The sequence below is a fragment of the Bos javanicus genome, chromosome 11, assembly GCF_032452875.1.
Source record: "Bos javanicus breed banteng chromosome 11, ARS-OSU_banteng_1.0, whole genome shotgun sequence".
Classification (NCBI taxonomy): Eukaryota; Metazoa; Chordata; class Mammalia; order Artiodactyla; family Bovidae; genus Bos; species Bos javanicus.
This window is the reverse complement of record NC_083878.1, coordinates 94972558-95222635: the sequence shown is the minus strand read 5'-3', so window position 1 is coordinate 95222635 and position 250078 is coordinate 94972558. Positions and strand designations below refer to the sequence as shown.

General features: G+C 48.5%; 2 protein-coding genes across 4 annotated transcripts; one reads left to right on the top strand and one right to left on the bottom strand.

The window, feature by feature from the left end:
- Positions 1-21531: 21531 nt before the first annotated feature.
- PSMB7 (proteasome 20S subunit beta 7) lies at positions 21532-78946 on the top strand. Its single transcript, XM_061433500.1, has 8 exons — positions 21532-21706; positions 22155-22248; positions 23007-23104; positions 24294-24434; positions 30303-30418; positions 49325-49383; positions 76096-76247; positions 78718-78946. Exons 1-8 carry the CDS (start codon positions 21645-21647, stop codon positions 78827-78829), a joined length of 834 nt encoding a protein of 277 aa, XP_061289484.1. The 5' UTR covers positions 21532-21644; the 3' UTR covers positions 78830-78946.
- Positions 78947-79800: 854 nt separating this feature from the next.
- NEK6 (NIMA related kinase 6) lies at positions 79801-165998 on the bottom strand. 3 transcript variants are annotated; one of them, XM_061433499.1, is made up of 10 exons: positions 165913-165998; positions 123026-123144; positions 113364-113504; positions 111910-111972; positions 108478-108588; positions 104503-104611; positions 103382-103489; positions 92253-92347; positions 84503-84616; positions 79801-81318 (listed from the first exon to the last, which is right to left on the bottom strand). In XM_061433499.1, exons 2-10 carry the CDS (start codon positions 123113-123115, stop codon positions 81208-81210), a joined length of 942 nt encoding a protein of 313 aa, XP_061289483.1. In that variant the 5' UTR covers positions 123116-123144; positions 165913-165998; the 3' UTR covers positions 79801-81207. The 3 variants fall into 3 exon arrangements, with proteins under 3 accessions (XP_061289483.1, XP_061289481.1, XP_061289482.1); XM_061433497.1 differs by lacking the exon at positions 165913-165998 and adding an exon at positions 143848-143969; XM_061433498.1 differs by lacking the exon at positions 165913-165998 and adding an exon at positions 133669-133762.
- Positions 165999-250078: the final 84080 nt, after the last annotated feature.

Below are 250078 nucleotides of genomic sequence, written 5' to 3'. Positions count from 1 at the left end.
GGCAGGCGGCTCTGACAGGCCCCTTGTCTCCATAGACAAAGCCCAGAGGCTGTGGGTGAGTGATAGCCATGGGGCCCTTGGGCTCATTGTCTGAGTAGATGGAGGGTGGTGAGGACAGCCAGGGTCCTCCTTCCGGGGGCCTGGCCCTGGGCCAGTCCCTCAGCCAAACTGTTCCTGGTCCGGGGCTAAGAGTTTTAGAAGGAGCCCAGCAGCTGGAATGTTTTTACTTTGGGGTTACAACAAGCCCCCCAGAATGGGAATTTGGCCATCAACCAACTTTTATGTGACCTGGGCAAGTATCTCTGCTTCGTGTCTTCTTGCACCAAAGGTGGAGAATCGCTCCTTCCTGTCAGGGACGTAGAAGGTGGCTGTGAGAAGAACTATGTGAGTATTGGTGTTGGAGGAGCCCCACAACCTGGACCTATTGTCCAGGATGGGCTTCTGCTCTACAGACCGGCTCCCTTGCCGTTCCCACACCTCCACATACTCAGGGTCCTGAGAAACCCAGACAAGCCTGGAACCTGCCTCCCCTCTTACCTGCTCCAGTCCTTTCTCCCCTGGGCAGTCAGAGCAGTTTCTCTAAAATTCCCATCCACTGCTTAAAACCCTTCTGTGGCTCCCTGGTGCTCCAGGAGAAAATCCAGCCCTGGGCACCTGGCTGACTTGACCCATCTCTGCCCTCCTTCCTCCCCACTGGGCCTCTTCCCCTTTACTCGGTAGCCCAGCCTGTGGTCAGGCTGAACAGCTCCCCTTTCTCACCCCTGGGCCTTTGCACATGCTAGTCCCTCTGCCCGGGACTAGGCAGGAGCACCCCACTTCCAAGTCCTTTCTGGCTTGTTTCTACTCATCCTTCAGGTGTCTGCTTAGACCTTCCAGGATGCTTTCCCTGCATCCTAAGCTGCTTCATGGGCTCCTGAATCTCTTCAAAAGCCAGGGAACTGTCTGCCTTCCCTCCACGTCCCCAGCCCCTGGCAAAAGCTTGACAGAGGCAGCACTTTGTTGAAGCACTAAAGAAACGATCCCACAGATCTCGACACACCTGGACACACACTTTGTGACTCTGAGGTTTGCGTGTGAGCCCATGCTCTGATTGGCGTGAGTCACAGGGCAGTGGGAAGAGGACTCGGCTTAATGGGCTCCCAGGGCCTGCAATCGCACCACCAGCTGTGGCCGGTGCACAGACACTCCCATCCTTCCTCTCCCCCTACCTGTCCCCACCTGTCACTGGGGCAGCTCCAGAAGTGGGGAGCTGGAGGCTGCTGATGTAGTGGCCTTGAGCTGGAAGTCAGACCCCCTCCCTTCCCCCACCCCCACTCCAGGCCCCTCTGCCACCAGCCAGCCTAGAGACACAAAAGACTCCAAGTCTCCTCTCTGGGTCTCGGCTTCCCTGCTGTGTAAAATGGGGCCCTTCACCACACTTTAGAGAGAGTGATCAGGAACATCTGTGAGATGCCTAGAGCCTGGACACATCGGGTGCTCAGTAAATACCTGTTAGTATTAGGAGGGAACCAAGAACCAGAGGGAAGAGACGTGTGGTCACAGAGCAAGTTCCTGGCACCACCTGTCTGCTTCACTTTCCACTTTCCTCAATGGGAGCCTGTCCCTTCCATCTCTTTTCTCCAAGCTTAAACATGTTTTTACCTCCACCCGATGTGACAGTGAATAGGTGGTGGGTTCAGGGTTTCTCCTGGGGGCAATGACATGTTCTAAAATTGGTTATGGTGATGATTACACAATTCCCCGGTGGCTCAGATGGTAAAGTGTCTGCCTACAATGCCGGAGACCTGGGTTTGATCCCTGGGTCGGGAAGATCCCCTGGAGAAGGAAATGGCAACCCACTCTAGTACTCTTGCCTGGAAAGTCCCATGAACGGAGGAGCCTGGTGGGCTGCAGTCCATGGGGTCGTGAAGAGTTGGACACAACTGAGCCACTTCACTTTCAATTTCACACAATTCCAATGAATGTACTAAAAACGAGTTGGGTGCTTTAAATGAATGAATGTATGCTATGTGAATTATATTTCGATAAAGCCGTTATTGTTATTTTTTTAAAAGAGCAATACTTGGGATTTCCCTGGCAGACTCGCGGTTAAGATTCTGAACTTCCAAAGCAGAGCATATGGATTCAGTCCCTGGTCAGGGCACTAAGGTCCCACGTGCTGCCCAGTGTGACAAAAAACAAAAATAAAGCAAAGCAACCCCCTTCCCCCAATTAAAAAAGCAATGCTGTACAAGAAAAGTGCTGGTTTAGAGATGGAGGCTCTGCCTGTTAGTAGAAGGACAAACTCCTTGAGCCCAGTTCCCTCATCTGTGATTTGGATCCTATTCCCTACCTTGCCTTCCTCGCAGGAACTTGCAGGATCTGGTGGGAAAGTTGAGTTGTAATATGACCAGTACCAGTATGGTTTTTATAAAACTAGTTTTCTTACTCCAGATGTTGACTGGAGAAAGAAATGAACAAATACTTCACCACAGAGGAAATACAAAGTGAAACATATAAGGGGAAAAATAGTCCTCAGTTTATTCCTTTTATTCAATAAAAACAGAAACAATATTAAGGTATCATTTTAGGATACCAATTTCATAAAAACCTTTAAAAAGTGATAATATACTCTGTATGGGCTCACAGAAGTAAAATCAATACATCCAGATATTGTGACATAATATAAAATAGCATAATCCTTTTGGAAATCAATAGAGTCTTAAGAGGAGAAATAAGGAGTAATATTTGTTATTGTTCAGTTGTTCAGTTGTGTCCAGCTTTTTGCAGCCCCATGGACTGCAGCACACCAGGCTTCCCTGTCCTTCACTGTCTCCTGGAGTGAGATACGCTCAGACTCATGTCTGTTCAGTTGATGATGCCATCCAACCACCTCATCCTCTGTCACCCTCTTCTTCTCCCACCCTCAATCTATCCCAGCATCAGTGAAAGTGAAAGTGGCTCAGTCGTGTTTGACTCTTTGCAACCCCATGGACTATACAGTCATGAAATTCTCCAGGCCAGAATACTGGAGTGGGTAGCTGTTGCCTTCTCCAGGGGATCTTCCCAACCCACAGATGGAACCCAGGTCTTGTGCATTGCAGGCACATTCTTTACCAGGTGACCCGCCAGGGAAGCCCATCTCAGCATCAGGATCTTAGTCAATTAGTGGGCTCTTCGCATCAGGTGGCCAAAGTATTGGAGCTTCAGCTTCAGCATCAGCCCTTCCAATGAGTATTCAGGGTTGGGTTGATTTCCTTTAGGATTGCCTGGTTTGATCTCCTTGCTGTCCAAGGGACTAAAAAATTAACGTTTTTTATTAAAAAAATATTAACATCTTTGATTTAAGTAAGTTTACCGTGTGGGATTTATGTTTGGGAGGCACCCAACTAAATGAACATGAAAATGTTCATCACAGCATTATATATAGTATTAAAAACATTGGAAGCTTCCTATGCCCAACAAGTACATTATGGCTTATCCCCTTGAAAAATACTATTAAACCGTTAAAAATGAGAATTATGGGACTGTCTTGGTGGTCCAGTGGTTAAGACTCCACCGTTCCACTGCAGGGGGCATGGGTAATATCCATGGTTGGGGAACAAAGATTCTGCATGCCATGTGGCACAGCCAAAATGTAAAAAAAAAGAGAGAGACAGAGAATTATAAAAACAACATAGTGATAAAGAAGCTGCAAATGACCTAACGGTAAAAGAAACAAAGCAGGAGGCAAAAAATAGATGTGATGTGGTAACTAAACACCACTCTATGTAGACTGTGACAGATACTATGGTGACCAACACAGCATTTTCTTCCCACTGTCCTCCTCCTTTATTCTCAGAATATTTACTTTCTCAGCTTTCCTTGAGCTGTGACTAGCCATGTTACCAATAAGATATAAACCAAAGTCTCCTGGACGGATTCAGGGAAGTATCTTTCTTTACTGATAAATGGGATTGTCACAGCTTTCACCATCCCTCTCTTCTGTTCTCATTCTGCATTGAATTTAGACAAGATGCCTGGCGCTGCAACAGCCTTCTTGTGGGCCATGAGGCAGCAAGCTTGTTAAAAGGCAACCTATCGAGGATGGTGGAGCATCAAGGTTGAAAGAGCCTGGGTCCATCACATCACTGTGCTGCAGGAACACACCTGCGGCCAGTCTTTTGGTATACAAGGAAAAGAAACCCCCATTTTATTGAAAGCATTGTTACTGTTAGCTGCTGCTGAGAGTGTTCTTAACTGATGAATGAGCAAAGACTCAAAAATATAGTGGATAGTGTACAAGATTTGAAGTTGGACAGACTGGGGTTCCAATCCTATTCCCCACACTATGTTATTGTGTGACTTCAGGCAAGCCTTTCCCCTATGGGCCTCAGTTTCCTCTGCTAATGACACCCACCTGTTGGGCTTTTCAAGGATGGAATGACATGACGGATTTGGAAGTGCTTAGTTAACAGGTCTGTGGGGTCGCTGGGAGTCGGACACGACTGAGCGACTTTCCTTTCACTTTTCACTTTCATGCATTGGAGAAGGAAATGGCAACCCACTCCAGTGTTCTTGCCTGGAGAATCCCAAGGACGGGGGAGCCTGGTGGGCTGCCGTCTCTGGGATCGCACAGAGTCGGACACGACTGAAGCGACTTAGCAGCAGCAGCAGCAGCAGCAAACAGGAAAGTGGTATTCAGGTTTAGTCTCAACAAACTGAAAGCTAGAGGTAAAACAAAAGGAAAGGAGCCAGCGTGGCTAGTGTGTTAGAGGAGGGGAACTGGTTATGAAATTTTTTCTCTTTCTTTTTTTTTTTTTTTGTACTCGAGTATTCTTCAAGGCTGCTCTGGCTCTCGCTCCTCCGGGCTGTGACCCCAGCTTGGCATGGAAGGACCTGCACCCAAGGCAGAGGGCTGTTTCTTGGTCTTGTGTGGAGGCAGCAGCAGATGGAGCTCGTGGCTCACGGCAGAGCAGGCCGGGGTGTGGGACTCCTCACCTGGCCCTGGCAGGCGGACGGGTGCCGGGGAGGCTGGGCATTAGCGGCTGTGACTCGCGGTAAAAATAATCAGGGAAGGACAGCTGCTTCCTTGTCAGCAACCAAGAGGGAAATAAAGCTCACGTCCCCTCCAGCGAAAACCTGCTCTCTGGGTCCCCTGGCTCCTGCCACCAACTGCTCGGTGTCTGCGTGCCAATCCAATTTGAGCGCCTGCGAGTCACCCCAGAGAGGGCTCATTTTAACTTCATCAAGCGCAGAGAAAAACACCAGGCTGGAGATGCGGGAGGGGAGGCCTCACTGCCCGGGGGCCTGGTAGGGGATGGGATCCTGGGGCTGCTGCCCCTCTAATGTGGGACTTGGGGCCCCTGGCTCCTAATCTGGTTCAGCCAAGGCTCGCTGAGCGCCCAGTGTGGCTTCCCCGAAGTCGAGAGGATGCCCTTTAGCTCAGCTCAGGAAGTCCTTTCCGATGTCCTCAACCTCTCTAAGCCCCTCTCCTCTCCAAAACCCTCCTTTGGCTGTCCCAGGCTCTCCATGAAGGCCCAGACTCATGTCCTCAACGTCTCCCTGACTTTGCATTTACCCTGCCTTCTTTTTGTTTCTCGGCCTGGTGGATGTCTAAAAATTCTAGAAAGTTCCTAGTCATGCTTTACGACTCAGGGATGCTGGCTGCTTCCCCCCCACCCCCACCCCGCCCCAGGTGGAGTGAGATGCTCTCCCTGGTCCCTGCAGGATTTTGTATGTCCCTCTGTTTTCACAGGGGACTGTGTAGGAGGGTGTCCCTCCCTCCCTTATCCTCCTATCCCTCTTTCCTTCTGTGTTTCCAACAAGTGCACTGAGCCCTCCTCTCCACCAGGGCCTGTGCGGGGTGCCCAAACAGGTGTGAACCCCAGCCAGTCTCTGTAGCACAAGGACAGGTGAGTCTCTGGCCACGGACTCAGCATAGCAACACAGCTGCCCAGAAACAGCCACCTACAGACGACAAAGTGAGGAATCACATTTGTGTATGTTTCTTTTTCTTTAAAAAACAATTCTTATTATTTTTCGCTGTGCTGCGTCTTTGAAGCTCTACAAGGGCTTTTTCAGTTGCAGTGTGTGGGCTTTCCATTGCGGTGGCTTCTCTTGTTGCAAAGCGTAGGATCTAGAGCCCAGGGTCAGTAGTTGGGGTGCATGGGCTTAGTTGCCCCAGAGCATGTAGAATCCTCCCAGATCAGGGATTGAACCTGTGTCCCCTGTACCGGCAGGTGGACTCTTAACCACTGGACCACAAGGAAGTCCTATGTATCTTTCCTTTTTTCCTTTTTGGTTTCTTAATCAAGGACTGTTTCTGACACAAGAGACATTTCTGACCCCGACTCTGATTACGAGAGACTTACATTTATAGTTTATTCATTTATTCTTTTTATGAGCATGTAGTGCTTTAATAATCAAGGTGGAAAATAAATGTTTCAATAATAAAAATGGAATAATAATAACGATAATTTGAAAATGAACGTTGACCTTTTTGCCGGGCTTCGTCTCTAAGGCCTGCCTCCCCAGGAGGTCATTAGTTTGCCTGCACCCTTAGGAGACAGCACGGTGTCCTGGGCAACCAGAGCCAGGGACAAAGAACCAGGACTTTAGGACATTACCACCTGCTCATCCCCCACCAGGGAACTGGGGTGGTTGTTGTTGAGCCCCCAGCCCATCTGTGATGCCAACGTCTGTCCCTGGCTTTCAGGGGCAGGACTCTGGGATGGTGGTGGTTGTTTATTTTGCATGTTTGGTAATTTGGACAAATCTGACAGTTGAATTGTTCCTTAGGCCACAGTAGACTATCCTGGCATCAAGGAGGCTGTGCCAGCATGTCTGGGCTAAGACTCTGGCTGGGTGTGCTGGGAGCTGTTGTGGTGGGCCTTTTGGAGGAAGGTGGGTGGATGAGGTGAGAGGAAGAAGATGGAAGTCTAGGTGTGTATAGGGCGGGGAAGGAGGGAGTGAAGACAGGCCTGGAGATGGAAACTGGGAAGTTACCATGAGGCTCAGAGAGGTGAAGGGACTCTCTGGAGGACACACAGCAGGAGTGGCTGAGGTGGGCTTTGACCTTGATTCTGACTAACAGTCACACTCGTCCCCCACAAGTAAGTGGCAGTGCTAACCTGAGACATGCTTTCCGGGTTGACCTTGGAGCACTCTACACTTGTGTCTTCTCAACTCCACACACTGGCCTCTAGATGAACTTTCTTGAGAGAGGTCAGGCCAACCCCAGTGGGCTCCTGTACGGTCCTGTACCCGAGAGGACAGATAGGGAAGCCTCTTCTGTTAATTCTGAACTACTGAGAGTAGGGTGGAGAGTGTCCTGCTTGGGAGTCAGGCAGACTAGGGTTCACCGTACACTAGCTGTGGTGGACACTTGTCACATCCTAGGGGTCCAGCACACCCACTTCTTTTGGGGAATGCCCCTCTGCCCACCATTCCTCTGATTCCACTCCAGCTGTCTCTCCTCAAAAGCAAATAAGCAACATAAGCACACCAAGAATGGGCCTGGGACATGGTTTGGCCATTCCTCTAGTCGTGTGTGGCCCTCGCTGTGCCATTCAGAGCTCACTAGGTGCCTGGTGAGTGAGAAGAGCAGGAGTCCTGACTCTGGAGTTTTGCTCTGGAGCTGCTTGTGGTCACATATCATGGGGTTAAGTTCGGCTGCATATAAGAAAAAATTCCAAATAAAAGTGGCTTAAACATGCAATTATTTGGGGTTTTTTGCATGTAAAAGAAGACTTATGGTGGTCAGTTCAGGGCTCATATGACAAGCACTGGCATCCAGCCTCACCCCATGGCCCAAAATAGCTGCCAGAGCTCCAGCCATTACACCCATATTTTAGGCAACAGGAAGGCAGAAAGGGGAGAAGAGCAAAAGAGGTGCTTCTTCCAGCTGAGTCAGCTTGCCTTCCCTTAGGCAGCCTTTCCAGGATTACTATAGAATATTTCTATTTGTGTATTACTGGTTGCAAGGGAGTTTGAAAAAGCTCATTTATCACCTGGGTGCTTTGCTGCTTCAAGTATTTAAAATTGGGCTTCTGTCTCTGTCACAGGCCACTTTTCTGTTCTATCCATATGAAGTGGGAAGAAATAAAGTCAGTTGAGAGCAAAGCACTCATGAGATAGGAGATAGAGTGAGGGAGAATGGGGTGGGGGGTGGAAGGAGAGAGAAAAAGAGTGGGAGACAGGAAGAGATGCAAGGACAGAGAGGCAGGGGGAGATGAGGACCTCACCAAATCCCCCAGGCAGAAGGGTGGCTGAAGCCAGCCTCATCCTTCAACCTCCCGGTTGCGTGGATCAGCAAGCGCTTCCTTTTCTCCAGCCAGGATGAATTCAGTTTCTGTCACTTGTAACTGGAAGAGGGTGCTGAACTTGGACATGGATTTGCCTTCTTTGAGCCTTGATTTTTCCTTCCAAGAAGTGAGGATCCTATTGCCCACCAGGTGGCGCTGTGACAAGGATTCATTGTGATGATACCTGCCCGGCTCCAGGTAGGGAGCTCAGCCCGGTGGCCTGAAAGCCCTGATCTTCATCCAGTTATTTCCTCCTGTCCAGCTCCAGGGGTTGTGCTCCACGATTGCTGGGGGTTTACATGCAACCGACTCCACGTCTGACCCGGGAGGCTGGCTAGACTCAGGGCAGTTTTCCAAACACCTGAGTGTGTGTGTGTGTGTTAGTTGCTTAGTCATGTCACAACTCTTTGACACCATGGACTGTAGCCTGTCAGGCTCCTCTGTCCATGGAATTCTCCAGGAAAGAATCCTGGAATGGGTTGCCATTTCCTTCTCCAGAGGATCTTCCTGACCCAGGGATCGAACCTGGGTCTCCTGCATTACAGGCAGATTCTTTACCATCTGAGCTATAAAAGTCACCTGAGTAGTGGGATGGAAACCGAAGAAGCCCCCAAATGAAGAGATGAATGGAGGGAGGGCTGGAGAAATTCCTGGAACAGAAACAACAGCTGCCACCTTGTCATAAGGGGCTGTGTCCATGGGTACAAGCGGAGGAGCTTAGACCCCTGACCTAAGTGGGTCTGAAACCTGGGGTGGGAATTCCTTCTTGCTCTGGGGAGGTCAGTCTTTTGTTCTATTAAAGTCTTCACCTGGTTGTATGAGATCCACCCATATGACAGAGGGTAATTAGATTTTTTTTTCCCTCCTTCCCTTTTGGGTGGCATACAGGATCTTAGTTCCTCAACTGGGGATTGATCCTGTGCCCTCTGCAGTGGAAGGGTGGAGTCTTAATCAGTGGACCCCCAGGGAAGCTCATGCCTTACTCAAAGTCCACCAATTTAAATGTTAATCTCATCCAAAAACATCTTTACACAGAATAATGTTTAACCAAACATCTGGGCACGGTGGCTCAGCCAAGGTGACACATAAAATCAATATCACATAGTGCTTAGGTTAGTATTTTGGTGAATAATCAAGAATGAAAATCAGGAGAGGGGACAGCTTTATAATTCTCCCTACCACACGTGGGCCTGTAGCCCAGGTTACCAGGATACCCCAGGCAGGGTATCCATGCTCCTGGCCAAGGCTAGTCACCCTAGGATGGGCACACGAGACAGGTGGCCCACTGGGTCTTCTACTAGAATTTCTGGGAAACTTTCCTGTGCTCGTCTAACTGGGAGAGCCAAACCAGAGGAGTGGTGGTCCTCTCTGCCACATTTTAGAGAAAAATCAAGCGAAAGCAAAGCCAGCCCAGAAGAGAGCAAATCCAAGATCAGGACAGAGTTCTGGAGACCATCTTTAGGGCATCTTTTATGTGGTGGCTCAGACAGTAGAGAAAAAAAAAAGTGCAAATGTTAGTCGCTCAGTCATGTCCGACTCTTTGCGACCCCATGGATGGTAGCCTGCCAGGCTCCTCTGTCCAAGGAATCTCCAGGAAGAATACTGGAATGGGTTGTCATTCCCTTCTCCAGGGCATCTTCACATACTGGAATCCAGCCAGCCCTGAACAATTTTGCTAAAAACCAGTTCTCCAAAAGCCAGTTCCATTTAAAATTATTAAGTCTCTTAAAAAGTAAGCAATTTGCCAAATGAATCAAAGTATCTATTAAAAATTATTTCTTTTAACTAGGCAAGCCCATGACCTCTGTTGCCAAGAGCTACTCGCCCTTCGAAAATCAGCACCTGGTAACCTGTTGGACCCTAGAAGAAACTGATGACCATGCCACATCGAGTAGCCTGAGATTTAAGCTGTCCCGTCTGAACTGGTGTTTTCTGATCCTCCAAGTCATCAGGACAGTGGGCCCAGCAGCACTTCATCCTATGGTAAAAACACTACATTGGAGTTTGAGCCCAACGAGGCCTAGAGGACAGAATTTACGTGATTCTGCAGCCTCGATGTTATTGAGGTCCACTGCAGATGTCGCTCCCTCAACTCGCACCTCAGGCCTCAACTCTGAGCCTGATGAAAGCGAAAGTGAAAATGTTAGTCGCTCAGTCGTGTCCGACTCTTTGCGACCCCATGGACTCTAGTCCGCCAGGCTCTTCTGTCCATGGAGTTCTCCAGGCAAGAATACTGGAGTGGGTTGCCATTTTCTTCTCCAGGGGATCTTCCCAACCCAGGGATCAAGCCTGGGTTTCGCGCGTTGCGGGCAGATGCTTTACTCTGTGAGCCACCAGGGAAGCGTCTGAGCCTGCTGCCTCACTCTTATAAGGGCCCCTGTGATCACTCTGGGCCCCCTTGGATAATCCAGGATAATCTTCTCATTTCAAGATCCTTAATTTAAATGGTATCTGCAAAGTCCCTTTTACTATGTAAGGTAACATCTTCACAGGTTGCAGGGACTTGGCCATCAGCACGTTTGGGGGTGGGCATTATTCAGCCTACGGCACCCACCAGTGACATGGACATTCACCCAATGATTCCTTTCCTCCATGCAATGACTTGATGATCGATCAGCTGGAACCTTGCTGGAGGTGATAAAAGCTCTGATCCTTCAGCTGTCCTCCCCCTCCCCCTAGACCCTCCAGCTGCACGTGACCCACTCCACATGATCTCCTGGTTTAGCCCCTACCTTACTTAGGACGGGGGCAGACACATGTGGGTCACTCTGGGCTTATTTCTCTCTGGCTACAGAATGCAATAAATCAGTCTGCTTCTGAGCCAGCAGCACTGACAGAGAATAGCATTTGCCATGTGCCTGGCACTTCACCAGCTTTTTGCTGACGCACAGGGTGGGCTTTTCTCTCCTTTATGGGTGTGGAAGGCTCAGAGAGGCCATGTGGCTTGCTCAAGGTCACACAGCGTGGAAGTGGCAGATTGGACCTGAGGTCCAGGGTACTCCAGATCCCGACCCTTACCCCCCAGTAAAGCCATAGACGGGCCTCACGGATGGCACCTTCTCCTCATGTCTGCATTCTTTTTCCTTGGCCCAAGTTCAGCAGGAGTCGGCCAGTGGCTCTTGGGAACAGAAGATATTAGGCTTCCTGTGCGGGGGGCCCCCGGCCCCCGAACTGCTGTCACCTTTTAATAGATTTCTTGGGGAACGAGTAATTTGTTGCTGGTTCGGGCTCGGTGTTCAACAGGAAGTCCCTGCAGGCCTGGAAGGTCAGTATGAAGTGACTCAAAGGCGACGCTGGAGGAGGATGCGGGTCAGTGCCGGCCGCCGAGCTCAGCCGCGCTGCCAATTACCGCCTGGCCTGCTTCCTGCCGCGGACGCGCCCAGGGCCAGGGCTTTGAACCCTGGCAGGGAGGCCAGCTTCCAGTAAACAACCCAGGGCAGTGGGCAGATTGACAGCAGAAATGCAGGGGCCGGCTGGCCACTGGTGCTGCTCACCGCTCCTGCAGGCAGATGGACAGGACCGCAGTCCCCTGGGGGGTCCCCACAGTCGAGGGGCTGGGGGCCATCAGCATGTCTGAGCCTCACTCTGAGTACAGAGCCTTCTGCCACGTCCAGTGGGGTTTCTCAGCCATCATTTCTGGGCCATGGAAGATGCTTTTTTTCTGGGTGAGGGGATGAGCCTGGTCTGGGTCCCTTTCTCGGTCACCAGCCTGGGAGCAGGGGTTTGGGGAAAGAGCCCACAGAGGGTCACCAGTGTCCTGATTTTTTTCTCTCTCCGAAAGCCTTGGAAATATTTGGGGGCAATGGTAGCGCTGCCAGGCTTTCCACCACCATTTTATTTGGCAGTTAAAGGACATGTGCTCGGTGCATGATTTCATTTGTGTGAAGCTGTGGAATTTTGAGATATTAGTAAGTGATTGCCTTTATGAGGGACTGACTGGAGGAAGCATGAGGGATCTTTCTGGGGTTGGTGGGAATGTTGTGTATCTTGGTTGGGTGCTGATTACACGTTTGTCAAAACCCATCCAACTGTGTCTTTCAAAGCTGTCCATTTTACTGTATGCAAACTCTACCTCAACGAGAGAAGATAAAGGGTAAGAAAGGGGATGCAGAGGCCTGGAGAACTGGGGACAGATAGACAGACAGACAGACACACTTTTCCCTTCTAAAATCAGGACATTTATTCCCTTCCTTTTCCTTTCCTCGGTGCAGTTGCAAAAGAACACACAGGTTTTGTAAAAATGGATTTGGGTAGAAATCATCAATGAGTGCCATTTCCATTGGGTCAAAGACCATTGGGAATAGGCTATGCACTCAGTCTTAAAGCATTACCCGCAAATTACTTTTTAATTATAAAGAGGAAAATTAGCCTTACACATGGAGAAACCTGGCGGACCCCACCTTACCCAATTGATTAAACTTACCGCCAATTTTGGGACAAGCCAATATCAATGCCCCCTAATGTAGTGCCCGGAGAAAAGACACATCACTTATGAGGACCTCCTGTCAAAAATGCTTACCTGCCAAAATCACTGGACAAGTCCACGTTGAAGAAAATTCTTTTGAACTAGCCTGGCCTTTTCATGAACAACAAAAAGCAAGCCTGGAGACTATTCCAGATTGAAGGTTAAAGAGTCACAGAGACTGAATTCAGTGGAGCTCCCTGATTGGATCCTGATCACAAAAATCATGATATCAGAGAAACTGCCTGTAGACAGGATATTAGGGTATAATCCTGAACACATACCGCATTTCTGGAATGTGACAATGGTGTCATGGTTTTGTAGGGAATGCCCTGCTTATTAGGAGGCTGGGCTGGGACAATTGATGGGATCCTGGATCATAAAAATCATAGAGGTTTTATTGGGATAACTGCGGGTGTTTGAAAGTGAACTGAATATTAGATAGTAATACTAAATCCTTATAGTGGTATTGTGTTTGTGTAGGAGAATGTCCTTGTTTTCAGTAGATGTGTCCTGTAGCATTTAGGATAGAGCATTGTGTGATTTTCGATTTGATTCAGCAGGGAGAGAAAGTTGAGAGAGAATGGTTCATTGTACTACTCTTGCAACTTTCTGAAGGCTTGAAAAACTTCAAAATAAAAAAGTTGAGAATAAGTAATGCATAGGGAGAGAGAAGTGGAGGGAAAAAAGGCAGAGGCTCAAAGAGGAAAATAAGAATGACTGGAGGACTTCCCTGGCGGTCCAGTGGTGAAGTCTCTGTGCTTCCACTGAAGGAGTCACGGGTTTGATCCCTAGTCAGGGAAGTTCTGTGTACTTCAGCCAAAGATAAATAAATAAGTAAAATAGTATTCTCTAAAAAAATAAAAAAAAGAATGACCATCAGCAACGTATTATGACTGTTTGTAATATAATTTTTTACAAACACAATGTACATCTATATACATTATAAAGTTGGAGCCGTATATATTCTGCCCCATTTCTCATTCTTTCCCCTGTGTCATTAAACATACATTGAAAACATAATTTTTAATGGCTTTGTATATTCCATCATAAATTATTTAGCCATTCACCTGTTGTTTGACATTAAAGTGGTTTCTAGATTTTTATTATGATAATCTATTATAATATCCAATGTATGTAATCCATTAGTCAACATATAGCCAATGTATATAATACATTATCCAATATAGATCTGATATATAATCCACTATAACATCCAATATGGACTATCATAAATAATGTCACAACGCACAGTTTCACACCCCTATCTTTGAGGAGAGAGTCATAGAGGGAAGTTCTGAGTTAAATGTTCTGAACTTTTTTAAGGATCTTGAGCTATTTTTTTTAAGGTAGACAGGATATTAGATAATAATCCTGAGCCCATATCACATTTCCGGAATGTGACAATGGTATTGTGGTTTTGTAGGAGAAAGCCCTGGTTATTAGGAGACTTTGCAGGAGTATTTATCTGACAACTGAATTCAGTGTGAGAACTTGATGGGATCCTGGATCATAAAAATCATTGAGGTTTTAGTGGGATAACTGGGGGAATTTTAAAGTGGATTGAATATTAAGTAGAAATACTGAATCCTTAGGTAAAACTAAATCTGTGTAGTGGTATTGTGTTTATATAAAAGAATGTCCTTTGTTTTTGCGAGATTTGTCCTCTAGAATTTAGGGTGGAGTGTTGCATGATTTTTCAGTTGATTCAGTGGGGAGAGAGGGAGAGAGAAAGGGAACTATTTTATTGCAGTATAGTTGATATACAAAAAACTGCACTGCTTAGCATGAGAGCTGCCCTCTTAACAAAATTTGAAGGGCACAATAGGATGTTGCTAATTCAGGTACTTGTTGTATGGGATCTTGAATTATTTTGGCCAGTGGCTTTCCAGAAAGGTTGTACTCATGAGCAGATGGCAAAAGTGCTCATTTTGTCACATCATCGCTAACACTGAGGATTATTACCAGGAAAAATTCTTTGATCGATTTGATGACAGTAGCTTATTAATTGATGAGAATGTTCCCACGAATGCATTTTCATCCTTCTCTCACTGGACTGTTGGGACTTGGCCATTCTCCCTGTCTCCAGCCCCTTCCCCCGACTTGGTGGCTATGACGTCATTCTCCCTTGGGCCCTGCCTGCCTCCTTGCCTGCTTCTTCTCTCCATCCTTTGCCCGCTCCTCATCCTTACCTGCATGACAAGCAATACCATCCCTGGCCTCTGTCCTTGGCTCCCTTCTCTGCCTCTGCCCACTCTCTTGAAGCATCTCATTCACACTCAAGACTTGCATGGCCTTCTCCCCGCTGTCTTGCACCTCCCTCCCCAACCCAGACCTCCAATGCAATATATCCCAAAGGGACCCACGTGATCTTCCTGCCACCACCCATCCTGCCACCCAAGTCAGACCCCTGGAGAACATCAACTCTTCCGTTTCTGCTGCTCCTCCCATCTCACTTCTGACCACCTCCTGTTTGACCTTCTGTAATATTTCTTGAGACTGTTCCCTTCTTACCATCATCACTGCTCCCACCCTTATTCAGATCATCTTCACCTCCTCCCTGGCCCATGAGTGTAGTTTCCTCCCGCATGGCCTATTTCCAGAGTCTCCCTGTCTACCCCACCCTTTGACCAGCTGCCAAGTTGATTTGCAGGATACTCGGACATGAGGTCCTGCCTGCCTTGGTCCCTGCTGAGTTTCCGGCTTCTCACTCCCTTTCACTGAATGCCCTCCAACATGCCTCCAAGTGTCTGCTCAGACTCTCCACCTCCTAAAGCTCCCATTCTCTTTCCTGCAACCCCAGCTAGCTGACTCCTACTCATCTTTTCAGTTTTGTTTACAATCCCATGTTCTCTGTGATGCACTTACTGTTGCTTTTCCTCCTCCGGGGGAGCCGTCCTCTCTCTTTTGAACCTCTTTGTACCCTGTGAAATTTCTATCAGAACTTTCTGGCCCTCTAAGCTTCTTATATTGATTCTTGTATCCATTTCCCTTGAGGGCAGAGTCTTTGTGTTCCCGAGCCCAGCACAGTGCCAGACACAGAACTGGAGTTTGTTTAAGGGATGTCTAAATGAATGAATGAATGAGGTAGCATTTGCCTTGCTGTGGGAGGGCATGGCATGTCCAGACCATGGTGAAGATAGGGAACTAGATCGAGGCACACAGTCAGAGGCTTGGTTTGAGGAAGCATCTGTCACTGTGGTCCAGCAACCTTCAGGATACCCTGTCTCTGGGTGACACTCTGCTCAAACTTTCTTCGTCAAGTGGGAATCCCATTCTTCCAAGAGAAGTTGCAGTGCTTCTCTGCTTGCACACCTCCTGTGGCTCCCCAGTGCCCTCAGGACAGGCCCAGCTTCTGAGTCAGCCGACAAAGCCCTTCAAAATGGGATGTATTCTCATGACTTCCTTGTGACTTGTGCAGACCCTTGATGGGAAGAAGGGAGGATACCCATTCCTGCTCACCATCAGCTGGGTGGGCAAACTCATGGCTCTTCTCATCTGCTGAGGCTAAGTAGTTAAATAAACTCTCATCTCAGGTCCCACTTGCAATGATTGGGATTGTCTTGGCGGGGCCCTAGAATCTGCTGAGCGCCCCAGTAGAGTCTGGAGAGGGTGGGGGAAATTCACACCCGAAGCTGCCCTGTGTTTGCCGTGTGCTCCCACTGGAGCTGTGTTTCTGTGGCCTTTGCAGCAAGGCTTGGCACTTGGATGCTGTGCCAGGACCCTGGAGCCGGGAGCAGCTGCTCTAATTCATGCAAAGGAAGGCGCCCAGGTTTGCCCTGTCTATTTATAGCTTATTTATGAAGAAGGAAAAACAAGGGCCCAGTTGCCTTAGCAACCGGGAGCATCATGGGCTGCTTTCCCTGCAATGGGAAGATGGCCAAGTCTCCTTGTGGGGGGCACCCCCGGATGTGTGTGTATCCTGATAGAGGATGGGGGTGAGCCTTCCAGGGCCCATCCCACGCTGGGCTCCTAGCAGCCTGCAGGCTGGCGGAGGGTGCTTGCCAGGCCCTTGGAAAATCTGGGCAGGCGCAGGGGCCGTGCACAGCTGAACCCTCCTCTGGTCTCCTGGCCTCCGTGCTCACTCCTGTCCTCTGGGTGCCCACCCTGCTGCCTCATGCCCTCTTGGGAGCCGTTTCCTGGCCATGCTCTGGCACTCAGGGTGCATAGCTCGGTGAACCAGAGATGCAGTTCCCAGACCAGTGCCCTTTGAGGCTGTGATGTAGCACAGAGCCAGGCACTAAGGAAGGGTTTAACAAATAGTGAATGAATGACTGAATGAATGAATGAGGTGCTTTACAGTTCACACTCCATGTTCTTACTTGGTATGCACAAAGCAAGAGAAACATTGCAATGCGTTCTCATTTTATATACGTGAAAACAGATGAGCAATGAAGAGACCAGCCTCCAACCACGCAGCTGGGAACGAGCTGAGCTTGGCTTGCTTTTGTTCTAGCAAAGCCCTGAGGGACTCGGGAGCTTGGGTTCCAGCTGGACTGTAATTGCCAGGGTCGGGGAAGTGGTGTTGTGCCTGGTCTGGGGCTGGGAGGCATGTGGTTCAAACTGTGGCTCTGTTACTTAGCTGTGTGCCACTTATCATCTTGAGCCCACGACTTCACTTCTCTGGGCCTCAGTTTGCTCACCTGTAAAGTGGGACGGTGATGCCTGACCCTTAGGGACTGCCAGCTCCCAGAAGGCAGGCACTGTGTCTGTCTCTGGATCATCTGTTTTCTGTGTTGGTGTATTCTAGGATGACCATGAGACCTGGTACACAAAGTGGTTAGAACAGGTTGTGGGGGGCACACAGGGAATGTTGGTTGTTACTATATTATTAGGAAACAGGCACAGAGAGCCTGATGGCTTCCCTGAGGTCACACAGCCAAATCCAGAGCAGAAGTGAGCTCTACTAGTCAGTCAGGTTTGGTGGCACTGCCAGGGATTAAGATGGGACTGTGTCCAGGCCCAGGTTCAGGACTGGGCTGTGTCCCAGGGCACAGCGGTCATGCTGGACAGGGAGGCTGAAGCAGGGTCTCTGGGTGCCGGGGACCTGTCTAGAGCTGCCCTCCCTACGGCTCTGCCCCAGGCAGAGTGGAGATTTTCAGGGCCTTGGGCTGGCTGTCTCAGGGGCCGGTCCAGGCTGCCTGGAGGCTCTCTGTCGCCCTCTGCTGGGTTCTGGCTGCCTCTGCTGAGCCACCTCCAGAAGATGGAAGACAACGCCACCTCTTCAGCTTGCCTGGGTGTGAAGACCATACCAGAGAGACCCAGTTAGGAAGAGAAATGCCCCAGGACAAACTGAGATCACAGATCATTTCCACATCCTTCCCAGTTTCCTCCAGCTCCCGCCCAGACCCCAGGGCTGGACACAGATGCCCCACCACCATTCTCGCGGAAGGGGGTGGGAGGCGGGCTCTGCTTCTTTTTGCTGTAGTCGCATCCACCTCATCACTGTTTCCTGAAAACCAAGCGTGCCAGGGCTTTTTGTTTGGTTTTGTGTGTCCCATACCCCAGACCTTTGCTCGTGTGTCTGTCCTTCCTGCCTTCCCACCCCACGAGCTCCCGCTCTGTCCTTCTGAGCCTCTTGGCTTCTGCAGCATCCATCCTCCACCCAACCCTTAGCACACCGGGCTGTGAGTCTTTCTGGCCCTTCTCTCCTCCCTCTGACAGTGAACTCATGAGGTGCGTTTGTTTCATAGGGCTGCTGTAACAGTGCCACTAACTGGATGGCTTAAATAACAGATAGAAAAGTATTGTCAGGAATTCCCCAGTGGTCCAGCAGTAAGGACCCAGACTCTCACTGCTGAGGACTGGGGTTCAAGCCCTGGTTGGGGAGCTAAGATCCTGCAAGCTGCAGGTGTAGCCGAAAAGAAAAGAAGAGAAACTTATCGCCTCACAGTTTTGAAGGCTAGAAGTCTGAGTCTGAAAGCAAGGTATTGGCAAGGTATGGTCCTTCTGAGGGCCATTCCAGACCTCTTACATAGCTTCCAGTGGTTTTCATGCTCACAGGGTGTTCTCCATGTTTGAAGGTCGGTCTCTAAATTTCCCCTTTGAAAAGGACCTCAGTCCTACTAGATTAAGATCTACTCCAATGATCTCATTTTTACTTGATTACCTCCTCTCTCCAAATAAGATCACATTCTGATGTACTGGGAATTTGAGACGTCAGTGTATCAATTTTGGGGAGAGGGAACAATTCAATCCATAACAAGAAGGAGAGGAACTCCACTGGATTCACCTTTGTGTTCATTCTCTCAGGGCTGAGCCCAAAGCAGGTGTGAGAGAGTGTGATGAATGTTGTGAAAGTGGTCTTAAATTCAATTACTATTTCTACTTACTGACCCTGTGGCATCTGGGGCATGTTGAATTATGACCTGTCCTATCCAGGTCTTACGGAGTTGAGCCTCTCTCATCAGGAGGGGGACATTTCTAGAACAAAGCCTGTCCTTTTACTTTTCACATTCAACAAAGCAGAAACTTGGTGAGCCAGGAGATACTCATGCTTTTTCATCAGTAGATTCCTGTGGAGGCAGGTGAGTGAGACTTCATTTTCCTTTGTTTTGTTTAGTCACTAAGTCGTGTTTGACTCTTTGTGACCCCATGGACTGTAGGACACACGCCAGGCTTCCCTGTCCTTCACTGTCTCCTGGAGTTTGCTCAAACTCCTGTCCACTGAGTCGGTGATGCCATCCAACCATCTCATCCTCTTGTCCCTTTCTCCTCCTGCCTTCAATCTTTCCCAGCATCAAGGTCTTTTTCACTGAGTTGGCTCTTTGCATCAGGGGGCCAAAGTATTGGAGCTTTAGCTTCAGCATCAGTACTTCCAGTGAATATTCAGGTTTGATTTCCTTTAGGATTGACTGGTTTGATCTCCTTGCAGTCCAAGAGACTCTTAAAAGTCTTCTCCAGCACCACAGTTTGAAAGCACTCAGCCTTCTTTATGGTCCACCTCTCATACCCATACATGACTACTGGAAAAACCACAACTTTGACTATACAGACCTTGTTGGCAAAGTGATGTCTGTGCTTTTCAATATGCTGTCTAGGTTTGTCATTTTCCTAATGTCACACAAAAGAGCCAGAGAAGTAATGAAAAGGAACTTAACCTTTGACAAATATTTATTGAACACATAGTTGTGATAGGCATGGTTCTGGGTGACTGAGATGCCATTCATTCATTTATTCATTCCTAGAAACAAGCTTGACACATAGTAGGTGCTGAGTGAATAACTTAATTATAGTTGAATCATTTAAATATTTGCTGAATGAACAACTTAATTCATCTCACAATTATTGGGGCTATGATCTATTTCTATGTAAATTTGAACAAGTTACTTTAATGAATCTTAATTTCCATCAATAGAATGAGTTGAATTATATAGCTACCTTTGAGGCTTGTTGGCAGGATGAAATGAGTGTATTAACAATAATAGCTATTTATGGAGAAGTTGCTACATGCCAAGATAAATGCTCTTTATGTACAGTTTTCAATTTTCACAGGAGCTTTTTAAAAACTGAAATAAAATCAATACAACAAAAGTGTCACCATTTAAAAATGTGCAGCACAGTGGCTTTCAGTACATTCACAATGTTGTGTGACCGTTACAAGTGTCTGATTTCAGAACATTGTCATCATCCCCAAAAGAGACTCAGTATCCATCAGACAGTCACTCCCCATTTTCTCCTCCTGCACCGTCTCCTTGTGCTCAGTTGTGTCCGACTCTGCGATCCCGTGGACCGCAGCCCGCCAGGCTCCTCTGTCCGTGGGGTTTTTCAGGCAAGAATACTGGAGTGGGTTGCCATTTCCTTCTCCAGGGGATCTCCACGCAAGGACGGAACCTGAGTCTCCTGTGTCTCCTGAATAGGCAGATTCCTTACCACTGAGCCACCTGGGGAGCCCCGGCCCATGTCCCAGTGACCACTAATCTACTATCTGGCTGTATGAATTTGTCTAGTGAGGACATGTCATAGCAATGGAACCATACTATATGTGCTTTTTGTGTCCGGCTTCTTTCATTTAGTACCATGTTTTCTAAGTTCATCTCGGTTGTAGCATGTGTCAATGCTTCATTTCTTTTAATGGATGAATAATATTCTGTAGCACTGATGTACCACATTTTGCTTATCCACTCATCAAGTTGATGGACATTTGGATTGTTTCCATTATTTGGCTATTATGAATAATGCTGCTATAAACATTTGTGTACAAGTTTTTGTGAACATCTGTTTCCAGTTCTTTTGGATATATACGTAAGAGACAATTGCTATGTCTATGTTTAATTCCGTGTGTGTGTTGCGGGGGGGAAACTGCCAAATTGTTTTCTGGACAACTGCACCAGGCACATATGAGGGTTCCAGTTTTCCCTCATCCCTGTCAACACTTGTTATTTTCTGTCTTTTTGATTATCAACATCTTAGTGGGTGTGCAATGGTATCGCACTGTGATTTCTAATGACTAATGATGTTAAGCAGTTTTTTTTTCCAGGCTTCTTTTTTATTTCACAGTAACCTTTTTAGGCAGCTGTTTTCCCCACTTGACAACAGAGGAAACAAATTCAGAGTTGCAAGGAGGCGGTGGGGCTGTGGAAATTTGTCTAGTGAGAAATTGGAAACTGGGTGTGCTTGTCTCTGAATCCCCATGATCGAATTTGCCGTAGACACCGCAGGATGCCGGGTCTGTGGCGTGTCCACCTTAGATAAAAAGTCCTTTCCCCCTACTCCGGGCGTCAGTTTCTCCTCCACTCTACTTGAGGCGCTCTACTCCAAACATCTCCAGGCTTCTCTAGGAGCCCGTACCTCTAAGATCAATCGCCCAAGCACGGAATTTGCTCCGCCCGTTCAGCCCTAGCTCGCCGGTGGCGCCGGAAGTGATTTGTTCATTTTGTTGGCTCCCGCCCCCGGCCTGGAAGTACTTTTTCGGGAAGATGGCGGCTGTGTCAGTGTATGAGCCACCGGTTGGAGGTTTCTCTTTCGATAACTGCCGAAGGTGTGGCCTTGCCCGGGGCCGGGTTCAGGGCGGGAGTAGGAGTGTGGTGTCGGGGTCGCAGTTGGGCTGCGGTCTGGGCCAGGAAGTCCGAACGAAGGTTGGACAGAAGGGGCCCGCGGCCCGCGGCCCCTGTGACTCAGGGGAATCTGGGCCTGAGCGTGGCTTTCTCCTGAGGCCGGGTCCGCTCGTCCACTTTGCCAGCGCACCGGGACACCCTCCATCTCCGTCTCCTTAGGCGTGGTGCAGGTCCTCTCAGACACTCTATTCGCAGTAAATCGGGACAGCCCTCTTTTGGGGTGGGGGTGGGGGGGAACCAGCCAACATATGGGCGCGAAAGCAAATGCTAGTCGTTTTTCCTTCTCCTGAGTTCCCTATTAGATACTCTTCCTGCCGGTGTGGCACAATGTGGTCCTGGCCTTCAACGCTTTATTCTCTCATTTGCTCTTAGAAATGCTGTCTTGGAAGCCGATTTTGCAAAAAAAGGGTACAAGCTTCCAACGGCCCGGAAAACTGGGACGACCATCGCAGGTGTGGTCTATAAGGTAAGCCGGAGCTGGCTGAGAGCAGCAGGAACCAGGCCGCCTGGTCTCTCTTACTTCTCTGGGCTGTGTGAGGAAGGGCACATCTTACAGCCTGCTACATCAGGAAGAGGTCTTTTAGGAGAGAGTGTCAGTTTTTTGTGCACTTATCGACAATTTATATTCTTACCTCGCTTTGCAGTTTTCGATAGGAAGCCAGTTTTCTGTCTTAACGTTACTATTTGAGGAAACAGAATGATGTAGTGGGAGAAACGAGATTTGTTTAACTGTTTAGCCTTTTTTTGTTGCTTCTAACTTTGTGCAGGTCACTTTCGTTCTCGCAACCACACTTTCCCGTCCAGGTGGACATAATAACTCCTGATCTAAATTGTTGTAAGGGTCAAAAGAGATAACTGGTTGTTGTTGTTAGAGATTAAGAGTGACATCTTTAAAAAAGAAATGGACAGACCTGGCTAATTTAATGGAAGGATTTCTGCATCTTAATCCAGACTTTTCTCATATTGGCTCCGTGATTTGTAAGGAATTTACTGAATCTCTGAGCCTCATTTAAAAACAGGAATGATAGTTCTACTGTCTACTGAGGGTTCAACCAGTAATGCTTATTAATAAGCCTTTTCTTGAATGCTGAAAGTATAGCACAATATTTCAGTGGGTGGGGGGAGTGGTTCAGGGAGCAGGGTGTGGTCAGTATTGTTTTTCCTGAACTAGAGGACTGTTTGTATATGTGAAGTTGTTTAAAAGTATATATTTTTAAAAAACAGGATGGCATAGTTCTTGGAGCAGATACAAGGGCAACTGAAGGGATGGTTGTTGCAGACAAGAACTGTTCAAAAATACACTTCATATCTCCTAACATTTAGTAAGTATTGATTAGTTCGAATAACTCATTTGTAAACATATCAGGGGTAAAATTGCATTTACTGTTTCTTAATAAAACCTGTTGTTCAGTCTGTATTTTCTTTCTGTCTCCCTTAAATGGCATTTCCGTCGACATAAACTAGTTCTCTTCTAGCTCTCTTTTTGCTTTAGTTCAGTTTTGACCCAGTTCTGCCTTTTGTGTGCATTTTGAATCCACTCCCTCCTATCCTTCTACTGAGGCCTTGGTTTGAATTCTTTTTTCTCAGCTGGACTATTGCAGTTGTCATTTAAATGGTCCCTCTGCTTTTGGTCTTTTCTCTATTGTTCACTTTCCTGCCATATTGGGTTTTGTAAAACACAGATCTCATAGATCTCCCTTTCCTCTTTAAAATTTTTTCAAGAGATTTTTCACATTTCACACCGCTTTCAGGATGAAATTGAAACTCTAGTATGATATTAAAAGTCATGTACGATTTCACAAAAAGATTATCTTTTCATCCTATTTAGCTGCTATCACCCTGTGTTCCAGTTATACCTGGACTGTCTCTATCTCCTTCATGTCCCTGTTCTTCTCATGTTCAAGCTGTTTTACCCGTGCTTTGGGAGCCCCTCTGCTTAGAAATACTCTTTCTTCTCTGTTTGTATAGTGTTTTTATTCTCTCCTTCCAAATCCAGCTCAAATGAAACCTCGAAGATCAGAATTGCTCTTTCCTCCAATTTCCTATGGCATTTTCTACCTGTGCTACTATATTGTAGTATATGTCTCTTATACTCAACTTTGAAATCAAGTGCTGTTACTGTGTCATATTTTCTTTATCCTCAACACTTTGGAATGACTGGTACCTAGTAGTAGATATTTGGTAGATGTAAACTGTAAGACTTTTAACATTCCTTACTCTTTTGTACAACTTGAGTGTTTTCTTAGATCCATAAAATGCACACTGTTAACATAGAAACTAATGATTTGAAAGGTTCCGTTGCGCTACAGAAAATATATTTACATGTAATTAGATGTGCACTTTTAATTATATGTTTATTTAAGATTGGTTAGCGTAGTAACAGTGCATGTTTACTCAAAAACATCTGTCTATGTCCCTCACCTTTGTGGATGTTGTCCAAGAAGCTCCACTTCTAATTGAGCCCTTTGGTAATTAAATTTCAGCCACACTTCTTCTAATTGTATTTTTTAGTTGTTGTGGTGCTGGGACAGCAGCGGACACAGACATGACAACCCAGCTTATTTCTTCCAACTTGGAGCTCCATTCCCTTTCCACTGGCCGCCTTCCCAGAGTTGTGACGGCCAACCGGATGCTGAAGCAGATGCTTTTCAGGTAAGGTTTCAGGATGGGGATTTCTATAGCATCTTTTTCTCATGTCTTAGATTTTCAGCCAAGGGAGCCCTGGAAGCTAGAGAAAAAGCATTCAGAAATACACATTTAATCCAGAAATCAGTTGTTACTGAAAAGCCACTTTAATTTCATAAGGCTTTTGATAATGTATTTGAATTTATGGGGTCTGTTTTTTTTTTTTTCCGATAAATGAATCACATGTGACCAATGGAATAATTTCCTGAGGCTTAGGGTATTGCTGGATACAAAAACCTTTTTTGTTCTTAGAAAGGTAGAGCTGGAAGGAACCTTTAAGTTCATCTTGTGAACATGCACAAATGATTATTTCCTCTCCCTCTTTTAGGGGCAAGGTAACAGTGAAATGAAAAGTGACAATTTGTAGTTAGCTGTGAGTGGGTATAATAGTATGAATATCAACCAACATTTAGTTGTTTGTGCCAGGCTGTGTGCTAAGTGCTTTATGCATGAGCTCACTTTATCCTTTTAGCTCTGCGATTGGGCTGTTAACATCTCTAATTATAAGTGAACGAACTGAGACTTTAAAGAGGTGCAGTCATTTGCCTGCCCTTACCTTCCCTCCCTACTGACTCCCATAGAGAGTCCCTCTTAGTAGTTTTGTTTCTCTTTAGTCCTTAATAGTCACACCATCACTTTGTGTTTGTATAGGTCTAGACACTTTTCACATTTTAAGTCCATTTTTCATTTGCTCTCATAAAGAGAAGAGAGGCAGTGTGGTATATAATAATGCTTAGGAAATAGCTGAGGCATTTAGTCCTGAGTTGTAACACTGGTTTCTCATTTTGTGCCTGCCTTACCTTTAACAAATTCTCTCCTCTTCCTTCTTTATAGAAGGGACACCTTGATGCCTTTTAAAAATTTTTTGAAAAGTTGATCAGAGGCCTTTATTCTGGCCCTCATCATTCATGAAGCAACCTACATAAGACTTTTTAAAGGGGGGCAGGAACAGAGACCAAAGATTGTAAGCTGGCAGCTCACAGGCCATATTCAGCTTGTAGAGAAATTTCATTTGGGTCACATAGTGTATTTAAAAAGTAGTGGCAAATAATTATAAATTGGGAGCTTTGAACTTAAAATATGGATTTCCAGCTTTTTTTTTTTCCCCGATAAACTCTCATATAAAGTGGGCTGTAATCTGGGACTGATTGGCTATTGCTGCCTTTAGAAGTGAGAGCGTGTGTTCTGGTATGTCAGTCCTTGTGGTTCATTTCCCTGTTTCTTATCTGCCTGTGCCTTCCCGTGAATTTGCAGGTCTTCGTCTTCATGGCCCTGGGCCCTCAGTAAGTGGACATGAGGTTTAATGTAGCTGTGCAGCAAGGCCAGTGGAATAATTCCCCCTTTATGCAGTGGAAGATCCCAGGGTTTATGAGTCATATGGCAGGAAGCCTAGTCATACTTATCCAGTTCCTACCCTGACTGTACTGAGTCTTTATGTCAGCAGTTTCCATTTGTTTATGTATGTAATCATCATCCTAATACTAGAGAATTATCACCTATCAGATTCTTCCAGGACAGTGTGAAAACTTGTTAAAGTACATCTGTTGTTAGGATAACTGGACACTTGTGATTTTGATTTTAAATGCAAAGCTCCCTCTTGTGGTTTGTGTGGTGCATTACATTTAAAACAACTTTTAAGCTTGTAAAATTACAGTAAATAGCCTATTTCAAGATTGCTTGCAACGTCATTTAAAGCATTTAGCTAAATCTAGCTAGATGTTTCTGTTGATCTCTTTAGAATGTTTCAGAAATTCTAAAATCTCTTGTTTCAGTGTTTGATCTTTTGGTTAACATACTGTGTAGAAGTTGAATTTTATCAAAGTTTTGAGAAGAAAACTTAAAAATTTATGCCAGGATCATTATGGTTCTGTCTTTTGACATTTTTGCTAGTTACATAAAGTGAGTCACTAGTATGGGGGGGAAAAAGCATAGATTTTGACTTTAGAACGTTGCTTCAAATCGTGTCTACAGTGCTTACATTGTGTGACATTAGCCTGTTCACTTCACTCTTCTTAGCCTCAGTTTCTACCTCAATAAAATGTGGATAATAGTTCTGTTTCTCTAACTTTTGGGGAGGAAATGAATAAAGAACCAAGCTTATGCAGTGCCTTGTACAGGGCCTGATACACAGATCCTCATTCAGAGGCTGAAATAGAGTACAGGGTGTACTCTTATTGCTATTTTTTTCCTCCTAAATAATCCATTTTCTTGTATGTGAATCAGTGAGAAAAGAGGGTTTGATAAACAAGTGAGCATCTTTTTCCTTACTTAAACAGTAGTTTTATTTTTTTTCGTTGACTAGATGTAGAAGATGTAAATGATACTTGTTCCTTCTGAATATGGAACCTTCTTATTGAGTCTATCAGAAATGTTTGATATACTAGTCTATATTCTGGAAACTATTTGAATATGCAGAGGCTTTAAAAACTTATTGTACTTTTTGCCCCCCCTTAACAAAAGATATGTATATCCATTGTAGAAAATTTTGAAAATACTGAAAAGCCCAAAGAAAAAATTAAAACTTTGCCATTTAGGGAGAATCACATTTTGGCTTTGTATATACATTAATGCTTCTAATCTTTTTGTTTGTTTGTCCATTCATTTGATCATTCCTTCTGTCTTTCTTTCCGTAAGTGCATGTTCACAGTAAAAAAGCTAATATATGTTTAGATAGATAAGCAAAAAAAAAAAAAACAGAAATTATCTGAATTTCTACCACGCATAAGCAGTTGATGCTAACAGGTTAATGTACACTCTTCAGGGTTTTTCCATGTTTAATAATACATATTTTGTTCTACCAGAATGGGATCCCAGTTGTGCTTTCTGTCTGTAGGTTATGTTGGTAATATAACCTGATCTTTTCACCTACGAGTGCATCTTGAGTAATTTCCATGTTGGAATATTTCAAAAAGAAAATAATCTTTTTTTCATAAGTTATTATAAAAGTAATGTATGATCATTGTAAAAAATTCAGACACTGAACAAATGTGACAGGAAGGAAATAGATTTCAACTGACATTCTGCCACTGAAGCACATGTACTATGAAACTGAGATCTGCTTTTTGAGACCTTTTCAATAGCACCCACTCCAGTACTCTTGCCTGGAAAACCCCATGGATGGAGAAGTCTGGTGGGCTACAGTCCATGGGGTCGCTAAGAGTCGGACACGACTGAGCAACTTTCCCTTTCACTTTTCACTTTCATGCATTGGAGAAGGAAATGGCAATCCACTCCAGTGTTCTTGCCTGGAGAATCCCAGGGACGGGGAGCCTGGTGGGCTGCTGTCTATGGAGTCGCACAGAGTTGGACACGACTGAAGCGACTTAGCATCAGCAGTAGCAGCAGCATACTCTGCATATACACATGCTCATATATGTGTTTGCAAAAGTGGAATACTGCTCTGTGTTATTTTGTAACTGGCCTTGTTCACATAATAGTGTATTATGGTATTGTTCCCATCAGTAGATGAGCTAGCTCAGCATCTAGGGATTTTACTTTGAGCCTGTGGAGGAGTCTATAGACCTGTAACTCTCCTGAAAGAGTGAAAAACATCTGTGTACACTTGTTGTGGGTGAGGATTCCACAGTTTTAATCACTCTTTTAGAGGGGTCTATGCCCCATAAAAATTTAAGAGCCATTGAGCAACATCTTAATTTTTGTTGGATCACAGTAATCTATATTATTAACCAATTTTTAAAGAGTAACAATATTGCCTGTTTTAAGATGTTTAATTATAAGGTATTCTGTGGATCCTTTGGAGTGTAGAATCTTTAGGTGCTTGTGTTATTAATTCTTTAGGCTATATTCTAAAATAAATTCCTAGAAATGGAATTGCTGGGTCAAAGATAGGAACATTTAACATTTTAATACATATTGCCAAAATTGTAGCCGAGAGATTGTTCTAAGTTGTACTACCATCAGTTGTGTGTGAAAAACGGGTCCTGATTTTTAATGATTATGTAGTGTTCTGTTGTATAGCTAGCTGTATTAGTTTAGGTAGTTCTGACTGTTTCCACTTTTCTAGCATCATAAACAGTTACTGCAGTAAACATTCTTATGAATTCATTTCTGCATATTTGTCCTTTTATATCTTTAGAATTAGATTCCTGGAAATAGAATTTCTGGATCAATTTTTAAGGATTTCATTGACTTGCCAAAATAGCTTAGACTCTTTTAAAGGCATCAAGCAGATTATGTTTTAGCTTGGAAGGGAACTAGCTGGTTATTATTGACTTTAACTAAACAGTCTGTTTGGCAGGATAGATATATATATATATATAAATATATATATATGTATATGGATCAAGCACTGGGCTGGGGTGGGAGTGGTGGGTCTGGTGATTCTCTGACTTCTTATCCCAGAGTTCCGAGATCTACTCTTGAACCTGCTGCCAGCTCATGTGGCTTAGGACCAATTTCTTCCCCTGTCTGGGCCTGTCTTCCCTCTTGAGACTGCTTCTAAAATCCTTCCCTGCTTTTTATTTTTTCACTTATAAATGGAAGATCTGAAGTAATGTATTGGTAATCAAGGGACACAGGAAGTATTGGACTTGACCTAGAACACTTCCTGATGGGTAACTGTGTCTCAGACAATCTAAAATTAGGACTTTGGTTTTTGTGTTAATTTATTTGTATCAATTTTAATGATTGTATCATCAGGCAAATTCAGCATATTTTAGTTTCATTTTTCTTCCCAAAGAGCTAAAGGCTTAAACTGCTGCTGCTGCTGCTCAGTCGCTTCAGTCGTGTCCAACTTGGTGTGACCCCATAGACAGCAGCCCACCAGGCTCCCCCATCCCTGGGATTCTCCTGGCAAGAACACTGGAGTGGGTTGCCATTTCCCTTTCCAATGCATGAAAGTGAAAAGTGAAAGTGAAGTCGCTCAGTCGTGTCCGACTCTTCGCAACCCCATGGACTGCAACCTACCAGGCTCTTCCACCCATGGGATTTTCCAGGCAAGAGTGCTGGAGTGGGGTGCCATTGGCTTCTCCAAAAGGCTTACACTGGAGAACTTTAAATCCAGCATGTTTATCCAGTATAGCAGTTCTAATGGAAAAAAAATTGATCCATATATAGGGAAAGAAATCTATAGAAGTGTAAAACCAACCAAGTAGAGGGTCCAAAGGAGCGAATATGTGCAGAATTAAACAGATGGGGTCTGGTGGAAAATGTCTCTCCCATGTTCCTGAGAGAGATGACTTTAAACTGTGGACAGTAGCAATGGGTTTATAAACTGTCATGGAGTTATTTCATGGTTCACTTCCCTGCATAATGAAATACTTATTTCTTTTACTCAGTATGAGCTCTTATCTGCCATAATTTTGTGGATTTATTCAAGGGAAAGGTATTTTGACATAAGGGATTTTCCTGTGGTGAGGTTGATAATTTGAACAGTTTTAGTTCGGCGACAATTCACTATTGACTTGGAAGGGACCTTATTTGCGAATCACAGAGGTCTGATGGGAGGGGTGTTCGTGGTCTTCGGAGTAAGCCACGCTTGGCTCTGAGACTTCCTAATGTCTTTGGGTTGGTTTTTCCTTCTCTACAATAAGAACTATAGTGTCTTCTTTTGAAGGGGGTTGTGAGGCAGAGATGATGTACAGCACATGGGTGCTTCATACAATTTACAGTTTTTTTGACTGATAGATGTTCAGGTATGTTTGCTCCATTCCGTATTTTTTACCCATCAGAACAGTAGCTATTTAATGAAGCAATAGTAGTGAAAGAAAAACTTTTTGTTGTCTGACTTCTCATGCAGCTTTTGAATAACTTATAGTGAAGCAATGTAAACTCATTTTTTTTTTTTTTTTTTCTTATGCATGCTCTGATCATCAGGTATCAAGGTTACATTGGTGCAGCCCTAGTTTTGGGGGGAGTAGATGTTACTGGACCTCACCTCTACAGCATCTATCCTCATGGATCAACTGATAAGTTGCCTTATGTCACCATGGGTGAGTGTAATGTTTCCCTGATGTTTCAGAATCCTCTTTATTTACCAAAGTAGTTTCTAAAAGAGCTGGTTTATTTCCTGATAGAAGAGGCAGCACAATGTGCTTTGATTCCGTCTGCAAACATCTGTTGATTTCCTCCTGGGCATTAGGCCTGTTTCGTGTGCTTGAGATACAGCAGTGAACAAAATTTAGACTAAATGTCTTGTCTACAAGGAGTTTATATTTTAGTGGGTGTGGACAGACAGTAACAACAGCTTTATGTTAGACAGCAATAAATACTAGGAGAAAAAAACATAATATAAGTGATATTATACCACGGTTATGCGAGATACTACCTTTGGGGGAAACTGAGTTAACTGTGTACAAAAACTTGGTTTATTATTTCTTACATCTGCCTGTGAATTGACAGTTATCTCAAAACAGAAAGTTAAAAAAAAAATTAATGCAGTGTAAGGGGACTTGAGAATGTTGGGGTGGAAGCCAGATAATACTGTTAAACTGGAAGGTTACAGTAGGTTCGTGAAGAAGGTGAGGTTTGAGTGAAAGGGGCTCCCAGGCAGAAGGAAGGCTAGACTGGAGGCCTGCCTTGGGGGAACAGGCCTGGTACGTGCAGAGAGTTTTTAAGTGACAGAGTCTCTGTTTGCCATTTAATCTCTGAGGGATCCTGGACATTTAAGGTTCCTCTCTGAACCATGATTTCCTCACTCTGAAATGGTGTCAATAATACCCACCATGTGTACAGGTTACGATGATTAAAAATAATGTATGTAAACCATCTGGCCCAGTGCCTGTTCTACAAATAGTAGCTACACTTTTTAGGTCATTACACATTTTAGGTACATTTGTATTTTAGCTCTAAATGCTAGATGAGTATTTGTTTTTTAATAACTAAAAAAAAAAGTGATTAAAATTACATTAGAAGAGTTGGGATTTTTGAATGTAACTCTCATGCTCAATTTCTGAGTGAAATTGCATGTATCTAATTTGAACAGGCCATGTGTAACCGGCACTGTTCTAGATGTTGTTTAACTCTCACATTTTTTGTCTCGGTATCTTGGCTCTGCAGAGCCGGGGATAACTGCTGCCTTGAATAGTCTGAAAATTGTTAGTGTGAGACTTTGCTATTTCATTGCGTTTAATACTTAAGCCTCTTATGAGGTTTGTATACAACAGATGTTCCCTGTTTGTGAGAAGAATGATTTGCCCCCAGATACCATATGGAATAGTTATTTTAAAATGAAGATACAGTAATTTTAGAATTGTTTTGAATTCTTTGTTCCATTTTATTTGTTATCCCCATCAAGATACTGTTTTTATTTCTCCCCATCTGGTGCCTTTAAATGGTAGTAAAGGTGGAATAGTCTTTTCTATTAAGTAGTTTCATTTCTTCTTTTTTTAATTAAAAGAATTTTCACACTTGCAAGAAGGTAACAAGAATGTACAGTGAATAGTCATATATACCCTTTACTCATTTTTGTCACCTAACATTTTACCACATTCTTGCTCGCTCTCTGGTGGATTTTTACTATTTGTGTGTGTGTGTGTGTGTAACCATTCGAGAATAAATTGTGGACAGTATAACCCTCTACCTCAAAATCCTTTAGAATGTTTCCTCACATCACCTTGATGACATCATCAAAATCAGAAAATTTAGCATTGATACAAGGCCTTTTCATTTTTACGATGGGAAAATTGAGTTGGTTTCTGTTGCTTTTGAACTGTAGTAATTTGTCTTATGAGCATCATCCCAAACTTAGGAAAGGTGGTTGAAAGTGAGTAAAGCAGATTTGTGTCTGCTCATTTCATTCCTGCAAGTCCACTTAGTGCTCTGTCCTGGCCAACAGTGATCTTGCTTCCCTCCAAGTCCAGTGTGAGTCCACGGTGACGGCTCCACACTTCTGCTTAGAGATCATTACTCTCCATAGTCTGGCTTTGCTTTCATAGAAGATTAAGAAGAGCAAGATACCAGTCACATCCGATTTTAGAGACACAAGTAAGTTGTTACTTTTAAGGTTTAGTTTGTTTGTTCCCATCTGTTCATTTATTTATCGACTATTTCTTGAGTGCCTTCTGTGTAACAGCACTGTAGCAGGCTTCACAGAGCAGTGGATGTCTGGATCCTTGCCCTCAACATACTCGCAGTGTAAGGGGGGAGATAGATGTATAAACTGACAAGGGCAGTAGGTACAAAGGCCCGTGGAGGCCCAAGGGGGAAACTGGAAGAGAAAGCTTCACTTCACTTGAGCTGAATCTTAAAAGAAGGATAAGTTACTTTCACTCATTTATTAGAAATTTATTTAGCCTCTACTATGTCCTCGGGGGGCTTCCCAGGTGGCGAAGTGGTTGAGAATCTGTCTGCCCTTGCAGGAGATGCAGGAGACATAGGTTTGGTCCCTGGGTCAGAAAGATCCCCTGGAGAGGGAAATGGCAAGCCGCTCCAGTATTCTTCTTGGGAAATCTCCTGGGCAGAGGAGCCTGGTGGGCTACAATCCTTGGGGTCTCTGAGAGTTGGATACGATTGAGCCACTGAGCATGCATGTGCTAGGTACTGGGAAAGTAGTGGTCAGGACAGCACTTATCCTCAGGGCTTATAGTCTTGTGTGTGAGACAGGAATTAGACAGGAATCTAGTACACATTAATAAATACACATTAATCTGAAAGAATGCGCTGTGCTAAGTGCCCTGGAGGAAAAGAACAAATTATAAGGGAGAATTTCTAACAGGAAGGAGTATGTGGATAATGGGTATTTGGAAAGTCCTTATTGGACAAGTGACAGGAAAACATTTTCAAATGAAAAGTACTTTATGAACATGACAAACATTCAAGTGCAGGAAAATATGTGAAAGATAAGTCCCTATTTCATAGTAACCAGTGTTAAGAGTTTACTGTGTTTTTTCTCAGGAGGCATTTTATGATCCACCTTTATAGATCCCTATTATCTGTTATCTATCTGTGTATTCCTATTAAAAATACACTGCTGAAGTTATGCTGTAAATATTGTTCCATTCCTATTAACTTGTTTCAAAGAAAATTTTGTATCAGTGCCTATAGATCAATATCAAATCTATAATAACACTGTCCTAGAATTGTACTGTATGTCTGTACCAGGACTTAAGTGACCATTTGTCCTGTTGATGAGTGTGTGTCTTGGTGAGCTTGTATAAATACATCTGATAAATTCCTGGTAGTGGAGTTTCTGGATTAGGGTGGGCATGCATGTTGCTCAGAATTCTCTGTTGAAAGCATTAGAATCACTGGATGATTTAGGAAAGGAGGAATTTTTTTTTTAAGGATAGTAGATGACTCACAGAATAGCTGGGAGGGCAAGACCTGGGTGTGGGGCTGAGAACAGTATCAGAAAGCATGCTGCCGCATGGGCCCGTTGCAGGCAAAGGTAGAATCTGCAGACAGCACTGCTGGCCTGGCTGGCGTAGGCCTGCTCTCTCCTCACTCTGCTGCCCCGGCTGCCTCATCCAGAGCTGAGGCTTCCTGCCATCTCACTCACAGTCAGAGAGTTCCTTCAGGAAAGGGTGGGCGCTAGATTGTTGATGGTGGGTAAAGTTCAGTCATCTGTTCTTAGAGTGGTGGGGTTCCCCAGACACAGGAAATACAGCTTCTGGGCAGCCCCTAAAAGTGACAGGTGAGTGCATCTTACCTTTTGAGAGCTGTTGCCAAACTGCCCTCCAAAAAGATAACACTAACTTATATTCCTGGAGAAGGCAATGGCACCCCACTCCAGTACTCTCGCCTGGAAAATCCCATGGACGGAGGGGCCTGGTAGGCTGCAGTCCATGGGGTCGAGAAGAGTCGGACACGACTGAGCGACTTCACTTTCACTTTTCACTTTCCTGCATTGGAGAAGGAAATGGCAACCCTCTCCAGTGTTCTTGCCTTGAGAATCCCAGGGACCGGGGAGCCTGGTGGGCTGCTGTCTCTGGGGTCGCACAGAGTCGGACACGACTGAAGCAACTTAGCAGCAGCAGCAGTAATTTATATTCCACCAGGAGAATGTGATAATGCCTTTCTCTTATAAGTTCTCCTACTTTGGGTATTCTTGCCAGTCTGGTAGGTGAAAGATGGGAAAAAGTAGCTCTTAAACTGAAACCTGAATGGTAAGTAGGAATTAGCCAGGAATTTGCCACCCTGCTCCCTACCTGCCAGAGAAAGATTTTTCAGGCCCTGCGGTGCGTAAGGGACCAGGATGGTCAAAGGCCAGAGTTTAGCTGGATGGGTGAAGGGAGTGCTCCATGTGGGGGGCACAGTAGAAGCAAAGACAGGGAGGGATGAAGATGTCTGGGCTTTCAGGAGGGTGGAGGAGAGGCACGGCTGGAGAGCAAGTCCGGAGAGTCCCATCGTACAGGCTGAGTTGTCTGTGTCGTGGACGTTCCCGTCTGCTGTTTCAAGCAGGAGATGATAGGGTAAGATTCGTTGTTGGGGCAGGCTTAGGAAGGAGGATTGGCATGGGGAAGTCTGGAGGCTGAGTGAGGTAACATCTGGCCGGAAATGTTGAGAGTGTGGATGGGTCCAGGGGTGACCACGGTTGTCCTGGAGACCGCTCAGAGACCGCTCAGAAACCAGCCACTTGGCCCCATTGCAGTCTCTGACCATCCTCTCCCGCGCTTCTCAGTGCCAGTTCCTTCCCAGCTCTCGACCTCAGTGCTCCTCTGCTGGCGTCACCTCCCTTCCAGCCTGGCTCTGGACCCTTTTTCCTGTTTCATTTCCTCTTCCTCCTCCCCTGGTACCTCAGGCGTTTGTGGCAACAGGCCCCGCCCGCGCCCTCCTGTCAGCTGCTCCTCCCCACTGCTGCCGTGCTGCCTCCTTTCAGAAATGCCTTTTCTGAATGTTCATACTCCTCATCCAGGGCCTCACCCAGAAGCCTTTCCCTCGCGACTGCCTCAGGCTGTTAGCAAGTCCGTCTCCAGGCACTTGGTGTGAAACTTGATTCCAGGATTCAACCTTGTCCGTCCTCTGCTGTCCCAGCCCTTGTCCTTCCTGCCCCTGCAAGAGTCGGAGATCTCTGTCAGTAGAATCTGTCTTACTCCCAGAGTCTGTGATTCAGTGACTATTAGATGTTGAGTTAATGTTCTGATTCTCTAACGTGGTTGTGTATGTATGAATCCTAGTGTTAGAAGCCTTAACTGCTGTTTATTGTTTGTGAACAGGTTATGGAGCCCCAGGGGAGGGTTGGTTTAGATTGTGTTCCGTTGGCGTGGCCCCGGTTGGGCCGTAAGAGAACAGTACAAAGCATTGCATATATGATAGGTCTTTTTTTTTTTTTTAGCTTTGTATTATTTTAATTTAAAGCTTATTTGGAGGTGTCCCTGTGCCAGTGTCTGCTGGTGCTGTCACATTATTTTCAGTTATAATTCCCTGCAAGGGATGCTGTCATTGTCTTCTTACTGATGAGAAACCTGAAACTTGGATTCACTGGCCTGCCCGTCACCATCCTGCCTGGGAGCAGCAAAGCTGAGATTTGAACCCTTGTCCTTCAGCCCAGGCACGCCTGAGCTTACCACAGCTGCTTTGATTTTTATCATCTTACAGATGTTACTTCATTAAGCTATTAAGCCTTGCTTCTGAATACTAAAAATATTTACACAAATTCCCAGGGGCATTTATTTGTTTGGCATATTTTTGACTGCCCTTTGTGAAGATTTTCTGTCCTGCACATTAAAAACAGTATTTACTGAAACAGCTTTATAGTATCAAAGGAAACTTTTCAGAATTATACACAATTCTACCATCCGAAGACAACATGAATTTTATATTTTGTTTCTCTCTAATCCAAGTCCATTGTGAAGAGCAGCCTTTTATCAGAGAATGTGAAATAAAATAACAGTTTTTGTGCTGTCCTGGTTTTGTCTTTGTCATTCTCTTCGTTTCTTTCAGCCATTGTTCACTTTTGAGCAGGGCTTGACGCCTCTTTCCCTGTGGTGGGAGCTGTGCTGGGCTGCCTTTCTTCCTGATGAAGGAGTTGTTCTGGCTTCCCGTGGAGGTGTTTGTTGTTTTCCTTTCTTCTCTCTTTTTTTTTTTTGAGGAGATGGGGAGTTCGATATTGAGAGAGAACCCCAGAAATGCCAAAATGTGGTGGTTTTTGTCTTAATTCATGTGACTTACTTTGGGTGAGCTACAAAGCAAACCTCCAGCCACAGATGAAATAGAAGGCCCTCCTAACTGAAATGTGCCCACTGAGCGTTAACATTCCCTGGACGACTGAGGCTTTCCCTAAGCGTGCTGTAAGTGAGAAAATGAGTATTTCGTGTAAATTCTCATGTTTTAGTGAAAGTACCGAGTTTTTTATTATGAAAAATAAAAAGAGAGCTTTGTAATGGATCTTTTTTTTTTTTTTTCCCTGAGTTATTTGACAGTAAGAGCTGGAAGCTACAAATTACCCATAAGACAGGGGTGTCTAAATTTTGTCTACCCACGGGCCTATTGGTGACTAGCCAGGCGCCTGAAGGCTACTCTTAATTTACATGGAACAGAAGACACCTGTCTCGTCTTGCGCATCTCTTAACCTTCTGGCACAGCTCCTTGAGCATTGGGTCCAGGAGCCTCCTCGCTGAGGGCTCGCCTTCCTGAGGGTTTGCTTAAGAGAAGAAGACATCAAACGCCTCATGGTGTGGCCCTCGGACAGCTTCTGTCCTAAAACCTATCTTGTGAGGAGGATGCCGTCTGTAACGATAGCTGTGTTCATCCGGTAGCTTTCCCGCTTGCGGTGCCGGCAGCTGTGAGAGATCCTTTACTGATAGAGTCTTTGCACTGCTCTGAGGTGGTTGCCATCATCCTTGTCTTATGAATGAGGATACTGAGGCTCAGAGAGGTGTGCCGAGGTCACACAGCCTGGAGGTGTGTGGTCTGGCTTGGGAACCCCGGGTCTCTGTGGCTTTTCCCCCTTGGCTTGGTTGTTGCTGAGTGGTGTGTGGCAAGTGGTTCAGGCCAAATGTGATTTGATCCATTCTCAAAAAAAGAAAAATGCACCCCTTAGGTTTCATTTAATTATTTTCTTCTTTAAGAACATAATTTGCGGGAGACTGCAGGTGATCGATGAGTGGAATTGTGGAAAACTGGGCAAGATTTTTTTACTTTTCTTTATTAAGAAAGGGAAAAGGGTTTTGGTGTTCTTTTTTTTAAATAGACAAAATGTGGGTTCTTTTAATTCTCAGATTAATTAGCTTATTCTTTTAACTTGCCAGCTTTTCTTTATTAAACAAACTGAAGTACTGTCAGGAGAAGCTTGGGGACCATCTTTTGCTATTAGTTTGGCAGTGCTCCTTGTAGCTGCATTGGCAGCGTATATAAAATTTTTATTTTGCCCACTTATTCACATAGAGAATTAATATGAATGAAATTTAAAGCACGACATTCCTGGAAATGAGGCCCTTGGACAATTTAAGAATACTAACTTAAGGAATAAACATTGATATGCACCATTAGGGAAGGCTTTGGGTCACTGCCAGGGCCGTCCAGGTAAAATTCTCTCTCCAGATGAACTGGCTATACAATTTCCTAATTACTGGAATGTACCTCTTAAGTCCCAGTTTACAGAGCCCCCTAGCAATTAAAAAGATTCGTGACAGAGTAAACATACCAGATGTCTCACCTTGTGGGCAAAGAAGAGTCTTAGAATTAAGTTGGAACTTAGGAACATCAGTAGGGAATTCAGACCTACCGTTTTTCTCCATATTTTTACTCTAAAGTGCAACCTTCGCGCAGGCATTTTATTACCTCCACATGACTCGATTTTAAAAAATTTCCTGTGCTATGTATATCAGACCAGTGCACTACAAGATGGCAAATATTTCTTCCACATTAATTTTCAACTCTGAAATCAGATGTGAAGTCTGATTTAGCACTGTATTTAGTTCGGTGGCCTGTGTAAAAGCCTTCTCAGAGGGCACATACTTGACCAGAGCTAGTCATCTAACCTCTCTGAACTTCAAACCCCTCGTTTCTAAAAAGAAGCTGACTGACTTTTTTTTACTTGATATCACTGGATCATTGGGACGCTGCAGTATCACATGTGTGAACATGCTCTGTAAAGCACTACATGCTTTCCCCTGCACATGTGCTGTGGCATCATTTTTCATTTTTCAAGGTAGGGTGGGGTTGTGAAAAGAGCTGATCTTTGTAGTCAGACTGGGTTCAGATCCAAGTGCAACGTTGATTAAGTATTTGAGCATTGATTTCTCCTTCAGGAAAATGGAGGTTCTAAGGTCTGTTCATGGGAAATGTGAGGATTAAGCAAGGTACCACATGTAAAAATCTTTGTGTGTGAAACATCATTGGTGTTTGGTGCATGGTGTTTTGATAATTTTTGTGCTAACACATTCTCTGTGTGCAGTTCTGTGTACTAAGATTTTCCTGGCAGTTTTTCTTGCTTTGATTAAATAAGATGAATTTCAGAAGATTTAAAATGTGTGATGCATGGATTTTATGTCTTAAAGTTTATACCACTATGGGATGCCAGGAATTAAGTAACTGAGAACCAAAAGCCCATGAAAGTTGGATTATGCATCTTGATTTCCTGGTTGTTGCAAAGGTGGTACTAAGCCAATAGATGGTGCCGTTATGTTAGGAAATGAGAAAATATTTACTTCTACAATTCATCATGTTTCAGGGAGTGTAACAGAGCCAGTCCTTGCTGGTTCTTCATCTGTTCTGATTAGTGTGGACTTTGTTCTTGCTTCTGTGTAAAAAATATTAAATGTTTCTTTTTTTACGTCAAGTAGTGAGGTATTGAATTAATATTAGGGTGCTCTTCCTCTTGTTTTTTCTACTCTTGACATTTTACCACGAAATCTTTTGTAGTTTGAATTTAGTCCTTAGTTTACAGCCAAAAAAAAGCCCTTGCCAGGGGTACATTTCAGAAGTTAAATGCATTGCGCACAGTTTTGAGTCCTTTGCTTTAAACCCTATTTCAGAGAGACTGAGGTTAATTATTAATTAGTTCATCTTTACCTGCTCTTGTTTCAAAGTTGGCCCTACTACAAAATGTACTCTCTTATTCTTGCTAATATAACCTAGTGCTTGGTCATCTTTACTTCTTTATTGGACAGACCAAGAGGAAAGTCATTTTATATATCAGAAGACTTTTCATGTGGAGGTCATATAGTTAGGGATTTGCTGGCAACCAGATCTACCATTACTAGCTGTGTGGTTTTGGTTAGGTTCCTTTACCTCTGTGATCTTAATTTTTTGTTTGTTTTTCATCTATAAAATGGAGATAATACAGGTGAATAAAATGAAAAAATATGCAACAGTGCTTTTGCACATTTTCCCTAGTATATAGGCTTTATTATTCACCCGAGGCTCTGTGGACAAGATAAACCTTTACCTACACTTAAGATTAAGTGTGTTTTTATAAATTGTTAAACTCTGTGGTCCTTTGTCCTTGAGGGTTCTGAAGGACAGGGAAACTTGGGAAAAGCCTGCAAAGGGATTAACTTGCAATTTGGGAAGCTGTTTTGAAATGTGGACCGGCGTAAAGGTGCCTTTGAAGGCCTGTCAGCTCCGACTGCCTCAAGCTCCCGTAGCGGGAGAGGGAAGTGTGCGCCCTGCGGTCGGCGGTGCTGAGGGGCAGCTTGATTCCTGGCAGGGCCTGATGAGGGTGGGAGCCTGATTAGGAAAGGCAGTATAATTTTAAGGTAATTTTCATCCTCCGTCTTATCCTTTCAACATAGAGTTAGTTGACTACTCTGAGTTTTCTGGCCTTAACACATTGTGGTATTTCATTGAAATACATTAATAAAACACAACCTTCACTTTTTAGGCCTGAATGCCCCAAATGCTAGTCTTTTCTTAAGAATAAGTGTTTATAGCCTGTCAGGTCAGTGAGACGTTGGCAGTTACAGTTATAAGAAAAATCCCCGTTCCCTTTAAGTGGTGTTTAAAATGATTTACTTAGAATAAAATTTAACTCCTTTTTTACTACATTACATTTAGAAAAGGAACTGCATTTCTTGAGAAATTACTTTCTGAGTGAAAATGTTGTTGGATGCTTTAAAATCTCTTTCCTAGCATATTAAATGCAATATATATATTTTTTATTCATTGGGGATAAAAGATTGACTCTGACATTGAGGTACATTTGCTGATGAAAAGGAAGCATTCTTTCCCCTCACGAGGGGTTTAAATGTAATACTCAGTGCTTACTCAGGAGTGAAAACATCAAATTAAACTGTTTATGCTGACAAAGGACGATTATGGATTTCCGCAACCCATGCAAGATTGTCTGATTGCTTGGCCTGCCTCTCCACGAAGCTTTTGGCCAAGATAAGTCTTGAAATGGTTTAATTATAAGTAATGAAATGCATGCATACAATTAAACCATTTCAAGTCAGTGTCTGAGTTTTCCCAGGCGCTGAGAGGAGTCCCACTGCTCTCTAGTGGCTGAATGTGTTCCCCTAGCACCATCATTGTTTTATTTTCACAAGTCAGCTCTTCACACTTTGTCGGTGTTGGCCTGCAGAGCAGGCACCAACACCAGGAGACCAGGCCTTGTAGACCAGAACAGGGTGAAAAATGATCCCAGTCCATGGGTCTGTGAAAGCACCAAATTTTGTCCAGGATGAGCAGCCAGTTGACTAACAATGAGCAGGTGTGAGTAAGCGCTCTGTCAGGGAGAGCTGACACTGATGGATGAGAACGTTCTCTGCCTTGCTCCTTTATTGCTGCATACATCTTACACCCTGGCAGGCCACAGTGGCAAACAGGTCCTTGGGTGCTTAAAATGGACTGCTTCTTACCAAAAGGAGCAGCTTTCTTCCTGAAAAGATCTGGTTAAATTGATTTGGGGGGAAAGCAGTAGAAATCCATTTCCTGCTCCTCTCAGAACTTCATGGGAAGAAATTTTAAGGACCTTCATTTCTATTAAAGCTGCCAACCCTGAGACTTGTTGAGTATGATTGTCTAAAAGAGCCCCTAGAGAATAGGAACCTTGTCCTAGAGTATTTGTAATAGTTTGCTCTTACTGAGCTTTTTACTGTGTGCCAGGCATCCTGTCTTACACGTGCCATCTCGTTCAGATCTCAGCCAGCCTATGAGGAAGACATGTTCTGTCATCCTCCCCTTTGTGTTGGGGAGGCAGCCAGGGCAGTAGGGCTGCTGTCTTGTCGTTTCTGGGGCATCATTCACCTTGTCTTGATGAGGTGGTGCCTCCTGGAGCAGTTTGGCAGCCCTGCAGGGCTTCGAGGGCCTCAGTGAGGTGCTGGGGGAAAGCAGGGAGGAAGCGCAGAGCTGTGCACGTCCTGTGCATCTGTGTGTCCCGGAGCCTGCCACCCAGTGGGCACCTGGGATGGTTGGTTTGAGACAATGAGTGGGGAGTTTCACCTTCTGAAAAGTGGATGGGCTAGAGCCACCAGTGAAAGTTGCTCAGTCGTGTCTGACTCTTTGCAACCCCATGGAATTCTCCAGGCCAGAATACTGGAGTGGGTAGCCTTTCCCTTCTCCAGGGGATCTTCCCAATTCAGGGGTCTAACCCAGATCTCCTTCATTGCAGGTGGATTCTTTACCAGGTGAGCCACAAGGGAGAGCCACCAGACCTAGGTTTGAATCTCGGCTACCCTTGCTGACTTTAAATTAGCTGAGCCTCACTTTCCTTGTCTGTAAAATGAGGAATTACCTGTACCACAGGAGTTTAGAATCAGGGACAGAAAAACCCTTGGTAATTTTTTTCTCTTCCCCAATGTGAGAATTTATGAGCCTAGACATGATTAGAAAAAGCAGATTTCTACCTGATGACTTTTTGAGAGTTTGACTTGAGAGAGCAGCAGGTTTTAGAAAATTATTTGTCTTTTATAGTTTCTTCAGCATGTCTAATAAAATAGATTCTACAATTGCTGGGTTTAATTTCGTACTTTTAGTTAACCCTGACATGTTTAAAAGTATAATCTCATGTTTTGTTTTTTTTTTAATCCCACTGTCCTTAAGCCGTATTAGTGTGGATGTTTTTTAAATATATAGAACAGGTAAAAGCAGTATTTCAGTAGAATTTTCTCGATGCATTTTGAGTTTTGTCCTGAGATGGATTGTTCTCTTAGAAACAGGTTCAAATTGAACTACTAAAGTAATGCTGATAAATTAAGATCAGAAACACCCTTAGAGGGTTTACAAAATGGAGAGTAACTTCACTGTTTTATTTAATTTTTTTGAATGGGGCTATTTAAAAATAAATACTTTGGTACTTGAGTAGTATTGGTAAATAGTGAATGGCATCTGTTTAATCATTTAAAACATTTAACTAAAATCCCAGTCTCATTTGAATTTCCAAGTAAAACACAAATTAACTGTATCCAGATGTGTGTTAATTGTTCTGCTGAAATCTAAGCAAAAAGTTAGAAAGCATGATTTTGGGGCTAAGGGAGTTAAGAAAACTAGAGCTGTTTTCGTGCTTACTTGCTAATCTTAATTTCAGGCATTTGGGTTTGCAGTCTGAGAGACAGCATGATGAACAGAAGCCGTGTTGGACACTTGAGATTCAGACGATTGGGCTCATGTTCCCAGATTTGCTAATCGTCTGCTGTGTGATCTGGGCAAGTTCCTTGTCTCCAGGATTCAGTTTTCCTTTCTGTGAAATGGGGCTGCACTTACCTGCCATGTCTGAGGAGCATAAAAAACTCTTGTGACTGTGCTTTGAAGTTTAATAAACACCAGGTCCACTGTGTCTGTTGGGGTCTGTTTAGTAAGTTGGTTGTCACATGGCAGACTTCTGGATAAGGGAGATCTGGCTTGGTGCTGGTATCCTCAGAGGACTTCATTGTTAAGATGATTTTACCTCTTTTTAAAAGGTGTTGGTGCCTGTCCTGAGGAAGCCCTGCTAAGGACTGGTAGAGAGACATTGTGTATTTATCCATCTGTGACAGTTGATTGCTGTTGTTCATTGGGACTGTTGATTCCTGCATGGGTTGACCTGCAGGCCCCTCTCTGCAGATTTCAGGACCAAGCTGCCTGCTGCTGCTGCTACTACACAGCAGGACTGTGACAGCTGGCAAGGTCTTGGTCTTCTGGGATGTCTTTTTTCATCCCTTCACGATGTCGAATTCTTCAAGTGTGTATCTTAAAAAATTGTAAGTGATACCTTGTCATTGAAGGAAAATAAGAAAACACAAGTAAGCAAAAAGAATACAGCGCAACTCAGAAATAAACATAATTTTAAAAACTTTTCTTCCACGTGTGTATAATATGTATTGTATAAGCATATCTGTTAATTTTGCTTCAGAACATGTTTTTCCCTCAGTAATATTGTATTATGGACATTGCCAAAAATTATTGTTGTGTTTAATCACCATGTATATGAATTTGTTTGTTTTCCCTATCTCATGATTGTTGGTGCTGGACCTTTACATTTACCTCCAGTCTCTGTTGTTATTTTTTTTGTTTTTTATCGTCTAAACTGTGATCAAAGTGTCATTTGGGTTGTTACTATTTATTTCTTTTGGATTTATCTCTAGCAGTAGAATTGCTGGTTTGGTGGGTACCTGTAGCTCTGTGCTTTCTGATTGATGCTTCTAAATTGTGGGTTAAAAAAGTTCTATTTGTGCTTCTACAAGAATATATTAGATTGCCCTTTCTACTACATCTTTGTCAGCACTGGGTATTATTCTTTCTAATGATTGCTAATCTAGAAGTAAAAAAAAAAGGCTATTTAGTTTCTATTTGTATTTATTTCTTTGATGACTAGTGAACTTGAGCAGTGTCTCTAAATGTGTATAGACCTCTTGTTTTCTTCTTTGTAAACTGCTGTGTCATTTGCTTTGTTGGTGTATGAGAGTATTATCTGTGAAGTCTTTAATTTTTAATGCCCTATGTGTCCCACATATCTCTGAGTTTCAGGACTCACATTTTACATTGTTTATAGATGCTAGTCTTTTTTAAAGCCAGTGGCCTAAATGTTATAAGACAGATACTTCATTTTGAAAGAATGGCTGGAGATGTGACCCTTGTGGCATTTGTGCCTGAGCCCCCTTTTCCTGGAGGTCTGCGTCTGGGTGCCCCATGGAGTCATCCTGAATGTCTGTGGGTGAGTCAGGCCTTGGCAGAGGTGGGGAGCAGACTGTGCTTTCCAGCGCGTCTCTTGAATCCTTCTGATGAACACCAAACCCGGACAGCCAGGTGGCCGCAGTGGATGTTGCAGTGCAGAGCCGTCTTGTCCCCCGTGGACGATAGGGTGGCGTTGTGTACCCTGACCTCCATCCCGGTCTCTCCCTACGGCTGGCTGCCGACTGGTTTGGGAGGTGGTGGTTGAGCAGGTGGGTGTGTGTGGATGACATGGAAGAGCTTGGGAAAGGACAGTGGATGCAGAGGTAAGTCAGTAACTAGGTGGCCATCTCAGCATTGTGCACACCCTCTCTAAATGCCAGTCCCTGACTTGTACCTGGTTTTTCTGATTTTTTAAAGAGCTCTGTTCTGGAAACAACACTGGCCACTCAGTAACTGTGGGTGGGCTGACAAAGGCAGACTTGGTGGAGGTTGCTAAGGAGCACCTACCTGGAAACTACTGAGGAGACAGAGCTCTGGTGGAAGAAGGCAGAAATCCAGGGAGGGCATTTCTCTCCTGAGAATATCACAGAGCTCAGACCTGACTGGGATGTGTAATAGGACATGGTTTTGTGGGTTTAAAGTGCTTTTTTCCTTTTGAAAATTGACTTGCTTTAGATTTGATTTTGTCTTACATTCGTTTTAGTATGGTAAATTAGGTAACAAATGTTCCGTTTCACTTTATCAAGATATTTACAGCTGTAGTCACTCTTTCAGGGCCCACTATTTCCCCAGCTCCTCCATTTGAACAGTTGTACTGAAATCAGCCCAGTCTAATGCAGCAATTTTTTTTTTTAGTGCTGACTGTGTGCCAGGGACTGCTAGGTCTGGGGGATGCAGCTGTGAAGGGATGGACAAGTTGGCAGAGATGAAAGTGATCCACTCTCATCTCTTAAGATGTGGTGTGGTGCTTAAGAAAGGCTTCTGGGAAAAAGTCATCTCTCAGCTGAGGTTGGACGGGTGTCTCCGAGTTCTATGGCTTGTGAGGGGCAGAGGGAGGAGCATGTGTCAAACATAGACTTGAAGTGGTCTGGACATTTAAGAAATTATTGTCAGCTTAGTGTTGGTGGGGTGTCAAGTGTGTATGGATATTGGGGAGGTGGGGGTGGCCGAGGGAGCCAGAGACCTGATCATGGAAGGTCATGCGTGTCTGCTTGGAGCTGTATTGTGGCCTGTAGAACTTTCTGTTTGAGAGAATGACATGGGGTCACACCTGAGACAGAAATCCTGGCCTGTGCCTGTTAGTCCTGTAATCCTATACAGGAAGCTTTATTACTTCACTGGGTTGTTATGAGGATGACAAAATGATAACATCAGATGTGTGGCCCTTGGTGGGTGCTCAGGCAGAGGCTCTTGTTTCCTGTCCTCGGCTGCCTCCTCTCTCCTGTTAGAGGAGTTGAGGGCAGGCCTCTCGTCCCTTGCTCCTAGACCCCTTCCTGCACTTGTGGACAGCGTAGGCCCTCTGACATCGGTTTCCTTCACCTGACAGTGCCTGCTGTCTAAAGCAGCGCCCCTGTGCCTGGCCCACTGCCCCCTGGCTTTTCTGTTTATTTATTCCTTGATGGGAAACCAGGCCGTTCTGACTAATTGTCTAAGGTGGCCTTGCTTTTGGAGTAAAAAAACGAGAGGGTTTTTCCTTCCGAGGGATTTTTGCCTTGATTTTGGGTATGAGAGTAAGAGGTTAGTAGGTTTGATGCTGAAATAATTGGAGTGTCTACAGACGTTATAATGGTTTATAGGAAAAATGGGATAAAATATTTAAACATTTTGTGAGTCAGATGGCTGCCTTATTAACATGAAATTTGTCTTGATGGTTTATTGTATATAGTTTTAAGTGGCATTGAAATAAAATCTGGAAAACTTGAATGAAATTATATTTAAAAAGACAAGTCTCACTGAGTTTACCATCTTTTTTCTTTTTAATGGCTAGCTCCTTCCAGTTCCTTCCCCTGGATGCATTGCCTTGAAATTATATGAGGATTTGCATGTTGTTCTCTTGCCATTTTGTGTGATTGCAGTCGTATTTGAAATTCTGTCTTCTTTCTTCTGCATAGCAGACACACAGAGTTTCCTAGAAACCTGTTGACCACGTCAGTGCACTACATTTCCTGACATTTCTGTGTATTTCTGAAAAGGGGGCGCCAAAGTCCTCCTTTCCTAGAATGCTAGGAGCAGGAGCTAATTTGCAAGTGATTTAGAAATTGTTTTTAGTGTTGAATTTCCCTTTCTTTTCAGATATATTTGGAGTCGGCTTATCTTTGATCTCAGAGGAAACAGCATCAGGCAGTTTATCAAGCTCTTGTTTTCCTGAAAGCGTCTCAACTCTGTGCACACGTGTGTGACACCTGTGTGTGTGTGTGTGTGTGTTGGGGAGTGTGTGTGTTGGGAGTATGCTATAAGTGGAGAAGCAGAGGTACAGCGCAATAAGGGTCCCTGTGTCCCTTCTGTGTGTGCCTCTCCTACGCCTTCCAGCTCTGAACATCACGGTCAGATGAGAACGTGAGAAGTATCCACTCCATTGATAGACTTTCTTTTCTGCGAGTTTAGGTTTAGCATGCACTTTCACTTAGAGAGAGTTTGTCTTCAGTACTGTTTCTCATGGAGAAAAAAAGCTTTTGATAAAGGAAGAATTACTATATTGGGAGGGAAATATTTTTCATGTCTTAAAATTTTAGATGAAGCTAAGCAGAAGGAAATATATGTGCTCAGGAAAAGTAAGAGTAAAATTAATTTACTATGAAACTGTCAAAGAGAGGGTGGCCCAGGAGAAAATACAGAGCCTGTATCCTTGAGGGAAAGATGCCTTTAAGGTCAGTTGAGTTTTTCCTTTTACAGTAACTGATTACAGTTTTCCACAAATGTGTTAGTTCTTAGTAAATAGCCATCTTTCCCCTGTCTTTTTCCAGCGTGTATTTCTGGCCTCTGGTGCGTGTATCCTTGGGCTCTTTGCAGAGATATTCTTGGACCAGGCTGGGAAAGAAGTATTTTTTTCCCTGTGGTTTCCTTATTTGCAGTTTTCTTGTTTCTTCGTGATAGTTGTCCTTTGTTTTCCACACGAAACCAGCTTGTTTTTTACTGTGGAGTTCGAGATTGGTTCTCACTCATGCCTTAAAACAGAAACTTAGGTTACTTTTCCCCCCGATCCTTGAAACTCAGAGTAAATGTGTACGTCTTAAAGCGCTGGTGGACTTTGACTCTGTTTTCCAGGTTTTCCAGGACACATAGACTATGAAATTCCAAGGCTGGGTTTTGGTAAATTTGGGTAGATATATCTAGTTTTATTTGGGCACACTAGTTTTATATCTGTTTAATTTCTGTTTCCTTTCCAAAGGGCTTTTAATATCTCTTCAGGTTCCTTTTTTTTTTCTTCTTTAAAAGAGGAGAAAAAAATTGTGAGAGGGGAAATGGGGTTGCCTTTTGCTCCCAAAGCCTAAATGAATAGTCATTGCCTGTAATGCCGTCTACACTCGTCGCTTCCCACTGCTTCAGATGTGATGTATCCGGTGCTGTGAAGGTAATGATCCTCAACCGCAGCAGTATTCCCTAACAGGAGCATCTGTCATATTCATCGGGATTACCATGTTCATTGATTTGTGTCTGTAAATCTGCTGTTTCTACCCTTTAAATTTGATCTATAATTGGACCTCCTTAAATGGTTCAGATAAGCTAGTCTGTATTTTCTCAATGCAGCAATGCTGTCAGCTTCTTCTTTTTCATTATACATTCAGCAGACTTGATAAAATCAGCAGGACACCTCATTTGAAACTGTTTAATCGCTGCCTTTTTCCTTTGCTAAACCATTGAGGTGGTCAAGCGGTGTACACAAATCATTTTAAATAGAAAATATGGTTTTCTCTGTGACCCAGCTAAATAGATAGTGTTATGCAAAACAAGTTAAAAAGTAATAAATGCCAAAAAAATCTTCTAATTGGAGTAAAAAATTGTGGGCAACTCTATCCTCTCTCCAAAAGTAGAGTATCCTGAAATATTGCCAGAACCCTGTAAAGACAAGATGATGGTTTTCTAAAGATTCTCTGGTTTCTGAACAAAGCAAGTTTAAATTTTCCAGTGGTGCTGAGCTGCCTTTTGCATCCCTTCAAAGGGAGCCCATCCTTATTTGTAATGCCTTTACATCCTGCTTTTGTAGGGAGAAATTTGCTATCTGTTAATATCTATGCAGCATAACCTTTCAGCCATTTGCTATTGTGATAATAAATTTTTGTTTCTTTGTCTGTCATTTTGTCTACTCAGCTGTTACTCTTCAAAGTACAAACTAAAAATAATAGCTCTAAATAAATGCCACATAATAAAGTGTTTTACAGATGTAGCTGGAATAACCTGGTGGCTGCAACGTGCAGTCCTATTACCATTGCTGGTGCTGAGTTTCTTCCCCGTGTGTCAGGGCGACTCTACCAGGGCCAGCTCATTAAAACAATCTCTTCTTTCTAACTGGCCCGGTATTTAGCGCTCTACCCAGCAGCCTGCCAAGGACAGTTGTGAAGCAGAGAGTTGCAGCACAGGATATATGAAATTAAGTGGCATTCACTTTTTTGAACAAATACAAATTATCCATAACTTCATTTTCTTGCTTCAGGACTTCACTGTGAATAATGTACAGTTACTCCTGTGAGTAGGTTAGAAGTGGGGCCAGTTGCAGGTTCACCTGAGATAGTGGTGAGTGAGACCCCAGGCTTCTGAAGAGCAGTGTTTGCCTGAGTGTTGTGGCCCTGTCATATTACTGTTTATACTGTGCTTGACTGTGACATTGGGTGTGTGTTGCCATTTTCGCTGCCCCACAGTAAGCTTGAGAGGAAGAAGCTGAGAGTTGTAAATATGCTAAGTAAACACGCATCTTCTCTTCCCTATAGGTTCGGGCTCCTTGGCAGCGATGGCTGTGTTTGAAGATAAATTCAGGCCAGACATGGAGGTATGTAAGTCCCTACAGTTTTATTCTCTTTCAGATGATCTTTCTCGTATGTTGGACATTTGCGAATTGATCACTGATTCCTCCAAAGTTTGAAGAGTACTGCTGCTGTTAGTTGGAATGCTCTTTGGCACAGGTAGTGTGTTTGCTGGGAAGACTGGTTACTCGGGAAAGCTTCACTTTGGAGTGGCCCTGCCGGGCTCTCCCTCAGCCTTGGGGAGGCTGCACTGTTGACTTTTTCCCACTGGCCTTTGGGCTGTCTGGGCGTCGTCTTGACTGTAAATGTGTGACAGTGTAGGATGTTTTCTTATGCACTATCACAGTGTCTCAAAACAACAGGTTTTCTCACTAAGAATAGAGTGTGTATGTCTGTACATCCTGTCCCACACACCTGGCCTGAAAATGAGGGCAGTTTGAAAAACCCCTTAGAGCGTTCTGCATCTGGCAGAGGATGGGGACAGTACCCTGTATGTAGGGTCTATTCTCAGAGTATGGTATGTCTCATGTCTCACATACAAAGAGATCCTTTTATTTTCTTGGGTAATGGGGAGGGTGGTATCTTCTGAATGACATTCCACCTGTGCCTGCTTTAATGGTAGATGTGCCCCCCACTCAGCAGACCCCCAAGATCTCCAGGAGCAAGGCGGCCTTTGACTGTCAGTTTTGAGGCGGTGTTGCACGTGCTCGGTTACTCTGTGGTCCCACATTACCCCTCTGCAGTGCTTTATCCTCGCTGCTGAACCAGCTCGCAGCCACGTTACGTTCTGAAGGCAACCCTCATTATCTGCCCTTGTTTTTTTGATAGCTGTTAAATTTTTTCATGGAGAGTATCAACTTGTTTTCAACAATTATTAGGCTGTTTTATGAGTGGTTTACCCTGTTTCTTAATGTGTAGGTTTCTGCTGTTCCTGCTTTTGTAGTAGTATTGTGTAGACACCAGAGGGTGTTTCTGGGAATTACTTTTTGATACTGCTTTTTGCCTAATCATCTTTGGAGAAGGTTGCATGTTTAAAAAGTTTTGTCCTTCTGTAGAGCTCATTGTCAGCAGTCTCGAGTGTCCTTGGAGCCCTCATCTCAGGTTTGGGCCACGTGCCAGGAGAGCGGAGGATGTAGGGCCATGGATGCTGCCCAGCCAGGACAGGGTCTCCTGCCAGAAGCCACTAACCAAACCCTTGGTGTGTTGAGGAGAGCACACATAAGTGACGTGGTCACTGATGGCTGCTTTTCTTTCCTTCCTTGGATATCTGCAGGAATTAAAGCATGTGATTAAAGATAGAATTCAGCTAGGTATTTTGTTCTAGAAACAATAGTCTTGCTCCAATTAAGAATAGTAAAAAGGTCTAGGTATCAACTCTAAATGAGATTAGAATTCCTTTCTCATTTCTCAGTGTGAACATTTATTCCCATATCAGCATTATTTTCTGTTTGGGTTCTTAAGTATAGAGGAAAAATAAGGTATACTCGGTCACTTAAAAAGAAAAAATGATCTCCTAGGCTTCAAACTAAAGGAGAGGAATTCCTGAGTCTCCACAAATCCGTTAGAATTAGCACAGGTACAGGGAGAAAGACTCTGATGATGTTCATTTAGAAAGTCACCTCAGTAATGTCAAGCCCTCCTTTAAACCACATTAATCTTTTCAAATGTTCTTGAAAGCTATGTCTTTTTCCAATTGATTGGGACTTCCATGTGTTAAAGAAAAATGAGAATTGCAGAAAAAGTTGAAAGCATGAAGTATATTAAAAGTGACTTTAACACTCTGCTAAAGTAATTTTATATCATTTATTTAGAGTTTGGAGTTGAAGTGATTCAAAGGCCATGAATATAATATTTCTGTGAAGGGAAATGTGAATCATCCCTTCAATAAAATTTCTGATATTATCAATCTAAAGAGTGTTTCTTAGATCAATTTTATCTGTAGTTCAGACCACTTCTGTATTAGCTGTGAGACTTTGAAACAGGTTGACCAAGTTCCCATTTCATATTGTTAATTAAATTTACTATTTCAAGTGAGTGGTTTTTATTCTGTGAAGTTGTTGGAACTTGACACAGACCAACAGTCAACAAAAACCACTTTTATTAAGGAGAAGTTAGTAATGCCTGCTTCTCCAGTGAAGTGAATTTAAAAGTAAATAGAAGGCAGAGACGGTAATGTACTTTACAAATCTAAAAGGATGTTAATAGAAACTGAAATTATTGTGAAGACCAAGCAACTAACTCTGGTCACTCTGCTTTCTTTTGGTGAAGATTAAGTGATGTGGTTTCATTGGAAGCGGAGAGTGCTTACAGAGGTTGAGAGGACCCTGTTTTAGTGACTTTGTTGTGAAAGAGAGCTCGGCCAGGGTGTCATTCCTGGCTCTGTACTTGCATAGAACTCGTGGAAACGTTTGGTTTCAAATTTCCAAACTTTTTATTTTCCTTCTTTCCAGGGAGGCTTTCTTTCTGTGGCAAGAAGCCCTCCATAACTTTTCTTTCTTGCCTATTTTGAGACTACAGGATTGGATGACTAAGTCTGCTTATTTCCCTTCAGTAGGGGAAAGGATTCTGGACGTGTCTCAAACAGAAACCCAGGAGAGTGTTTCTGCCTCTCAAGTCTTGCATGGATTGCCAGGACAGTAACTGCAGTTCACTTCATAGAGAATTGCATTGGGAGGGGTCAGTTTTAGGCTATCATAATAACCAGTTGTTTGCCAAACAGTGATTTTTAGGCCAGACTCATGAAACAAACTCTTGGCTTTATTGTTAAATTAGAAAAAGCCCATAGTCTTTTTTTTTTTTTTTAATTTAAACTACAGACCTGTGCCTTAGACAGTGCTGGATCTAGACTATAGTATTTATGGACTGGAAGTTCCTCTTTCCTTAACAACTTTTCATATTTTCTCATTGTCTTCAGCTGCACGGTCTGGTACGGTAGCCACCAACCACACGAGTCTGTTGAACACTTGAGGGTAGCTCGTCTGGACTAAGAGGTGCTGCAAGTAGAAAACACATCCTAGATTTCAGAGACTTGGAACAAAAAATTTTAAAATATATCTTGTTAGTAATATGGTTACATGTTGAAACCATACTATTTTAAGTATATTGGGTTAAGTAAAAATATCAATTTTTTTCACCTATTTTTACTTTTTAAAATGTAGCTACTAGAAAATTTTAAACTACATATATAATTCACATATTTTCATTGTACAGGGCTGGTCTTGAACTTGTCATTTGCACATTGCATTTAAGAGTTCTGCCATGTCTGGGTGCCACCTGTACTGTTAACTTCTCTTGAAAATTTTCTTTTTCATCAGCTCACTGTTCTATAAATTGAGTTATCATTTACACATAAGAAAACGCACAGAGATGAAGTATGCAGTACGATAGATGTTGGCGTTTGTAATTACCCAAGTAACCATCATTCAGATCAAGACAGAGCATTTCCTTCGCTGCAGAAGTGCTCCTTTCCTGTCAGTTCCCTTTACTCACTTCCCTCCAGCCACTCTAGTTCACCTTTTTAATTTAAATTTATTTTTAAAATACAGTTTATATCCATGAAATCCTGGGTTTGATGTGCTGGTTATTTTTCCCTCTAAGACACATGAAAATGAGTGCATACTATTAATATAAATAAAAAATGTATTCACGTATCACCATCATGAGTAAGCCCAGGGGTATGAATATTAAACTTGAGGAAACATAGGTCTCCGTTCCTGCTCCACTTCAGCCCTTCTCGCCTGCTTGCTCGGCTTTGAATACAGCGTGGACTTGCTTGCGGACGAATCCTCGCGGCTTGTCTGCCAGCCTTGCTCGCACCTGTTTCCTCATTTGTTTGTGTTCCTGGGCTGCATGGTACACACCCGTCCCATTGTTTTATGGCTGTTTTCAGGGCCATCTCCCCTACTCACTGACAAAGGGAGACCCTTGAGGGCAGGGTCATTAAATCATCTCTCTTCTTCAGCTCCTAATGTTCAGTACACGTTTGTAGAATCGAGACAGGATAACCTGGAGCTAAGGCAAAGTCTGAGTCATCAGAAACCACCTGGAAAATGGAGGGGACTTTTTCTTCTTCCCATCTGTAAAGTGCTGAACCTGTGTGTGTGTGTGTGTGTGTGTGTGTGTGTGTGTGTGTGTGTGTGTTTTGAGATAACAGAAGAAGATAACTAGTATATTTTTCAAGTAACACATAGTATTGAGGGCAGAGTCAACAAAGCAGACACCCTGTTAAGTACACAGGCGAGGTGAAGATGGGGCAAAGGGCAGATGCTCATTGGGAAATTCCAGGCCCAAAACCAGAACAGTGAAGCCCAGCTGAGATTCATAAATGCCTAGGATGGCCTCTGCTGTTTGAAGTAGTCTGAACCAATGACTTTTCGCGGGCAAAAGCCCTAACTCAAGGTTTTAGAGAAACTTCTGCTAACTGTGCATTTAAGGCCCACGAAAAACCTTTTAAGATTCTTGTCCAATTGTGGCCCTGACACTGCCTCTCCTGGTCTTGGGATGCTCGTCTTCTTAGTTTTCTCCTTGCTGTTAGCCTGGAAGCTCTCTGAGGGCAGGAGCTGTTCTTCCTGTTGGCTGTTTGCTCACGCTTAGTATGGTAACTGATGTGTAGTAGGTAGTCTGCCAGTATTTGTCGAATGAGTGGGTAAAAAGGCATCAGAAGCAACTTTACTTAGGTGGTCCCAGATTTACCTTCCTTTGAAGCAATTTGATAACTTCACCTTCAGTGTTACCAGACTGATAAAAATGAAGGCATTAAAAAATTATATTACTGCTGGTAAATCTCATGCTTTGTTTTTACCAGCAAAGGTGCTTATTCAGACATAGTACCTATGTATTAGCAGAGGAGTGGGTCGGTTGTATTATTTTTTTTTAGGTGATGATGCATTCCGTGGAGCCATTGCCATAGGATTTTTTTTTCCATATTGTTAAGGCTGGCATAAGAACTGAGCCCCTTATCCTGGTTATTATCCACAGGCTGGCTAGACAGGAAATTAGTGATAAACACTGGCCTTCTGAGTCCACTTGCCAGTTAAGTGTAAGGAATTTGATCACTGTACCTGGAAATATGAAATTGGCTTCTTGTGAATCTGTAACTTGAAAATTGCTGAAATAAAAAATTTTATTTCAGGGTGGGGAAAGAATTAAGGAAATGAATCTGATAACTTAGGTTCATTTTCCTTCCATCCTGTTTCTTTGTAAGAAGGGATGTTTTCATTTGGCCCAGTGAGAAATTTAAACTCTTGAAGATTATAATTCATTAAAATGGGTAGAAGATGAATATTTAGTCTGTCAAGATCAATACTGTCCCGTCTTTGCGCTAATTGTCAGAAAGCGAGCGAGGGCCGCTGAAGGGTAGTGGTGGTGCGGCAGGACCCTCACATCACAGGGAGATGATTCAAAGGCAAACTGTCCTGCACCCTCTGGTATCGACTTGCAAATTAGCATCTGGAATCTAATTAAACAAGCTTAATGAAAGTAGCAGCTGAATGCTGCTGGAAAAGACAATCAGCTTTTTTCCCCCCTCTCTGATACATATTCTGTACTATTGAAGTTGGTCACCAAACACATCATGTGAGCACAGTTAAAAAAAATTAGCATTTATTTGAAGAATAGAAACTGTTTTTCATTCTGTTATGCATTTGGCATGCTCTGGCGTCCCATGAGAGCCGTGCCACAGCAGATAGTGCACAATATTTATAAATCCGTGACAGGCAATAATAGCAACTTGAAAAATTCTTTTGCTAGAATCTCAAGTTGAGAGCTGCCAAAAGCTGAGAGGATCAGATCTGCAGTGGCAGCTGCTGTGCCCTACAGTTAGAATTCTAGACTTTGAAGATGCTCAACTTAAAGAAATGAAGACTGCAGGCTTAGCCAATTTTTGCAGGTTTCTAGAGCTCTGGCTCTCTGCCTTTTGAAGATGAGTTGCTGAAGCTTCTACCACTGCCTGAGGCGTGCTAACACCAGCAGGATCTTTTTTTTTTTTTCCTCCAGTCTTAGTGTGTCTTCAGTTTTAAGTAGCACATGCTTAGTCAGTGCCAACTGTGATGGTGCTTTCTCTGGTCGCAGTACCGAGGGATAAGCTCTTACCCTGTACCCTTCAGAGGGAGGCTGCGAAGATAGATGGTGACGTATACAAGTGCCACTTCAGCCGTCTGATTTATGGAGTCATATTTCATCACTCAGCAAGCGCTGGCCTCTGGAGAAGCCCTTATAGATTGCTAAAGATGTGGGCTGCTATCGCCCTAAAGGCTTGTGGTTACCTCACAAACTTGATGCCAAACACCTAGCTATGGAGGAAACAGAATTAATCTGTCATTGCAGGCAGCTATAGATCCACTTTAATGAAAGAGTTGATACCAATATGGTATTCTGATAGCAAATTATAGAAGTAAATGCTTTTTTTGTGTGTTTAAGTCTAATAGTAGAAAGACACCGAAGTTTCGGATTTATTTGTATTTTGCAGATGGACAGTGATGTAAGAGAGCCGCATTATTTTGATTAAAAAAAAAATCTGTTCAGTTTGACACATAGACTGGTCCTGAAGGGAAACACAGAGCATGAGTTCAGTGTGGTCACATGGAAGGGGTCACGGGAGCTTAGGAGCTGGAGAGTTGGGCTGTGAGTGTTTCCACTGTACTCACTGCATGACTCTGGGCAAGCCACGGCCGGCACGCTTCATCTAGACGTTGGGGACCCAGAGACCTGTCTGTGGGTTGCTGTCAGGATTGGGTGTGGTCTGTAAAACACTTCAGATGATGGCTCACACAAAATTGGCTCTGAAATATGGCAGCTGCTTCTGTTTTTTCTTTTTTTTTAGTAATTCAGTGGTAGGATACAAACATCACATAGCAACGACTAACATGATTATTTGTACTCGAGTCAGGCTTGATGATTTATAACATGGTGTAGATAGATCTGATTCTTCTTTTTCATCTGAAAGCTTAAAATCGGAGCCAGGCCTAGCTAGTGGTCATAATGGCAGTAGAAGAAGCCTCTTTAACACATAACACAGGCTGTGGAAGTGTTCACCTTTTTGCTATAGAGAGAAGGTATTGAAAACACAGCAGTCATAATAGCTGATGCTTTTTGAGTGCTTATGCTATGCCATGCTCTTTCTAACAGCTTTCTCTGCATTGTCTCATTTACTTTTCAGCAGTTGGGTGGGGTCTGTACTTTGTTATCCCTGTTTTGTTGAGAAGAAAAATAGCGTGTAGGGAGGTGAAATATCTCACCTGAAGTCCCACAGCCGGGCAGGTAGAATCACGGTTTGAACCCTGGTCAGTCTGGCCCCAATGCGATCGGTCACCGTGCTCTTCTGTGCTTTGTAGGCCTGTAATTCTTTGACAACAGAGTGGGGAAGACATCTTATTCTAGGTGAGCAGAGGTGTGGGCCACTCGGGCTATTCCTTTTCTCTGATGAGGTCTTGTGAAGATGGCAGGAAGCCAGATGAGTGTCAGAGGAGGTGTATTAACCTCTTTGGTGAGCCCAGCAAGTGGAAGGACCCCAGGGATAGAAAGAGACAAAGTTAGAAATATAGAGATACTATGAAATATAAGTAAGTCATTTGGCTGTGGAAGATTTTTTTCTCTTTGACTTTATCAAAATTTATTTTCACCTTTTAATTGTCCTCTCCTGGAAATATCCTGAGATTGTTTTTTTCCCCAAAGTTTTCAAGTATTTACAGAGGAGCTGTTTTTCTCTATATAGCTAATGTTCAGATGGCGTAGCCTTCTTCAGATTTAGTAATGAGACCAAAAAGCCTTTAAATATTGGTGAATGACATTTGTCCATTTGAGGCAAATCATGAGTAGCTTGAACCAAAAATATAAAAAATAAGCAAGACTATCATATTTGAATAATGAGGTGTTCTTTTTACCCCAACTGCCAAAACTTTTTAATCTTCGTCAACAATTGTTCTGTCCTCCGTCTTATTTAGGTTGCATCTGTGCGACTCTGAGCTCAGGAGCCCTGACAAGCGGCATATGAATTCTGTATTCATTAGTGATCTTGATCCAAATGCCTCTGTCCCTGCCACAGGGGCTCAGGTGTGGAAGCTGCTGGCTAATCCCACCAGCTGACAGTCAGAGGTTTAATGACTCCATAGGAAGGTGACCACTCGCTGGGAGGTTTGTTGGCGGAACCCACACAGCAGACAATGGAGATCAAGGAAAACGATCAGTGTTTAGCCGAAGCACCTTCCTGTGTGACTTGAACCCTGCTAGCATCAAACGGAGTTTTAAGTAAATGCAGAATTAAAAAAAAATACACTGACCCTTGATAGCCATCATAAACAATGATTTGGGGGGGTGGTCTGTATTGATATTGATGGTGTTTAAGACTGTTTTGCTTTTAGCAGTTTAATAGATGTCAGCTCGATAAGCTGTACTTGACTCACTTTTCTAGGTTTTTAGATTTTAAGGTTTTGTTTGTCTGGGTACTACACTATCTGTTTAGGTGTCTTCTGTATCTGGGGGAAAAAAATACTTAAAGCCAGAATTCTTTCTTACAAGATGTTCCTAAGAATCTGTGCTGACATTTTTGTCTCTTGTGATCTCTGTAAAAAAAAAATTACTATCAGAATGTGAGTTCTTTGACTGATGGGTGACGTGTCACTAGAGTTTTGACTTTTTGTTTTTAGGTTCTCTAGTCTAAAAATGTTGGATGCCTTATTATTTTAATAACAGCTTAATTGAGATAATATTTACATGCATACAATTCACCTACCATAAGTGTACAATTTAGTGGTGTTTATGTTCACAGAGTTGTACAGCTATCAGCATAATCAATTTTAGAACAATTTCATCACCCTCAAAAGAAATGCCATATTCATTAGCAGCCACTCCCTATTTCCCCTCAGCCTTCCCAGCCCTAGGTAACAGCTAACCTACTTTCTGTCTCTACAGACATGCATATTCTGGACATTTTCTATAATAGGAATCATTCAGTATGTCTTGTGACTGGCTTCTTTAACTTAAAGTATTTTTGTAGTATTTCATCTTTGTAGCATGGATTGATACTTTATTCTTTTTTGTGGTTGAATAGTATTCCATTATATGGATATATCACATTTTATTTACCCATTCATTAATTAATGGATATTTGGATTGTTTTCACTTTCTGGCCATTAAGAACAGTGCTGGTATGAACATTTGTGTACAAGGTCTTATGTGGACATATATTGTCATTTCTCTTGGCTGTATGCCTAAGAGTAGCATTGCTGAGTCATGTGGTAACTCTCTGTGTTTAACCTTTTGAACCAGACTGATTTACAATGTGGCTGGGTTAGCAGTGTGTAGAGTTTCTGGACATCCTTGCCAACATTTATTATTTGGCTTTTTGATTACAGCCATCCATCCCGGTGGGTGTGAGTTGGTGTCTCATTGTTTTGATGGATTCGTTATTGGTTAACAACTAATGCAGCTATGGAAATGTTGAAATGTAACTATTGAAATACTTGATACACTTCTTTATGCACTGGATTTGGGCAGTAATTCAGATGTGTGTATATTTGTTTAACTATTGAAAGTTCCGTTTTAGAGGCTTTCTTTCCCTGAGACTGTTTCTGTCATTTGCTTTTGGTCATAATTCCTGCTTATTGGCTTTCCTTAAGACCTGAAGCATTAGACATAGTAAATTGTGTCTTTGTTGTTAGATCAAAAATATATTAATTTTCCCCAGTGGTTTTCTCATTGTATTTAATGTGAAAGAAAAAAAGTTTTAAGAGATGTTAGAACCTGAAGATACAGTCCCTGGGGCCCTTATAGAATTACTTGTAGTAGAGTTAAAGACTTAATTTTAGAAATTAATAAATTTAAAGTTGGCCTTACGGTTCAGTGAGTGATTTGGAGAATTACTGTTCAAACCTTTGGACTAAATAATGAGGAGGCACTGTTGATAGTTTAAGCTTCTCACCAGAATCAGGTGTTTTGAGTTGATCCCTTTCTAAAAAGTGAGTTTGTTTTCCTGAATTTGAGCCCACTGGTGGGCCAGCTTTGGAGAGGCAAAAGAGGGCTTCTTGAGTTAAGGCTCCTCCTTTGACTCTTCTTGCTCATATTTTCATTGTATGGTGTTTTGCAAGGCACGTGGAACTTTTCTTTGGTCTTTCACATGATGACTCAAGAGCAGGGCTTTGCTCCTCACCATGCAAGAGTTTGGGGGAAGGGAATGGGAACCCACTGCAGTATTCTTGCCTGGAGAATTCCATGGACAGAGAAATCTGGCAGGCTACAGTCCATGGGGTCGCAAAAGAGTCGGACACTACTGAGCGACTTTCATACACACACAGACATGCAGAGTGTTGCTGGTGCATATGGCTTCTCTCCCTTTGATTCTCAAGGATTCCTAGTCTTCCTTGATTTAGAAATTGCCACTTGGCTATGAGTCCTGCTTAATAAAGCATCAGTAAAGTCTAAAATTCTTTCAGTCCTTTCAGTTTAATCTCTTTCTTAAAATAATATATAGGTTATATAGGTTCATAAAATTCTTGAAATGAGAATAGGATGCAGTAAAACAGAAAATTAGAGAGAGAAATGGCCACGTGGGGCAAGGCCTCGGGAATTCAAGAATCAACAAGTCTCAGGGAAGTGACCCTGTGTAAAATTTGAAGGTCTCCATTTCTAATTCTTTGAAGAGTAATGAAAACACTGCATATGGTATACTTCCATAGTTATTGACTTTCAGAATTCATTGTTGATTTTTCCACCAAAAATATTTCTGTGTAAAAATTTTTCCATGTCTTCTGCTCTTCTGTATATGCACTGAATTTCATTTTCTTAAATAATCAATAATATGTAATCAATCAGCAGGTGCTAATTGGGTACCAGCTGAATGCATACATTTGGTGGTATAATCCAGAGGTTGTGTTGAAAGAGGCCGTTCTGTATGATGGTGGGAATTCTTTAAACAGCTATTGGCAAAGTAGATTGAAAACAAGGGATTTGTTTACTTGGTAGTAGATCAGTAATTATTTATGATGCATTTCTTTGGAGCAGGTGTTCCATTTGAGATGTTTTCACTTTACATATTTCCTGTAACTGTGAAAGGTGGGGGAAAATATACTATATAGGAGAAATATTTCACAAAGTGTGTTGCTTGCTACACCTGTGGCAAAGATCCAGCAGACAGAATGTAATTTCTCTGTGACCAGTCTCTTGATTCAGAGAGGCAAGAACTAAGGGAATGTTGAACAGAAATTAATGTTTGGTGATTTTCAACTACACGGGTGGAATTAAAAGGAAGATGTTATTGCTTATATATTTGGTATCATGGTATCAAAGAGAAACTTGACTTCTTTATCCATCTCTTTATCAAATTGAATTGCCTTTGCTGACTTGGGTCTCAGGGATATAATTTACGGTACTAAAAGTGCTCGCTTTATGTGGGTTGTCTCTTTCTGTTACTTAAGCCAAGCCAGGATTTGGAATGTCACAGCTCCTTGGGAAAAGACATAAAAGAAGCTCTTTTATTTCTTACTGATTTCATTCCATTCTGGAAATCTTACTTTGTAAAAATTTTGAATCATAAAGGAGAAAATGCGAACACACACCTTCCACTTCTCCTGGTTGTATTTCACTGTCAGAAGTGAAGCTCTGTGTCACAAATCTAAGAGGTCATCTGTGGTGGAGGCTTGCAAGCTCTTGAACAATGGATTTCTACTTTTCTTGTGTACAGGTTAGAGAAATATAAGAAATGAAATATAGGACTGAGTGTTACTAGATGGTAGCTTAGAATCTTATAAGTTTTGCCTTGGCAGGTAATTTGGCATAAATTGTTAATGTAAATCTGGGTTAGTGGTGAAGACGTTATTTTAGTAAAAAGATAAACTGCTGATTAATTCAGCATAGAACTCAATTACAAATTGAAAGTGTCTCTGCGGGACTCCTGGACCCTAAAGACAGCAGATGTTGAATTGATACTCCAGCATATTTCACGGTGGTATGAAATATTAACATGGTTTATTATACTTGTGTGGTGTGCGGTATCAGACAGGGGGAGGCGGTGGGCATGTGGGCGTGCAAAGCAGCCACACATTACATGTTCGTTAATGTACACTGAAGTGTGATTAAGAATTTGGGGGAAGTTTCATCTTCTTGTTTTTAAAAAATCAAATAGCTCTGTGGAAAAATTAAGTTTAAAATAACATTTGGAGCTAAATATTGAAATGTGGTACCGATGTGTGTTTACTTTGTACACATAAATGAACACAAAAATGGTATACTTACTGACTCAGGATATTTAAATGTTAAATGGGACCACTACCTACAAGAGTAAGGGAACTTGAGGGCTTGAGCTGTATTTTAAAGAGTTAATTGTAAGCTTTCTTGGGCTGGAAAGTTTTCATGGGCTGCTGTCCTGTTTTTACCTTCTGATCTAAAACATATGGTAATTTTAAAATGCCCCTATAATTTGCACAGGCAGAGTTTCGTTTCTAGCCAAAGAAGAAAAAAGCTTTATGGTTTTCGTATATCTGCATCAACTTAAGGGGGGAAAAGTCAGCAAATTTTATGTATCGGAAGATCTGAATAAATGGAACTGCCAATATTTGAAGGGATTGGCACTTCTTAAGAGGCATGAGAAAGTTGGCTTAGATGAGATATTTCAAAGCCATTACTATTCCTATGACACTTATTTTTCTTGCATCACAGCCTAGATCAAGTCTAGATTTTGCTAGCTGAAGTAAAGACAGTTCCAAAAATAGCCAAATGATTACGCTAAGAACAATGTACCTTGGATACCTCTGCTATTTTGAAGGCTTTTTTTTTTTTTTTAAGTGCTTTCTCAAAAACTTCTCAGACACATAAAAGTTGGCAAAGGCAGAAGAGCAGTGGGCAAAGAAAGCAGAAGTTTCTTGGTACCTGCACCGCCAGCACATCTCTGTCCCCATTAGAGTTGCCATTAGGCTTCTGTAAACTCTTGAGGGTGATGGTCATTCTGAGATGTGAAGGGTGGACTTGAGTTGCATTCACCTGAGTCTTACTTCTCTCCAACCAGGCGCCAAGTTCTGTGCCTGCTTATGAGGCAGAGTCCCTTTCTTAGAGACATCTACAGCGTACTGGGGTGAACAGGCCCACAAACAGTACTGAAAGTACGAGAATGGTGCTTATAAGGGCAGAAGAGGAATTGGTGAGGTCTGTCTGGGGGCCTTTAAGGTGGCCTCAAAGAGCATGTGTTTCGTCACTTGAAATTGTTTTTGTCTTGGGGATTAGGGAAGGGGTGGGGTGGGGAGTCTGAAGAGGAGAAGAAGCTATTCTAGAAGGCCATCACGATGTACAGAGGTGTGCGGACTCCTGCTGTGACTTTCTCTCGGTGGTGTAACTCTGGAAGTTCAGGCAGCTGAACATGTTTGGAAACAGGAAAACAAAACTCCAGACAGTGTCTCAAGTTGTCTGAGCGGTCATTTCCCGAGTCAGTGTGGCCTTTTAATTAGCATCCGTTTTTCAGTGTGGGAGAGGGCCGAGCTTAAGCAGCCCTGTCCCTGCATGTGAATATTTAGTTGAGAAAGCTGCCACGTTCCATTAGGGGTGGCTGTGTTTCGGCAGTGGGTGCAGGAGCTGTGTAGACTTTTCAAATGTCCTTTGAGATTTACGTTGCAGTGTAATTGGGAGATGCTGGTACTTAGTGTGTTGTGCATGGCAGAATGTGAGATTACCTGCTGTAATGAGACCCCAGCAGCATACCTCAGGAAGGTAGTTAAAGTTTTAACCTTAGCAGATAATGTTACTTGTGGGTTTCTGTGAGGTAATTTATACCACTCTCCCCTAACCCTGAAATTGTGCAGAAACAAAAAATTTTAAAAATACGAAATTGTGCTAAATAGATATTTTAAAATTCAACCTAGTAGTCCAGGTTTTTGAAAATATTTGCAATGAACATTGTGTCTGTAGACCACAGTCACACTCACAGTTGTTGTCACCCTGTCATAAATATTGGAATGTAGTTTTTTTCTAAATATCAGAACTGTGGTGATACTGGAATGCTGAAAAGACTTAAGGACTCGTTAACTTTGATTCCTTGACAAATAGGTTGGTGTCTCTTAATGAAGATAAATTCGATTGACAGGAGTAAGAATAGGGCATGATGGAAAGTGTATGCATGAACTTTGAATAGTTCTAGGTTTAAGATTGGTTTTTGCCTCTTCTGTAACCCCTGTGGCCCCAGTTTGTAAAAGATAAAACTCATTTGTAAAATGGGCTTAAGTCAGCACCGGAAGGGATTATTATTATTAGGAGGATCATATTTGTAAATTACAGTCAGGCTTAACAAAAGTTTGCTCTCATCCTCTGGCTACTTCATGTCCCAGAACGTTAAAAGAAAATTAAAGTGCCTTTTCTCAGTCTGTTTTAGTTAAGATTGAGGTATAATTGACATGCCTACTCTGTTTTTATTTTAAAGATTTTTTTTTAAATGTGGACCATTTTAAAGTCTTTATTGAATTTGTTACAGTATTGCTTCTGTTTTATGTTTTTTTTTTTTTTTTTTTTACCATGAGGCATGTGGGATCTTAGTTCCTTGACCAGGGATCAAACTTGCACCCCTGCATTGGAGGGTGAGGTCTTAACTACTAGACCACCAGGGAAGTCCCTGTTTTAATTAAGATTTACAATCAACAAATGGCCTGATGGGAAAATGAACTTAAATGGTTATCTTTTTTTATTGACGTACAAGGTGGTTTAAAGAGCAGTTTGACTCATTCTGTTTGCTGAGAAGTTTTTATACGTGTATTTTAGGGAGATATCAACCTTTAAATGTAGTGCTGGATTCAGTGAATTTGATAGGCTTTTGCTTTAGAATTTGATGAATGTATGAATTTTTTGGAAAAATTCATCAGGATGTTCTTAACAAGCCAGATGAATAATGGAATGATAGAGTAGCATTATTTAAGCAATATGTTTGCAACTTTGAAGAATTTCAGAGGTAAAGTACTTTAAAAAGATAAATCCACGAGTGAGTAATCAGTTATATCTAAGGACGAAACGAGTGTCATTGCTGTTTTTGGATGCTAATTGTTGGAGGTTCTACTGTCTTGAGTCAAAAATCCATGGGCTCTGAAGTTAGACAAAACTGTGTTGAATCTCAGACCTTCCAGTTGGCTGTGTGTTTTGGGGTTCATCATTTTCCCTCCCTGAGCCTTGGTTTCCTGGGTTTGTAAAATGGCAAAAGGGTAGTAGCTATCTTAAAGGGTTATTTGGAAGAATAAGTGGAAGAATGTACTTGGCACAGTGCCTGCAAACAGTGAATGTAAAGTTCTCTTTTCTCCTTTTAGAAGAGAATTTCTAGTGCCATGTAACAAGTGAAAATGTGTTGTTTAGTACACTTCTTATTGACATGGCAGTAAGTCTGTGTGGAAGATGTGCGTGTGAGCACAGTCTTAGGGTATCATTTTGATTTACATTTGCGGTATAATTGCTTCTTTCATAATTGATTTGCTTTGAACTAGAAGTTATAAAAGTACTAAGTTACTAAGTTATTTTTGGTAATAAGTACTAAGTTATTTTCGGTTGCCCACTGCATTGGTAGTTCTGAAAGGGTTAGGGTTAATTTGATAACCGCATGTGTGTATTAAGAGAGAGGGGTAGAATCGAACCAGGTTAGCTATCATCATGGGTTTCCTGCATACCAGGCACCATGCTTGCAGCTTCTGTGCATGGAGTCTTTGAATCCTCACAGCCACCCTGCTGCTGGTGGTTTTAGGCCTTTTTACAGATGAGGAAATTGGGACTTAAAATGTTGAGTGACTTTACGTAGCTCGTAAGTAAGAAGACTAGATTCATAGCTGAATCTCCTGAATCTTCATTCTCAGATTCTTTGCCTCTGCCTCGTCCCTCCCCCTCCTCCCATCTCCCATCACCATGATCAATATAGCAGATATATGCAATGGCTCCAGAAGTTTCCTTATGCCCTTTAGGAAGGCTTTCCTACCCCAAGATGCTTAAGTAACTGCAGTGTATCTGCAGACTGTGTGTGCCTGGGGTCCCAGGAGAAGGTGATGGGCAGGGGCCTTGATCCGACTCACCTGCCCTGTCTGTTCTCTGCCTGTCCGTTTCTGCTTCTTTAGAGCTGCTCCTCGAACATAGCCAAACCCTTGTGACCGTACATCTCCCTTAGAGCTTCGTTCTTTACAGTCTTTCTGCTCTTGCTCCCATTGTCAACCAATCCCTTCTACTCTTTCTACTACATTCCAGGGGCCAGACAGGAGTATTTTGGGAGCCCCTACCACCAAGATCCGCTGGAGAAGGAAATGGCAACCCACTCCAGTATTCATGCCTGGAAACTCCCATGGACTGAGGAGCCTTGTAGGCTACAGTCCATGGGGTCACAAAGAGTTGGACACTGAGCGACTTCACTTCACTACCACCAATGAAGTGGCATTTACAGGTTGGTTCCAGCCCAGGCCATTTTTTTCCAGAACAACCTCAGGATACTTTCACTGGCTCTGCCTTGTCCCTTTATGGTGACACCCTTTAGAATTCCTGCCACAGGATATGTATTAACTTGACCATTGTCTCCCATCAACCCATCAGAAAAATAGCTGCCAGGAAGTTACAGAGGCCTTTCTGTGAAGACCGAGTTTGTTTAGAGTTTGGTCAGTGTCCGTGACTGATGCTGAAAGTCCGAGTGGCACTCTCTGCTTCTCCCTCTCCTGTGCTCCTTCTTCCTCCCCCTCATCTGCCTCCCTCTCCTGCTGTTGATCCTCCCTGGTGTCTGCTTAGGCCCTCCAATCACTTGCTTTCCTGTTGCTTGCCTTTGGCCTCTCCTCCCCCACTGCTTCCAGGCTGCAGTTTCAAAAAGCACAAATCTAACTACATCATTTGCCAGTTTAAAATTTTCCTCGTCTCCCACTGGAATGAAGGATCAGCTCTCTCTGTGGCCCATGAGGCTCTCTGGGATTCAGCCATGTGGAATTAGCTACCTGCCTACACCTATGTCCTTCTCATTTTCATGGCTTTACCCCTGCCATCACTTCTACACCTTGGCTTGGCTGACATTTACATGTGTGTCAAGCCTCAACCCAGTCTTTATCACCTGTGCCCTACGAGACCTCTGTACCCTTCTCATAGTTCCATTGTCAGCCTTGTCTCTTAAAAACTCTTCATGTTGTACTTGTTTCCTCTCTGGACTCTGTAATCTTCGTGGGCAGGGTCTGATCTGTTCAGGCCTTATACCCAGTGTTTGGCACACTGTCCCTGGACTGTATTAGTATCAGAGCAGAGCATTAGTAAATGCGTGCTGAACTAAGCTAACTTGTACCTTTCTTTGAGGGGTTTTGCATCATTTGAAATCTGCTTCATTTGTGGTCATCTTTAAATGCCCTCAACAAGAGTGTCTGAGCTTGCTTGGACCTCCTTCTAGTCCCTCCTAATCCCTGTGAGGCTGTAGAAGCAGCATCTGGTAGTGTAACAGTGCCCATAGCCTTCCCACACACTTTACATTCTGCACTGGTTTCCCACCCTCCAGACTTTGGAGGTAGATAGGCTCGATGTGAACATGGCTCCTTTGTACCTTTGTTGAGACCCAAGAAACAAACCCACTCCGTTCAGTGCCTCCCCTCTGTTCTGGTGATAGCCCTTGCAGTATCTGCAGGAATTTATTGGCAGAGTTATCACTGACCGCATTGTTTTATGGAGAGAGAGAGAGAGGTATTACTAAGATCTTATTACTACCTGGGGCAACTTGGTTTTCATTTGAAGGATTGTTGAACATATTTCTCACTTTTTCTTTAAACCTAGTCTTCCCCCAACTCCTCTGATTATATTTGATTCAGTGCAGCCTTGGAAATGTATATTTGTATACACATATGCTGTGAATGCTGATTTCCTCTCCTTGTGGAAAGCAGTATGTTCCCATCTCTCTTGGTCCTTTTCCCTCTGGAAGCCTAGGTGTTTTTCCTTCCATTCGCTTGTCTCAGAATCCAGCAGAGCCTCTTGCCCACCGTCTTTTTTCCTGTGGTGGGATAGGAAGACATAGGCTTTGGTGATGCCAGACACTTAAACTTGGCACGGATCCCTGAATCCCACTTATACAGAGCTGTGTGCCTTCAGTGGCCATCCAGGTGGCTCAGTAGTAAAGAATCTACCTGCAGTGCAGGAGATGCAGGAGACGTGGGTTTGATCCCTGGGTCAGGAAGATCCCCTAGAGAAGGAAATAGCAACCCACTCCAGCATTCTTGCCTGGAGAAATCCCATGGACAGAAGAGCCTAGTGGGCTGCAGTCCATGGGGCCTAAGAGAGTTGGACACGACTAAGCATGCATGTGTGCTCTGAATGCACCAGCTACCCTTCCTTGTGCCTCCATTTCCTCTGCAGTACAGGCGGAAATGATGAGGATTAAATAAGGTAACATAAGTGTTTGGCTAAGACCCAGGAATGTGGTGGGTGCCCATGTTAGTTCTCTCACAGCCTCGTCTTTTTCCTTCTGCCCTTGAACTTGGCACCAATTCTGTTTATAAAGTCTGTTTGTTAGGGCGTTCCCGTCCCTTTATTCTCCCAGCAGCCCTTGGGCAGAGGCATTGTCCCTATTCTTCCGACTGGCCCTTGTGGCTCAGAGAGAGTTGAGCCCTGTCTTCATTAGTAACCCAGTTCTCCCAGGCTTCTCTCGTCTTCTTTTGGCCCACTGTAGTTGTACAGCCTTGCACATCTCTCCTAGCCTGAGCCATGCTCAGACTTCTGCGCCATTCAGTGATCTGGGGCAGACCAAGTTGGCAGGGACTTGGTTGGCAGGTCCTTGAATATGAACTCCCCTTCCCATCTTGGGCAAAATCCTTTTAAATCACTCATGAATGCCCAGCAGGCTTGCCCTTCATTATTTGCATCACACAGTTCTTGGATGCCACAAGGAGAGAAATGGCAGCACCATCTAGGCCTTAAAGACACAGTCACTAAATCAGTCCCCACTCTGGGCACCCTCAGTACCAGCTGCAACTCAGTTACGCCAGACAGTTCAGATGTTTACACAGGCAGACCGTGTTTACCCAAACAGCTCAAGCTGAAAACAAAAACTCAGACACTTTTGCTTTTATCACACAGTCCAGTCTGAAAAAAATTAACCTTTTCCACTATCAAGTATGTGGCTATACAGGGGGATACATCAGGCCTATTACAGGTACAGGAAGCACACTGCTTTTGGGGGACCGGTTTTAAACACTTTTTTGAGCTCTTTAAATTTTATTCAACCGTCAGCCATGAATGACTCCTTCAGGCCACATCAGTGGCATAGTCAGAACCTCAGCTTCTCAGTAGGCCACTGCAGAATGTCCTGCCCAAACCTCTTCCTCTTGTTTGTTTGACTGTTTTTGAATGCTCTTGCTCCCTGGTCCCCAGTTTGGACTTATGAAGTTAGGAAATTCCCCCATTTTGTATTGATTTTTTTTTTTTGATCTTTGTTTCATAATCAATTTCATGTTTTAGTTTTGGCAGAGCTGTGAATGCATTTGAAATCAGTGTTTCATTTTTTCATTTGTTGATATTCACACCAAGCGTTGTGCTAGCTGCTGGGATTGAAACAGCATGCTTTTGGTCCTCTTTTTAGAGTCCAGAGTCTTGTCACACCCAGAGTTTTATCTGTTCTGCTGCGATCATCAGAGAAATAGCGTTTTTTACTGTTTCAAGTCAAAGCAACAAAATATGCAGATTTTCCAAGATGGAGTTTGGACTGCTTCAGTTCTTACTGAGTAAAATCGTTACTTTTTAGTAAAGGAGCAAACTGTTATGAACTAAATGGTCCTTGTAGATTTAATAGCAAATAGGAAAATTGATGAAAATTGTGGGAGAGTTCAGCTGTGATGCCACCCACATCCTTGTTCCCCTCAGGCAAAGGCAGGAGAGCCACTGCCCCCGGCTTTTGGTGTGCCAGTGGCACAGAAAGCAAGGGGCACCTCTGAAATGCTCTGGAAAACAAGAGTGCCAGGGAGTGCCATTCGTTATGAAAAAGGCTGAGTGTTTCTCTTTTGTTCAACCTGCTTAACATTTGCACCTCAGCCACATAAATGGAATGTATTTTCCAGGAAATAACCAGTTTTATTTTAACTTGTTAAAAATATTTAGTTACAAATCTGTTGTTTCAAATGACTTGCCATATATGTGTGTTTTCAGATTCTGCAGCTGTATCTGAAATAGTAGGTTGGGTTTTCACTCAGATGCATATTTAGTACTTTGCCTGCCCCCAACATAAGTAAAGCACTGTTCATAATGCACAACAGTAGCATGTCGAGGGTTTATTTAAAGAGTATTAATTTGATGCTGAACTGTCCAGGGTGCCCATTGGGCTAGATCCCCTACATTTCACTCTGGTGATATTCCCAATCTAAAAGTCACTTAAGTGAGAAGAGAGGTCTGACTGTTGCTGTAGACAAGAATGTGGATAAGTTTCTTTGCAGTACTATTTTGGACCTGTACCACTGTGGATGCCGAGGTAATCTATCAGTTTGTGAGTGTCTACAAAACGCAACTCTCTAGATAACAGGTTTAAAGTAAAGATTTAATACAGTCTCCATCTCCTCTGATGTTGCAGTGACAGTTTAAAACTCATTCTCTAAATCTCAGCAGACTTTATAGCTAGCAGTGGGCCAATATAAAGTTTAATAGCATTACAACCCATAAATCATCTTTTAAAGATGCTACTAGTAGCTCCAATATTAAATGCAGACAATCGCCTGTGTTATAAATAATTTATCAAACACCATTTCAGATTAGCCTTCCATGCTGAGTTATTTATTTTAGCCTTTTCTGTACGATTCCTAAGGCACTTTTCGAAAGATGCATTACTGGTCAGTTTAATGAACTTGGGGGTCTGTTTTGTCCCCTCAAGCACTCGGGTACAGCTGTGGTGACCATTACATGGCCGATGCGGACCTCTTTGTGCCTTTTACAAGTGCTGCCCATTTGTCATGTAGCGGTAAATGGAGCTGCACATTGGAGTCCAGGGACACATTGTGTGATGCAGTGATGGAGACAAACAGATAGCTCTATAAAGTGCTGCTTGTCACAGCTGACTCGTAGTACAGTACATCACTCTTATTGTAATCTCATTTAAGAAGCAGGGGTGGCCCGGGGGACTGATATTCCCAGTTAGTTTGGTCTTTGTAGCCATAAAGCAGGAAGTGCCCCTTTTATATTCTCTGAACTTTTAGGGAGTGTGCTTTTTGCTTGGATTAATTATTATAGGAACTTCTCCACTGCACTGTGTGAAGGGTTGCCAGCAGGTTTGTTTGGACCTCCTTCTCCTGGCCTGGTGTTTGGTACAGGCAGTCACTCCTTGGAGATAAATTATGTCCCTTGGAGCCCTCTGGCTTGCTGGATTAAATAAGTCACCAGTTTTTAAGCAATAGCCATGTGCCAGACCCATGATTGTTTCAGTAATCATGTGATAAATCTTAAGTTATCATCTATATTTCAGAGGAGGAGAGTGAACTCAGAGAGGTGAAATGACTTGCTCAAGGGTGCACAGCAATAAGTAAGTAGGAGGCTGGAGACTGAAACACATTCTGTCTGCCTCCAACCCTGCCTGATGACCTTGAACCTGGGTTGCTCAACTAACTTTTGAGCACTGGGATCATGATGGTGATCTTTTGGCTGAGCAGCTCAAAGTAAAAGGAAGCTGCCATTGGCCTGCAGAGCCTTTTTTGGGGGGGAGGGTTAGTGGGGGAAGGTAGCCTGGATGAGTCCGGCTGCTCTGCGAATACATTGAATCCAAGTTCCCCCTGTGATTAGCGATGTAAATCCACAAGCAGCTGGCCAGGGGAGGCTGCTGGCCCGGCAGTGGGAGAGCGCCTCACACTGGGTCTTACCAGCTGGGGTCACATCCCATGTGTAGCAGCTGTCCCCAAGTGGATGCTCCCTAGAACTCTGGTCCCTTCGCTGCTTCCAGAAAAGTGAGGTGGTTTCCTCATGAAGAATGAATCCTAAGGGAAGAAACAATGCTTCTGCACTTACTGTGACCCAGAGACAGATAAAAATGTGTTTTCCCTACCTCTTGCTTTTAGTCTGTGGTTTTTCTCAATAGCTTCCCTAAATATTTGGTAGCACGTGTTAAAGACAAGACTTGTTTAATTGTGAAAATCCACTATAAAGAAAACACAGTATGAATATGCCCAGTAGCATATTTGCATATGTGTCTAGAATTCTGGGTATGGAGATACTATGGTAAAGGACCATATTTGTCATAAGATACAGTTCCTGGAACATAGTAGGTGTCTGCAAATATTTGTTGAAGGCATTAACTATGTAAATAATGGGCAGACAGAAAAGCCTTGGTAATTTTCACCCTGTTTGTCTTTTGAGGGTTTTTGGTGGAGGTGAGGAATATATGAAATAAGACTTTGGATCTTAATGTTCATCTCTGCCATATCACCTTGTAGAAATGTTTAGGTGGTGGTCTGTGGGCAGTGCTTTCCCCACCATGGAAGTGACCATCAGAGGGTCTGCGAGTTGGCTCAGTGAGAAATTGGCAACCACCATCTTTCTCTTGGGCTTCCCTGGTAGCTCAGCTGGTAAAGAATCCGCCAGCAATGCAGGAGACCCTGGTTTGATTCCTGGGTTGGGAAGATCCCCTGGAGAAGGGAACGGCTACCCACTCCAGTATTCTGGCCTAGAGAATTCCATGTATATAGTCCATGGGTTTGCGAAAAGTCGGACACAACTGAGCAACTTTTACTTTTCATCTTTCTCTTATACTTGCTCAGGTTCTGAAGATCTTTGCTGATGAGGAATGACACCCTGAATCAAGGGGCTGCTGTCCGTTCCCAACTCGCTCAGGAGCCACAGCTCACAGCTGAGACAGGTTACCTATGAGCTGGTGGTGGTATGGCCTTCTGGCACTAGAGCCCAGGGTCCTGTTTTAATTATTTGTGTGACCTTGGGCAGGTCATTGGCTCTCTCTCTGCCTTGGTTTCTGACAATACCAACCTCAGAAGATAGTTAAGGGTAGGGGTAGAAATGACGACGATCATCAAAGTCTACCTCAGTACTTGACACACTATAGTAGGTGCTTTAACATTTTCAGTCCTGTGTATATGAGAGGTGGGTAGGACTACAGAAAGGAAAAAAAATCAGAGACTTGAGGTATTTCCTTTTTTAATGAATTGTCTTTCCTAGAATTTGAAGGGGTGGTAGTGGGAGGAATTTAAAAGGTTTATTTCCCCAATTTTTAAAAGCAACTACTTTTATGAGTAACTCAGGTTGTATGTAATATATTTTGTATTAATTTTTAAGTTTTGTAAGTTCATGTGCTCACATTAAAGAATATTTGTAAACTAGAGGAAGTCACACCTGCAGTCTCAGCACTTTTGGCATCTTGGCATCAGTGGATTGTAATGGATTGATGTTAGCAGTACATGCCTCGGAGAAGGCGATGGCACTCCACTCCAGTACTCTTGCCTGGAAAATCCCATGGACAGAGAATCCTGGCAGGCTGCAATCCAGGGGGTCGCTTAGAGTCGGACACGACTGAGCGACGTCACTTTCACTTTTCACTTTCCTGCATTGGAGGAGGAAATGGCAACCCACTCCGGTGTTCTTGCCTAGAGAATCCCAGGGACGGGGAGCCTGGTGGGCTGCTGTCTCTGGGGTCGCACAGAGTCGGACACGACTGAAGCGACTTAGCAGCAGCAGCAGCAGCAGTACATGTATATTTCAGGTTCTGTAAGTCTTCTCCATCCCCATCCTCGAGTATTAAATAATTTGGGAAATTTAAATCTGCAGGCCTGAGTGGTACCAGCAGTGTTTGTGACAACCATTGGGTACTGTTGGCTGGCTCAGGGCACCAGCATCAGTGATGAGAACAGCAGTGAAATGAAACAGCGGAGAGGAGAGGAGAGGAGGTGGTAGGTCAGGAGCAGAGGTATAAGCAAGGTGCTTTGATACACGGACCCCCCCCCCCCCCACCGGGTCCCCCAAAACAAGTTGGAATGGTTTTGCATTTGTTAACTTAGTGGTTGGTTTTTGCTGTTTCTATGGTAGCAGCTTGCTGGTTTTAGAAAAGGCAGAGGAACCAGAGATCAAATTGCCAACATCGCTGGATCATTGAAAAAGTAAGAGAGTTCCAGAAAAACATCTATTTCTGCTTTATTGACTATGCCAAAGCCTTTGACTGTGTGGATCACAATAAACTGTGGAAAATTCTGAAAGAGATGGGAATACCAGACCACCTGACCTGCCTCTTGAGAAACCTGTATGCAGGTCAGGAAGGAAGGGTTAGAACTGGACATGGAACAACAGACTGGTTCCAAATAGGAAAAGGAGTACGTCAAGGCTGTATATTGTCACCCTGTTTATTTAACTTCTATGCAGAGTACATCATGAGAAACGCTGGGCTGGAGGAAGCACAAGCTGGAATCAAGATTGCCGGGAGAAATATCAATCACCTCAGATAAGCAGATGACACCACCCTTATGGCAGAAAGTGAAGAGGAATTAAAAAGTCTCTTGATGAAAGTGAAAGAGGAGAGTGAAAAAGTTGGCTTAAAGCTCAACATTCAGAAAACAAAGATCATGGCATCCGGTCCCATCACTTCATGGCAAATAGATGGGGAAACAGTGTCAGAATTTATTTTTTTGGGCTCCAAAATCACTGCAGATGGTGATTGCAGCCATGAAATTAAAAGACGCTTACTCCTTGGAAGGAAAGTTATGACCAACCTAGATAGCATGTTCAAAAACAGAGACGTTACTTTGCCAACAAAGGTCCGTCTAGTCAAGGCTATGGTTTTCCCAGTGGCCATGTATGGATGTGAGAGTTGGACTGTGAAGTAGGCTGAGCGCCGAAGAATTGATGCTTTTGAGCTGTGGTTTTGGAGAAGACTCTTGAGAGTCCTTTGGACTGCAAGGAGATCCAACCAGTCCATCCTAAAGGAGATTAGTCCTGGGTGTTCATTGGAAGGACTGATGCTAAAGCTGAAACTCCAATACTTTGGCCACCTCATGCAAAGAGTTGACTCATTGGAAAAGACCCTGATGGTGGGAGGGATTGGGGGCAGGAGGAGAAGGGGATGACAGAGGATGAGATGGCTGGATGGCATCACCGACTCGATGGACTTGAGTTTGAGTAAACTCTAGGAGTTGGTGATGGACAGGGAGGCCTGGTGTGCTGCGGTTCATCGGGTCGCAAAGAGTCCGATACGACTGAGCGACTGAACTGAACTGAACTGAACTGAATGGTAGCAGCAGCCACCTCCCCCTCTAAGATGCTTTCTTTGCTGCCACCTTCACTGATTTCCAGTAAGGCTTTTGACCTCCATAGACTTGGGAATCCCAGGAGAGAACTTCTAATGAGAGGATCCTGTTTGAATGAATTCTGTGGGGCTGAATATGCACAAGAGAATAACTCATTTTACTGAGCCCACATAGGTGCCACTCAGGAAGTGGGAAAACCTGGCGGAATAAAGATCAGAATAACCCCCAGCCCCTGCTGCTGGGTTGCTGAGGATCCCACTTCCAGCAGGGCCTTCTCTGAGTCTGTAGAGGGCGCTCATGTCACTGGAATCCTACTTACTGGCTTTGGGCAGGTTGAGCAGCAGAAGCCCTCTTCTCAGGACTTGAAGACAGTGAACTCGCTCTCTTTGATCTCAGGCTGGAATTTGGGCCAGGCATCCGAGTTTCTCCAAGGATGTTGCTTGGATGAGCTCTGTATTTCAGCTTGCCAGGTTGGACTCCATGCCCTCATGTATGGGGAAGGGGGCTGAAGCTCAGGTTGAAGTCTCTTCTCTGCAAGATTGGTTCATTTTTTGGTCCTGATGTAAAGTGATTGAATCTGGTGTTCCCCCGGTCCTGCCCTGCTGCCTGTGGCGCCTGCCTTCTGCTTTCTGAGTGCCTGGTGTGCAGGCCCTCCCTGAAGTTTTGCTGACCCGGCCAGTGTTCTCACAGCTCCTTCTCAGTTACCCGTTAGCCCTTAATATTCTGTGTTGTAGTGACTTCAATCTGGTGCTTCATGAATAAGAAATTAATCTGCATTGTCTTACCAGTAATTGTTGGAGACTTAAGACTTGCTCTTAAAGGAAAAGTAACAGAGTGATTCCCAGAAAGAAATCACTTCAGCGAACATGCAGACTTACTAGTGGGAGGGGACAGGTTCTCTAGTGCAGGAGGTCTCCGCCTTGGCTCTGCTAGCATTTCCCCAGAATTGTGTTTTGGTGTTCATCTTTTTTACCATGATATTGACTTTACTATGTTACCAGGAGGCAGATTCCGACCATTTTTGACATTTTTGATCAGGGGTCTGCAGACTACAGCATGTGGGCCAAATCTGGCCCAGCACCCGTTTTTGTTTGATGAAGGTGTATTGGCACATAGCCACACCCACTTGTTTACATATTCTGTGGCTGTTTTATGCTACTGTGACTGAGTAGTTATGACGGAGACTCTGTCCACAAACCCAGAATATTTACTACCTCGCCCTTTGTTAGAGAAGTTTACAGACCCCTGTTTTAGATGAAAAAGCTGCTGTCAGCCCACAGTCCTATTATATGGTGGGTGTCTGAAGTGAAAGTTTGTTGAAGAGGGCGTGTGTGCATAAAGGATTTGAAAGGCCTGGTTCTCTTGCTTACCAGCTGCAGAACCTTGGGCAGATCATTGAAGTACTTTTGAGACCTTTTCTTCATTAATAAAATGGGCACTAAAAATAATGCCTGCCTCACAGGTTGGCCTTTTCCCCTCCCCTTTTCTCTTACTGTTTCTGACAGCACTCTGGACATCAGAGCAGGCCCTCCATTCGACTGGGAACACTCTTGTTGCTATTTTCTTTCTTAGGAGGAGGAAGCTAAGAAGCTAGTAAGTGAAGCCATAGCAGCCGGGATCTTCAACGACCTGGGGTCTGGAAGTAACATTGACCTGTGTGTCATCAGCAAGAGCAAGCTGGATTTTCTCCGTCCGTACTCTGTGCCCAATAAGAAGGGGACCAGGTAAGTGAAGGCTTCCCCTTGTGGCCACCCTGACTATATTCATGGCATCCGAACAGGACTTCCTTTTATGTGTACCCATGTGAAGCCAGTGTACCCAGGCCAGCTTTACTCAGCAGACCTTTGAATCCGTATTTATGACTGTGAACTGCTTTCAAGTGTAGGAAAGTGATGTAATCTGTAAAATGTTGATGGGAGTTGTTGAGTGGACAGATTCCTAGACTGCGGATTATGGGGAGAGGTTTGAATTCAGCACGTGCCAGCCTTTCTCTGCTTTCTTAAAGATGCCTCTGAATTCTGTATGAAGTTCTGTGAGAAGGTACATGTTCCAGGGCAGCCAGCCCATAGCTTTTTCTCAGAGTGGTCCAAGAGTCTGAAATGGTTATCAGCCATTGGTTAAATAGTCTCCAGAAGTTAGCCTTTGAGAGCTAACTGGTGCTTCTTCCGGTTGTGGAGGGAGCCGTGCCACTTCCTTAGCATGTGGCATGTGCTGAGCTGGCGCTGCAGCCCAGCTCAGAATGGGTGAGGGGGGCAAGGGGCGCATCGATTTGCTTATGTAACTGGAAAGTGGCCAGCCCTGGTGGCAGGTGAGCGGCTCAGCAGCAGTTTCGAACGGCTGTGCAGCTGCCTAACCTCTTCCTGGAGGCTGAGCCACTCAAAACGTGGCTCCTGAGCTCTGCTCCAGCGGCCTTCATCTGAATGTAGGCAGGAGCAGTTAGAAACTCAGCCCCAAGTTTGGCCAGAGGAGAGCAAGCACACCCCCTTCCTCAGTGCTGCTTCAACTCCCACCACATGTACTCAACTCCAAGTCAGGTAATTCACAAGGAAAGGAAAGAACATTGAGAAGTAGCAGGTATTCAGTGCAGTGTGTGCTCAGCATCGTGGACCTGCGGGGTGTTTGAGACGGGTGGGACAGCACAGCAGAGAAGAGCTCTGGCTTGGGGTGGGGACTCTGGGCACCTGTCTTGGATCACCTTGGGGCTGGACAGGGTGATCTCTGCTGAGCCTGTGGGATTCCTCAGGCCCTAGGTGGGAAGGGAAGCAACCTTTCGGGCCTGGGCTGTGTTGGACCTGGCCTTGCATGTTCGCACTGGCTCCTCTGCAGCTTGGTATTGCAGCCCACTGTTGGTTCAGGTAGACGTGCTCCTTTTGTGCTGCTGAAACCAGGTGCCATAACCCAGGGTGGGAAGAGGCTCTCCACTCCTCCCACAGACTTTGTGGTTCAGGAGTCCAGCACACAGGAGTCCCGTGGGGCTCTGGCTCCAAGGCCACAAGCCGCCAAGGGTCCATCCAGTCGGGGGAAGGAGCACTATCTCCACACCAGAGCCGGGGGCGGGGCACACCTGAAGGAGGTGCCGCTGCCTGGGCCCTTCTAGAGCAGAGTGGGGACTGTGGGAAGGTTTCGTAGAACTAAAGGCCCACTGTACTTGGCTGCGCAAACTCCTGTTTTTGTTCAGAGCTCTGTTATATCACCCTTTTTTCTGTCTCTTGCCCTCTTTGAGCACAAGCTCCCAGGTGAGAGGATGCATTTTCAGGGAGCACATGGTCACGGCACAGCCAACAGCCTCCTCTTAGTCCACGTCAGGTGGACAGAAAGTGTCTCAGCTGCGGACAGGCGAGAGGAACAGTTGGACTTGCGCTGCTTCGACAGTGTCCCACTGTGAAATTAGCAATTCAGATTTTATCTTATAGGCTGCCATGCTCAGAGAAACCTTTCATTCACCTAAGCAGAGTGGTGTTGGGTGGGCGTTAGTGGTATCTATTGTGGCCCTCTGCTGCTGCTGCTGCTGCTGCTAAGTCACTTCAGTCGTGTCCGACTCTGTGCATCCCCAGAGACAGCGCCCACCAGGCTCCCACGTCCCTGGGATTCTCCAGGCAAGAACACTGGAGTGGGTTGCCATTTCCTTCTCCAAATGTGTCCCTTCTACTGTGTCCCTTTAGGGACAGTTAGCTCTCCCTTCTTGAGTCTTGAGTGTGGTCAACAGTGACAAGCCCAGAGCCTGGCTGCGGGTCATTTTTGTACTGTTAATGCTTCCAGATATTTTTACCATGTTTAAGGTTACGGTTACGTCATCTGGGGCAGTGGCACCTTAATGAAAGGATTGGCTTCCTGCTGTTTACCGAAGGGTATTAATGCTTTAGGGAGGTTGAAGCTTGAAGGCAGAGGAACAAATGCATCTCCTGGGGATGGGGAGGTGGGGAAGGAAATCCGAGGGTCCACTTAGTGCCAGGTGCTCGATCTTACCTCTTTCCATGTGCATCCTGTCTTCCTGTAGCCCCATTTTGTAGCACTTGAGAGCCGAGGAAAGTGACCTTTGGGGGAGCCGAATCCCCCCGCTTCAAAGAACTGGGAGTCAGGAAAGCCAGGACTCCAGTGTAGGCCGGCTTTCCCCCAAGTACTTGTCCCTCTCTCCAGCCCTCCGTCAGGCCCCTAGGGGATCCTAACTCTCTGCTTTTGTATTTCTCTCACTAGGTTTGGCCGGTACAGGTGTGAGAAAGGGACCACTGCCGTCCTCACTGAAAAAGTCACGACCCTGGAAATTGAGGTGCTGGAAGAAACAGTCCAAACAATGGACACGTCCTGAATGGGGTCGGTGGATGGCGGGCTACAGCTCTGGAGGACGGGCAGTGGAGGCTCCCCCTGTAAGACATTCGGCCATTGCTTGCTGAATGAACCCAATAAAAAATGAAAACAAAATTAAGTGGCTGAAGTCGGAGCTAGTGGTTTCCCACCCCTTTGCTAACTTACTTTTCTCTTTGTTCAGGGTAGTCCCAGGCTTCTTCTTTTTCTTTGCTGCTTAGGATGAGTGCAGCACAGCCAAGTAGGAAAGAACCACTCATCAGTTCTGAGCACCAAGAACAAGCAGGTAGGTGGACAGTGTTGCTTTGCTCTAGCTGCGTGACCCTGGGTGGGCTCCACTTTGCCCAGTTTCACAGACAACCCAAGAATGCTTGGGACTTACTATCCATAAGTTAGGAAATGACTGTTTCCCCAATACTCAGGCCTGCTGAATGGTTGAAATTGTATACCTCCAGAGGGTCCTTGTACTAAGCAGAATTGTTCTCAAGGGGTCGAAAGTTGATGGCATGCAGAAAGCTAGTTCATCTGTGTCCAAAGCTGATACTGCCAAGGGAGACAGACACAGTAGGGATTCTGAGAGCCATAAGCAGAATATTTGCAAAAAGTCTGCCTGGAATCAGAAAAACTTTCAGTGCTAAGTGCCAGCCAGACAGAGTCTGACTGTCCCCCAGGGCATGCTCATCTGGGGGACACGAGAAGGAGGCCCAGTGCCATGGTCTCCCAGAGTGAACCCACTCTTGGGCAAGCTGCCCCGGTTAAACTGCCAGGAGTGGGGTGGGGAGAACAATGCAATTATTTAGGATAGCAACTTGGCTGATGATTTATCAAACTTATCTGGGGAGCTTAAAAAAATTCCCAGATTACTCAGTGTCTGGGGCCTGAGAAACTGTGTTTTTAAAAGCAGCTTTAGAGATTGTGCTGCAGTGTGAAGCTGTTTTAAAAGAACTCACGAATCATAACGCATTCACAGAAGGATCCCTCTTACCCATTTTATTTCAACCATGGAGGATGAGTACAAAGCAGAGGCTGCATCTGAAGAAAATCTCTCAAACGCGACAGTATTACAGTAGAACAGAGTTCACACAAGAAATCGGCACACTGGCCAGACCCAAATCCTTTGTCCCCATAGAGGCCTGACCAGGACACCAGTGGGGCGGACACATGCGCTGTCTTGTCTGGAGGGCTGAACTGTCACCAAGTTAGTGAGCGACGATTAGACCATTTGAGGATTAACTTGAGTGTAAAAACAAAATTCAAACTACTTCCTTCAGAGCTTCAGTTTCCCTTAAGTTCACATTTATAAATTAATCTTCACAGTTAATCCTATTTGGGAGTAAGAAATAAATGAACACACTTCTGGTTTTCTACAAATAATACAGTTGTACGTTTAACTCTTGACTTGCATGGTCCGTGGATTTCAGCTTTGTGAAGGGGTGAGTAGCTACCATTTTTGGATCATCTGCCATGAGCTAGATAAATTTACATATTTTATCTCAAATTCTGTCAGCAACCCTGAAGATAGATGCTATTAAGTCCATTTTGTAGATGAGGCAACAGTCTCAGAGAGGTTAAGAAGCTTGCCCAGGGTCATGCCAGGAAGGTGCAGAACCAGTGCAAAGCCCGTATATTTTTATTTCCTATGCTTCCTTCTCAGGGAGGAAAACACTTCACACTGATCATTAAACGAACCGCCAGCATTCAAGCCGGTGATGAGGGCCTGGTGCTGGCGGGTGTTCAGAAGAGGGCTGAGCCGACTGCACAGAGAACACTCATGGCTTTCAAATACTGTTTGCCTCTATGTCAGATGCTGGGTTCACCTCGTCGTCATTTATCAAGTTATAAACATAGAGAAAAATATTAGGAAAATCTCCACTCTACTTAAAAAAAAATATTTCCACTTTCTTCCCTTACAAGAGAGTAAATTAAGCACACAGCTTGATTGTTTGAAAAGATTCTAAGAGCTAAACTTGCCACTATCCATTTAAAAAGGCTCACTACAAATCAGAGAGTCTCCTGTATTCTCCTGTTATTACAAACCTTGACAGGTCACTGAAGGAATTATCCGAAAGATTCACATTACAGTCCAGATATAAGGGGTGTGTCAGTGGCTCACTGAACCATCCACCCCTGGCAACCCAGCTGAGTGTGTTCACAACAGTTTAAAGAAAGGAGTTTCAAATGTGACCACCAGTAACACATGACCAGTGCCCCTCCCCCCAGCAGCCCTGTATTCAGCATCTGCTATGAAGCCTGGGCCCCTCTTTGGGGAACGTGCTGAACCCTCTAGTCTTAGTTGGTCCCAGCTACCAGGTGGCCACTTTGGAGAAGACTCAGGTAAGGCAGGTAAGGTGTGGCTTCTGAGAAGGCACGCTGCATCCACGCTCAGGTGCTTGAAGTCCACACGTGCATCTGTTTGGCAATCTGGTGCACATAGGTGATGTCGGGTCTCTGGTTGGGGTCAGGGTGGATACACATGCTGACCAGTTCTCGTAACTGCAAAAAGACAGATGATGCCTATTACTCCCAAGCAGCCTTGTTGAGGTTCTGCATTAACTCATTAACCCTCACGGTACCTACACGATGAGCAAAGACATTCAAGACGGGTGAGTGGTGGGCTAGCAGGGCCAGTGTTTGGCCTGTCTGGTCCCAAGGGCCAGGTCTTGGAGACCCTGAGAGTGTTGCCTCCAAAGAACTTTGAACTTCTGCTGTCTCCACTGCTGGGTAATGTGTGCGCTGTGTGTGTGTCTGCTGTCAGTCATGCAGACGCCCAAAGCAGAGGACAAAACTCAAGGCAAGGGCTTATTGATCATAATAAATGCATTAACATGCAGCGGAGCTGCAGTCTGCCCACCCCCTGGCCTCTTTATTGTGCTCATGAAAGACGGAGCTTTTAATTATACAGACACTGAAGGCTGCTCCTGCCTCCGGGTGGGGGAGGGGTACCTTGAGCCTCTGATCACCTCCATTCTTCTGATAGCCAGAGTGCCAATTATTTTAATGGTAATTAAAATAATGACCTTAGAAAGCCTACATCTTAACTTGCATCACTGGGCTCACTGCAGTTTTTTCTTTTTCATTTAAATACCTGCTGCTGGAAGGGCTGGCCAGGCACAGCAGGGAGAAGGGAGATCCTGACTTAGGGGGCTCACACAGACTCTGGGCTTGGCCCAGTGGGTCTGGTGGTGTGCATCCTGCTTCACTCCTGAGCTGTTCCAGGCTGAGGGATCTGGGGTTCCTCCCCCTGGGAGAGGTTTCAGCCTGTGTGCTGCCTTACTGGGAATTTCACTGCTTTATAAACACTGGGAAGCTCCTGGCCAGATGCAGCCAAGCCTGCAAGACCGAACTCCAGAACCTCAGTGTTTGGGGGCAGTGGCTGGGGCTGGCCTGTGACGTGTGAAAGTGCCCAGGAAAACCACATTAAGGTAGTCTGCGAGTAGACCACACAGTTGGGAACAAGTGTGTGCCTGAAAATTTTGAAGAGAAACAGTGTCTTATTCCTAAAAGGAGACAGAACTTCAAAAGTGAGGTGTGCAGAAGGGCTCCAGTGCTAAGATTTAACACCTCCAGGAGCTGCACACAGCTGGTGAAAGCCAGGTGCTCTGGGGTGGAAGCACTCTGGGTGGTGAAAGGACCGACTTGGGAGGGAAGAGGGCCAAAGGCTATATGAGAATTCCTTCATTCCAGCTTCTAACCATGAGACAGAGCTGACAGTTCCCATTGACAAACTGGCAAACTGGCCCAGAGAAGTTGTCATGTGCTCCAGGTAGTATGACTCCAACCTTCTTAACAAATTCCAACAAAATTCCAAATTCAGGGCTTCCCTGGTGGCTCAAGGGAAAAGAATCTGCCTGGCAACACAGGAGACATGTTCGATCCCTGATCTAGGAAGATTCCCACATGCTGTAGAGCAGTTAAGCCCCTGCACCACAAGCACTGATCCTGTGCTCTGGAGCTGCGACTACTGAGCCTGCGTGTCCAGCATGCCCTAGAGCCTGCGCTCTGCACCAAGAGGAGCCACTGCAAGGGGAAGCCCGTGCGCCGCAGCTGGAGAGCAGCCCCCGCTCACAACTAGAGGAAAGCCCTCTCAGTAACAAAGACCCAGCACAACCAAAAATACCTATAGATAAAAAAAAGTCCAAACAAGGGGAAGAAAAACCAGTGCAACTGTTAAGTTGGTGAACAACTCAACTAGTTTCTCCATTCCTACCAACTTCCACCCCAGAGCATAAGTACTTCCTCCAAAGGTCGCAGGAGAACTCTGCAAGCCACTGAAGCAACAGCCACAAGAGAGAGTGCAGTGAGCAACTCTAGGGTGTGCACTCCTGCCTGCCCTCTGGCTGCTGCGGGGAGTCCACAGAGCCAGCAGGCGTGGGAACAAAGGCTGCCAGAAGGGTGGCCGAGGCCCCTCTAGTCAGCCTGCTTGGATGCAGGGTTAGCACACTGGGACACCTGGTCGCTACGGCCTGGTGGGCAAGGACTGCTCCTTCCAGAACCTTCACAGTGGTGAAGTGAGCAGTCCAGATGCTGCCTCGCCTTGGCTGGATGACTGGCTATGGAAGAGGGCTACACCCTCAGGAAATAGGATGGCATGGCAGCTAGGTGCAGGGTCATCTGGGTCAAATGCTTTCATCACAAGCAAGTTACTTAACCCTTCTGAGTCATTTAACCTTCCTGGTAAACTGGCATTAGGGGCAGGGGGATTCATCAGTCCTAAATGTGAGCTGCTGTTATTGTGAGGTGATGGCCTGTGGTCCTGCAGGGTGAGCCCAGGGAGACTCACACTCTCTGTCACACCCCCTAGTACTGACCCTGAACACGACCTGTGGAACGTTTCCTTTGAGCCAGGCTCTGCTACAGCCAGTGGCTACTCTGGCTGATGGTGGGGGTAGACGTTAGCCTGGTGCTGGACTGAGCACGTCCCCTTGCATAACCTCAATCCTCTGCGGGAGATTCCAGGGTTACCGCTATTTTACATGAGGAAACAGACTCAGTTCAGTGACTCACCCAAGAAGCGTGAGGGTGAGTGTGTTACACTGTTAACCACTCTGGGCTGTAAACCTGTCCTCTCCTCTCCTCCTCACCTTTTATCCATGAAGGCAAAACATCAGCCCTGCTTTTAAGAAGAGGGACCTGAGGCAGAAGACGCTCTCCCACAGCTTTAGCCATCACAGCCTGACTGCCAGACTTGTCAGAGTCTGTATCCAGAGGCCCTGTCCTCAGTGTAGAATGTTGAAAATAAGCCCACCAAAGGGTCTGACGCAGGTCTGCTTGCTGTGGTTTCCTCTCATGGGAGCGACGTGGCTGCCCATCATAGCGTGGGGCCAGCGAGGCCCTGCCGCCCCTTGTCTACCTCCTGTTGTCTGAGCCCGTCTCGGGGTCCCAGAGCAGCGAGCCTCACTCTAGCCCTGGGCTGGGAGCCAAATGGTCAGAAGGGGGCACGTGGGGCAGCTCCTGCTGGTTCCTATCCAGTGGGTGGGCTGCAGCCCTGCTGTCGGGGGCCACACCAAGTCCCCGAGATCTGCCTCTTAATCTGCCCCCCACCCTGAGTTCCTCACTCCAGGAAGTGGAGAAGTCACTTCCTTCTGCACCCTGTTAAGTGAACCCAAGCTCAGCCCCTCCTGGAGCCTTGCTGGTCATCAGAGCTCACCAGGCTCAGCCCTGGAGGCTGCAGACCCACCTTCTCAGAGTAATGTTCCCCGGGGAGAGGCGGGTAGTCACACTGCTCGATCTTCTGGCAGAGGGAGAAGAGATTCATTTTGTCTCCATAGAAGGGGCTCTGAAGAGCTGCCATCTGCAAGGAGAGGGGTGAGAGAGGAGTTTTTGGCCCTGAGGTCCAGGGGAGAAGGGGCTGCTCCTCCGGGGCAGGGTGCTTCCAAGTCCTCACTGCAGCGGCTGTCCATTGAGGCTCCCCCCCATCCTGAGGAAGCTGGGGTGCAACAGCAAGAGGCCGTTTTAACACGATCCTTGTTACATAAGCACATTAAAAGGGACAAAGGTTTCAGTGACAAAACTAAGGGCAACGAAGAAGGTGCATCTGTGTCCTGAGGGCCAGGCGTGTGCAGGCGCCTGCCTGCCCACACCTCAGCTCCCAGGGGCTGATTTTGGTCATAAGTACACAGGGCATGGGGAGACAGGCCCTGCTCAGGAGGAGCTGTGCTTGGGACTGGTGGGTTCCTCTTGTCACATGGTCTTATATTTCTAAAGAGCAATTCTGAAGACACTCATGGGAGGATGTCTATTTGAGAAATAAATTTAGGAAACTGCCTACCTAGATATGCAGGTAACACCACCCTTATGGCAGAAAGTGAAGAACTAAGAGCCTCTTAATGAAAGTGAAAGAGAGTGAAAAAGTTGGCTTAAAGCTCAACATTGAGAAAACTTAAGATCTGGTCCCATCACTTCACGGCAAATAGATGGGGAAACTGTGGAAACAGTGGCTGACTTTATTTTTGGGGCTCCAAAATCACTGCAGATGGTGACTGCAGCCATGAAATTAAAAGGCGCTTACTCCTTGGAAGAAAAGTTATGACCAACCTAGACAGCATATTAAAAAGCAGAGACATTACTTTGTCAATAAAGGTCTGTCTAGTCAAGGCTGTGGTTTTTCCGGTAGTCATGTATGGATGTGAGAGTTGGACTATAAAGAAAGCTGAGTGCCGAAGAATTGATGCTTTTGAACGATGGTGTTGGAGAAGACTGTTGAGAGTCCCTTGGACTGCAAGATCCAACCAGTCCATCTTAAAGGAGATCAGTCCTGAATATTCATTGGAAGGACTGATGCTGAAGCTGAAACTCCAATACTTTGGCCACCTGATGCAAAGAGCTGACTCATTTGAAAAGACCCTGATGCTGGGAAAGATTGAGGGCAGGAGAAGGGGACGACAGAGGATGAGATGGTTGAATGGCATCACCAACTCAATGGACATGAGTTTGGGTAAACTCTGGGAGTTGGTGATGGACAGGGAGGCCTGGCGTGTGGCGGTTCATGGGATTGCAAAGAGTCAGACATGACTGAGCAACTGAACTGAACCTAAGGGCTAACATTTGATGTGTGGGGTGGAGGGGGTGGGGAGGCATTTTTGGCTTTCATTCTGGCCGTGCTCCAGCCCATCACAGAGCTGCTGTGGAAGCCCAGGGTTCTGGGCAGTGGCTGCTGCTGCCTGAAAGCTGCACATCCAGACATTAGCAGAGGGCGCAGGGCTGTTTGGCTGCCCATGAATGCAGGGCCGGGGACCCTGGGCTTAACAGACATTGCAGACAGAAGCTTCCTGAATCCCACCCAGCTCCACACACACACACTGTGGGCCTGGCCCCCCATTTCCTCATCTGAGATTGACACAGTTCCCCCTGCAGGGTGGCGGTGAGCCTTGGCCAGCACAGGAGGAGGGTCCTAACCCGAGCTGTCATCCTCCGGCTCCACTCTGGAAGCAGGCCCTCTCCTAGGGGCTGTGGAGGCCCTGGCGGGTTCTTGCCCCATCAGGGAACTAGCTGAGTTTCCCACCTCACCACTCAGCACCCTTGGGGGTGTCTTCAAAGGGGACACAGGAACCGAGGAGTGGCCGTGTTAGGCGGCCCAGTGAGGTGCCCACTGGCCCCATCTGCTGATGAAGCTGTAATGGGATTAAAGTGCCGCCTGTCACTCCTGCTTCCAGTTGACAGCCCAACTCCTCTTGCTACTCAAGCACCGTCAGGTACCTGTGCCCATCTGGCCGTTCGGCCCTGGTTCCCCTCGAGGAGCCGGTGCCAGGGCCGCTCTGTATGTGGACCGCAGCCAGAGTCTCCGGGACACCTGAGGAATCCTTGCTCCCTGTCAGGCTCCGGAGGGTGGGCCGGTGAACCCCATCTCAGGGCAGAACGTGGTAGGTAGCCCGGAAGCTTTAGTTCCCTGGCCTGCCCCCATGTTCTGTTCAGCCTGTGAATAGGTCAGCTGACCCTGAGAGCATAGCCTGCCTCCTTCAGGAGGCACAGGGGGCTTCAGACCCCACACAGTGTCCTTGGGCTTCCAAATGGCCTTTGGAGAGGCGGTGTGGACTGGAGACCTGGGGTTTCCTCTGACCCAGGTCAGGAGTCTCCCCAGAGCAGCACCTGTGGGCCCAGGGCCCTGGCTGAGTGATTTCAGAGGGGTGCTGAGCCTTACCGCTCTCTTCCGCCTGACCAGGGGCTTGGGCCCCTCTAAGGAGGGCTGCAGACCACCTGGACTGTGAAACCTCCCATGGGAAGGCTGCAGGGAGTGGCCATGGCACTTGGCAAAGCAGGAGGGGTGTGCAGAAATGGGGAACTGTCTTTTCCAACTAGCGTGCAAAATGGCATCGCTTGGGTGATTTATTTCCAATAATTAAAACGAGAACCTCAGGTGCAAAGGGTTAATTGGGCAGTTTCAAAGGGACATCTGTTGCCACGGCAGAGAGCAGCTGAGGCTCCAGGGCGGTCACTCAGGGTGATCTGGTGCCCTTCAAGTCAAGGCAGGTGGATTAAGGCGGATTTTCCTGAAAAGTGTTTCTGTCCAAAGTAGAAAGGATGTTTAAAGTTGGCCTCACTAACACGGGCTCTGGTTTTTCATGTGTCTGACCTGGGACAGGGACTGGGTGATCCTTTCAACCAGCCAGCCTGATCTGATTTGCACAAAAGGGCCCCAGAATGGCGAGGCCTGAGCCCTGTACATGCCGTTCCCTGCAGATAACCTCTCCATCCCCTCCAGCGCCTTCCCCAGTTTCAGAAACGCTTTCTGAACAGGGTCAGCAGTGAGCTCTGCCAGAGGAGCCCTCTCAGCCTCCCCGGCTCACAGTGGCTTCTACATCCATACACGCAGATTCTAGTGGAAGCAGCATCCCCCTGCTCCCCCTCCCCAGGCCGCTCCCCTTCCAGCTGCTGGCCACGGGCCTTCCACTCGGATCAGAGCATCATGCTGTGAAGGAACCTCTGGGGTTGCTGGGGACACTGGGATTAGAACGATTAGCCCGGATGTCGAGATCTTCTTGTACCGGCGACCACCCACCTCTGATTGGTCGAAGCAGAGGAGGAATGGCTGTTCGGGGCTGACACTGGTTGCCTCGTTAGGACTGCCAATGCTACGGCTCTCAGCACTGCTCCTCAGATGCAGAACTTTTCCTCCCTGGTGTCATTAGGATGACACATGGCCAGAGAGATGGGCGAGTATGGGCGCTTGCCCCCGCCGGGAGGGCTCAGGGAAACTGGTGTGTGATTTGAGATGTCAGAAGGAGAAGTGGTCTCTGACTCAGAGGGGACAGAAACTGCCTTTGACTCCGGCCCTGTCAGGGCCTCAGACATCCGTCTCATCACCAGTTTCTCCCAATCTTGTCCAAGAGTGAAGGCTGACCCCAGGGGCTAGCTGCCAAGCAGTCTGTTGCCCTGCTTCCCCAGACCCTTCTCTGGCTCAAGCTAGAATAAAGCAGGATTCCACACAAGGCACAGCTCCACCCTAGTCTTCCCTCGCTCCCCCTCTGGCCCACTTTTCTGCTGGTCTCAGCCTTGAGGCTGCTGTGAGAAGGCCCCCCACTGAGGACCCTGATTCCTTCAGCTCCATGCTCAGAGCTGAGCTCCCATGTAAATAAGTAAATTCTGCAGAGCCCAGGCGGCCTGCTGAGCGCCTCCACGGGCGTGCCAGGTAATGAAAACAAAGCACCAGGCCTTCCAACAGGCCAAGCTCAGGCATCCCTGCTGGGAGCTCCTGGAGGGGCCACTGCAGTTGCTGGGGGCTCCTCACAACCAGTCCTTCCCCGAAAAAGGGGCTCTGAGCCGAGGCCCCGCATCTCTTTCTCCACTGTCATGCCTCCCCTGCTGGCTGGGGAGAAGGGATGAGGCCCTGGCTCCACAAGGACCACTTCCCCGGCTCCTGTTCACAGAAGGGTGGGTATCTATGCCTGGGTATCACTGTTCATGTAGGCCACTTCTTGCTGTGTGACCCTAGACAGTCTCTCCACGCCTCTCAGCCCGCTTCCTCCCTTACAGCAAAGCTGGGACTGGCCTGGTGTCATTCTTGGGATCCACTCCAATGTCCAGGGCAGTGCGGCACCCAGCTGCTGAGCTGTTTGGCCTGTTTGTCCCATGCTGACCTCTTCAGGACAGATCCTACTTGGCACCCACCAGAGGGGTGCAGGCCAGGTGTATTGCTTTGTGGCGGCTCCTCACTAGCCATGGGGCGACATCAGCATCTTCAAGTGACCTCAGGAGGTTTTCAGTGGACATCTGGATGCCCAGGTGGAAGGTGATGTGGTGGGCTGAATAAAGGTCCCCAAAGATGTTCACATCCTAATCCCAGGAGTCGGCAAATGTGTTGCCTATATGGCAAAATAAATTTGGCAGATGTTATGAAATTAAGGATCCCAGATAGGGGGAGAGTCCTACGTGATCCAGGTGGGCCCTACTACATGTAAACACAGTATCTTTATAAGAAGGAGCAGAGAGACTGGAGTACAGAAGAGGTCAGTTGACTTAAGTGATACGATGAAGAGCTCACAAGCCAAGGAATGTAGGTGGCCTTTTCCTTTTCTTGCCTTGAGTCAGGGAAATTGTGGATTTCTGGCTTCCAAAGGGGAAGATAATAATTTTATGTTGTATCAGGCCAACTGGTAATCTGTCACGGGGACTCCTGATACTCCCAGTCCACTCTGGGGATCGGAGGGAAGGGTGAGCCTGTCTCTGTCGTGCGCAGGTTTCCTCTGGCTCTGTGCTGCCGCCTGCCGCCCTGGCCCAGGGGTGCTCCCTTGGGTCCGCTCAGAAGCCTTGGAAGTGATTTGCGGGTGGTGGGGGCCATGGGGGTGGGAGAGCCTGTTGCAGCTCTACAGGCTGGCGCCCTCAGGGTGCCCCACAGGCTGTGCAGTGGGGGCTCCAGCCGTGTCTGGGGGACGCTTCCTTCCAATTACCATGGCCCTGGGCTCAGGTGCGTCTCCCTCCCTGTCTGCTGGGAAAACATCCAGTTCTGTTTTCCCACAGGGCTTGGGGGTGGTAGCCTGGGGAAGAGCCCCCACTGCCTTCCGCCCTCAGAGGCGCCAGCATGCCAACCACACCAGCCCTCTTCTGTCGGAGATCCAGAGCCACTGGGTTTAGGTCAGCTGTCCCCTCGCACGCAGGACTCGTCTGATTTCATTGACTTCCCATGCCTGGCTGCGAGTCACACAGCTCCACACAGTGCCAGCAAATCAATACTGAAATAAACCAGCCCCTCCAGGCTGGGGAGCCACTATGGATGCTCCCTCTTTACACATGTGTTCAGGTGCCCATGGCAGGGACTCGAGGACAGTGTCTGCCTCTAGGGAGCGGGCACCAGTGCGGACGGCTTGGCACCAGCTCGGGAGCCCCGAGGACAGGAGCAGGGCCGTTATATCCCGGCCACCTGCGTGCCTGTTTGTTTCCATCTGGAGACTTGCGTGGTTCAGAGGCAGGAAGTGACTTACAGAAATCCCGAACACGGCACAGAGAAGTAGAGCACCACCTGGACTAGGTGAGTGTCATGAGGGCAGGAGGACAAAGCCACATCTCCGTGGGGATGGGTGACAGTTGGACTTTGGCTCCCCGCTGGCCGAAGCGAAAAGGGAAATATGGCCAGCTGCTCACATGCACTGGCTCAGGGGCTCAGGGGCAGCAAGAGGGGCAGGAAGAGCGATTCCTTGACCTGCCCCCCGACCGCCCAGGGCCTTCCGAGCCGGGTGCCGTCCTCACCTCATGAGCCAGGTGTGAGCCCGTTACACCTGCACCTGCAGCTCCTGGGCCCTCACGGGCGAAGACTGAGGTCAGGGCCCACACCAGGCCCTTCATCTCTCACCCAGTCACCACCACAGCTCCCCACACAGGAAGCAGTCCAGCTCAGCCCTCTTCATCCCTGGGGCGGGGGAAGCCCCTGAACCCTGATGCCCTGCAGCTCCTGGGGGGCACCACCTCCATGGGCTACTCCTGTTTGGTGCTTACAAAAAATTCCACCTACAACAGATGCCCCTGTGAGGCCCAGGAAACATGGTCTGCTCCCCACCTCTGATCACCAGGGCCTGGCTCACCCACAGACCGTCAGGAGGACTCAGTGGGACACCCACACGGCACACCTCCAGGAGAAGGGGACTCAGGCACAAACGCCACCAGGGCCACACTTCCACGTGGCCTCATCTTCAACCACAAGGCTGCTCTTTAAAATGAAATGTGTGCTATTAACAGCAGGCCACTGGCTTAAAAAGAAAGACGCTGTGAAGTTTAAACCTTGTAAAGGGATCAGCGTTTGGATCTCATAGCCTTAATCTGTAATGCAGTGAGCAGGTATCTCAGCACCAAGAGACTCTGATGGATAGCCACCCCAGTCCTGGTGCTTCAGCAGTGGGCAGCTGACTCCTGAAGTCTATACCCATGGGCCACGAGGTCAATTCCCAGGGCCAGAACTCCCAAGGAAACAAAGAAGTCTCTGCAACTCCAAAACACTCCTGGTGGCCCCTTGATGCTACCCCAACATGTCGCTGCCCTGGGAGATTCTTCAGCGTATTGGTTCTAAGCCAGATTTCAGGGATGCTCAAATCCACCCCAGGAAAGCAGAAAAATAATCAAGGTTCCAACTCTAAACCCAAAGCATGTTTGGTGTCTCTCAGCCCTGGAGGGTCTTCAAAGCCCTTCAAAGCCTGAAATAAAATGAAATGTTATTTCATTTACCTGGCCTGTGACAATGCAGGATGCTACCACTGCCATTTTACAGACAGGAGACCTGCCCAGCAGGGGGTGGGCCATGGCAGCAGGAGGGTGTGACTGCCAACTTGGAGATACTAAAGTACTCCGCCGCCTCCAGCAGCTGCAAAAGCTCATGTTGTCTCATGTCTGAGCCTAATAAGACTCAGAAACATTCCTGTCCCTCCATCCAGGTTGGCCACCAGATCTGGAAATGGCCATCTGGTGGCTCCGTCTCACAGCTCAGGAGAGAGGCTGGTGGTCTCTAGAGTGACCCACGGTCTGAACCTAGAAGATCGTGGCCACCCCTTGGTGGGGAGCATTTCAGAGGCATAGGCCCGAGCTGACAGGGGCCCTGCGTGGGGTCTGGTCCACGGGTAAAGGACAGACTGAACAGAATCACCCTGGTTACCAGGGAAACCAGGGCAACCAGATCCCCCTGCCTGTGCTCCTTCCATCAACAAGCAGACACTGGACACTCTGTCTGGTTCCAGTCTGTCTCCCTTCCCAGATCTGAGCAGCCCAGGGGTGAGATGGCACCCAGCCTGCCACTGGCCATCCCTCTAACCCCTTCCCACCCGACAGTGCTAATCAGGCTGACGTTGGGCAGAGCGGACTGGTGAAGGACCAGACCCAGATGGTACCAATGCCACAGGCAGACGTGCATCCCGGATTTCCACCGAGCTGGTGAGGTGAGCCCTGCCCCAGCTGGGTGCCCATCACGCTCACCCTTCTAAATGCCACTGGGCCGCGGGCCGTACACTCACCTCGTACAGCAAACAGCCCAGAGACCAGATGTCAGACTTGAAGTTATAGCCGTTCTCATGGATCCTCTCTGGTGACATGTAGTACGGCGTCCCCACTGAAACACAGCAAAGGGACAGGCAGGTGCTCATGCTCTGAGCAGCGGGGAGGTGGGGGGGGGTGTGTGGGGAGGGGCCTGACCTCAGCCTCACTGGGATCCTGGGCAGCCCCCTTGCCCTCTCTTCCTGCCCCCTCCTCTGACAAGTGAGAGGGCTGGGTCAGACTGCAGGGCCCCATGCTCGTGGGGCCCTAAAAGTTCCTGGAAACAGGGACCCACTCAGACCTGAGAATCCATCTTGGGGTTGGGTGGTGGAGGACTGCTGTTCTTTCTAATTGCCCAGGGTAGGGGGACACAGAGGCCAGGCTCTGGGAAGCAATTGACCAAGTATCCTCTAAAAGTGACTGCTTAAATCCCAAAAGAGTTCAGATAAGGTTCTCAGCAGTGAAAGCCACCATGGTGACTGCTGACCAACCATGGCATGGGAGCCCATTTAACAGATGGAGAAACTGAGGCTCAGAAAAATGACAGGACTGAGGTTCAAACCCAGATCTTCAGGCTCCAGAAACTGAACTCTTGGCCACCACCCTTGGCTACTAGCACCAATCAACATGTCCTGCCTGAGATTTCTTAACTAGGACAGAAAAGATACTAACCATAAAAGACTGATTAACTGGACTTCATTAAAATTAGGAACTTCAGTTCATGAAAGACCACTGAGAGTTAAAAGGCAAGCCACAGACAGGAAGAAAATTGTCCCAACGATGATCTCATAGACAGAATATAGTTTTAAACTTCTATAAATCAACATATAAAAGACAAACATCCACCCTCCCTCAAATTAGCAAAATATCTGAAGAGTCATTTCAAGAGGAGACTATCCAAGTCACCAATAAGCATGTGAAATGAAGCTATATTTCTCATTACTGATTAGGGCAATGCAAATTAAAAGTACAATGAGGTACCACCTACCCACCTGAATGGTTTAAGCTAAAAGCCTTAGATAACTAAGGTGGCGGTATGCAGAGCAACCGGAACCCTCACGCATTGCTGACGGGGCCATAAAAAGACACACTCACCCTGGGACACCATGTGGCAGTGTCTACTGTACTACAGTTGCACACTGCTGCCATTAAAATCCAGCAATTCTTCTCCTAGGTATGTGCCCGAGAGAAGAGTACTCTGTCCATCAAGAGACATGATCAAGAATTCGCAGAATGGCTTTATTTGTAATAGCCCCAAACTGGAAACAAGTGATAATCAACAGTAGAAAGGATAGATTGATAATGTGGTCTATTCACACAAGGGAACGCTAAATAGCAATGAACAAGAGCAAATCTCAGGTACATACCACAAAAGGGACCGTTTTCACAGACACAATGTTGAGGGAAAGAAGCCAGGAACAAAAGAATACCACTATTTGATTTCATTTTTATCCAAAACAGGAAAAATTACTTTATGGGGGTAATGTTCAGGAAAGGGCTTGAGAGAGCTTTGCTGTGTGCATATCATGTCTCAGTTAAAAAGCAGAGGCGGCACATTTAAAGACGAGCCGGGCAAGCATGGAAGGAGTTCCTGGTGGGTAGTGAGCTCCTCATCACCAGAGGCATGCAAGTTGCAGCAGAGCAGCTGATTTGGCAGGGCTGAGCAGGGGGCGTAGGAACCTGGATTTGCAACCACAGATTTATGTAAGAATCTGAAATTCTTACATCAGTCCATCTGAAGGACAGCTGTTCAGGAGGCCAGATTTTAAAGACTGTTACACAGAGGACATTTATACTGGCCATAAGAATCTGACGGTGGCTGGGGCTGTTCTGGTCAGAGTCTATGAAGGCAGCCACAGTCCAGTGTGGCAGAGGCTGAGACTGAGATGTAGACTGATGACCCTAGGAAGGAAGGATGTGGGAACACAGGGGACCCTGGGGGGAGAAGAGGCCTGTTGATGAGCTGGACTGGGAGTGTGATGGCTGCCCCAAGGCAGGGGCCTAGACTTCAGGCTGTCATGGGCCAAAGGCGTTTCAAGACAACTTATTTTTACCAATAAAGGTGTTTACGTTTTCATTCCAATCCCAAAGAAAGGCAATGCCAAAGAATGCCCAAACTACCGAACAATTGCACTCATCTCACACGCTAGTAAAGTAATGCTCAAAATTCTCCAAGCCAGGCTTCAGCAATATGTGAACCGTGAACTTCCTGATGTTCAAGCTGGTTTTAGAAAAGGCAGAGGAACCAGAGATCAAATTGCCAACATCCGCTGGATCATGGAAAGAGCAAGAGAGTTCCAGAAAAACATCTATTTCTGCTTTATTGACTATGCCAAAGCCTTTGACTGTGTGAATCACAATAAACTGTGGAAAATTCTGAAAGAGATGGGAATACCAGACCACCTGATCTGCCTCTTGAGAAATTTGTATGCAGGTCAGGAAGCAACAGTTAGAACTGGACATGGAACAACAGACTGGTTCCAAATAGGAAAAGGAGTTCGTCAAGGCTGTATATTGTCACCCTGTTTATTTAACTTATATGCAGAGTACATCATGAGAAACGCTGGACTGGAAGAAACACAAGCTGGAATCAAGATTGCTGGGAGAAATATCAACAACCTCAGATATGCAGATGACACCACCCTTAGGCAGAAAGTGAAGAGGAACTCAAAAGCCTCTTGATGAAAGTGAAAGTGGAGAGTGAAAAAGTTGGCTTAAAGCTCAACATTCAGAAAACAAAGATCATGGCATCCGGTCCCACCACTTCATGGGAAATAGATGGGGAAACAGTGGAAACTGTGTCAGACTTTATTTTTCTGGGCTCCTTCCTTACTCCTTGGAAGGAAAGTTATGACCAACCTAGATAGCATATTCAAAAGCAGAGACATTACTTTGCCAACAAAGGTTCGTCTGGTCAAGGCTATTGTTTTTCCTGTGGTCATGTATGGATGTGAGAGTTGGACTGTGAAGAAGGCTGAGCGCCGAAGAATTGATGCTTTTGAACTGTGGTGTTGGAGAAGACTCTTGAGAGTCCCTTGGACTGCAAGGAGATCCAACCAGTCCATTCTGAAGGAGATCAGCCCTGGGATTTCTTTGGAAAGAATGATGCTAAAGCTGAAACTCCAGTACTTTGGCCACCTCATGCGAAGAGTTGATTCATTGGAAAAAACCCTGATGCTGGGAGGGATTGGGGGCAGGAGGAGAAGGGGACGACAGAGGATGAGATGGCTGGATGGCATCACTGACTCGATGGACTTAAGTCTCAGTGAACTCCAGGAGTTGGTGATGGACAGGGAGGCCTGGCGTGCTATGATTCATGGGGTCGCAAAGAGTCGGACACGACTGAGAGACTGATCTGATCTGAAATACAAAATCCCAACTACCACTTCATGTCACTACTTCTCAGTTTAACACTGAAACAATAAGATCAAGGACAGTGTCTTACACTGAGAAAGTTTAGCTGTTTGAAACTTATCGTCTTGCTTTTCCCCTCTCTTTGGAGATGGGTGAGAAATTCTGTCGTGCCCGTCTTGTAGAGGCCAAGAACAGTGTTGGAAACTCCTGCTCCCGGCCTGAGCACCCTGGGAGCAGGATCTCGTTACCAAAGCGTCCCAGTGCCCTCCCCGGGACCAGGCCACAGCGGGTGCCCTCTAAGCATCTAGTCACCAAGTCAATGAATCCATCTGCATGGTATCAGATTGTATGTATCAGCATAAACACTTTTAAACGCAGCCTAATGCACTATTTACTTATGTCTGTCCAAGAGGGACTAGCTGATTATTGCTTTACTGGGTTACCAAGCACTGTTTGATGGCAATAATCTTTAAACCAGGACAGCAGCCATCACTTAAATAGTTTTAAGAACTGTGTCATCCTATATGCATACTTTATGGCTGAAATCAGGGGGCTAATTGCTACTTAGCAGAAAGAGCTGTCAGTTAGCAAATGAACCCATGTGGGATTCTATAAGCAAATTGCACTTCTAGTAGCAACCCCTTGTATATTTTGGTCACAAGGGAGCAAAATGAAAATGAATGGGCAAGTGTGAAACGGATGACTTGTCATATCCAAACCACAGGATGAAATCCAAACAGTTCTCACATAACAGTGGGAACCTCAGACCAAATGGCAAGCGATCCAGCACTCGGGGTGGGTGGACATGCTTAACAGGTGAGGACTGTCTCCCACACAGAACCACCACACAGGGCTGATGGGGTGCACACAGAGATGGCGCAGGTCACAGGCCCTGTCCTCAGTGAGGGACAGCAGGTCCACTGTCTGGCTGCACTGCACCAAGACCCCTGGCCAACCACCCCCCACCCCACTCCCTAGCCAGAAGTGTCGGCTGGCCCTGACACCTCTTCCCACCCTGTCTCACCCTTCGCTTATTCTCGATCCTCCTGGGTCCCCACAGGAGGGACTTGGGGGAGAGAAGACCTGCTGAGTGATCAGGCTTTGGCCTGGCAGGGCTGCCTTGCCAGGCCCATCTGAAAGTGAAGACTCTGAGTAGCTGGTCCCCCTGCTCGAGTTCCCCTGCTGGCCACCCCCGCCTGCCCTCCAGTTCAGCTGTGCCTCCGCTTCTGGGTGGGCTTCTCAAGGTCAGTCAAAGCGCCCCCTCCCCTGGCTAGGGAGGGCCAGCTGCTCAGTGGATCGGGGCCTTTCCTTTATGTCCCTGTCCCTCTGCTGAGGTTCCAGATGCCTGCCTCGGCCCTGCTTGGGGTGAAAGCCTGGAGGCACCGGGGAGAGAAAGCTGGGGGCATCATCTTCCCCTCTCCTCTCAACCTACCTTTTTATTGCTCCTTCAGCTTTTACTCGTTTCCACCGGATATGAGGGGGAAAAGGCAAATATATCCTAATGAGATCTGTACTTTCTTCTAAAATGCCAGGGCTACATACTCCATCCATTCATCTCTCTGTCCATCCATCCATCCATCAGCATCCAATGTTAACTGAGCCCCAACGCTCTGCTGGACCCTCCCAGGTGTGGGTCTATCAGTAGGTAGTGAGTTGCCTGTCCCAGCAAGTGTCCAGGAGGAGGCAGCAGAACAAGGAAAGAGTCGACTGACCAATGACTGTAACCAGATCACCTGAAAGAGGTTGTTAAAAATCTGGACCCCTGGCCCCTGCATCTCCCACAACCTCCTGGAGCATATCATACAACTGAGAGGAGCTCTGCAGCGTCCCACACTGGCCCTCCTTTCAGCTGCTCAGAAACGTTGTGGAGCCATGAATCCACCAAGTGCTAACCGAGGGAAGTGTGGCCTCTTCCCTGACCCAGGGGAGGGGCCTCTGCATCTTACAGCTGGGGTGCTCTGCCTCACTGGAGGGCTCTTCAAACTACAAAGCTGCAGGGGGTGAACACAGCACCTCTTCCTGTTGTGTCAGCTTTTCCAGGGAATGAAGTCTGTAAAACTCTACGTTTATGCCCACAGTAAGTGCCCAGACATTATGAAAGATAACATTAAAGATAAAATGAGAGACTTCAAAGAAGTTCCAAGCTTGCAGCAGGCCCTGGAGAAGTGACCCCGACTCCCAGGGGTGCTGGGGGAGAGAGGGAGAAGCTGGCAGGGGGAGGAGCCTCCGCAGACAGTGGCCCTAAACGCCAGGCAGGGACCTCCGTGGGCACGTCCAGCGGCAGAGCAGCGACAAAGCCTTCGCAGAGACGCTCAGATGCAGAAAGTGCAGAGCCAGGGTCTCAAATCCCCTGCCAGCAATCTCCCCATCAGCCCCGCAGCCCCCAGCCCTGCCCCCACCCTCCCCTCCAGGGACGGAGCTCTGCATATGAAAGAGGAGCCCAAGAAACCCTGACCTTCCCTGCGTCTTCACCTAGAACTCCCAGATTTCAAACCCGGCAGATATCAGAGGAGAACGTGGGACCTCAAAGCGGAGGCTGATTAAAGGGCCCCGCTTCCCGAGATGCGCCACTCCTGTCAAAACAAACTTTGCAGTGTTTTGAAATGCTCACAGTGTTTGAAACATGTTCATTAGATATGAAAAAGGCAAAGATATCACATGAAGGGGAGGCTGGCATCTGTGGGCTGCACTTCTTCCCCGGATGGTGGTTTTGAAAATGGCTGGGAAAGGGGGTGGGGGCGCTGACATGCACCCCCAGAGCGGCACCCCAGCCAGGCCTGGACCCGTTGCAGCAGAGAACCGGACCCTCTCTATCTGCCTCCAGTGGAACACGGGGTGAACTCAGTGGTCCGTGGGGGTCCTCCCTGCCACATTCTGGAGCCCTGGTATCTATCTCAGAAAAATGGGGATAGTCTGAACTCCTGGCACACGGACAGGAGGAAGCAACAGCTCTGGGAAGGCTCTGCTCCCTACAGACCCCAGGGGCTGGGCAATGGAGGGGGGTGGTCCTAGGAAAGGAGGGCTGGGGGTGCCCAAGAGGGCAGGGGAGCCGGTGAGGACCAGACTCCTCTGTGCTGCAGGAGGCCCTGACCCATGAAACTCCCTCCCTGCCCCCGACAACATCAGGCCTCACTTCCTGAGGGGGCTCCCCTCCTCCCTGGTCCCCTGGCCACTGTCCTAACTGCTGCACCTCACCTGGACAACGGTTTGGCTTAGCCCCCCTGCCCCACTGTCCTGCCCATTCTCACCGCCCCCGCCCCGCATCCTGCACCCCAAGGCAGGCGCCATGTCTCTGCCTTAGGCCGAGGGCTTCTCATCCCCCAAGAGAGAAAAGCCAAGTCCTCAGCTTCTGGGCCCTCTCCAGACTCTCCCCGCTCTGCCCAACACTGGGACCACAATACACGAACACCCTGTCCATGTGCCACCGTTTGTCACCAAGTCCTCCTAAGTTACCAGCCGACCCGAGGTCAGGCCACACAGCCCTCCCGAGAAGCAGCCATGTTGATGAAACACTGTACTTCTACCAGCGTCGACTTGATTCCAGATTGTTTACATCCCTATAAATATCTGCCTACTGGTAGTTCCCCCATGGAGGATTGCTAACAGATCTAAGGGTCAGGGAGCACGACTCTGCCAGGTTACACGGCACCCCACATTCCCAGGTATCAGGGGCTCACCCCAAGATGGCGCAGGAAGCCTTGGATGGAAACTCTCGCGTGGCCGCACCTCACCCGCCACGTGGCACCACCCCGCCCACCACGTGGCCACGCCCCCACCTGCCACGTGGCTCTGCTTGGAGCGCCACCTGGTAACGCGAAGGTGCTCGCCTCACTGCACCTGTGCTTCCTCCCCTGTTAACGAGTTCTGAGGATTCCCACCTCCCTGGGCGGCTGGAGCACTAAGCAAGGTACCACCTGGGACATGAAGATGCTTTGGCTGGTGGTGAAGATGCTAAACACATTTTCCAGCCCCAAAAGGACTCTCCAGCCCCTGCTTGCCTGGGGACCACAGGGATATGGCAGTGCTGCTCTGTGCCCCCGTTTCCTCATCTGTCAAAAGATTTTAAGCCTCACTGGTCCACGTTTTTAAGATGCAACATGTTTTTCAAACATCCTTTAAACCATGTCTTCTTTGTTAACACACCTCCTTGGTCAGTTTAGCGACTTCAGAAGATGAAAATAAAGCCCCTGGGAGTGGCCAAGGCTGCTCCAGGTCCCAGTGGACCCTTGCTCCTCGGGCACAGCTGAATCAGCCAGCCAGCACTGTGCCTTCACACAGTGGGCCCGCCGCATACCATTCTGCTTGCCCCCCCCCCCACAGTGCCACCCTGGGTCTGTCTGGGAACCCCCCGAGAGCAGGGAAGGCTGTATCACCTCATGTTCCCGTAACCTCCCATCCTGCACCCAGCCCAGGACCAGGGCACTTGGCCTGCGGAAAGGCGAAGGAAGGATTTATGTATGCCCCACAGCCAGGCCAGGGGTCAGTGACATGGAAAACGGCCTTACCGTGGGTACCTGACAAGGGTTGCCCCCAACCGGACCTGTCTTCTCCAGCCCCCCTGAAAGAAGGGTGGGGAGCGGTAATGGCCTGAATGTGAGCCTGCCTCACCTCCCACCCCGATCCCAGCCCGAGGCCGTCGGGTCTCATGGCAGAGCGGGCAGAGCCTGCTCTCCCAGCCCCACAATTTGTCTTGCAGCTGCTGCCGTTGCTCGGAGCGAGACACTTGCTTGTAGCTTGTGAGCTGTGTGTAGGCAAATCTTTCATTTTTCTTTCATTATGCCGGCGTGTACTGTCACTTAATTTTTATGTATGCAATCCTTCCTGACAAATATGATCTGCTGCCTGGTAATTCGTCTGACGCTCATTCTGTTCCGCGCTCTAATTACGGCTCCTATTCCTGACACCGAGGCAGCCGCTCTGCCACCGCTGGGTACCGCACCTGTCAGCCCGGCCATGGCATGACTAATGCCCTTTCATGCCAGCCTCGTGTTAGCAAATATGGAGGCAGGGAGGGGGCTGGGGGAGGAGGCGGCAGGAGGAGATGGGATTTGCATAAGCCCTACCCTGGGTCAGCAGCCTCTGGAGACAAGGTGGTTGCTGGGGCAACGTGGCTGCCTCGGAACATCCCCCACGTAGTAGGTGCACAGAGAGGCAATGGATGCATAATTCACACCCACACATGGGGTGTGCGGGAGGCTCTGCCCCCCAAGTCCGTCCTGAGTCACGAGGCACCTGCAGTTCGTGCAGCCTGCTGCCCCGCCGAATGTGTGTATGGGACAGCTGTGTGTGGTGGAACCTCGCCACGGAAGGGGGTCTTTTCTCCTGGTCTCCGAGACTTCAGACCTGGGCTCTGGCTTGGCACTGTCACCTTCGTGGGGCCTGGCCCCCGGTTCTGGCCACAGGGCCTTGCTGAGCCCGTGCGGGCCTCTCAGCTCGATGGGCACACGGCCCCAGGAGGGCTCCTTCCACCTACCATGAGGCCCGACAGCCACTCAGAGGCTGTGGGAAGAGCCTGGCTTACCCGGGCAGCCTTTTCTCAAGTTCCAATTCCTTCTCATTAATATAATAAGTGCACCAGTCCAAGTCGATAAACTCACACTGTTGGACGAGCCCGCATTTCTGCCCGCTCCTCACGATGTGATCTTAACCAGCTCTGACTTGTGCCGCAGTCTTTTCCCCGGCGGGACAGAGGAGGGTTGGGACCTGACTGACAGGGGACAGGAGGCAGTGGCTTTAACTCTGCTCTTTGACGGTTTCCCTTGAATTTCTGGCCTTTCTGAAGCCCTTGCACCAGAGAGGTAAACAGTCCCAAGCTGACAAGACACAATGATTTTCCCAAAGAGAAGGATATGGGGAAGCGAGAAAGAGACGGCTTCCTCCCAGGTACAGGAGTCAGTGGCCGAGCTCCGGAGGCAGATCCTTCCAGGGCCCCCAACCCTGGGCTCCTGGAAGAACCAGGTGCTGCACCGGGAGGGCCGTATCACGGCCCGGCTCTGCCATCACAGAACTCAGAAGAGTCCCTCAAGCTCCCTGGGTCTCAGATTCCTCATCAGCGCAGAGGAAGGAGCCTATGGACCCTGACATCTACTTGAGGCATGACCGAAGCATCGCCAACTCAAGGGTTGGCGGGTTCTTAAACATCCTTTCATTCTGACCTAACGGAAGAGCCACAGCACACCAGCTGCTAAGGAGGCCGGGCCAGAGGTCCTCTGAGGTCAGATAGGGATGACGATTTCAAAACAACCACATACACACACGCATTTACACAGTCACACACACTCACAGTCTCTCCGGTTCCCAGCTGGGAGCTGTTGATCTCTGAGTTAGCCTGTTTCTCCAGACTGTGTGCTATATCCTGAGAGCCTCGAGCCATCAGGACCTGTATGAACAGTGACAGTTTCCACCAGGAAAGCGTGTCTTCCAGAAGGCTGCTGTGTGTCTCTTGGCACGCCGCAGGCTCTCAGGGGTGTAGCGCACAGGAAGACCGGAGATGCACTGGCTGGGCCACGGAGTGCGGGGGATGCGAGTGGACAACAGAGCAGTGTTCGAGGGGCTCGGCCTGTGCACAGGACCAGCTCCCTCCTGTGGATGCGGCACCGAATGGGGGAGATGAGTCTCAGGCACCGTCCCCTGCAGACGCCACGGCAAAGAGCCAGGAACTGCTGGGGGTCGGGGAAATGCCCCTGCACCCTGCCCTGGCCTGAAATGTTCCCATGCAGCCCTGGTCACAGCACCCAGGGGACCCTACTTCTGTGTTCCACACACACTGGGGACTTCGCTGGTTTCTAATCAAGTGTAAAATTCTCCAGCCGTCCAAGTTTCGCATTTGCTCACACATCTGGAGAAGGAAATGGGAACCCACTCCATATGCTTGCCTGGAAAATGCCATGGACAGAGGAGCCTGGTAGGCTACAGTCCATGGGGTCGCAAAGAGTCAGACACGACTGAGTGACTTCACTTACTCGCTCACATATCTGGATTCTGAAGCTGGACAGTGCTTAACATGACCCGAAACACACATGTGACCTCCCAGTCTCCTCCGGCGTCTGGCCCTCAGTGCCCCCGCACTCCCGGGATGGTGTTCCCACTAAGCTCAGCCTTCTAGGCCCCGCCTGCCTTCCTTGCCACCCATGGGTCCTCGACCCTCCCCATGCCATCCTTTCCTCCGTACCTCGTGGGCTCCTAGTCACTTCCCGCACTTCAGCTACAAAGTCACCTCCACCATGAAAGCACTGGGCTCCTACAGCTTTGAAACTGCCGGTTTAAAAGCCAAAAGCTGTAAACAGCCCAAACATCCCCAGCAGGAGGAACGGGCTGAATGTACATGAATGAATGAAGTGTCACGATCTCACGTGTTGGCAGGTCCTTGAACATCCTTTTGTTCTGATCTAACAGAACAGTCACGGTGCACCAGCTGCTAGGGAGGCCGGGCCAGGGGTCCTCCAGGGTCAGATGGGGACGAGAGCTTCAAAACCACCACACCCACACACGATGGGACACCGTGCAGCAGCGAGAAAAATGGCATGGTGGTCTCTGCGACCATGGAGCCACACCTCCCTATCCCTAAAACATGAGCTCGTGAGGACACGGTGGTTGCGTCCTGGGCTCCTCCAGTCCTTGGTTTACTCCCCTCTGCCCACTGTTCTGAAGCAGAACATCGGAGGTTCTAACCAAAGGCACCCCAGGGACAGGGTTCGCACTCCCCACATCATCCAGGACCTTAGGGGTTGCTGGGGTGTGAACGGCCTGTCCTTACCTAGGGAGTGGGCCGCGGTGGTCTCTGAGCTGAAGAAGCGGCCCAGGCCGAGGTCGCCCAGCTTCACGATGCCCGTGGCCGTGATGAACACGTTGGCAGGCTTGATGTCTGCAGGGGAAGGAGAGGGGGGTTGGTGTGGGGTCTGCAGTGAGGTTGCCTGGTGGCAAGGGGAAGGAGGAGGAGGCCTGGGGGTGGCCAGAGAGTGGGGCCCTTCAGGTGATGGGGGTTTAGTCCTCAGTCCTGCTCTCTCAGGCAAGACCCTGGCCCTGTCTCTGCCCAGCTGTGGGACTTTGAGAAATGTAACCTCAGTTTCCTCATCTGTAAGATGGGTCTAACTTCACTACAGCTCAGGGCTGCTGTGAGGTCTAGGAGTGCAGGGATTTTTGTTCTCGTTTCTTCTTTTACAGCAGAGTGGGTACTCTATGCAGGTCTGTATAACAGATGAAGGAGGTGCTCAGGGAGGTAACCTGTGCTGTTCCCCAGTCACCAGGGCAGTGCCTCACACACAGCAGACACTGATAAATGCAGGCAAAATGAACAAATGGAGGAATCAGTAAAGTCATCTAGCTAAAGCACACAGCACTCTGCTGGGCACTCAACAGGCTCTTTGCTCACAGTTTAGGATGATGTCAGCTCTCAGAAACACTCATCTCCTCTGTCCAGCCAACTCCTACTAAGACTTCAAAGCCCAGATGAAAAGTTCCCTTTTCTGGGATGATTTCCCTGCCCTCCCAGGCAGAGCTGGCGGCAGTACCGGAACTAGCCATGACTTCCCTGCCAGTCTCTCCACCCACCCTACCCTCGCTGCAGCCCCCTCTTGCTGGCTCCGGGCTGGTTTCGGGGATTGGAGATTATGTGTTGAGCATGGCCCCTGTTCCTGAGGTCCCTGTGACTACATGGCACTTGGTGCTGTCACCTTGGGGAGGCCCCTGACAGGGGCACAAGGTCCAGGGTGCCATCAAGCCTGAGGCCTCCCGCTCCCATTCTCTGACACTGTAAGGACAGGCAAGATGCTGGCCACCCACCGGCTGGGGATACAAGGCGGTTGCCCTCCTCAGGCTGTCCCGAGCAGCCGGGAGGAGCCGAGGGGAAGGCTGTGTCCCGCGGCCCCCGGCACGTACCGCGGTGCATGACCCGGCGGGAGTGCATGTGCTCCACGGCACTGCAGAGCTGCACGAAGTACTTCCACACGGTCCTCTCCGGGATGAGCCGCTTCTGCTTCTTGAAGTACTGCGGAGGGGTAGACAGACACACGGACAGGCTTGGGTGACGAGCCTGGGAGTGCCGCTGTAGGGTCCCGGCTCCAGGGGTCACGTGTCCACCCCCAGCACCAGCATGGGGCTCCCTGAAGGCGGGGCTGGCCTGGACACAGGGGATGTTCTGATGGCTTCGCTGAAGGGATGCTGGGACCACATCTTGAAGGCTGCTCTCTATGACCCTCTACCTGGAGTCTCCTGGACACACGTCCATCTCCTCCCACACTGCCCGACAGGGATTAGTTCCTTGCAGAAGTGACTGGGGTGGGCTCTCTGCCCTGGGCCTGGCCCAGCCCAGGATGGGGGCACCCAAGACCTGCTTGGTGCTTAAATCCCAGCTCCTTTCCTGGGAGCCAGCACATGTAACCATGAACAAGCATGGCAAGGACCTCCAGGAAGCGGGCCTGACAGTCTCAAATGGACCTTCCAGTTTCAACAGGCACAACCTACTTTGTTGCCTGGGAAATCATACTTAACACTGCAGAAAAAAAAAAGCAAAAAACAAAAGCCTAAAACTCAAAACCTACCCAGGCTGCACTGAGTGATCTGTAAGTAACCAAGGGTCCTGAAAGAGCTCAATCAACCAGGAACATGTCCTCGTCCACTGTTCAGATCAGCATCCCTCCAGGGGGATCTCCTGTGGGCCAGGCCCGTAGGGGTCGGGGACATAATTCACACACCCGTCATTTGGAACCTAGTTTCTGTTCACTTAGAGCAACCATCTTTTCCCAAAGCAGCCAGAGGTGAAGACTTGGCAGCCAGACCGGCACAGGGAAGACCCAGGACACTCGCAGCCTGAGGCAGGAGGTGGGACCCGAGCTAGCCTCTGCTAAGCACCTGCCATGTGCAGCCTCTGTGCTGAGCCCCACAGTGATGGCTGCACCCATCTCACAGATGGGGAAACTGAGGGCCGCACGGGAGCAATAAGGGGCAGAGTTACAACAGCTCAACCTGGGAAGCCCAAGCTCTTTACCCACTTCTAATGGTACCAGTAACCACCTGATGAAGGCCCAAGGTCAGAGAGGTTCAGGAACTTGCCCAGGGTCATCCAGCAGGGGCGGCAGAGCTGGAACCGGACGTGGACACCTCCAACCTTGGGACAGTCATAGTGGGAAGCCCCTGGACTGGCTCTAAAGCCCCATGAGGCTCTTCTAAGGCTCCATTCTGGGAGGGGACCTCATGAGTCAGCTGCCCCTGGCTCCCGGCACAGAGCTCCCCCAGGACCACCTCAGGCCTCCACAGTGGGCCGCACTGCGGTGTTACTTGTACCCTAATGTTAGCTAATCCTCATTATAGCATTTAAATGGGGACGCGCGCGGCTGTGCGTGGTGATTTTCTAAATGTCACGTCCTATTGGTACGGGTGACATTTAGCGGGAAGGCGCGGAGTCTCTGGTGGGTTCTGGGGTGGCAGCAGCTCCGGCTTCACCATCCATCGTAAATAACGCCAGCACGTGGCCCTGGCGGTGCTGCTTGGCTTTGGAGGCTGGGGGCCTTTGGGACAGAGGGTCTGCTGGCCAGCCGCCTTCCTGTCAGGCCAGGACTCAGTGTGGCCCCAGGCTGAGCCCTGCCTAGGCCCCTGTTCCCTCCAAAAGCCAGAGGCAGCTAGAGAGAAGGAAAGGCCAGAGAAACAGCTGCTCCCAGGCCCTGAGCACTATGCTGGGTCCGTTACAGATGGGAAACTGAGGTACAGGGAGCTGCCCAGGTCATCCCGCAGGTGTGTCTGACCCTGGGCCCGGGGTCTTCCTACTGCCCTGCCTTGCCTGTCTGAGCTGCTCTGCCTGCAGGGCCACAAACTCAGCAGGGGAAGGGGAGGGTGAGGGGCCCTTGACAGAGGGAGGGAGGTGCCAGGCCATGTGAGGAGGAGGGCTCCTGAGACAGAAGGGCCTGAAGCACCTGGAAGCTGGGCCACCGCCCCAGAAACCAAGGGTGTGAATAACCGACTTGAACCCTGAGTCAGGGTTGGCCCAGGGGAAGCCGGGGTGAGGGGAGGCACCACCCCAGGCCAGGTACAAAGGATGCTGGATGCCACCATGCCTCCCTCCTGTCTCTTCTGGCTGGAAGGAGCTTGCATCCAGGCCCTGCAGCTCCCACGCAGCCCTCCCCGATGAGGCCCCCACAACAGCGGTGGAAACTGAGGTTCAGGAAGGGGAGGGATCTATAATTTCCCCAGCACCCCCAACTCCCCACTGTCTGACTCCAGCCCCCTCCATGAGCTGAGAGGCTGTGAGGGGGTCTGAGGGCCACAGGGGCTGACAGGGTGCAGCACCCTGACCAGACAAAAGTGCTTTGTGGACCCTGGGCTTCCATCCCTCTGGGCTCTGGCACAAGCTGCTCTGCCTCTAGGCTGTAGGTCTCCCCTCGGGTATCTGCTAACATGCCACCTCCTCCAGGAAGCCTTCCCTGCTAAGGTGTCACTTCCTCCAGGAAGCCTTCCCTGGCTCCCACAGACCCTGAACTTGGCTTGTTCACTGCTGCTCGTGACTGCTCGTTCACAGCTCTGCTCTCCCATCAGAAGGCGAGCTCCCTGAGGGCCGCGCCTAGGCCAGCAGCATGGGGGTGGGCACAGAGCAGGTCTGGATGCATGGTGTTCAGGGAGAGAATGACACAGGAAGGAGAAAAAGAGTGGGGGGAGCGGGGGAGAAGTGAGATGTGATACAGCACATCTGTTTCCACCAGGGATCTGCGTGGAGATTAACATCCCTGCAAACCCATTAATATGTCAATGAAAGTATAAAAGCAGGTGATAACAACTCAAGTAATGCTGCTTCCCAGAGATGCCCCTATTCCTAGGAGCCAAATTTCAGAAGAGTAGGCACCGAGCAATCATTCAATCCCCAGTGCCTGGTGGGAAAGACAGAGCAGGGTGGGGGCTCAGGCATGGCCCAGCCCGGCTTAGGGACAGACTGGGCTCGGGGGAGGAGCGATGCAGGCCCACCAACACGGTCTGTGGATGAGGGTCCAGCCAGCCAGGGAGCGACGACCTTGAAGGAGGCGGGGTGAGTGGAGCTGAGCGCGCTGGCCCAGGGATCCCACTTAGAGACTGTGCTACCGCACGCAGGTGACAAAACCTCTCTGAGCCTCACTATTTAAGGGTAGTGTGGACTCAGTGAGTGAGGCATACACGCAGCACGGCTGTGGCCTGCAGTGGGTGCCCCATCGGTGGAGCTGTGAAGGTCCCCGTGTCCAGGCTCAGGCGGACCCAGTTCTGGGCTCAAGGCGGGGCGGGGGGGAGGTGAACGGGCAGTCTGGGGGCTGCCTGTGGGACTTGGCAGGTTGCTCAAAATCTCTGAGATCCCTGACCTCGGCCATTATATGGGAAGGAAGATGTCTCGCAAGGGCTGAGGGGCTCAGGAAGGTCCCCTGGGGATGATGCCACCGGAGGGCCACTGGAAGCAGAGACCTGGGTCACTGGCACGGGTCTGTGCCCATGCTGCTGGGGATCCTCAGGTAACTCTTCCAACCTCTCTGGGCTTAGTTTTCCCGTCTATAAAATGAGGCAGAAGACACTTTCCCAGATTCTGAGACCTGGGGTCTGACCTACAGGGGGTTATGCCCCATCCCTTCTGCGAGGCAAAAGTGGCCATGAGCCCATGGGTGGGCTGGGGTGGTGAGGGACCCCAGATGGGTCTTTTCTGCCCGTGGCTGACCCTCTCCCAGCAAGTGTGGATGGGACCATAACTGAGGCCTCTGGGCATCAGCAAGGGGGGACGGGGGGCGAGTGTCCTTGAGCAGCTGCCTCTACCTGAGACCAGAGCACTGGGGGATCTGGGCTGAGGTGGGGGGGGCACCTGACCTGGGCAGCACCCCGAGACCCAGCTCTCCCGCCAGGCACCCTCACCTTGATCATCTGTGATAGGTCGCCCGCGTCCGCCAGCTCCAGCACAATGTTCAGTTCATTGTCCTCGATGAATGAATCCAAATACTTGATGATGTTTGGATGGTTCAGTTGCTGCCCAAACAGAGAAAAAGAGGGAGATGGAGCCAGTGAGAGATGATACAGTTGGAGAGGCGAGTATCTGGGGGGAATGGCCTGCAGACCTGGGTGACACGGGGAAAGCCATTTTGCATCCCTGAGCCTCAGTGTCCCCTCTGTAAAATGGGCATAATCTTTTGCAGAGAAGCTGTGAAAATTACACAGGCTGATACCCCTGAAATATCTACATGGTGACCACTCGCAGCTAAGACTCAACAGACACTGTGGAAATGACCCTTTTCTCCCTCCTCTTCATCATCACATCCACCCAGGCCCCTCCAGGGTAGGGCCAGACCCCCACCACTCCACCTCTGTACTCAGTGGTCCCGGAATACTTGGAAGTGTCCACCTCCTTCCTTCTTCCTTCCCACTTTCTCAGTTTCTGACCCACCCTTTGTGAAATCTTGAGAAAACATCATTCCTGGTGTGAGAGCTGCCCTGAGCACGGTGCTCAGTAATGAAGCCCTGATTCTGGCCTGATCACCGTGGCCTGTGTGATTGCTGGACAGGACCGCACCCCCACTGGCCGGAAGTCAGCCCCTGCTTGGCTGACAGGAGACCCTGGCATTCCTTATAACTGAAACTATACTGAAATGACTCCAGGATCTAGGGAAGGCAGAGGGACTCAAATATTCCGCCACAGTAAGGTCAGCCAGTCCAGCGGGGGTCCCACCCAGAGGCCACTTGAAAGCACATTTTCCCAAAGGCCCAGAAGGTGCGGCGTGAGGGGCACGTATCTATGCTGTGCGTCACTGTCCTGCCCCGCCTGGCAGCCTCTCACTGGTCCTGGTGCGAACAGCATGAACGATGCCGCGCAGTGGCCCCTCTGAGGACCGCGCTTCTTTCTGTATTGTAGGAAACATCCCATGCCCTGGCACCTCCTGTTGACTTCCCACAGGCAGGCTGGAGAGGTGGGTCACGTTCTGCAAAGGGGCTGGCCTGGTGGCAGAGGTTATAACCATGGCAACGGGGGCTGCCTCTGACCAGATGCTACACTGAGTCCTTCCAATGCATCTTCTCACTAATTCCACGACAACACCTCTGAAGACAGCATTCTCGTCATCAACCCCTTAGACAGATGAGAAAACCAAGGCCCCAAGTGGTCAGCAGCTTACCCACGGCCCCAGAGCTAGTGAGCAAGGGACGTTTCTGCCTGCGAAGCCCGCAGCTGACCACGCTCAGTGGCAATGCAGCCTGGGGGAGGGTCAGAGACCCCACACCAGGCAGGCCCAGGTCATGCCACCTGGGGCAGCCTCACCGAAGAGGCTGTGGTCACTCAGTTCTGAGCCCAAGAACCAAACAGGCTGGCTTGGTGTGCACACGTGTACAATCCCTTACTCATGTGAGCAGCACACATGTGTTCTTGGCCACGAGTAGGGAGACAGGGGTGTGTGATCCAGACAGCCACTCCCCAGGGCTGGGGAATCAGTTTCAGGGATCACAACTGGGTCCAAAGTTAATCATTTAGTAAAACTTTCAAAATGTTATCTGAAGAGTATTTTAGGACCTGTGATGGCTGGAGTTAAGGATACCTCCCTACAAGCCTCTAGCCTCCCCCTTGGGACCCATCACAGCCAAGGGCCACCCCTGCGAGCATCCACAACTCCCATATGGCCACAACACCTCGCGCTCAGCCACTGCTGGGCCCCCTTCTTGTCCCCACGTTCAAGTCTCACATCCTGAATGTGGCATTCAAGTCCACCATGATCTGCACGCCCATCCATGCTGTCAGGGCTCCTGCAGCAGGCTTGTCTCAGCCTTCCAGATTCTGAGACCAGGCCCTGGGCCCTGCACGATTTCCCCGGCGCCCTTGGGTCTGCCAGCATCACCCGAAGGTCACCATCTGCCGCCTGTCTGTTCTCCCTCCTGCCTGGGAATCCCTGGGCGGTGGGGTGGCGGGGGAGGGTGCCATGGTTGACTGTACCAGTAGCCCACTTTACAGGAAGCTGCCAAGCAAGCTCTCTATGTGGGGACAGAGGACACCAAGTCAGTGCTGACTGTGTGCTCTCCTGTGCCAGGCCCTCTTCAGACACTACTTTATTTTTAAAAATTTTTCATTGATTTATTTTTTGGCCATGCCACGCTGCTTGCAGGATCTCAGTTCCTTAACCAGAGACTGAATCCAGGCCACGGAAATGAAATCCTGGAATCCTAACCACTAGGCCAGCAGGGAACTCCCCCGATACTATTTTATTTAATTCTCTCTATCTGCCCATATCCTGTAAGGCCGGCATTCTCACCATTGGGCTGATGGGCAAACTGAGGCTCAGGGAGGTTAAGTCATACGCTTAAGGCCGCACAGCTTGTAAACGAAGACATCAGCATTTGAATCCAGGATCCCGGGCCTCCAAAGCCCATCCCTTTTCTTCTCCTCCATCACCTCCTAATTCTCAGGTGGAATCCTGAACCTGAGATTCAGGGGAGGAGGGCAGAGCCCCAGGGAGAGCCACCCCTAGACCAGGGAAATAGGTCTAGTCCAGAAAGTTCTGTCATCTCTGACTCTCAGGAGACCAGAGGGGAATCCAGCAGGAAGGGGGAAAGGATGACCATAGACACCATCCACCACCACCACCCCTCGCCCTGGACGGGCCCTGCAGGTCTGTCCTTCACACAACCCTGTGCAGCTCCGGTGGAATCAAGGACTTCTGCTCACAGAGGGGCAGGCACATCAGCTACTCCCGGGGGACCCATCCCCAGTTGTGCATCCTGCCTCCTCCCTGTTGGAGGCCTGGCTAGAGTCCAACAGGTGGACACCTCAGGGGCCCCGAGCTCCTCTAGCTCCCAGAACCCGGGGCCCCGTGCTCGGCTGTTAATTCTGCCCAGTGCCCCAGACTGGCTTGGCTCTGTCTCCCTGGCACAGAGCATCTCCTGGAGGGAGCACGAGAATGGGAGAGAAGAAGAGAACACACCTGGCTGAATATTCAGACGTGCGTGCCACCGCATGGAAATACAAGGGCACGAGGCTGAGCGCAAAGATGGGATGAGACCGACAGGGAGACAGAGACAGACAAACCGCAGTCGGACCCAACACCCACCTCCGCTCCTTCCCCAACAGCCTGGTCCACGGCCGCCACATCCAGATCCGCAAGGGTCAAGGACAGCCAGTCTGGGGGCGCCGCAAGGACTGGGCAGAGGCGAGGCGGGTCCCCACTCAGCCACAGGAGGACAAACCAGCCGCTGCCCTCCTCCAAAGTACGTCGTTTCTGAATTTAAAGGGCTAAGGGGCTGTGATGGTCACGACATGGCCCAGCCTGGCCTAAGGAAGCGTGGGGCTCCTGCTCGGCCCAGGGCACTCACCTTCAGGAGGCCAATCTCCTTGACACAGTCCTGCCTGGCCTTGGCGTCCATCATCTCAAATATCTTGAGTGAGAGAAGACAGAGAAAGAGTGGTTAAAACCAGCACCCAGAGCCCCAGAGGGAGCACAAGGCCCGGGACCCCAGTCTGGGTTCTCACGCCTCCTTGCAGCGGGAACCCTGTAAGAACAATGGTTCAGATAACTGGGTGCCCATCACGTGCCAGGCACTGTGCTGACCAATTCCCACTCAATCATCTCAGCAGCTCCTATGAGGTGGGGGTTAATGCTGGCCAACTTACAGAGGAGGAGACTGAGGTCCAGAGAAGTCCTGTGACTTGCTAAGTTCATGCACCGGTAAGGGGTAGGACAGGAAACACCCTTGGAGCCTGAGTCTTCGCGTCTATAAATGGGGCCAACAGCCTGACCTCACTGGGCAGTCATGTGGACCAAGTTTGAAGAAGGGGTATAGCATGCACCCCCTGATGCCCCCCAGGCCGTGTTCACTCCACGTGGGTCCTCCCAGCACATCCTAACTTATAGGAACAAACCGGAAGGCGACACTACAGCCGCCCGCCCGCAGAACCCATCCCAGCACTAAAAACCAACACACGCAGAACCCATGTGAGCCCATCCCTGGCAGACAAAGCGCAGAACACGGGCCTTTTCTGAACCGAGGAGCCTGTGTCCCCTCCGACCATCCCAGGCCACGTGTGCAGCACCCAGATCCACAAGGACAGAATCACACTGTCCGGCTTCAGGCGGGGCTTCCTCGCCCATCTCTCCACCTCGTCACTGTGTCTGAACTGCCTTCCCTCTCCTGAGCGTCCTCTGCCCAGCCAGTTAATCTCATTCTTTAAGGTAAATGAGCAAGTCGAGGGGCTGTGGAAGCCCTGCTGGAGGACTCAAGGCCATTTCCTGCAGAAAAGAGCCATTCAGAGGGGCCCAAAGGCTCTCACGAGCAGCTTCCTCCTTGGGCTTTGCTGCATAGAACGCATCTGCCTGACCCCACTCCTTCGATTAGAAGGGACTCAGAGGTCGGGCAGTAGCCCAGAGCTACCAGAGAGGGTCAGTTGGCTGCAGATCTGAGCCTCAGCTCCCACTTAGCTTCCCCCACCAGCCCTGGTAAGTTATTCACGTGTCTGCAGTTTTCCTCCTCCGAAAAATGGGGTGATAAATCCCCAATCCACAGAGCTGCTGTCAAGATTCTGTGAGCTCCAGCATAACGCAGTATACAGCAGGCACTCAGCATGTGCTCATCCTTGTTTTCCTTTATGGTTCACAGAGAGTTTTCGCAAAGACAAGGCCGCCTGATTCTCCCACAGCCCCATGAGTGAGGAGAGTGCCAGTTTCCCGGGTTTTTTGCAGGGGAGAGGCAGGACTAGCCCAGGGCCACAGTGTTCAGACACCAGCCGGCTCCTGCCGTGTGGTTCTGACCCCACGGCGCTGTTGGCTCACCTGCACCTTCTTCAGAGCCACTGTCTTCCTGTCCAGCAAGCAGGTGGCCTTGTACACCTCGCTGAACTGCCCTCGGCCAATCTTCTTCTCAATCTGGAAGTCGGCCAGTGAGCAGCGAAAAGACAGGGCGTTGGGGTGCCTCTGGAGGGGAAGGACAGAGGGCATCAGTGACCAGCCAGGCAGAGTGGACAGCTGAGACCTGGGGCGGGGTTTGGGGGTGGGTGCTACCCCTTCCCCAGCCCTGGCAACAGCCTTTCAGGGTGGAGGGACCCTGATCGCCCCCTTACTATCAAAGCCCCCTTCGCCCCTTGGCGCTCTCCACACCAGCTCCCTTTGATCCCGACGATGCCCCTCTGCAGATCTGGGCTCCTTCACACACTTGTCTCCATCCCTCAGTATCGGATCACTTGTTCTTTGTTCGTTTCTGTCTCCACTCTCGAGGACCAGGGCCTCATCTGCCTTGGTCACTCCTGAATGCTTTCTGTCCCTGCTGGAGCCGGCCAGCAGAGCAGGTGCAATAAACATCTAAGGCAGCAACTAGCAAAGCCACACCGCCAAGGGGAGGGAGGTTCTGCGGGGTCCTGTCGGCCCCAGGGCTCCAGGACACACCCCCAACCCTTACCCTTCAAGTCACCCCACGAAGCAGCAACCTCCCCTCCCGGGGTAGCTTTCCCACCACAGAGATGGGAACACGCAGGTTAAACCCGCAGCCTGACACTCGGAGCCCATTCTTTGGATAAACTGTCCCCTTTATGGCAACATGAAGAATCTGGGCACCGTGATGACCCTCCAGGGGTCAGTGCTGAAGGCAATGATTAAGCTGCAGGACCTGCCCAGGATGGAGCCAAACAGGTGAGGCACAGTGGCCAGGTCCGCCCTCTGCCCAAAACACACCTGCAAAGGTGGTCTCGGGAAGAGGAGAGGAGGGGGAGCCACTGCTGGGCCCTGGAAGCGGGTGGGGGGAAGGGCAGAGGAGGCCCCACGACAGCCTGGCAGGGTGGGCCCTCCCTCCTGCTACACCCCCACTCTCAGGTGGAGGATCACCCCCACTGAGGACCTTCCCCATTGGGTGGTGACATTAAGATGGGGTCTCTGTTGCTGCTGGATGAGTTGCACACGGTAGGTGTGCAGAAAGGTGTGCAGAGTTCCTTCAGGGGAACAGGGGTGGGGCAAGAAAGCCTGAGGGTCCACCCCCCACCCACAGCAGGGCAACCTGCTGTATTTTCAGAAGTGGAAATGCCTCCTCCAGAGTTTGGCCAGAGCCTCTGAGAGGCCGAAGGTCAGGAGTTCCCCTGTGCTGTGTTCTGGAACTCTCCCCACCAGGAATGCCAAGAGCAGACCAGTCATTCCTGGAGGAGCCCTGGGAACCCCCGTGTGACTGGCTGTGGAGCCCATCAGCCTGGGTCACTGGTTGGTGACCTTGGTGGTTACACAAGCCACCCTGAGCCTCGGTTTCCTGTCCGTAGGGTAAAAGAAGTAGGGTGGCTACAAGAATTCGGCAAGATTGCTAAGCCATGCACACAGTAAGTGCTTAGCGGTTGCAGCCATGTTACGGACAGGCTTGGGCGGGGCAGGAATGAGGAGGTTGGGGTTGGAGCCTGAGCGGCTACTCCCCACCTCTGCACCTGCGATGGCCCAGCTCTGCACCAAGGAAACCCTAACGGGCATCTTGTTGCCTGGACTGAGAGATGGAACTCAGCTTTGCAGCTCGCAATCGCTGGGCCCACTCTGACTCAAGTCTCCAGGCATAATTACCTCCCCTGATGGGAGATTTTAAGACATTCTGCCTGGGGACCTGAGCAGGGGGGTAGGCTGGTGGAGGAGGAAGATGGTGCTCTCGCCCACCACCTGCCAGTCTCTGCCAGGTAAGTTCTTTAGTCTCAGCAATGGACCTACCTGCACACCCAGTGTCCACCTAAGAGGAGCAGCATGCGTTTACTAAGCATGTACTATGTGCCAGGCACTGTGCGTGTAGCTTCCCGGGACCCTGTGAGCAGACGTCACTGCGACTCCATTCAGGAAACAGGCTCAGAGGGGAGGCTCCAGACCCTACCGCGAGTAACACCGGGGATTTGAACCAGGACAGGATACTCCCTTCACCCTGTACATGTTACCACCCAACTCTGCTTTCCTGTCAAGACCCTGTGACTAGTCAGGCCTCCCAGCTTCAGCCTCCTGAGCTCCACCTGTGCCCCCACCATGGGCCTCCACCTTAGTCCCCTCTGTGCCCCCTGAACTGGGGCTCTGACCTGCCAAGCAGGTGCCTGGGCATGTGTGTCAAAGGACACAACGAAATGCGCTCAAAACAGCCGGGAGCAGGAGGGACTCTGTGACCCGGCCACTGTCACTTCTGTGGGCACAGCTGAAACCACGCCCCCCAGAAGGCAACGCTCTGGGCCCCTGGAGGAACCACACGTGGTCAGGACAATAGCGCCACGCCGTCTCGTGTGTTTGGCACCGACCATGCATCTGCTGGTGTCCTAGGTGATAAGACAGGTTTAACGACTGAAGTCCCCTAAGAGCTTATAAAATAAGGCTTATCGGTCCCACTTTATGATTAAGGACACTGAGGCACAGCCAGGCAATGGGAGCTGGGACTTGAACTCCCAGATGACGGAAAGCCAGGCACGCTGCCCGGCGACATGGGGCAGGGTCTCTCTGCCCCACCTGTTTCCCTAGGGACAGTGAGGGTCTGGAGGGCGTGCTCTCTAAGGGTCCTACTTCTACCAACGCAGAGTGATGAGTGGCCAGAGTCCCTGGCACTTTCTACCCACCTTAAGGACGTTCCCCAGAGGCCATGTGGTCCAGCTCCACGGCTGGAAGCTCCCAAAGGATAGGGACCTCCCAGCCAGCCTGGCTGACGGCCCTGCACTTCTGAATATGCGATGACCCAGATTTGCATTTCCTATCACAACCCATCCAACCTAATTAGAGGAAGGCTCCAGGAGGGGGCAGGTTACCCAGGGGGCAGTGCAGCATGAGGGGGCTCGGGGGCTGCTGCCACCCCCACTGGGGTCAGGACAGGGCCTTGTCCCTGAGGGGACCCCTGCTCAGGCAGGGGTCACTACGGGACGCAGGGCTTCTGGGGGTGCAGCTGCCTGAGCCAGCAGAGTCCTGACCCCAATTTAACTCAGGGACTCAGAGCAGAAAAGGAACAGCTGAACTGAGTTCTTGCCCCCAAAGGCCAGGCCTCTTCCTGCTGCCACCTACCTCCTGGGTGGGCCCCCGGCAAGTTCCTGCAGGGGAGAGAGGTGGGCCATGATGGGGATGTTAGAAACCCAGCCCCAGGACCTCCAGGAGAAGAGGGTCTGGGAGCTCTAAGCTGCTGGGCAAAGACAGGGCTGGCCCCAAACAGCCCACACGACGGCGGGGCCGACAGTCACGCCTCCTGACGGCCTTTCTGAAAATGGCTCATCTAATACTGTCCCATTACATCGGGGACCCCACTCTGCCTCCTAGGGAAAATACACACAACCCCAGGGCCCAGGGTAGCAGAGAGGTGACTGCCACTCTGGCCCAGTCCGCCGAAATGCCGACACTGGGGCCTGGAGGCCTGGGTTCAAGTCCTGGCTCTGCTACTTCCTAGCAAGCCCTCTGGGCCTCAGTTTCCTCATCTGTCCAGCTGGGATCTGTTGGACAACCATCATCTGTCCAACTGTCATCTAGTTCTTTGTCCTTGGCAAACAGCCCTGGGTGACTGATGGAAGGACAGTCAACTCAGAGGCTGCAGGTATGTCCACCTCACCCCTTTGCTGTAGCCAGAGGATGTCAGGTAAATGACCTCTCTGAGCCTCAGTTTCTTCATCTGTGAAATGGGGCTATGAAGACTTATTTAAGTGAGATGAGGGTTGTCCAACAACCCTCCGGAGGGCTGTTGGGGGTTAAATAATTAATGAGTGAACACTTAGAAGAGGGCCCGATACTAAGGAAATGCTGCATATTTGGTGTTATTATCATGTTTGTTGCTATTATTACTGTTGGTTTGGCACTGCAGAATGTCTGGAGGAATGCAGACTTCCCAGGGGCTGGGGAGAAACAAGGGCAGGGTGTGCACAGTGCCCAGCCAGGTGGGAGCCTGGCCCAGGGAATAAACAGGGAACTGTCAGCTGGCGTTATCAATACCACTTGCATTCCCATTCCACTGAGGGTCTGCGCTAAGCATATTCCTAGCTCCGGATTCTCTTGCTATAAAAAGTAAAATGTATTTTAAAATGCAAGACTAAGATCAATGACATCCCGTTTCCTTAGCACCCATGGTGCTGGGTGTTTAAAGTACACCATCTCACTTAAATAGGTCTTCATAGCCCCATTTCACATATGAGGAAACTGAGGCTCAGAGAGGTCATTTACCCGACATCCTCTGGCTACAGTAAAGGGGTGAGATGGATGTACCTGCAGCCTCTGACTTGACTGTCCTTCCATCAGTCACTCAGAGCTGTTTGCCAAGGACAAAGAACTAGATGACAGGCTTGCCCCCCTTTCTAGGCTGTGCTGTGGGCACCAGAGGCCATTTCTGACTATTCATCCCCCTTCCCCATGGTGGGAGCCCCTTAGTTCTCCCCCAAAGGTAGAAGAGATGGGGTGGAGGGACAGGGAGGTGGCAGTGGGCCTGAGAGGGGGCACTAATGATCTCAGAGAGGAGGAACCCCTGGGAACAACTCCTTGGGCAGCAGGAGGAATCTGGTGGGGTCACGAGTCAAGGACATGGCCAAGGTCCTGAGTCACTTCTAGCCCGGACCCCAGTCTCCCAAGAGATGGGAGGACAACATCAGACAAACAGCAGGGGGACCTGGTGTCTTGGGCCACTCCAGGATACCGCCACCCCAGAAAGCTTGGTGAAACCTAGCTCTCTTTCCCAAGTCAGATCAAATTAGGCCACAAACACCCTTCACCCTGTGTTAATTTGAGTTTAAAATGTTTGAACCACGGTAAGCCTCAGCCATCGACAAATCCTTTAAAAAAAAAAAAACAGGAGCATAAAATCACATATTAAAAGAATAAAAATGCATCCGCCCAATTAATTTTCTGAAATCTCATTAAAAAATTTAGCCTGACTAAGTCAGACTTCTGACCTGAATTTTAATCATCTTTACACTGGATGGGTCTTTTTTCCCTGATATTTGCAATGCATCATTAATTTTAAGGCAACCGCTTCTACGATTTTAAAAAGCACACTTCATCAGAATGACATTTCCTGTAAACGAACTTCACCTTTAAAGACATCTGACATTGTGTGCCGGGAACTTCTAATGGATTCTGTGTATGTGTATACAGCGATGTGTTTTAAATCTGCCTGGCACAAAAGAAGGGCGCGATTTACAGAGAGTCCATATTGTCAGACTCTTTATGAGGCCAGACCCACTCAGCTCTTCATGGTCTGGCTAATTTCGTACCTGAAGCCAGCCTCCCCTCCTGCAGCCCGAGTGGCGAGAAGGGCTCTGTGTGGCCACCAGACTTGGAGTCACTGCTGGCTTTCCCTTCGGTAGCAAGACGGACAACTTACCACACATCTCGATTTCCTCCCCTGCAGAGAGGAGTTTTAAATAAGATCTCCTCCTCTGGCTTGGTAGGAGGATGGAATGAGGTAAGTGCCAGGCATTGCAATGTAGGTACAACCACCACCAAGACTGTCTCAACTTGGAAGTCTGTCTACACTCAGCTCTGTGCCATCGGCTCTTGGGAACGGTGAGCAAGAAGCCTGAACATCTAGACGCCTGATGACAAAACCTAACATCATCTCGGCTGTGGCGGCGCCCCCAGGACGAGCCTCACAAACCAAGCTCCGGGAAGGCTGAGCTTAAACACACGGATGAGAGAATTTGGAACTGGCTCCAACAACTAACAAGCAAAGACTTGAAGGGAAACAAACCATGAAAAGCATCAGCTCCCACGCCAGCAGGCTGGCCACGTCCTCGACCTCCCTCTCCCCCTCATCCCTTCAGTTACTGCTGGAAGTCTCTGGAATCTTCCCTCCTCGTGTCCAGCCCATTTAAGGTCAAAGCATCATGTGACCTCCTATTTTCACCTGACTCATGACCAGCTACCAGGGACCTAAAACCCCAACCCCTCAAAAAAAAAAAAAACAAAAAAAAAAACCCCAACCCCTTGTCAATTTAAATCCATAACAGGCTTCCTGTTTGCTGCAGGTACAGTGCCAAATGACAGCGTGGATTCCAGACCTTTCATAAGCATCTGCTGTGCTACTTTACCTAAGCACAGGTATTTAAATGCTTATCTAACCCGACTGATCCTGCACCTTCAGCTTGGGTTCTTTCTTCTTCCTGAACATCGCCTCTCCCTGTCATACCCCAAACTCCTGATCAACATCAGCCCACATGTCATCTCCTTTCTAGAGCTTTCCTTATCAACCCTGATCCCTGGGGCAAAACAAGCCACCCCATTCTCCAGGCTCCCTCTGCATCAGTTCATCCCTCCCTGGGAGCCTTTCCTCTACACGGTCTTTATCTACTTATGTGAAGGGCTCCCCAGCAGACCCAAGGCAGAAAGGAGACAAGCACTCGCTGAATTTATAACACTTGGCAAACACTTCTTGAATTTTAATGGCCATTAATATTTGATCATTAAATCTTATCTACCACTATTGCTTTAGGAAGATTTTCATGAAGATTGTGGTGCCATGCGGAACTAGTGACAGCTGTCCCCATCCCCTGAACATACGCACATTCCTCTCTCCGAACAGTGACGAATGTAACTGAACTTGGCATGTCCCAAGCAGGTTTGCAAAGACTTTCCAGAATGGAAGACACATTAACTGAGGCTTTCTCAGACAAGAACACCTTTCTCCTTCTTGGAAATTCATATGGTTCTTAATGGGTCAGCTCAGCCTTGCATTTCTTTCCTGATGAAAATGCTCTGAAGCAAACAGGTAAAAATCATAAACCAAAGGGGCATTTTAAGCTGTTTCTCAACTCCATTCATTCATTCATTTGAAACCTCCATAAAAGCAAGCATGTTCAGCTTCTCCAAGTCTATATGAATTTCACATAAAATTCTACCCGGTTCAGCAAACTTATTTTCATAGGCTGACAGCACCCAGAGCTAGAAAGCTCCTTCAGATGAACAAACCACTAGCCTTGGACACAGAAGGTTAACAAAAGTCAGAGTTTGCATGCTAACTAAATTGTTTTTTCTACACTGGGGATATTTCCAGCCCTGGGCTGTTGAGCTGTGAAAACTAAAATCATTTTTAGAATATAAGAGTAAGATCAATCACATACCATTTCCTTAACACCCACAATGCTGAATACCATGTTGGGTGTTTAAAACATATCATCTCACTCTGTGGCCCCGTTTTACAGAAGAAGAAACTGAGGCTCAGAGAGGTCATTTACCCAATGTCACCTGGCTAGTGAGGGAATAGAGTGAGGAACCACATCCTGCCTGGTCCAGAGCACAGCATTCTTGCCATCATGCAGTCTGGCTCTTTTCTCTAAGGTGACTTCAGGGAAACAGCAGTGCCTCCTGCCATAAAGGAAAATGCCTGTGCCATCAATTTGAGGTGTTTCTATGTCCTGAAACAGACAAGATTCAAGCCATGATCTCTCCCCAGACAGTGTTTAAAGACCAGTGCTCTATGAGATGAGGGGAGACAGAGTGCTTGACTTTTTTCATTCCAGCCCCACCCTGCAGCAGCCCCAGCGTCAATGTGGCTGCGCCCCAGTTCCGCAGACCTGGCCAGATACTGGTGGACCGGGGGCACCTTTCCCGCCAGCCGCTTGCCAATGCTGAGTAATCATATCTAATTACACTTAACTACGTCATTACCCACTCCAACATGTGCACAGAGACACCCGGACGGTGCTGCCACCGCAGCCCACCACCTCCTCGCCTTGTTCATGAAATAATTACAGGCCTCTCTGCTCTGCCAAATGAGGCTGTAATTAACCCTAATTGCTCAAAATGCAACTGGCTAATTCTGGGAGATTAATCAAGGGGGACTCAATTGTTAGTGAATGACTTAATGTGACAAATTGCTACATTACCCGAGGAGGCCCGCTGCCCCCAGCCATTGGGGAAGTGTCCTGGTGGACCCTGGACCAGCAGTGTCTATGGGCTTCCCAGCTTTCTGGGACCTGCTTCCTCACATTTCACTGAGAAAATGGGCCCCTACATCCCAGCCGGTGCCTGGGATGGGAGGATGAGCAGCACGGTTGCCTGTGGACCTCCTGTGTGCACACACGTGCAGTTTGTACTTCACACGTCACCTCTGTGAATCTACAGAGGTGCACCTTTCCTTGGGCTGATTAGTCTCACACCAGGAAGCACAGCGGAATAAGAGCTCAGGTACAGGAGAAGGACTTCAGACTCACCTTGCTGCCTTGGCCAGGCACCTTTGGGCAGTGCAGAACCTGTACAACTGTACATGGCAACCCTGCCCAAGAAGGTCAAACACCAGTCCACCTGAAGTCTTCCAACAAAACTAGGCAGTTAGAAGCTGTGACAATCCTAACAAGACTCAGGAAGGTGGCTCTCTCTGAATCTCCTCCTGATTTAGGTCTCATAGGCCTGGGACAAAAGCCAACCCCCAACAATTACTTTTCATCACTCCAGGCTGCCCACAGCACCCAACAGCATCTGGCACTGGCCAGTCTGTCCAGCCAAGCTCTTTGTCCCCCTTTTAGGTCTCTGCAAGCCACTTCCTCCAGGAGGCCTCTCTGGTTCCCTAGTTTAGACCACATGCCTTGTTGGAGTTCCATGGCCCCCAGCTTCTTCTGCTTTCTTTCTTGTCTTTCTCTCCCGTGAGGCTGTGTGCTCCCTAAAAGCAGACCTGGCTCTGTTAGCACACGACCGTGTCCTGGGTGGAAGCATGCAGCTCACGAACTTGGCAGGTGAAGCCCCACCCAGGAGATTCTGTCTAGGAAGGGCGGCAGACCTGAGAGGCAGTGTTCCAGTACATGCGATCGTGGCCCTGACCCAGCGCCTGTGCACAGGTCTGGGCGCAGCACAGAGCAGGGAGGGGAACAGGAAGGCTCCTCAGGGGCAGCGGCATTTGGACTGAGGCCTGGACGAGTCGAGGAGGGCACCCTAGGGAAAGGTGCAACGTGAAAGGTGTGGGGTGTGCGGGCAGCCCAGAATCCCAGAAGCCACTTTCTGAAAAGCTGCGAAAGGCTGCCTGGCTCTCCAAAGTTCTACACAGAGGGTGGGTGGGGCAGGTGGAAGGGAACCAGTGTCCCTGAAACTCTGCTGCCTCCAGACAAAGAGGCTCCCCTCCCCGTAGGGAGGGCCAGAGCACAGCTGAGACCAGAAAAGAGGAGCCCGGCTCAGTCAGGAAGCACATTCTGATCCCAGGTGCGCCCCGCCTGTTCCCCTGCGCCCCTCACTCTGCCCAGGCCTCCAGGACTCCCTCTACGTCTGTCCTTCTAACCAGCGTTGATCCCTCTGAAATAAAGCCCTTCCGTTCACATGGAAACCCCAGGGGCAGGTCCAATGCCAGGCGTCCCAGCCCAGAGGGCATCTGTGAGTGTGGCTGACAGGTGGAGGACCGAACAATCAGGCAGTGACTCTGCCTCCATCACGGGAAGCCTTCAAGGTGTCTGGGGGCTGCTGAGGGGCTTCCTCCTGTGGCCAGGATGAAGCAGCCTCAGGGATCAGTGATCCTCCCAGACTCTCCGATGCACTGCAAATGATGGAGAAGGGCTTACCTGTGGGTCAGGAGGGTGCGCGGGCCCCAGGGTGTGGCAGAGGTTGTTTGGGTTCCCTCCATGGGGCATGTGGCTGGGCTGTCCTGCCATCCTGCATGCCAGCCTCGCGAGGGCACGGGCTGCAACAGAAAATGAGGGCTTTCTTACACACAGGCCTGTGCACCTTCACTTGCCCCCTTTTACAGATGTGCAGGCTGAGGGGCCGAGCTGTCGGGTAACTTGCCCATGGTGATGTGGCTCGGAAGTGGCAGCGCTGGGGCGTGACAGCCTGCGTGACACACCTCCCTCCATTACGCTGTCCCGACCAGGCTGCTAGGATCAGCCCCGCTGGATAGAGGTGGAAGCAGGCTCTGAGCCGGGAAAAGCCCAAAGGTGGCCTGCCAGCCAGCAAGAGAGGCACCATATTCAACACCACATGGGCCAGACTCCATAGCCTGTTCTTTCCACATCACTGTCCCCCAGGCCTGACCTCCATCCTCACCCCATACAATCCCCGTTGGCAACTTAGTGGCCAAGAGAGACCGACCCTGAGTCAGACTGCAAGTCTCAAATCAAGAAGGACCGCCCGTCCCCATCCTTGCTGGGCCCTGGCACTCCAGACACCGGGAAGGCCGAGGGTCCCACTCACAGCCCTGTACAAACCTCCAGGCAGGGGCAGAGCCCTCGGCACACGGGAGCAGCTCCCTCAACCTCCAGGGCTGGTGTAGCCACATCAGAGGCCCCCTCAGAGAGGAGAGGCAAGGATGCCAGCCACCAGTTGCCATAGTAACCGCAGTAGCTGTCCGTGATGAAGCACCTGTCATGTGCCCAGGCCTGAGCTGAAGGCCATCTCAGTATCACTCCCAGCAGACAGGCATGGCCTGGGTAGGACCCAGGCCCAGGCACACAGAAGAGGCTGTACAGCCCCTTTTCCTCCTCAGGAGGAAAGCCCTCCACTCAAGCACCAGCATTTCTGCAGCACCTAACGCAGTGTCCAGGGCCAGGCCGGGGCTCCCACGGGACACCTGGAAGATGGGGTGCAGAGCGGGCAAGTGACGAGCACCCCCAACTAGGCTGCTGCTCCTTCCACAGGCATGGCCCTGGCATTCCCACGGGCACCTCTCCCTTGACCCACTCCAAACAGAACCCGGAAGGACTGGCCAGGCTACTGGAGCAGCACTGTCTACACCCTCTAACGTGCTGGAGTCCCCATCCCCAGGAATCAGTGGCCAAGGGGCGAGTGTGCAAGCCCCTGGTCAGGACAACTCTGAGCTGTAGACACCCAAGCGGGGTGAGCTGGTCTAAAATAACACCCCCTGCTTGTCTGCTCCCCTACTCCCTCATGATTTCGCCCACATGGCCTCGTCTCAGCATCCGCTTCTGGAGAACCCGAACCCGGACACCATCTTTCTCTCTGAATGGACCTTGCCTATCGCCACCTGTGTGTAACTTGGTCATCCCTGGCCATCCCCACCAGCCGAAGTCCAAGCTGACAGGCTTCTGGTCCAGGGGGTCGGCAAGCCTGGCTGCACGTGTCTCCTGAGTGCACACATGCCCCACGTGAAGGGGGTGGTCTGGGCAGCAGGAAGGAACCCACACCGAACCCACCCCCCTCACAACTGGGGTTGGCACAGTCAGAGCCCTGCAGACCTGGTCACATGTTGCTCTTCCTTTCTCCCCACTGTAGTTTTTTCTGGCAGTCAACAGGCCAGCCCTCCCAGGCTCCGAGATGACTATGACACCTGTCAAAGTGTGGCCACCAAGCCCTGAATCACCCGCTGACCTTGACTCTTGGCCTCCCTGGCTCTGCCCTCCAAAAGCCTCCCTAGAATGTGCACAGTGCTGTCCAGTGCCCAACCTTCCTGTGTCCCCAGGACAGGCCCAGCTCCTCCCTCGCACCCCTCTCTTAGTAGATGGCAGGAAGCGAGGCCACGTGGGGCAGGGCACTGTCCATAGGTGGTGCCCACCTCAGCCAAGCAGGAAGTCTTGGGTGCTGAGACCCCCTGCCCAGTATGGCCTGGCCCGATGCTCTCCTCCCTGTGAAGTCACCAGTTTTGACCCCCACACGTGGTAATTTGGGGCTTCCCTGGTGGCTCAGATGGTAAAGATTCTGCCTGCAATGAGGTAGACCTAGGCTTAATCTCTGGCTCGGGAAGATTCCCCTGGAGGAGGGAATGGCAACCCACTCCAGTATTCTTGCCTGGAGAATTCCAAGGACAGAGAAGCCTGGCAGGCTAGAGTCCATGGGGTCACAAAGAGTTGGACATGACTGAGCGACAAACATTATCAGTTTTCATTTTCATGGCATTTTATGATCTTCATCCTAATGTGTATGTGTAGACAAAGAGGTGGATCTCTCGATATCGCTCTCTGCTCATCTCTCTAATGAGAGTCCCTCAGAGGGTATTACAGGGTGTGCCTGTACTTCTGAAGTCTCTCCCACCCCATTCCCCCTGCCTCTGGCCCAGCCCAGGCTTCCCTCCGCCTGGACCTCTGGGTCTCCTCCTCCACAAGGGCCTCTGAGGAGGATTCCTGAAGTGCAGATGGGCCCCCAGCCTCTCAGCACCTCCCAACCATCTGTGCCTGGGCTTCTGCACTGGAGTGCACACCCCCCCACCCCCTTGCCCTGGGTGACACAGTGAGGACCTGGGTACGAAAAGCCCCGGGATAAACAGATAAACACGAGCAGCTTCCCCGGGCAGTGCTGTTACTCAGGAGGGAAATGTGTGCGACAATAAGCCGGATACAGAGGGAACAAAATGTAAAATGCGCATGAATTTTAAGATAAAACCGGAGACTCCTGCAGGCTCTGCAGCTGCTTCGGGCTGCACCCCTAGACCCCTCGGGGTGACATGTTCACCGTCCTCCGCCCTTAGGGAGACCTCCGGGGTGAGGCTGGAGGAGAACTGTCTTCAGCAAGAAGGTTCTGTCTTTATCTCGGAAGGCACCAGGTGCGGCCCACAGGCCAGGTCCGCGCGTGACCCGCTCACCTGCCTACCTGCTCAGAGACCACGTGGGTTAGAAACCACAACGCAGCCATCTCTAGTTCCCATGTCCTGCCCCACTCAGCCTCCTGGGGCCAGCGGGCCTAGGTTTATAGCTTGGCTCTGTCACTCCCCAGCTGGGACTTTGGGCAAGTCACATTGGGCAGAGACCTAGGAGGTAGTTGTCAACGTCACCTCCCACGTCCCCATGTAGCGATCATCTAACACCTGTATCCAGAGGTGGTCTGCAGGCTCTCAGGAGTTCACCCCGTTTCTCACACAGGCCCCAAAAGTAAGGGGCCCTGGGCTCATCAGAAGTAACAGTAATAGGAATTCCCTGGTGGTCCAGTGGTTAAGAATCCGCCTGCCAGTGCAGGGGGCACGTGTTCGATCTCTGGTCCAGGAAGATTCCACATGCTGCGGGGCAACTAAGCCCACGTGCCACATCTACTGAGCCTGTGCCCCTGCTCCCACAATGAGAAGCCACTGCAATGAGAAGCCTGCTCACCACAGCTAGAGAGTAGCCCCCACGTGCCACAACTAGAGAAAGCCCATGTGCAGCAACAGGTAAAAATATAAACAAAAAGAGTAAAAATAAAGCTGAGCACCGAAGAATTGATGCTTTTGAACTGTGGTATTGGAGAAGACTCTTGAGAGTCCCTTGGACTGCAAGGAGATCCAACCAGTCAATCCTAAAGGAAATCAGTCCTGAATATTCATTAGAAGGACTGATGGTGAAACTGAAACTCCAATACTTCGGCCACCTGATGTGAAGAACCAACTCATTGGAAAAGACCCTGATGCTGGGAAAGACCGAAGGCAGGAAGAGAAGGTGGAGACAGAGGATGAGGTGGTTGGATGGCATCACTTACGCGATGGACATGAGTTTGAGTGAAGTCCGGGAGTTGGTGATGGACAGGGAAGCCTGGTGTGCTGCGGTCCATGGGATCGCAAAGAGTCAGACATGACCGAGCAACTGAACTGAACTGAGTGTCCTTATCACGCTGGAGCCCACATACCCTTCACCTCCATTAGCCCATCATCTCTTAACATCACCTCCACGAGACAGATTCTGTTACTGTTCCACTTAACAGACAAGGACACTGAGGCCCAGGGTGGTTAAGAGATTTGCCCAGATCACATGTAGCGGAGCCAGGGTGCAGACCTGTGACAGCATCTTTGCCCCAAACCCCTGGTTCTGCAGCCCCAAGGCCTTTACCAGCAGAACATCATCTTCCTTTCCAGCAGTCCCCACAGAACAACTCCCGCCCCCCAATTCACAAACGGGGCGGTGCTGAGTGGGCAGGGGTGATCCCGGGGGTGGTGGGCCATGAGGGGCCATTCCCCCACACGGACCCCAGAGCTCTCTCTCTTCGGGATGGCACCGAGCGGATGCAGTACTGCCATCCGCATGCCTGGTCTGCCAACTCCCTGGGGTAACTTCCTGTTCCTAAGAATGGTTCTGCCCAGAACCTAATAGAACTGGCTGCAGCTCATGGCCCTGTGAGGAGGAAGGGCCTTTTTTCCAGGAAAGGAGTCTGCAAGTCACAGCACCCCCAAGTGCCAGAGAGAACCACACAGAGAGGACGGAGACAGAGGGGGAGGGATGGGGAGGAAGCAAGGAAGTGAAGGTTCTCTCCAAGGCATCCAGTGGCCAGATCTCTTCCACTTAGCCTGGGCTGTCGAAAGACCCATTTTACAGGCGGAGACTCAGGCTCAGAGAGCGAACACAAAATATCATGTTGGGAATAAGCTACAGAAGAACGCTCTGAACCCTACTCTGCCTCCAAAGCGCCACCCAGGCTCAAGACAGCCTCTGCCTCTTAGGGTTTTCCAGGGTGATGGATTTCAGTGGATCTGCATCCTGTTTGGCTATATCTCAGGGCTTCCCTGGTGGCTCAGACAGTAAAGAGTCCGCCTGCAATGCAGGAGAGCGGGGTTCAATCCCTAGGTCGGGAAGATCCCCCGGAGAAGGGATGGAGGCCCACTCCAGTGTTCTTGTCTGGAGCATTCCATGGACAGAGAAGCCTGGCGGGCTACAGTCTATGGGGTCGCAGAGTTGGACACGACTGAGCGACTAACACTTTCACGTTTTTTCATACCCCTGGAAATTCCTGCCAGAAACCCCTTGTTAGGGGGTTCAGCTGCAGAAAGATCAAGGCAAAGGGATGAGACGCAAAGAGCAGGGTAAGGACTCTGCACACAGGGCACCTCCAGGAGCTGCCTGTCTCATGGCTCCTGCCAAGTCGCAGAACAATGGGGCCCAGGCTGCCAAGCCCAAGTCAGGGGCCAAAAATCTGTGGAATGTGAGACCCGGAGCCGCAGGCCACACTGAGCGCCACCTCACAGAGGGCCTTTCTTCTGCAGGGAGTGAGAGCCCTGCACTTCCAGGGCTCTCCAGCCTGGGTTCACACATATGCCTGTCCCCCAGGTGCCCGGGGACTGGATGGGGATGAGCTCGGTGGGGAAGGCCCAGGGCCTGTTTGGGAGCCCAACCTGCCTTGGGTTCAAATCTTGGCTTGGCTGCCTTTAATCCTTCATTTGGAAAATGGGGCTAAGATCTACCTTTGAGGGTCACTGAGAATTAACTGCGCTAACAGACGTAAACGCCTCAGGACAGAGGAGGGTCCGCTGAGGCTTCAGCTGCTACCAGCATCGTTTCCACTAACCACCTCCGGACAGTGGAGGAGGGCCTGACTCCATGCGACAGACATGGGAACTGGGGCTCAGAGAGGGGCAGGGACTTGCCCAGGGTCACACAGCCAGTAAAAGACAGAGCTGGGATGCTAGACCCCAGATCATGATCTCTTTACTCCACTGCATGGCTTCTTTGGGGTGACTCTGGAGCAAACACCCTCCTCAGCGTTTACAAGACCTGGAGCTGCTTTTGCAAATCCCCTGACAAGCTCTCCTGGCCCTGGCCTTTGGCAGGGCTCTTACTAATGTTGGGTGTGACCCTAAGGAGGTGGGTGAGTGGGTTTAGTCTGGGCACTTCCTGGAAGGGATTGGCTTCCAGGCTGGGCTCCTAGGCTCCCCAAGAGGACTTTCTGACCACCACTGTTGCCTGGCGCTTGTCTCCCAATTTCTAAAACTTCCTCTAGGGCAAAGTCATGTCCCTCCATCGCCGCCTGCCAAATACCACACTTTGTGGACGATGGTGGCTCACTGAGGCTTTATCCTCCCAGGAAAAACGACCCAGGACACCAGGAAGGCTCAGACCAAAGACCCAGCTTGGGCCAGGATTGGAGGCCTGAGTGTGCCAGGGTCGTGGGGGTGCCAGTATCTGTCTACACCTCACCATGCTCCTCAGCCCTGAAGTGGGAACAGCGAGTGTCCACTTGCCCTTCTCTGCACATGTGCGTGCATGTGCACACGTGTATGCAATCAGGTCACAGGCTTTATGCAGAGCCACGTTCTTGGTGTGTCCACAGGGGCAGGGTCGTCACTACCCCAGGTTTGGGGGTGGAGCTGGTGAAGACCTGTGTGGCTCCCAGGCTGAGAGGCTGCCACACCCTTAGAAGAACCTCACCGACAACCCCAGAGGCCCGGTCTCAGCTGGGCGCCGTACCCTCTGCCCATTCTCTGGGGAAGGCCCCTCTCTATTCCTGCCAGCTGAGTGAAAAGCTTCACAAGTCATTTTTCCAAAGCAAGAAGCCAACCTGGTGACTCCCCACCCTCCTACATACACAGAAGGAGTGGCCTGACCCCAGAACGGGCACAAGGGGCTAGCTCTGCTGGTCCAGCAAGCTCCATGCTGGCCATGCAAGCTTAGGAAAGGTGCCCACTGCTGGGGTGGCAGAGGGAGGAGAGGCACCACAGGCCCGCATGGCCCAACACACCCCTACACAGACAGACTCTGAAGCCCAGCAGGAAGCCAAGCAGTTCACAGGCTGGCCACTGGGGAGGTCAAGGCCAGACCAGCTTCAGCGTCAGCCAGCACCCACAGCAATGCCTCCGCAGGCCGCGTAATTTGACATCTTCCAGGAATCCCAAGTGGTGCCACCAGGTCCATTTTGCAGATGAGGAAACCAAGGCTCCAAGGGAAAACGTGATTTGCCAAAGCAAACACCCTCCTCAGTGTTTCCGAGAACTGGGGCTGCCTTTGCAAAGCCCCTGGACACATGCCTCCCGCCCTGGCCTTCAGCAGGGCTCTTACTAAAGTGGGGCGAGACCCTAAGGAGATGGGTGTTTGGATTTAGTCTGCCGTTTGTTCCTCAGACCAGGGAGGCTATGAGTAAAAGGGAAAGGGACACCACTGATGACCCGGTGTCCTCGCGTGAGGCCTGGGCAGTAAGGATCGCCCCCCACACAGGGACCAGTCCTAATGACAGCCCACGCTAGTGGAGCCCTCACTGTGTGCGCACCAGGGACATGCCAAGAGCTGTACACGCCTGGTTCCACCCCACAGCCACTCCGCGCGGGGGCTGCTACAACCCACGTAGGAGGAAACGAAAGTTCAGACTGGTTACGTGACGGGCCCAGGGTCACTCAGCAGGCAGCAGGCAGCACTGACATTTGAAACCAAAGTGTGCCTGCCTCCTCTGGTCCATACTTCCTTGGACAGTGAGGGAGGGAATGAATGAATTCCGGCTCAGGGGTGTGGTTCTGGCTGCTGCTTCCCCCATCCCAGTCCCCCTTCTCTTCTGGGGTTGAGATAAGGAGACGTTGCCCATTCATCACTTGACAGGAAGCAGCTCAATCTCAGGCCAGAGTTACAGGGGCCGGGGAGCTGCAGGGGAAGAGCCACAGACGGTGTCTGGCTTCCCGACTGGTCCTGGGTCCCCTCATCCCACCCCCAAAGTCACACTCACTACTCAGATTCCATGGCTCCACGACCAGCAGGAGGCTGGCTTCTGTGAGACCTGGGGCCACATGCAGCCCCTGGAAGGGCGGTGTGGCCTGTGCAGAGAGGTCCCTAAGCCCCCTCCTCAGGGGAGCGGGGTCTCCCCACAGGGTGGGCCTGCAGAACCTGGAGGCCAGTGGCTGAAGGGACAATGCAGTGCCCACCCAGCAATGGGGCCTTTCTGCCCACTCAGCTCACCTTCCTTCTGGCACCCCCACCCCGTCATTCTCTTCTGGCTTGCATCTCCTCACCCACCACTCACCCCCATTTCTCTCCAGCCCAGGGCCTCTCTCCAGAGCTCCCAACCCCGACTACCAAAAGTCCCAGGCACTGAGGACTCACCTGCCCTTCCCTGGGTCCCCATGTCAGCAATGGGGTCTCCTGTCTGCCCAGGAAGCCAGTGGGAATGCAGGCTCATCCCAGGGATGCCTCGCCCTCTCTCACAACCCATACCTGGGCTTCATCTAGGCTGCTGGTCCTTTCCCCAGACAAGTCTGCACTCACCCAGAGACCCTGCCCTCTGCTGGCCTGGGCCCTTCTCAGTGGGGTCCCTGGAGTCGGTTCTGCCTGATGACCCAATCTCCCATCAAGAGAGGTTCCCTCCCTCAACATGACACAAATCGCAACCTGCTGCTCCCCACCCAAAAAAAAAAAAAAACAACTCCCCAGAAAGAGGCCCACACTCCTGAGCGAGGCATCCCAAACTCTGTCCAGCTGGCGCTGGCCTGCTGTCCTGCAAGCCTACCCCGCCCCAGGCCCCTGCACGTAAGGACCTTCCCATCCCAACCACACAGCAACCTGAACCTTCCACGTCCTTCCACGCTGCAGCTTCTGCCTGGAACCTAGGACCTCCCATGAGGCAAAGGTCATCTCCTGTATCAGGACTGGGTTCTGGGCCCTAATCAGGTTCAGACTTCTCGTGGGACCCTGGGAAAGCTCCACCCCCTCCCGCATCCATAAAGTGGACACAGTTGGATCCCTTGGGGTAGGCACTCAGGGGCAGTCAGCTGTACCAGGCCCCCCTCCCCATCTGACGGCTTTCACACAGGCTTCTCCCCTAAAGTCCAGTTGTTTGGGTACAAACTGCTCCCTCTGTCACTCTGCCCTCCTCCTCTGCTGGCCTTTCAAGGCAGGGACTGAGCTCAGCAGTCATCTCTAAACCGTCAAGGCCTCGCCCAGGACCAGGCACAAAACGGGTGTCCAGTGGGAGCTGATTGAGTAAAATTCTGACCAGTCAGTGGAGGCAGGGCTCCTTGTATCCTCCTGATGCCCCAAGCAAGAAACACGTGCCTCCATGCTCAGATTTCCCCGAGGTCTCAGATCAGGCAGAGGTCACCAGGCAATTGAAAACACACCATGCCTGCACTGCGGGGCTTTCCTGAGCCTTTTTAAAATCAAGGAGGCTCCCGATCACCTTTTACTTTTTCCTCCTTCGGTAATAAAACTCAATTCTGTGAGCAAAAGAAAATGTAGGAACCGTCAGCATCTCTCAGAGCAATGAGGCATTTGGTTTCTTCCCCGGGAAGGCCTTTGGCGCCAGGACGTGGTGAAGGAAGATCTGCCCAGCCGTGCTCTGCACCGGGGAGTGACTGGAGCACTCCAGCATCCTCCCCCATGAGTCTGCACCACCCTCCTACAGATGAGGAAACCGAGGAGCGGAAAAGCCAAGTGACCTGCCAAGCTGGTGATGCTGGGAAACAGCGTGCACCTGTGTCAGAACCCAGCTCCGACTCTCTGAAGTCTGGGTTTTAATCTCATTTGCCCAGTGCCATCCTTGGAGACCATGGAGCTGGGGGTCTCCCTTGGGCAGGCCCACCATCCCAAGGACTCCAATCCGCCATGGAAACGAACTTGCTCTCTCCTCAAGGCCTTGGTAGGTTCTGCTTCCCCTGGCCTGGAATAAACTGCCTCCTGGCAAACCTGGATCCTCCTTCTGGGCACAAACTAGGGTACCTCCTCCAGGCAGCCTTCCTGGACTCCCTCAGACAGTGACTGAGTGACTCCCAGTCTCCACTGGCCTGGTCTCTATGCCATCACTGCCTGTTCCCACGTTTTCCTCTCCCTCAAATGGAGAATTTCTTCAAAGGCAGAGACGAAATCACTCTCCTTGTGGCCCCAGCGGGGGGTGATCTAGTACATAAACACGGAGGTGGGGGGCAGGAGGGAGAAGCCTGGAAGAGCAGAAGTTCCTCTGGCCCTGTGTCCTGTCTCAGACCACGGATACTGCCCTGCCAACCAACAGCTGAGGGGGAAGCCCAACAGAGCCACCCTTGGGGAGATGGAGGCTCAGTGCTTGTAAAAAGCCCGCCCTGGGCCCCAGGAGGACATCCATAATCCCACAGGGGAAGTTCTTCAACCCCTGGCCTCCCCTAATTTTCTCTCCTGCTCTCATTTTAAGGTTTGAAAAGATGGCTATTCCCAGCAGAAGAAACTTCCATGGAGTCCTCACTGCTCAGACATCAGGAAGGGCCCAGGAAGCCAAAACCCACACCAGAGAGGGAAGAGTTATCAGTACTTTTTCCACTTCCCTCGTAACCTTGGGAGTTCTGGAAAGTCCGGAATCACCCAGTGTGAACCCCTCCAACCTGGGCAGTGACAGAGGCCATGCCAGGCTGATGGCCCTGGCCCACTGGCAGTCCCCACCAGGTGTGTGGTCAAGGGGACAGCGGTGGCAGAGAGGCAGCCAAGGTCAAGTGCTCTGTGAGCCCAGGCCCCAGAGGTCTCTAGGGCCTCCCTGTCACTCGCTAGGCACACCCTCAAGGGCAAAGAGAGCAGCCCCAGGGGGCTGGAGAGGGTGAGGGGCTCCCGACAGTGGGAGGCAGGGCAAAGGCCAGTACCTTGCAAAGTGGCTCCTGAGGAGCTCCGGGAAGGTGTCGGCTCGGGGTTGAAAGGTAGATGCTCACACGGTCCCAGGACCTCTGGAGATCTGGGTGGCTTCTCCGTGCCAGGGCTGGTGGAGGAAGAGGGGCCAGCCTGGTCTCCGCACGGGACTTCCCCTGCCCAAGACTCCCATCCCCAGCCACTGCCAAAAGGAAACTCCCCCACCACGAGCTGCTCCAAAAATAGCTCCGGCTGCCACCTCTGTGGTGAAAGGAACTTGTCACTGCCACCAGGGAGCCCGCTGCTCACCAGGGACAGGAATCTGATGGCAGCGGCTACCAGTCAGTCTTAAGAGAGAGCACCTGTGTACCCGAAGCTGAGGGACTTGGAATGCAACCAGAGTCCACTCTGGGATCGCTCGGTCCTATTCCCCCATTTTACTCTCCAGGGAAATTGGGACCAGAGGGCAAGAGACTGGCCCAGGGCCAAAGACACAGCTGTGGCAGCACCTGGCCAGGACCTGCCTCCTAAACCCACTCCACACCCACACGGTCAGGCAGCAGAATCTGCCCTGCAGGCTCCACCACCCCCTCACTCCCAACCCAGAACCCAGAACCCAGAACCGGGACCGCAGACACAGAGATTACACCAGCCTCGGAGGGAAGAGGGGTCCTGCCCTCAGCTCCGGTGCTCCATCCTCACCCACTCCCACTGGGGCCCAGCAAACACGAAGAACCATAAATATTCTTGCTGTCTCTTTAAAAGTGTAACCCTTTCTAGAAGCTTCCCTGGTGGTCCAGTGGTTAAGACTCCACGCTCCCTAGGCAGGGGTCTGGGTGGATCCCTGGTCAGGGAACTAGACCCATGTGTCATAACGAAGACCTGGCGCAGCCAAACAAATTAAAAAAATAAAAGCTGAACGCTTTCTAATCTCTCTTTTGTGAGCTAAGCCAAAAAGACTTGTTGCCTAAGAGATGAGAGCCTTGGTAGGCAGCAGCACCAAGTTCAAGTCCTGGCTCTGGCCGCGCCCCAGCTGCGTGGGCCCCGGGCCCTCACGGGTAAAACGGGGACACGCCAAGAGTACACAGCGCCCCAGACTGTGGAGGGCTACATTACGGGACTCGGAAATGCTCAGCCCCGGGCCTGACACACGACAGAGCCCCAGTCAATGGAGTCAGTGTCATTACATCCTTACGTTCTGGCCCCACGCTCTCCCAAACCAGGCTGCGTGCGTCCAGAAACTGAGAGCTCAGAGTTCCCACCTTCCCTTCCTTCCACACGTCCTTCCAGCTGCCGTCTCTGCTCAGGGCCAGTGCTGACCACTAGTGACCCCAAGACCAGACAGATGGAAACCCCCTTGCTCTTATGGGATTGCAGGAGAGCACCCAGCAACCTGGGGACAGATAACCACAAGCCAGAACAGAGCAGTAAGACAGCCCCCAAGGAAAGGCCAGATAGACCCTCACTTTGTGAACCAGGCAAGGTCATGGCCAGCTCCTTAAGTGAGGTGGAGTCCGGGGGGGCCGGGAAGGATGACCAGGGTTGGCACCAGAGGGGAGGGGAGTTCCGGCAGAGAACACAGTGGGATCAAAGGCATGGAGGCTGGCGGACCTGCAGGCACATGAGAGAAGGCAGGGACGCCTCCAGGCCCGCTCCAGCCCTCCGTCTCCGAAAAGAACTCCCGTGGCCGGCACCTGCCTCCTTCTCCAGAATGAGAGCCAGCTCCACCCTGGGCCCCATCTGCAGCTCCACTGCTGGGACTGACACGGGCATATGGCAGCTGAGGCCCCGGAGGACACAGGGAGCTGGATCCTGGCACCGGGGCTCGGCCACCTGCCAGCGCACCTTCCCCACCAGCCGGGTCCAACTGTCGGGCATATGCCAGGTGTCGGCCCCCTGGGTGGCTGTGGCTGGGCCCTTGGCCAGCTGTCCACAGGTCTGCGGGTGTGCGGGGCCCCGGTACATGGGGCACCCCTTCGAGGACTGTCCTTCATGACCCGGCGAGCTGGGAGGCATCCACCTGCACCCACTGTAGAGGCTCCAGACAGGCCGGTCAGGCCCTCGGGTTGGGCACTTTCTGCCTAACCATTGTTTCTCTTCTGCTTCTGGCCTGCTGTTTGCTGGAGAGGAATGCCCTCCAGGATGCTCATCTAGGACATACTAGCACCCTGGAGAAACACAGATTGTGGGAGTCTTTCTCTTCCTCCTGACTGGAGTAGCCAGAACCTTCCAGAAGTCCACCTTGGCTCTGATCAGTTTCCATGCCTGTGGGCACATATGCCCCGCCAGTCACCCCCCACCTGTCCACCTGGGACTCGTAAGAGGGGGCGGAGCTGTGCTGAGGGGCATAGTCCCAGTGGTCCCCAGACTCTCAGAGCCTCCCGGGTCACCATGAGCCTCCAGCATGACCTCCGTGTGGCTCAGTGTGGCTCAGTCTGTGGGCAACAGTGTCTCCTCCCTCTAGTCCTGCCACCCCTTGAGGAGTTCTGGGCCAGCACATAATCTCTGGTGTGGCCCTGGACCTTCCTGTGTCGCATTTCCACCCCCAGGACCCCGGCGGTCCCTGAGTTGGCCTGGGAAGTTAGGCGGCCATTTTTAACTCCTCGAGGGTGAATCCCGCTCTGAGCCCCCGGGTGTGGCATGGTGGCTCAGGACTCACTTGGGAATCTCAAAGGGCCACATGGCCTTGGGAAAGTCATGGCCTATCTCCTGGCCTCAGTTTCCCCACCTACAACATGGTGGGTCAGGCTCTGCAGTCTTAGGAGGGCTCTTCATGGGCCAACAATTTTTATGAGGCTGATGGAGGATTTGCGACTCACTGGCGCGGACTGTATCTGAGCTCTGGGAGCCTCTATCTAATCCCAGGCTCAGGTCTGGGAGGAAAACCAGACCATCTGGGTCTGGGATTGCTAAGGGACTCTCTCTCTGGCCTTGGAAGGCTTTGTCAGCACCCCCAGGCCCTGCACACTGCCCTCCCCACAAGTCACGCTCCCTCGTGACAAGTCACAGCCATGTGGGGAGACGGCTCAGAGGCCTCCTGGCTCTCAGACACACAACCATGGAGGTGGAATGTGTACACGGGGCATCCACACACAGAGCACCTGTTAGATGAGAGATGTAGGCCAGATCCTTGAGGGGTGTCGGGTGCATGTGTGCTTACAAAGCCACCCTACAAGGCAGACAGTGCATCCATTTGACAGATGAGGAAACTGAGGCTAGCGAGGTCACATGACTCACCGGACATGTCCCAGTTGGAGAGAGACAGAGCCTGGATGGAAAGGTAGGCCTGAGTCCTTGTGGTCGTGGGCGAACCAGACCAAAGTGCTTCACTACACTGCAGAATCAAAGCAGGGGCCACTGATTCCAACTTGGGCCAATCAAGGGGGCTGCAGGGATCTGCAGGTGGCATTTGATCTGGGACCCGAGGGCCCGGAAGTGAGGTGAGACAGCCCAGCACAGACTCTGGATTCTGACAGCCCCAGGTTCAAATCCTGCACTTGCCTCTGTCCAGCCACAGGAATTTGGGCTACCTCTGTGCAGTTCCCTCCTCTGTAAACAGGGGCCGGGTAGGACCCATCTCATGGGGTTGTTATGAGGACAAAGTGGAGGATACGCAGGTGGAACACCAGCAGCTCAGGACTAGCAGGACAAGGCATACACAAGAGTTCAATAAATGTGGCTGTTACTACTATTATGATTACCGTTATCGCCATAAAGAACCAGCGCTCATTCAACAGCAATGTTCCCACAATTACTTCCGGCAACTCACTCTGTGAACCGACTGTCACAACAAGGCTGGTCCTCATTCCTCAGGGGTCCCTGATCTCATGACCTGTGAATGAGGCAGGAGGTGACCTCGCCTCTAGGGATTCTCCCCCCTTGGGGGAAAATGGGAGAGATCACACTGGCTCCTGTTGTATTCTCCAGGAAGCTGGAAATGATGGCAAAGCATTTTACAAAGTTACCAGGACGATGAACCTGAGCCGCCTCCCTCCCCGCACTGTCTCAATAAAATAAATCTTGGCCCATGGCTGGCGAGAGACCCTATATATTTACATGACGATCGTGCCTCATGATCACAGGGCTCGTGGTTGCAGCAAGCAGCGTGTGGCAGGGATGACAGTGGTCCTAGGAGACTCACTATTTTCCAGCGACTTTTATTGTCCATTATATCCCAGCGTTTACAGGGCTCTGCTCCGGGCCTGGCAGGAATATTGCACACGGTGGGGCTGGCAGGCCTTAATATTCCAGTCTCGGTGCTACAGATCAGCTTTCGCATCTCATCCATCCCCCTCTCCCCAAGTCTTTGTGTGATACTGAGACCCCAGGGAGCTCTAGGGGTTCTAAAGGGAGAGGGTTGTGGGGAGGGGTCTAGGTATGCCCACCCAAGCCATCTGCTTGGTTCCAGTCTGTCGTCCCACAGAGGGGGCACTGCTAACACGGTGGCCTTCCTTGGACATGGGAGGGGCTGCAAAGTGGAGGGGTGCACGGGTACTGGAGCCATGACTACTGGCTTGTGGGGGGCTGCTTGCTATATTCTCAGGGGTTCTGTGAGACAGTTATCATGTTGGTTGCCTGCAATCAGGCATGGTAGGATATTTATTCCATGGAAATTGGCAAATGCTACAAATCAAGGCTTTGTGCAAATCCCTCTCCCTCCCACCCCACCACCCCTTGGCCTGGGGACCTATTTGTTAAACACCAGCATAGCCCAGGGAGAAGGTGACCTAGCAGGCCACCGTGAGCATCAGGAAGGACACACGGACTTCAGAGTCAGGTGTGAATCCTGACTTCCTCACACTCCACTTGTGCGTGACCTTAGATAAATGACTTTACTTTTTAAGCCTCAGCTTTCTTATCTGTAAAATGGGGACATACCTGCAATCCTAGGTTGTTGTGAGGATTACAGCACCTCACAGCAAGTTCCCTGGGTGATGCTTAGTATATAGCAGGTGCTTAATAAATGATACCTATTGTTCTTCATTGATTCAACACTTAACGAGCACCTACTCTGTACCAGGCACTGAGGGACAGGGATACAGAAAAGCCCCATGGGATGACAATTATCAAATTCTTCACATCTGGACAGTTCTTGATTGGTCTGCAGATGGATTTTTACCCACACCATCTTATGAAGCCTCAGGACAACTTTGAGAGGTGGGCCCAGCAGGATACATGCCTCTTTCTGAAATGAGGAAATAGGGGCTCAGGGCTGGACATGACTTGCCTGAGGGCCCTGCCAGGGCCTATCAAAATAGGGCTCAGTCCCAATTCCACTCCAGGCCCATGATGGCACCCATCTCTAAATTCCCAGGTTCAGCCAGGCTGGCCCCCGATGGTGCCAGGAGAGCCCAGGGCAAAGGGACTCCTGGTCTAGGATCCCGGGTTCTAGTCTAGGCTCCACGGCCTCCCTGCTCTGGGTCCTTCCCCGCCTGGGCCCGTGGTTCCCCACTGGAAGGCTGAGAGGGCTGCACTCAGGCTGCTGTTGGCCCTGATGGGTGAAGGTCTGCCTCCAGACTTCCTGGCCTGGCCGAATGTCCCTCTGTCCCCCACAGTCAGAGAGGACTCGGGCCTATAAACATCTCCAGTGCCCCAGCCGGAGCCCGGAAGAGCCAGGGCCTCTTAAGCAGGAGAGAAGAGAGCATGAGTGGGGTCTCCCGTCCACCTATTTGGGGCTTGCCAGCTCACCCTGCTGGTGGGGCTCACCCACCCATTTCGCAGATAAGGAGACTGAAGCTCAGAGAGGGGTGGCGTCACCAGCCTGGGAACTGGGATTCATCCCCTGGGCTGGCAGCCTCCAGAGCTCGTGGCTGGGGTGCCCGCCAAGCCCCTCGGTCCTGACGTCTGCAGATGGGACAGTCCTGGCCATCGGGCATCAGCCCAGAGGGGCCGAGGAGCATTTCACTGAAACAAGACAGCGAGAAAAGTACAGGCAACTCTGATGACTCAAATAACCTTTGCAACCAGGAGGTGGGCGGAAGTGGGCAGCATTTCTGGTGGGTTTCACCTCACTTCCTAGAAGGATGCGTCACCAGCTTTAGTTTAGTCAGCGCTCACCCGACCGTCAACGCGGATCCGCGCTCTGGGTGGCACGTCTCAGCTCACTTGTCCCCAGAGCAATTACCGGCTGGCAGGTGGGGGCCGTCCAGCCAAGGCGGGGGGGGGGGGGGGGGGAACTCTTCTCATTTTACAGATGAGGAAACTGAGGCTCAGAAAGAGGGCAGGGGTTGGTTCAGAGACACAGAGCAGGTACCTAAGTTCAAATTCCTTTGCCAGAAGGTTAATTTTTCTCTTTGGGAAGATAGAAAAGGAAAGCTTCTGCAGCTTTCAAAAGAAAAAAAGGGAAGGAAAAAGAACTAGCAGCTGAATGGAATTGCAACAAGGCCCCTGGCCAGCCCGAAGAGGTTTCCGAAATTCTGTACAGTCTGAATTCTTGTGGGCTGAGGGGGTCACGCGATTTCCTCTGCAGAAGGCGAGTTGAAACAGTCTGACTGAGGGGGCAGAGGGAGGGGGGGGGAGTGTCCACGAGATGAGGAATCATGAGTTTCTGCCTGGCTGCTCGATGACTTGCTGGATGACCACGGATGAACCCCTTGCTCTCTCAGGGCCTCAGTTTACTGATACTCATTGGCAAAGACTCTGATGCTGGGAAAGACTGAAGGCAGAAGGAGAAGAGGGCGACAGAGGATGAGATGGTTGCATGGCACCACCAATTCAATGGACATGAACTTGGGCAAACCCTGGGAGAAGGTGAGGGACAGGGAGGCCTGGCATGCTGCAGTCCATGGGCCACAAAGATTTGGACATGACTTGGTGACTGAACAACAGTTTACTACGCCCTGAGCCTTCTTCTAATGCACTTAAGTGAGGTTAACCTCCTGACCCCCTTAGAGTACATAATTAGCTCCATTTTACACAAGGGGGAAACGGAGGCACAAAAAGGTTAGGTGTGCTGTCCAGCATAAGTGGGAGAACTGGGGTATGAACTCAGGTACTGTGGCTCTAACCACTGAGCACAAAGCCCTCAGCCTGCAGGAGGCATATCACCAGAGTCCCTCCTGCCCTCAGGGGCTTTGCATCTGTGTCTTGGATGCCAGAAGGCAGATTTCTAGACACCCCGAGCCATCCTTCTTAAATTGCCTGCTGCTCTCAGCTGCTACCTTGTCCACGAACTCTGATTCCTTCACTTTGCTCAGCAGCCTTTATAACCACACCCTGGGAGACCCTCAGGAAACTCCCAGGTCACAGCAGCCATTGACCCACCTCTTTGAGGCTCACTGGGGGCCCAGAGTCCGAGCAGGCATGGATGACCCTGCTCTGATGTCCATTTTGGAGTTTTACACTCAGGTCAGCCTCTGGGACCGCAGGAGGGAGACTGCCATTCAGACATCCAAGAAAGACAGAGAAAAACATCTATTCACAGCCAGACAGAACCTGCTCTTTGGAAATGATGCTACCGACGCGACAAGCAGCCCAGCTGGGCAAGAGATTCCCGAATAAGCCTGACCTGGGAACATCCACGTGGAAGGCTCAAAGGCTTGGGTGGTCACCAAGCTTATAAAATCTGTCTGGATGCTCAACCGTGAAATTCCTGAGGGAATAAGGTTCTGACCCAAAACCTGGGCTTGTCTTCCAAAACAGAATTCTTCAGACAACGGACATTTTTTGGCTTCGACAAACAGACTGCTGATCTCTGTGTCACTCGGATCTCTCCAGGAAGACGCACTCATGATGAGAACGTGCTCCCACTCCGAGCCACGCGCTGTGTCACGTGTTCAGGTCCACCGGGTCATTCCCAGAGTGGCATTACTATCTCCATTTTGCAGATGGGGAGACTGAGGCTCACAGAGGTGCCGATTCCCACAGCTGGGAAAGGTGGAGGTTGAAATTCCTTGCCTGCCTGGGAGATGGGGATGAACCCGGCGGAGCCTGCCGTCCACATTATGAAGGGGAGCTCCAGCCAGACAAGGACGCACAGGGGGAGTTCTGCGGGGCGGGTGCATACGGAGTCTCAGGCATTGGACAGAGAATGTTTAGAGGAAGCACACACGCTTCCCTCTAAAAGTGGGGAGAACCCCTGCGGAGGGATAGGTGGAGAAGGTTGACGCAACGGCAGTCAGGACCATGCCGTCGAGGCTGCCGCAATCTAGGCTTTCCCAAGACACTGGAATCCACTAAGCGGGAATGTTGCACGGAGAATCCAGAACATCTCCCACACAGTGTTCTACCACTGCACCAACAGCAGGCAGTCATTCATCAAACACACTCACAGCCACCGCCAAGGCACTGCTCTATTCCTGGGAGCAGGAAAAACCCTGAATCCACTCATCTGAGGTCTCATGTCTCACCAGAGACCTAAGAACAATCCCCCAAAGAATCTACCAGCCCACTTCCTGTGCTTGAAAGCAGAAGGACAGGAAACTGAGGCTTGGAGCAGAGAAGTAATGGGCCCAAGGACCTTCAATCATTTGTTCAATCAACCAGCAGGTACTGGAACCAGTGTCCATCCTCAGTGGGGCTCCCCATTTAGAGAGAGAGAGAGGAGTCTCACAAGCCAACACAGCTACAAGCCAGTGTGACTGCTGCTTTGCACACCCAGAGTGTGGAAACACAAGGAAGCGTCTTGCAGTCTGCCCGAAGAATGGGGGGTTGTTTCTTCAGAAGAGGAAGCTGCTCTGAGCAGAGGAGCAGTGGGAGGGCACTCCAGGCAGATGGCACAGCCTGTGCAAAGGCCTGGAAGCTGGATGGGCCCAGCATTAGGTGTGGGACAGAGGCCCTACGACAGCCGTGGCCTCAGCTCTGCAAATGGGCGGGGAGGTGGGGGGAGCGACCCTGAGCGCAGAGAGCCGGTAAGGCGTGCAAAGCCAGCACCAGAACTCGGGTCTCCAGGCTCCTCTTCCAGGCTCTTTTTCACACTCTGTCACCCATGGTACCAAGTTGAGGTATGATTTTACTCAATGAGTTATGTGATGAATGAAAGCCCCCATCACAGTTCAGCAGCATCAAGCCTCCGTACGCTAACCTCCCCACCCCTGCCTTGGTCATCTCCGGTGACCGTCACAGACAGGAGGAAGGAAATGCCTACAGAATCTCCCTCTCGAGAGACCCTTCTGGGGCTGTAACTCAGGAGGGCCACGGAGTGTACATTCTGGGCTCCAAGACATGCTCTCCTATTTGCTGAGTATTCACTGAGCACCGACTGTGTGCCAGGCTCCGTGCTAGGCACCAGAAAGATTCACAAAAGATTGTTACAAACTCTCATGCAGCGTTCCCTAATTCAGAAACGGGCCCGGCTGGAAACTCTACTATTGCCCGGGAGAGGCCAAGAGAGATGAAGAGAGGCCCAGGACTTGCTTGCTCAAGATCACTTGGCCAGGAGGTGTCAGGCTGGGACGTGTCTCCGGAAACGACTGGTCACAGGGCTTTTGCCAAAAGAGATAAGAGTCCCTGGGGAAACAAAGAGCCTGGGATCCCTCCTTCATGCCCTGCGGGCTGCCCTTTACCCACATAGCAGGCGGAGGCCACACTGGCATGCACCACCCAGAGTGGTGGGGCCCTGTCATACTGGGAGGGGCCCCTCTCCCTGACGGGGGAGCCCGGCCACGGCTGGCGGCTCGTGCAGGAAGAGGAGCGGCTCTTGGCTCTAAGCTACCTGGGCTGGTGCCACCGAAGGACTAAATGCTTGTGGCCAGCAAGTCCAGGATGCAGAGCACTGGGGTCAGCGAGCCCCTGCCCGGGTCACCTCCAGGGTTTCTCAGTCTTTACAGTTGGGGGTTATGACTCTCCTTCCTGAACTGGGGTCCTTGTGCACATCTGTCTCCTCCGTGGGAATGCTGGCGGGACCGCTGGGTACCCTGGTTAACCCAATGCAGATGGCCACAGACAGTCCAGAGGACTACGGCTCAGCTATGCCCTACCCTCAGCCCTGAACCAGGTCAGACAGCATCCCTACAAGACTCACACAGGGTCTTTGCAGACGCAACTGAATTAAGATGAGGTCACACAGGATTAGGGTGGCCCTAAATCCAATGGCTGGCATCTTTATAAGCAGAGGGAAACCTGAACTCAGAGACACACAGGGAAACGGCCACATGACGACAGAGTCAGAGATAGGAGAGGTGTGTGTATTCACCAGGGAACGCCAAGGACTGCTGGTAACCAGCAGAAGCCGGGAGCAAGGCACCCAGCAGACTCACCCTCAGAGCCTCGATAAGGAACCAACGCTGCCAACGCCTTGATTTTGGACCTCTGGCCTCCAGGACTGTGAGAGAATCAGTTTTTATTGTTTCAGTCCACCCCACTGGCAGGGATTTGTCATAGCAGCTCAAGGAAACCAACACGCTCCCCTCCACCCCCACCGCCCCACAAGCACAGCTGGCCTTCCACTTGCAGCTGAGGTTCCCCGGCTTCTCCGGGCGTCGAAGACTCCTTCAGACTCTACTTCTGTTTCGGGTGCTTCAGAGGAAGTTAATTAGTGATGGGTTTCCCCCGTGGCTCAGCAGTAAAGATCTGCCCCCAAGGCAGGAGATGCAGGAGACACAGGTTCCATCCTTGGGTCAGGAAGATTCCTCTGGAGGAGGAAATGGCAAACCACTCCAGTATTCTTGCCTGGGAAATCCCATGCACAGAGGAGTCTGGTGGGCTACAGAGTCATAAAGAGTCGGACACGACTGAGTGACTGAGCATGGACCTAGGGCTTTCACAGGCCTGTAAAGATCCTCCCAAATTCTGAAGATGGACATAAGGTTGCGAGCGCTGTCTGACATCTAGAATATAATTTCTATCTGTCGTTACCATCCTGCATAAAAGGACACCCAACACAAGAAAGCAGCTGAGGCCAGGCCTGTCCTTAAGTTTCTCACGTCACCAAGGATCAGTGAGACAGCTGCACAGCCCCAGACCTGGCCTGGGTCTGGGGTTTGGGAACCAAATTCCAGCCGCTGTGCCCCTCCTGGGTGACTTTTTTAAATCCTCGCTGAGGAAAAGGGAGGCTGGCCTCCTCCACTCTCCGCTGAGTACAAAAAGAAGGTTTCTCCATCTCAGAGACTTGACAAGTATATTCCAGTTAACCTGTGGGTAATTCCAGTTAATCTCCTCTGAGGACTCGGTGATCTCCCAGCCAGAGGGCGGAGGCATTCCGGGCCAGTCAATGAGGGAGGATCAAGAGGGAAAGAAAATAAAAGAGGAAAAAGGAGGAGGGAGAAGGAGAGAGAAGCACTGACCCTTCTTGTGAAAAGAAAACCGAATTGTGAAATTATGCAACGAGCAGACATCACGGGCCGGATGACTCCAGCCTTCCTCAAAGACACCTCGTAAACCCGCGCCCAGCCTTGGAGGGAGAGGCCAGATGCCTGGCGTTGCGGGGAGTGGCTTTCGAAACATCTGGCCCCAGGGGGCGGCCCAATGACCCAGTGGAGGCCAGTCACCCTGATCTCTGTGACCACTGCACCCACGACTACCGCGTGGTGACCAGTGAGGTGGCCAGCAGAGCCGCTGGGGATCACAAGCTGTCTGAGTTCAAGGAATGTTTCTTTTCCAGTAACTCGAGAGTGCTAATCTCATCTTAGAGATGCCCCCAACGCTGGGGAAACTTTCTGCCCCACCGTGCTGGGGTGGCCTTGCCTGGACAGTCTCAGGAACCTTAGATGATAAGGCCAGACGTCCTCGCCTTTCCAGGGCTGGTGTCCATCTCTCCCTCCCTCCCCTTCTACACGCCCAGGCCAGGGGCAGGGTGGGCCCCAGCTCTCAGGAAGCCAGGAAACACACTCTTTTCTGGGCTAAATGCCCAGATTCCTTGAGCAGTCACAGGACACGCTTTTTCTGAGCCGATCCAAAGCCACAGGCGCAGTCTGAAAGTTTCTTTGGGCGGCGTGAACCTGCAGGCACCCAGGCACACCTGGTATTCCAGGCTGAAGGCTGGTCAGCAAGAGAAGCCCCAGCTGGCCCCCGACGGGCAGGGGGTCCACGTTGCCCCGGCGGGTGACCAAGGGCACAGAGTTGTGCTCTGCGGGCCAAGAAAACGAGGTTCCTTCATTCCGTCATCATTTGCCAGGCTTTTCTTGAGAAGCTCACAGAGCCAAGGGCTGTCTGAGGCACAAAGCAGAGAGCCTTGTCCCTCTAGAGGTGTGTGGTCAAGAGGTGGATCCAGACACAGCAGCAAACAGACGCGGCCATTTCAGACTCAATAAGTGCTATGAGGGAAACGCAGCTGAGAAGTGGGCTGGGGTGGAACAAATAAGGCTTCATGGGGTCGCTAGGACAATTAAATCAGATCGTGCAGCAAACTGCTTAGCAAATAATCAGTAGGGCAACTGAAGCCAGAAAGGGAAACGCTGGAGCAGGTGGTTGAGACTGGTGTGGTTTGGGGGCCTTACTGCCCCATGTGTCCCAGGGGGCCCCGGGAGCCCCCGGTCACCCTGCTTGACCCGAGCGGACTCCCTGCTCTTTCTTGGTGAGAAAGCCTCTGACGTCATCACGCCCCCAGGTTAGACCGCTGAAAAAGTCAAGCCTTCTAAATCACCACGCCCCTGGTCAGCCCACAAAAAACCACCCGTTCTCCACCAGCAGGTTTGTTTCAGCAGGCGATTGTCCTCCCTGAATCTAAAGCTGGGGTCCTTCACCTATCAGCTGGGAAATCTTGACCAAGTTTCATAGCCTCTCTGAGCTTCGCTTTTCATGATGTGAAAACGGGGAGGGAGCCCTCCTTAAGAAGCTCACTTGCCGTGTTTAATGAGACCGTGGAGGCAGTGTTCAGGGTGTGCGTGGCACATAGGAGGCCCACCTGCCCCGGCTACTGCCTTCCCCTGCGAAAACACAGCTCAGGGAAAGGAAGAGGGAGGAGGGAGCATGGACCTGGTCTGGGCAGCCAGGTCCAGCCCTTGGGGAGCTTGGCATCAAGAGGGTAAGGCTATGGGACTGCCCTGGTGGTCCGGTGGCTAAGACTGCACTCCCAGTGCAGGGGGCCTGGGTTCGATCCCTGGTCATGGAACTAGATCCCATGTGCCACAGCTAAGACTCGGCACAGCCCAAATAAATAATAAATAAATAGTTTTTAAAGAAAGAGGGACAGGCTAACAAGTAGAGGGGCTGGTGCTCTAACCAGAGTGGAGGGCCAGACACATCTCATGAACAGCAGGCCGAGGCTTCTCTGCTGGGTGTCTTAGGCACGATCCTCACCTCTCTGAATCTTAGTCTCCTCGGCTGAAAAATGGGTTCTGGTGATGATGAAATGAGACCCCACCCGGGCACATGAAGTCACCCAGACAGTAACTAACGCGTCAGTCCAGTCACCCTCATTCATCCCTTTAAGACAAAAATATTTAGATTGCATCCCAAGTGAGTGCTGGGCCCTGTGAGGGACCAGGGTGGGAGGGGTGCGCCCAGCCCCTTGGGACAGACTCATCTCCTCTGGAACCACCCTGGCATTACCTGGCTCTGAGAGGGGGCGTGCAAGGGCTCCTAGGCTAAGCTAGGCTCATGCTCTGTGGAAACGATGCCCAGACAGCTCCAGGGAGCAGCCAGCTCACCCTCCGGGCACCACCGACCCTTCAACGCAGCCTCACACCAAAACTGACGCTGGCTCCTCGCTGCGTGCCACAGGTCACCTGCAAGCCAGGCCAATGACCGGGTGGGTCAGGGGGACCTCGGACCCCAGCCCACTCCCCCCACAACCCTACAACAACGTGCCACAGACAAACATTAAAGCTCAGAGCTGCTCATACGAACAGCTTTGCCTCCTCCAGACTAATCAATCAATCAATAAGGAAAGACTCGGAATTCGATCACAGTGACAATACCACGGGCTCCCAGGAAGCGCATTAGAAAACTGGGTCTCTAGCAGATTAATGAGACCGCCTGAAAATCGGGGGAAATAAATGTATTCCCGGGCGGACACACTCCCATTAACTCCAGCTTCTCATGCCCGGAAAGGAAAAAAAAAATGCAGAAATCCGGATTTAGGGGAAATAACACATCCGTGGCACTTTTTCTCCCCTTCCCAAAGCAGCTGCTGTGAGCTTTACATATTTTATCATTTATTCGCACGTTGTCCCCAGCAAGTTGATAGGCGTCGGCCTTGTTTTTCACAAGAAAGCTGTGAAAGAGGCTGAGAGTGTGGAGGTGAGGGGGCCTCCCACCCCGACACCCAGCAGAGGGGCTGGGCCGGTGGGTGGGAGAGAGCCAAAGGTTCTTTTTGGGAGGAATTTCAGCAGCAGGCAGGTGAGAGGCTCTGGGAGAGCCCACACGGACAACCACACCAGCCTCCCAGTCTCCTGGCCTGAACACCCTCCATAACACCAGACCACTTTCCACACACACCACCAGAAACACTGTCCTGACTGTATCTCCCTCCTTTATCAACCTTCAAAGCTTCCAGATCAAGTCATCATTCCAGAGCGTAGCATCCAAGGCCTCCTGACCTCTGATCCTAATCCCAGCCGACACATCGACTCCATGGAGCCTCTTATCGTTTCCTGGCACCTGGAGGTTTCACACCTCCGGCCCCTGCATATCTGGTGTCCTCCATCTAGCTCTCCCATCCCCAAACTGGTTAACCCCTATGGATCCCCAGGTGCTTCCAGGGGAGATGATCTGGGTTCAGATCCTTGCTGGGTGACTTTGGCTAAGTCACTTTACCTCTCTGAGCCTTGAGTCCACTTATAAAATGAAGCCATTTACAAGGTGAGGACTGCAAGATGACAGCACGTGTAAAGCCCTGATGCATGCTCTGTTAAAAAGAAACAGTAGCAGTAGGGGGAGAAGTTGTTTTTTTTTTTCAAAAAGATAGCTGATAAATCTATGTAAATAATTCCACACCGTTAAGAGGAAAGAACTGGCATTTGCAGAGGAGGCACCAGGCACGTGGCATGCAGCCTCCACCTAAGCCAGGCCTTTCCCTCCCAACACGCCCCAGCCACACGCAGGGCCCCTGCTCACAGCGAAGCCACTGGGGCATCAAGAGCCCCTTCAGTCTCTGCAGGAATTCACTACTGCTCCCTGATTCTCCTCCCTCACTCTCAAGTCTGACCCCCTACAGGCCCTGGTCTCCCCCCAGCCCCACCCCAAATCCAGGTATAGGGTCAAAGGGCAGCTCATTACCCCTTCTTCACTGAGGAGGACACTGAGGCCGGACCCATGAGGAATCACTCCCAAGACCTGGGAATCATTCCCAAGGCCCTGAAGCAGTTCAAGCCACGACAGACCATTCTTTCGAACCGGCATCCTTGGCTTTGTTGCCAAGACACAGGGGTCTCTGGGTAGGAGCCCAGAGTGCTGACACCAGGCCCCTCTTCACCTCGGCTCCAGGCTGCCCACCTCTCCCTTGCTCCCCCAGGCCAGCCCCCATCCCCTCTCTGCAGCACCGTCCCACATGGGCTTCAGGGAGCCAGTCCCCAACTCAAGACCCTTCCAACACCCATGGCCCATAGGATCAAACTCTGGGTCATCACAGGACCACAGGGTCGTCACCCACAGGATCAAACCCTTCTTTAAGGAATCACCTATAGCAGGCCCACAGGGTGTAGGAGTCACAAAATTTCACCCCACAGGACAGGTTCCATCCCTCCAGCCAACCCATCTGCCCCCAACAGAGGCCTGGATTCTAGACGCAGTCTCCAAGTTTCAGCTGTCTCCATGGTAGCAGGGCCTGAGGAGCAAATTAAGGGTGTACCACTTCTTTCCCCTCTCTCTGTCACCCAGACCTTCGCTGGGCCGGGCCTTGGGTTGGGCACTGGGACCACAGAGGAAAGGGGACTTTCAGCTCTGGAGAGGCTTCGAGTCAAGGGACTGACCAGTCAGTGGGCCTGAAGGGGATAGGGGACATGCCTAGGAGGGAAGCACAGCGGGGCCTGGGGCCCAAAGCGAAACCCTAAGCAGTGTCCTGACATCAGAGGAGCCTCCAGAAGGTGGTGAAGTTTGAGAAGCGAGAAGCAAGGCATTACAGGCCAAAAGAGCCTTGAGTTCAGCACAGCAGAGGGAGGGGGCCTGGCAAGCGGGGGGCGGCAGGGAGGGTGGGCAACTGGCATGGACAGTTCTGAACACCAATCCGCTCTGGGCTCCGTGACTGTTACCTCCTCGGCCACCCCTCGCCACAGTCCCACGAGGGACTTGATTTCACAAAGATGAAGAGACAGGTTCAGCTTCATTGTGTAACAGCAAAGTCCCCCGAGATGCTGGCTCGGCCGTGTGGAATTGGGGGTGTTGGGGGGTGAAGCAGAGGCGTCTGGACTTGGAGTCCTCACTCTGCTACTTCGTCACCTTTTGAGGGGCGCTGCTGTTCTCCAGTGGGCGGCCCAGGAAAACGAACGAACCCAGGGCCACCACATGTGAAATAATCTGAAGCCAGTTCCTGGACTCTCTGAGCTTCTTCTGTTTCATCTGTATACGGAGCCAGTGACACCCATTTCCCATGACGCGCCCAAAGCAGCCAGTGCAGGGTCAGGCATATGCAAAGACCCCCCAAATGCTGGGTCCCGCTCCTTCCCTTCCTCTGAACTCAAGGGGTGAGTTCAGGATGACCAGCCCTTCCTTATGTGTTGGGGACAGGGGCCATCCAGCTTGCCCACTTTCTTCCGGGTGGTGTCCCGGTGCAGCCTGTTGCCCCTTTCCACCTCAGCCCGGGCTCTCAGGACCCAAGGAACCATCAATCTGTGCAGAAGATTGGTTTTTTCTGTCTCTTTTTTTTCTTTCCTTTCCCCTCTAAGCAAAACTGCTTGGCGGCTGCTCCTGCCTCTGTCCCCAAGGCAGTTCCAAAGGGCCTATCTTGTCCCGCAGAAGTGATGGCGGTAATTCCGTTAATGGGAGGCAAGACGGATGGTACCCAGTGCCCAAAGTGTACAAAGCGAGCTGGAATCAGCCGCCCCCGGGGGGGAGGAAAGTGTTGCCGGAACACACCCTCCTTTGGGGCCTTATTAGGTCTTGAAAGAGCTGCCGCGCTCGCTAAAACCTGCTTTTGCCAGCAGAAGCCTCATTTTACAAATATACAACAACACAAAAACCCGTAAATGGGAAGAAAACCCTGAAGATTACGTTCCCCTGCTGCAAGAGAGGCGGCGAGCTGCCACTCAGAGCTGAAGTCTTTAGCCTCGTCGACTCTGGGTTTAAATAAATGGGCCTGAACGCCAGCTCAACCATTTTGTGAACACGGAACACAGCTCTTCCTTTGCCGTTTAAGGACTGCTTGCCTTCGGTGGGATGGGACAGCTTTGGGAACATTTTCTTTTAAAAGGCTTGATGTCCCAGATACCATAAAGCCCTATGGCCCTCGCATCAGTCCCCAGGGGAATTCACACCCATAGGCCATCATAACCACCGTCAATCTCTCCCGGCTTTTCCTGCCCTGAGAATCAGTGGGATCTCAAATGCAACTTCACTGTGGACGGGGTGTCCATTTCCACAATGACCCAAACGGCTCACACTCTCCCTAGTTTGGGATCACACTGCTGAATTATCTTGGGGGCTTTGTAAATGCATACCAAGCACTTCAGTTGTGTCCACCCTATGGACCACAGCTCGCCAGGCCCCTCTGTCCATGGGATTCTCCAGGCAAGAAGACTGGAGCGGGTTGCCATGCCCTCCTCCAGGGGATCTCCCCGACCCAGGAATGCAACTGACATCTTTTATATCTCCTGCATTGGCAGGAAGTTTCTTTACCACTGGCACCACCTGGGAAGCCCAGGGGGCTTTAGTTTGTCCAAATGCAAAATATGTATGTAGGTCAAAGCTGGGATGGACATAGCCAAGGTGAACGAGAGGCACAGCAAGTGATCTTGCAGTCAGGCTGCCTGGGGCTGAGTGACCTTGACAAGCCATGAACCTCTCTGGGCCCCCGCTTCCTCATCCCTAACACAAGGATCCCCGGCACCCACCCCACAGCCTGGGAGCCAGGAGTAAGTGCAAACCCAGCTCCCTGGGAAATGGTCACTTCTCAGTCCACTTAGAGCACTGATGCCCTTTCTATTCTCAGCACCGCTCAGACACATAGTAGGCCATTCCTACTAGAGCTGAGCGGTTTAGGGTGTGTGCTCTGTGAGTCAAAGGCCTGGGTTCAAATCCCGGCTCAGGCACAGACCTACTATGAAGCCCTTAGGCAAATGACTCAGTCTCCTTTTCCTCGTCTGTAAAATGGGACCAAAAGAACCTGCATCACGGGGTCACCAAGGGAGTCAGTGCGGTAATACCTAGTCAGGGCCTTCCTGGCGTGGCCCCAGGGACCAGTAGCCCTGAGAGGGAGCCGGTGAGAGTCCTGGGGGAGCCCGAGAGACGCTCCCACCTCCCAACTGGGAAAACCACATTCTCAAAGACACCTGAGGTAAAGCGACCCCAAGAGGCCAACCCAGGCCCCCTGGGAGAGCAAGGACATTGAACAACAAGCAGCATGTTAAATCCCCAGCAACTGCCTTCTCTGGGAGACTTCGGGGACCATCACTCCACCAGGCAGCCCAGGGACTCTGAGTCCCCAAGCCCACGGCCCCCGGTCATCTGTCTCCAACCCCTGGGCCAGTGACCTACTTCCCCCATTTCTTGTTTTCTGGTTGTTCTCCCCACAGAAGTGCCAGCTCCATCTTGTCTCTTGATCATTATACATCTTAGGTCAGTGTCCAGATCTGTGGAATCGATGAATAACCAAGCAAAGCAAGAAAGGGATGAACTCCCTGGGGAGGGTGGCTCTGGGCTGAGGGACTTCCAAAGTGTCCCAACATGGAGAGGTGCTCCCAAGGGTCACAGGTGCCACCAAGATGCAGTCCTTGCCCCACAGTGCCATGAATTACCAATACAAAAACAGCCACCTACTGCTGAATGCCCATTTTGTATATGGGGTCACAAAAACCCCTCCGAGACAGGAACTAAAATTACCCCTTGATTTGCAGTGAGAAAACCGAGGCCCCAGTGGGAAGCAACAAGCCAAGGTGAGCAAGAGGCAGAGGTGTGACTTGCATCCCAGTGTGTTTAACCCACCTTCTCCCGCCTTCATCTCCGATCCTAAGAGTAGCCCCAGGGCTGGCTGGATCCTGGAGGAAAAGAGGTGGAGCTGCAGCTTCAGGACGGCTCCCTGCCAAGAAGGGTGACTTCCCAGAGGCAGGAGCCTGCAGACAGCAGCCACTGGGGTCCAGCTCCCTGCCTGTCCCATGCACACACAGCGGTGGGGGCAGTGTCCCAGCCAGGCAGTGACCCAGCCACCCAGCCGTGGCTGGGACTGTGTGCAGAGCAGTGGTTTGAGGGGTCATCTGGGCTTGGGTTCAAATCTATTTTCAAACCAAGTGGCTTACAGCTTTGTACTGATGGCTTCGTTCTCTGAATCTTTCAGTTATCCTCATCAGGAAAATCGGGGGAGCCTACAATTGTTGCAAAGGTTAACTAAGGCATCACAGATAAAGCAGGTGGTCAGATCACCAGTCCACAGTAGGTACTGAATACTAAGCATTAGTTAACTTTCCTGAGCCTCCCTCATTCATGTTTTTGGGAGTGGCCAGACAGACGTCCTGAAGCTGCATGCCCCCACCTCACCGTGATTCCAGGGCTGGGAACAGCGTGGGTGGCCAGTGGACTCGAGTGCCCAGCCCCCTCTGATCTCCGGGGCACCACCTGCTTGGCGTTGTTCCCGAGGAAGCAGGTCAGCAACCTTATCATTTGATTTCTGACCCTTGTCACTCAGGAAGTTAGAGGGGATGGGTCTGTCAATGCAGGAACATCCGGCAACGACAGAAGGGATTACAGCAGGGAGGGGGGCATTTCCGAGGGGGCCCATGATCACAAAGTGTCCTTCTTGAGAGGCCCAGGGTGAGGAGGGAGGCCAGCAGGCCACCGGACAGCAGTCACATCCGGGGCCAGCGGTCTGCAGAAGGTACCTGCAGCAGAACTTTCCCTTCCAGTAAGACTGGTCTCAGTGCTGGGCCGAGACCCGACACAGGGACCTTGTTCTTTCTGAAAGGTTACAGTCCTCCCATCAGCGCCAGATTCATGGGCAAGTGGCCACATCGTCGCATCTGGCCCTGTCCTCAGCAGGAAGCCCCTTGCTTGGGGTTTCATGCTCTGTGTTCACTCTCTTGAAAGCCCACTTTATCTTTGAACTTGCATTTTCTAAGTGAAGCCTGTGGAACAATGCTGCATGTGCTGGGGGTGTGGAGCTTCAGCTTGGAGAGTTGGAGTGGTCCTGCCTTGCCCAGGATCACAGCTGCCTGCTCCCATCCTCCCGCCCCCCAACTCCCAGTAACTTCTGACATTCTCCACTCTTGACAGGGGTCTGGGTGCAGGCATGGCGAGGGGTGCGGTCAGGTGCATCTGCCTGCCGAGCCATAGGGTAGGGCCAGTGGCATCTGCTAGGATCCATATTCGCCCTGTGAGGGTCCCTGTGCCCAAGGTATCATGGCATTAAACAGCAAATTAAAAACATCACAGCAGGTGGGGAGAGAGACTGAAAAGGGAAGGAAAAAGCTTTCTTCCTGCTTTCTGAACAAGGAGACCTACATTTTCATTTTGTACGGGGCCCCCAAATTACATAGCTGGCCCTGCCTTCCATTTGCTTACTGCCTCTTGGGGACATCCCTGGGCCTTGGCAGAGCTAGAAGACACCGCTGCCAGGTCTAAGGCCATCACTGCCTAAGGAGCTTCTTAGAACAAGGTCCCCACCCCTTACCCACCCTGCCTCCCAGTCTTGTCCTTTGAAGTCCCATCCTTAGTCACTTATGGTTGTCTTGTGGACCAGGGTGGGGAGGTGACGATCAACTAGATCACAGGGCAGGACCGCTGGCAGCACCGTCAGGTGGGGAGGGCCAGTCCAGCAAAGGGGCAGGGAGGGTGTGGAGGGAAGAGCTGGCATAGGCAGGATGCCTCCCAAAGGCAGGGGCATGGGGTTGGCTCTGGGAGGTGGGCAGGGGCCCCTCATCTGTAAGGCAAGGACCCCCTCACTCACCTCCTGGGGCTACTGGAGACTGAAGGGGCTCCCTTGCTGGAGGGGTGTCCTTGGCCAGTCGGTGAGGACAGTGCAGGGAGTGGGAACAGCAGAGGCAAAGACACTAAAGCAGGACAGTCAGCGGTGACCTCCCCAAATGACTGCAAAGCCAACAGAGAACAAAAACAAGGTGGAGGCCGTAGCCTGAGCCCCTACCGCACGCCAGCTCCAGGCTGCAGGGGCCTCGTCCTGGGGTAGATATTTACTCCTGGGGTTTCTATTCCCACTTGACCTCTTACAGACATCCCCTTCCTTTCTACAGTTTGTAAAGTCCAGTTGGTACCAAGCCTGGGGTCAACCAGGCTTTTCTGACACGACTCGTCACCGAGAGAGCGGAATTCACAGAAGCGAAGAGCTCAGACTACACCGTTGAGCCACCCCCAGCTGTGTGCCCTGGGGCAGATCTGACCTACCCTGGGCCTCAGTTTCTCATTTGTAACTTGGGGTTAATAAAAGTCCCATCCTGGAGGGGGTTGCTGTGAGGGGTATGTGAGGTGATGTGCGTGCAGGACACAGCACACAGCCAGCACCATGGCCGTGAAACCCCAGATCACTCAATGAGAAATCTGAGCATCGCACACACTTCTCGGGACCGGGCGAGTCTGCTCCCTCCTTCCTAGCATCTGCCACGACTCTGCTCAGAGACTGCTCTCTCCCCCCATTGTCATGTCACATCAGTCCATAAATATTTAAACAACATGTCATCAGATTATTATAACATATGATCTATAGCACTGATGTGCTGCAGTTCTGCGCATTTGGGCTTCATTTTCAGAATATCGAGACATAAAATATTTATGTATTTAGCCAACCACGAGATCTCACATTCTGTCTCAGAACGCTGGGTGGTGGCAAGACGCTGAACTGAGACGTCATGTGTGAAGGGGATGCCTTGTTCTCACGCCGGTTCCTGGGGCCTCTGGATTGTTTCTGGTTCATTCCGGAGATGTCATTGTGTGGCCTGTGAATGGTGGCTGGCCAGGTTTATCACAGCAAGCGGAGGGCCGGGACTGAAGAAAGGCCTCATGAGATGGGCCTAGAGTTCAAACCCCTTGAATGCTGTCATGTCCCTTTCTGGATCTTCACAGGTCTGCGCATAGTAGGTGCTCTACAAATGTCCACTGGGATGTAAGTTAATTCACCTGCTGCCCACAGAACTGCCCGATGGGCTGGCACCCAGCAGGGATTCAGTTATAACTGCTCCCCTGTTTCATTCCCCGCCCCCTGCAAGTGCCCAGCATCAGGCTCGGCCTGCAGTAGGATCCACTGAATGTTGCTGGATCAACAGCAATTGAAGGAATAAATGCGTGACCAGATAAATCACTTAATTAGCTAATAAATGAATGAGGGATAATGACTCCCTGTCTGCTGGTCCGAATTATACTGTGTAAGACCCACCTCCTGAGAAATAAAAGCTCTCCAGTAACCCGTAGTGGGTAGGCAAAGGGGTTTTTCTGGGTAATTAAATATCTCGATTGCTAACATTAGCACATCACAGTGACCATATGTCCCGGAATTTTCAGCGCTGTGCAGTTTCAAAGATGCCACCCCCTAAGCCATGCGAGCATCCAGGAACTTCTCACACACCATCAACCAAACACCTTCTTCCAAACTGCCTCTTCTGTCCCCAAATGTCACTAAAATGCTTTCACAGACCACTGCCATCTTGGGTGTTTGGAAACAGTGGTCATGTGTCCAACCTATAGACGATTGACGCCTGATGTCCCAGGAGATCATAAAAATATTCGCAAATGAAAGTTGTTGGCTTAGAGTACAAGTATTTTCTTTGTGTGTTTTCCAAATGTCGTTCTGTCACCATCGAGAACGGGCAGGCCCCACCTTTGTCCCCAGCCTCTGGCACAAAAACCCAGTCCTCATTTCCTCTTGGGTTGGCTGAGGAGGTTGGCATTTAAAACAAACACAAAAGGCCACTAAAATTCCTGGGGGAGACGAACAAAGGAAATGCACACATACTGAGTCAGGCACTCCAAGTCCACGCTTGAGATCGTGGTGTAACTAAATCCAGCTAGACTTGGCTGGACCCGCCAAACACATGGGGTGGGCTTCCAGTCTGTCTGCCATGTGGTGCCCAGTGGTCCTGCCATCGGGGCACCCACCCTGGTGGCTCACCAAGGCCACACCAAGCTAGGGAACTGTCTCCTTTTTCAACCAAGGGTTCTTTGCTTTCTGGACGGGGGCAGAATCGGGGCTCCTGTTCATTCGCTGCATAGCAAATGTCTGTGCCCAAGGTGCTTAGGAGAGTTAATCTCTACCCCTTTCCCAAGAAGCCCCCAAAAGGTATGTCTTCTAAAAAAATAAGTGTGCCTGACAGAAAACACAGCTTTAAGACATGGTGCCCACCCAATCCTACCCAAAGCCCCTCCTCTACAGACTATCTGCAGAATTGGAGCCACCTCTGCAGAAAAGGGGCAGAGGAAGGAGAACAGCACCCCCACAACTCTGGGCAGGAACCTCTGTGTTTAGCTTCCTCCTTCTTGGAATAATCCAAGGATGAGTCTTTCTGTAAGAAACCTCTGCACAGGGAGGCTCTGTCACACACAACTCAGCCCTTTGCTGCCCACTGGGAGGAATGAAGAGGGGTCCCTAAAGCCAGTCAACTTTGCCACCAGCTCGGTAACTCTATATAAACATTCTCTTTTTTTTTTTGGCTGTGTGGGCTCTTCCTTGTGGTACACAAGCTCTCAAGTTGTGGGCTCTCGAGTAGGGGTGTGGGGGCTTAGCTGCCCCATGGCATAAGATCCCATAGAGCCAGGGATTGAACCCACGCCCCCTGCATTGGAAGGCAGATTCTTAAGCTCTGCACCACCAGGGAAGTCCCTAAACATTCTTCGAGGATTCTGCCACTCACACACTTAAAACTCTCCATGCATTAACAAAAGTTAATTGAGCATCTGCTACTGCTAGGTGCAGTGCTGGACACTGAGGTGCAGCTGCGGCCCACAGACCAAGTCGCACCCGCACGGAGTCACGGTCCATTCTGGGAGGCAGGTAACAAACACGGTGCCAGGGGCAGGTAGGGGCCTTGAAATAAAGCCAGTCCAGGGAACGGGGAGCCATGGACATGGGATTCATCCTGACAGGGTGGGGACGGTGGGTCTCCTTGGAGAAGTGACTTTTTCAGTGTCCTGCTGAAGACTAGGAGCAAGTCATGGGAATATTAGGAGGAAAAGGGTTTCATGAAGCCAGGACAGCAAGTGCAAAGGCCCTGAGGTAGGAGTTCGCTTGGCATGTTTGAGGAAGAGTAGGGAGGCTGTGTGGCTGGGGCAGAGTGAATGAGGGGGACACTGGTGAAGAGTAAGGCTGCAAAAGTAGCAGGGACCCCCCTGCTCTTGCATTGAAGTCCAAACCTCACAGATGCCGGGGGACTTGGCTCCGGGGGACTTCCTCTCCTACTATTTGCCTCTTGGTTCATACTCTTCTTTCCTGCTACCCAGAGGCCCTCTCCAATGCCCTGGGCCTAGCCACTAACTCACAGCCCACACAACGGGCACTTCCAGACAGCAGCCTTCAGACCAGGCCACACATACACAGGCTTCTCACAACATGAAGGCTGATGGTGATTAGAACCACGTAGCCTGGATTCTGTTTCTTTGTCCATCAGATGGGCATAACGGTACCAGAGTCACAGAACCGCAGGAGGATGAAGTGAGTTAATCCACATAAAGGGTTACAACAGAATGTAACATGTAGTGAGTGTCTGGGACAAAGGCTCTATTGAAGGACTCACAGGCTGAGGAAGTGGCAGGAAGTTCCTGGCTTTGCACAGCCTGGGGTCTGCCCACAAGCCTGGACCCCAGTCAGGCTCCCAGCTCCCCGTCCCACGGCCCCACCCACCCACCCACCCTCAGTTTTACCCGCCCTTTATCTCAGCCTCCTCAGGCCTCCAGGCCTCGACATCCTGCTGGCAAACCTCATGTCTCCCTCAAGGCTGGGGAGCCCCTCCCTCCTGGAAGCTCCCCTCCGCCCATTTCCCCAGATAGTGAGTCCCAAAGGGTGCCTGCTGCAAACTGTTCACAAGCACCCACAGTGGGGTCATGACGCAACTTCTGTCCCTACCAGGTGGCGAGAAGCCCAGGGGCGGGGCCGTTAGAGGGTCTCGATGCCAGCTCCCAGGGTTAACACTTGACCCAGAATGTCAGGACGTATTTCTTCAGTGAATGAGTGGACAGATGACCACACAGCAGCCAGCAAGGGCGTATCTGGTTAACAAAATGGAGTCCACTCAACCCACACAACAGTGAGCGGTCTGTTTCCATATCGAACTTTTCACCCTAGCCTGGGCCCAGGTGCGATGACCATAGCCGTGGCCTGAAAGCTTAGAGAGTGATCTGATTTCAGCCACAGAACCACCACAGCCTGTGTGGGAGACCTTAGGCTGGTCGTAGCCTCTCTCTGAGCCTCATTCTCCCCATCTGTAAAATGAGAGGCTTTTAAGCTTTTACTTTTAAGCATCAGAAACTTTCCTTATAAAAATGTTTTTCCACATAAAGTTAACCATTTGAAAATTAAAACTGAAGGGGCATTTAATACATTCCTAATGTTGTGTAACCACAATCTCTCCCTAACTCCAAAATACCTTCATCACCCCAAAAGGAAATCCGGTATCCATTAAGCAGTTTCTCCCCATTCTTCCTGGCCCCCCATACCACCAATCTGCTTTCTGTCTCTAAGGATTTATAGATTCTGAATATTTCATATAAGAACCTTCTCTTATTAAAATGATGCCTGAGCAAAACCTCCTTATATCAAACAGGTAAGACGAGTTGGGTTGCCCCCTCCCCCTTCAGGGAGGTGATGTCCCCTCATCCTTAGTGGCCTCTCAGGGGAAGCTCTGATCCCAGGACCTTCCTTTTCAGAATTCTAATCCTAAACTTGGATTTCTAAGGCAAATCACCCCAAACAGTGCCCCAGAATCAAGAGCCTGGCTCCTGGTGTTACTGGCCTATTTGCCAGATGAGAAAGTAGAGGCTGGGCCCATGTGAAGCCCTAGCCTGAGGCGACTGCTGGGGAGGTACGGGATTCAGAGATCTCCAGAGCCTGCTGAGGCCCTTCCCTCACCACAAACACCATGGCAGGGTCTCGGATGTGAAGAGCTGGACAAAGGAACACAGAAGCCACCTCAGGAAGGTGGCCAGTCCCGAGGGACAAAATCTCTCCTCTCAGAGAAGACAATCCAGCTTGAGGGAACTCCAGGGGCTTAAATGAAGTGAAGTGAAAATCACTCAGTCATGTCGACTCTTTGTGACCCCATGGACTGTAGAGTCCATGGAATTCTCCAGGCCAGAATACTGGAGTGGGTAGCCTTTCCCTTCTCCAGGGGATCTTCCCAACCCAGGGTTCGAACCCAGGTCTCCTGCATTGCGGGCGGATTCTTTATCAGCTGAACCACAAGGGAAGCTTAAGAGAGGGCGCCAAACATGCAGACTCCCTCAGCCCTCGCTGCGCAGACCCTCTGTGAGGACCCTGCTGGCAGAGAGGGCCACCTGCTCACTTCCAACCGAGAACAACCTGTCCCGGCCCAGGTCTATGACAGCTGCTCTGTCCGCACAGACCTCTGACGGGGCTGACACTGTGTAAATAATTAACAAAACATATGCCTCGCTTAATAACACACCGAGGCTGACACAGCTCTCCGGGCCTCCCAAGACCCTCCAACTCCAAGAGGACACACCAAAAACTTACAAGGTTCACTTTCCTCGCCATGGTGGGACAGAGGAGGGGCGGTAGGTAGACAAGAAAGCCAAATACCGATTTCAAAACATTTCCCTGAGATGCCCAGGGCCACCCTGACATTTAAATCCTGTGTCTTTCCAAATTGTCACTGTCTCCCCCACAATCTATTTTGAGGGTCATGGTCAGAGAAAAGTGCTTCATCGGCACCTGGAGGGGCCCCCCTGACAACCTCCCTTTCAGCCTTGTTTCAAGTCTCAAGATATAGGGGCACTGAAAATGTTTCTGACAAAGAGATGACCTTCCCTCCCCTGTGACCCTGGGCAGGTCCTTGGTAATTAAATAGTTCCTAGTCTCTCATTAAACACTTACGAGATGTTACCCACATGCCGTGCATATTGTACACATTATTTTAGTTCTTCCCTCACATTTTATGAGATCATAACACCATCCCTGTTTTCCGGATGAGGAAACTGAGGCCCCCTCAGAGGTGACTGACTTCACAAGTGGCAGGTCTGAGCCTCCCACCTCACTCATTGGGTGCCAAAGCTCACATTTGTAATGTGATTGTGAGTGAGTGCCCTCCTCTCCCTGGGCCTCAGTTTCTGTTCTGTAAAATGGGCACACAGGTCTTCTCTGGATGGCAAGCCTACTGAATTCCTCATGTGCAGCCTAAACTGATCAGAGCCAAAGTTCGTTTATAAAGTAACAGTGTCCCCTGGCAGGGCTTCCCTTGTGGCTCAGCTGGTAAAGAATCTGCCTGCAATGCGGGAGACCTGGGTTCAATCCCTGGGTTGGGACGATCCCCTGGAGAAGGGAAAGGCTACCCACTCCAGTATTCTGGCCTGGAGAATTCCATGGACTCTACAGTCCATGGGGTCACAAAGAGTCAGACACAACTGAGGCAGGTCTCTTCCCGACAATCCCCAGTATCCAAGACTTTGAGGACAACCAGGAACCAGAGAGGGACTAAACACTAGTGTCCTCAACTTCAACTCAGGGGCCTCGAGAAGTTCTCCTTAAATAAGCACTGTCCCTTCCCCCAGCCCAGTTCTGAAGTGTGAGGGTTAAACAACTCCAAGGAAACACAGAAACTGCAGGCTCTCAATGGCCGCCTCCCTCCCCCTTCCCTTGTCGAATTCCTTCACACTCTATGGAATTCCTACATAAAGCCCCTTTTTCTTTTCTGTGAGGTCACCATCACGCAGATGTCTAAGAAAGAGAAAGACCGGCTCCACGCGGATCAAGGCCGTTGGAACTGAATGCCTTTCAGATCCCAGCTGGCCACCTTTCAATTCGTCAGGCGCGTCACTCGCCCCCCACCGCACCCCCCACACAGAGCCAGCTACAGCGCCAAGTCGGTTTGGGGTGCAGTGATCCTGCAGTAGACGCCAAGAAGGCGTGGCTCGGAGACCTGGCCTTTGCCACCAGACCACCAGAGAAGCGGTCTGTGGAAAAATCCAGAACTGGAGACAACAGCAGAGGTTGTGTATGAGGGTCTGTTTCCACACAAGCAAGTCTTGTTAGAGGGACAGATGTCAAAACGCTAGATCACTCTACAAGTCAAAGTTCCCAAACTGAACGTCACAGGAAATTACACCACCAACCGATTTGCCCCAGTGTCTGCTTCTGTCTGGATGTCAAGTCAGAGGAGGCCATCGGCTTAATTCAGTTTGGGCCAAAGGAAGGGATTGTATGGATGTCACCCAGATCAGGCAGGGATGGATGAAGCCATTGGCCTGATTTTTTCCTCTTTAAACTAACATTTTCCCAAAGACTATCTTGTCACTACCCAAGAGTCAGAAGTGAGAAAATGGCCAAGTACCAAAAAGCCACTGAGGGTCTTTGGCCAAGGTGGGCCATGAATCGCCCCACTCATTTCAAACCAATTTCACAAACACTCAGACAACTCCTCATTCCACGAGCACCCTCTCCCCAGAGCTCCAAGTTCTGACCACCATCCGAAGAGATGGCCAAGGCAAGGCCCGTGGCATGGGCAAAACCGCTTCCTAAGAATGACATCAGCAAAAAAAAAAAGAGAGAGAGAGAGAGAGATAAAAATGTAGAAAGAAGGACTATTTTTACCTCCCTAAATCACAGGCCAGACGGGAGAGAAATCCACCATGCCAGAAATGTGGCTGGGCCTTCGCACAAGATCTATTATTTCACACCTTAAATTAACGCATCTCAAGGCAATTTGCAAATGTTCATCAATTTGCAGAACACACTCAGAAGGGAGAGAGATACCTTTTCTTTTCAATACCAAAGGACATGCACGGGGGCACCCTACACCCCAAACCACACAGATCTTCGCACACAGCATTCCATTCTAGTACAGTGTCATATAAACCGTGATGTAAATTGGAAATGAACTGGGAAAAGAGACAGGCATGGGACTGAAAGGGCAAGTGACAAGAAGCCTACGTAGAAATGATGCTGTTGTAGGATGTTCAGAATTGAGAGTCAGGCCCCACAGAGGTAACTCGCCATCACCAGGGGTCAGCATGCCAGGCTCTTCCTGAGGGCAGTGTCCTAGCTTGCTTCCTCCCCACACAAGACTGGAGGTGCCAACCCATATTTAATCTCGGATGACTCACCAGGGCCCTCCACTCTCCACCCTCCAGCTTGCTGGCTTGGTCCGACCCGAGAAGGGGAAGGGAATACTCTTCTCTTTTTGACAATTGTTTTGACACTTCCCTTCTGAAACCAATTTTTGGCACTTCCAGAGGAAAGAAGAAATGTGAACTGTGGCCCTTCCTATCTGATAGCACTGGCCCTGGGCGTTGGTCACCTGCACCAGAGGGGCCGGAGGGGAGGAGCAAGGATGGCAGTGGCCTCAGGAAGACCTCTCCCAGGAGTCTGGAGCCCAGCAAGCAACCACAGAAGGACAAAGGCAGACAGACCTGGTTTAAAGTTAAGAACCTCAACTCTGCAATCAGAGATGTGGGTTTGGATCCTGACTTTGCCATTTGCCAGTCGATGACTTTGCCCAAGTTACTTATCTTCCTCTCTGTAGGATCGGAATAACAACCCCAAACCTTTACACTGCGCCAGACACGTGGTACACAGCCACTGTGACTTTCTAGGTTCAGTGAGAAGATGAAGGGCTCTGCTCAGTCAAGCTTGGGTTCAAATTCAAGGTCAACAGCATATCAGCATGGAATCTTCTGTAAGCTGTTTAATCTCTCTGTGCCCTAGTGCCCTCATCTGTAAAACAAGCATCATTGATTGTTCCCATTTCATGGTGTTGGTGAGTGGACTGAATGAAATAAGGCACTTAAAGCTTTTAGGCCCATGCTCAGCACATAGAATACCCTTAATAAACGGTGGCCATTAGCCACGGTGCGTAACTTTCATAAAATTATGCACATCATTTCATCACTGAGCCTCAGTTTTCTCATCTGTAAAATGGAGATAATAACCCCTACCTCACAGTGAATACTAAGCGTATGTACGTTAAAGCACTCAGCACCCGGTCCAGTGGAAACAGGATGGGCTTGAAGTCAGGCAGGGGACAGGATTCTGCCTCTACCTCCTCTCTGTGGTCCCAGGACATGGCTTGAGCTCTCAGAGCCTTAATTTCCTTGTGCATTAAAGCCAGAATTGTGCTCCACAGCCTAATTTTTGGAAGGATTATGGTGCCCAGAACAGTGTCCAGCACACAATGGGTGCTTCATAAATGTGACTCCCCTTCCCATGCTTTCTTGTTTGAAACGTCCAGAAGTGCCATTTGGCAAAGCCAGGAGCTCCATTTCTTCAAACCTGAGCGGCCCTCTACCCATACCAACCTGGGCTGCTGCTTAAGTCTGAGACTTTATTTTGTGGAGGTAGAAACTACTTTTTAGTCATTTCCGAAGTAGACGGGACGGCAGAGGCTGACAAACCACAGGGACCATTTTAAATCCTGGGCCTTTCTTCTGGGAAGTTAGGCAAGAACCTTCCCAAATGTTTGCCCGCGGGGCTCTCTGCCAGCGAGTGACTCATCCACAGCTCCCCACAGGCATATTTTATTTGGGGGGTGGGGGATCGGGGGGGCCTGGCCTTGCTGGGGGAAGGGGAGGCCGCTTTTCCAGCACACCCAGAGGTGGGTTTTGTTTTTCATTTTTTAGAACAAAAAAAGAAAAAGAATGTGGGTCGTTTTTGTTTCCTTCCAGGTTTTGTTTGCTAAAAGAAGACGTCCAAAGTTCACTCGGTAAGCTGCAGCGTGGGGAACAGGCGCTTTCGGCAGGCTCTGCATCCCTTTCAATGAAATTCTTCTTCCATTAACGCCACGGCTTTGAAATGTGCCTCCAAGGTTCGCCTGCGCACACACTGAGCTCCTAAGACGACATGTTCCCCTCAGAAAGGCAAGCCGAATTTTGACACTCCAGAGGAACTAGGGAGCTCCAGTTTTTAAAGTTTGCCTTAAAGCAGTTAAGACTTTCGACTGCAGAGATGTTCAACATTTATAAAGCACACACAGAAAACCTGTCAATCAAAACTTCAAGGACAGACCTCAGAAGACTGTGTCCCAAGCCTGCTATGATCAATTTGTCACCATCTGAGGGGCTACCTCCTGGAGCCCAGGCTCCATACAAATAAATTAGATGAAGATCTATCTACTTAGCAAGGCAGGCAGAGAGAGACCCCCACATACACAGACAAGTATCCCAGGACCCCTGGTCTCCCCACTGGTCTCCCCAGGGTCAGCTGCACCCCAGGCCTGAGGAAAGGGTTAAAATGCACCAGGGCCAGAGAGGGGAGAGAAGCCAGGGGACCCAGAAGAGTATTTAGGAAAATTGAACACAAGTCCTCCAGTGCCAGGCCAAGAGGCTCCAGCTCCGTCTGGAGCCCCAGGGAAGGTCCTGCCAGTGGCCCTGCCCAGGCCGGGCTGGGCTGTGACATCTGACCCCTTCCTCTCATTCACCAGAGATGGCCCAGCACCCACTGGGTGCCCAGGCCAGGCATACTTCTCTCCATGCGTTCCCTGGCATGGGAGCCAGCGGCAGGCACATCAGGGCACTAGGCCTGGTGGGCGCAAAGGGGGCCCTCGGCCTCTACAGTAAACATACACACTCCTGTACACAAGTTACACCCTCACATCCACATATGTACGCTTTTGTCCTCAAAGGCTCATAAACACGCACACAAATCACTTGCGAACACTCACACGTGTGCGCGCACGCACATACCCCCCAGAATCCACACATTCTCGGTCACAAAAATGAGATCTCACATGAAGCGCCTGGCACATAGTAAACACTCAATAAATGGGTTAAGTGGGAGCCGGGCCCACTTCCCACGCACTCACTCACACCAAACCCCACGAACCCGACGCTCCGTGGTGCACACGCACCAACTCGGCCACAGGCACGCGCACACTCCCGCAAGCACACCCAGAGTGGCACAGGGACACGCCGCCCACGCGCGCTCGGACGCACGGCCTGGGACACACTCAAGACTCGCACGCTCACGCTCGCCCCGACCTCCCGCGTGCACACCCGCTCGCTCTCCCCCGCGGAGCCTCGGGCGCGCGTGCGGGCACGCGCACCTCCCTCGGCCCGTGTGGGTGACGGCCCCGCGGCCCGGCCCCCGCCCCTTCCCCGGCCCGATCCGGCTGGGCCCCGGGCCCCAGGCCACTCACCGGCTCGCGGGCGGGCTCGGCTGCCGGCGGGAGGACCGGCGCGCGGACCGGCTGGCGGCCGGCGGGAGCGGTGGGTCCCACACGAGTTGGTAGCGCCGCGGCCGCACGCTCGTCCGTTGGGTTCCGCCGCCTCCTGCGCGGGCCCGCGCGCGCGCTCCCGCCCCTCCCCGCCGCGGGACCGCGCCGCCCCCTGTGCTCGTGCGCGCTGCCGCCACGCAGGCTTGGGGGCGCGCCGGGCGGCGCCCTCTCCACGGCTGGGGTAGCCTAGAAACCCCTCCCCATTTCAAAGCTGGGGAAACTGAGGCCCAGACTCTCACTGTGAGTCGGGCCCAGCGTCTCCCCTTCTTCTCAGACTCTAGACACTTAGGGTTAGGGTTCGTAGTCAGTCAGCCCCGTGGACCCTCCCATGCATCTTTGGGTACCCACCACTTAACATTGCTCAGTCACAGCCCTGGTCCTATTGAAACTGGCTAATCAACAAGCACTTATTTCACGCCTGCTGAACGCGGGCACTGAAGGAGGCTCCAAGGGTATCTCCATGTGGTGAAGATGCTGCTCTCTGCCCTCAGAGGGCCAAGATCTCCTCATCTGTAGCTCCCCACTTCCATGGACCCCCCAAACCAGTAAAGGTCAGTGTGCAAAGTTTTCTGGAAGAAGTGAGATGCTATTAATGAATGCCTAACACCCACTCTGAGGAGACAGGAGTCCGCATGGGGGCCCAAGGGCAGCAGCTCAGTTCCCTGCTTCGCTTCCTTGGAGGACCCCACCCCACAAAGTTGGCCTGAACAGTTCCTGTTTCTACACTCTGGGCTTTTCCTCCACATGCAAAACTGTGCTGTGTCCCCCAGGAGGGCAGGAACCAAGGCCTGATACTGGCTGCCTGCCAGCTGCCCAGCTTGGTCGCTGTGCTGGGCACCAGAGGATGACCACTGGGCCTGTTTGCCCAGTGAGTGAGCAGGTTTCACCTGGCTGGAATCTCTGACAACAACTGAACACCCACTGTGCGCTGGACTGAAGGCTGCACACTTCGCCAGCCGGGTGCTGTTCAATCCCACAGCCATTATTTGAAGGAGGCTTTGTGCTGCTTTCGTGCCCATTTTACGGATGGGGTAAATGAGTCCTGGAACTGAAGCTTACGTGTGTGTCTAGTTGTGTCCGACTCTGTGACCCCATGGCCTGTAGCCCACCAGGCTCTTCTATCCATGGGATTCTCCAAGCAAGAATACTGGTGTGGGTTGCCTCTTCCTACCCTGGGAGATCTTCCTCACCCAGGGATCAAACCTATGCTTCTTGTGTCTTCTGCATTGGCTTCTCTGGCACTGAGCCACCTGGGAAATCAGAACTGAAGCTGAGAGAAGCAAATTCCCTTTTCCATAGTCACCCAGCTGATAAGTGGTTGAGCTGGAAACTGGACTGTAGACGGTCTGAGTCCAGTGTCTGCAGGCCCAATCTAGCAGCATACCTCGGTGCTGCTGATACTAGAAGGGACAGCAGTCAGTCGGTCCAGAGGAACCAGCCCTTCCACAAGCCGACAGCAATAAGTGGATCATTCTACAGATTGGTTAGCTGTTAGCTGGGGATCTGTCTACAGCCTTACCTCACGTGATATACTTCACAATAAGTGTCAGGTAGATTAAAGAGTTAAATATAAAAAATAAATGTTGCATAAAACAGTAGAAAGTATTAGAAGTTCTGAGACAATATGCTATGCTATGCTATGCTAAGTCACTTCAGTCGTGTCCGACTCTGTGTGACCCCGTAGACGGTAGCCCATCAGGCTCCCCCATCCCTGGGATTCTCCAGGCAAGAACACTGGAGCGGGTCTGAGACAATATAGGGCAGTCTTACTAGTAGGTGGGTGATTTTGGCTATATTTGTGCAGCAAATATTCATTCATTCACAACACATATCGCCCAGTGCCTTCCATGGGTCAGATGCTATTCTAGGCACTGGGATACTGTGATAAAGAAAATATAACCCGGACTGTCATGGGGCTTCAGTCTAGGGGTAAAGGGTAGGGAAGAAAGGAAAGTGTCTGGCATGGGAAGAAAAATAGGTTTGGTGGAAAAAATAAAGCAGGGAAGGGGGAGGAGAGCCCCCCAGGGGTGCTTTCTCATAGAGAGTACTGGGAGAAGGCCTCTTTGATGAGGTGACATTTGAATGGAGGTTTGCATGAGGGAGTGAGGAAAACGGTCCTCTGTGTAGGACAGGCCCCATGTTCCAAGGACCATGCTAGTCAGCTACAGAGCAAGACCCTGAAATTCCTCTTTGAAGGAAACTGAGAGTAGCACCAGACCTCTGAGAAAAGAAGCTCTGAGGGGACTTCCCTGGTGGTCCAGTGGTCAAGAATCCACCTTTCAATGCTGGGGACACAGATTTGATCTCTGGTCAGGGAACTGAGATCCTGCATGCAGCTGAGTCCAGGCACAGAAACTACGGAGCCCACACACCACAAGTGAGGATCCCACGGGCTGCAGCCAAGACCAGATGCAGCCAAAAAAAAAGTCTTATTAAAGAGAAAAAGAAGCACCCCACACATATATGTGTAAGAATCTACCATTTGTAAAGTCTGTTCCCATCCTCACAGAGCCCCTGTAACAGATACTCCCAGTGTCTTCATTTGCCAGTTAGGAAGCTGAGGCTCAGAGAGGTAAAGACATGGGCCGTAGGTCACACAGCCAGCCGCCAGCAGCAGAGATAGGTCTGGCTGCAGCCAGCTGTTGGCTGCTGCTGAGTGTTAGGGGACTGAAGAAGTCCTTCACTGTCTTCCCTCCCTCTGGGCATATCTTTCAGGAAAAGGAGGGGCTGGGGCCTCGATGTAGGCTTCCAGAGATAGGAGGGTGCAGCAGCAGGACTTGGGGGCGTGGAGGGGAGTCATCTCCACCCGGTTTTCCTGGCCTTCCTCTTCCTCACCTCCTACTTCCTTCCCTCTGGCCTGGACCCAGCCCCTGGTGACATGCTGGGGGAAAATCAGGTTAAGCTCTGCCCAGAGACCCTGCAAATGCCCTGCCTCAGCCTCACTACCCCAGACACAGCAGAGATTGGTAGAGAGAAAGGGTACAGTGCAACCGGAGCCCCACTCGACTTTTGTTTTTAACGCAAAGGATTTTTCTGCGAGTCCCCAGATGAGTCACTGTGAAGAGGTGCTTTGCAAAACGACTCCCAGAATTAGAATCAACGTCTCCCCACACACGGTGCCTGACACTTCCTCCCACAGCATTTGTGAATCCGGCTCTCTGTTCACCCTCAAGGGTTTCAGGATTAAGCCCGTGTCGTTTCATTATCTCTTGGCGTTAGGGGAATAGAAACTACTCTTGCTGGGCACCTTCTCCATCCTTCTCTGCATCCTCCCTGTATCCCTTGAGGCAAGCGGGGGTGGTGTGGCGGGGGTCAGGATTTGTGTTTTACAGATAAAGAAGCTGAAGCTCAGAGAAGAAAGTCTAAGGTGGTTTGGATCCAGCCCAGATGGATTCTGGGCTTATCCAAAGCTTATACTGTTGTCATTATTTTGGGTGAGTGGTAGTTGGGGAAGAGGGAGCCATAATGTACTGGATCAGACCGCCTTCTTTGAAGGCCCTTTGTCCAAAATGTTCTGTTGCCAACTTCCCAGGGGTGGACATTTGTTGGGGATGGTCTGGGTTTACCCAGAAACTCTTTATACTTGTCGTCCTCTGAGAGTGTGAGACCTTTTCACTTCAAAAGTGTCTTGGTTTAGATGATAAACTTCAGGGTCACCGTGGTTACTTGCAAAGGTCACCACATTGCAGGGGTTCAGACTGTACCTTATGAAATTGGGGCCGCTTCTCTGCCGGGTTTCTCCTCACCTCCTGACGTCTGTGTGTCTGACCAAGACGTTTCACAAGCGTTTACGGGGATTTTCAAGAGCAGCAAACCCAGCTAACTAGCTGGCGAGGCAGTCAGAACTGGACCCAAGGCTCCGTCCCACCCCAGCCCCGCCCTTCACTCCCTGTGTGACCCAATGTCAGTTTCTTGACTGGCCAAATGCGACCTTGACCTTCTAGGATTTCCCGTTGCTCAGCGCAAGCTGGGAAACCAATCGAACCTTTTGGTAAGGACCGGAATGCAGGAAGCATCACACCCCTCCATGACATTGTATGCCTCATTTTTGAAAATAGCAAACCTTTACAACAATGTTTTGTTGCACCAGTTTTATAAACGTTTACAGTGCAATACACGTTATTTTTCAGAGACAGAGGTTAATTTCTAAGGTTCTTGTTTGCTTTAGCAGCATTTGATGGGGGATCTTTTACATACATTTCTAATAGATGAAAAACAAACCAGATTGCAAGTCGTGTTTTCTTTCTTTCTTTTTTTTTTAAGCAAATCACGTACCAGGTTTTTGGTCTAAATTGTGTAGAATAAGTTAAACTTGAATTGCTTTTTATTAACTCATATTAGTGTATTCCTATAAGCATCACTTCCTGGAAAATAGATGGGGAAACAGGGGAAACAGTGTCAGACTTTATTTTTTTGGGCTCCAAAATCACTGCAGATGGTGACTGCAGCCATAAAATTAAAAGACGCTTACTCCTTGAAAGAAAAGTTATGACCAACCTAGATATCATATTGAAAAGCAGAGACATTACTTTGCCAACAAAGGTCCGTCTAGTCAAGGCTATGGTTTTTCCTGTGTTCATGTATGGATGTGAGAGTTGGACTGTGAAGAACGCTGAGCGCCGAAGAACTGATGCATTTGAACTGTGGTGTTGGAGAAGACTCTTGAGAGTCCCTTGGACTGCAAGGAGATCCAACCAGTCCATTCTGAAGGAGACCAGCCCTGGGATTTCTTTGGAAGGAATGATGCTGAAGTTGAAACTCCTGGCCACCTCATGTGAAGAGTTGACTCATTGGAAAAGACTCTGATGCTGGCAGGGATTGGGGGCAGGAAGAAAAGGGGACGACAGAGGATGATATGGCTGGATGGCATCACCGACTCGATGGACGTGAGTTTGAGTGAACTCTGGGAGATGGTGATGGACAGGGACGCCTGGCGTGCTGCGATTCATGGGGTCACAAGAAGTCGGACATGACTGAGCGACTGAACTGAACTGAACTGATAAGCATAGTTATGTTGAAATAAAGTTTTAAAAAGCAAAAAAATAACGAAATAACAAACTTTATTTTTAGATCGTTTAATTTTTAAATATTTATTTATTTAGTTTAATATGTAATACTTGCCCACAGTTCAAAGTTCAGAGGTACAGAAAAAAATGGTGGAAAGTCTGCAGCCTAGTCCCCAGTTATCTCCTTTTCCCTGGAGGGAACAAGTGTTGCCAAACACACTCTATTCCCAGACGCTGTGTTTTGTGTGGGTGTGTATGTATACATGTGTGTCTGTATTTTTTTCTTCTCTTCGTTTTCACACAAGTGATGGCATCTGATCTACAGTGCTGTACACCTTGTGTTTCCTTCAGTTTTTGGAGGCTAACTTCCTATCACTCCACAAAGAACTATTTCCTTTTTTATGACTGTGTAGTATTTTAAAACATTTTCATTTAATCCACATTTAGCAAGCAGCTGCTCTGTGTACTGTTCTAAACACGGTGGGAGATGACAGACGTTTCAGCCATGGGCCCTGCCCTCATGAATTTACAGTCTGACTTGGGAACAAGAAAAACCGAAAACATCTGGAGGGACTTAGAAGGGCCATTTCTCCAGTGGACCCAAGTTCATTTGTGAGGCTTGGCTTTGGGGGCTAATTTTTTCCGTTGTTATTATTCTCAACTCCAGGGATATGTTGGGTCAATGAAAGAGCCCAGACATGGGTTCTTCTGAAAGTTAAAAACTCAGTTGTGCAAGTTCAGCCAATCCATGTCTTCATTCTAGGCCTCAGTTTGCTCATCTGTAAAATGGGGACAGTTAGCTTCTGTCACGGGATGACAGTGGTCACATGAAATTGTATTTCTGAAAATGCTTTTTGTAGAATTGAGTGCTGTTCCCCCTCAGCTGGAGGATCTTGGGAGGCTAAGATGAATTTCTAAGGAACCAAACAGTAAGTGTAGGGTGTCAGGGCTCTTCTGCCTTTTGCCGTCTTATAAGCTTTTCCTGCTTTGCTGATCCTGTGATAGGACCTGCTAAACGTTCTCTCCCCCAGCCTTTGACAGCCTTAGTCGCCAAGTTTGTGTCTGCTAGAGGCTTAACATGGTACACCCTACACTCAGGAGGCCCCGGGCTGTGGGAACAATACAAGTTAACTGTCATCCTTAAGATGGGTGGGGGTAGGGGGTGTCCTTTGGATAACCCTAACCCTGTCATTTCAACTCTCACTTTACAGATGGGACTGGTTCAAGGCCACGCAGCCAATAAGAGGCAGAGATGCACTCGATGATGTTACTACACCCCTGTACCTCCCTGCAGCTCCCGCCACCTACCTCCAGTGATTGGCATTTCAATGAACAGATTAAAATCCTGACGGAATGATCACCAAGAACTGTGCCTTTTGTGTGTGTTCTCTTAATTGACCTCGCCAACTACGCTTTGAGCTAGTGATGCCCATCTGCCCACTTTGCAGATAAGGAAACAGACTCAGAAACTGTTGATATTAATTTAACCAGGGAGTGGGTGTTCTGTCAGTCCCTGCCACTGCGCACCTATTTAAAAGGTTTGGCATTTATGGCTGCTTTAGAGGCATCAGACATGAAGATGGGGAACCATGGAAATGTCATTTTGGCCTCTGGAGGGCTTTCATAAACTCACAAAACACTGGGACTTCGCCTTCTGGTTGCCTGTTCCTCCTGATATTGAGCTGAGCGATTCTCTGGCTGTGACTTATTTTTTCTCTTCCCTGGGGGAGCGGTGGTGATGGATTTGCCTGCAGGTGCCCAGAGCCTGGCACAAGAAAGCCTTAAGGTTCGTGGTGTGACCGGAAGTCCCTGCATGCCCAGGATGGTTCTGGGCTCTGCCTACTATCCTGGCATCAATGGTAGTGTCCCCTTTCACTCTCAGAAGTGTCCCAGATTGGACAATAAATTATATGGTCACCCTGTTGTTCAGCTGAAATAAAACAATAACTTGCCAGGTAAATAAATAACTGATCATCTCAGTTGGGCACTGAGCCACACCCTTGAGTAGTTCAAGCATTGGCTCTGTGATATTGGTGTCGATGTCCCAGATGAGAAAATTAACATGGGGAGGTTAACCAATTTGTCTAAAACACAGTTTAAGGGGCCATCTAATGGGTCCAGAGTTCTGCTTTGAACTGAGTCAGCAGGGTCTCATGCTGGCTATATTTCTCCCTGAAGCATCCAAGTGTCCACTTGACTTTGGGGGCCAAGAGAGGGGCCTAGTTGCCCCTCTCTGAAACTCCTGGGATATGGGGCTAAGGTAAGTCTCCTCTGGGCCTGAGGGCTCCCCTGACCCACTCAGGACTGGTTGTTCTCAGAACAGATGGAAGCAAGGGCACCTCTGGATTTAGGGCTGATGACACCATCTATCCATTGACCCCAGATCCTCCCTGTGAGGGAAGCTTTGAGGGAGGACATGGGCATTTGGTTGCTGGGTTTCCCAGCCCTGCCCCTGGCTTGCTGGGAATGGGTGTAATTTTTCCAGGCATCGGGACCTGCCAGGATTGTCTCGGGGGGCATGGAGAGGAGGGACCAGATGAAGACTGGAGGCTGGCAGAACAGGAGTGGGAGTGAAGAGGCAGAGGGGAGGGGCGGGAATCAGAAAAGGCTGGTTTAAGTTTCTCTGGGGAGCGGCTTACACTGCCACTCCCTACCCCCAGCCCCAAAGCAGCCCTCTGAGCCAGGAGTCGGGGCAGAAAACCTCTAACCCATCCTTAGGAAAGAAAATCCATTTTTCTTCATTCGGGGATTTTCTGAGGAACTTGGTCTGGGGTGGTCATTGCTCTTTTAGGGTGATTTCCCCCGTGCCAGGATGTATGGTTCGAGAGGTGCACCACAGATGAGGCAGTAAGTTCTGGGGGGCTCCAGAGTCCCTGAAGAAGGAGGCATGTTTGGGCTCTGCTCGGCTCAAAGCTGTGGACTTTGGGTTCTGAGCCAGAGTTGCTCAGGCCGACCTGAGCTAGGCAGCCATTTTGACCTCACACATTCTGCCTACAGCCAGTTGCCAAATACCACAACCCAACTGTGCAATCAGCCCCCCAGAACTGGGCTGGGGCCAAGACCCTTGGCAGAAACCCAGCCTTGGAGCCAATCAGACCAGGTTTCAGAGTCTAGTTTGCCGCCTCCAAGCAGCGCAGCCCTGAACAAGCCACCTCACCAACCAGAGCCTCAGTTTCCTCATTGAGAAAGTTTCTCACCAGCTTATGATGAGATGAAGAAACCAAGCCAGCTCCTGGCTGAAAAGAATATTAGTATCAGCTGTTTGTCACACTCAGAAACTAGCACTTTACCTTTTACAATTGTCATTTCTTTTACTAATTCCAACAAACCTGCAAGGTGGGTGCCAGGGTTACTTTTCTTTGAAAGTGAGTCGCTCAGTCGTATCCGACTCTTTGCGACCCCATGGACTATACAGTCCATGGAATTCTCCAGGCCAGAATACTGGAGTGGGTAACCTTTCCCTTCTCCAGGGGATCTTCCCAACCCGGTGATCGAACCCAGGTCTCCAGAATTGTAGGCGGATTCTTTACCAGCTCAGCCACAAGGGAAGCCCAAGAATACTGGAGTATGTTGCCTATCCCTTCTCCAGCAGATCTTCCCGATTCAGGAATCAAACTGGGGTCTCCTGCATTGCAGGTGGATTCTTTACCAACTAAGCTACCAGGGAAGCCCATATAAGCCAGTTATTTGCTTTGGTTTCTCTGTCTGACAAAACAGGCTCAGAGAGGTCATTGACTTGCTCAAGGTCACACAGTGGGGAAATAGTGAGACTGTAATTTATAAGTGATAGGCAGAAACATTTTGCTGGCACAGCTATTAATAGCTCCAGGGTCTCATCTGTAACATAAGCATAATGATACCATGAGTCACTTCCTACTTCCGGCAAATCCCATACTTATATGCTTTTACTAGGAAAAAAAAAAATCCGTAATGTTGCATTTGCCAATTTCAATGGTGTAAAGCACTCCCGGCACGGCTAATTTAAACCTATCAACAACTGCCCTGCAATTCCCAAATATTTAACAACCTGCTCTCATTTAACAGTTAGCTCTCACCAGCCTATGCAAACTGGCTCTCATACATCACTGGGTTCCATTATCCTGCACTTAGGGCCCGTAACGGAGAAGGCAATGGCACCCCACTCCAGTACTTTTGCCTGGAGAATCCCATGGACGGAGGAGCCTGGTGGGCTGCAGTTCATGGGGTCGCTAGAGTTGGACACGACTGAGCAACTTCACTTTCACTTTTCACTTTCATGCATTGGAGAAGGAAATGGCACCCCACTCCAGTGTTCTTGCCTGGAGAATCCCAGGGATGGGAAGCCTGGCTGGCTGCCGCCTATGGGGTCACACAGAGTCGGACACAACTGAAGCGATGCAGCAGCAGCAGCAGCAGGGCCCGTAAGGGGTAGCCCTAGTCTCAGTGCTTTAAGGTTCCCTTTTGCTTCTCTGGGAAAGAAGGGCAGCCACTGGTCTGTACTGAGTGCCTACTGTGTGCCAGGAACTTTGCCACTGCGTCTGAACCTAGAACCCCCTTTAATCTTTACAACAACCTTTCAATGAAGGTATTATGATACCCACTTTATAGGTGAGAAAACTGAGGCTCAAAAAGGTAACATCCACTGGCCAAGATCACCCAGGGAATAAACGGCAGAGTCAGGATTCAAAGTCAGTCTGCCTGACAAGACTCCACCTAAGCAGACTGTGTCTTGGGAGCTCTGGGTCTGGCATGAGCAAGTCCTGGCCCTTTCTGGGCCTCAGTTTCCCCATCTGTAAGAAGGAGTTGGACAAATCAATTTCTAACCATCCTTTCTGGACTGAGTCGTCATTTTGAGAGCCCAAGACTATAGTGGGATGGAGGTGGGAACTTACATCATTGGAATGAATGAATACCTAAAGGGAAGAGTTTTGCTGGTTGATGGGGGATGGTGTACAGGAAGGGCGTATTTCCAGCTGTGCCTGAAGCACGCGCACTTGGAGTCGGGGCAGTGCTACAGAAGCAGCCTGGTTTTGAACTCCAGCACCTCCACTTCCTGGCTGTGTGACCACGGACTAGTAGCTCCACCTCTCTGGTTGGTCCCACAAGTAGTCTTCCCCGTTGTTCTGGAAGCCTAAGGGACAATGAAGGGTCCCTGATGCGGAAACCTTTGCACCAGGTAGATGTGGCAAAGTCCCTGTACCTTAACAAACTCTCACAACTTCCTTCCTTTTCTGGCCCTCATCTCCCGAAGTGGACTGAGCAAAAGCCAACCCTCTTTTCTCCCTGGCCTGGAAGCCCAGAGCAGCTGAAAGGGGATGGGAAGGCCTGAGGTTTCTCTTTGCAGTGAAGGCAGAAGCCAAGACCACCACCCCCGCCCCTCCACAACCCGTCTGGGCCCACCTCCCTCTGGCTTGCACCGGCTGGTTGCTCTTCTCAGATTTCTGAAAGCCTGTGCTCCCAGAGGAGGCATTAAGGATGGTGGAATGCAGACCCGGGTGTGCAGAGAAGCAGTCTGGGGGAGAGCCCCCCTCCCTCAACCCCGCCAGCTGCGTCCCAACCCAGCCCCCAACAGAGAGGAAGAGAAAGGAAGCGGAAAGGACAGCAATCCAGCCGGCTCTCAGAGTTCAGGATTCTTGTGTGGGGAAAGGTGGGGGAGTCAGGAGGACTCAGACCGCTTGCAGGGCAGGCAGGCATGGGTGAGTCTGGGGGTTTGCAAAGACCGTGGCCAGGGTCCCAGTGCCAGGGCGCTGTTGCTGAAGAGGGAAGGAGAAGGAAATGCTTTGAGCAATGAGTGTTTTCTGAGCACCGTAAAGCTCTTTACCTGCAGAGCCCAGCTGTAACCGGGCAACCCTAGAGCAAGCTCAGCAGGGAGTCATGTCCAAGAAGAAAACGAAGCAATCAACCAGCAAGCAAATGCATGAGATTAAAAAAAATAAATAAATCATCCAGCCCAAATCCACCAATTCCCAAACTGCTGCAAAGTGGAGCAGCTCTTTATTGAAGTTCTTCTAGAACACTGGCGAGGGGAGTTAAACATAGGCTAGTCAGCACAGCCTGCAGAAAAATGTCCTAAAGCCAGCTTGAGACCTCACTCCCTCTTCTCACAGTGCCTGTTCCCGCCTCGCCTCCCCTCCTCTCTGTAGCTAGCTCTTTTTTGATTTCTGTATCTCGTCTCACCGCCAGGGTCATAGATTCCCACTTCCTCTGGACAGACTTGGCTTCTATCTATTTAGTACTAATAGTGCCCCCTTCCGTACTCAGACGTGTCCTGGGAGAACAGTGAACGGTGCAGCCCTCCTCTCCAGTCCCCAATGGCCTCCAGCCTCAGCAGACTTGTAAGCAAAGGATACCCATAGAAGTTGTGGGAGGGAGCAAGACTTTAACACTTTCACTATCTTGCCCAGCCATCCCAAGTGTTCTCATTTATTCTATACAATACTGACCTTGCCAATCAAGTCCACATTCTAGGGAGGAGGAAATGAAGACCCAGAGCTTAACACTTGCTCAAAATCAAAGATTCAGGACATCCCCAGATTGAGACCCACTCTTGGCTCTGCCTGAGTCTGAATCCCTTATGTTTCCCACCAGGCCAGGCAGTGTGGCTGGTTGGAGAGGATCAGCTTGGCACCCCCTTAATTTCCAAGGGAGAAATCAACAGGCTTCCTCATGCTGTCTATGGAGACCCCAAGGCCCAGAGAGGGTTTGTGCCTTACTCAAGATCACAGTACGTAAACAGCAGAGCTTGTGCTGGAATGAGGCCCCTTATTCCCCAAGCATCCTTGCGTTTTTCCTGAGCAGATAGGGGGCCTTGTTGATACTCTGGGGCCCTTTGCTGAGCCTTTCTTCCCGGCCCACCCTTGTTGGACCCTCTTCCAGGAGGATGGAGCCAGAAACCCAAGCAACTCCACTGCCTCAGGTAGATGCCATGGGCCTAGGATGCGAGGAGTGTCCAGACCCTGGAAACTCCCACTGCTGTTCCTGTTCATCAGGGTCACTGGGGTGGAATGCCACATCAGGAGTGTCCTAACTGTGCCGCCCAAACTTAGTGTGGTATTCAGGACACTCTCTTCTTCTTCCCATTCCCCATTTGCGTTTTATGCTGCAGCCATATGGTTCTAGATATTCCCTGCCTTTTCTGGTCACCAAGCCTTAGCACATGCTGTTTCCTCTGCCTGAAGTGCCCTTTTTCCTGTCTGAAGAACTCCTATTCATCCATCAGGACCCAAATCAAATACCCCTTCCCAGGGCATTCATAATCACACTGATGGGTCTTATGTGTTTACAGTCAGTGTCCTTTCTGACTGGTCAGTGACCATGACAAATGGGTTGTTAAATATTTAGACTCTCCCTCTGTGAAGTCTTCCCTGACCCCATACAGTCTCTCCTTCCCACCTCCTGGGCTGTCTTCTGCATCCCTCTGCCTCCTCCCTAGACCATGAGCTCCGGAAGGGCCGGGACTGTGACTGGGCCATCAGGGTATCTCCCTAGGGCCACAGCAGTACTCCAGCAGGCGTGCTAGCACTCTGGGCATAGGTTCGGCTCCTTGGTGGTGATGGCCAGGATCTGGAAGAGCACCAGGAAACCTCAAACGGCTCCCATTCCTTGATGGGAAGTGCTTATTCTACAGGCTCACAAACTGCACGTGCTCTCATGATGGCTCACCCCTTCCATCTGATCTTTACAGATGGAGAAACCAAGGCACAGAGAGGTGAGGAAACTTAGTCAATTTAGTGATGAAACTGGGATTTGAACCCAGGTCACAACCTATAGTCCCTGCTGTCTGCATGGAGTCTCTGAATCCCAGGCAGCCCTGTGTGGGGAAGGGCAGCCTTAGCGTGGGGACTCTGTCCTACCCTGCCAGACACCTGCTCGGGACAGTGAGGGGGTTGCTGACGAATATAGACTTACTCCACCCACCTGCGGGGCCCTGACGAGGAGGGCCATGTGAGACGGACTGACCTTTTGTCCTGGGCCTCCCTTGTCAGGCCTCCAAGGCAAGCCTGGTCTTTGGCTGCCCTTGACATCCATTCCAGATAAGGTTACTAGGAAGTAGTTCTGCAAAAGAAGTGGGACTTTCCAGGACAAACCAAAAAGAGAAGACAGAAATGATCCTCCCACAGGGTCACATTAGCCCTGCCCATGTAGGTCCTCTCTGCCCCAGATGTCACCCCATGTCCGACTCTTTGCAGCTCTCAAGGGGACTTGAAGGTGACTTGATGGAACCAGCCCCAAGCCTTGAGCCCTGAGATCTGGGTTCAAATCTTGGCCCCAGTGCTGAGCTTGGCAAGCCGCTTGACCTTTTTGACCCTTGCTGGCTTTGTAAATGAAGGGATTATTGGAAAAATTAGATGGAGTAATAAGTACCGAATGCCTAGCATGGGGCTGACGTTCTCTTTCTATGTGGGGATTGAAGTGGAGTCTAAAATATCCCTGTCCCTCCAGAGAAAGTCCTTTGTTTCCTTCCCTGCCAGTCTTGGTGATCTACAAATTCCCCAGGTAAGATCAGCTCTCCCCCTGCCTTAATATAATCTGGTTTGAGCTTCGTGCACCGGGGGTGGGGAAAGCACAGCACCCCCTTTCCTCTTCTGCCCAGAGCCCTCTCCTCTCAAGCCCACGTGGGAGGCCTGGGCCTCCTTTAGATGAGATTATTGCTCTGGAGAAAGTCCCTGTGCTCTGAAAACCATAGACATCCAAGTCCTTCCACCTCCACCTCTGTGTGGTTTGAACTAATTTTTCAGAATTTGGCTGAGCTCAAACCCAATATATGAAAATCCCAATTTGTTGAACACAAACGTCATGCCTGAGGATTCACTCTTGGGTTCCTTTGAGTTGTCAGCTCCCCCCTGTATGTTGTAAATGAGTCTCCCTTGATAGAATTTCAATCTACACATTTCTCAGGTGTTTCTGTGGAGCCAAATAAAGTAGGGTTTAACTGTTCCATGTTCTAGAAGTCACCTGGGCAGGCATTTTGAGTAGAAGCTTCTACCCTGCGCTGCACAGATCATGAAGGTAGCTCACATCCCGACTCTACCTGGAATCAACAGCAGAAGCTTACTGCGTCCATTTCCCAGTCTTCGAAACTGAGACCCAAGGAGTGGAAGGGGCTCACCTCAACTCCCGAATGGAGTTAGGGCAGGTCAGTACTAGAATGACCTCCCTCGATGTTTCTGGAAGGTCTTGAATCTTAAGGCAGACTTTGTAGCCTTTCCTCCCCTGATGGCTTCTCTCCTCCTGGCTTCCTGCGGCCAGTGATTTGAAGTCGCAGCTTCTGAGGGTGACAGCCTGGTGATCTGGCATCCGGTGACTTCTCCAGCCCCACTGCCATGTTCCATTTGTGTTCTAGCTTCACAGAACATCCTTCTGGCCTCTGCATGTGACTTAGATTTGTTGCCCATGTCAGTCCCTCTGACTCGTAACTGCTTTTGTGGACGGGGATGGTGGGGACAAGGGGATGAAAGTCATAAATGGGCAAGTGTGTAGGAGGGCTAGACTAGGTTGAAGCAAGCTGGATGCCCAAGGTACACAATGTAAGGAGGTGGTGATGATGGTTTAGTTACTAAGTTGTGTCCAACTCTTGTGACCCCATGGACTGTAGCCTGCCAGACTCCTCTCTCCATGGAATTCTCCAAGCAAGAATACTGGTGTGGGTTGCTATTTCCTTCTCTAGGAAATCTTCCCGACCCAGGGAACCCAGGTCTCCTGAGCTGCTGGCAGATTCTTTACTGACTGAGCTACCAGGGAAACCCAATGTAAGGAGATGGTTCCTTAAAAAGTTAAACATAGATGAGCACTTGTGTGTGTGTGTACTCAATCACTCAGTCGTGTCCGACTCTTTGTACTCCTATGGACTGTAGCCCTCCAGGCTCCTCTGTCCATGGGACTTTCTCAGCAAGAGTGCTAGAGTAGGTTGTCATTTCCTCCTCCAGGGGATCTTCCTGACCCAGGGATCAAACCTGTATCTTCTGCGTCTCCTGCATTGGCAGTCGGATTCTTTACCACTGAGGCACCTGGGAAGCCTTCGGCCCAGCAATTCCACTTCTAAACTTAAACCCGAAAGAATTGAAAACAGGGGTTCAAATAAAAACCTGCATGTGAATGTTTACAGCAGCATTATTCACAATAGCAAAAAGATGGAAACAAAATGTTCATCATCAGATGAGGGGAGAGGCAAAATGTGATCCATCCATGTAATGGAATACTATGTGGCTACTGAAAGGCATCGGGTCCCATCACTTCATGGCAAATAGATGGGGAAACAATGGAAATAGTGAGAGACTTTATTTTGGGAGGCTCCAAAATCACTGCAGATGGTGACTGCAGCCATGAAATTAAAAGATGCTTGCTCCTTGGAAGAAGAGCTATGACCAACTTGACAGCATATTAAAAACCAAAGACATTACTCTGCCAAGGTCCATCCAGTCAAGGCTATGGTTTTTCCAGTGGTCATATATGGATGTGAGAGCTGGACCATAAAGAAAGCTGAGTGCCGAAGAATTGATTTTTTAAACTGTGGTGTTGGAGAAGACTCTTGAGAGTCCCTTGAGCTGCAAAGAGATCCAACCAGTCCATCCTAAAGGAGATCAGTCCTGAATATTCATTGGAAGGACTGATGCTGAAGCTGAAACTCCAATACTTTGGCCACCTGATGCAAAGAATTGACTCCTTGGGAAAGACCCTGATGCTGGGAAAGATTGAAGGCAGGAGGAGAAGGGGACACAAGAGGATGAGATGGTTGGATGGCATCACGGACTCGATGGACATGAGTTTGAGCAAGCTCCGGGAGTTGGTGATGGACAGGGAGGCCTGGCGTGCTACAGTCCATGGGGTCGCAAAGAGTCGGACACGACTGAGTGACTGAACTGACTGCCTGACTGACTGAAATGAATGGAGTGCTGGTGTATGCTACAGTGCGCTTGAACCTTGAAAACATTATGCTAAATAAGAGAAGCCAGGGGCCACATATTGTATGGCTCCATTTATGTAAAATGTCCAGAATAGGCAAATTCGTAGAGACAAAAAACAAATTAATGGTTGCCAGGGACTGCACAAGGGGAAAACGGGGAAGGAGTGCTAACGGATATGGGGCTCCCTTCTGGAGTGATGAGACTGTTCTGGAACTAGATAGTGGCGATGATTCTACAACACTGTGAAGGCACTGAAACCCCCTGGATTTATGCTTTAAAATGGTTTCAGTGGTAAATCGTATGTAAGGAAGCATCAGCGTCAAGTGCCAACCTGTACTTGCGTGCCTTGAGGGTGACTGTCTTCTCACGTATTGTGCCCTGGTTGCCTCACTCTAACCCTGGTCCTGGTGTCCACAGCCTCCCCGTGGATGAGAGAATTTTGTGTTTGCTTGTAACTTCTCCTCTGCCCACCACCTCCCAGTACCATCCTTTCTTTTGGCAGTTTAGTTCATGGGCTGATCGTAATAAGGACATTTGGTAAAAAAGAGGCAGAGATAGAGAATTAAGAACAAGAATTGCTTGGGAATAGTCCAGAAATATTACTGAAGAAAAAAAAATAGAGAGAAAGGAAGTGGAGAGGGAAAACACACCAGGCTCAATTTTTAAATTTAATTTAATCTCAAATTTATTGAGACATAATTCTCAGACCATACAACTCATCCATTCAAAGGGTACAAGCCAGTGGTTTTGAGTGTTCAAAGGGTACACACTTCCAGTTTTAAGATAAGTAAGTTCTGTGCAACTAAAGTACAGCATGGTGGCTATAGTTAATAATTGTTGTTGTTGAGTTGTGTCCAACTCTTTTGCAACCCCATGGACTGTAGCCCTTCAGGATCCTCTGTCCATGGGATTTCCCAGGCAAGGATTCTAGAGTGGATTGCCATTTGTCTTCTTCAGGAGATCTTCCTCACCCAGGGATACAACCAGAATCTCTTGCATTGGCAGACAAATTCTTTTCCGCTGAGCCACCAGGGAAGCCCATAGTTAATAATACTGTGTTGCATACTTGAGGGTTATGATAGATCTTAAAAGTGTTCACCACAAACACACACAAATGGTAATGGGTGAGGTGGTGGATGTGTTAACTAACCTAATTATGGTAATCATTTCATGACGTATACATACATCAAGTCATCTCTTTGTACTTTATACTTAAACGGTGTTATATAGTTCATAAGGTTTTTCCAATGGTCATGTATGGATGTAAGAGTGAGACTATAAAGAAAGCTGAGAGCCAAAGAATTGATGCTTTTGAACTGTGGTGTTGGATAAGACTCTTGAGAGTCCCTTGGACTGCAAGGAGATCCAACCAGTCCATCCTAAAGGAGATCAGTCCTGGGTGTTCGTTGGAAGGACTGATGTTGAAGCTGAAACTCCAATACTTTGGCCACCTAATGTAAAGAGCTGACTCATTTGAAAAGACCCTGATGCTGGGAAAGATTGAGGGCAGGAGGAGAAGGGGACGACAGAGGATGAGATGGTTGGATGGCATCACCAACTCAATGGACATGGGTTTGGGTGGACTCTGGGAGTTGGTGATGGACAGGGAGGCCTGGCATGCTGTGGTTCATGGGGTTGCAAAGAGTCGGACACGACTGAGCAACTGAACTGAACTGAAAGGAAATCAACCCTAATATTCATTGGAAGGACTGATACCGGAGCTGAAGCTCCAATACTTTGGCCACCTAATGTGAATGAGCCAACTCATTGGAAAAGACCCTGATGCTGGGAAAGATTGAAGGCAAACGAAGAAGGGGCAGCCAGAGATGAGATGGTTAGATAGCATCACCAACTCAATGGAAGCGAATTTGAGCAAAGTCTGGGAGATAGTGGATGACAGGGGAGCCAAAAGGACTGCAGTCCGTAGGGTCGCAAAGAGTCGGACACAGCTTGTCTACTGAACAACAAGTATGTCAATACTATTTCAGTAAAGCTGGAAAGGAAACACATTTAAAAATCTAGTTTTTAGTATAGTCACAGATATGTAATGATAAGCACAGTCAATTTAAGCACATTTTTATCACCAAAAGAGAAACCATGAAGCCTCAGTGTTTATGTCTATGGGGATGAAGAATCCCTGCAAGGAAGGGATGAGCCTAAACCAGGATGAAGTATGGCAGCCAAAGGCCCTGTGCGGTCCCAGGTGGAGGGTTGTCTGGTTGGCTCGCTGAAGACAGCAACCTCACATTCCCTAGTAAAGGTAAAAATTCACATGTCTAATGACCCAGCAATTCCACTCCCGGTTTAAACCCTTGAGAGACTTTTGCATCTGTGCACAACAAATCTAAGTAAGGGAGCTGGCTACAGCAGTTTGTAATAGAGGAGAAAAGGACGTAACCTAAGTGTCCCTCAACAGGGAAAAGATTAACTACAGTGTGAAACACACACAGTGGGCTATTCTGTGACTGTGAAAATGATGACTACATGTATATGTATCAACACCAATACGTTTCAAAACCATAATGTGATATGAAAAAGATCAAGTTGTAAAAGCATGGATGTTGCCTAGTGCCATATATGCACATTTTTATCATGCAAAAACAATCATATATAACTTAAAATTTTAATTTACTTTGGTCTTTGCTGCAGCATGTGAATTCTTAGTTGCAGCATGTGGGATCTAGTGCCCTGACCAAGGATCGAACCCATGCACCCTGCACGGAGAGTGTGGAGTCTTAGCCACTGGACCGCCAGGGAAGTCTCAAAGATAATTTTTAATGTTTTATTTTGAAATAATTCCAGACTAGAGAGAATTGCAAAATGGAGCAAAGAATTTCTGTATACTTTCAGATTCCCCAAATGTTAGCATTTTACCACATCTGCTTTATCATTCTCTACCACATATAAATATATATATATGTATTTATATATAAGTATATATATTTATATGTATGTTTGCTTTATCATTCTTCCCCTCTAATCTCACTAAAACCAGATGTTCAAGCTGGTTTTAGAAAAGGCAGAGGAACCAGAGATCAAATTGCCAACATTTGCTGGATCATGGAAAAAGCAAGAGAGTTCCAGAAAAACATCTATTTCTGCTTTATTGACTATGCCAGAGCCTTTGACTGTGTGGATCACAATAAACTGTGGAAAATTCTGAAAGAGATGGAAATACCAGACCACCTGACCTGACTCTTGAGAAACTTGTATGAAGGTCAGGAAGCAACAGTTAGAACTGGACATGGAACAACAGACTGGTTCCAAATAGGAAAAGGAGTACGTCAAGGCTGCATATTGTCACCCTGCTTATTTAACTTCTATGCAGAGTTCATCAGGAGAAACGCTGGGCTGGAAGAAGCACAAGCTGGAATCAAGATTGCTGGGAGAAATCTCAATAACCTCAGATATGCAGATGACACCACCCTTATGGCAGAAAGTGAAGAAGAACTAAAGAGCCTCTTGATGAAATTGAAAGAGGAGAGTGAAAAAGTTGGCTTAAAGTTCAACATTCAGAAAACTAAGATCATGGCATCTGGTCTCATCACTTCATGGGAAATAGATGGGGAAACAGTGGAAACAGTGTCAGAATTTATTTTTGGGGCTCCAAAATCACAGCTGATGGTGACTGCAGCCATGAAATTAAAAGGCACTTACTCCTTGGAAGGAAAGTTATGACCAACCTAGACAGCATATTAAAAAGCAGAGACATTGCTTTACCAACAAAGGTCCGTCTAGTCAAGGCTATGGTTTTTCCAGTGGTCATGTATGGATGTGAGAGTTGGACTGTGAAGAAGGCTGAGTGCCGAAGAATTGATGCTTTTGAACTGTGGTGTTGGAGAAGACTCTTGAGAGTCCCTTGGACTGCAAGGAGATCCAACCAGTCCATCCTAAAGGAGATCAGTCCTGGGTGTTCATTGGAAGGACTGATGTTGAAGCTGAAACTCCAGTACTATAGCCACCTGATGCAAAGAGCTGACTCATCTGAAAAGACCCTGATGCTGGGAAAGATTGAGGGCAGAAGGAGAAGGGGACAACAGAGGATGAGATGGCTGGATGGCATCACCGACTCGATGGACATGAGTTTGGGTGAACTCCAGGAGTTGGTGATGGACAGGGAGGCCTGGAATGCTGCTGGGGTCACAAAGAGTCAGACAGGACTGAGCGACTGAACTGAACTGAGAAATTGAATACAGTCTTGTAGCCACCACTGCAATTGAGATATGGAACATTTCCAATACCCCAGAAGTTCTTCATGCTCCCTTGTAGTCAATCCTCACCCAAACTCCAAGTTACTGGAAACCACAGATCTGGTTTCAGTTCCTATAGTTTTGTGTTTTCCAGAATGTTATATAAATAGAACCATACAGTGTGAGACTTCAGTGTCTGACTTGTTTAATCATTACAATGCTTTTGAGATTTATCCATGTTGAGTCTGTTCCACGTTTCAGTAGTTTATTGTATTTAATTGCTGAGTACGACTGAAGTGACTTAGCAGCAGCAGTATTCCAATGTGGAAATGGCCTAATTTTGCTTATCTGTCCACCAGTTGTTGAGCATTTGGGTTCTTTCCAAGTTTTGACTATTGCAATTAAAGTTGCTATAAATATTCATTTACAAGTTCTTGTATGGGCATGTGTTTTTGTTGCCTGCGTGCTGAAGTCACTTCAGTCATGTCCAGCTCTTTGCGACCCTTTGGACTGTAATCCACCAGGAACCTCTGTCCCTGGGATGCTCCAGGCAAGAATACTGGAGTGGGTCACCATGCCCTCCTCCAGCGGATCTTTCTGACCCAGGGATCAAACCTGCATTTCTTAAGTCTCTTGCATTGGCAGGCAATTTCTTTACCACTAGCGCTTCTCTTGAGTAATACCCAAGAGTAGGATTATTGAGTCATATAGCTAACTAAATAAGAAACCACAAAACTCTTTTCCAGAGTGACTGTACAATTTTGCATTCCTGCCAGCAGTGTATCTTTTTAGTTGCTCCACCTCCTACCAGAAGTTGATGTTGTCAGGATTTAAAATTTTAGCCATTCTATATATGTGTAATGCTGACTTACCGTGGCTTTAATTTGCATTGACTACTGAATAATGGCGTTGAGTATTTCATGCACTATTTGCCATCCATCCATGTGTCTTCTTTGAAGTGTCTCTTCAAAGCTGTTGCTCATTTTATTATTGGGTCATTTGTTAACTTAAATGAACTCGAAGGGAATTCTTTGGTGGTCCTTGGTTAGTTCTCTGCACTCACTGCTCAGGGGCTGGGTTCAATCCCTGGTCAGGCTGCACTCACTGCTCAGGGGCTGGGTTCAATCCCTGGTCAGGGAACTAAGATCCTACAAGCTAGGCTGTGCTGCCAAAAAGTATAAATAAATATATAACTTAAAAGATTTTAAATTCTGGATCTTAGTTCTTTATCAGACATTTTCTCGCAGTCTTTGGCTTTTCTCTTTGTTTTCTTAACAGTGACTTTCATAAAGCAGAAGTTTTTCATTTTGAGGAAGTACAGTTTATCAATTTTTTTGTTTTTTACAGTTTATACTATTTGCCTCCTGACAAATCTTTTTCCAACAAGGTCACAGATATATTTTCCTATATTATTGTCTATAATTTTTGTAGGATTACATTTTACACTAAGTTTATGGTCCATTTTGAGTTAATTTTTACATATCGTGAAAGGCAAAGTTTTAAGTTCTTTTAAAAAAAATAAATATATGATTGTTTCAGCATCATTTCTTGAAAAACAAAAAGACTATTATTTCTCCATTTCATTACCTGGATCCCTTTGCCAGAAGTCAACTGACCACATGAGTAGGGGTCTATTTCAGGACTTTCTATTCTGTTGCACTAATCCATAGATCTAAACCTAGGCCACTACTACACTGTCATGCTTACTGTTACTTTACACGAAGTAGTGTGAATCCCCCAACTTCACCTTCTTTTTCAAAATTGTTTTGGCAATTCCAAGTCCTTTGTATTTCCATATGTAATTTAGAATCAATTTGTCAGCATGCACCAAAAAAAGCCCACTGGGATTTTGATTGGAATTGTGTTTATTCATAATTGTGGAACAACTGATATCTTAAAGTATTGAGTCTTCTGATCCATGAACATGGTATATTTATCCATTTATTTATGTCCCCTTTGATTTCTCTTGACAATGGTTTTCAGTGTACAAATTTCATTTCATTTGGTTTATCCCTTTGTTTTTTCATGTTTTTGGTGCCATTATTGTAAGTGATACTGATTTTTAATTTTCATTTCAAAAATTGCATAGAAATGCAATTGAATTTTGTATATCAGTCCTGTAGCCTGCAATCTTGCTAAATATTCTTATTATGTCTATTAGATTTTAAGTCAATTTGGGGGGGGGTTTCTACATGGATGATCATGTTGTCAATGGATAGGTTGAGTTTTAGTTATTCTTTTCCAATCTGTTTGCTATTTATTTATTTTTTGCTCTTTTACTGGATGGGCTAAGATATACAATACAATGCTGAATAGAAGTGGTGGCAGTGGATACCCTTGCATTGTTCCCAATCTCAGGAGGAACGCATTCAATCTTTCACCGTTAGGTATGGTGTTAGCTGTAGGTCTTAATAGATTGTGGAAGTTCCCTTCTGTTCCGAGTTTGCTGAGAATTTCTTTTTTCTATCATGAGTGTGTTTCAAATTTTGTCAAATGCCTTTCATGCATCTATTAAGATGATATATTTTTTTCTATCTAAATCTCTTGATATAGTGAATTACCTTGATTATTTAATGTTAAACCAACCTTACATTCCTGAGATAAACCCCACTTAGTTTTAATGCAGTATTCTTTTTAGATATTGCTGGATTTTATTTTCTAATATTTTGTTAAAGATTTTTGTACCTAGGTTCACGAGGGATGTAAGTCTATAGTTATCTTTTCTTATACTGTCTTTGTCATGTTTCGATATTAGTAATTCTGAACTCAGAGAATTAGTTGAGGAAGGAAATGGCAACCCACTCCAGTGTTCTTGCCTGGAGAATCCCAGGGACCGGGGAGCCTGGTAGGCTGCCGTCTCTGGGGTCGCACAGAGTCGGACACGACTGAAGCGACTTAGCAGCAGCAGCAGCAGCACCCTCCCTTTCTATTTTCTGAAAGAGTTTATGTATAATGACATTTTTAAAAGTGAATTTAACTTGGAGAATTTACCAGTGAAGCCATCTGGCCCTGGAAATATTTTCATGGGAAACCTTTTATTAGCCATTAGTTCCTGCTCCTTCATAGATATACAATTCTTTGGGTTGTCTATTTTTTCCTGAGTGAGCTTTGATAGTTTGTGTCCTTCAATGAGTTCACCTGTTTCATTTTTTTTTCTTTTTCTTTTATTGCCTCACTGCATAGTCTGTGGGATCTTAGTTCCTTGTAAGTGTAAGTGAAAATTGCTCAGTCATGTCCAACTCTTTGCAACCCATGGACTATACAGTCCATGGAATTCTCCAGGCCAGAATACTGGAGTGGGTAGCCTTTCCCTTCTCCAGGGGATCTTTCCAACCTAGGGATTGAACTCAGGTCTCCCACATTGCAGGCGGACTCTTTATCAGCTGAGTCATGAGGGACGACCAAAAATACTGGAGTGGGTAGCCTATCCCTTCTCCAGGGAATTCTCCCAACCCAGGAATCAAACTGAGCTATCAGGGGAGCCCTTGACCACACCGAGGCCTAGCCAATGGATCAACAGGGAATTCCCTTGCTTGTTTCACTTAGGTTGTCAAATTTATGGTCATAAAGTTGGTCATAAACATTTTCTTACAGCTTTTTAAAGTTCCTAGGATCTGTAGGGATGTTCCTTTTTTGTGAGGGGGGGGCACACCCTCTGGCGTGTGAAACTTCCCTAACCAGGGATTGAACCGGCGCCCCTTGCAGTGGAAGTGTGGAATCTTAACCACTGGACCACCAGTGAACTCCCCTTTTCACTTTTGTATCTCTCTCTCTCTCTTTTTTTTTTTTTTCTATTCAGTCTGGCTAGAGATTTATCAAGTTGATATTTCCAAAGAGCTAGCTTATGGTTTCATTTATTTTCTCTTTTGTTTTTCTGTTTTCTATTCACTGGTTTCTACTCTTATCTATATTATTTTCAAATTTCTGCTTGCTTTGGGTTTAATTTGCTCTCCTTTGTTTAGTTTCTTAAGCTAAAAGCTTAGATACTTGGTTTTGGTACATTCATCTTTTTTTAAGATATCCATTTAATGCTATAACTTTTCCTCTGTTATACTGTTTTAGCTGCATCACACAGACTTTGATATGTTTTCATTGTCATTCAGTTAAAACTATCTTCTAATTTTCTTTGTGATTTCTTCCCATGTATTATTTACTGATGAGGCTTCCCAGATGGCTCAAATGGTAAAGACTCCATCTGCCAGTGCAGGAGACAGGCAGGAGACAAGAGTTCGATCCCTGGGTTGGGAAGATCCCCTGGAGAAGGAAATGGCAGCCCCCTCCAGTATTCTTGCCTGGACAGAGGGGCCTGACTCGGTATAGTCCATGAGGTGGAAAGAACTGGACATGACTAAGCGACTGAGCACACACACACATTGTTGACTGATACATACAGGTATATTAGGGCTTCTCAGGTGGCACTATGGTAAAGAACCTGACACGGCTTCCATCCCTGGGTCGGGAAGATTCCCTGGAGGAAGGCGTGGCAACCCACTCTGGTACACTTGCCTGGAGAATCCCATGGATGGAGGAATCTTGTGGGCTATTGAGTTGGACACAACTAAAGCAACTTAGTATGCATACACAGGTGTATCGGAAGTTAAACAAAAGCTCATAAATAAAAATTATACACAACAACTTCCAGATGGGGCTTATACTTGGGAATGAGGGATAGATGGAAATTGGATGGGGAAGGTGGTAGATATTAACAATGCTCACCGATGTGTCAGCTCTTGTCTTCTTCAAAGCACATAAGTGGATTATGTTTGACTGCTCTTTTGAAGCTGGGCATAGACACATGACTTGCTTTAGCCAGGGAAACATGAGCAGAAGTGACATATGCCCCTGCCAATTGTAAGCATTCATGGGCAAACGTGTGGGTCTTCATACTTTCTTTTCTACATAGTGAATCCTGAAGTCTTCTACTGATATCACAGCACCATAAAATGGGGACCATTCATCAGTCTGGGCTCCTGAATGAATACAGCTCTCTCCGGTCAACTTCTTTGGATACAGAGGATGAGATAGAAATAGATCTTTATTATTTAAAACTTCTGTGATTTTGGGGGTTGTTTGTTATTACCACATACCTAGCTTTTCCTGACTAATATAGGGAGCTTTGATTGCCTTTGTAAGTTTGGTTTTGGTTTTTCACAAATCTAAAGTTTCATTTTTCAAACATGAGTAGTTGTCATACATTTTTCCATAATTTATGTATATTTAAAATATACATAATTTACTTTTCTAAAGAAAAGAAATATTAGAGGAAGAGGCCGAAAAGGAAGAGGCAGCGGCAGTGATGAGCTCCTTAGTTCTACCACCCACGTTTTTCTCCATCTATCCTTTGGGTTTGGCTGGGCAAACCAGGGGAGAGTGCCTTGACTGTTTCTCCAACCAAATCATCATCTATGAATATGTGCTCCTCACTCTCACCCTACTTCTGTATACCGCTTGTCACCATCTGGTACTTTACACGTTTATTTGTATGCTTATTGTCTCTTATTCCTTAGAAGTAAACCCCTTAAAATCAGGAACTTTACCTCACAACAACAGTACTTAGAACAATGCCTGACCCACAGAAGCAACTCAATACCTGTTTATTCGTGGGACATATGCAAAAGGTTGCTTCCACCAGGCATCTCTGCCCAGAGAGGACAAAACCCCATCTTCCTGTTCGACATTCCTTCTCACTTGGCCTTCCCCCAGAGCAAGCACCCAAGGCCGTTGATAAATGTGTAACCAGCTCTTTACCCAAAGGTTCAGATAAAAGTTGCAAAACCATGTTTTGATGTAGTGTGTGTGTGTGTGTGTGTGTATGTGTGTGTGAGCCTGTATCTGTCTGGGGACAGGATGAGGGGACCTGGGGACTGTTCCCTTTGTGTAGCTCTCTCCTTCTACTCCATTGCCTGCCCAGGTGGGAGTCTGGATAAAAACATCCAGAGAGGCATGAAGGACAGCACCTTCCCACCAAGACCCTCCCCGTAGCTTCAGAAAGAAGGCTTTCTCCAGCAGACGCAGGAAACACGGGCCTTGCTCCCAGGGCTGTAGTAAGGACCTCTAGCAGCCCCTGCCCCAGTACTTGGCTACAGAAATTCCCTGGTCACCTGGGCACAGAGACGCTCTGGCTCCACCAGCCCACGCAGAAGCCTCAACTCATGTAATTAAACATAATGACACATGGTGTGAGCTCCCAGCATCTCATGCTCTAATGACACATCTGCCTCCCAGCCCATCTTGGGGGCCAGCAAGGCTCTAATTAGGTCTGGCGCCAGCAGGTGGGAGAGCCAGGGGCCAGGGAGCAAGAGAAGCCTGGCCTTAGAGTTCATGGACCGATATGACAAGTCCAGTTAAGCTACTTTTTGATTATGAGGCTTCAGGCAAGTCAATTCATTTCTCCAAGCTTTCCTTTTCTCATCTGTAAAATAGGGTTGTAAGTTTACACTACACAGAGTTGTAGTGTAGAAGAAGAAGGTTGTAGTGTAGAAGAGTATGCACCTTCTCCTCCAGGGAGACAGACTGCTGATGAGATTGGTGCTGGACCTGGGTGAGAATGGACTGGGTCTTGGGAAAGGTCTCTGGATGCAGGGTTACCCGCCAAACCTCTGAAGGCCAATCTGACCAATATTAGTTCTCCAAAGTCTCACTGAAGGACCACTAGCCCATATTACTAAATTGACTGATTTTCCAAAAACCTGTTTAAGTAATACTCTTTTTATGTTCAATGTACGTTTTTCTAACAGACATATTTCCTTCCTGGTAGCATTTCAAGGTCTATTCAATGTGGCCAAAGCTAAGGGTCATAAAATATTTACTCTTCTAGTTCATTTATTCTTCTTAAATAATCCCCTATGAATATTTTTTCCATAGTATCACATGGGAAATTTTCATTATTGACTGATTTTTTTTTTAATCTCTTAAAAAGTAGCTTTATGTTTCATCAGCACTTTAGCATTTGGGGAATTCTTTTGCAGATTTTGCTAAACAGTCAGCTTCACCAGTTGTCCAAATTTACTGCTTTGCTCAAAATGTATTTCTTTTCATTATATTTTTCTATTTTGATTTCAACTTTTATTAAACTTATACATGTACTTTGTTCTGGATGCAGTCTCCTGTCTAATCTGTCTTTGCCCCCAATTCCCAGCCACCAGGGGCAACTGCTTTCAGCAAGACACAGCAGTTTCTTTTTCCTTCCTTTATACTTCTAAATAGCAGACTCATATGGTTCTTATATAAATTTATTTTGACATTTTCTTCATTGAGTTATATATATATAAATATATATATATATACACACACACAGAAGGAATTAATGCATAATATACACAATTATCATTAAACAAGGCACAAGTTATAAGAAAAAGTTCTTTTCTATCCCAAATATATTGTTATTTCTTGATTTTCAGCTTTAAATATAATCTATCATCTTCCTACTTTGGACGATAAGAATTTCCTTCCCGTAGAATCTCCTTCCCTGCTTCTCCTGGTCTATCTTCCTTATATCATAAGTTTTGGTTAGATAAAAATTCTGGGTTTATTTTGTGACAATGTAAATACAGTTGAGAGCCCAGCCATGTAGAGTACTATGATTACAACTGTTTGTTTGTTTGTTTGTTTTGCTTCCCTGATATCTCAGTTGGTAAAGAATCTGCCTGCAATGCAGGAGATCTGGGTTCGATCCCTAGGTTGGGAAGATCCCCTGGGGAAGGGAAAGGCTACCCACTTCAGTATTCTGGCCTGGAGAATTCCATGGACTGTATAGTCTATGGGGTTGCAAAGAGTCGGATATGACTGGGTGTTTTCTTTTTTATAATGACTATTTTATTATTTTTCTCTTTGAAAAATATTTCTTTGACTGCATCAGGTCTTAGTTGTGACGTGCAGCTGGTCATTATATTACGTGGGATCTTTCCTTGCAGCACATGGACTCTCTAGTTGAGGCTTGTGGGCTCAGTTTCTCCAAGGCATGCGGGATTTTAGTTCCCTGACCAGGGATCAAACCCACATCCACCTGCATCAGAAGATAGATTCTTAACCACTGGACCACCAGGGAATCCCTACAACTATTTCTTGAAAGTCTTTCTCTTTCTCCCAGCGTTGTTCATTTTCCTGTTTTCTGCTTGCCTGCTTTCTGGGTGCTCATTCCAGTTCATCCTAAATCCTCCCTTAGGAGATGAGGTCATCAGGCAACACTTCCACTTCCTCTTTTTCTTGGAGACATCCATCCAGGAGCCTCCTTTAACACTTTCATAAAGTTATGCTATATGGGATTAAAAATAATTTTAAGATATTTCACATTGTGGAAAACATGCAAGAATAGTACAAAGAATGGCATGTGCCTTTCACCCAGACACCTCATTCAAGCTTCACCAGTTGCCCCCGTGATGCCAGGGGTAGAGGGTGACCCAACCTAACATCCCGTCTATGTGCCTCCAGTCTCCCTCCATTCTTGCCTTGAGTTTCACACTCTTGGTGTTTAAAGATAACAAGGCAATTGTTTTGGAGAATGTTGCTCACTTTGTGTTCGTTTCCTCCTGATTACATGTTATGACTATCCCAGGAATAAGCTATGCTTTCTCATTGCCCCCTGTCAAGTGCTGCACAACCTTGATCTGTTGACACTGGTGATGTTAACTGATTAATTCATCATTTTATTCAGTTTCCCCATTGTAAAGATATTTTGTTACTTTTGTAAGTAATAAGTATCTAGCAAGATGTAAAAATCCCATTCTTCACTCCATTTACTTCTATTGTTTTAGTAGTCTTTGATGTTTCTGACCTAAAATAACAATCATAATAGTTGCCAAAAGGTGAGTTTCCTTTTTCATTTATTGTTTGGCACTCTGCTATAGGGAAAAGCATTCTCTTCTGTCCGTGTACTCATTTATTTGTTTGTTTAGAAATGTGGATTCATGGATTTCTGTTTCATTCGATGGGCTGTGATCCAGCAATACCATTTATTTTGATGTTCAATTTACACCAGATTTGGCCAGAAAAAGCCCCTTCCATATGGCTCTTGTATCTTTTTGACACATCCCCTTATTCTTTACCTTCTGACACAACAACATGTCCAGCCTCAACTAGTACTTTCTCTAAATCAGTCTGGCAATCAACTCTTCCTCCAAAGAGCTGAATTCCTTTTTAGGGGAGAATGGTATTCTGAAAATACGATCTTGGTGGTAAGTGTGCTCATTGCTACTGAAGCATTGCTACTCTCAGACCTTCTCCGTGAACAGAGCTAAGAAAACACAAGCACAAACACCTTAAAGCATGTCTTTCACTGATAGCAGCAGCAGCTCACTGATAGTTCCAACTTCAATCCAACACCACGGGGTTCTTCAGGGTCCTCCTTTCCATATTTGTACCTCCCTCGTCCATGTCCTTGCCCCTTGGACTTCAAGGAGATCAAACCAGTCAATCCTAAAGGAAATCAGTCCTGAATATTCATTGGAAGCACTGATATTGAAGCCGAAGCTCCAATACTTTGGCCACCTGATGCGAAGAACTGACTCATTGGAAAAGACTCTGATGCTGGGAAGGATTGAAGGCAGGAAGAGAAGGGGCCGACAGAGGATGAGATGGCTGGATGGCATCACAGACTCAATGACATGAGTTTGTGTAAGCTCCGGGAATGGGTGATGGACAGGGAAGCCTGGCATGCTGCAGTCCATGGGGTCATAAAGAGTCGGACATGACTGAGTGACTGAACTGAACTGTCCCTGAGAAAACTGGCTCCTTTAATCCATGGTGGATTGTTCATCTGCTCCATCCCCTATATAGACCTATGCTCTGACCCACTGGGCTGCTGCCCCACCCAACTTTAACTCTGCCCATAAGGGCTATCATACCAGCCTACTAGGACCTGCCTTGTGAGTTTCAACTAGATGAGATGAGAAAAATCAAAGGCAGAAGGAAAAATGGATAGAGGGAGTGGAAGTGGGAGGAAGGGAAGGAAGGAGAGAAAATAGGGCAGGCATGGGATGGTTTTGAATAGCTGTAGATTTCTGGGATTTTCAGATTGTTTCTCTCTAAGCCACCTCCATGTTGCTGAGGAAACTGGAAATAAAGACCGAGGGACAGGGGGTTGCACCCTAGCCTGAGCTGTAGCTCCCAGAGGTGAAGAGGGGTCTGGCTTTCCATGGCCCTTGAGGGCCTTCCTGATTCATCTCATATGCATTGTTAGAAACTTTACAAATCAAAAAGAGTATTTTAAAGTAGGGGTAAATTTGGTTAGCTCAATGAGTTGGTGATACAGCAAACTGATCTTCTGATGAACTAACTTAGCCATGGTGGGGATTGAGGGTGAAGGGTGGTTCCTACTCACAGACTCTGGGGTCCCCTCCATCTAAATCCAGATGCTCATCTGCATGAGATCTATTGAGCTTCTGCATGATCATTCTTAAACTTAGAGAGAAAATTGAGCCTGGATGCAAGCCCTGTTGTGCCTCCAGCTTGCTGTGTCACCCTGGGCCAACCTCCTGCCTGTCCTATGTTTTAGCTCCCCAACTGGTAGAGGAGAGGTCAGGTTCTAAGTTCTGTGCATCTCCACCTCCAGTGAGTGGCATATATGGCTGAGGGCCAGTGGAGTGTCCTTTGGCCACTAGTTCCCAAGGCAGGGGAGAGAGGAGCCACCATCCCCATCCTCCCCAGAGAAACAGGTTGGCCGGCTGGGCCTGGGCCTGCGGCCAAGGGGAAGCTGGAGACAATGAGCTGGGTTGCCGGCCGCAGGGGCAGGTTGTGCAACTTCCGTCCTGTGCCTGCAAACAAGACTTTGGCCCCAGACTTTGAGCTGGGCAGGCCTCCCCGTCTCCCCCAGGACCCAGGCCACCCAGCTTAGGGTACAGAGCTGGGGAGGGAGCAGGGTGTTTTCTTAGTCCCAAGGGCAGCCAAGTGGCTGCTGATTCCTTGAGAAGGGCTTACCAAGAAGGGTCCGTTCCATGGAGAAGGCGGAGGAGGCTCTGTGTGGCCAGGTGTGTGCACACAGGCGGCATCACTGTACCTGCACCTGCGGTCATCCCCAGGGTCACCAGCATGGGAGCCATCCTGGAGGGGTGTCTATCTGCTCACGTGGGTGCACAAGCATAAGTTCACCAGCCTGCAGAGTGTGAAGTGTGTCCAGATGTTTGAGGGCACCTTGGCGAGCTAATGAGTGTGTGTGTGTGTGTGTGTGTGTGAGTTGTTTGCATGCGCTCATGTTATGGGATGTGTAGCAGATTGCATACATGTGATATTGTGCATGTGGGTGTGATTCCCTAGTGACATGTGTACATGAGTGTGGGCTGAGGAGTATGCATATAGATATAAACCCACGGATGGGTACACATCAGGGGTGCGTATGTCTACCCATTGGAGTGCACATGTTTGCTTGTGTTTATGCAAGTGTGAGCCCCTAAATTGCCGAGCCTGTGGTCTCTGTGGGCATATGATGGTTTGTAGATGCGTGTGTCCTCTGGTACTTGTGAGTGACGTGAAGTATGGGTGCTTGTCCAAATGCCGATGCAGGATGGGGTGTCCCTGGGGCCTTGGTCCAGTTCATCACCTGCTTCACCACCATGGCTCCCCACAACCTGCCAGTGACTGCAGGCTTCCAGCAGGTCTCTATTCTGAGCCCTCATTTCCCACTTACCACAGAGGGTAAGGCTGGACAGGAGCAGTTTTGGGGCTCCTCTTACCTTTGTGGGGGCCTTGCATGTGCCCCAAAGAATATGCAGATAGGGAGACTTTGAGAGCCCAGAAATCCTCGGATTTGCTTTGGTCCCTGGGTGAGGGGAACGAGGCTTCAAAGTGATGGATGAAGCCAGGAACCCAGAGCCTGAGATAGAAGACACCTGGAAGGATCTGAGAGACCCGCCAGAGTCTCCCAGCTGATTGGCTTCTGCTGTGGGCTAAAGTCAGAGGGCTGACTGAAGTGACCTTTACCCAGTGCTCTGGAAGGGAAGGGAAGGACCTCTGTGAGCAGCCCTCAATGGGAGCCCCAGAGGTACTGGCTGGGAGGCAGGACCACACCCTCAATTCACTCATTAGAGTCTGTGCCTTGGTCCTTTGCTCTTGGTGGAGCGGGCCCCTGGGGCAGCTGCCCTGGCTTGAAGAAAACCTCCATTCCCCTTGTGCTAAGTTGCTTCAGTGTGTCTGACTCTTTGCGACCTCATAGACTGTAGCCTGCCAGGCTCCTTTGTCCATGGGATTCTCCAGGTAAGAATACTGGAGTGGGTTGCCATGCCCTCCTCCAGGGGATCTTCCTGACCCAGAGATCGAACGCACGTCTCTTAAGTCTCCTGCATTGGCATGTAGGTTCTTTACCACTAGTGTCACCTGGGAAGCCTTCTCCTTAGGGCTGGTTTTAAAATTCAAGGCTTTGGCTTGAGTCCCAGGGACGACTCTGAAGGGGGAAGACTCTGAAGGGGGAAGACAAGACAGGCTTGCTGAATACCTGCTCCATCCAAGTCCTCTGCTAGTGTGGCCCGATGTGGCATTCTTTGCCTCCTTCACTGTTTTCTCCTCTCCCCTGACTTGGTGCTGGAGAACCTCTGGGAAAAGACAGTAAGGAGACAGCCTCGCTCACATGACACACACCATTTATGCTGCAGGAGACAGCGTTAGTATCGGAAAGCTTTGTCCCCTCAGAGCAGGTTCACTGCAAAGAGCTAGAAGGAGCTAGAGCCCTGTCCACTTCCCCGTCGCATGCCCTCAGGGATCTGACTCCAACCCTCCAGGATAAAGACTCCAGGCTTGGAGAAGTGGAGGATATTCTAGGGGACGGAAAATCCTAGATGCCTGCTGTGAGTCGAGCCAGACAGAAAGACAGATGCCAGTCTTGGTATTTCAAACAGAGGAAGTTTAATACAGGGAATTGATTACATGGGAGAGGGAAGAGTCACATAGTAAATGGTGAGGCAATCCAATTCGGGCAGGGGCAGAAGTGACAAGTGGAGAAAGTGATGATACTTTCTGTACTATACTTAGATGCTCGGTTATGTCCGACTCTTTGCAACCCCATGGACTGTAGCCCACCAGGTTCCTCTGTCCATGGGGATTCTCCAGGCAAGAATACTGGAGTGGGTTGCCATACCGTCTTCCAGGGGATCTTCCCAACCCAGGGATTGAACTCAGGTCTCCCGCATTGCAGGCAGATTCTTCCCTGGTCTGAGCCACCAGGGAAGCCGAATGGTACTGCCTAGCAGTGGTTTGTATCACGGCAGGAACCAAAGGTTCTTTAGGAGCTAAAGACACAAAAGACGGCAGCCAGTGCTGGAAAAACGACGTGCTCCACCACCCCTCCTCCATTTAAGCAGAGAACGCGGGGGTGGAGGCAGTGGGGTGGATATCCTGGCTTCTCCCACCCTCTAATCTCCTCCCAGAACTTCCCATTAGCTCAACCTGGCAAAGGAGCCCAGGAAAAGCAGTTTGCAGGAGATGAGCAGTTGCACTTGAAAGCAAACGAGCAATGCCTAACATGTTTTCCCATGATGCACCTGCAGAGGACTTGTTGGGAAAAGCAAAGAAATACTTGGCCTCGTCCCCAGGACTGCGGATATGATTAACTTCTGATAAGAGTTTGATGGACCGCACCTCCTTCCCGGTGCCCCAGGTGTCCTGAGTGTGGCTTCATGATGTCCCCACCACAGCCCAGCAAACTCAGGACAAAGCTCCCTGGGCCAGAGACAAGGAAACCAAGGCTTTTAGAAGGGAAGTGGCTTCTTCCAGGCTCCCTAGAGGGAAAATGGCAGAGTCAGGGCTCATACCCACATCAGTGGGACTCCAGGGGCCCAAACCTGGGAGGAAAGTGATAAGTCAGATGTTGGGAGCAGATGCTGGTTATCAATCTGAGTTGGGGGCTGTGGTAAAATTCTGAGATGGAGAGAGGCATTGAGTCGGATGAGACCAGCTGGGAAGAGAGCCAGTGATGGTAAAATTGTGAACCGCGGCTAGTGGTTAAGAGTAGGACACAGACTGGGTCACATCTACTTTGCCACTTCCCAGCTGTGTGATGGGATTTCTCTGTGCCTCATTCCCTCATCTGTGAAATGGGTATAATAGTGATATTGATAGTTGTACCTGCTACTCAGGACTGTTGTGAGAACTGAAGTTCATATAAGTGGTTGGTACTATTACGTGCTATTTTATTTCTGTTTTATCAGTGAGGAAATTAAGGCTCTGAGAAGTAAAATTAGGGCTCTGAATGAAGGTGGTACTACGAGGAAGTAGAACAGGACTGAAGTCTATCTGCATCTGTAGCACTCTCTTGTATCCCTTCATTCTTGGCCTGTCCCGCCTCCAGATTCTTTCCTCACCCTCTTTGGCCCATAACCCTTCCCTGCTGTCATGTCTGTTGTCTCTACTCGCTCATGCTCCACTTTGATAAGTCACCTCCTCCTACTGGCCTCCAGGCTTCCTACCGTCTCTGGTCTCTGGCGGCAGCATCTCTCAGATAGTGTCTCGGCTCTTTGATGCTTGAGTCACCACCCTCTGTATTCAGTTCAGTTCAGTTCATTCGCTCAGTCATGTCCGACTCTTTGCGACCCCATGAATCATAGCACTCCAGGCCTCCCTGTCCATCACCAACTCCCGGAGTTCACTCAGACTCACGTCCATCAAGTTGGTGATGCCATCCAGCCATCTCATCCTCTGTCGTCCCCTTCTCCTCCTGCCCCCAATCCCTCCCAGCATCAGAGTCTTTTCCAATGAGTCAACTCTTTGCATGAGATGGCCAAAGTATTGGAGTTTCAGTTTCAGCATCATTCCCTCCAAAGAAATCCCAGGGCTGATCTCCTTCAGAATGGACTGGTTGGATCTCCTTGCAGTCCAAGGGACTCTCAAGAGTCTTCTCCAACACCACAGTTCAAAAGCATCAATTCTTCGGCACTCAGCCTTCTTCACAATCCAACTCTCACGTCCATACATGACCACTGGAAAACCCATAGCCTTGACTAGACAGACCTTTGTTGGCAAAGTAATGTCTCTGCTTTTCAATATGCTATCTAGGTTGGTCATAACTTTTCTTCCAAGGAGTTAGCGTCTTTTAATTTCATGGCTGTAGTCACCATCTGCAGTGATCTTCCCTCTATTCAAAACTGAGAGTGTTTCAGTTTTCCTGAGGAGATTGTGCCTGATACAACTGTCACTGTTCACTGCGAGTTTCCTTGGACCAGGCCCTCTCTGTGCACTTTCCATGTGTTAATGTATTTAATCATGTCACTCTAGGTTAGGGACCATGACCCCACTGTACAGAGGACGAAGTTGAGGGTATGGAGAGAAGCTGTGCGGCTCATTGAGGGCAGAGCTGGGACTCCAGGTCAGGAGGTCCAAACCCGGAGCCCACGCCTTGACCACTGCCCAGTACCACCGCCAGGGTTGTCAGCCATTGTGTCTGCCGGGAGACCGCTCAGCACCAGAGTGCAGCCCTTGGGGTGGGAATGGCCTCTGTGACTTCCCTGTCTGGCCCCAAATGCCCCCCAACAGCTCTCAGACATGCAACGGGATGGTGTCTCCTGCACATTCTCTTTTCCAAGCTGAAGATCCTGGTGTCTGGTGGGGAGGGAGGCAGGAGGTGATTTCAGGCCCCTCCCCTTGGGGCACCCTCAAAGGTCTTCCTCCAGGGCCCTGGGAAGGCTTCCCACTCTGACGTCTCTTCCAGCCCAGCCTTTCCCTCCACGCTGACCCTGGGCCCTCCCAGGACCCCCCGATGACTCACCCGCACAGCACTGTCACTTCCTCCTTCTCTCAAGGAGGCTTCGGACCTGCTGCAGCCGCAGCAAGGAGGCCTTCTCTTTGGAGGCTGGAAAAGCCATGAGGGGCAGCCGTGGACCCGGGCCTGAGGGGCTAGAGTGCAGCCCTGGCTGAGGGCAAGCTCGTGGAAGTCTTCCTGGACCTCCTGGCCAGACACTGACCTGAGCTGGACTCTGTCCAAATGGTCAGCCACCCCTGGCACCTATACAGGCTGGCACGCAGGGAGGTCAACCTAGCATTTTTAAGCTGGAATGATGCCATTCCTATTAATTGATGGCATTGGAGGGACCCATCTTCATTCATTCATTTATTCCCTCATTTAACAAGTCTGTCCTAGCCTCCTGGGTACCAAGCAACCTCCAGTGGACAAATAAACCAAGGCTTGGTCTCTGCCCACAAGGAGCTCACAGTTGACAGGGTGGTGGGTGGGGTTGAGGGGGGCAGATCTATCAACAGAAAACGCAACTCGACAGAGAAGCCTTGGACCTATTTCTCAGATCTCTTCACAGTTTACCAGAAATGTTTATACCGAAATGCTTCCTGATTACAACCTGGCCTTCTCTCTCCCCTTAGAACAATGAGAGGTCCCAGCTACTCCAGGGAGCAGGCAAAGGCGGGGCTGAAACTTATGCTTTCTTAGTATTTCAGCCCAGACTCCCGCGTGCAGGTGTGTCGCACTACTCTGGGGGCAACCACTCACATCCTAGTCTAAGAGGACAGCGCCTGGTGAAATGACCTAGCTGTGGACTCAGACCTGGGTTACACTCTCGGCTCGGCCATCATCTGACTGTGTGGCCTCAAGGAAGTCGCTCATCTTCTCTGACCTTCACTTTACTCATCTGTAAAATGAAGCTATTGATAGAAACGTAGCATCATGTTTTTTGAGAATTCAGTAGATCATCCAGGCAGAGCACCTGGCGCTCAGTAAACATGAAGTGCTCAGTAAATGCCCGCTGTCACGGTGAATACACTATTTACAGTGAAGGTCTGTGGGTACCTGTTCCTGTGTGTGTGTGTCTATGAGGCAATCAGGGAAGGCTTCCTAAAAGAGGTGACATTCATGTTGGGTCTTAAAGCAAAAGGTGAGGAAGAGCATTCCAGGTAGAGAAAAGGCCAGAGATGGTCAGGGATTGGGGAGGCTTTGGGGGAGGCCAAGATTTGCCCGAGGGCTTCTCTAGTCTGGGCTGTGTTAAGGCTGGGCCTGAGCTCCTCAGGCTCCAAGGCTGCAGCCTGGCCCAGGCCCCCTGTGGTATCTGGGTGGGTGGGGGCTGCCCTAGCTTGGTCGCTGAGGTGCTGGCAAGCAGCTTCAGGCCTCTCACCTCTCTGCCTCCTCCTGTTTCCGGGCCTCCACTTCCTTCCCCTGCACAGACCGCAGAGGCGTTTCAGAGGAAGCTGCTACTTATTTTAGCAGCCATCCCTGGACACCCCCACCCACAGCTGCCCCTGTGCCTGGGCCCCTACAGAGGCACCCAGTCACTCTCTGAGCCACAGCTCAGAGCACTCAGGGGTGAGGAACAGCCCACATGCTTCCCCACAGCTGCACCAGCCTGATTCTGGAGCTGCGAGACAGGGGTTCAAGCCCAGCCTGGAGCCTTACTTACTGTACGATCTCCAGGTTCCTCCTCCAAGGCCACGTGCCCATTTGTGCTACAGGACCGACACTGGGCAGGAACTGACTTCTGGGGAGAATGGGGTGGGGTGGGGTGGGGTGGATGCACTGCCAGCCTTGCTGACATCCAGCTGGAAAGCCCTGAGAGAGTGTCTTGGGGAAGATCAGGTTCGGGCTGGGGGCTTTGCTGAGGCTTGTCCTTTGAAAGTCCATCTTTAAGAACAAAAGAATCACAAATACAAATTTACCTATGAAAGTGAGTTTTTATGTAGAAAGAGCCTGTGCAACTGAGGAGCCATGAAGCTTCAGCTTTTCCAGCGTCGTGGCAAACTTGACCTTGGAGAGGGCCCCCAAAGTCCCCAAGAGATGATGGGGAAACTGAGGAAAAGGGAGGGGGCACCACCAGCACGACAGGGTCACATAGCTGGTGATCCCAGGTTTGCTAATGAATCAGTGCCCATGTTTTACTCACACCCCTCGACAGACCCTTGTAGCCCACTGGGATGAGGAGGACACTGGGGAGGAGGAAGAGAGACCAAGAGGATGAAAGACAGGGACACAGGGAGACAGGGCTCTCCAGGGTGAGGAGGACACGGGCTCGGCCTCTTTCTAGCTGTGCGGCTCTTCCTGAGCCTCGGTGTCCTCATCTGTATAATGGGGTGATGGAAGGCAGTTGTGAGCACTGGCCATTCTGTTTCCCCTTCCATTCAGGCCTTGTAAATTCATTCCAAAGCACATTGATGATAGCAACACTTACCTAGTGCTTACCTCATGCCAGGGACTGTTCTAAGCACAGCGTTTTAAAATTTCAGTCATCTAATCTTCACAATAATATGATCAGGTAAGTGTGATTATCACCCCATTATCACCATGATAATATCACCATTATCACCCTCAATTCCAGATGAGGCAACTGAGGCCCCGGAGGCCAGCCAGGCTCCGGGTTGGGTCCCAGGAATGCAGCTGTAACACATACATGGTTTTTGATCTTGAGGAGCCCAAAGCTGGTGGGGCCAGGGGTGCCAGCAAGTACATTATTAGAACCCCAGAGGGATCCTGGTTTGGGGACCAAGGAAAGTCCTCAGAGAGCAGAGGGGAGGGAGGGCTTCTTTGGGCCAGATGGCTTAGTGCAGAAGATGGCATTTGAAGAGAGCCCTGATGGATTCCTAGAGGAATTTTCCAGGGTGACCACGGGAGAAAGGCATTCCAGGCAGAGGGAAGAGCATATGCGAAGTCAAGGAGGCAGAAGAGTGTTTGCGGGGAAGCGAAAGCAGCCAGGAGGTTGCAGATCTGGTGGGTGTGGCCAGGAATAGCGCAGATGAGGCTGTAGAATTAGCTTTCTGATTCCTGCTTTTCTTCTTGGGTTCCAATCCTGAGCAGGGGCTTCAGTCCTGCAGGAGAAGTGTCTGTGAGGGGCAGGCCTGCTGTGTGACAGTCAAGAGTGGACCAGGAACATCTGCCAGAGGCAGTCTCTGACACCAGCCTCTTGGCTGCCTCCCCTCCTGAGTTTCTAGCTTTGACAATTTGGGAGCCTTAATCTGTCCTGGAGGGGAGGATGTGGGCCTCAAGGTCACCCCACCAACCAGCTTCTCTCCTCCTTGTTCAGAGAAAGCTTGCCAACCTTCACATGGGCATTCACATCTGTCCACCCTCACATCCATCTGTGAGTCTGTACATGCAATGCTGACCCAGACCAGAAGCTCTGCATGCACTGCCTGTATCCCTCTGATCCATTTCTGAAGTCCCTGCCAAGCAGGGCCCATCCTAATTGCAGAAGGCATCTTCCCACCCCAGCTCCCACATCTCCACTTCCCCATCTGAAACTTTCTCTGGTACCACAGGAGCTGGATAGCTTTTCACAGGGCACCCAGAAGTGCCAGGGCTGGAAGTGTCCCCAGGAGAGCCCTTACCCAGGGAGGAATGGAAGACAAAGTGCCCCAGCTTGCCAGTCACCAGGTGGACAACTCCAGGCACATTTCATACAGCCACTTGGGTACTGAGTCCTAAGTTCCCGCCGAGTCATCAGTTCATTTGCACACTCCTACTTCCCAAGATCACTGCCTTCCAAATAAACTGCCTACACCCATCCCTCACCCAGTTCATCCATTCATGCGTTTGCCCACACAACACATGCTCACGGGGCCTGCTCCACTGGACTCTTCTTGAGATGAAATGGGCACAGCCTTGTCCTTTGGGACCCACAAGCTTGTGGAGATAGGCACAGGCTCCCAAGGGACACTCCTGAGGCCCTACTCCTACCAGGCGAACTGGAGCAAGGGCTGAGCTAAGCCACTCCCTCATCAACTCTTGGTTTCCATCCTTGGCTTTCTTCTGGAGGTAACTTTCCAAGGATGGTTCCAGCAGCCTGTGCCATGGCCGTCAGGAAGAACGACAGTTACTGCTTGCGCTCCCTGCACATGAGCTGCTTGGCACATATTAGATGCATTCATCTTCCCAGCGGTCCTAGGAGGTAGGTACTCTTAATCCAAGCTCCATTTTACAGACGGGGCAAGTGAGGTACTGAGAGTTTCACCCACCGTTTCAATCCAGGCAGTCTGACCTCAGAGCCCATGGCTTGGTGTCTGTGCTTTACAGTTTGAGGAAGGAGGGGAACTGATTTGATGCAGAAGAAATGATTCAAATGCCCAAGAAGGTCTGGGAGGAGAAGGCAGGGCAGCTTAGAATAACACACCTGAACCCACACTTCCACACCAGCGTGCTGTGTATACACAAAGAAAAGTACACAAACGTGTGCGTTTAGCCAACGCAGACATGTCCACATAAGTGTGCCAATACACAAATGCCTTATGCCCTTAGAGCTGTGTCTATACACCGGTATGTGCACCAGGGCACCCAGCTGCCGCCACACACACGTTTGCAGGTGTGAAAACAGGCATCAGCACATGTGCATATTCACAGACAGATGCACACGTATGCCCCACACACATTTATTTTCACCCATGCATGCCTCACTACCCATGGGCACACACCCAGGAACCCGCATCGGTGTGCCCCTCTGCACAAGGACACACACAAATACAAATGAGTGGGCAGTTTGAATTCTTTGCTTAAAGAAAAGTTGTGACTGTATTAAAAATGTAGGACACATCGGCCAAATAATTAAAGTGTGAAGCGAGGCAGTGGGACATCCCACCACTCTCCCGGGGCTACCCATGCTGGGCTGTGCTCAGCGTGGCTGTGTCCTATATATTTGAGGAAGAGGCACTTTATTACAGTAATTTATCACCCCCATAAATGTGGCTCCTCTGTAACGTGGAATAATTTGGAAAGAAATATGTTTTAAAAATTAAAAATGCAGTCGGCATGCGCCCCGTCAGGTCTGCAGGGAGACATGGAGGCAACTCCAGTAACTGCCCGTGTAGCTCTAATACCTACAACTTCCATTATTTAAAGTGTGATTATATTTTTCCTGCTTGGAGCTTTGTCAGCTATAAATAAAATATAAGGGTGAATTGTTGTGAGGCCTAGTAAGCACTTCCATTATTGGTACTTAAGGGGGCTTGGGGATGGCGTGAATAAGCAGGGTGTGGGGAAGAGAAGGAAGGCCACTTGGGGGTTACCGACCGGGCCCAGGGGCCGAGCTGTGGGTGTGGATTGGTACAGTCCTTTTGATGGTTGAGAATCCTTTGAATCCAGAGTGACATGACCCCATGAATTTCAGCTCTGTTGAGGAGTCCACCACTGACCATAGGGAAAACCACCCACAATAGTTGATGCCTGCAACATCTCCCTACAGGCCTGCCCCTCTTGGTCTTCCCAGGGAGTCCATAGTCACAGGACACCAAGGGGAGAAGAGATCTGTAAGAGAAAGGGATTCATCAACTTGAAGATGTTTTTGGTTCCAAGTGAGTCCAGAGCTGTAGCTGGGCGAGGAAGGGGGATTTGCAGTGAAGTGTGTAGGTGGATGGGGATGTGGGTTGTTGGCTTTGAGTCAGCAAGCTATCCCCATGACAGAGTGACTGGGAAGGGAAGGACTCTCCTCCAAGAATGATTAGGTCAGAAAACAAATGTATTTGTTTCGTCAAAAAGAAAAAAGGAGCAAATCAGAGTGGGATGAAAACCTGGACATCATCTCTTTGCCCTCCCCCTGCATCTTGCGTGTTTCTCAAAACCTGAAAGCTTGGCTTGGTGTCCTGTCTCTGCCAGTTCACAGAGTCATGACCACAGCAAGGGTTCTTTTTTCACTTCATTGAGCCTCAGTTTGCTCATCTGTAAACTGGGGATAGGGCTTCCCCAGTGGCTCAGTGCTAAAGAACCTGCCTGCCAATACAGGAGATGCAAGGGACGTGGGTTCCATCCCTGGGTCAGGAAGATCCCCTGGAGAAGGAAAATGGCAATCCACTCCAGTATTCTGGCCTGGGAAATCCCATGGATGGAGGAGCCTGGCAGGCTACAGTCCATGGCATCACAAAAGAGTTGACATGATTTAACTACTAAACCCCAACAACAAATGGGGTGTGTGTGTGCTCAGTTGCTCAGTCGTGTGCAGCTCTTGGCACATGAACTGTAGCCTGCCAGGCTTCTCTGTCCATGGAATTCTCCCAGGCAAGAATACTGGAGCTGGTTGCCATTTCCTATCCCAGGGGATCTTCCTGACCCAGGGATCATACCTGTGTCTCTTGCGTCTCCTGAATTGGCAGGAAGATTCTATACCACTGTGCCACCTGGGAAATCCCCAATGCAAATGTGTACTGTCACTTTATTCATCATTGTCAAAACTTGGTAGCCATTAAGATGTCTTTCAATAAGTAAATGGATAAATAAACTGAAATGAACTAGGAATGGGGAGTTATTGTTTATGGCGAGTGGAATTTCAGTTTGGGAAAAGGAAAAAAGTTCTGGAGAGGGTTAGTTCTGGTGATGGCTATACATCATTATGAATGTACTAAAGGTCATGGAACTATACACTTAAAGTGGTTAAAATGGAAAATTTTATGTTATGTATATTTTACTACCAAAAAAAAAAGAGTTATTAAGCCATGACAAGACATGGAGGAACATTAAATGTATATTGCTAAATGAAAGAAGCCAGTCTGAAAAGGCTACATACTGTATTATTCCAACTGTATGACCTTCTATGACCTTCTGGAAAAGGCAAAACTATGGAGACAGTAACTGCAGCCATGAAATTAAAAGAGGCTTTCTCCTTGGAAAGAAAGCTATGACAACCCTAAACAGCATATTAAAAAGCAGACATCACTTTGCCGACAAAAGTCTGTATAGTCAAAGCTAGAAAGCTGAGCGCCGAAGAATAGATGCTTTTGAACTGTGGTGTTGGAGAAGACTCTTGAGAGTCCCTTGGGCTGCAAGGAGATCCAACCAGTCCATTCTTAAGATCAGCCCTGGGATTTCTTTGGAGGGAATGATGCTAAAGCTGAAACTCCAGTACTTTGGCCACCTGATGTGAAGAGTTGACTCATTGGAAAAGACTCTGATGCTAGGAGGGATTGGGGGCAGGAGGAGAAGGGGATGACAGAGGATGAGATGGCTGGATGGCATCACCGACTCGATGGACGTGAGTTTGAGTGAACTCCGGGAGATGGTGATGGACAGGGAGGCCTGGAGTGCTGCGATTCATGGGGTCGCAAAGAGTCGGACATGACTGAGTGACTGAACTGAACTGAACTGATGGTTTTTCCGGTAGTCATGTATAGATGCGAGAGTTGGACCATAAAGAAGGCTGAGTGCTGAAGAACTGATGCTTTTGAATTGTGGTACTGAAGAAGACTCTTAACCTTGGGCTGCAAGGAGATCAAACCAGTCAACCCTAAAGGAAATCAACCCTGAATATCTATTAGAGGGACTGGTGCTAAAGCTGAAGCTCCAATATGTTGGCCACTTGATGTGAAGAGCTGACTCACTGGAAGACTCTCGTGCTGGGAAAGACTGAAAGCAGGCAAAGAGGGCGACAGTGGGTGATAGGGTTATATTGCCTCACCAACTCAATGGACATGAGTTTGAGCAAATTCTAGGAGATAGTGAAGGACAGAGAAGCCTGGTGTGCTGTGGGGTTGGAAAGAATTGGACATGACTTAGTGACTGAAGAACACAAATGGAGACAGTTAACAGATCAGTGGGTGGGAGGAGGGAGAAGTAGATAAAATACAGATGATTTTTAGGGCAGTGAAATTATTCCACGTGGTACTATAATGGTGGCTACGTGTCATATCATGTTTTCAGAGCCCACAGAATGCACAACACACAGAGTGAACCCTAATGTGAACTATGGACTTTAGTTGTTAATAATAACGAACTGATATTGGTTCATCAGTTGTAATAAACATACCATAGAAATACAAGATGTCAATAATAGGGACAGTGGGTGATTATATAAGAATTCTGTGTATTTTCCGTTTTGTTTTAAACCTAAAACTGCTCCAAAAATCAAAGGCTCTAAAAATAAGAAATTAAAACAAAAGATTTAAAAAGAAAACAGCCTAGGCAGAAGTCAGTACTGGCCTTTTCCTTAGCACTTGATGCCATTAAGAGCAGAGCTAAAAAAGAGTGGATACATGTATGTGTATAACTCATTCACTTTGCTGTACACCTGAATCTAACACAGCATTGTAAATCAACTATACTCCAATAAAAATTATTTTTTAAAAAAGAACAGTGCTGGAAGGCATCTTAAGCAATCGTTCCCCTGGTGGTTTCCAAATGCTTTTTTTTTTTTTTTCAAGCAAAATTGTGTGGGGCCCCAATCCTCTTAAAAAGCTCACTATGACCAGAGCAAACTGGATGGGATCAGCAAACAGGTTTGGACTGGCTCAAGCTACATGCTGTGGGCTGGGGCTCCATGACCCTACCTGTCCACAGCTCCCTGGGTTGGCCTGTTTTAGCCCTGCTGGATCAGCAGAATTTTTCTGAGCTACAGAAACCGGTGCAGTTGATTTAAATCTTTTGGAATTGGTCCTAGCTGAATGCATTCATCTTGAACCAGCTCAAACCTCTCTGAACTGGCTGAAATTGGGCCCAGATCTAGAGTCGAGGGGTGTGTCCCTGAACGGAGCCCCAAATGGAAGAGAAGCTGAGATTCCATTTGGGTGATCAAACAGGGAGTTTGGGTGGCTCAAGCTGGATCAGACCAGGGCAGACAGATGAGCACGTTGCCACAGAGGCTGGACAGAGAGCGGTGGATGCAGGCTCCCCGCCTCCTGCCTCTCCCCCTGGAGCACGTCCCTGGAGGCCATTTGGGTTGGGTGACAGAGAGGATGATGGGAGGTGGGGGAGGAGGGGAGGAGGAGGAGACTCTCTTGAGAAGATGGGAGGAGGGAGGGATGGCACCTAGAGCACCATGGGATAGTCTCCTAGGGCATGACTAGGAGACTGTCATGGCTCCTGGCACCTGCTCTTTGAACTGATGTCTGGGGTGAGGTCATCTACTGAGAGCCAGAGGGGTGACCAGGGGCTGATAAGTGTGACAGAGAGAAGAAAGGGGAAAAGCCAGAAGCAGTCACTCCAAAGAAGAGAAACAGAGGGCTCCATGGGGCAACTTGAAGTGCCCATTTGAGGCCTGTGGTCATGAATTTAGAATGGAACCTGGTAATGTTGTTGTGTGATTTTCTCCAGCCATATTCAGTGGTGTGAGATGGCATTAGTGTCCAGTGTCACCAGGCGAATATGATGATATGATGGCGGGGCTGATCAAGATGAGAAATGAAGCCAGGATGGGGTCATTGGAGGAGAGCAGTGAGAAGGCTAATGGAGTGTTAGGCTCCACGAGAATCCAGAAACTTCTGTAAGGATGGCTCTGGAGCAAGGGGCTGGATGGCTAGGAGGCAAGGGTTAGTGTGGGGTGTTTATAGAGTGGGAAACTGAGGCCACACAAGGAAGGAGACTTATCCAAAATCACACAGTTATCAGTAGCTGAGGAAGAAACTGCTAGTTCTTGATCTCTTCTTGAGTCATTCACTCATTTACTCAATAAGTTCCTGTCGAATACCAGCTAGGGGCTGCTGCTGCTGCTGCTAAGTCACTTCAGTCATGTCTGACTCTGTGTGACCCCAGAGACGGCAGCCCACCAGGCTCCCCGTCCCTGGGATTCTCCAGGCAAGAACACTGGAGTGGGTTGCCATTTCCTTCTCCAATGCACGAAAGTGAAAAGTGAAAGTGAAGTCGCTCAGTCGTGTCTGACTCTTCGCGACCCCATGGACTGCAGCCTACCAGGCTCCTCCATCCATGTCATTTTCCAGGCAAGAGTACTGGAGTGGGGTGCCATTGCCTTCTCCCAGCTAGGGGCTAGGTACTCTGAATACTGAAGCCAAAAAATCTTATTCCTGCCCTCAGAGAATTTACTGCACACAGATATGAAATTAATTTATCATTCATGTAGTATATTAAGTATGTATTCATATGCATTATTAAAGAAAACCAGACACAGTTAGAGCCTGGGTGGAGCTTGAAGTACAGTAATCTACAGCTCTGCCATCTGGGGCCACTGGCTCAATATCTGTGTCTCGGTTCCTCATCTGTAAAATGGGGATCCTAATAACAGTCATTTAGCAGTGCTATTGAGATGAGTAACACCGTGCCCAGGGCTTAAGTATAGTACGCTGTCAGTAATTCAGCTCTTTGTATGCTGACTCTGGCAGTTGGTGATGGACAGGGAGGCCTGGCGTGCTGCGGTTTATGGGGTCGCAAAGAGTCGGACATGACTGAGAGACTGAACTGAACTGAACTGAATCATTTCAATGCCTGTGGTGTACATTGATTCTCAACGGATAGGTGTCAGCAGCCTTTGTGGGTGCCCCACCTGTATCCCTTCTGCACTTGCTGATGGTGTCAGATGCAGGCACCTGTGCTCATCCGCTCTGGTGCTTCCTCCTCACCTTGTTGCAGAGTTGGTTATCAGAGGCCAGAAGCACTGGGCTGTTAACACCCCCAGGGGCAACACTCAGCCATGGGTACACAGCAGCAGGAGGATACATACCCCAGCTTCCTTGCCCTTCGGGCAGGATAATCTAGGGCATGTTCTGCTTTGTCAGTGTCCCAGGGAGCCTGAGCCTCAGCTGCTCGCAGCGGGAACCTGCTTTTTAATACATGTGTTATTGCCTTTCCTTCTATGGGAGGAACTGTAAAATAAACTAGCTGCTTATACTCCATCCTTGCCTCAGGATCTGCTTCTGGGGGCACCCAACCAAAGACAGTTGGTAATGCAAATGGTCGTAGGAATAGACTCTCAGGGTGGGCTTCTGGAATGGAATCCGTCACTAGCCAGACGGCAGCCAGTACCACACTGCTGGTGTTGAGTGCAGTGGGATGACACCATTAGCAAGTACCTGGGATGCTGTAGCCTCATCTTTGCTGAGACTCTCATCTTACTGGATTAGAGGTGCAGGTGGAAGGGAAAGCACTGGTTTATCCAGTAGCTCTAGCCCTTGAGAGATGGGGCACAATGGTAACTTGAAGGATTACAGACTTGTTTGGCTGAGGTCAACTGCCATGACAGCCCTGAAGGAAGAAAATGACAGGCTCAGGTCAGCCCACTATCATCGTAGGGTTCAGCTGGAAAGCCAGAAGGTTGCCAGGGCAGTGCTTTGATCACCCCTTAATTCCTGAAGCTGGAGGGGGCAGACTGTACTGAAAATCAGACCCAAGAGTTAACTGAAAGAGTAGTGGAGGAACAGGGGCTGAATTCACAGCCCCTGTGGATCTTCCAGGCTGATAGAAGAGCTGCCAGAGAAAGCTGGGGCCCTGAGAACTGGGATGGGAACATCTGTATGGATTTGCTTGATAAACCTGAGCCTCAAAGTCCCCTGAACCTCTGGAAAGTAGAAATGGTCTCTCTTTTTTGCTAGAGTCTCCTGATGGTGGGAGACAATGCAAAGGTCTGCCCTGGGGTGCCTGCCTCTCCGAATGATGTGGATTCCTCCATGGCATCCCCCACTTCTCCTACTGCTCTGCAGAAAATTTTAGCTTTAGTTGCTAAGTCATGTCTGACTCTTTGTGACTGTAACTTGGCAGGCTCCTCTGTCTATAGGATTTCCCAGGCAAGAATACTGGAGTGGGTTGCCATTTCCTTCTCCAGAGGATCTTCCTGACCCAGAGATAGAGCCTGCGTCTCCTGCATTGCAGGCAGATTCTTTACCACTGAGCCACCTGGGAAGCCCCTTGTTATGCAGACCAGTAACTAAAATCAGTTCTCAAAGTGGTCTGAGGGAGTTCACATTTCCTCTTTAATAGGAAGAAACAAATTATCTACTGAAAGAGCTGAAGGAGCCAGAACACCCCTGGGAGGAAGTCTTAAAGGTCTTCTATCAGGGCAGGGAGAATAGAGGGCTAGATTGACAAGGAGCACTGTCCAATGTCCAATCCTAAAGGAAATCAACCCTGAATATTCATTGGAAGGACTGATGCTGAAGCTCCAATACTTTGGCTACCCGATTCAAAGAGCCGATTCATGGAAAAGACCCTGATGCTGGGGAAGATTGAGGGCAGGAGGAGAAGGGAATGACAGAGGATGAGATGGTTGGATGGCATCACCAACTCAATGAACGCGAGTTTGAGCAAACTCCGGGAGATAGTGAAGGACAGGGAAGCCTGGCGTGCTGCAGCTCGTGGGGTCGCAAAAAGTAGGACATGACTGAGCGACTGAACAACTCTCCAATGACTCAGGAGCCCTGAGACACTCCTAACACTGCTGGGACATGTAGACATGAGGCGTAGTTGGTCTACAGGGAGCTGGAGATAACAAAACTGCCTTGGCTGAGTGCAGAGAAGGGATCAAAAGGTTCAGAGGGTGAACATATGAGAATGGATGCATCATGTAAGACCAGAGAACCACCCGCGTGCCATCGTGGGGTGGACGGAGGCCACAGATGAGCGCTGGCTTTTGTCCATCTTGCAGTGGGTCTGTTGGGTCATAGACTCACCCACGGTCATCTCGCCAGTCCCTGCGTGTGTGACTGGGATGGATATACTTAATAGCTGGCAGAATTCTCATTGGTTCCCTGCCCTATGGTATAAAAGACTTTATAATAGGAGAGGAGGGCTCTAAATTGCACCTCCCTTTTCTAGACAAAATAGTAAACCAGAGGTAGGCCACATGCTGGGAGAAATGGCAGAGATTAGTACTACCCTCAAAGACGGGAAGGATACAGGAGTGGTGGCTTCTGTTATATCCCCATTCGGTTCAGCAGTGGAGCCCCTGTAAGAACCCAGTAGATCAGAGATGATGGGGAACCACCATAGACTCAAGTACGTGGTAGCCCCCATCACCAATACTGCATCAGAACACCATAGATGCTGGCACCTAGTGTGACTATCGATCTGTAGAATGATCTTTTCCATCCTCCTCAGAAGAGTCAGAGCAGTTCACACTCACCTGGGCAGAGGGCCAGACACTTTCACTGATGTACCCCAGATGACCTCACTCTCCTGCTCTCTGTCACAGTGTCACCCCAAGGGATCTTGAGCATCTGGAGGGGGGTGGTTTTGCTTTGTGTCAACTTAACGAAACTATGTTTCCCAGAATTTCACTGTGTAACTCAGGGGTGGTGTGTCCTTCTCAGGACTTGGAGAAGGAGATTTGGAAGGTGGAAGTGAACAGCAGCCATGGAAGGTGGGTGCGGGGGATGAGATGTGGTGGTAGCCCCTGAACGTTGCTGCGGCTCCTCTGCCTCCCACCTCTCTTGGCGCCACTCCAGGTCCTGGGATGTGACAAGAAAGGCCAAGTTCCTGCTTCTGGTCGTGCCTGTGATTCTCTTGGATGTTGGTGAGGGAGACAGAAAACACTCCCCAAAGCAGGTCTTCATAGCATGCGCATATCCTCGCCGCTTCCTTGTCCAGTGTGATCCCATTGTTGTGGTTACAATGCTCAAGGCCACTCTAATCTTCTCATCTCTATTTCCATCTTTCCCTCTCTCCCTCTCCTGGCTTTGTGTCTGCAAAGAGAAGAGTCCAGAAGAACACATTCTGAGCTATTAGCGTTGGTTATCTCTGAGAAGTAAAGCTGGGAAGGAGAGTCGTCCTGTTTATTTTACACACAACTGAGGCAGAGAAATGACAAACTGCATCTGAGGGCACACGGCTGGTGAGTGCAGTCTTGTGTCCCCTCCTGCTTACACATCCTATTTCCTCCCCAGCGAGGATGGTTCTCGGCCTCTCTCACCCCTTCCAGCATGGCCTGACCTCTAGATTTCCACCCCAGACTTTCCCCTGAAAGCCCCTTACACTGTCACCGCCTGCGTCCTGGCTCTGTGGTGAAGGGACAGAATTAGAGTTCGCCTCGTGGGGGAGGAGGTGGCACTGGTAGCGGCAGAGGAGAAGTGACTTTCAACTTCTAGGAATCGACTTTGACAATCAGATAGAGCAAGGGACTGAGTCACCGGCAGGCCCCACCGGCTGGGTTTTAATCAGGTCAGATGGTGGCAGCGTGTGGGGGTGGGTGGAGGTGCAGAGGTTCCAGATCCACTTCCTCTCTAAGGGGCCCAAGCCCTTCAAGGCTGCTTCTGCCTCCTCGGCAGGGAGGACTCGCCTAGCACATGTCAATTCAGGCTAGCGGAGGTGGCCTCAATGTAGGTCCTGGGGCATCAGAGCATGAGAACCCAATATGTCATGGTGCAGATAAGGGTACAGAGACCAACAGAGGTTAAGAGGCTTGCTCGAGGACACACGGCAAGTCAAAGTCATAGCTGGAACTTGAACCCAGGCCTCCCGAAAGCCACCACTGGCTTCCAGAATGAATGTTCCTCCCAAACACGTCACTGCCAGCTTGGGGCACGGTCCTGAAGCCAGTTCCCTTTGGAGGGAGGGAATGGAGCCCTGCATAAAGGATATTGTCAGATTAAAGGTGCAAATGTATGCACAATTGCCTAGAACATGGTAACTACTCAATAAATGTGGCTTTTGTTTTTACCATACAACGATTTCCTAACTGACTTAGGCAGAATCCTAGGTTCTCTGGCAATACCTCAGTGGTCCTGGGTAGGAGGGGCTGAAGAGGGAAGCCAAGCCAATGTGGGTCAGGTCTCCCTTCATCCTTCTCCCTGGCCCCCACTGTCACACACGCATATTGTCTATAAACTAGAGTGTTCTGTCCTTATCTGTCTTATGTTTTGGAGGTCTGCCTAATGTTTTATTTAATGGTTCTGCAAAAAATCTGGCAGTCCACCTCTGCCTAAGCAAATGGAGAGAGGACCTGCTGGAAACACAGAGAAATAAGGATCAGGGTGCTGTTTTAACACATGCATTTGTGCATTAAGTGTTTGACATATGCATTAAGAAATAGTACTCTTGATTGTCGGTTTCCTGGGGCCACAAGAGTCTGTGGCCGCATCTGTGGGTTCCCACTCACTTGCCGTGGCCCACTTCCTTCCTGGCTAATGGAACCCGCTCAGTCTGGTTGACCGCCAGGCATCACTATGATTTATGGAGTCCCTTGCCCCACCACAAGGTAAGAGGAGATGTTCCCTAACGTGACCCAATCTCGGTGAGCCCATTTTTCTTGTCAGTGATGGATCAGAACACAGCTGACAGGCACTAGACATGAGTGTGTCTGCCCATTAGACAGAAGGAGACGTTGAGGGGGGAGGAGGCTTCTGGGGAATGTGTCCCTTTCGATGAAAACCAAGAGACATGTGCAGAAAAGCTCCCTTCTCCTGCCTCTCCACGTGGCTGTCTGAGAACGTAACTGCTGGCCCTGAAGCAGCCATCTGAGGCCTGTGGGGACAGGCCTGTAGGAAGTGACCCCCAACCCAGAGTGCCCGAGCTGTTGCTGGATAATGCCACAAGACAAACATCCCCAAAACTCAGCAAGTGACACCGGGCTTTCTTGAGAGTGCTTGAGGTCACAGGTCAGCAGGTTCACTGTGGTTCAGCTACTCCAGACAGGGCTGGGCACCACACTGCAGGCTGTGGGTTGGGTTCCGGTCTGTTCCACACGTATTTATTCTGGGGCCAGGGCTGAAGGAGCCGCAGTGAGTGGAAGAGAGCTCCTCTCCTGGGAGATCATGGGGGCTTGAAGACAGTCTAACTCACACAAGCACTTTAGGGACTTGGCTCACATTCCAAAGGCCAAAGAAAGCCCCACGGCCATGGCCAGCGTGGCAGGTTGGGATGTACACCCACTCCCCAGGGGAGGGGGTGGCCAGTGAATACCTGCTGAGCAACACACCCGACCCAGCACAGAGCTGTGGACCTGGGAGGAGCCCTGCTTCTCGGGTCCTCTGCCTCCTCTGTGAGACGGCATGTGGGGTTGGGGTTTCTGCTGCTTGCAGCTGAGGATGGCCAAAGGAAGCCAGGGCACAGGGAGAGGCTGCAGGGCCTTGAAGGGAGAATTAATCTTTAGAAAACATGGATTCTGGAGTATGCAACAGGGTCTGAACAAAAAGGAGCATTCCAGATTTGAAGCCCCCCTACTGCTACTATCCCAGTGAGGTTGGTGCCACACCCAAGGGAGAGAGCTGTTGTGCGGTTTAAACTGAAAAAGCAGTTTCTAATGAAGCTGCATCACTGTGGGGCCCCTCTGCTGTAGGGGCCTCCTGACTAAGCATAAAGCGATTTGTCACAGACCCAGGAGCTGCCTGCACCTCGGGCATGGAAATCTTCAAGAGGGCTGAGGCTGGGCTGAGGCCAAGGCAGGGTCTGGGTGGAGCAGAGCCTGGTGCTACAGACTGAATGTCTCAAGGGCCAGCCTAAGTGCCCACAGGGCCAGAGAGGACCACGGCCCAGTGAGAGAGGCAGAGGAAACAGAGAGCAACACAACCCAGTCGGGTTCGTGGGCTCATGCAAGACTCCACTGGGGACAACCAGAACTATCTCATGGGGGTGGCAGGTGGGGGGTTTGAGGTAGACTGGAGTTCTGGGGCAAGGAGCTGGGCTGGGGGACTGGGTATGTATCTGCAGGTGATTTTTTTTTTTTTTTGCATCCATAGGCTGGTGAGACCTGGCCAGCCTTAGATCATGGGCTGAGGTTCCCAAGCTCAGCACCTGTTCGACTGCATCTCCGAGTCTCCAGTGACCAGCCCCCTACCCAAATGATGATGGGGAACATTTGCTCAATGGATGAGAAAATAATACCAACAACAAGAAACATAAAGCAATGGGCCCTCAGAGGTACCTGGAATGTTTGATGTCCTATAGACACTGGGGTTTCCTGCCTCCCTTATTCACCATCTGGTAGCCCCCACCTGATTTCAGGTAGGAGGGCTGGGTGGCAATGGCTGGTCTGCAAGGAGCCCAGCCAGGCTAGCCATGAGGCTCAGTTGACTGAAAAGATGATCGGAGCTTGTGGTTTCAATAGCTAAGTGAGGACACCCTGGTCTGTGTTCCAAATTAGTGATACATAATGTGGTGAGGAGGGTGGTGTGTCTCACCGACTGTGACCACAAGGCATCCGGGCACCACACTGGAAGTGGGGGAGCATGGTGATGGCAGGAGAGGAAGAAGGAGGAGGGGGTGGGCAGGTGAAGACCAGGGGAACTTCTGGGACTTTAGGGAACTTGAATGTGTCATGGTACCTTGACCAACAGGGCCCTGGGCACTCTGCCCACATGATGGCATGTAGGATCTTGCAACTGCCTTGCTGGGAGGGGCTGTTGTCACCATTTCATAGATGAGGAAGCTGAGGCTCCAAGACTAGAAGAAGCCTGTGCTGGAATGAAGACAATGGGTACCCACTGGAAGTTCAGATAACAGTGGCCAAAGGGATGGGCAAGTCAAGCTTGATTCAAGTCAAAACTGATCACCAAGAGGATCCACCTGGGCAGGCAGGTGTGGTGAGCATCCTTTGTGCTCCTCCAGCCCCCCACCTCCCTCCTTGGAGACCAGCCCCTCTCCCAGAGCAGAGTTCCACAGACCCTGTTAGTACCCCCATCTCTCTGCTCCCCTCATCACAGCTGGCTGGACCAGGGCTGGATGCTGACTCAAGTGGAGCCAATCAGCTCCTCTCTTGTGACTTTGGTATTGAGATTCAGAAATGCTGGGCTGCCTTTTTGGCTGCTTGTTTGAAACGAGTCATAAAACTGGGTCAGGGGGCCATATTTGGCTGCCTATTCATAAAGTAGCAGAAAAAAGACTGGATAGAGAGACTGAAATGTGCTTATGGGAGAGGCAAGAAAGATGAGAGAGAGAGACAGTCATACAGAAGGAGGGACAGTGAGACAAGGAAAGTGACAGAGGAGAGAGAATGAGACAGAGACAGTGAGAGGAAGAGCAAAGCAGACGGAGACGTGTTTGTGAGGGAAAAGATGAGAAGCCAAAAATGTGGAAAACCAGAGGTGTGTGGTGTGATAGAAAATGATGGGGGAGAGGGGTTTTCGAGACGGAATATCAGAGCTTCCCTGGTGGCTCAGAGTGGTGGAGAGTCTGCCTGCCGATGCAGAAGATATGGGTTCGATCCCTGATTCAGGAAGATCCCATGCGGCATGAAGCAACTAAGCCCATGCACCACAGCTACTGAGCCAGCGCTCTAGAGCCCACACAGTGCGACTACTGAAGACTGTGCCCCTGGAACCCGGCTCCACAAGAAGCGAAGCCACCAGAAGAAGACGCCCGTGCCCTGCAATGAAGAGTGGTCCCCACTCACTGTAACTAGAGAAAAGCCTGCTCAGCAGTGAAGATCCAGCACGGCCAAAAACGAATAAATTAATTAAATTAAAAATTTAAAAGATGGAACATCAGCCTTGAATGTTACCGAGAGGATGAAGGATGCAACCACTGGGCCAGAGGTGGGGCAGGGGGTGGGGAATGAGGTCCTTGGAGACAGCGCTTCTCAAATTTTGCAAGTGCAAAATCACCTAGGAGTCTTGTCAAACTTTGAATTCTGATTCTTCAGGTTCAAAGTGGTACCTGAGATTCCACATTTCTAACAAGCTCCCAGGGGATGCTGATGCTGCTGGTCCTTGGACCACACTTTGAGTAGCAAGACCCTAGGGCAGTGGTTTTCACATTTGGCTGCATAGTAGCAACACCTGGGGAGCTTGACCAGCGTGGAGCACCCCTGGGACCAATAAAATCATAATCTCCAGGGATAAGGTCAAGGCACTGGGATGTTTTAAAGTTCACAGGTGATTCGAATGTGTAGCTGGGGTCAAGGACTGTTACCAAAAAGTTCAGAGCAAAAGCCAATGGTTGTAGATAGCTCTTCCTGTTGAATTCTTACCTGTACATTATTATTATATTTATATTATTATATTTATTATTAGCATTATCATTTTTAATACTATTATTCTTGGAGTTACTATTTATTGCAATGTATTGATTATCATCATTATTATTGTTATTTTTTAAATAGGAAATGCTAATGTTTACTGAAGGATTGCCCTGTACCACACTGTGCTGTATGGTTTGCACATGTTATCACAAATGAAGAGGTTCAGAGGTTAAGAATCTTTCCCATGATGACGCAGCTAATACATGGTGGAGACAATTTGCAATCTCAGATCTCTCTGAATCAAAGTTTTTATCCATTATTCCATAAATCTATGTTTCTCAAATGTTCTTCATGATAAAGATGATCTGAGATACATTAAAATACATATTCCTAGGACCTTCCTCCAGAGAATTTGATTTAGTAGCTCTGAATTGGGACTCAGGTCTCTCTATTTTGATCCCAAGGAGATTTTTATTGCAAGGCAAACTTGAGAAACACTGCTATAATCACTAGTGATAGGATTGTGGCATATTATTTTATTGTTGACAATTATTCATTCCTTTCCTGTAGGAAGATTATAAACCCCGCCCTTGCCCTGCCTCCTGGTAAGTGGGTAGTGTTCTCAGCACAAGGGCCACGCTCAAATGAGTGAATTTCTCTGACCGTTGGAAAGTAAGTGACGTGACACCCAAATGTGTAGCACAAGCCTTGAACACAGGTGCATAGTTCAGCTTGCTCTCTTGCTCTTTGCCCTCTGCCATGAGAATGACATATCCCAGGGAGGGGCTGATCCTTCTGCCTGGGTTGCAGAACAAGAAGACACAAGGGGCAGGGCTAACCTGCAGTCCTTCTTTTGAGAGATAAAGATTTGTTGTTGTAAGCCTTTGAGATTGGAGGGGGGGGTTGTTTGTTACTCAGCACGGCTGACTAATACAGTATTTATTTATAATGTTATATAATAGTAACATTTATTGAGTACTTTTTTCTGTGTGAAGCACTATATATATATATGATCTCTATTCCAGTCAAAAATAAGCTGAAAGCTTAGGAATTATTATCTCCTTTTTAAATATGAGGAAACTGAAGCTCAAAGAGATAAGGTGGCTGCCTAAAGTCACAATGCCAGTAGCTTCGCCACTGTCTGATTCCAAACTCTTCTCCCCACAACTGAACTTTCTTGCCCCTTCTCATCCTCTCTCTTTCACATCTCTCCCCTCAGTTTTCTGCCAGCATTGGTTCCAAGTGCAACCTGTTGGTAGAAGCAGACATATGCAATATCTAATTCACTTTAATTAAAATATATTTTAGTGGATTTTTTTCTTGGGACATAACTCATTTTGATGGGAACCCATTGGATTTTAATGGGAAACGTATTAGAGGAACATATTGTGATCCTTAATGAAGCTGGGCTGTGTGGAGAAGCACCTACAGGTAATTAGAAGCCCTCCAGGCCTTTGGGGAATAAGGTGAAATGAACTTCGGTTTGTTTAAGACAATTAGTGCAGACAATGATCTGGGAACGAATTAAATGGTCCTTGATTAGGAGCAGCTGTGCAGGTGGCGTCTTCAGGAAAATGGGACATGCAAGTGGGGCTTTTAAGAAAGAGTGATTATTAGTGCTTATCTGTTTATATTGGCAGCCGGCACTTCCGCCAGGCTGTCGGTTTGATCAAGTGGCTCCCTCTCCCCACCCTGCCTTTCCAGCTGCCCTCCCTTGCTGATACACACTCCTTCAGTGTCTGCCAGGTGCCTGCCTCCAGTGGCAGAGGAGTGTCTCCACATTGGCAGCGCTGGGAGCCTCTACACTCCCACCGGGAGATGCTTCCATACCGATGGGCACTTTTGCCCAGATAGGATTGGGAACCTCTGTGTTCTCAATAATCACTATTTCTATACTAGTTAGAATGTGTACTGCTACCCTTACACGCAGCCTTCTCAAGTGGCGCTAATGGTAAGAAGCCGGACTGCCGATAGAGGAGACATAAGAGACATGGGTTGGATCCCTGGGTTAGAAAGATCCCTGAGGGAGGGCAGGGCCACCCACTCCAGTATTCTTGCCTGGAGAATCCCATGGACAGAGGAGCCTGGCAGGCTATAATCCATAGGGTTGCAAAGAGTTGGACATGACTAAAGTGACTTAGCACACATGCGTGCTTAATTTTATATTTGAAGCTCTAAGACCACTGTACTCTTAAAAGGAGGATTTGACACTGATGAACCTATCTGCAGGAATAGAGACACAGACAGAGTGGACTTGTGGACACAGAGTGGAGAAGGAGAGGGTGGGATGAAGTGAGAGAACAGCATTGACATATATGCGCTGCTGCTGCTGCTGCGTCGCTTCAGTCGTGTCCGACCCTGTGCGACCCCATAGATGGCAGCCCACCAGGCTCCCTCGTCCCTGGGATTCTCCAGGCAAGAACACTGGACTGGGTTGCCACTTCCTTCTCCAATGCATGAATGTGAAAAGGGAAAGTGAAGTCGCTTAGTTGAGTCCGACTCTTAGCAACCCCATGGACTGCAGCCTACCAGGCTCCTCCGTCCATGGGATTTTCCAGGCAAGAATACTGCAGTGGGGTGCCATTGCCTTCTCCGCATATGTGTGCTATCATGTGTAAACCCGACAGCTAGTGGGGTGCTGCTGCATAGCACAGGAAGCTCAGTTTGGTGCTCTGTGATGACCTAGAGGACTGGGATGGCAGGGAGGCTCAAGAGAAAAGGGATATTGCATACAGATAGCTGATTCACATTGTTGTACAGCAGCAACTGACCCAACATTGTAAAGGAACTATGTGTGTCATGTCCAACTCTTTGCAATCCTATGGACCGTAGCCCACCAGGCTCCTCTGTCCATGAGATTCTCCAGGCGGGAATACTGGAGTGGGTTGCCATGCCCTGTTTCAGGGGACCTTCCCAACCCAGGGATCCAACCCATGTCTCTTATGTCTCCTGGCATTGGCAGGCCAGTTCTTTACCACTAGCGCCACCTGTGAAGTCCAAAGCAACTACACTCCAATTTTGCAAATGATAGTGAAAAATAAATAAAAGGCATCATGCCTGAGTCTGGAATGGGCTCATCCCTGCTGGAACACTGGACTAAGTCACATTAGGAGGAATAATAAATAGTGCACTGACTGTGCCAGGAACTTCTACATTGTAGAAATGAGCATGTTTCTCCCTTGCCCTGACTGAGAGCTTCTGCACATGCAGGAAAGAATGAGAAGGCTGCCTGGAAGAAGAGACATGTAAATTGAGTTCTGGCAGGAGTCAGCAAGAGGGTGCTTCTGTATTGGCAAGGATAGCGTGCACAGCTGTGGATGTTTCTACACCGATCAGAACAGAAGCATCTGAAGTGGTTGAACTGGGAATGATTCTCATGAAAGAAAGAACGGGTGAGTCTATACTAGAGGGGAAGGGTGCGTCTCACAAGCAGAGAGATGTGCTTCTACACTGATATGAATAGGAATCCTTATGTTTGCTAGAATCGATGGGCATGTCTGTACCAGCAAGGATGGGCACTTCTAGGCTGGCAGGGGTACACTTCTAGAAAAGAAAAAACTTTTGCACTGAGAGGGAAGGGAATGTCTTCATTGGTGAGAATGAATGCTTCTTCAGTGGTAAGAACAAAATGTTAGGAAATGCTGACATTTCCTAACTCTTGACCAGTAAAACCAGAGTGATTCCACTGACTTCCTCAGTTCCAGACCATTCCCTGAGCTCACAGTGTCTCAGTTCACAGCACAGAGCTACTCTGCCCAGAGATGGAGGAGGTGACCACATTGTGGATGGCACAGGACAGGAGAGAAAGCAGGATCACGAGGTGTCTACCTGCCCAGGTGAGAACTAAGCTCAAGAAGAGCCCCCATCCTGGGAGACACTCAAAGTACATTCCAAGCAAACTTACTGATATTCAGTGTGAGTGAGATGGGAGAGAGTGGCAGCCAGGACCCCCCATCAACACTGAGCAGCCCCAAGCCCCTTCCCCAGTCCCCTCACAGCTCTAACTTCTGGCAGGGCCTGCGGTGAGATCCCCCATGCAACCCTGACACGGGGCTGTAGCTAAAACATTGGTCTGGCAGTTTTCCCTCTTTAAGTTGAAGTGTGATGTTGGCAGGCAGTGAGCTGTGGTGGCAGGCTGCCAGAGGGAGCATGTGTTGGAAATCCTTGTTCCACGTTGCAGCAATCTGGGGCTCCCCCACCCACAAACTGCTCCAGAGCCAGCCAGCCGTGGGGGCCAGAGCCTCCCACTGATGCAGACCAGCCACTGAGATTAGGGGATGGTGAGGCAGAAAGGCTTAGAAAAGCCAAGGAGAAAGATGTAAATAGAATCAGAACTGGAGTCAGAGAAAGACAAAGAAACGGAACCACTGCCAGAGACAGAGACACAAAGAGAGACAGAGAGACCCAAGGAGCAAGAGTTCCAAGGAAGACAGAGAAGGTGGAACTTAAAGAAAAGAAGCATGATAGACTGGATTAAAATGACAGACTGTTATAATCTCTAGTTATAACAGAAAAAAAAATATGTATTAATGTAAATGTATTCTATTGTAACAGTTGTATAAATCAAGAAAGAAAGTCCTCAGTGGACCAGAAACTTTGTGGAATTCCTGAAAGATGGAAAGTAGGTAGGCTTGGATTGACAGAGGAGCCCATAGCCCAAAACACATAAGGAGAGCATCACTGTGCAAGGAGTCGGGGTGGCTCCAGGAATGCTCCCAACTCAGAGTCAACAGGATCAGGGGGTATCCAGAGCAGCACGGGGGACCTGGGGCAATCATGAGACTGAGCAATCGAGAAGCTGCGTTTAGAGCAGCCAGGCTGACCCATCTCTGCCCAGCTGCCCTCCACCACTCCCCTTGTGCTGAGGAGCTGACGTCAAGGGAATCTACACACAAACCAGCATAGGGAGTGAACACATTTGGGTCTGAGAGTGAGGAATGTGCTCTGAGGAATCCAGTGATACCCTAGGAAATAGGAAGAAGACCAACTTCTATCACACACCATTCATAGGCAGAACTCCTTCACAATGATGATCAGAGGCAAGATCTTGTGGTTGAAATCATCCTTCAGAAACAGGCAAAAAAAAAGGATTCTTAAAGCAAAGGTGAGCAGAAAACCAAGAACACTCAAGCATTTGAGGAAAATCAACACTGTGCAAGATAGACATAAAACTTAACAAAGAGAAGACATAAGACTAAAGAGAATACAACTTAAGAGAGACCGCACACAAAAAAGAAGTCTTTAAAGTAGTGTGATTACCATCCCTAGGGAGACTGGAGACGCTAACACATCCATAAATTGAGAACAGGCTGTTACTAAAATGAGTCACTAAGAGATCTTGAAATTTTTAAATAATTGTTCAAATTTAAAACTCAGTAGGTTGGCTGAACAGTAGAATGAATATAGCCAAAGAGAAATTTGAATAAATTTAAAGATATGCAGCTCCCATGCCACTTCTAGGTATGTGCTCAGAGAAACTCTTCTGTTTGTGTGTAAGGAAACATGTATAAGAGCGTTCATTGCGAAACTGTTTGTAATAGCAAAAAATTGGAAACAGCCTATAATCCAACAGATTGGATAAACACATTGTGCTTTGGTCACATTATAGAATCCTATACAACAGACAAAATGAATCATCTAGAGCTACACGTATCCAAAGGGATAAATTTCAAAAATATAATGCCGAGTGAAACAAAAAAAGGCTATGCAGAATGATAAATTGGTATAATGCCTACTATATATAGTTAAAACATGAAAATAATAGATATACTTTTGATGCATTCACTGTAACATGGATGATTATACTCCAATAAAATTTACATGAAAAACATACATAAAAAGTGCATATTCAAAATATATAAAGAACTCTTGTGATGTGATAAACAACACAGAACAAATGGGCAAAAGATTTGAACAGAAATTCCATGAAAGCACATATATGAACAGAAATAGTTACATGAAAAAATGCTCAGCTTCACTAGTCATTAGAGAAATACAAATTAAAATAATTATGAGGTACCATTACATACTAAAGTTAAAAAGACTGGCAATACCAAGTGTTGGCAAGGATATAGAGCAACTGGAATTCTCATAGATTTCTGGCAGGAGTGCAAAATGGCAGAGTCACTTCGGAGAACAGTACGTTAGAATCATAAAGTTAAACACACACAACGCATAACACAGCAATTCAACTTCCAGTTATTTACTTGAAAGAAATTAAAGCATATGTCCACACAAAGATCTATACATAAATGTTCATAGTTTTATTACACAGAAGAGACTCAAACTGGAAGTAATCTAAATGTTTATCAACTGGGGAACAGATAAATGAATTATTGTATAGCCACACTTGGAAATACTATCCAGCTATAAAAAGCACTAAACCATGAAGTAATGCATGCAAAAACATGACCAAATCTCAAAAATATTATGGTAAGTAAAATAGATCAAACTTAAAAGACCATACACTATACAATTACACTTATTTGAAGTTATTGAAAAGGCAGAGCTATGATGACAGAAAGCAATTGTCTAGGGCCAGGATCAGAGCAGAGGATCAACTGCAAAGGGGCACGAGGATACCTTTCTGAGTGATGGAATTATTTTATGTATTGATTGCGATGTGGTTACACAATTTTACACAAATGCTAAAATTTATGAAATAGTGCCCTTAAATGAACTATATAGTATAGAAACACTTTTGTAAAAGGTATTTTTAAGGTTATAAAGACCAAATTTGATATAACTGTTATCCCTGAAGTGAGAAGGAAGGGAATGGAATTGGTAAGAGAATAAAAAGAGCTTCAATTATATTGGTAATGTTTTATTTCTTAAAAATAAAAATATGAAGAAAATAAGGAAAATGGTAGTAGTTGACAAAATTTGGTGATGTGTGCCAGCATGTTTTTGTATTAATTCTTTATACTTTTGTGTATCATTGAAATATTTCTAAATTTATTTTGAAAGAACAAATTAGTGGGAATTTCCTGGTGGTCTAGTGGTTAGGATTCACATTTTTACTGCCAAGATCCAGGTTCAATCCTTTGTTGGGGAACTGAGATCCTGGAAAATGTGCAGTGTGGCCAAAAAAAAAAGAATAGAGAAAGAAAGAACAAATTAGTGAGTTAAAAATAAGCTAAAGGATTGTCTCAACTGTTGGGTAAAATGACTGAGATGAAGAGAATGGAAAAAAAAAAGCAGTTAAATAACAAAGAGGCTAGATATGGAAGTTTCAACATTCATCTAGTGTTTAGTAGGTGTTCCAAAAGCAGAAAGACAGAGGAAAGAAGATAATTAATCAGTGAGAACATTTCCATTGAATAAAGGCAAGAGTCTTCAGATTCAAAGGATCAATCAAGTGCTAAACATATAAATGGAAGGAGGGAGATTCACCCCTTGGACACATAGTGGTAAAATATCAGGGAGAAAGGTCTTAAAAGATAAAGTTAGAGAAAGAGAGAGAGAGAGAACTGCTTATCCTCAGAGGAGTAAGAATCAGGTTGGCAAATAATTTCTCTTTGAAAGACAATGGAATTCTCCAGATTTCTGGAGAAAATTGTTTTGATCCCAAGATCCTATACCCAACCCAACTAGCCTTCAAGAGAGCAAAATGAAAACTTTGGGACAGACTCTCTGAAAAAATTATTATTCACAGACTCTCTGAAGAAACTACTCAAGAATTACTGTCATCAAAGAAAACAAAAATTAACACAAGGCTAAAAAAGACATGGGATACAGGAAACACTTATGAAAAAAATAGTAAAATGTTGTGGCTAAGTCTAACAGCAGTTGCAGCAATGACAACCACCACCCAGGAACTAAACCCCAGATGACCTCAATGTGGGATGTATTCAGAGGTGGGAAAGGGGAGTGAAAGTGTCCTTAATGTGTTCAAAGAGAGAATATAGATGCTGAGAAATTCTATACATATAAAGAAAAATGTAAGTTTAAATATGCCTTGAACATTTAAGGGAAGGAGAATTTTCTCTCTGAGTAGGATGTAGTAGGCTGTAGCAGGCCAGATTACATTAAATAGGAATAAAAGAGATAAATTGTAAAATCATATTATTAAAAATGTCACAGAGCTGTAGTAATGAGGTCTAGATGAAATAAAATGCAGAGGAGGAAGAGCCGTTCCCAGATGAATTGATAATCAGCCTTGAGAGCATTTTCCAATTCTAGGCTGAGTGTGAGGATCTTGCTTGGCTTAGGCTGAGGATCTATATCAAGAAGACAGCAAAGCTTTTGGTGACCTTGTAGAGCCAGTGAGGAGGTTGGAATCTATAGCCGTACACAATGCACTGTGCCCACAGAACATTTTTTGAGTTCTGGGTCTATGTGGTAGACTGAGTGGCTGGTCCAAAAACTTCCAAAAAGTGAAGTGAAATCTGCTTTAACAGTACTTTATCAAGCTAGAGGGAGGAGATTGCCACAAACATTGGTGCTCTCATCATCAAGAGGCTCAAAACTGCAAAGAGAAAAACTGAATTTCTCATAATTACTTAGAGCTGAGGAGTCAAAGACTTTCCAGTCTCTCAACCAAAAGCTTGGGGGTGGAGGGAAGGGAGAGCATGTCCGAAGAACAAGAACAAATCAGAAATAGGCTGAGACTTACTAAAAGTGCAAGTCAGCCCTGACCCAGCTCAGTCCCTCATTGTATTGAAGTGATCAGTTCCCTCATTCAATGTATGTAACAAAGAGTCAGAAAAAACCTTCATCTGCAGCTTCTGTAATTCTTTTGTATACAATGTGTGGCATATTTTTTTTAATTACTAAACATGTATAAGGGCAGGAAAGTGTGACCAATAACCAATTTGAAAGTGGAAGCAAACAAGCAGATGAATGAAATACTAGAATTACCAGACAAGAACTTAATAGCTATGAGTAATATGTTAAATTGAATCACAGAAAAGATGGACAAGATGAATGAAAAGATAGAGAATTTCAAGTTATTTTAAATTTATAAAAACACAATCAAATAAGCATCCTAAAACAAAATCATGAAAACTAAAATTAAAATCCATTAAATTGGTTTAACAGCAGTTTAGACACAGCTTAAGAGGTAAGTAGTGAAGTAGAGGACACGACTAGGCGACTTCACTTTCACTTTTCCCTTCACGCATTGGAGAAGGACATGGCAACCCACTCCAGTGTTCTTGCCTGGAGAATCCCAGGGACGGGGGAGCCTGGTTGGCTACCGTCTATGGGGTCACACAGAGTCGGACATGACTGAAGTGACTTAGCATAGCATAGCATAGCGTAGTGAAGTAGAGTGAACTCCAGGAGATGGTGATGGACAGGGAGGCCTGGCGTGCTGCAGTTCATGGGGTCGCAAAAGTTGGACACGACTGAGCGACTGAACTCAACTGAACTGAACTGAGTGAAGTAGAAAATATGTCAGAAGAAAATGTCCAGATAGGTCAGCAGCATAGAAAGAGGTAAAGATTGCAATATAAAGAACAGAGACAAAGACATGTGAGATACAATGAAAATAAGGAGTCTTCCTCTCTTTATTAAAATTGTGTAATTGTAGTTCAAAAAGGGGAGAAGAGAGGAAATGGGGTAGTTCTGATATCTGGAGAGAAAATACCTGAGAATTTTTCAAAGTTAGAAGGGTAGTAACCCCAAAATAAAAGGAGTTCAGCATACTGCAAGCAGATAGAACCAAAGAAAACCACATGAGACGGCTTTATAGGCAAAGTGCTGAAAACAAAAGACATCATCTTAAAAGGGAAAAGAGACATAGAAGAGGAAGAGACACATTACCACATTATCTTCAAAGAATTACAATAAAACTTACAGCTGACTTTTCAACGGAAACCATAGAAGCCAGAAGACAATGGAACGAAATCCATAAAGTGTAGAAAGAAAAAAATGTGGCAAAATAGAATGCTATACATAACAAAAATAGCCTTCAAAAATGAAAGTGAGATCATGACATTTCATATAAAAATAGGTTAAAAATTCATTGCCAGCACATTTGTGCTATAAGAAATACTAAAGAAAAAAATTTCAAACCACAGAAAGCCTTTTCAGATTAGGAAAATGAGCTGATTACATGGAACTGAAGAAAAGAATGGAAAATGAAGAAAAATGGATAAATATAAGGATAAAAGCTGTTTATAACAGCAATAATGCAAATGTGTTATTGAGCTTACAAAATACGTTAAAGTAAAATATATGGCATCAATATTACAAAGGTCTAGAAGTGATATATGCATGCTAAGTAGCTTCAGTCTCATCTGACTCTTTGTGACCCTATGGATTTGTGACCCTATGGACTATAGCCCGCCAGGCTCCTCGGTCCGTAGGATTCTCCAGGCAAGAGTGCTGGAGTGGGTTGCTAGGTTCTCCTCCAGGGGATCTTCCCGACCCAGGGATTGAACCCACGTCTTTTCCATGTCCTGCATTGGCAGGTGGATTCTTTACCACTAGCATCACCTGGGAAGACCCTAGAAGTGATAAATAGGGTTAAAATTCTATAAGATGCTTGCATCTTTTAGAAAATGGTAAAAGGACTGATTTAAGACTTGCAGCTGTGGGACAATATCAAATGGCCTAATACACATGTAACTGGAATATTTCACGCAAGGACGGGCACAATTAAAGACAGAAACAATAAGGACCTAACAGAAGCAGAAGAAATTAAGAAGAGGTGGCAAAAATACACAGAAGAGCTGTACAAAAAAAAATCTTAATGACCCATATAATCACGGGGGTGTGGTCACTCACCTAGAGCCAAACATTGTGGAGTCTGAAGTCAAGTGAGCCTTAGGAAGCATTACTACAAACAAAGCTTATGGGAGTGATGGAATTCCAGCTGAGCTATTTCAAATCCTAAAAGGTGATGCTGTTAAAGAGCTGCACTCAATATGTCAGCAAATTTGGAAAACTTAGCAATGACCACAGGACTGGAAAATGTCACTTTTCATTCCAATCCCAAAGAAGGGCAATGCCAAAGAATGTTCAAACTACCGTACAACTATGCTCATTTTACATGTTACCCTCTTCCAACAACACAAGAGAAGACTCTATACATGGACATCACCAGATGGTCAACATGGAAATCAGATTGATTATATTCTTTGCAGCCAAAGATGGAGAAGCTCTATACAGTCAGCAAAAACAAGACCAGGAGCTGACTGTGGCTCAGACCATGAACTCCTTATTGCCAAATTCAGACTGAAATTGAAGAAAGTAGGGAAAACCACTAGACCATTCAGGTATGACCTAAATCAAATCCCTTATGATTATACAGTGGAAGTGAGAAATAGATTTAAGGGCCTAGATCTGATAGAGTGCCTGATGAACTATGGAATGAGGTTTGTGACATTGTACAGGAGACAGGGATCAAGACCATCCCCATGGAAAAGAAATGCAAAAAAGCAAAATGGCTGTCTGGGGAGGCCTTACAAATAGCTGTGAAAAGAAGAGAAGTGAAAAGCAAAGGAGAAAAGGAAAGATATAAACATCTGAATGCAGAGTTCCAAAGAATAGCAGGAAGAGATAAGAAAGCCTTCTTCAGCGATCAATGCAAAGAAATAGAGGAAAACAACAGAATGGGAAATACTAGGGATCTCTTCAAGAGAATCAGAGATACCAAAGGAACATTTCATGCAAAGATGAGCTCGATAAAGGACAGAAATGGTATGGACCTAACAGAAGCAGAAGATATTAAGAAGAGGTGGCAAGAATACACAGAAGAACTGTACGAAAAAGATCTTCATGACCCAGATAATCACGATGGTGTGATCCCTGACCTAGAGCCAGACATCCTGGAATGTGAAGTCAAGTGGGCCTTAGAAAGCATCATTACGAACAAAGCTAGTGGAGGTAATGAAATTCCAGTTGAGCTACTCCAAATCCTGAAAGATGATGCTGTGAAAGTGCTGCACTCAACATGCCAGCAAATTTGGAAAACTCAGCAGTGGCCACAGGACTGGAAAAGGTCAGTTTTCATTCCAATCCCAAAGAAAGGCAATGCCAAAGAATGCTCAAACTACCACACAATTGCACTCATCTCACATGCTAGTAAAGCAATGCTCAAAATTCTCCAAGCCAGGCTTCAGCAATACGTGAACCGTGAACTTCCTGATGTTCAAGCTGGTTTTAGAAAAGGCAGAGGAACCAGAGATCAAATTGCCAACATCTGCTGGATCATAGAAAAAGCAAGAGAGTTCCAGAAAAGCATCTATTTCTGCTTTATTGACTATGCCAAAGCCTTTAACTGTGTGGATCACAATAAACTGTGGAAAATTCTGAAAGAGATGGGAATACCAGACAACCTGATCTGCCTCATGAGAAAGCTATATGCAGGTCAGGAAGCAACAGTTAGAACTGGACATGGAACAACAGACTGGTTCCAAATAGGAAAAGGAGTTCATCAAGGCTGTATATTGTCACCCTGTTTATTTAACTTATATGCAGAGTACATCATGAGAAACGCTGGACTGGAAGAAACACAAGCTGGAATCAAGATTGCCGGGAGAAATATCAATAACCTCAGATATGCAGATGACACCACCCTTATGGCAGAAAGTGAAGAGGAACTAAAAAGCCTCTTGATGAAAGTGAAAGTGGAGAGTGAAAAAGTTGGCTTAAAGCTCAACATTCAGAAAACAAAGATCATGGCATCCGGTCCCATCATTTCATGGGAAATAGATGGGGAAACTGTGGAAAGTGTCAGACTTTTTTTTCTGGGCTCCAAAATCACTGCAGATGGTGACTGCAGCCATGATATTAAAAGACGCTTACTCCTTGGAAGGAAAGTTATGACCAACCTAGATAGCATATTCAAAAGCAGAGACATTGCCAACAAAGGTTCGTCTAGTCAAGGCTATGGTTTTTCCTGTGTTCATGTATGGATGTGAGAGTTGGACTGTGAAGAAGGCTGAGCGCTGAAGAATTGATGCTTTTGAACTGTAGTGTTGGAGAAGACTCTTGAGAGTCCCTTGGACTGCAAGGAGATCCAACCAGTCCATTCTGAAGGAGATCAGCCCTGGGATTTCTTTGGAGGGAATGATGCTAAAGCTGAAACTCCAGTACTTTGGCCACCTCATGCGAAGAGTTGACTCATTGGAAAAGACTCTGATGCTGGGAGGGATTGGGGGCAAGAGGAGAAGGGGACGACAGAGGATGAGATGCCTGGATGGCATCACTGACTCGGTGGACGTGAGTCTGAGTGAACTCCGGGAGTTGGTAATGGACAGAGAGGCCTGGCATGCTGCAATTCATGGGGTTGAAAAGAGTCGGACACGACTGAGCGACTGATCTGATCTGATCTGATGGTTATGCTCAAAATCCTTCAAGCTAGGCTTCAGCAGTATGTGAACCAAGAACTTCCAGATTTTAAAGCTAGATTTAGAAAAGGCAGAGGACCAGAGATCAAATTGCCAACATTTGCTGGATCATGGAGAAAGCAAGGGACTTCCAGAAAAACATCTGCTTCTGCTTCATTGACTGTGCTAAAGAATTTGACTGTGTGGATCACAACAAACTGTGGAAAATTCTTCAAGGGATGGGAATACCAGATCATCTTACCTGTCTATTGAGAAACTTGTATGCAGGACAAGAAGCAACAGTTAGAAGCAGACATGGAACATGGACTGGCTCAAAATTGGGAAAGGAGTACAACAAGGCTGTATATTGTAACCCTGCTTATTAAACTTATATTCAGAGTACATCATGCAAAATGCTGGGCTGGATGAATCAAAAGCTGGAATCAAGATGGCATGGAGAAATATCAACAACCTCAGATATGCAGATGACACCACTCTAATGGCAGAAAGTGAAGAGAAACTAGAGACTCTTGATGAGGGTAAGAGAGGAGAGTGGAAAAACAGGTTTCAAACTCAACATTCAAAAAAAAACTAAGAGCATGGCATTGAGTCCCATCACTTCATGACAAATAGAAGGGGGAAAAGTGGAAGCAGTGATAGATTTTATTTTCTTGAGGTCCAAAATCACTGCTGATGGTGATTGCAGCCACGAAGTTAAAAGACGCTTGCTCCTTGGAGGGAAAGCTGTGATAAATCTAGACTATCTATTAAAAAGCAAAGATGTCATTTGCAGACAAAGGTCCATATAGTCAAAGCCTTGGTTTTTCCAGTAGTCATGTATGGATGTGAGAGTTGGACTGTAAACAATGCTTACCACCAAAAAATTGATGCTTTTTAATTGTGGTGCTGGAGAAGACTCTTGAGAGCCCCTTGGACTGTCAGGAGATCAAATCAGTCAATCCTGAAGGAAATCAACCCTGAATATTCATTGGAAGGACTGATGCTGAGTCTCTAATACTTTGGCCACCTGATGCAAAGAACCAACTCACTGGAAAAGACCCTGATGCTGGGAAAGATCGAAGGCAAAAGGAGACTAGAGCAGCAGAGGATGAGATGGTTAGATAGCATCACTGACTTAGTGGACACGAATCTGAGCCAAGTCTGGGAGATAGTAAAGGACAGGGAAGCCTGGTGTACTTTGGTCCATGGGGTTGCAAAGAGTTGGACATAATTTAGTGACTGAATAACAATAAAAACGTGTAACTGGAATTCCAAAAGTTGAAAAGAGGAAAAATCAGGTCAGAAGAAATATTTGAAGAAACAACTACTGAGAATTTCCCGAAATTAATGAAAGACAACAAATCACAGATCCAATAAGCTCAGGGCACACCAAGGAGGATACTTAAAAAAAAACAAAAAAAGAGTTACAACATACTCAAACTGCTAAAAATTAAAGAAAAAAATCTTAAATCTTATAGTTGCCAGAGACAAAAGACACAAGAAGAACCAAGATAGGAATTATAGCAGACTTGTCACAGAAACCACATAAGCAAAAGCCCTTATAGTAACATCATTAAGGTTTTAAAAGAAAAAAAAAAACAAAACATCAACTAAGAATAATCTACCTAATGAGAATACCCTTCAAAAATTTAGAAGAAAACTTTTTAGACAAATAAAAACTGAGAAAATTCATAATCAGCCAATCTACACTAAAAACATTAGAAGATTTTTTTAAGTAGAAGGAATAAAATACCAGACAACAACTTGGACCTACACTCATATATGAAAAAAAAAAAAGAAAATAGCATAAATCAAATATAAAATTTAATGTATTTTATGTTTGTAACATATAAAAAGTAAAATGTATGACTAACACCACAATGGATGGGGGAGAAAAATTAGAAATATGCTGTTGTATGATCTTCTATGCATGAAGCAGTATAAATTCAAGAGAAAAAAAAGAATCATAAACAAGTATTGAATACTAATTAAAAATATGCATGCTAAAGTGCTTAAGGATGAGGTGTACTGATGCCTGAAACTTACCTTTAAAGGCATAAAATATAAGATATATTGATGATTTAGTATTAGTATTGAAAAACAAAGAGAAACTATCACTGTTTGAAGGGAATAGGTGCAGAAAATCCAAAAAGAAAATAGTGAAAAGCTGTTATAAACTAGTAGGAGAATTTAGTAAAGAGTTTGGATATAAGAACAACATACAAAATTCAGTAGCTTTCTGAACCTTTGCTGCTGTGCTCAGTTGCTCAGTTGTGTCCGACGCTTTGCCACCCCATGGACTGTAGCCCGCTCAGCTCCTCTGTCCATGGGGATTCTCCAGGCAAGAATACTGGAGTGGGTTGCCATGCCCCCCTCCAGGGAATCCTCCCAACCCAGGGATCGAACCCAGATCTCCCACATTGTGGGCAGATTCTTTACCATCTGAGCCACCAGGAAAGCCCAAGAATACTGGAGTAGGTAGCCTATCCCTTCTCCAGTGGATCTTCCTGACCCAGGAATTGAACCAAGGTCTCTTTCACTGAAGGTAGATTTTTTACCAGTTGAGCTACCAGGGAAGCCCTTCTAAATCACTAGTACTAACCAGTTATAACATTTTACATGGAAAATGCCACTCACAATAGTATCAAAAAGTGTAAAGTATTCAGGAATAGACTTAACAAGAAATGAATACAGCCTCTATAAAGAAAAGTACACAACATTTTTGATATATGTAAAGAAAGACTTAAAAAAAGATGTACAGTGTTCCTGAAGAAGATTTTAAATCACAAAAATTCTGTTCTCCTTAAATTAATTTATAAATTCAATGCAATCATAATTAAAATTCTAATGGAAATTTTCAAACTGATTCTAAAGTTCATTGAAGGAGACAATATACATAAGGATAGCCAAGAAACCTTAAAAAAGACATCTTAAAGAGATTTCCACTTCACTATAAGCTATCCAAATGCAAAGTTATAGTTATTAAAACTTTATGTTATAGATAAGGAAGATATGAGTGGACCAACAAAATGTATGAGATTTAAAATATAAATATGAAAACTTTAGAAAAAAATAAAAGAATATTTTTATAATCTCATGGCAAGAAAGGCTTCACTAAAAACAAACAAAAAACAGCACACAGTACCTAAAAGGAAAATATAGACAGATACAGCAAAACGTACATAAAATTTCTATATGTACCTTAAGAGCTAGACTAGATTTGGCAAACAAATAAGAAACAGTCCATGACTTACTAATTTTCCACCTGTGGCAGACATCATTAATCAATCTCAGAACAATTTCCTATTAAACGCAAACAAGGTTTTAAATTTCTCTCCAGTAGAGCACTTTGGGTAACCACTATCAGTCCATTATACTTAGCATAATAAGTGAAATGTTTTGTCACCCCAGGGACAAACAATTATTTCTAGTGGGTGTGACCTATAGGGGTATTCATGAGCTTCCTAGGATAAAAAGCTTTTGTCAGTATGAGATCATCCGGCTCCCTCAGAGCTCTCCTTGGTGCTGAAACGTGGTCTGCATTTTCCTACAGTGCATCCTGCCACTTCCCACACTGCTGCCACAGTTCATGAAGACCAAATTTCCTGAAGCTACCAGAGATGCATCTTATAAATAAACAGGACCCAGACTATGCTAAGAGGTGAGAAAAGGACTATTTGAGAGTAAACAATTCTGAAAGGGAAGTGTTAGAATTTGTTATTACGTAGGATCTAACAAGAGAGACAACTGTGGGAGTCAGATCAAAGAAGCTGTGGTCAAATCACGAATGAAAGTGTATATAGGGGATGAGAATCCAATGTTATCAAGCTAAAACACAGCTGGACAGAGTGCAGATGGGGCAGGTCTCAGAGACAGGAAATCAGACCCAAATTCAAGCAATGGGAAAAGGGAGTGAAATATAATTATATGGACACTGATTGAGTTCAAGTGAACAGACTCTTGCTGGCTAACTGATACTTATTTCTTCATGAATACTTGTTTTATCATGTTGCTCAAAGCCTTAACCCTCTAATCACACGGCCGTACTTTCTGATATGGTCATCTTCCATCCTGAGTCATCTCATTAGCATCAACTTTCTAAGAGCCTACCACAAGTCGCCTTAAAAGCATAAACTATCCTATGTGGCCTGAGGAGCCCATCATGAATAACAAAGACACTCCTATCACTCAGGAAATACCAAGGATTTGGTGGTTACCTCCCAGGAACCAGAGACAAAAGCCCATTCCTTCATAAATTGTCCCTATAATTAGCTCTCCCCAGTTTAGCCAATTTGAGGATGCTGTCTCTTCCCTGCCAGAACACTGACTAGTATAACAGTTCAGTTCAGTTCATTTCAGTCGCTCAGTTGTGTCTGACTCTTTGTGACCCCAGGGAATGCAACATGCCAGGCCTCCCTGTCCACCACCAACACCCAAAGTTTACTCAAACTCATGTCCATTGAGCCGGTGATGCCATCCAGCCATCTCATCCTCTGTCATCCCCTTCTCCTCCCGCCCCCAATCCCTCCCAGCATCAGAGTCTTTTCCAAGTTGACTTTTTCAGAGTCAACTCTTCAAATGAGGTGGCCAAAGTACTGGAGTTTGAACTTCAGCATCATTCCTTCCAAAGAACACCCAGGACTGATCTCCTTTAGAATGGACTGGTTGGATCTCCTTGCAGTCCAAGGGACTCTCAAGAATCTTCTCCAACACCACAGCTCAAAAGCATCAATTCTTCGGTGCTCAGCTTTCTTCACAGTCCAACTCTCACATCCATACATGAACACAGGAAAAACCATAGCCTTGACTAGACGAACCTTTGTTGGCAATGTCTCTGCTTTTTAACATGCTGTCTAGGTTGGTCATAACTTTTCTTCCAAGGAGTAAGCGTCTTTTAATATCATGGCTGCAGTCACCATCTGCAGTGATTTTGGAGCCCAGAAAAATAAAATCTGCCACTGTTTCCACTGTTTCCCCATCTATTTGCCATTAAGTGATGGGACCAGTTGTCATGATCTTAGTTTTCTGAATGTTGAGCTTTAAGCCAACTTTTTCACTCTCCACTTTCACTTTTATCAAGAGGCTCTTTAGTTCTTCTTTGCTTTCTGCCATAAGGGTGGTGTCATCTGCATATCTGAGGTTATTGATATTTCTCCTGACAATCTTGATTCCAGCTTGTGCTTCATCCAGCCCACTGTTTCTCATGATGTACTCTGCATAGAAGTTAAATAAGCAGGGTGACAATATACAGCCTTGACGTACTCCTTTTCCTATTTGGATCCAGTCTGTTGTTCCATGTCCAGTTCTAACTGTTGCTTCCTGACCTGCATACAGATTTCTTAAGAGGCAGGTCTAGTGGTCTGGTATTCCCATCTCTTTCAGAATTTCCCACAGTTTGTGGTGATCCACACAGTCAAAGGCCTTGGCATAGTCAACAAAGCAGAAATAGATGTTTTTCTGGAACTCTCTTGCTTTTTCTATGATGCAATGGATGTTGGCAATTTGATCTCTGGTTCCTCTGTCTTTTCTAAAACCAGCTTGAATATCTGGAAGTTCACAGTTCACGTATTGCTGAAGCCTGGCTTGGAGAATTTTGAGCATTACTCTACTAGCCTGTGAGATAAGTTCAACTGTGTGGCAGTTTGAGCATTCTTTGGCATTGCCTTTCTTAGAGATTGGAATGAAAACTGACCTTTTCGTGTCCTGTGGCCACTTCTGCATTTTCCAAATTTGCTGGCATATTGAGTGCAGCACTTTCACAGCATCATCTTTTAGGATTTGAAATAGCTCAACTGGAATTCCACTACCTCCACTAACTTTGTTCATAGTGATGCTTCCTAAGGCTCACTTGACTTCACATTCCACAAGTGAAACTAAAATTAAAAACATCACTTCTAGCACTTCTGTTGACAAGAATTTATTCACATGGTCATACGTAGCCGCAAAGGAGCCTGGGAATATAGTTTCTAGCTGGGTGTATTGCAGAAAAGAGGACTCTTTCCAGGGCCCAAAAGGCGGGCTTATCTAGCACTTGGAAATTAATTGTCCAAGGAGACACACATGCTCACAAAGCAAGAGACTTTATTGGGAAGGGGCACCAGGGCAGAGAGCAGGAAGGTAAGAGAACCCAGGAGGACTGCTCTGCCATGTGGCTTGCAGTCTTGAGTTTTATGGTGATGGGATTAGTTTCCAGGTTTTCACTGGCCAATCACTCTGACTCAGGGTCCTTCCTAGTGGCACACCCATTGCTCAGCCAAGGTGGATGCCAGAGAGAATAATTCTGGGAAGTGGTAGGACACGTACCTTTTCCGAACTCTTCCAGCTGGTGGTGGCCTATCAGTTCCATGTTCCTCACTAGGACCTCCTGCTGTAAAATAATTCATGCAAATGAGTGCCTGGCCAGGGTGGACAGTTTCAGTTCATGTGTTTCGCCTAACAGGGGTTCATATGCCCACCTATGACTCGGCTGTAGTAGAAGAGAGGCTGTGTTTGGGGGAATAAATGGTAGCCTGTCACACTGTCTAGGCATTTTAAACATCTTAAAATCATTGCCAGCTTGATAGACAAAAGAGGGCATCTTGCCACTTTAATTTGCATTTATTTTGCTCACTAGAATAGATGGTCATGTTTTTACTTTTTACTGGCCATTTGTCTTTTTTGTGTGATTTATTTTTATTTTAGTGTGTCTTTGGTCTTCTTGTCCACTGACTTTTTAGAGAGTCTTATTGATCAAATGAGCTCTTCCAACTTTAAAAATAATAATTCTTTTTTGTCAAAGGGACTTAAAAAAACAATGAACCTAATTTAAAACTGAAATGAAGAAAGTAATTATAAAAACCACAAAATAGACAAACTTCACTGAACCTCATGGTGGTCATGTCTGGTCCCTTACTCCTGATGACTCACAAGCACTTCGCCTTTGTCTCTCTCCTCTAGTTCAGGTCTCCACATGGCAATTTTATGTGCCATTACTTGGAAACAGGCAAATGAAACATACTGCTATGCTCTCGGAGAAATGACAAGGGCTTTTTGCGATGAGGTTCAAATCTCCTATTCAGGCAGGCAGAAGGTGGGCACCTAGTTTGCAGCCTGTTTCTCAAGCACAGGAGACAGCATCACTGTAGAGATCAGTGAGTGTCAGCCCCCTTGGTGTAGATTCTCAAGCTGCCTACTTCTGGAGAACTCTGGTTAGCCCAGTCACCAGGCTATGATTCACAAAATACTACTCCAATGTCTTAACTAGAGTTCCCCTCAAAACAGAGCCTGAGACAAGGACTTGGGGGACTGAAAGTTTAATTGTGAGGTCATACCATGAGACTGAAGCAAGAAAAGGAGGAATGATATGGGGGAGGAGAGAACACCAGAAAAGGGTTCACATTGGAATGGGCAAGTGATGGTCGGTCTGCCATGGAATTCCTAAGAAAGGGTGTAGAATACATTTGAAAATTGTCTCTCTGAAGGACAGAAAACAGGGGCATTTGTTCACTGGCTCCCCAAACATATCCACTGATTGAAAGTTGACAACAAGGGCTTTTCTGGTGGTCTAGTGGTTAAGAATTCGCCTGCCAATGCAAGGGACACAGGTTCAATCCCTGATCCGGGAAGATCCCATATGCTGAAGAGCAACTAAATGCATGCGCCACAACTACAGAGCCTATGCTCTAGAGCCCGTGAGCCACAACTGCTGAAGCTTGCACACCTAGAGCCTGCGTTCCGCTACAAGAGAAGCCACCGCAATAAGAAGCCGGAGCACCGCAATGAAGAGTAGCCCCCGTTCACTGCAACTAGAGAAAGTCCGTGTGCAGCAACAAAGACCCGGTGCAGCCAAAAATAAATAAATAATCTTAAAACAAACAGAAAGAAAGAAAACTGACAGCAAGACTGTCAGCTCCCCTAGATGACTTTCCAGCTGTCTTGGAAAAACCCTAAGTGGCCACCGCAGCTGCAGGTGATATTAGAGGTGGCCCCAGCGGATATGGTGTGGGCCACAAATAGCATAGGCTGGGGTGCATTTTTTTCAATATGTAAATACTTCAACCACATACAAAGGAAAAAAAAATACAAGCTGTATTTTGGGTGGGATCATTCCCAATGCTACTGGGACCTCAGAAATATGGGTTGTGGGGAAGGACTAGAGACTGGACCAAGTGGGAAGGGGTCTCTGAGTGGGAAAGTGAGCCAAACTCAGATGGGGGGATGGGGTGGGGTGGGACCCAGAGTGTCATGGGGCTCTGGGAAGCAGCTTGATGGGCTGCAGCCCTGCCTGCAGGTGGGCTGAGGCTGCTGGTCAGGCTGACCCAAAGGTGAGAGCACATTGTTCCCGACTGAGGGGAGGAGAGGGTGGCTAGAGGAGGGGAGGGTGACAGGCCCCAGCAGAACAAGGTAGCCACAAGTACACAAAGGTGCATAGATGAGCGTGTTCATCTTAGTGGTGTTTGTTATAGCAATTCAAAAAAATGAGCTGGGCAATCCAAAGGCATTGGTTACAAATCATGGCAGGACCATTAAAAATGAGAGTTTGCAAGAAGTACAACGGATAGGCTTCCCTGGTGGCACAGTGGTAAAGAATTATCCTGCAATGCAGGAGACACAGAGATGTGGGTTCTATCCCTGGGTCAGGAAGATCCCCTGGAGAAGGAAATGGCAAGCCACTCCAGTAATCTTGCCTGGAGAATCCCATGGACAGAGGAGCCTAGTGGGCTATATAGTCCTTGGGTTTGCAAAAGAGTTGGACACGGCTGACTGACTAAACAACAGCAGCAGCAGACAGAGGACACAATGAATTGCCCTGGATAGAATTCAGACTGTGGAACTCCTACAGGCCAAATGGGCAGCTTTCCTCAAGATACAGATTTTAAGGAAAAGAACAGAATGAAGGGGGAATCTGTAGATTAAAAGAACTTAAAAGGCATATTGAATTTTTTTAAATGTCCAACTAAACTATAGTCTCTAAGTATATCCACTAGATATACTTAGAGTATATCTAGTATCATCACTAGAGTGATGAAACTACAAAGAAATGCAAAAGAGTAACATACATAAAAACCAGGGTGCTGGTTCTTTTAGAGAGAAGGAAGCAATTGTGACTGGGCCAAGCATCAAGAGGCATTTGGGCAGCTGGCTGAATTCTCTTTCTTGAACCAGGTAGTGGTCACAAGAGTGTCTGTTTATTATAATTCATTAAGGTATATACTGTGTTTTGAGACTTCTATCTCTCTATTTTATAATAAAAAGTTTAAAAAAAAGAAGCCATATTTCCCTAAAATAGGGAATGGTATCATAGGAGAATGTTAAATAACATAGAAATGCTCACACATAACATGTAAAGACAGACTGAAAATCATCAAGAATATTATGACACCATTTTGTAGATAGATGGGTGATGGATGGATGGATAAATGATAGATGGATAGATAGGTAGGTTGGTAGATAAGACAGATAGATGCTAGATCAGTTCAGTCAGTTCAGTCGCTCAGTCGTGTCTGACTCTTTGCGACCCCATGAATCGCAGCACGCCAGGCCTCCCTGTCCATTACCAACTCCCAGAGTTCACTCAAACTCACATCCATCAAGTCGGTGATGCCATCCAGCCATCTCATCCTCTGTCGTCCCCTTCTCCTCCTGCCCCCAGTCCCTCCCAGCATCAGAGTCTTTTCTAATGAGTCAACTCTTTGCATGAGGTGGCCAAAGTAGTGGAATTTCAGCTTTAGCATCATTCCTTCCAAAGAACACCCAGGACTGATCTCCTTTAGATGGACTGGTTGGGTCTCCTTGCAGTCCAAGGGACTCTCAAGAGTCTTCTCCAACACCACAGTTCAAAAGCATCAATTCTTCGGCGCTCAGCTTTCTTCACAGTCCAACTCACATCCATACATGACCACTGGAAAAACCATAGCCTTGACTAGACGGACCTTTGTTGGCAAAGTAATGTCTCTGCTTTTGAATATGCTATCTAGGTTGGTCATAACTTTCCTTCCAAGGAGTAAGCGTCTTTTAATTTCATGGCTGCAATCACCATCTGCAGTGATTTTGGAGCCCCCCAAAAATAAAGTCTGACACTGTTTCCAATGTTTCCCCATTTATTTCCCATGAAGTGATGGGACCAGATGCCATGATCTTCATTTTCTGAATGTTGAGCTAATGGATAAATAGATGGATGGCTGGATGGATAGATACAGTAAAAGAAATGATTATGGGGAAAAAAAGAAATGACTATGGGAGGAAAATAAACCAAATAATTTTATTAGTTAATGTTTGGACATGGACTTCTTCTGACTTTTGTTTTCTTTCACCTTTCTATACAGATCCAGTGAATCTGTTTCCAAGGGATCTTTTAAATAAATACTGCGAGTGTGTGTGCTCAGTCACTTCATTTGTGTCTGACTCTTTGCGACTCTATGTAGCCCGCTAGGCTCCTGTGTCCATGGGACTCTCCAGGCAAGGATATTGGAGTGAGTTGCCATGCCCTCCTCCAGTACCACTTTTATTTAAAGACAGTTTAAAGAAGAGAAGAAGCCACATACAGGTCACCAGGCCAGCCCCCTGCCACCTGGCCCCGGCCAGCCCTGTTGTCCTGCCCTTCCCTCTACTGACCTGTGGCTCCTGCAGGCGCATCCCACCCGCAGCATTTCACAGTGGCTCAGGTTCCTCAAACCCTCAGTCTGGCTCACCCTCTGGTGTTGGCTTCTTTACTCCTCTTGTCTACACTGTCAGGAGTGTCAAGGTATTGAGAGGTGGCATACCTGGAGAAGGAATGGAAACTCTGGGCCTATGCATCGCTTCCATTTAGCTGGTATGGAGTTACAGCCTTTATGATAAACCAGCAAATGCAAGTCTTCTCCCTTGAGTTCTGGGAGCTGTTCTAGCAAATTATTGAACTTGAAGTAGGGGTCCTGGGATCCCAATTTACAGTCAGTTGGTCAGATGCAACTGGCATCTGAGGTGGGGGCTATCTTGTCAGACCTGCAACTTGTGGGATACGATGCTAATTCTAGGTAGGTAGTGTCAGCATTGCTTTGAGTTATTGGATGCCAGTGGGTGTCTGGAGAACTGGCTGTTGGAGTCAGAAAATACTGCAGAAATTCCATGCCCATTTAGAAGATGAACAAACTGAGACCCCAACGGATGAAAATAACTTGTCTGCTGTTCAAGATGTGGAAGGACCGAAGAGGAATTCATACGTGGGGCTGTCTGAACTCAAAAGCAGTCCTTCATCCCTAATTTGGAGAAGGCAATGGCACCCCACTGCAGTACTCTTGCCTGGAAAATCTCATGGACGGAGGAGCCTGGTAGGCTGCAGTCCATGGGGTCGAGAAGAGTCGGACACGACTGAAGCAACTTAGCACCAGCAGCAGCATCCCTAATTTACACAGTCCTCCCACAGGGACTGCAGTTTGGTACATTTTGCCTTATTTTTTTCCTTTAATTTTTTTTAAATGGCATTTATAATAGAGGGCTCAGAAGAAAGAATATGTATGGCCAGTATTTTTCACAAATACATCCATTCTTTCTAAAACACTGAAAAGGCCTTGGCATCCTAAATAGTCCCCAAATGACATATTAGGAGAAAATCCTACATTTTTAAAGAAGCTTTTACTTTCCTGGCAGTGGTATCATGTTGACTCACACGAGAAAATCGCACAAGGAAAAGATCCCATTTCTCTCGGTACACCTGCCCTGCAGAGGCTCCAGGTCCGCTCAGCAGGGACTGCTGCCAGGAGTCCAGCAGGGGCCTGGGAGTGTCTCCAAGGCTGGACGAGGGTCCCAGATCTGGTGAGGAGACGGCCTCTGGCTGGCCTTGGTGAACCCTGGTCCATCCCTAGACTCTGCCAAGGTCGTAAGGCTTCCCTGGGAGAGTCAGCTGAGCACAGGTCTTTGTCTGAGTGAGGGTCAGGGCTGAGAGGCAGCTCACAGTTCTCCAGACTGCAGAGGCAGCTGGGGACTGGCTGATGCTCACAGAAGCTGGAGACACAGTATCCCTCAGTAACCCCATCCCCTGAACCTGCTCAGCCTCCAGTCCCCCAGAGAAGTGAAGAGCCCTGCCAACCCCCAGAGCCGCCCAGAACAGCCAGTGACTTTCCCAAGGTCACACAGCTTGCAAGCCAAACCGTCTGATGCCACAGTCCTCCGTCTCCAAGCCTGGGGTGAAGTACAAGTATAAGGTCTGGGTCCAGGCTGCCTGGGCTCGAGTCTTCACCTGAGGATCCTCCCTCCTTGTCCTCCCACCATATCCTTCCCATCCCACTCCTTACATCTTTCAAGTCCTCCCCCTTCTCCCAGCCCAGAGCTGCGTTCCCTGCATTTTCAGGCTGAATGGTTCATGGCTGTGGCTCGGTGATGGCAGCACGTGACAGCGGGCAATCACTGCCTGCCAGGTGGTGTGCACAGATCAACTCACTTGATTCTCGCGCCCCCATGAGGTGGATGCTCTTATTAACCCCACTGTACAGATGAGGAGACTGAGGCCCAGAGCCCTGTGTCAGTCACCAACACGATGTCAGAGTCACACGTTCCACTGAAGACTCGAACCCAGACCCCATGCACTTCACCCCAGACTCATGACTCAGAGACTGAGGGCTGTGGCATCAGATTGGTCCCGTTTGCAACCTTAGGAAATCCACTTCATCTCTCAAGTCCGTTTCTTCATCTGTAAAACCAGAATGCCGATCTTGCCTTGAGCTGTGGAAAAGATAAGATGAAATAACACACATAAAGCTCCGTGTGTTTGCCATTATTTCATACTGACTGCCTTCCTGCCTCCCCTCTCCTCTCCTGGGTCCCACCTGGCAGGCTGAGTAATCTCTCTCAAATGCCATTTCGATCCCGTTACTCCCTGATTAAAACCTTCCACATCTCTAAAGCTCCTCATTGCTTCAAGATACAATCCTCTCCCTTTACTCCGAAATTCAAGTGCTCCCTGACATGGTCTCTGAAGTTCCTTCCCCCATTCATCTCCTCCCCCTACCCCTCCTGCTCTGGATTCTCCCTCTCACGGCCCACGCCTCATCCTCCCGGTTTTTCCCTTACATACCAGGCTTCTCACAGCCTCCCTCTGCACAGGCTATTCCTGTCTCCCTGGAACACATTCCCTCCATGACCTCTTGGCTGTCTCTGGCTCAGACCTCAAGACTCAAGTTGAAGGTCACCACCTCTGTGGCTCCCTTTCTCTGCATGGGTGAACTGGCCAACACTTTCCCCTACGCTCTGCCTTGTAATGCCTTTATTGTTACTCTTATCATGTCCTATGGAAATATGGTTTCTGTCTCTTCTTCTAGAATACAAGCTCTTTGGGGCAGAGAGTATATACAGATGATCCAGCCCTGGATGGAGGCTGGGAGTCCCAAGCTGCCCTAACCCCAGGACCCTGAGGTCCTCTCCAGCCTTTCCACCTTTTGCCTGGTTGGGACAGAGAAGCACCTGCCCGGGGAGGATGCTCTGGCACCAAGGATCAGAAGTGCCCTTTGTTGGAAGAGGCCTTTGGAGGGATCTGCCTAGCTCACCATCATCTCCTTCTCCCCAGACTGCTGTCCCACCCAGAGGCAGACCAGTTTCCTTAGACAAAGCTGATTAGTGAAAGTCGATCAGTCGTGTCAGACTCTTTGCAACCCCGTGGACTATACAGTCCCTGGAGTTCTCCAGGCCAGAATACTGGAGTGAGTGGCCTTTCCCTTTCTCCAGGGGATCTTCCCAACCCAGGGATTGAACCTGGGTGTCCTGCATTACATACAGATTCTTTACCAGCTGAGCCACCAGGGAAGCCAAAGAATACTGAAGTGGGTAGGCTAAACCATCTCCAGCGGATCTTCCCAACCCAGGAATTGAACCAGGGTCTCCTTCATTGCAGGTGGATTCTTTACCATCTGAGCTACCGGGGTAGCTGATTAGACTATAGACCATTTGGTGGTCCTAAATGGTCCAGTCTCAGCCCAGAATCACGTTTGAAGTCACAAGATACAGCCATCCAATAGGATATTAAGAATTTCAGCCTGTACATGGATTTCAAGAACATTAAAGGGATCCAGGTCAGAACTCACAGCTTCTCCCCAGCCCCTCTGTGCTCCCCAGTCTCACACCTGCACCTGCTCTACGGCCTTTCACACATCCAGTCCCCACGATCCCCTCTCTGTTTTCCTTTCCTTCTCCTCCTCCCTTCCTCCCAGTTCTTTATCATTTGCATCATCTCAGCCTCTCCTTCCATCTCTCTGTTCCTATCTCTTATATCCATTCTTCTGACTCTTTAGGACTCAAGATCAGGGAACAGGCTGGCAAACAGTGGATGGAGGGTGGGGGAGGGGTGGGAATGCACTGACATTGGCACATGGATAAATATTGTCCCCAGCATGCGCACTTCCCCCTATTAGGGCCTGACACTTCCTTCTATTGCTCTCTTATTCCCGCTACAATTCTTACACGTGATTTGCATAGTATTACTGTTTCTCCTCGGGACTCACCAAAAGCCATATTACCCATCTTTTCCCACCCCTTGTCAGCCTTTTACAGTTCACAGATCCCTTTTACATTCACTGTCTCCCTCGAACTTCATGATAACCCTATGAGGGTGTCGCTAGTATTGTCCCCATTTTACAGAGGGAAAACTAAAATTCACAGGTGCCAAATCACCTGCCCAAGGTGCCACAGCAGGCTTTGAACTCAGATCTTCCTGAGTCCAGGGTAGAGCTCTTCAACACTGCTCTCCACTGTCTTTAAACTAAATTCTCTGATGGCTGCTGTTAAGGCCATTTTTATTTTGATACACATGTGCACAATCACATCCATCCCCATGGAAACACATCCAGGTTTACACACATATACTCCAACATGCAGAATGACCTGCAGACACCCATCAGTGGATATATACACAGCACCCCACCAGGGTGAGGACACACTCAGGTACACGTGCTCGCATGCAGACGTATAGTCTCCAAAACACATGTGCCTGGTGGAGCTAGTGGTAAAGAACCTGCCTGCCAGTGCAGAAGGCATGAGACGCGGGTTCAATCCCTGGGTCGGGAAGATCCCCTGGAGAAGGAAATGGCAACCCACTCCAATATTCTCGCCTAGAGAATCCCATTGACAGAGGAACCTGGTGGGCTACAGTCCACAGGGTTGCAAAAAATAGGACATGACTGAAGTGTCTTTGCACACACACTTGCACTGCTAGAAAGCTTCATTAACATGGACAAGAGCGGGGCCAATCCCACAGCTCCTCCCGTGGTCCTGCACAGCCCTTGGTCACCCGCAGGCCCCCCAGTGCCACGGCCTTCTCTGCCTGAGTTCCTCTCCCCTCAGCTCCTCCTGCACATTCTTCGTGCCCCTTCCTGAACTCAGCTCTGCCACCAGGCTCTGCTGGGACCTTGTTATTTTTACAGCTGCAGGGAGCGAATTCTTTGAGAGAAGGGAAGGCTTTGCTAAGAGAGCGGGTGCCTAAGGCTCTGAGTCACTGCTGGTCCAGCCCCGGGGGGCAAAAGCCCCTCCCTCTGCCCACCCCCGGCTCAGCTAGAAGGTGTCTGTGGTCAGCCTGGGCCAGCTCCAGTGTCTTCCAGAGGGACCTTCCCTGGTGAGCTGGCTCAGTGCCACTACCAACTCTCCCCTCGGGGCAGGGGGGGCACCCTGGATTGGCTCTGGGCCTGGAAAGGTCCCTAGACTAGCAGTCAGGGGAAGGGGACTCCGTGTTGGTAGGGATGGAACAGATCCCTGGGGGTCTTCCCCAATTCACTTCCCCTCGCAGGGCAGAGAGCTTTGGGGCTATGCCCATTGGTGTGCATCAAGGAAACTTCAGGATGGTTCTAGAACCAAGGGGCCGGCTCAGGACCCTGAAGAGGGGACAAGGTATTTCTGGGTGGGGATCTTTACAAGAGGGAAGGAGAGAGTGGGGGAGGAGAGGGAGAGATTTGGGGTTTGGGGACAGGAGGAGGAAAGTAGAGCATGTCTGATTACAGGGGGAGTCTCCTGCTAGATGCAGAGACCAGGGAAGACCATCTCCTGAAGACACTTGCATCTGGCACCTGCCTCCATGATTCCTCATCCATCCACCTGCCGAGACAGTGGGACTCTTTGGATTCCTATTGCTGAATTCCATTCCCCTCAGGGCAGTCGGTTCAGCCAAAGTGATATCCTTCCTGCCTGCCTGACATCCGGCTGGAAAGACCCTTCCAGGGTCCCTCCCTTGCTTCCCCACCTCTGAGACCCACACCCAGCCTCCTGGGCCCCAGGGCCTCTGCCAAGAGTTGTCTACAAAGTTGGGCACCTCTGAGTCCCTGGCTGTCAAGGAGCAGCTGCCAGGACAGCCCA

Excerpts from the sequence above, each read along its gene's own strand:
- NEK6 (XM_061433499.1), bottom strand. The coding sequence starts at position 123,115 with ATGGCAGGACAGCCCAGCCACATGCCCCATGGAGGGAACCCAAACAAC. Across the intron at positions 103,490-104,502 it reads CCGCCGGGTCATGCACCGCG|ACATCAAGCCTGCCAACGTG; the intron begins GTACGTGCCGGG and ends CTTCCCCTGCAG. Across the intron at positions 81,319-84,502 it reads GGGAACATTACTCTGAGAAG|TTACGAGAACTGGTCAGCAT; the intron begins GTGGGTCTGCAG and ends GTCTTTTTGCAG.
- PSMB7 (XM_061433500.1), top strand. The coding sequence starts at position 21,645 with ATGGCGGCTGTGTCAGTGTATGAGCCACCGGTTGGAGGTTTCTCTTTC. Across the intron at positions 23,105-24,293 it reads TTCATATCTCCTAACATTTA|TTGTTGTGGTGCTGGGACAG; the intron begins GTAAGTATTGAT and ends TGTATTTTTTAG. Across the intron at positions 76,248-78,717 it reads CCCAATAAGAAGGGGACCAG|GTTTGGCCGGTACAGGTGTG; the intron begins GTAAGTGAAGGC and ends TTCTCTCACTAG.